The following is a 288,358-nucleotide window of genomic DNA, read 5'->3' on the forward strand; positions in this document are numbered from 1 at the left end:
CAATTGGGGAATGATGTTTGTTCTTACAAGTTTAAATCGGATTTCCAAAGGACTCATAATGCAAAATGTTCTCCAAATCCAGAAAAAAAGAACTGTGGAATCTAGATGCAGATTGAACCATACTATTTCTACTTTTTTTGTTTTTCTTTTTTGAGGTTTTTCCCTTTTGCTCTGATTCTTCTTTCATAGCATGACTAATGCAGAAATATGTTTAATGTGGTTGTACATATATAACCTAAATCAGATTGCTTGCTGTCTTGAGGAGGGGGGGGGAGGAAGGGGAGGGAGGGAGCAAAATTTGAAACTAGAAATCTTATAAAAACAAATGTTGAAAACTACATGTAACCAGAAAATAATAAAATACTTTTATGATACCCCCCCCAAGTTTAAATCAGTTCCATGTATATTTTGGAAATGAGACCTTCATCAGAGAAAATTGCCACAAAGGTTATTTTGCCCCAGTTAACTGTTACCCTTTTAGTCTTAGCAGTTTGGGATTTGCTTGTGCAAAAACTTTAAAATTCAATGTAATCAAAATTATCCACTTTATCTTCTGTGAACACCCTAGGGATAGACCTGAAAGGTAATCTCTTCCTTGCTCCTCTAATTTGCTTATGATGTGACTTTTTATATGTAGGTCATGTATCCATTTTCCCCAGGACAATTTGAGCAGACTAAGTAATGGAGATTTCTGTGTTCATAGAACCTTCACTGGCTCCCTAATGCTCCATATAGTTGTCAACATAATCTTTCTGTGGTGGAATTATACAATTTTTCCTCATCATAAATCTTCAAGGGGGGCAGCTAGGTGGAGCAGTGGATAAAGCATCGGCCCTGGATTCAGGAGGACCTGAGTTCAAATGCGGCCTCAGACACTTGACACTAACTGTGTGACCCTGGGCAAGTCACTTAACTCTCATCGCCTCACCGAAAAAAAAATCTTCAAGGGTTCTTTATAACCTTTAGGATAAAATACAAATTATTCAGCCTAGCATTTAAGACTCTTGACAGTTTGGCTCCTTTGCTAGCCACTATACTTTGTGAATTTTTGTACTTCAGCTAAACTAGACTGTCAGCTGTTTATTGAATTTTGAACTCCATCTACAACCTCACTGCATTCACACAGGCCTTCTGCCATGCCATCAGGGCAATCCATTTTCAGCTTAACCTTTCAGAATCTCTGACTTCCTTCTACATTCAGTTTAGGTGTTACTTCCTCAGAGCAGCCTTCCCTGATTTCCTTTTCCTTCTCCCGATTAATGTTCCAGTTAGTAGCAAAGGAGAGAGAGCTGTCCTTGAAGTCAAGAAGACCTAGGCTCTAGTCTTGCCCTCCGCGTATCCTGGATGGGTTACAATGGGCAGGTTACTTAACTTATTAGTTCCCTAGAAAAACTTATTTGTGCACATGTTCTATGCCAGCATCACTTTCCTTACCCTCAATAAAATGTCAAGTTGATAAAGAACTCTAAGGTTTACAAAGTGTTTTACATGTATTATTCCTTTTGATAACAATTGTGTTAGCTAGATACTATAGATATTATTATCCTCATTTTACAGATAAGAAACCTGAGGTGCAAGGAAGCTGTGACTTGCAGTCACATGGCTAGTAAATTCCAGAAGTAGGATTTAGATCCAGTTCTTTCCTGATTCTAAGACCCTTATTCTTTCCTCTTTAATACAACATCTCTACTAACATTTACCTTCTCTGCACTCATATAGCCACTAGTCTTCTATGTCCATGCCCTCCCATTCTTCCAAGTGCCATCAAAGGAATGCCCATTGATTGGGGAATGGCTAAACAAGCTGTGGTATATGATGGTGATGGAATATTATTGTGCTATCAGAAATGACAGGCAGGATGACTTCAGAAAGGCCTGGAAAGACTTGTATGAACTGATGTATGATAAAGTGAGCAGGACCAGGAGAACGTTGTGCACAGTGACAGCAATATTGTTTGATGAAGAATTGTGAATGACTTCACTATTCTCAATACAATGATCCAAGACAATCCCAAAGGACTATTGATGAAACATACTATCCACCTCCAAAGAAAGAACTGATATTGAGAGAACACAGACTGAAGCATGTTGTTTTTCACTCTTTCATTTTTTTCCTCTTATTCAAGTTTTCTTATACAAAATGATTAATATGGTCATGTTTTACATAATTGTACATGTATCATCTATATCTGATTGCTTACTGCCTCAGGGAGAAGGGAGGGGGAGAGAGGGAAGGAGCGATAAGATTTAGAATTCAAAACTTTAAATAAAAATGTTTATTATTTTTTAAAAAGAGAAAATAAAGGGCTAAAAGAATGTATAAAACACTGAATACTATAAAAATCGTGTTTATTCCTCGTGTAAAAAAAAACAAACAAAAAAATTCCAATGTATTAATATCTCTATCTTCCTACAACTCCTCCAAAATTGACTTATTGCAAGTTTTGATCATTTTTGCCAATATTCTGAGTGTGAGGTGAAGCCTCAGGATTGTTTTGATGTGCATTTCTCTTATTATTAGTGATTTGGAGCATTTTTTTTGTTTTGTTTTGTTTTGTGGGGCAATGGGGGCTAAGTGACTTGCCCAGGGTCACACAGCTGGTAAGTGTCAAGTGTCTGTGGCCAGATTTGAACTCAGGTACTCCTGAATCCAGGGCTGGTGCTTTATCCACTGCGCCACCTAGCTGCCCCCGATTTGGAGCATTTTTTATGTGATTGTGAATATTTTGCAGTTCTTTTGAGAACTATTTATTCATATCCTTTGATCACTTATCTATTGGGGAATCACTATTAATCTTATTTATATTGATTAATTAATTATGTATCTTGAATACCAAACTCTTATCAGAGAAATTTGATATAAAGATTTTTTTCCCATTTGACCTCTTTCCTCCTTATCTTAAATGCATTAATGTTGTCTGTGCAGAAGCTTTTTGTTTCAAGTAATCAAAGTTATCTATTTTATCTTTTGTAATTGCCTTTATCTCTTGTTTGGTTAAGAATACATCTCCTTTGCTATCTCATTTAGAAGATGTCATAAGTTTTTTAACTTTAATTTCTCCAGAAATTTTTTCAGTTTCATAGTTTCCCTTTTTTAATCTTTATGTTAAACTTCCTCAAAACTGATAGAGAGATAGTGAAGCCTCCTGTCATTTTTGTGTTACTATATAAATCTTTTTGAAGCTCAGAAAATATTTCCTTTATGAATTTGGATGCCAAGGCATTTGAAGTATATAAAGGTTTTTTTTTTTAAAATTATGTTGGTTTGTAGTCTATAGTTTTCAACATAATAAAATTTCCTTGTTTATCTCTTTTTATTTTTTGAATGTTTTTGCTTTGTCTGATATCATGATGGCAACTCTTGCTTTTTAGGATTCACTTGATGCATAGTAAAATTTTCCCTTCCCTCAGTTTTATGTTATGTATGTCTTTGTTTTACAAATTTATTTCTTGTAAGCAAAACAGATTGTAAGGGTTTGTTTTCTTATCCAATATGCCACTCGGCACTCCTTTTCATTTTATTGGATTGTTTAATCCACTCACATTTAAAATTGTAAGAGATAGGCTTATATTTTTCTTCATTTGTCTCTAAAATTGTTTTTTAAAGTTATGATTTTCCCTTTCTTCTGCTGTAAACACAGCATTATGTTCCTTCCATTACTTTACTTTAATCTTTTTAAAGGTGACCTTGTTCCATTTAGTTCTCTTACCCTCACCTCTGTTCCCCTCTTCTAATTTGTTACTCCTTTCCCTTTAGGATTTTGTTTATTAGTTCCTTTTTCTCTCCTGCTTTTATGTGGTTATCTATTTCTTTCCTCCTATTTCCTCTCAGTTAGCCAAGTAGATTTCCCCTTCCTCTTTTCTCTGGTTAATCCTGATGTGGGATAGAATTTGGGGTCAAATTGATAATGAGTTGTCCCAAAAGAATTACAAGACTCAGTGACTCAGTTTCCCAAGTTTTATTGCAATACTGTGGGTGACCACAGGGAGGGAACCAGAAAAGTGGAAAGGTATCTCTCCAATAGTGAAAGAAAAGACAGTTATATTTATAGTATAGATAAATTGATTTATCAGTCTCATTATAATAATCTCCACCTTAGGGAGGTACAGGGGAGGGCCTGTCTTACTCATTATAATATTCTCTACCTTGGGTAGTTACTGGGGAGGGCTTATCCTAATTTGGAGTTCCTAGGGTCCTAAGCCAACCCCTGGGTCAGATACCTTTTTCATTGGAGGTGTATTTGGGGGGTTTAGACGTCATAAGGTGAATCTGGGGACAAATTTGGCCTTTTCTGCACGTGCCTCTTTCTGATTCCCATGGCTAGTTTCAAAACACCTTCATTTTTCTTTTATTTCTAGTCTGAATTTCTATAGGCTGTCAATTTCTTTATTGTTATTTGACCTGACCCTTTATGGTCCCGTTATGGGTACTGATTTCTGTGGGTAAGAGAACCTAGCATAAGTTATCCATTAACTGGGATTTGAATTCCTTTTAGAGCTAACATCTGAATTAAAGCTTGGGTCTTAGGTTTTTTTATTAACCCCTTTTTGCCTCCTACATCAATCCTATTCATTGGCTTTTAAAACATTTTATTGTTTTGTTCCCCTTTCCAAAAAGGATTTCTCTCACTCTGTTATCCATCTTATCTTTCTATTTACTTGTTTGTTATACTCTCATTTTCTGATTAATGACCTCTAGAATCTGACTTCTCTCTTCTCTCTGTATGTTTCATGCAGTCAAAGCTTCCAAGACATCCATTCCAGGCTTTTCCCTCTAGGTGCTTTCTGCTTGTAGTGCTTGACTCATGGATTCCCCATTTCCATTGTGCCTCAACTTTCAGAATAATGCCAATTATTGAAGGTATCAGAGAAGACACTGCCCTATTGTAGGATCCCACCACTGAGATATAGTCTTTCTTGTTGACCCTTTTTTCTACATTTTCTTGGAAATCTCCTATGTTTATGCCCTCCCATTCTTCCAGGTGCCAGATTCTCCTAGGGGTTCCAACTACCCCCTTCCCAGGATAAGCAGACTTTTAAAGCAATGAATACTCCAGGCTTCATCCAGTGCAAAGTTCTTGTCTCCTGTCACCAACTACATTTCTCTTCACCAATAGGTGCATCCTACCTCCAAAGCAAGGTCTCCTCTCCTCCCCCATTTTCAGTCTTTCAGTTTTCCTTATCCCTTCTTCTGTAGACTCTTCTATTTTTTAAGCCCACAGAAATCACCTTCTTATAGCTAGCCTTTGATTTGACCCTAGAAATCACATGCCCCTCACCTGCCACTCCCACTCCATGTCCCCTTCCATGTTGTACTGTAGTCTTATAAAAGAATCATTCATCTGTAGGTTGGGTATCACTAGGTTCTGCATCATGATGCCCTATGTCCACATCTTTGCTATTACTTCTACCTGATTTTCACCTTCACCCCTGTCTCTGTGTACCTTAGAAAGAATTTTCTTACTAGTCTTTCTATTATTGCAGTTACTGTCTGTTTCATTTATTCACTCTTCCTTCATTTCTGTTGTTTGGGGTATTCAAGATGCAAGTAATCTCTTCCCTTTTAGTTTTCTTTGTAAAAGCATTTCAAACTCTTCTTTATTATTGAAAGTCCACTTTTTTGTCCTGCCTGGTTTGGCTGAAATTTGCAGCATAAATCATCCTGGGCTGTATCCAGAGCTCTAATGCCTTTCAGAATACATTTTATTCCCTCCTCTTTTTTTTCTAGTGGGTGCAGAATAGTCTTGCATTATTCAAATGCTCTTTCCTTTGTATTTGAAATTATTTCTCCTGATGCCTTGCAGAACTTATTGTTTCTGAATTGAATTGTTAAATTTAACCACTATGTGTCTTGGAGTTTGTAGCCTTGGTTATCCTCCCCTTGGTGCCTGTGAATTCAATTGCAATTTCATTTTCTGTGTTTAGAAGTTCCAGGCAGTTCTCCTTTACTATTTCCTTCATCATATTAATAAGATTTTTTGTCCTGTCATGTTCTTTTGGGGGACCTGTGATCCTTAGGTTGTCTCTATACATCCTGTCCTCAAGATGTTTTACTTACATAATGAGCATTTTTTTTGAGGCAGTCAAGGTTAAGTGACTTGTCCAGGGTCACATGAGCATTTTAAAAATGTTATTATTTTTGCTTCTCTTCTTCTAGCTTGTCTTTTCCATCTGTGTATTAGCATTCCCAATCTATTCTCCTCTCTTATGTTTCTTTGGTGAGGCTTGCCATTGCAGATCCCAATTTTTCTATTTTGCTCATTATTTTTTCTGTATAGGACACACTGCTCTCATAATTCTCATTTCTCTTTTAAACCTCTCAGGAACATGTTGCTGCGGTTCTGTGTTCTCCTAATATTCCTCAGGGTCCTTTCCTCATCAAGTATTGTTATTTCAGTATTTGTTCAGAGATTCCTAAATTCATTTGCTACATCTGGAGGCATATTTTCTTTTGCTGTTACTGTTTTTCCTGTTGACTTATCTGTTTATGTTCAAGGCCTTTGAGTTTTCTTCTTCCTGAAATATTTGGTATTTTTTCCCCACCTTGTTTTCCTTATCACTTACTTCCTGACTCCCTCCCTTGTGATTGTGGTTTCTTTAGGGGCTGGATCTCAAAGCATTTCAGCTTCCTCTCACACTGGAAAATTCATGGTTCACCAGGCCAGATCCTTGCTCTAGCTGACTTTTGGGTGGTCATAACTGACCTTGGATGGATGCTGTGCTCTTTCCTCAGACTTGGTATAGTGCTACACAACACTGTACATGCAGAGTGACCTGTCTCACTCCCTCTGCTCCTCAAGCTGTCCAACCCATCATTGGCAGTTCAGAGCCTGTTTTTCTCAGCACCAGAAGTTCGGAGCTTTGCAGCACTAGTGCTTCTGGTTTGCAGCCCCTGACAGGGTTTTGCTCCTGGAGGGCTGTGGTCAAGCTGGCTGTTGATGTCCAAGTAAATTTCTGGAGACAGGAGATTTCCTCAGTACTGGAAAGAGGATGAGGAGACTGGGGAGTAGAGGTGGGTTTTTATGCAATTCTGTGCCATGTGGTTATGTTTGCTAGTACTGCCCCATTGCTGGTAGTGTGGGAAGTGGGGGAGGAATACTGAATGAGCTCAGTGTCAGTTCCTGGGTTTGTTTTTTGACCTTCTTTTGGAATCTGGGTGTCCTAGGCCATGGAGTTAACTGAAGTTACTTTATCTTTGGTACACAATTTCTGTTTTGGAGAGGTTTGAGAAGTTGTGGGGATCAGAGAAACTGTCTAATCTGCCATCTTGTTGCTCATATGACTAGAAGCCCCAGATTATTTATTTTTAAATGTTTAAATTACATTTATTTTTTCAAACACCAATCTACTTTTTCTTCCATTCCCTTTCCTTTACTCTCATTCCTCTGAGAAAGAAAGAAAAACAAAATCCCTGTTACAAGCATATGTAGTCAAGCGAAACAAATTCCCACACCATCCATGTCGAAAAAAAAATCCATGACTCAATCTGTCCATCATTTCTCAGGAGATGGGTAAGCAATCATGTTTCCTCATGAGTCTTCTGGGATCATGATTGGCCATTATGCTGATCAGAATTCTTAAGTGTTTATAATATTGTTGTCATTATATAAGCCATTTTCTTGCTTCTGTTTACCTCATTCTGCATCAGTTCATAGAAGTCTTCCCAACTTTCTCTGTAACTATCCTTCAAAATTTTTTATAACACAATAGTATTACATGTATATACCATAACTTGTTCAGCCCAATTGGTAGGCATCTTTAAATTTCCAATTCACTGCCACTACAAAAAGAGCTCTAGATATTTTTGTACATGATTAATCAGACTCTGTTTTTCTTAGGATTACTGTGTCCCTTAATCTACCCTCCTAATTTCCTCCTTTCCCTTTTCTCATATCTTTTCTGTTACCCTTTTGAGTGAAATATATTTCTGTACCAACTGTGTTTATGTTTTCCCAAGATGCTATCACCCTCATTTTACAGATGAGGAAACTGAGGCTTAGATAGGTTAAGTGACTTGCTCAGGGCAACACAACTATTAAGTGTCTGAAGTCAGATTTTAACTCAGGTGTTCCTGACTTCAGTTACAGTATTCTATCTACTGTGCCTTTATCTATCTAGCTGCTAGAGTATTGACTACTCTTGACCACATCAATATTTTTTTCCTCTGATTTCTGATAACAATGTCTGCTTGGCATGCGATCTTTTTTTAACATGTTGTTTTCTAGTTGCTTTATATAAAGTCTTATGAACCTGTAAAAGACTATAAGTATCTTATGGGTAAAAATCATATTTTATATTCCTTCTTTAATTCTACATATAACATTTGATATGATGCTGGGATATATGATAAAGGTTTTATAATTACTCATAGAATAGAATTTTTATTTTTATTTTGTATTTTTAGGGGCTAGAGTGGCATCCATTGCAGCAGAGATTGAGGGAGCTGGCCAGCTTCCAAGTTCAACTATATGTATTGATTTTTTACCTGTTTCCCCAGCTGTAGAATGAGAGTGGTAATCCTTGCTATTTTGAAGAGCTGCAAAGGATTTTAGACTTCATAAGTGAATGGTGTTCTCTTTACAGTATCTTCTGTAAAGACTCAACTCTTCTTTAACCCTTTATTTATAGATCATCCATTTTATAGATTATTTATGAAAAGTGTTTAATCTCTGATTGCCTTTCCCTATATCAACTAATAGCTCTGACTCATCTCCCTTGTCAGTTTCTATGGGATGAGGAAATGCAAATTAATTTTTAAAATTTATCTAGGTCAAACATAATAAAAAGGTAAATCTGCTGGTACTAGAAAAACATTCCAAGTGCAAATCGAAATTACATTTGTGTTATCTGAAACTTTGGTTTATCCATTAAAGTTGATAATTTGAAGTTGGTTGATAACAAAATCTTTTGAGCTAATGGCATCATGGGTAGGTATGAAAATTGTTGGATCAAGTTCTCAAAATAATCCACCTGATATGTTTTTATTCTTTAATTCTGAATGACTCTTTTGACAGTTTGTAGCCACAGAATATCAAAGTGGGGAAGGACCTTAGAAGTCATTTAATCATAGGAACATAGAGGTTGGAGTTGGAACGAACTTTAGAGATCACAGGATTGTAAGAGATAGACCTGAAAGGATATTCTGAGATAATTTTATCCACCCTGCCCTTTTATTTTATTTTATTTTTTGGTGAGGCAATTGGAGTTAAGTGACTTGCCCAGGGTCACACAGCTAGTGTCAATCATCTGAGGCCAGATTTGAACTCAGGTCCTCCTGACTCCAGGGCTGGTGCTCTATCCACTGTGCCACCTAGCTGCCCCTACCCTGGCCTTTTAACAAATAAGGAAACAGGCCCAGAGAAATTAAGTGACTTGCCTGAAGTCACCTTGTTAATGGGTAGCTGTCAGATCTAGAACCCAGCATCAGGATCTTTTCATTCTATTACAATACAGCCCTTTTGTTGGCTTTTAGAGATAATTTATTCCTTGGGAGGAAATAATCACGTGCTAAATACCGTATGGGAAATATATGAAGTAGCTCTCCTACTATGTCTCTCTGTCAGGGCCTCTGATTCCTTGCTTAGGCCTCTCCTGACTTCGGGGATGAAGATGGTCTAGGAGAGGCTGCTCCAATCCCCAAATGCCCAATTTGTTTCCTTTAAAAATCAAAGAAATTTATTCCAAGCATTGCCAAACCCAATTCCTTCCCAATTTTGATGTGCTACGAAAAGTTTTCTGAATGTGGTTGAGTGGGTCCCCTCAGTTTCTGAGTTACAGTTTAAAGCTCCAGCAACCTGTAGTAGGAAAAAGGAGGAAGCCGGCAACATCAAACTGAATATTTCCTGCACTTGGGAGGACATGTGCCTGCCTGATGCAGCATCCTTTAGCTTGCTGCAGATGAAGAGAGAGTGATGGGACCAAAGGCCAGTAAGGAAGATGAGGGCCTAGACCAAGCAGAGAAAGGGGGTAGAACCCTAGCATGTCATGGCTGTAGACTTAGAAGGGATGTCAGAGATCAGCTAAGCAAACCTCATTTTCTAAATGAATTCTGTCCTAATTTAACTTGGGGTAGAAATCCTAGGCAACCAGCAATTAGAAACAAAGCTCCTTTTAGCCCTGATTTAATCTTAGATAATAGTCTCCCCTCCTATCCCATTGCTGCCCCATTTAACAGATAAGTAAACTGCAGCCCCGAAAGATTGTGGCTTATCCAAGAAAATTAGTGGCAGAAGATTCAAGCCCTCTTACTCCAAATCCGATGCACATTGCATTGCATTAACCTGCCTCCTGAAATTAGGTTGCATCATCAGCAGTGTTGGCCAGGATTTCACTGTCAAAATATCCAGGGCAGGTTTGGATATAATTCTTGTACCACTGATTTCTGTCACACTGTATGTTAAGGCATATCCCCCAATGGCTATATTGCAGCCAAAGGGATGAGAGTCGTGCAACACTCCCTACCCCCACCCTGTGGCTTCTGCCAATGCCACTGTTCCAGCACACCTGGCAGGATGTACTGCTGATGGCTACCCACAGAGAGCTCAGGATGAGAGCAGCCAAGGTTGTGTTCGAAAGGACTTCAGTCTCTGTTGAATGAAGGCTTGGAAGTCCTTTCTCAGAGCTCTAACTGTGTCTCAGTGGATGATGAGAATTGATCCTACCTCCTTGTCCTTCCCTGGTACCATGTTCTGTGGTTCTCTGTGTCCAGTGAAGAATCAAACAGAGAGGTCTATGCCAGAGTTCAGACCTTTAGGGACAGTTAGTTTGTGAAGTCCTTTCTTCATATGGTTCAGAAGTCATCTTGTCCAGTACTTCACTTTTAGGCACTACTATACCTAAGTTGGGCAGCTATACCTGAGGGGCAGCTGGGTGGTACAGCAGACAGAGCATTGTGCCTGGAGTCAGAAAGATGTGAATTCAAATCCGGCCTTAGACACTTACTAGCTGTGTGACACTGGACAAGTCACAAAACCCTGTTTGCTTCAGTTTCTTCATCTGTAAAATGCTCTGGAGAAGGAAATGACAAAAGCACTGCAGTATCTTTGCCAAGAAAACCCCAAATGGGGTCAAAAGAGTCAAACAAAACTGAACAATAACATTCCTAAACTCAGACTACACCTCTAGCTTGGAGTGTGCCCTCTCCATCTCCTCTTGACCTATCTAAAACCAACCCATTCTTGAGGCCCTGATTCCTTCCTCCTTCTTCTACATGGCTTGCTCCAGCCCCCAAATGTTCTTTTCTCTAAATCCCTACATAGGTTACCCATCCAGCATACCATTTAACACCTCATTACAGTTGTCCCTTATTGTTCTTTAGTTGTTTCATATTTTAGTCTTGTTTCCTAAATTAAACTTCTTGAAGGTAGGGAATATGTATGGTATAATACTTTTTTGTTATCCTGCAGGTGCCAAGCAACAAATTGGTAGAGTCTTGTTAACATATATAGTAGAGTCTAAATTCTTGTTATTGATTAATGAGAGAAAGCATGGCTTAGTGGGTAGAGATCAAGAGTCTTGCTTGAAGTCAGAAAGACCTGGGTTTAACTCCCATCTCTGACACAGACTTGTGTGGCCACAGGCAAGAGTCATTTAGCTCTCAGTGGCCTAGGCAGCTCTCCAAGACTGTAAGTTAGAGTTTGTTGCTGGTCTGCATTGATAGAAGGTATTTCCACACATGGGGTTTCCTACCTTGATGAAGTTGTAGGCCAAAAGGTGGGGGAAAGCCAATGGATAGAGGTGTATTCTGTGTTACCTTACATTTAAAGATCTTCACATAAGTGTGTTTGACAACTTTTCTTGATCACTTTCCCCACTGTCTAATGACCCTTATGATCAGGCTGATTATATTTCAACCCAAGCAAGTCCCTCTTGCTATAACTTATACCCATTTCAACTTGCCTGCTTCTCAGTGTAGATGAAGACCATTTGGTCATACTTCTGAGAATATCAACAGTTTATAAGGAAGAGTCAAGGAAAGAGAGGGCAGGTTTTTTTTTTGGTTTTCTTTTTTTGTTTGTTGTTTTTTTTGTGTGTGTGAGGCAATTGGTGACTTGCCTAGGGTCACACAGCTAGTAATTGTTAAGTGTCTGAGGCTGGACTTGAACTCAGGTCCTCCTGAATCCAGGGCCGGTGCTCTAGAGAGGGCAGTTTTTGCTTTAGATTTTTTTAGGAGGCAATTGGGGTTAAGTGACTTGCCCAGGGTCACACAGCTAGTAAATGTCTGAGGATGGATTTGAACTCAGGTCCTCTTGACTCCAGGGCTGACTGGTGTTCTATCCACTGTGCTACCTAGCTACCCCTACTTTAATTTTTAAAGGGGAGAATTGCTGAGAATGCTCTTTCACATACTTTCTGTAGAAGCCAATCTGGCCTATTGGCTGTTCCCTATACACAATTTTTCTTTTTTCTTTCTTGCTTTTTTTTTTTTTTTTGGTGAGGCAATTGGGGTTAAGTGACTTGCCCAGGGTCACACAGCTAGTACGTGTCAAGAGTCTGAGGCTGGATTTGAACTCAGGTCTTCCTGACCCCAGGGCTGGTGCTCTATCTACTGTGCCACCTAGTTGACCCTATACACAACTTTCATCTCCTGCCCCTGTGACTTTGAGGAGGCTGTCCTCTGTGACCCAAATACTCTCCCTCCTCAACTCTGACTCTTGGAATCTTTAGTTCCAATCAAGGATCAGCTTGAGTACCACCTCTTGGAAGGGGCTTTCTCCTGATCACCCCAGCTTTTAGTGCTCTGTCCTTATACCCAGAAACTACTTTGTATTTACTTAATCTGTATGCTCATTGTTATCCTCAGTAAAATACAAGCTCCTTGAGGACAGGGAGAGTTTCATTTTTGTCTTTTTATCCCCAGTACAGTACAATGCTGTGAACCCAGTAAACATGTAATTGAATTGAACTTGCTGCTGCTTGGAACATTTTTTTATGCCCTCCCACCTGCTTTGAAAAAAAATCCACCAACCATAAAATTTTTCCTCTGTCCCTTTTCCTATCTTCCTCTCTCTTCCCTTTTTTTTTTCTTTTTTTAAAGCAGCAACAGACTAGCCAGCCATATTATAGAGGTGGAAATAAAGCTGCCCCAATATTATAAATGTCTTTGTAATAAATCCGTGCATTTTTTTTAGCATCTAACCACTTCTCACCTTCCAGCCCTGAGTCCCCAGATCACCCCCTCCCAGCCCCTAACCAAACTACATCTCAGTCCTTGAAAATGCACAGAGACGCCTGGCTACCTCACCCATCCTTCTGTTTCACTGGGCTCAGTCTGTTTTTCTCTCTGGGTAAGTTAGACTGTCCATTTGCATGCTCCCGATGCGCAAAACCAGCAGCTTGAGCTAGAAGGGGTTGTGGAAAGGGGGACTTTTTAGAGTATATCCCCTTGTCCTATTGAGGGGTGGGGGTAGGGAGAGATATTGCTCCTGAGCAAGAGATGCTGTTACTTGCTTTTGACATAGAAATTTGGGAAGGGGTGTGGAATCTGTGATGCTATCTTGTGAAAACTGTAAGCCAGAAATGGCAAAGAAGATTCTTCTTCCTTTAAGTTTTCCTGAGAAGGATGGGGGTTAGATGGGGGTGGGGAGTCAGGGCAGAGGACAGATGGAATCTGTGCTCTCTCTTTCTGGGATTTTCAGACTTGTTTCTAGTTGTTTGATGGGGGCTTGGGATTGAATCCGATGCCCTAGTTGGAGGGCATCTGCCTCTATCAGAGACTTTTATTTAGAGTTGTGGTCTTTGGTTCATAGGTGAGCCTGGAGAGAGTATAGAAGCTAATGGGGGCAGAGGGCTGAACCTTGGGTCTTTCTTTTGTGCCCTGGTTCACCAATAATGTTGGTAATTATCATTTTGGAAGCATGTATGGGTGTAGGAAGAGGGGAGTCGGGTTGTTTTTTTTATTTTTAGAAAAAGGCATCAGGTTAAAGCACATGATAGGCTGAGGGCAATGGAGAAGATAACTTAAGATGGAGGCTGAGGAGAGTCAGAAAAAACAAAAACAAAAATGAAGTACATGGGCTGAGTTTTAAAGGCTGGATTTCAGAAATGCCTGGTCAAGTCTCAGCTGCCCCCTTAGCCAGAGGGAGATGTGCTAGGTGAAGGTTCAGATATTTGTGCCACTTGTTTCATTACCAGCAGATTTCCTATAGGTCAGCTCATCTACCTGCTAAGTGGTCTGGGAAGTGAATTTATGAGCCCAACTTAAAGGTGCTCTTTGGATTTCCTTTGCTTTCTTAACTTAATGGTTTCAAATGCACTGACTTGGGGTCACATCCATGAGACAAAGGGGGAAGTGCTGTAACCTCAAAAAAAAAAATCCCCATGCACTGGGCAAAGGGAGCTGGAGAGGCACAGTCCCTGTCTCTTGGGAACTTACATGATAAGACTTAAGCTCTCATTTGGCACATTGACAGCTGAACTATTACACTACTGATAGGATAATCTAGTGGAAACAACACTGGAATCAGAGTCAGAGCACTGGGATTCAAACCCCAGCCCTGGCACAACTACTTGTGTGACCATGGGTGTGTCTAAGCCTCAGTTTTCTCATCTGTAACTTGAGGGATTGAATTAGATAGCCTCTAAAGTTGTTCCCAGCTTTAAATCATCCCTCTTCGAATACTAGTAACCCATGACTCTAAATAATTATAAATGGACGTTAACATCACGGACAAGTAAAGGACAGACAAGTAAAAGGGAATTGGCAATTTAAATGTTTACATCAGATAGATTTGGAAGAATAGACCACCTGACTTGTAATTAGGGAAGAAAAACCCTTGGGAACTGGGATTCCAGGAACTTCTTAAGTGAAGGAAGGCTTGGTGAGTTAGGGATTGGATTGGGGCAAGGAGGCTTTCTGGGTATAAGGTACCACTTGGGAGATGAGAGATGGAAAATAAAATTGGGAGGAATCAAGGAGGTAATAATAACAATAGCATTTGTATAGTACATTGAGGTATGCAAAGCTCTTTACAAATATTATCTCATTTGATCCTCACAACAACTATGGGAGGTAGGTGCTATTATTATCCCCATTTTACAGATGAGGAAATGGAGGCAGATAGAGGTTAAGGGATTGTCCAGTGTCACAAACCAGTAAGTGTTTGAGGTGGGATTTGAACTCAGGTGAACTTGACTATATTCCGGTATACTATCCACAACACCACCTAACTGCTATAGAATAGGAAGCTATGGAATAGGAGGAAGGATGAGGGAGTGAGATAGTGTGGGAGGGTCTGATGACTTTGCAATCAATAGCTTGTGTTGGAAGGGTGAGGTGAGCTGGTGGCACCATGGCCAGGAAGGACCTTGCATTGATGTCTATTATAAGAGGCCCCTATAGGTCTCTAAAAAAGGGGTATGGATCGAAGGAGGTGACTTTGGTGGCAGAGTTGATAGGATGGATGGGAAGGTCCTTTGGCAGCAGACAACAGCAGTTCAGGAGGTGGGAGATTATGGCAAGAGAAGCAATAGATGCTTCATTTCTGGACCACATCTTTCCTTTCTGTGGTTCCACTGGGATAGAAGCAGGAGGGAAGCTTATTGATGATGGTTTCCCAGAGTCTCAGAATTTTATGTTAAGCCTTATTAAATTGAAAGGGTAGAGGTTATGGGTTTTTTTTTGTTTTGTTTTGGTGAGGCAATTGGGGTTAAGTGACTTGCCCAGGGTCACACAGCTAGTGAGTGTCAAGCGTCTGAGGTAGGATTTGAACTCAGGTCCTCCTGACTCCAAGATGGTGCTCTATCCACTGTGCCACCTAGCTGCCCCTATAGGTTATGTTTTAAGTAGGCTTGGCAAGTGATGGAGAGAGACTTATCTCAGCTCCATGCTTGAGATACCTTGCTGGGGTCTGGAGAATGGAGGCTCCTTGAATTTCTGCTTCCCCTTTTCCCTTCTTTCACTTAATGCTCATATTAACCTAGGCAAGTAGATGATGCCCAAGAAGGCTGTGTGAGCCACTAGATGGGGAGTAAGAATTCTTCAGCTCTCCAATTTCTGTTACTCTCTACATCATAGTATGCAGTCCAGCCCATAGCTGGACATGATTCTTTTCCATAACATCCATTCCAAGTGGCCTTTCAGCATCTAACTAAAAACCACCCAGGAGGGAACAGTCCACTTACCTCAAGGAGAAGTCCATCCCACCTTTGGAAAGTGCTAATTGTTAGGAAGCTTTTTTTCACTTCACCCCTAGATCTATCTCCCTGCCTCTGTGTGACTTTGGCCAAAGACACAAACGACTTAAGGAATAGCTCTAGGGGAAGGAAAAAAAAAAAAGACTTGCGAAGTCTGGGGGGAGGGGAGGGGAGATTGACAAAACAGAGGTGGCAAGTTTAACTTAATCCTTTCCTCATCTCTTTTAAGACCCTCTGTCACTCGCTTACCTATGTGACCTGGAGCATCTTCCCTCTATGGACCTCAGTTTCCTTGTCTGTAAAAATAAGACGTCAGAGTATATGTCCTCTAACGTCCCTTAAGGCGTTAAATCCTGTGACCCTAAAGTTTTCAGATGCTTTCTCTGAGCTGGTAGGGTTAAGGTAGTAAGCTCTGCTCCCTCTAGAGGGCTCACGTACTCTGCTCAGGATCTGCTGCAGAGGTAACCCTGCTGGGAGAGAAATGTCTGCAATGCACCTAACTCCGACTTTAACCCCGTGAGCTCATAGGATTCCAAGCGGGCGGAGACCTTAAAAAGATCCGCATCTACCCCCCCCCCCTACAAAGCAGAACTTGAGAGAGGGGAAACTACCTGTCCAAAGTCACATCAGGGGGCAGTGTCCAACTCAGGATCCCTGTTCCCCCAAGCTTGACCCCTAGGAAAGAAGGGCTTGAAGCAGAGGGCAGGGTTGGCTAAAGGGAGGGAACGAAGGCCACCTCTATTCGGAGCTCAGCCAGACCTGAGTATCTCTCCTCCCCAGTTCTCTGCCCACCACCCGCTTTGCAAGATGAAGCTTTGCTATCTCCTGGGGAAGGGGCTGGAATGTATATTCATATGAATTCCTTGGCCTTGCAGGGAAAGTTTTCAAATCCATCCACCTGCCTTGGGAAAGAGGGTCTGGTACCACTTACCTGCTGAGATGGATAGGGGCATCCCCCATCATTAAGGTTCTCTGGGTTTTCTTTTCTCATCTATAAAAAGAGCCACTGGGACTAGAGTTGTTCAGCTGTGTCCAACTCTCCGTGACCCATTTGGGGTTTTCTTGGCAAAGATACTGGAGTCATTGGCCATTTCCTTCTCCAGACTGGGACTAGAGACATAGCTTTAAACTCAAGTTACATGCTTACTTAAAATTGTTTAACATTAATTTTATACTGCAACAGTCTAAGCCTTTGTTTTTTCTTCACATTTGTCAATCTGATTATACCTTCATCTGAACAAAGAGAGAGAAGGCCATATAATATGATTGGGGGAGTGGTATGAGGTGTGTGTGTGTGGGGGGGGGGAGCTGCCCAGAAGGGCCTGAGTTTGAAGTCCCTGATACAGAAGGTCCCTTTCACTTCTTAAAAACAAAAAACAAACAAGCCTGCCTCTGACCTGCACAGCCTTCCCTGATGAGCCACGTTATTGTTCAAGATGTCCAGAGGTATGCTGTCCTTCTTAATGAAGTCCACTGGGTTGAGCAGATGAAGGGCCCAAGAGGGAAGTGAAGTTTGTCATTTGACACTGCAACGCAGCAGCCGCTTTGGTGGTAGAACCATTCAGCATAAAAAAAAGTCAGAAAACAGGCCATTCTGGGCAGAGAAGGGGACCCCTGTGGCTGTGGAGGTGCCTGACCATCAGGGAAATGCAGTGCTTCCCCCTCCTTATTCTCAAGGTAGAATTCAAGGGGAATAGAGTTTCTAACTAGTAATGCTGTGCTAATCCCTTTGTCTCCACTACTTATTATACATATTATGCTCAATCTTCTTGAAAGAAAATGAATCTAATGAGGAACCTTCTGTTCTTTTGTCAGGTCTGATATTTAAGGTACTGGTGCTGTTGACTTCGTTGCCCTTGAAACTGCTACCAAGTAGAAAAGTATTCAATATACAGTATTATGAAAGGAAACACCCAGAAGTTGAGAAATGCTAAAGCCAGGGGAGGAGCAGGGTGGTGGGTGGTGTGGAAGCAAAAGTAGGAGAATTGGAGAGAGGAAGGCAATAAAGCAGCCTCTCACAAGAGAGAAAAGGGTGGTGAAGCTTCTCCTCCTCCTGCAGGCTTTTTGGTAAAGGAAGGGAGGGTGATGGGAATACTGAGTGAAAATGTGTGTAGGGGAGGAGGTGGAAAGGAGCAAGGGGGAAAAGTGCTGGGTTCATCTTCAGGATCCTTCCTTCACCCCCAATTGCCACACCCACTACCCTTCTCTGATAGTATCCTAGTGAGTTGAAATCATAGACTCTTTTTCTTCTTTTCTTCTTCAGGGCAATGAGGGTTAAGTGACTTGCCCAGAGTCACACAGCTAGTTAAGTGTCAAGTGTCTGAGGCTGGATTTGAACTCAGGTCCTCCTGAATCCAGGGCCGGTGCTCTATCCACTTTGCCACCTAGCTGCCCCCAGAATCACAGACTCTTAAAATCATAGGATTTAGAGTTGGAAGGCATCTTGAAAATGATCCGGAGCAGCTTTCCTCTTTTACAGATAAGGAAACTGAGGCCCAGAAAGAGTTAGTAACTTGCCAGAGGTTACATTGCTAGTAAGTAGTAATATCTGATGTTTCTATAGCACTCTGAAGAGGTGGTGGCTCAGTGGATAAAGCACTAGGCCTGGAGTCAGGAGTTCAAATCCATCCTCAGATACTTCCTAACTCGGTGACCCTGGGGAAGTCATTTAACCTTTGATTGCCTGATGGATCCACTGGAGAAGGAAATGGCAAACTACTCCAGCATCTTGAGCTAACCCAAATGGGGTTATGAAGGGTGGAACATGACTGAAATGGTGATAAGGATTATAGTACTCTAAGGTTTGCCCAGCATAAAATGATCTCATTCTAGCAACAATGATGTGAAGTAGTTGGTATTTTTATCCCACTTTACTGATGAGGAAATGGAGACTCATTGAGATTAAGTTACTTATTTGTGGCTATGGGGCTGCTAGGTGGCGAAGTGGACAGAGCTCAGGAGTTGAGTCAGGAAGACTCATCTTCCTGAATTCAAATCTGGCCTCATACACTTAGCTGGGTGACCCTGGGCTAGTCATTTAACCCTGTTTGCCTCAGTTTCCCCATTTGTAAAATGAGCTAGAGAAGGAAATGGCAAACCATTCTAGTATCTTTGCCAAGAAAACTCCAAATGGAGTCATAAACAGTCAGATATAAGTGAACAACTCAACAACAATAACAACTACTATGGCTATATAGCTAGTGTCAAAGGCAGAATTTAAATTCAGGTTTCCCTAACTTAAGGTCCATGGCTTCTCCTAGGTAGCATAAATGAGCTTATGTCATGGAACCCCTGACAGCAAATCCTTTGATATCTTTTTTTTTGTTTTGGAGGCAATTGGGGTTAAGTGACTTGCCTAGGGTCACACAGCTGGTAAATATCTGAGGTCATATTTGAACTCAGGTCCTCCTAACTGCAGGGCTGATGCTCTGTCCACTGCTCCACTAGCTGGCAACCTTTGATGTCTTACACATCACCAGGATAACTCACAAGAGCTGAAGGGGGAAGATCAAAGATGTCCAGTGGCTTAGTTACTCCAGACTAAAATTCTAGAGAGGTTCCCCTTGATAATTACAAAGAACTAGTTCTCCAACTCCCTCCCTTCAAAGAAGACAACATAGGAGTTGTTAGGGTGTTATTGTTGGAGTGTAATTTGAAGGACCTGCAGATTTAGAGAGAGGGAGGAGAAAGAATGTGGCAGTTGACTCTCTCCTGCCCTCTGCATGAGCGTCCCGTCTTTGTGCTCAGAATATCTGAGCCTCAGTGTGCCAGAGATGGACAGAAGTGTCTGGGGAGGATTGGGCAGGGGTGGGGTGGGGGGAGACAGCATGATGGAATGAGTCCCTGGGAGTGGCACCAGGAGTGGTTTGGTGCTTTCCAGTTGCACATCCCCCTTCCTTAACTTGATTTATTCCCCTTATTCTGTCTTCACTCCTGTAAAACCGCCCACTCTAGGTTTCCCTTTTTTGCATCTCTGGGGCCTCTCCCCCATCTTTTAGTTGTAGGTGGCAGAGTCAGTCACCTGCCTTCTGCCCAAATGACAGCTGGTAGTGCTTTTCCCTTGCCTCATCACCCCTTTCATTGCCCTGATTCCTTTACACCTTGAGCATGGAGGGGCTGGGCTCTCCCTTTTAGCCCAGTTCCATCAACTCTGGTTCTCACAGGCTTGTGATTTTGTCCCCAGTGCCATCAGCATCGAGTATGGAGGTCACAGTTCCCATGACCCTCAATGTCCTCAACGGCACTACTGTGCGCCTGGCCTGCACCTTTAACTCCTGCTACACAGTGAACAATAAGCAGTTCTCCCTGAATTGGACCTACCAAGAGTGCGAAAATTGCACTGAGGAGATGGTGAGCAGGGCTGGGAGATGGTCTGGGGGCTCAGGAGCAATTGGGCTTAACAAGTGAACTGTCATCCTTCTAGGTCCCATTCTTGATGCTGAGTCTAAAGTCCACTTGGGTTGGAATTTCAGCCCAGTTTAAGAGGCGTCTTCCAGGAAGCTCTGAGGATAGAAGGGGAGAGGGACTATAATGGGAAACATAATTCTGTCCAGTATATTGGGATGGGGGGAGGGTCTGTGCCTGGGAGGGAAATGAGAAACTATGATTAGTGTGTTTGTGTTTGCTTTAAAAATTCCCCACTCTGTGCTCCCTTTTCTCCCTCATGATCAGTTTCTCCAATTTCGGATGAAAATCATTAACCTGAAGCCCAACCGTTTTGGGGATCGGGTGGAGTTCACAGGGAACCCCAGCAAGTATGATGTGTCTGTGACCCTGAATAATGTACAGCTGGAGGATGAGGGCACCTACAAATGTTATGTCATGAACCCACCTGACCGCAACCGTGGCCTAGGCACAATCTACCTACAGGTCCTAACACAAGGTGAGTCTCGGGGTAGAAAGTCAGGGGAGAAGGGAGAAATCAGGGCAGCTAGAGGGAGATCCTCTCTCTCTCTCTCTCTCTCTCTCTCTCTCTCTCTCTCTCTCTCTCTCTCTCTCTCTTCTTTCTTCTTTTTCTCTTCTCTCATCTCTCTTTCTCTTTCTCTCTCTTCTTTTTCTCTTCTCTCATCTCTCTCTTTCTCTCTATTCTTTCTCCCTTCTTTCTTTCTTTCTTTCTCTTTCTCTTTCTCTCTCTCTTCTCTTCTCTCTCTCTCTCTCTCTCTCTCTCTCTCTCTCTCTCTCTCTCTCTCTCTCTCTCCTCCCTCCTCTCTTCTTTCTCTTTCTCTCTCTTCCTTTCTCCCTTCCCAAAGATTACCAGAAGCAGCCCTTAGAAGACCTATTTGCCAATCAGGAGTAATTGGTGGCAGGTGAGTGGAATTTGTTTAATCTCTTTCTTGAGCTGGCATTGAAGCATCTTGGTGAGTTTTTCCATAGTAATGGAAAGGGCTGTAAAGTAGGACATTTGGTTTCCACTCCTGGCTCTGACCCTGACTCTGAGCCCTAGGAGGGAATGAGGATTAGGGGGCAGTTGAGGGTTGGTGCCCTTGCCTAGTCATCTGTCTTCCCTTCCCCCTCCCAGTGCCCCCTGAACGTGACTCAACGGTGGCTGTGATCGTGGGCGCCTCAGTGGGTGGTTTCTTGGCTGTCGTCATCCTGGCACTGATGGTGGTCAAGTGTGTGAGGAGGAAGCAGGAGCAGAAGCTGAATGTGGATGACCTGAAGACAGAAGAGGAGTGTAAGACAGATGGGGAGGGCAATCCAGAAGATGGCACCAAGTAAGGGTGGATGGTCTCTTGGTCTTCCCCCTCTCACGCCTACTTGTCTTCCTCTCATTCCCCACCCTATACAATGTGCTCCTTGCCTACCCCTCTCACTATGCTTCTCCTAAGCCAGGATTCTAGCCCCCAACGCTGTGCCTCCTACTCGAAGCCCTCCCTACCCCCTTGCCCCAAGAGTGACTCACCTCTCTTCCATCAGAGACACCCACCATTAAACCAACTGGGAATTGAAGTTCAGATGGGGTGTAGGAAAGTGAGGGGGCCTAGTAGGTATCACTGCCCATATAAATGCCCATCTTCTTCCACAAGAGGAAGGTAAAACAAGGCCCTAGGCTGGCCATTCCTACATGAGAGTTAAGAAGCTCATGCCAGAATCCTAAAGATGGAGAAGTCTTGGGAAAGGAGGATTGTGGAGGAAGAAAAAGCTCTCTCTGCCTGTCTGGAACTTGGTTTGAGTCTCTAATGCTGCATTAGCCCTAGAGAGAAGCCTGTTTAAGAGGCCATTCTGGCGCTGCAGAAGACCCCTTGTTCTGTTTTTTGCAGAATTCCTGGGATTTCTCCTAACAGAGAATCCCTTCAAAGATCATCAAGTTTTTTTTGGGGGGGGTGTCTGAATGAGTTCCCATAGTTTGGGGGTGGCTGGTGGACTAAAGTGCATTTCCTAGATATAGGAGGCTGGGAGCAAAATCCAAGAGAAGCAGGAGCCTCACTCTCACTATTCTCTGTCATGGCTCTGTTGTCCTCCTCAGATCATCAGCAGAGTTCTTCCACCTCATTATTCTATGACTAGGAGCCCCTTGAGTTTTTAGGGGGAGCTTAGTGGAAGAAATGAGAGTCACTTGAGCTGGGCATGGGTGAAGGGAATGTGTAGTTCTAGCTAGGTAAGCTGACTGGGGGTGGCTAGTTTGACACCGGTTGCCTAGCTACAGGAAAGCCCCAGTTGCAAACCTGGTTGGCGGGGGAGACACCTTTTACTAGCAGTCTCTGCTACCCGCCTTCTCAGATGAGATGCTCCCCTCTCTTCACTCCCCCCAATCTATGCCTTAGGAACACTGTGTGTGTGTGTGTGTGTGTGTGTGTGTGTGTGTGTGTGTGTGTGTGTGTTTGGGGAGGGGGAGGATGGTAAGAAGAGAGAGAGACATTCTGAGGCTAAAGGATGGGTATTGAATGTGGCACAGAGAAGAATGGAGGTAGCTTCTTTCCAAGGTCCAGTTTGGACAGACCATTTCCAGTCACCCTCCACAGGGTCTCTGACTAGTCTAAGATGTGCTGTTCAAGTACATAGGTCAGGTAAAAGACCAGAGATGAGGTGGGAATGAAGAGAAGGCATTTAGGAGGGGGCTTCAAATCTCCTTGTCATTTAGGCCTAGGGTAGACCTCAATTCTGCCCACTTATGGTGATAGGTGGTACTGGGGGGGAGGTGGAGAATCAAAGGGACTGAGAGGAGACCTAATTTTCACTGCCAATTTACCAGCTGCCCCAAACAGAGATGTAAGAGTTGCTTCAGCTTGTGTTTTCCTTAGCTCCTTCAGGAAGAAAGTCTGGAGACAGTCAGGACTCTGAGTATGATCTCTATCCTCTGAGGATTACAGCACTCTCTTCCCTGGTTCATCTGTGCCCAGGAAGAGTCAGACAGGATAACTGGTTCTCCAGGCTGGAGGAGTTTTTTTTTTTTCTTTTTCTTTAGGCTTCTGGGTGGTTAAGGGGACATATAAACCTTCCTTGGGCTATAGATGAAGATTGATTATTGTCCTGCCTTTCCTTATTGTCGCTCCTCCAGACATTTCACAAAAGGATACTGCTACTTAAGTCCAAAAAAAAGAAATGTATTTAAAAGAGAGGGAGTCAGAATAATGGGGAATGGAGAGACTAAAGATGTTGGGAAATGCCTTTATCCTCCAACCTAAGCTAAATTCACCCTTAGCCCTGCCTGGCCCCTTGCCCCACCCCAGTATTGCACCTCCAGGGGGCAAAATGTCATACACAGGGCATGTAGGTGAAAGAAGAGGTGAAGGGAAGGGACTGAGACAGTGTTCTGAAAGGACAATCCCTGTCCCTGCCCACCTGGCCTCTCAGGTTTATGTGGCCCAAAAATGACTGGGTAAGACAATCTAAAACTCTGGGGATGCACGAGAAGCCATAACAGATATGTGAACTACCAGCTCAGCTCTTTTTGGGACCAAGATTATAATAATACTTTTTTTGCATGTGTGTGCATCCAATTCCATCTCTGTAGCTAAAGCCTGAGCCATTACTGCTGGGTTGGAGTTTGGGAAGAGATGGAGTAGGAAGAGAGGGGGAGAGAATGGGAAAGGGAGAGGAGCTCCAGGGTCAGAAAGAAAAGTAGACAGGGTGAAATGTTACATCCTACGTTTCTCCAAGGCCCCATCTAGTACCTAACTGCCAAATCAACACTGCCAATGGGGTGGGACTGGAGTGAAGGTAAGCAGGCTATCTGTCTGGGTTAGGTTATTGGCTGCCCAGAGAGGAGAAGAAAGGCCATGGGACTCTCACCTGTTTTTTATCAGTACCTAAGGAAGGTCACTCACTCCTGCTTATTCTTCTGAATGCACCTTCCCTCTGCCCTCTCATCACTTCTAAATTTTCCACCAGCCCTGATTCTGGACACTGTAATTCCTCCTTGGGTTTTTAAGGTTTGCAAGAAGAAGTTGATTTTCCCTTCTTCCAGCCTTTCAAATACTTTTCTCTCCAAGGGCCAGTGAGGATCTCTTCAAGACCAACTTCAATTAAAAAACAAACAAGCATTGATTGAGCATCTGTTACGTGTCTTTGGCATTCAAAGACAAAAATGAAACGGTCCTGGTCCTCAAGGGGCTTGCATTCTTCTTGGGGAAGGAATACAACATGTACACTGTCTATAAAAAGTCATCTCGAGAGGGAAAAAACAATAACTTCTGAAGGAATCAGGGCAGGTCTTGTGTAGGAGGTAGCCCCAGAACTCTGCTTTGAAGAAAGCTTGGGACTCAAGGAGCTAGAAATGAGAAGGGAATGGCATTGGGGGTGGGCTGGGCAACCACCTTTGCAAATGCATGGAGGCAGGAGTGTAGTGTTATATGTGGCGAACAAGATTATAGGCCAGTTTGATGGGACAGAGTGTGAAAGGGGAAATGATTGGAACCATATTGTGGAGGGCTTAAAATGTCTATTTTACCCTAGAAGCAATAGTGGGTCACTGGAAAATTTTGAGTAGAAGAGAGACATGGTTCAATCTGTGCTTTTTAAAAAACCAGACCTGTGATTTCATTAGTGCAGGGAGCTTTCTCTGTCAACACAGATTGACACCTTTTCTGATGCTTAATCTTAGAGTCTGGAGAACTGAGAAGTGACAGGTAACCAGTGTGTCTCTGAGGTAAAATTTGAACCCAGGTCTTCCTGACTACAAGGAATTATGCCATGATATTGAAAAATCTATACTTTAGAAATCTTGAGTTGGTATGTGTATGTGTGGAATAGATTAGAGAAGGGTAGGGAATGGAAGGATGACCAGTAAGGAGTACATTGCAATAGTCTAGGAGAGGAGAGATGAAGACCTTACCTAGGATGAATAGGGATTTTGTGAGTGGAGAGAAAGGGATGATTGCAAGAACTGTGGAGGTAGAATTAACTAAGACTTGGTCAACAGAGTATGGAGGTGAAGAGTTAAGGGTGATTCCAAAGTTGTGACCTCTGTGAGTGGTAGGCTAATGATGCTCTCAGAAGAAAAAAGGGAAATTTGGAGAAGTGATGGCTTTTGGAAGAAATAGAGTTGTTTCGGACATGCTGAATTTGAGATGCTGATAAGGTGGGATGTCCAGGTGGAGATGTCCTTCAGCCAGCTGGTGATGTGGGACTTTTGGAGACATGGGGACCTAATATAGAGATTGGAGAGTCATCTTCATAGAGATGATAATTGAATCCATAGGATCAAATGATACCACTAAGGGAGACTATGGAGAAACAGAAGAACTAGAACTGAGTATTGGGGTATGCTCACATTTATTGGGTATGACCAGACTGATGAGACTGAGCAAAGGTGGTGAAAGAGGTAGGGGGAGACCTAAAAGGTCTTAAGGGAGGAGACCTTCCAGGGTCAGCAGGGGGTGGTCAGCAGCATCAAAAACGGCAGAGAGGTCAAATAGAGTAAAGACTAAGGCTAAGCCATTGGATCGAACCATTTGGTAACCTTGGAGAAAGTAGTTTCAGTGGGGTTGAGAAAAGAGGGAAGGATGAGGACATGGATGCATTGAGTGTAGATAACTCTTTCCAGGGGTTTAGCTATGAAATGGAGAAGAGAAATGGGACTATTGTTTGAGGGAGGGCAGGATCAAATGGAAGTTTTTAAGGATAGAGAACTTTTGTAGATAGTGGGAGGAAGAGGCCAGAAGGGAATGAGAGATAAGAGATAAGAGAGGATTATTGAAGTGGTAAATTTCTGGAGGGGAAAGGATGGGACTAGGAGCCCAAGTGGAAGAATTGGCCTTGGAAATGAGAAAGAAAACTTCCTCATCAGTTTGGAGAAAAGGAGATGATAATGAGGGATGAAGAAGAGGGATTTTGAGGTATAGTTGGGGAAAAGAGGGAGCTTGCAATGAACATTCCCTTTTTTCTCAGTTAAAGGAGAAGACAAGTCCCCTTCTGAGGGAAAATGAGGAAGAAAGTAGCACAGGAGGTTTGAAATGAAATTGTCTCTCTAGAATAGCCACTGTAGAGAATCTAATAGAGAGTCAATCAGGAAACAGTGAAAGGATTGCCTTGCAGTGCATCAGATGACATAAAATTGTAGTGAACCCAGTCTAGAGGATTGTGATTTTGTCCTGGATCATTCAACAAGAGAGTAGGACTAGGGAAGGCAGAGTAAACCAGGTAGAGGGGTAAGAAGGGTAGAAGATTCACAAAGTTTGACTGGTGACAGGATTGAACCAGGGGGACAAGGAAGGGTAGAAGGACTAGAGACAAGGATGAAGACTAAGCTTAGGAGGAGTAAGATGGAGGGAGAGGTTGAATGATAGAGGATTGTTGCATTTCAGATTTCTGGCCCATGATGGTAGAAGAATTGTGAGTGATTGTCCATCCATCCCTCTGTGTGCCTGAAGTAGAATGCAGATGGAAGCCACGGGCATTTAGGAGACTTATAAACTAGGAGGCCAAAGTATTTGAGAGGACACTGCGTATATTAAAGCCTCCAAGTAAAATGGCAGTTTGGGGTGAGAAGATTGTGACCAAGGCATTGAGCTCTTTGAGAAAGGAGGAAGAATGACTTCAAGGCCTGGAGATTATTGTGACAAGAGTTAGAACCAAGTAAGAAAGATGAATGCAACGAACCATAAAACAGGATGAGTTGTTGAGTAATTGTGGTGAAGGTACAGTCTAGTAGTGAGAGTGAAGAGCTGACAATATGCTTACTTTTTTCTGCTGGCCCAGTGTGTCATGGAGAAGGAACATACAGTGCTCAAGAGAATTGCTCAAGATGCATTGTTTTCTGAAGTTTTCATTATTACAAAAAGATGGAAAATGTGAAGTGAAAAGATATAGGATAAAGAGTGGCCTGTTCACAATGGAATAGAGGCTACAGAAGGTTTAGTGGGAGGTAGGACAGAAGATCTAGATTGCGGATGGGTAGGAATGAATTGGATAGGGATGAGAGTACAAAGAGAAATAGGAAGAGTTTTTGCCTCATTTGCCATTGACTCTGAATCGTGGGGATGAGATGATGTGTGTGATTTTACCCACCATTTAGTGGGGAATTACCAGTTCACAGGAGTCATCAACCTTCTAGGGTGTTGTGGTGACTGGGCACAAAGTCAATTTGGGTCCTACTGGTTCTGATGCTCCCTCAGAAGCCCAGCCTCAAGGATAGAGAAAGAACAAGGCACTAATTAGATTCTTGGGGCTTGGGCCAAAATCATTCTTTGAATCTGCCCCTGAGCCTCATTTTAAGGTGATGGGGATCATAGATCTACTTCTGGAAGAGACCTCACAAGAAACTTTAGTCCAACACTTTCATTTTACAGACAATAAAGCCAAGGTCTTAGGGAGTTTAAATGACTTACATAGGGCTGCACAGGTAGTGTAGTGTTAGGTGTGGTGTTTGAATCCAGCCAATGGTCTTTCTGTTTGTTCTACAATGAGGCACACTCAAGAGATACACTGGGTAGGGGTGCAAGTACTCAGTTCTCAATAAGTGGAAACAAAAGCTTTCTCACACAGCTTTCCCCTCCCTACCCCCCCCCCCCAACTGCTTCTGGTGCCCTGAGGCTCAGGATCTGTGAAGGCCCCTCTGCTGTCCTTGGTGCCTAAAGACTGAAGCCTGAGATGAATGCGAAGACCAACCAGTGTTAGGTTCCTGGAAGGCTGAGTTAAACCCATGCTCTTCATCCATCCGGGAAGTTCATCTCAACCTAAGTGTCGATGAGACATATTCAGGAGATAGATAGCCTTGCTCAGCCTTCAGTGATGATTCTGTTGAAGTCAGCCAGTTAAAGTAGGGATGTTGCTGGGTTTGGCCCATAATAATTCCCCTTTGTTGGAGGGGAGGTGGGGGTGACTTGGTCCTAGGGCCGGCAGTTACCAGGACTAATAGCATTTTGAGAACTTATCTGCAAGGCCCTCTAAGTTTATTCCAAGAGTCCCTGAGAGGAAATCAGGATTCCTGGGCCCTTTCCCCAGCTTTTAATCTGTGGTGAGAGCTTAGGGGCTCATGCCCTTAGCTATAGAAGAAAAAGGATTAGACATTGAGAGTGCCCAGGGGTACCCATCTCCTCTATGCATTCAACTCTCTGCTGAACCTAAGACTTTCCTTTCCTACATTGCTCCTCCCAAGCTGCCTCTCCTTCAAGAGACTTACACTTACTCATGCTACTCTCCATTGGGGCAGCTGAGTAATTTCTTTCCTTGCCCTCAGAGTACCTACTCATTGTCATTAGCTACATTTCTGGCTATAGCAGCCCTTTCTTCTCTCTGACCCTCTTCCCAGTGTTCTGGGGTTCCTATCCCCTCCTATCCTGCTTTCCTCCTCAAGCTTCTTCCCAATATGTCACTGTGAAAGGGAATGGGCTGGCCAACAATGGAAATTAGAGTTTATGAATAAAGCACAATTTTTTAGGATTGAAATGCCTTGGGTTGCCTTGGATCCTATCTTGTAAATAACCCCTTGCCTGCTCATCCTGAGTCAATATATCAACAAGAAGAAAAAAGAAGCTAATACCATGTGCTTCCTGGGGAAGGGTGGGCTAGTAGTTATTTACAAGGGCAGGTAAATCAAGTAGATAATGAAAGATACTGGTCAGGTCCAGAGTGATAAGTCTGGGTCACAAGAATGGCCTGGATCATTTGGAATGGGTTATGAATCAAGAGATTTTTCCTTCCTATCCATGTCTTAATGGACAGGAAAACCCATGTCTTAAGTATTTCCTGTATCTTGCTGATGTCTTCCTTTAATTGCAACTTGTCGATGCCTCTGTATATAGATGTGCTCATGTGCTCTATACATACACATACTTCTGTGTGTATGTGTATGTTATCTATAGGTATAAAAACATCTCGCTGCACTCACCACAAGCTTGTTATATTTGGGGGTGTCATTTTCTCATTTTGGGGGCTGATTTCACCAAGACCAAATCATGGAATGTTATATTGCTTTTTGTACCTTTGGAGGAAAAAAATCTCACAAGACTAAAATTTGCACTTAATAGGTTTTTTGTGTGTTAATTGGGGGGAGGGACATGGTAGAGGGGTTGCAAAAAGATATATATCACTGCCGCTGTATGGAGCAGAAATTTGGGGAAGAACATGTTTCTCTCAAGGAGTGTCATTATTTGGATCTGTCTGCCATAATAAATAATTTGCCTCCACCCAAACCACCTGAGGTTGTGCTTCTTTGGGAGAGGGAATGGAATGTGAGTGGGCTGAAACATCATTTCAGGAGTACCTTCTTGTTTCTCTACCTTCTTGGTACCTTTCATTTGAGCATCTCAAAATTACAGAATGCTAGAGCTAGAAAGAAACTCTGAAATCCACAGCACAGATGTTGCTCTCCTAAGGTCACACCCGTACAAAATGGCAAAACCAAGTCTTTTGCCTTCCCAGTCTCTACCTTCTCATTTACCAGTCTCCTTCCCATTCTTAAAGCCACAAAAGATGAAGTACTCTCCCCCTATCTTCTTTCTTTTCCTCCCCACCCCTCCACCTCAATGCTCCTCTGGGCTAATGTTCTGACTCTCTGTCTATCCCTCCTCACCATGTTTCTTAGGATGCTGTTGGGCTATCCACCTAGATTGGAAGGAAAAAAACCCGAGCATTTATTAAGCACCTACTATGTACCAGGCACTGTGCTAAGCCTTTTACTACTATTATCTTTTTTGATCCTTACAACAACCTTGGGGGGGTCTGTTCTATTATTATAATATCCATTTTATAGTTGAAGAAACAAAGGTAGATAGAGGTAAAGTGACTTTCCCTGGGCAAGCTAGTAAGGTTCGGAGGCCAGATTTAAACTCAGGTCTTCCTGACTCTAGTCCTGGAGCTTTATCAATTGTCATGATGGGGACCCACTGTGCAGAATGACCACACCTTTATCCCACGCCCTTTGTGTTTGGAATGTAAGATGGTGGCCATGTTGCTGACGTTGCCTCCCCTACTCCTCCTTGCTGCAGAATGGCTCATTCCTTTTTTTTTTTTGCAGGGCAATGAAGGTTCAGTGACTTGCCCAGGGTCACACAGCTAGTAAGTGTCAAGTGTCTGAGGCCGAACTTGAACTCGGGTCCTCCTGAATCCAGGGCCAGTGCTTTATCCACTGCACCACCTACCTGCCCCCTCATTCCTTCCTTTCTTCAGCCCCCAAACAGTGCCTGACCAAGAAGTCATTTCTCCTGCTGCTGAGGATGCAGTGATGATGGAGAATAACTGGTCCTTTTGTAATACCCTCTTCTTTTCTCTAAATGTTTGGGGGTTTACATGATGATGATGGAGACCTAGGCTTCACAATAATCATTTCAATTTGTGTAGTATTTTTCAGGTTTTCAAATCACTTTCCAGCATTTTTTCCAACACACAGCCTCCTTGGATTGCAAGCCTATTTCCCTGAAACTTTCAAAGTACGGGATATGGGGTGAGGTGCATTAGAGGGTGGGCTTTCCACTGTGCAGATAGGTAAACTGAGTCATGGATATTTGCTAGAGGCGATGATAAAAAACAAACAAATCAGAAGTCCTGACCCTTAAGGCATTCTGCTTGGCTTATCCCACAGAGATAGGAAGCAACGCAATGCAGAAAAGAACCTGGTGTTCTGCCAAACCAGGCACCTTCCCTGACCCTGAAAAGGGAGGGAAGAGGGAGTTGGGGCTTCTTCAGGGGCCTCTCTTACCAGCACTCATCAAGGGGAAGAGGCCAAGCCTCACTTCTGCTGGGGTTGCATTTGGCTTGGGCAGCCCCGTTAATGAGAAGTTGTGGAATTGCCAGTTCTCAGGGAAAGTGCCCCCACAAAGTGGGGGAAGGGTTTGTTCCTACTTCTGGTGGCCGAGTCAATTGCCAGTTGCCTATGCCCAGTTCTTGCCATGAAGGGGAAATCTGACAAAAGTTGCTCCTCTGTATCACCACCCACTCCTACTCCTACTTGCTTAGGGCCCATGTCACACAGGAGAGGGAGAAGCAAAGAGAACACTGATTCGGGTTCTCAGGCACACCGCTATCAGAAATATAGGGCCCGAAGAGAAGGGGAGAGGAAAGGAAAGGTTTTCGCAGATTCTTTTTCTTTCTTTCTTTCTTTCTTTCTTTCTTTCTTTCTTTCTTTCTTTCTTTCTTTCTTTCTTTCTTTCTTTCTTTCTTTCTTTCTTTCTTTCTTTCTTTTTCTTCCTTTCTTCCTTTCTTTCTTTCTTTTTTGTGAGGCAATTAGGGTTAAGTGACTTGCCCAGGGTCACACAGCTAGTAAGTGTTAAGTGTCTGAGGTCGGATTTGAACTCAGGTACTCCTGACTCCAGGGCCGGTGCTTTACCCACTGTGCCACCTACCTGCCCCCAGATCCTTTCTACAGAGAAACCCAATATACATAAGCATGGAGATTCACATTCTTCATCCTCTCCTAACCTCAGCTGACCCCGCCTCCCTCCCAGTAGCTTGCTCCCCAGAATTTTTTGATTGCCACCATTCTCCTCTACTTGCTACAATGGAGAAGTTGAGGAGGGAGGTGTGAGAGCATCTCATCCTTTGATGAGAAGAGTGCTTTGAAATCTCCAAGTGAAGGGACCAAGAGGCAGTGCCAGTGGGGTTGGTTGGAGAAGGGCCCTGTGCTCTGATGACTGCCATAGTCTGATAGTGGTGTGCCTGAGAACCCGAATCAGTGTTCTCTTTGCTTCTCCCTCTCCTGTGTGACATGGGCCCTATGCAAGTAGGAGTAGGAGTGGGTGGTGATACAGAGGAGCAACTTTTGTCAGATTTCCCCTTCATGGCGAGAACTGGGCATAGGCAATTGGCAATTGAATCGGCCATCAGAAGTAGGAACAAACCCTTCCCCCACAAAGTGGGGATAGTTGGAGGCACTTTGGGAGGATGAAGGTCTCCTCCCACATTGTCTTTTGTTTGTTCTCCCCTTATACCCCACTGGGCCTTTAACAGCTGGCAATGTTACCACTGAAAGGGTGGTGGACCCCAGATGGCCACTGGGTCACCAACTATGGCCTGGCAGCCTGCCTCTTCTGCCGTGCCCAATCCTCCTTCCTTGAAACTGCATCTCATCATGGGGCAGCTAGGTGGCACAGTGGATAGAGTACTGGCCCTGGATTCAGTAGGACCTGAGTTCAAATCCAGCCTCAGACACTTAACACTTACTAGCTATGTGACCCTGGGCAAGTCACTTAACCCCAATTTCCTCACTTAAAAAAATAATTAAAAAAAAAAAAAGAAACTGCATCTCATCCCGGGCTCCAAAAGTACAGGACTGCCAGCTGCAGAGAGTTTTCAAGGGCACCCATTGTCTGTCTGCTCTGTCCTAGCTTTGGCCTCTCTGAAGGCATGTGAGAGGGAACTTGGAAGGACCACCAGGAAGGAAATCCATTAAGAAGTGTTATGGGAGGATTATGGGCCCTGGTTACCCCAGAAGTTGTCTGGGGAGGTCAAGGAACTTTTTTTTTTTTTAGTGATGCAATTGGGGTTAAGTGACTTAACCAGGGTCACACAGCTAGTAAGTGTTAAGTGTCTGAGGCCAGATTTGAACTCAGGTACTCCTGACTCCAGGGCAGGTGCTCTATCCACTGCACCACCTAGCTGCCCTGGAACTTTTTCCTTGAAACCCCAGGAGTTTTCCCTGAGATCAAGGAGGCCTCTCCTTGAGCTCAACCAAGGACAGACACACCCAAAAGAGATAAGCAGCACCAGATCAAACTGAGCAAGCTTCAGGACCACCACCCGGCATTCCTGTCCTTTTCCCCACCTGGATGAGGTAATCCTGCTAGGCGGGGCTGCACTGGGAGAGGACAAAGAAACCACTCACCAGCAGACTGCTCGGACCCACCAGGATGGAGTTAATGCCCATCACCAGATTGCCCAGGACTCATATCAAACTACTCCACGCCACCATCAGACGACTTCCAACCCATCACCCAATAAGGGACATTTTACCCACACCATTTTAGCCATATAAAAGGGTACTCCCCAAGCTAGTTGGGGAGGAAAGTGTTTTTTAAACTTCCTCCCGGCCAGTTTCCCTTGTACCCCAATAAACCTGTTCTTTTATTCCTAAATAGGACTTGCACAAGAGTGTAATTTTTTTTTTACAGGGCAATGGGGGTTAAGTGACTTGCCCAGGGTCACACAGCCAGCAAGTGCCAAGTGTCTGAGGTCAGACTTGAACTCAGGTCCTCCCGAATCCAGGGCCGGTGCTCCATCCACTGTGCCACCTAGCTGCCCTGAGAGTGTAATTCTTTATAGAGGAATCCTAAGGACCCAGGTGCTTTCTCCCCATATCAGAAGCATCCTGGAATTCCAACTTCAGTGTGCTGGGAAGAGGGGTGCTAGGTGAGAAACCCCAAAATTCTGGAGATGTTTATAGGTTTTTAGAATCTAGGCACTGGGGAACAGTAGGGATCAAAGGGAAGAATGACCAGAAAGGGACAAGTTCAGGGGCTAGGTAGACTGAGGGCGGATTTAATGGGAGGGGCTTTCCCTCTTTTACCTAAACTAAGTCACCTTCCTCCCCATCACAGCTGTTCCTGCTTCTCAATGAGAATACACGCTAGCATTTTGAGTTGAGGATTCACACAATGAGGGGTAGGGATAGGGGTGGGTTGAGATTAACCTTTATCAGCCTGAGAAGGTGAGAAAATTGAGGGAATCCAGTTTTCTTACTAAGTAAACTTGGGAGATTGGGGGGAGGACATGGGAGTCATTGCTTCCTCTTTTGCCTTGTTTTAGTTTCCCAATCCAGGGCTGCTAGGTGGCAAAATTGGGAGAAGGCTGGCCTTGGAGTCAGGAAGACTCCACCCTCAGACACTTTACTAGCTGTGTGATCCTCGGCAAGTCACTTAACGCTATTTGCCTCAGTTTCCTCATCTGAACGATGAGCAGGAGAAGGAAATGGCAAACCACTCCAGTATATTTGCCAAAAGAGGTTACAAAGAGTTTGGGATAACTGAAACAACAACATAAAAAACAATAGATTTAGAGCTGGAAAGGATCGGTAAAGGTTATCTATGCTTCTTGTTAAGAAACAGTCAATCCAACCCCCTCATTTAGGAAGCTGGAGCTCGGAGAAATTAAGTGACACGCCCATTATACAGATAAGTGGGAGATCTGGGATTTGAATCCATGTCTTCTGATTCTGAATTCAGCTCTTACCACTGTGCCAAGCTGCCGCAATATATCAAGGACAGTAGTCTAACCAGAGGTCATTTTGTTGCCTAGAAAAATCAGAGAAATAATGCAAGATACCCTACTTCCCCCATCTACCACCCCACTGTTCTCTCCCAGTGACACCAGCCCATTCAGGGTCTACTCAGACCCTCCCTTCCATGTCCACTCCCATCCCCACCTTCTCCTCCCCTTGCTTCTCCACATCTTTTAGCATGTTCACTGTCTTAAAAACTGAAGCTGCAGGGGGCAGCTAGGTGGCACAGTGGATAAAATGCTGGCCCTGGATTCAGGAGGACCTGAGTTCAAAGCCAGCCTCAGATACTTGACACTTACTAGCTGTGTGACCCTGGGCAAGTCACTTAACCCTCATTGCCCTGCAAAAAAACAAACAAACCAAACAAAACCAAAACAAAACAAAAACTGAAGCTGCAGACTCGGAGCTGTCCCTGGTAGTAACAAATAGTGTCCAGTGATTCTCAAGTGCCTAGTTCACACGTAGTCTAAAGACATGAGATTACCTGAAGCCATTCCTAAAAGCAGTAAAGCCTCCTCCCTGAAGCTTATGCGTGGAGTTCAAGGTTTTGGGGGGAGTGTTTGTGTGGGGAACACCTCCAAGTTCCCCCAATTCCTCACCAGTCAAAGACTCACCTTAGCACCTGTCCCACCTCACCACAAAGAGATTTGGTCACTGCTGTTTCTGCCTTCTTGGCTCCCTACTGCTTCTCTCATTTCTCTTCTCTAGTCTTAATGCTGCAGGTTTGAATTCTCTTTTAAAATTCATCTCCTCCCTCTTCTCCCCCCCCCCTCATCCTGAGTGGTTACATTCCAATTTCTTGCCTTTCTAAAGTTCTCTTTGTAAGCTTGCTGTGTAATCCTTAAAGTGATACATAAATGTAAACTTGCTATTATTATTAATTTCCTATTCTGTTCCCCTCATCCCTTTCATGCCCCTTTTTTACCCTCTCCTCTATCCTTGTTCTCTGTCCTCTATTTATCTATTCCTACCACCTAAACCATCCTATTTCCCTTCTTTGCCATATTTTGCTCTTCATTCCCCTCTCCCCCTCCTTTCCCCCAAGTTTGAAGTCTTTCCTGAATGTTCACTTCTCCTAAGCAGTCTTCTATAGACTACCGTCCATAGAAGGGAAAGGAATTTGTTAATTCAGAGATCCCCGTTTAATATTTCTCAGTCTTGCCAGCATATGTGTTTCTACTTCAGCTGTTCCAATTCAGCCCCCAAGTCCAAGGACAAGGTCCTTATCTAAAGATTCTGCCCAAATGGATGACTGACTGGCACTGTTCCACAACTGCAGGAGCATCCAGAATGCTGATATGCTCTCTGTCAGTCACAAGCAAACCCTTGCTAGATGCTCCTACTCTGTTGTCCTGCTCCCTACCCTCAGTGGTCTCCCAAGGACTACCCCTAGGCAAGCCTGGGCTAAAGCTGAAAGTACAAGATGGTCCGAGGAAAATGGACCTTGACTTGAGAAGGCGTGGAGGGATGTTCATATAACTTTGAGTGAATGGGCCCTAGAACTCCAGCTGCTTATTTTGATGTGTCTCAGGAAAAAGAAGAAGAAGAAGAAGAAGAAGAAGAAGAAGAAGAAGAAGAAGAAGAAGAAGAAGAAGAAGAAGAAGAAGAAGAAGAAGAAGAAGAAGAAGAAGAAGAAAGAAGAGGAGGGTTCTTAGGACTTACCGATTATCCTGGCTGGAGCTGGAGTCTCTGGCTCCTTCTTCTGGAAACAGGCATGTTCGCTTTCTCTCCTGGTGTGTGGTTCTCAGGTTTGGGACTGTCCTGTAGAGAGGATCTCTGACCACAAGATTTCAGCTCCCTCCTCCCTTTCCCACTTTCATACCACCTCCCTCCCTCTCTCCCTCCCTTCCTCCCTCTCCCTCCATTCTTCCCTCCCCTCTCTCCTCAAATGAACTCACCAGATGAAAAGATTGGAGTGGGTTTTCCCTCCTTTGCTTGAAATGTCGAGTGGACCGAACCTTACAGTAAACATATAGGTGCCAAGAAATAAAGCGGAGAGATGGCTGAATACCCAGTTCGGAGCTTCAGATATGTAGCCTTCCTTTGAAATGCTGAACCCAGTGTCCTGCCTCTTTCTGGCTCCGGGGAATAGGGAATTAACAACTGGATATCAAAGAGCTTTTGGAAGAAGTGAAGAGTAAGCAGGCAAACCCAGCCTCCTCTCCATCCCTAGGTTTCCTTCCCGGGAGGAGGGTTGAGGGAGGCTATTTCTTTCTGCAGCAACTTTCCTTTTCTTACCTATCCTTCTGAGCAGGCAGAGGTTCAGCCCTTTTCCTGAGAGACCTGGGGGAAAAGACAGCAAATGTGAGTTAAAGAGAGGTGGGAGAAATGGGGTTTAAAGTTGTGTTGCAGTAAGTTAGCCTTCTTGCCTGACTGTCGACAGTGACAAGCAATTCCTGGGGCTGCAGAGCTGGGTTGGTGCATGCTGTTTCATTAACCCTTTTGGTGCTTGTTGGAGTTATTGGAAGCTGAAGCTTATGACTGGAGTAGGATAAGGTTAGATTTCCTCAGTAGGGTGAAATGGAAGTGAATGGAAGAGAGTCTGGAAATATGCAGGTGAGAAAGACAGTGGACAAAGGTGATAGATTTGAAATCAGAGGAACCTCAATGTGTGTCCCAGCTCTTCCTACTAACTGTGTGATTCTGAACAAGCCACTTAATTCATCTGTCTTTGGGCCCCAGTTTCTTCATCAGTAAAAGGGGTGGACTAGATGGTTTTAAAGGTAAGTTTCAACTCTAATATTCTATGATTCAATAACCTCTCTGAGAAGGTGTTTTCAGGTTGAATCAATACAACCCAACTCAGCAGGAGAAAGTGGGAATTCTATACATTTGGACATTAAATGAATATACAAATGAGATGCAAACTAGCATTGGAATCTATTATTTTGAGGTCACAGGGGTAAGGTTCTGCAGTGCAGGTAAGGGAAGAACAGCCACAGGCCATGGTTTTGGTTAGAGGTGATCCATGAGGTGGGAGAGACTCTTAGGGGATCCTGGTGTCTCCAGGCTAGATCTCAAGGCAGAATCCCCAAGAAAGTAAAACTGTGCTTGGACCTCTGTGTGAGGTCTCAAACTCTGTTCCCTCAAGGAACACTCCCCATTGCTCCCCCTTCCATTGCTCCTGGCTCAGATTCAGATTTCCTTCTCTCCAGTCCCTCTGACCTAAAAAGTCTGTGTATGTATTTGGAGGAGGGGTAGGTGGAGGAAAGAGAAATGTGGAGTGATGGATGAGCAATAAGGGAGTCAAAGAGGAGCCGTCTCCTTCACACATTTTACCCATGTGACTATAGGCCTCTTTGGACTCAGTTTCTTCATCTAGAAAATGGGCAGGCTTGACTGAATGCATTCTAAAGTTCTTTATAGCTCTAAATTCTATGATCTCATAGAAGGAGAGAAAAAGCTGCACCTTCATGCTACTTACATGGAATGCTTCTCATAATAGCTTCATGGACCTTAAAAATACAAGGTCTCCTTAATACCTCACCTTTAAGCCCAGGCTCCTTGAAGTTTTCTCTGAGTTGTTAGGGGAATGAACCCTCCCAGTTGCTGTTTATAGGTGACATCTCTCAAAGAGGATTCAACCTTCCAGCCTGAAGCTGGACCTCGGTTGGGATGGTGTGCTATCTCTTTATTTCCCCCAACCCTACATCCCCCCCCCCACCCTAGGTTCATTTGGGGATGCTTCCAGGCCAGCAAATATTGGGAAGGAAGATTAGTCTCTTTTTCTGACTCCAAGTCCAGGTTTTGCTGTCTCCAAGCCCTAGCCCTGTTCTCAACTTCTCAGGTGGATTGAGGGTAGAGGGTTGAGGTTAGGAGAGGGGACTTGAGGTGACTACCTGGGCTTGCTGAGGGTCATTTGGAATAACTGCTAAAGAACCCTTAATGAGTCCCCCAAGGAAAAGCTTGCTTTCTCATAAATCCAGGTCTTTTCTCATCCTGCCAGAGAAAGAATGCTCTCTGACAGCTGCTTGGCTCCAGGCCCAATCTAGAGAGGTCTCTCTGAAAATTTGTTCTGCTGGGTGTTCTCTGAACTGGGCCACCCAAAAGCTTGACTCTGTATGCACTTTATCATCTCCAGGAATCAATACCCACCCAGCGGCACAGGTTGTTGTGGAAGAAGACACCATTCCTCCCCTCAGAGAGCTTCCAATAGAGGTTTGATAAGAGGAACAAATAACCCTATCTATTCCATTTCAGATGATACACCATCCTTACCTGCCTCCTTTAAGGATGGTGATTTTTTTTTAGGGTAGATGAAGATTCAATGAATCAGCAAGGGCTTCCTGAAGAAAACAGACCTCAACGGATAGCAAAGAAGGAACTTTGTCTGGCTACATACATATCCATCTAGAGACTCTCTCTCTCTCTGTCTCTCTCTCTCTCTCTCTCTCTCTCTCTCTCTTTCTCTCTCTCTCTCTCTCTTTCTCCCTACCTCCTCTAGAGGACCCAGAGAATCAATGAGATAATGCTTGTGAAAAGGATTTGAGGTTTTTTTTTTTGAGGCAAGTGCTGTATAAACACAATAATAAGGAATCATTAGTATTGATCCATCTGCACACTAATACCTTTCCTAAACATTTTTGTAGCCCAGCTGCTACAACATTTCCTCTTTGGAGGAAGGTCTGGGATTTCTGAGAATGTGGGGCAAGAGGAAGTGCAAGAGGGTGGAGGAAAGGGCCCTCTATTCTATTTGGCTCCCGCTGTCTGCTGTCAGCATCTAAAGATATCCATGGCCCTCTGTCCTCCTCTCCACCCCCTCACCTGACCTTCTCTGTGTGTATATGCATGTGTGTGTGTGTGTGTGTGTGTGTGTGTGTGTGCACTTTCCTTTACTTGCCCTTGGCCCATCTCTTTTCACCTGTGCCTCTTGCTCAGGGAAACATGACCCCTGTTATAAAAATAAAGGCCACAGTTTATGCACAATTTTCCATTCATGCCCGAGACCTCCTAGGGGTGCTTTCTGTGATTCAGGGTCCTGTATCTTTTAGAAGGAGTTTGAGTTGCTGCTGTTGCATGCATGTTGGATCCACTTTAATGGAATTGCCATTTTTCCATTTTGGGCTGGTTCAACTTGACACTGCTGAGGTCAGAGGGACTGGAGAGAAGGGAATCTGAATCTGAGCCAGGAGCAATGGGAGGGGGAAAGGTCATATGAGCAAGTGAACAATTGGGACAGTGCAATTAGCAACTATTATTCTTTTTTTTTTGTGGGGCAGTGGGGGTTAAGTGACTCACCCAGGGTCACACAGCTATTAAGTGTCAAGTGTCTGAGGTCGGATTTGAACTCAGGTACTCCTGAATCCAGGGCTGGTGCTTTATCCACTGCACCACCTAGGTGGCCCCAGCAACTATTATTCTTTATCCTCCTGCCTTTAGTAATGGGACATGCCTATTTGATCTATTTAATCTGGGTGCTCTGCTAGTTGGGATCTTCACCAAGGAATGGCCTCTTGATAGCCCCAAAAAGGACCATCCTGGTAAGGGACTATACATTTTTGGCTAGAGAAAAAAAAATCAGATTTGGAGGAGGAATTTGAAAGAGGTAAGAAGTTTTCAGGGAAGAATGACAGGAAGCTTCAAGGGGAGGCAAGGAGGCGGCAGTTTCCTTTATTGTCCTGGGAGAAAACAAAATGTAAAGAGTAAGTGTACATTGGAAAAGGAGAGAAGGGAAACTGGAATGCAGAGACAGAGACAGAAAGTCAGAGAGACTGAGACAGAGATACAAAGAAACAAAGAGAGAGAGAGAGACAGTCAGGGAGACAGAGCTAGAGAGCTAGGGAGAGACTGCAGCATCAGGACTGAAGTGATAAGGATAGGGAATATTTAACCAGCTCCCCAATCAGAGAACCTTATGGGCTCTGGGTAACCTTTAGAAGAAGGCAATGAGGGCTGGAGCAAATACCAGGAGGAAGGAATTGTTTCTGGTCTATTACAAAGGGAAGTTGAATTCTAGCGAGCTATATATTTTTTTCTTCTTTTTTTGGCGAGCTATATTGAAGGAACACTCAATTTCAATTTATAGGTTCCTAGCATGGAGAGCTGGAAGGGATTTCAGGGGGTCCTCTATCCCAACCCTCTCATTTGACACATGAGGAAACTGAAGCGCAGAGAGGGGAAGACATTTGCTTAAGGTAACACAGGTAGTAGGGAGCAGAGCCAGGAAATGAGCCCAGTTTATTTGACTCAAAATTCGGGTTCCTAGGCTTCACATTGAAGGCTTGAATTAAAATCCTGTCTCTGCTGCTGACTATCAGTGTGACCTTGGGCCGCTTGGCTTCTCAGGTCCTCAGTTTCTTCTTTTGTAAAATGAGGGGGCGGGGAGCTGCATTAGATCTCCGGCTTCCTGCGTTTCGGTTTGCCAAGAACATTTCAGTGTTTGGCAGCTGACCAGGGTCCTGGCTATCCCTCTATTGGTGCAGCTTGTGAGGTGGGAGGAGGTAGAAATAAGGCAATGGTGCAGAAGCTACAGCTCAGACACAAGAGTCCAAACAGTTGCCTAGGTCCAGAAGTCCCTATTGCAGTTTGCAGCTGCTCCAGCAGCAACTCAGAAGCTGGAGGCTTCAGGAATGTTCAATGTGGGGAGAACGTATCCCTTTGTACGGGTGGGTGTTGCGAGGCGGGGCGTGCAGTGGGAAGAAGTCCGCGGCTCCTTCTCTGCGCCTCCCAGGTCACCCCCTCACCCCCACCCCCAACAAAACAAAACAAAACAAAACAAAACAAAACAAAACAAAACAAAACAAAACAAAACAAAACAAAACAAAACAAAACAAAACAAAACACCTGTCAGACCCTTATATAACCCTCGGCACAGGCCGGGAAAGCTGCAGCCAGTGGCCCGGGAAAGGAGGGCTAGGCTGCCCACGTGCTGGCTGGCACTGCAGTGCAGGGCTGGAGAGTGTTCCCTGTTGGCCCCTCATGGCGGGCATAAAGCACCTTCTCTCCTCCATCAACAAGGGGCAAGGGGTCCCTTTTTCTTCCCCTGAGCCCTTAGGAAGGTAAGCCGCTGGTGCAAGGGCGGAGGAGGGTATCTAGAGAGAGGCTTCTTTTCGGACGTTTGAGTCCGTGTTCTGGAGTCGCCGACTGCAGGGCTGGGCTGTCAGGTTTTTCCCTCTCTTTTTTCTCTCTTTTTCTCTTCCTCCTCCTCCACCACCACCTCCTCCTCCTCTTCTTCCTCTTCTTCCTCCTCCTCCTCTTCCAGCAGCATCTCCCGCAGCCGGCTCTAGGGGGCAGAAGGCAGCTCCCTTTTCTTTCCCTCTCTCCTCGCTCCCCGCCCCCTCTTTTTCCCTCCCCTCCTCTCCCTTCCCCTCCCTTTCTCTCCGCTCTCCTCTTCTCCTCGCTAACTTTGCCGAGCCGGGCCGGTGCAGAGCTCGGGTGGCGGACTGCGGACAGAGGACTGAGCGGGAGGCTCTGTTTCCCACTTCAGACCTCAACCCCCAACCTCTGTCCCAGCTCCGTGCTGCAGTCCTTGCTTTCCCCGCACTTCCCGGAGAAGACAGGACGATGCCCAGGGCTGGGTACCAAGTCCCAAGCGCGGCGAGATGGTTGGGCACCGGGCTTTTGGGTAAGGTCGCGGCGTTTGGTCTCCTCCCGCTTCTCAAATCAGGAGAGAAAAGTGGCACGTCTGGAGAGGGTCGCCCAGCGTGGGGTGGGTTTGGGGAGGGCGGCGGTCCAGTTTTTCCCAATGGAGGAGCGCAGTATAGTAGCGGTTTCTCTGACCATCTAGCTCCGACGCCTGCTATTCCTGCGGACCGTGCCAAGGCAGCACCCGCAAACCTCTTCCCCCTTTCCCCCGCCCCCCCACCCCCCATCCTCCCCACTTCCCATTTCACGCCTTTGCTGCTTCAGACACCTACAGCTTAGAGGCTGTACTTCGAAGCGAGTATGTGGTGGGGAGGGGGCTTTGGGGCGAGCACCGCCGGACACCAGATTTCCACTCTTTGCGCAATGGGAGGGTGGAGAAGGGAAGGGTGTGTATGTCCGTGTGTCTGTGTATGTCTGTGTAGTGGGTGGGTAGGTGGAATTCTTATCATATCTCTAGAGCTGTTTGCAACTTTGTTTCAGTTTGCTCTGGTGGTCGCCTCTATGCACCAGCAGGGGGCTCCTTCCCCCCTCCCCCAACTTCTTTACTCTGGCACCTACAGTCGTTGCTTTCTACCTGCATCAGTGTCCAGCTTCTGCTGGTTCTTGTCCACTCCTGGCATTCAGGGTGGGATTGGGAAATAGGGGTGGGATGGAGAATAGGTGGTGAAATGTTTCACAGAGCTTACCTTTGTCAAAGACAACCCATTCAAAATTCTTCTACTTTTTTTTTTGGGGGGGGGGGAGGGCGTGAGTTTCTAATGTTGAGAAATTACCTGTAAGACTGGAAGGAATAAGAGTGAACATTTATTAATATGTCATTATACACATATGATAATTTTTATGGGGGGGTGTCAAACTTTGATGAGTGATTATGGAATGTTATTTGGATGAAACTTAATATCCTCATAAATCATAGTTGTGCTTCAGGGTAAGCCGAGGCCTCTGCCACCTGACAGGGCTCTTCCTGTTGAGCAGATTTTGATTCCATTGGGTTGAGGCATTTAAGGTGGGTGTTGCTCCTAAAAACATTAGAGGTTGAAGCCCAAAAGGAAAGCGACCAGGGTTTCTGCAGCTATCTCCTGTACATAGGCATGCGACTCTGACCCTGGCCTGGAGTTTCTGCTGAGAGAGCCGGGCCCACGAAGACTGTAGTCTTCGAAGTTTGGCCTCACTGCTTGGTTCTATTATGTGGTCCCTGGCTAAATTGAAGAAATCTATGTTTCCTCCTAGGCTCTTTCCTCTTTTCCTCAGGTACTTTGTTTCACAAATGAGTATGTTAAAATGGGCTCTGAGTCCCTGAACTGTGCTTTTTAGAAGCATTCCACCTGCCACTGCAGGGAGCCAGAGCCGGGTTTTTAGACCATGCATCCTTTATCATCCACCATCAGTGTCAGCATGTTGTGGTGGATCTAGTACTGGATTTGGCATCAGGAAGACTTGGGTTAGAATCCAGGCTCTGATAATAGCTGCAAGGCCATGGTCAAGCCACTTTTCCTCTCTAGCCTCATTTCCCTAATCCGTGAAATGATACCTATGGTACCTACTTCTTAGTGTTGTGAGGATCAAATGAGATTATAGATGTAAAGTTCTTTGCATACTTTAAATGACCACATCAATGTTAATTCTTAGTGTGGTTCTGGGGAAAGAGAGAAACTGCCTTGAACTAAAGCTGTCTTGGAGATTCCTGGAGGGAAGGAATGGCTGAGGCAAGTATACAATTCATGACCTAAGTTGTAAAGCCAGTTCTGCTACTGACAAGCTGTCATCTTTTTTTTTTTTTTTTTGCGGGGCAATGGGGGTTAAGTGACTTGCCCAGGGTCACACAGCTAGTAAGTATCAAGTGTCTGAGGCTGGATTTGAACTCAGGTACTCCTGAATCCAAGGCCGATGCTTTATCCACTGCGCCACCTAGCTGCCCCGAAGCTGTGTCATCTTGAGCAAGTCACTTAAATTCTCTTTTTCATCATCTCCAAAATGAGAGCATCAGATTCAGATGATCTCTTAGGTCTCATCTGGTTCTTAGATTTTGTGTTTCTCAAGGTAAGTCAAAATGCATTGACTGAGTACCAATTATACTTTTCAGTTCTGAATCAGTAGACTGTAAGTTTCTTGAGGGTAGGTACACTTCGATCCTCAGAACCTAGCCTAGTGCCTGGAACATAGTAGGTGCTTAACAAATGCTTTAAAAATGGAATTGAATGGAATAGGAATCATATCACCTATGTCCCAATAGTCTCCCAGATGTGGTGAGTTCACTCTGACCTACCTTGACAGCAGAGATTCTAGACTTTCCCATTCTTCTTCTTCTTCTTCTTCTTTTGAAGCAATTGGGGTTAAGTGACTTGCTCAGGGTCACACAGCTACTGTTAAGTGTTTGAGGTTGGATTTGAACTCAGGTCCTCCTGAATACAGGGCCAGTGCTCTATCCACTGTACCACCTTGCTGCCCCGCCCATTCTTCTTGTAGCTTGTTTCCAGAGGTCCTTACAGAAGCACGTAGTTAGTTCTCTATGATTGCATTTATACATGGATGTTCATCTCGATCTCATCTAGACTCTGAGGGGAGTCTAGATCCTCCAGTTCTTGTTTTGGGAGACTTAGGGTCAGAAGTCTGAGTTAAACTTTTACTGAATGAATACCATCTCTCCCCATCCCACCACAAACCAGCAATAACCCTTCCTTTCTTGGAGGTTTTATAGCATTTGGTTTAAATTTCTCTTATTCCCTAATCATGTCATTATTTCTGTATGTGACTAGACTTTAAACTCAATGGTGGCAGAGGCTGGGTCTTATCTCAATTTAGTATCTCCCTCAGTGTTCAGTGTAATGCTTCACATATAGTGGGCATTTAATAAATGTTTCTTGAAACTGGATGCAGCCATGAAGGAAAACCCCATAAGGAAGGGGTCAGCCATTCTTGAGGTCTCGGGGTTCTCTTTGATCCAAGTTTTCACCACTCTGTTGGTCCCTCTAGCACCACAGCTCTGTCTTATATTTAGGAATACTCTAGTTCCACTTCCTATTCTGACCTATGCTAAAATCCGAAATCTCTTTCCTCCTTGGTTTTCCAAGACGAGCAGAATTCTTCAAAAGGAGACAGGAATCAAGCATGGAAATAGATGGTTTGCAAAGCATAAATTGCTTCTCACAACAAGTCTAGCTACAGATTGACTTGGCTTGCATAGCTTCAAGTTTCTTCTTCCTTCATTCCTAATGGGATAGCCTATTCAAATGATTCCCTTTTCAGGCTTTGGCTATTTCTCCTTCACTTTCCCACATGGCATGTAAGGATTATAGTCAGGGATACTTGCATCTAGCTAAGAGGACACTATGTGGTTAGTGGGCTAATGGCCCTTCTCTAGGACAGTGACCTTCAAAGTGAATTTCTTGACCCTTTAGTGGTCCCTGATCTGATTCTAAGGAGTAAGCAATCGACAATGAGAAGATGAGTGACATCCCACTCTCTCTGTGAGAGTCATAGTATCTGTCTCCAACATGTCTCAACCCTATGGTATCAATTATAACTTCATCTTTATCTCATCCCTTTTTAATTTCAATTTTGTGTAAACTTCGTAATGTGCATACTTAATAGTATAGTAGTACACGTATATGATTTTAACAGCAGATAATATATTGTTTTAAAGTTTGCACTTGACATATGCTATCTCATTTAATCCTCATAAACCTGTCAGGTGAAACTATTTGCCCAGGGTCTCACAGATAGTAAATGTCTGAGGTGGGTCTTCCTCACTCTGAATGTAGTGCTCTATCCACTAAGCTAAGCTGCCTCTCCTATAAAGAAGTAAATAAAATATACACATATTGGGGGTCCTTGTTCACATATTTTTTACTGATAGGGATGCTCTATCAAAACAGTTTGGAAATCATTGCTTTAAAGGAGAAAGAGGTCTTCAGTTTTCCAGGAATGGACCTTAGAGTTCACATAGTTCAAACTCTTCATTTTACCTAAATGAAAACGGAGGCTCAGGGATTTAAACTGACTTGACCCCAGGTTATACAGCTAGAAAGTAGCACAACCAAGAAAGTAGCATAACTAAGTAGCATAACCAGAACATCTGACTCCAAACCAACATTCTTTCCATTATACCATTCTGCCTAAATATTACATTCATTGTGCCCACAATGGCATGAATATCCCTGTCCATAGGGAATTTAGAGCCTAGTGGATCATAGACTTTATCTATTTATTTTTGGTCAGGTAATTGGGGTTAAGTGACTTGCCTAGGGTCACACAGCTAGTAAGTGTTAAGTGTCTGAGGTCGGATTTGAACTCAGGTCCTCCTGACTCCAGGGCCGGTGCTCTATCCACTGTGCCACCTAGCTGCCCCTGATCATAGACTTTAAAACTTTAGGGGCTCTTAGTCTAACAGCTTCATTTTGCAGAGAGGGATGCTGAGGTCCAGAGAAAGGGAGTGACTTGCTCTAGGTCGCACAGAGTAAGGGATTGAGCCAGGATTGATGATATCAAATACCAGATACGAAAGCTCAGTGGAGAATGTGTATCCTGATAGTTTGAAGTATAGATGAAGAGGGGAAAGTGATGGTGCTCCTGGAAGGCAGGGGTGTCATTAGGTTGTAGGGGAAAGAGAGGGGATTGGATGTGACAGGCAGAATGAAGGAGGTTTCATGCCTCTGAATCTATCTAGACATAGGTTTGGACATAGGTGGATATAGGTGTGTCTTCAAAGCCATAGAAAACATCTACAGAGTGATAGAAAGATGACTGCAAAAGTGAACTATAACCTCTGGGAGAGTTCCTCATCAAGTCCGTAATCATTTATTAAATGCCTTCCAGTGCCAGGTACTGTGTTAAGCACCGGGGATAAAGAAAGGTAAACACAAACAAACAAACAAAAAACCAGTCCCGGCTCTCAGCTCACAATTTAATTGGGAAGACATCGTGTAAGCAACTATGTACAAAGAAGATATATACAAGACAAATTGGAGGCAAATTGGAGGTAGAAAGAAGGTACTGAGATTAAGGGGGTTGGGGAAAGGCTTTTTACCGCAAGTCAGAGAAGCCAGGAGATGGAGACGAGGCTTGGGGAACAGCCTGAGAAAATGCCTGGAGTGTTGTGTGAGAGAAACAGCAAGGAGGCCAGAGTTATTGAATCCAATCACTTCCATTTAGCAGATTTGAAGAGGTTCAACCAGAGCAAAGTGTGGAAATTCAAGATAAAAGTGATTTTAAATTTAGGTCAATAAACATTTATTAAACATTGACTAGGTGCAGAGCCCCGGGCTTTATCCCTTCTCTTGTGGTTATTACTCTAGTTAGAGGAATTTCACTCATACACAGTCAACTATAAGTTAACACATAGTAAATGAATTTGAGATGTTCAAAGTAAAATCTTTTCTGAGGTCTGAGAAAGAAAGCTACTGCCTAGGGACTGTGGGTTAGGCTCATAAAAGAGGTGCATCATTTCCCCCTCAGTTTTAGAGGATAGGTAGGAATTTTAAAAGTAAAGAAAGACCTTCCAGATCCTAGATGATCACAGTGGGTGCAGGAGAGAAGGCCCTCCCCCCCTTTTTTTACTGCTATTTTTAAAAATCACATAGATTTCTGAATCCTATCCCCCTGCCCAGGGAAGCCATTCCTCACTCCCCACTTTTTAATAGCTTGAAGACAAACAGTTTATAAGAAGCCTGGGTCTCCTTCTAACGTGTGGTGTGGGTAGTCATCTTTTCTGCCCACCCCTCCTTCTTCTCTGGTTCTTTTTCCCCCTGATGTACTTAATTGCTATGATCTGTGTTTAATTATCACTTGTAAGGGTGTTATGTTGTATAAACCCCTTTCCCTTGATATGTACTTATAAAGGATGAGCTTAATGAGGAGCCAATTAAGGAGAAAGTGAGTGCTCAGCTCCACTTCAAGGAAGAAAAGGGAGAGGGCTGTCTCAGAAGGAGAGCGGGAAGAAGGTCCCCTGGCTTGAAGTTTAAATTGTCGACTGTTTCTTATTTCTATTTTCTACCCATTTGGGCAATCTCATAACCAAGTATTCACCTATTTACCTATTGAAGTGAAGAAGAAAGCTCTTGATCGTTAGATGTCAAGCTTACCCATTCTCCAGCCTGGGGGAGGGAGCATCCAGTTGTTTGCAAAGCTTTGTTACATGGTGAGGGTGTCTCAGGGCTTGTTTATATCCAGGTAAAGCCCGTGGGGGCAGGCAGGAAGCAGGCAGGTTGCCTAGGGAGAGGCAGCAGAAGCCTTTCCGTTGTCTCTGGGCACAGTGGGGCCTTTCTTGGCCTGGCCCTGTGTCCCAGTGCGCCAAAGGTCCCTTCCCCGTCAGAAGTCCTGTCCCAATGTTCTTGGACTAATTTTCTGGCTCCCCATGATAGATTCTGATCCCCCTGGAGCCCAAGTATATTAACCTTACTATTAAAGTAAAATATTCCTGCAGTTCTGTCAGTCCTTTTCTTTCCTTCCTTCCTTCCTTCCTTCCTTCCTTCCTTCCTTCCTTCCTTCCTTCCTTCCTTCCTTCCTTCCTTCCTTCCTCCTTTCTTTCTTTCTTTCTTTCTTTCTTTCTTTCTTTCTTTCTTTCTTTCTTTCTTTCTTTCTTTCTTTCTTTCTTTCTTTCTTTCTTTCTTCCTTTCTTTCTTCCTTTCTTTCTTTCTTTCTTCCTTTCTTTCTTCCTTCCTTTCTTTCTTTCTTTCTTTCTTTCTTTCTTTCTTTCTTTCTTTCTTTCTTTCTTTCTTTCTTTCTTTCTTTCTTTCTTCCTTCCTTTCTTTCTTCCTTTCTTTCTTTCACGGGGCAATAAGGGTTAAGTGACCTGCCCAGGGTCACACAGCTAGTAAGTGTCAAGTGTCTGAGGCTGGATTTGAACTCAGGTCCTCCTGAATCCAGGGCCGGTACTTTAGCCACTGTGCCACCTAGCTGCCCCCAGGGCTTATTTCTAAATTTGGAATAGGTAGGGACGAATCCTTTTTCCCTTCCTCATACTCGACTCCAATATCCTCACCCTAGGGTGATTGCTATAGGAGTCAGGAACTAAATACAGGCATTTCACTTGGCTCCATTGGTCGGGAAAGAAAAATAGGTTGGAATTTAAGCTCTCAGCATACCAGAGATGCCACCGGAATATCCCTTGCCTGACTCAGGGTAGTTGGTGGTAGTGGTAACATTAATATGGACATTAATATTAAGTAATGATAAATTGCAATCATCTGATGCTTTCTTCTGGAAAACATTTGCCTACCCTCCTGCCGAATCGTGCTGTGTCCCTACATACAGTTCTTTTCTTCAAGGATAGGGTGGGACTAGAGAAAGTGGAAATTCTGATCTGATAGCTTCTCAGGGATGAATTCCCAGACCTGCCTTTCTACCCTGGGAGCAATATTTTACTTGTGAAGCTCAAACCCATTCTTACCAGGGTCCAACACCCCCCTGAGCAAAATACTACCAGCTTTCCTCATGTCTAAGAGATAAGCTCCCGCTTTCCTTACCTCAGACTAGTCCTGGGTCCGACAGGGTCAGAAAGAACTGCTGTATACCATGTATGTGCCATATCTGTCCTATATCTGCCATGACTTTGTAGACTTAAAGGATCATAGATTTAGAACCAGAAGGGACCTCAGAGGTCATTTAACTCCCTTACTTTACACATTTAGAAGATGAGGCCCAGAGAGAGTAAGTGATTTGTCCCAAGTCATATGAGTAGTAAGTGGCAGAAACAGAATTTGAACCCAGGTCCATTACCTTGAGATCCAGTTCTCTTTCTTCTCACAGCTTTTTACTACACAAAAGGTGAGGCAAAAGTATAACTGGGCAAAAGAAAAAATAAAGCAAAGTAAGGATTCAGAGCTTAGATTGTCTTTTTTTCCTTTTTTTAATTAATAAAGTATTTTATTTTTTTCCCGTTACATGTAAAGATAGTTCTATATAGATGAAAAACCTCAAAATAGAAAAAACAACAGCACCAAAAACAAAAGAAATTGTATGGTTCATTCAGCATCTATACTCCACAGTTCTTTTTTTTTCCTTGTATTTGGAGATCTTCTTCTATCATGAGTTGCCTGGAACTCTTCTGTACCATTGCATTGGTGAGAAGAATATAGTCCGTCACAGTAGATCAACACTCAATGCTGATGATACTGTGTACAGTGTTCTTCTGGTTCTGCTCATCTCACTCATCATCAGCCCACTCAAGACCCTCCAGGTTTCTCTGAACTCCTCCTGCTCATCGTTTCTTATAGCACAATAGTATTCCATTGTATTCATATACCACAACTTGTCCAGCCATTCCCCAATTGATGGGCATCCCCTCAATTTCCAATTCCTTGCCACCACATAAAGATCCAGAGCTTAGATTGTCCATAGACATCCTTTCTTTTTTGAGAAAGTGGGCAAATCTGGTCCATATAAAATTCCCTCCCCAATCCTTTCTGTGCTTCTGCATCTTACCCATCAAGTAGTTAGGGGTTCTCCTCCTACTTATCTTCTGGAGTTTGACATTGCAACCTTTTTGTTGGGCTGGGTTACATTTTAGGCCTGGGGCATTCAGTCTTTAGTGCCAAGTTTCTCTATTCCTATGGAGATTCTGGAGAGCAAAGTATTGCTGAGTCCACTAGAGTAGTCCCCAGTCTGGTACCTAGTCATGATTTATAATCTGTGAAAGCATTTTCTTCCCTGAAGGCACAGAGAAAGGCAATAAAAATGATCAAGGTATGGGGGGTGGGTGGGTGTTACACAAGATAACAGCCAAGATAACATTCTAAAAAGACTGAGCAAGTATATATTAAGGGTTACTAAGCTCCAGGCATGGTGGATAGAAAGACAAAAATGAAATGGTCCCTGCCTTCCAAGAGCTTACATTACTCTAGTGGGGGCTGTCTACCAATAAATGAATACAAGGTAATTTAGAAAAATTATGCTTTAACATTCCTTTTAAAAAGTGTTGGGTTCCTAATTCTTTCCCTCCCCTCAACCCCTCCCCCACCCATTGAGAAGGCAAGCAATATGCTATCAGTTATGCATGTGAAGTCATGCAAAACATATGTCCATATTAGCCATGTTGCAAAAGAAAAGAAAAAGGGCGAGAGAAAAAGTAAATAGGAAAAAAGTGTGCTTAAATCTGTATTCAGAATCCACCAGTTATCTCTCTGAAGGTGGGTAGCATTTTTCTTCATGAATCCTTTGCAATTGTCTTGGATCACTGTATTAGTTAGAGTAGCTAAGTCTTTCACAGTTGTTCATCAATGCAAGGTAATTTCGAAAGGCAAACAGTGCTAATGATGGGGAAGGAGGGAATCAGGAAAGGCCACCTGGAGGAGGTTGTGCCTGAGTTGTACTTTGAAGGAAGCTAGGAAAGAGGTGGAATTGAGAAGGGAGTGCTTTCCAGTCCTGGGGGACAACTTGTACAAAGGTATGGAGATGGGAGATGAAATATCTATGGGGATAGAAGGTATGGATAAGATGAAGCAGGAATTAACTATCATTTCCTGGAAAATTTGAGTGACAGAATCTGAGAGTTGGAAGAGACTTTGGGGGCCATCTAAGTCCCACCCATTCCTCTACAAGGAATACCCAAGTAGTCAATTCAACCTTTGCTTAGAGACCTTCAATATGAAGGAGCATGTTACCCATAGAAGCAGAATCCTATTCTACTTTTGGACTACTCTCATTGTGAGGATTTTTTTTTTCTATACCTTATGCCCAAACCTGCCTTGGGGGTAGCTAGATGGGACAGTGGATAGAGCACTGGTCTTGGAGTCACCAAGACCAGAGTTCCAATTTGTCCTCGGACACTTACTAGCTGTGTGACCCTGGACAAGTCACTTAACCTCTGTTTGCTTCAATCCACTGGAGAAGGAAACCACTCCAGTATCTTTACTAAGAAAACTCCATGGACAGTATGGTCAATGGGGGTCACAAAGAGTTGGATACAACTAAACTACTACAAACCTACTGTTCCCATGTTTCCATCCACGTTTCCTATTTCTACCCTCTGGAGTTAAGCAGAACAAATCTAATTCCTCTTTTACATCATAGTCCTTCAAATACTGGAAGACACGTTTCTCATTTCCTCTCCCCCAAGTCTTCCTATTGGTTGAGAGAGTTTCTTCACTGGGAATTGAGGAAATCCCCCCAAATTGCTCAGCAATTTATAGTCTTAGGAAATTGCATGAGGCATTGACACGTTAATTAACTGACCCAGGGTCTCAGTGTCAGTGTACATTTGAGGTAGGCCTTTAATACCGATCTTCCTGACTCCCAGGACAGACCGTTCTCTAGCCACTATTTCACAAGACCTGACAAGTCTTCTCTTGTCCAGGCTAAATACCCTAATTTCCTTCAGTTCCTTTTAGTAGATTGCCAGCAACAATTGATATTAATTGACAGTCTCCTCGTGCCCTCATACATGTCTCCCACACAAGACATTTTGAAATAGTATTTATAGGAATCTTGAACAAGGAAAAATGACACATCTCAGGGTTCACATTCTACCTAATTCTTAGACAATAATAACCTGCTTAATCGTTTTTCAGAGTACCGCTGAGAATCATTCTCCTAAAACCAATGAGCCCCTTTTTTAACTTTCTCCAAGGGTTCATCTCCCTTAGCTCATGACAGGTGACTGGAAATAATCAAAAGGACTGCCACCCTGGTTCAATACCCTAATCCCTTCAGGAAATGGGAAAAGAGAGTATTGGTTTTAGATAGGTCATAACTCTAATCCCTTTGGGGGATGGGGAAAGGCCAAATGATCTTAAGTAGACCGGAGGTATTTCTAGTTCTAAATTTGGTTACCAACCATAATCCAATATCAGGGGCCTTCACTTTCTTCTTGACCTTTTATGTACTTTCATAAGAGATAAGGATTAGGCTTAAGAAGGAAGGAAGGAAAGAAGGATTGAAGCAATGAAGGAAAGAGGAAAGAAAGAAAGAAGGGGAGAGAGGAAGTAAGGAAAAAGGAAAGGACAGAGGAAAGGAAAAAGGCAAGGAAGGATGAAAGGAAAGAGGGAAGGAAGGAAGGAGAGAGGGAAAGAAGGAAGGAGGAAAGAAAGGATGAAAGTAAAGAGGGAGGGAAGGAAGGAAAAGAGAAAGTAAGGAAAGAGGGAAGAAAGGAAGGAGGGAAGGAAGGAGAGAAGAAAGGAAGGAAAGAAGGCAGGAAAAGAGAATGGAAGTAAGGAAGGAGGGTAGAAAGAATGAAAGTAAGGAAGTAAGGAAAGAAAGAGAGAAGAAAGGAAGGAAAGAAAGAAGGAAAAGAGAAAGGAAGTAAGGAAGGAGGGGAAAAAGATGAAAGGAAGGAGTGAAGGAAGAGAGAAAAAAGAAGTAAAGAAGGAAGGAAAAGTGAAAGGAAGTAAGGATAGAAGGAAGAAAGGAAGGGAAGAAGGAAGGAGGGAAAGAAACAAGCATTTATTAAGTGGTTACTATGTGCCTGGCACTGTGTTAAGCATGGGGAATACACACACACACACACACACACACACACACACACACACACACACACAGACAGTCCTTGCTTTCAAGGAACTTACCTTCTAATGGGGGTACAGCACCCAGAAGGAAGCCAGCAGAAAGGTGACGAGAGGGTCATGGTTTTGAAGTCTACAAGCCAAGAACAGGGCTTAAGGTTAGTCTGGGACCCTCCACAAAATGGAGGTTTAGGAGGAAGTTATCAATGGGAGGAGGTGATGAGCCTCATAGAGGGATAGTCCAGGTTGAGAAGGCTTCAGGAGTAGTTGGATGTTCTAGGGTGGGGCATTCTTTCCTTAGAATATTGATGGAGTTTCCTGCCTTCAAATTAGTCCAAAGGCTTTAGGATAATCTTAAAATGCTTTCTTACCATTCCTAAGAGGAGGAGGGGGCAGCTAGATGTGCAGTGGCCCTGGAGTCAGGAGGACTTGAGTTTAAAGCTCACCTCAGACAATAGCCGTGTGACCCTGGGCAAGTCACTTAACCCCAGTTGCCTTAAATATCCAGTCATCCCAAAGTATATCTTGCCACTGGACCCCTATGGCTCTGGAGGAGAGGGTGAACTTGCACAGATCTTCTTCACTTAAATCGAATTCACTGCAAGTCATGACATCATCCTGATGTCTTGGTCCTCTTTGAGAATGAAGGACAAACATCATCAAGAGGAGGATAGGGTCGGGGCACTTCATCTGCTTCCATGTCTCCAGCCTAGACTTTCCTGACTCCACGTTATCAATACCCTTCCTAAAACATAGCTCCCAGAACAGGAGACAATACTAGTCATGTGGTCTGCCTGAGTCAGAGGATAGTGAGACTCTAGTCTCCCTGATTGTAGGAGCTATGTATCTTTTAATTCAATTTAAGATTACATTAGCTTTTGGCCTACTGTGTCATTTTTCTGATTCTAATGGAACTTGTTGGTCAGTTGTTTTTCAGTTGTGTCCAACTCTTTGGGACCCCATTTGGTGACTTCTTTCCAGAGATACTGGAGTGGTTTATCATTTCCTTCTTTAGCTCATTTAACAGATGAGGAAACTGAGGCAAATGGGTAAGTGGCTTGTTCAGGGTCACATAACTAGTAAGTGTCTTAGGCCAGATTTGAACTCAGGAAGATGAGTCTTCCTGACTCCATACCTGGCACTCTATCTGCTGGGTGACCTAGCTGCCCATATAAAACTTCTAGTCCACTCAAATCTCAGATCTTTTTCAGACAAAATATTGTCTAGCTACACTTCCCTGGTCTTATACTTGTAGATTAAAAAAATTGAATCCACTTAGTCCAATTAAAAAATTCCTCATTTAAAGAAACAGCCTATAATCATTCATTTAAATTCTCCCATTTTGGGTTTGGCCCAATGTTCTAGCCTGTCAAGAGCTTTTTGGATTCTTACTCTGCCATATAGTGTTAACTATCCCTCTCAGCTTTAGGTCAGCTGAAAATTTGATAAGCATGCCATCTATGCCTTTATCCAAGACCTTGATAAAATTATTAGCACAGGTTTAAGAACGGATCCCTGCAGGTACTTCACTAGAGACCTACTCCCAGTTCTATACTACAACATTAATGGGGGACCATCTCCAGTCATCCTGATCTATATTTTGCCATTGGACCCATATGGCTCCGGAGGAGAGAGTGAGGCTGGTGACTTTGCACAGTGCTCCCTCACTTAAATCCAATTCACTTGCAATTCATGACATCACCCTGATTTCATTCTCTTCCTTGAAAATGAAGGACAAACCACAATCAACAATCTGTGAGTACTAGTAGCTGCCCCACTGGGGAACCCAAGTGACCAGCTCTAGTTGGGCAATGCAGTTCATTCCCTCCTTCCCTCCCTCCTTTCTTCTCTTTCTCCTTCTCTCCCACTCTCTTCTCCCTCTGTCCACATAGGTGCTCTCCCCAAACATAAATTTTGATTGCTTAAACTTCTCAACATGTTTTGGAGTTTACAGGCTAGATTTCTTTTAAGGACCAAGCCTTAAACCCAAACCACTCTGGTTCTCATTGATTGGCCAACAAAAAGGTCTTAGCCTGGGGCAGCTAGGTGGTGCAGTGGGTAGAGCATGGGCCCTGGAGTCAGGAGTACCTGGGTTCAAATCTGCCCTCAGACACTTAACACTTACTAGCTGTGTGACCCTGGGCAAGTCACTTAATCCCAATTGCCTCACTAAAAAAAAAAAAAGGTCTTAGCCCGAGCCTGAGCCTGACATTTGGTCACTGTTTGGGTTCTGATGGCTTAGAGTGAATATAAATAGCAATTGTTTCTGTTTTGGCCAGAAACCCTGAGTGCCTTCTTCCAAATTGCTTTTTGTTTTTGACTAGGTAAAATAGGCCAATCTTTGCCTCATTTCTTCCTTCCTTTCTTTCTTTCTTCCTTCCTTCCTTTTTTCCTTTCTTTTTTCTGAAGGGCAATGAGGGTTAAGTGACTTGCCCAGGGTCACACAGCTAGTAAGTGTCAAGTGTCTTGAGGCCAGATTTGAACTCAGGTACTCCTGAATCTAGGGCCAGTGCTTTATCCACTACGCCACCTAGCTGCCCCTTTGCCTCATTTCTTACTTAGCCTTGATCACTGAATGAGTGTTGCCTCAGACAAACTGAGAGCTGGGAAAGACCTTAGCTTAAAAAGGCCAAGGTCTCCCACTTCATTGGGGTCATCTCCAGTTGTCCTGATCTATATCTTGCCACTGGACCCAGATGGCTCTGGAGGAGAGAATGAGGCTGGTGACTTTGCACTGTCCTCCCTGACTTAAATCCAATTTACTTTTAAGTCATGACATTATCTTCATGATGTCATGGTTCTCTTCGAGAATGAAGGACAGACAACAAGAGCAACATTAATGACTGCTGTTTGTTTCCAGTCATTTATCCAGTTCTGAAATCACTTATTTATACTATTGAAAGATCACCATGTCTCCATTTTGTCCACACGAATAGCATGAGAGACTTTGTCAAAGGCTTTGCTAAAATTTAGGTACACTATTTTGTTGTTGACTCTTTGTGACCCCATTTGAGGTTTTTTTGGCAGAGATACTGGAGTGGTCTGCCATTTCCTTCTCCAGTTCATTTTACAGATGAGGAAACTGAGATAAACAGAATTAAGCTAATTGACCAGAGTCACACAGACAGTGTGTATCTGAGGCCAGATTTGAACTCAGGAAGATGACTCCAGGCCTGTGACCCTTATCCACCCTTATCTACCTAAAGATCCAAACTATCTATAGCAGTCCCTTGATTTGCCAGTCTAGCAGTTCTTTAAAGAAGGAACTCTTCCTATATCTGATTGCTTATTGCCTTAGGGAGGGGAAAGGGATAAAACTTGGAACTCAAAACTTTAAATAAAAATGTTTATTATTTTTAAAATGGAGGTTTTATTATTTAAACTGAGGTTTATTATTTAAAAAAACTGAGGAACTGAGGTTATTGTGGAAAAGCCATGTTCTTTGCAATGGTGGCTTCCTTTTCTAAATGTTTATTAGACTGATAATAATCTGTTCTAGAATTTTGCCAGAAATAAAAATCAGCTTTCTTACTTCTAATTTACCAACTCCATTCTGTCTCTTTTATGGTAGTTTGAGGGGCAAATTTAGTACAAATAAAGGGAGGTGCTAACTTTATTCCAGTATAACAAGCTTAATAAGAAGGGATGTGGGCTGAAAACAACAGCATTTCCAGAAGGGTTTAGAGAACTTCATGAATGATAAGTATGGTAGGGGCAGTATCCTAACTCTTCCTTCCAAACAAGTTAGACTAATTTTCCTTTAAAAGGTATTGAGACCTTCCTCTAGATGTGGTGGCTCAGGCTCAGACTATTGTGATTCTTCAGTATTTGAGTACAAAGCAGCCATGAGGAACTGCGTACCTGGCGGGTGCATTATGATGGGTAACTCAGGCAAAGGAGCTTTGTTCATCTGAATTAACTTGAGGTGTCCTTGACACTTATCTTGTTGGATATCCTTTTTCAGCTATGATTAAGGATGTCTCTTTTTTTAAAATGTGGAATGACTTATTAGTGTCTCATAGGTGAGCCACCAGGAGCTAAGTGGAACAATGGATAGAACGCTGGACAGTTCTCAGTCCTAGGCAAATCAGTTTCCATAACCATAAAATGAGGGTCATAATAGTGCCTACCTCTCAGCGTCATTGTGAGGATCAGATAAGATAAAGCTCTTTAACATAGTGTCTAGAACATAGTTGGTGCTTATAGAAATGCCAGCCATTGTTATTGTTATTAATTTTCTTTCAAAAGCTCCCTGAAACCATCAGGGCACTGGCTTGAGTTAGGCCAGCAAGAGGGACTGGAGATGCTTGGATTGGAGTTAGGAGAGATGTGAGTTCCAAAACTAGTTCTTTAAAAAATTTTTTTGGATAATTTTATTATTTTGTTTGTTTGTTTTTGTGGGGCAATGAGGGTTAAGTGACTTGCCCAGGGTCACACAGCTAGTGAGTGTCAAGATTTGAACTCAGGTCCTCCTGAATGCAGGGCTGGTGCTTTATCCATTGCATCACCTAGCTGCCCCCTCCAATACTAGTTCTGACATGGCTATATGAAATTGTCATTTAACGTGAACTTCAGTTTCTGCATCAAGAAAATATGGACAGTGATAGGATGTAGGATGAAAAGTAGACCCATGGGAAACTCAGTGCTTCTTTTTTTTTCATAGCAAAAACTTTATTCTGTTTGGCAATCCTAGAGAAATCAAGCCTTACATCTTAACTGAGGAAAAACACTTATGAACCACTCTTCTATGCCCTAATATCATAATGATGGTGACAAATGTTATGGTATCCTCTTTACTGGAAACTATTGAATGCCTACCCCTAGAATGTAGAGCTCACCTCAAATACTGATCCTTCTAATACAGTCTGAAATTCTTTCTACCAGGACTGTTTTGACATCATCTCACCAAGTACCAACACATTAAACAACCTTGGCATTTTGCTCAATTCCTTAGTCTCATCCAACATATCTAATCAATTTAAATTATTGTTGAATGTATTTTCATGAAATCTGTCAATTGTGGGGCCAGCTAGGTGTGGAAGTGGATAAAGCACCGGCTCTGGATTCAGGAGTACTTGAGTTCAAATCCAGCCTCAGACACTTGACACTTGCTAGTTGTGTGACCCTGGGCAAGTCACTTAACCCTCACTGCCCCCCCCCCCAATCTCTCAATTGATTCCCATCTCTAGTCACAAGCTACGATCCTAGTTCAGGCCCTCATTAGCTCTCTCAAGCTGGAATATTGCACTAGCTCCCTAATTGTTTTCCCCACATCAGATTTCTCCCTACTCTAATCTATTCTCTACTTAGTTGCCAAAGTGATCTACCTAAATTCCAGCTTTGAGCATGTCACTCACTGCTTTTTTGCACAAGCCCAGGGTTCTTTCCACTAGATCACAACTTCTTAAGCCCCACCCCCCACACACACTTTGTGAAACTTTACTTCAATTTATCAGTCTCTCTGGTTAGATGGACCTACCAAGATGTAAAGAAATAGTGGCTGGGGAAGCAGAACCCTGAAGATTTGCTCTCTCCCTTAGAATCTGCATATTTCTTGCCTAGACCTTGCCTATATATTTAATCATACTTCCCCTTGCTTGTGCTAAATGCTAGGTGAAAAAAAGAGGCAAAATATAGTCCCTGACTGTCAAGGAACTCACAGTCTAGTGGATTATAGTTTTGGAAGGAACCATACAGGTTTTCTGGTTTTACAGATGAGGAAACTGAGTGTCAGAGAGATGAAACAACTTTTTTCAAGGTCACCCAGCTAGTAAAGGAGAAGAACTGGGATTTGAACCCAGGTCTTCTGATTCTTAAATTCAGAAAATCCATCCACTCCACTATGCTAGCTCCCAGAATTGGATCATAAGCATCTGGACAGCAGGGTCTGTTTTACATTTACCTCTGTATCCCCAATATGTTCACAGTGCTTGACACAGAGTAGGCCCACAAGAAAGGCTGTATTTGTTGAGAAGGTTCATCTATCAGGCTTTAGAAATAATGCTGCCTGAAGGGACATGGGAAGGGCAGCCTAGGCTCCTGCTTTTGTTGATTCCCCCCCCCCCCCCCCCTTGTTATTTAGCTTTTCATTTCCAAGGAGTTCTCTGTCATTTGGAAACCATCTCTCAGCTTGTCCCTCTCCTCCGGGCTGTGGTAGGAACAGAAATGATTGGCTCTGGAAACCCTGAATGCATTACAGATAAGTCATCCCCCTAAACACACAGGAGTCAGGCAGCAATATGCGCTCTTCTGCATTGAGACTCAAAGAAATTGCTTCCTCATCTTTAAAGAGATACTGCAGACTCTGTCGCGGTCACTCGCTCCAATTCCCCCCTTTTTGTTCTCCTGTTCTCTCCGATTAAGGAGATTGAGATGGTTTCATTTGGATATAAAGCTATATTCTGTGGGAAAGAAATCTGGCCTCAGAGTTGGGTACCCCTTTTTTTCTGGAGGTCCCCACAGCTCTTGGATGTTCACCTGGGCCAGCTGGAACAGATCTCTCCCAAAGATGCAGCCATTGTGGATTTTGCAGCACCTTGGCTCCTGGAGCTTTGGGTCAGAAGGATGGTGGGAGAGAATGAAGGCCTCTGGTGAGAAGAGCTGAAACCTGCCCTTAGAAGGTCAACTGTTAAAGACAGCTGTGTGCTTGCTTCTGGAAATAGGAGCTGGGGGAAGGAAAGGGGGGCATCTTTTGTCTGGCTTCTTAACTGCTCCCTGGTATATTTGGGAGCAGAGGGGAAAAGATGCCCCAGCCAGAATGTCTTGGATTTTTCCATTGCAATGTCTTTAGCTAATAACAAAGGATAATAGACAAGAAAAAGGGGTATACTGGAAAGAAAACTGGCCTACAATTCAGGAAAATGGATCTACCATTAACAAGCTGTGTGATGTTGGGCATTTCACCTCCCTGGAGGGTATGTGTGTGTAGGGCTGTTCGGGGAACAAGATGATGTCTAGGGTGACTCATTCACTACCATTCTGTAAAGGAACACCGAGCCAGCAGGATGCAAAGCGGAATTCTGCTGGGCAGTGGTTATCTCCCTCACCTGCACCAGTTTGCATGTTTGTTCAAAAAGTATTTAAGAACATTGATCTAAAACTGGAGAAGACTTCCAGTAACATTTAACATCCCTTCATCTTTGTTGTTCAGTCGTGTCCAACTTTTTGTGACCCCATTTGAGATTTTCTTGGCAAAGATACTGGAGTGGTTTGCCATTTCCTTCTCCAGCTCATTTTATAGATGAGGAAACTAAGGCCAAGAGGGTTAAGTGACTTGCCCAGGGTCACACAGCTAGTAAGTGTCTAAGGCTAGATTTGAAGTCAGGAAGATGGGGCTTCCTGACTCCAGGGCCTGTGCTCTCTTCACTGTGCCACTTAACTGCCCATCTTACAGAGGAGGAAAAGCTATGCCAGAGAAGAGATTTGCCCAAGGGTACACAGGCACAAGTGACAGAGCTGGGATGGCAGAGTATCAGTAAGAAAGTACTTGGCTTTGGAGTCCAAGAACCTGGGTGTTTATATGCTGCCTCTGTCATTTACTATCTATGTGACTTTGGGCAAATCACCTAGTCCCTAAGGACCTTGGTTTTCTCATTTGTAAAGTGAAGGGGCCAGATGAGATTGCTCTAAGGTGGATTCCAGCTTTAAATATATGCTCCTATGGAAGTCAGTTCTCATGCTTCCAAATCTTGTTATGCCCCCTACACTTAGATGCTCACTTTTACTGAACAGGTGTGTGACCTTGGGCAAGTCACTTAACCACCTTGGGCTTCAGTTTCCTTATCTGTAAAAGAAGAGTGGTTGGACTACATGGTCTTTTATTTCCTACATGACTGATGTTCAGCACCATGTTCTTTTTCTTCTTAACTGCCTTTCTCTCCTCCTCCCCCTCCTCCTCCTTCACCTTCCTCCTCCTCTCCTCTCCTCTCTTCTCCCTCCTCCCGCCCCACCTTTTAACCTTTGGACAGGTTAAGAGGAAAATGCAAGGCAGATTCAGGCTAGATATAAACAGGAATTGGAAAGTGAGCATTGTTAGATCCTGGGATTACCTTCTTTAGGGACTCACGAACACATACACACAGCAAAACAAGGAGACAACCAAATATGTCAGGGAGAAAACGGGGAAAGTCGGAAGTTAAATGGTTGGGGAAAATCTCTTGAGGGTGTTGGTGGCTCGAGTTGCAGTAAATTCCTAGCCACGGGAGCTCTCTCGGGAAGTTCTGGGTATTCCTGGAGCAGAGACATTTATTTGGGGGGATTTCTGCAGATTTTTCTTCCCTCCCTTGACTTCCTAGTGAGAAATTGTTTGTTCACAGCCTAGCCGCCTCAACCCTCTGGGAAATGGTAAAGTCGGCGTAGAGACACCCAAACCTCTCCTATAATCCTATAACGCGATCTTTGCGGACTTCCCACGAGGGGCTTGGGTCTGACTGAAGAATCGACATTCCCAGACCCCTCTGGGCAGACCCTGGCCCTCAGCACCAGAGGCACAGCTAGGCTGCCAACTCCGGAATCCAGAGCAAATAAACCAAAGGCTTTGCCAGGCTCAGGGGCCTGGGGATGGGAAGCCAGGCGCTCCAGTCTCAGGGAGACTGGCTGAGTGGCGGCGATCCTGGACCCTTAGCAGGGTGGAGAACCCGACCTGGTGCCATAGACAAGAGCCCGGGATTTGAAGCCATAGCCTAGGTTTTAATGCTTGCTCTGCTCCTCCTTCGCTGTGGGTCTTTGGGCGAGTCACCCGCTCTCTTTGGGCCTCAGTTCCTTCATCTGCAAGATGAGGGAGTTGGGCCAGATGGCTTCGGGGAATCCTTCCAGTTTTAACTCCCGGGATACGCTCAGAAGGGGCAGCTAACCAGAGTGAGGGACGGAAAACAACTGTCCCGCTTCGGAAAGGGAATTCCAGGGGAAGGGCGAGTTAAATGTCACCGGGAAGGCCTGCGGCCCGGGCCGGAGGGGGAGGGCGGCCGCCGAGAGCGTCTCTGCAGCAGGAGTCAGGCGAGGACAGCCGCCTCCACCTCCCCAGCCCGATGCAGGGTTTCACTGAATCGGCGCAGCCGGCGCGGGAGGGATTGCGCTGACTGGATCAATCCCCTCCCGAGGCTGGCGGGCGGCCAGCATCTCTCCGAGCTCAATGCGGCACTCAAGTAACCGCCCGGGATTCCTGGGCAAACCCTGCCACGGAGAGAGCTGCCCCTGGTGCTGGGGGGCTGCTGGCCCGCCCTCGGGGGATTGGAGTCCGGCCACAAGGCCTGGGGGAGGGGGAGACTAGGGGAGGCGTCCCTAGCCAGGGGAGGCTGGGCTGCGTCTATGCGGCCAGATCGACATAACGGTTAGAAGTTGCGTTTCTGATTTGCCTTCCATCCTCGGAGGATGCTCTCCCTTCGCCTCCCCCCTCCCCTGCATCCCTCTATTTCCCCCCTTTTCTGCTTTTTCACTCTCTTGGCTTCCGCTGGGTGTTGTGGAGAGAACTTGAAACCACAGGACCCGAGTACAAAGAGTCAAAGGCTCTGATAACTTACTAACCGTGTGACCTTGGTCAAGTCACCCACCTTTTGTGAGTTTGAGGTTTCTAATCTGTAAAGTGAAGGGGGCTAGATTAGAACACTTCCAAAGCCATCTTGTAGATCAAGAAAAACTTTAAAAACGAATGTTTAAAATTGTTTTTACATGTAATTGAAAAAAACAACAACTAAGAATAACAACAGGGAGCAGCTAGGTGGTGCAGTGGATAAAGCACTGGCCCTGGATTCAGGAGGACCTGAGTTCAAATTCGGCCTCAGGCACTTGACACTAGCTGTGTGACCCTGGGCAAGTCACTTAACCCTCATTGCCCTTCAAAAAACCTCAAAAACCAAAAAACACAACAACAACAGAAGAGCTAGAAGGGACTTGTGATCAAGGTTGCAGTCTCAGAGCTTTTGATAATTAGCTTGGTGAGGAGGTCACTTTGGGGCCTCAGTTTTCTCATCTAAAAAATGCATTATGTATTTAGAACAAATGAGAAAATAAGTGTTAAGCCTTGTTTTAACATAAGCTATTATCATCTTCTCTCCCCAGCTATTTTCCTGGCAGGTCAGGAGATAAAGTGCAGGGCCTAGAGTCAGCAAGATCTGAGTTCAAATCCTGCCTCAGACACACCCTGAGTAAGTTGCTTAACCCCTGTCACTTTGGGACCTCAGTTTCCCTACTATGAAATGAAGATATTAATAATACTTACCTCCTAGGGTGCTTGTGAAGATCAAATGAGATAATATTAGTAAAGCATTTTGCAAACTATTAGCCCTTTATATTATATTATATTATCTCTTTGCTTCCTTGGAACAAGGACAAAAGTAATAGCTAATATTTATAGAGCACTTTACTAAGCACTTTGCAACAATCCTGTAAGAGGCATAGAACAAGTATTATACTCATTTTACAGATAGGAAACTGAGGGTCAGAGTGATTGAGTGATGCCCAGGCCACACTGGCCAAGCTGGGACTTCTGGGATTTTCAATTCAATGCTCCTCACCCTGATAATAATAATAAGAGTAGTAATAATAATAGCTGGCATCTAGGTTTTGTTGTGTGCCCGGGGTCACACAGCTAAGTGTTTGAAGCTGGACTTAAACCTAGGTCTTTCTGAATTTTAAGTCCCGTGCTTTCTCCACTATGCCAGAATGCCTCCTATTGTTCCACTCTACTGTCTCTAAGAGTAGGAGAGCTCATTCCCATGATGTCAGGTCCCCAGGCCTGAGCATCCACATCATGGAGAAATGCTTACTGAAATTGGAGTCAAGAGACCTTGGGTTCCAGTCCTGCCTCTGGGATGCTTGGGAGCCATGTGACCAAGGACAAGTCACTTAGTCTTTCTGAGGCTCAGTTTCCTCCTATGTAAAGTGGGGGATAAAAACTGTAGTTAACTATTTCAAAGGATTTTTGAAGATCAAATAAGTATCTAACTGGTTTTGAAACCCCTCAGGACATTATTATTGACAACAGCTTTTCCCCTGGTGCCTCTTCCTTTCATTCTTTTTTTTTTTTTAATTATTTTTTTATGGGGCAATGAGGGTTAAGTGACTTGCCCAGGGTCACACAGCTAGTAAGTGTCAAGTGCCTGAGATTGGATTTGAACTCAGGTCCTCCTGAATCCAGGGTCGGTGCTTTATCCACTGCACCACCTAGCTACCCTTACTCTACATTCTTTTAGGAATATAACTAGTATGACCTTTATCGGCAAATGCCCATTTCAACTAAAAGCATCTATATATAGTGCATTAAGGTTTGCAAAACATTTTACAAACATTATATCATTTTGTCCTCACAACAACCTTGGGAGGTAGGTGCTATTATTAGTCCCATTTTACAGACGGGCAAACTGAAGTTAGGTGACTTGCTCAGGGTCAGAGGTTGGATATAAAATCAAGTCTCTCCAGTTCCTTATTCCCTGTGTCTCCAAGATGTAAGTATAAAGCACTTATTATATGCAGGACCTTGTGCTGGGTATGGGGTAGGGGTAGATATAAAGGCGAAGAATAACACAGCTCCTGACTTTGTGGATCTTGTCATCTACTGAGGAGAAGACATGTACACAAATAAATGAAACTTGACCCAACGTGATAAGGGCACAGGGGCAAGCTGAAGTGCTATGAGAAATTTGAGAACAAAGAAACCCCTTTTAGCTCAGGGGATTAGACAAGGCTTCTTGAAGGGGGTGGTATAAGGTGGTATATGAGCTGAGGAAGGAAGAGAAGTATTGCATAACTTCCTTAATATAGAAGGAGGTGTGAAGGATCCAAGCCCTGGGCTCTGTGGCTATCTATTAGCTTTCTGCTCTTCCTGGGAGATCTTGACCTCTGGCCCCAGAGAATGAATATGTATGTGTGTAAGTGTGTATACACACACATACACATATACTACATACATATTATGTATATGTATACATATGTATATATTTTTCTATTTTCTAGTGACTTCCACGCCCATGGAACCCCACCTAGAGACTTGGATCTTCTTGGGTCATAGGATTTAGAGGACCTTAAATATCATCTAGTCTAGGGGTTCTTTTTAATTTTTTTTTTTTGCAGAGCAATGGGGGTTAAGTGACTTGCCCAGGGTCACACAGCTAGTAAGTGTCAAGTGTCTGAGGCCGGATTTGAACTCAGGTACTCCTGAATCCAGGGCCGGTGTTTTATCCACTGCACCACCTAGCCGCCCCTCTTTTTAAATTTTTACATTCAATTTAATTAATTAATTTTGTCGCATTTTAAATTCCAAACTATCTCTCTGCCTCCTTCTACACCCTGCACTAGAGAAGGTCACCATTTGACAAAAATATATATGTACACACACACACACACACACACACACACACACATCATACTATTGATATTTTTTGGAAATGGACAGCATCTTCCTTCATAGATCCTTTGTAGTTAATCTGAGTATTTATAATACTTAAAATGACTTAGTCATTCAAGGTTTTTCTTAGAACAATATTGCTATTACTGTATACAACATTCTCTTGGTTCTGCTCATTTTGCTCTTGAGTATTTCATGCATGTCTTTTCATCCAAATCAACCAGCTCATCATTTCTTTTCTTTTTCTTTTTTTCTTTTTTTGCAAGGCAATGAGGGTTAAGTGACTTGCCCAGCGTCACACAGCTAGTTAAGTGTCAAGTGTCTGAGGCTGGATTTGAACTCAGGTCCTCCTGAATCCAAGGCCAGTGCGTTATCCACTGTGCCACCTAGCCGCCCCCAGCTCATCATTTCTTACAGCACAAAGTCTAGGGGTTCTTAACTTTTTGTGTGTGTTGTGAGTCCTTTGGGCAACCTGGTGAAGCCTATGGACCCCTTCTGATAAAAAAGTATTTCTAACTGCATAAAATAAAATGCATAGAATTGCAAAGGAAATGGAAGGTTAGTGAAAATAAAGATGTAATTTTTTTTTCCTATCCGGGTTCACAGACTGCAATCTACCCATGAACCCTTTGGGTTCTGTGGACCCTAGGTTAAAAATCTTTTACCTAGGGCAGAATTACTGAAAAAAGAATCAACAAGACTGAACAGCTCATTAGATATGATGGGGAGTGGGGAAGGAGTAGTGAGAGAAGTGGGGGGAAAAACAAGCATTTAATAAGTGCCTACAATGTGTCAAGCACGGTACCAAATATTAAATCACTTGATCCTCACAACAACTCTGAGGTCGATGCTATTATTATCCCCATTTTACAGATGAGGAAACTGAGTCAGAGTTTCAGTGGCTTGCCCAGGGTCACACTGTGAGGCTGTATTTGGAATTAGGTCTTCCTGCCTCCAGGCCCAGGATCATACCCATTTGTACCTGGCTGACTTGGAGTATGGTGGTGCCAGCAATAGGAATAGTTCTATTGGGAAGAAGGAAGGGAAGATGGAGGGAAGATAAGAAGTTCAGTTTTGGATATGCTGAGTTCGAGGTGCCTTGTGGGTTTTGCTAGCGAAGTGTCTGGTAGATAGTTGGAGGTGTGGGACAGAGTGAAAGGGAGAGATTGAAGCTGGCTGTAGATTTGGGCTTCATCTGTATTAGGGTGATGATTGAAGCCGTAGCACTGGATGAGCTCACTCTGGAAAGGAGAGTAGAGATAGGCATGAGGACGGCCAACAGTTCCCACACTTCAGGGGTTGGAGGAGGAAGATGAATCAGGGAATTCGAAGAGACTAAGAAGGAACAATTAGGTGACACAGGGGGAAGAATCGTTTGCCTTTCCCTTTTTTTCTCTTGCCCTGCTTTTAGAATAGGAATTTGAGTTTGAGCTTGGCACCTTGGGTAGCTGCAACCTATTTGCTTCCAACTCCTCTGGACTCCGGAAAGCCCTATCCCAATGGCCTGACTCCTGGCCGAGTGCTTTGTTTATTTGGGTTGGGGCGACCCCTGGTGGTTACTTAGAAGCTCAGGAATTTCTGCCTATATATCTATATAGGCAAGTCTAAAATGCAAACGGAGGACAGGGCCTAGCTCCTAGGATGCTTGTTCTGAACTCCTTTGTTGGGGCTCAAGCCTTCTGGATCGTCTCCTTGTTGTCCTCTCATCGATGACATGATAGGTTTGCCGAACAACGTGAGGTCCCATTCTGGGCCTCGGGGCCCAGTCATGCCCATAAAGTAGAGAAGTGAGTCCTTGTCTTTTGCTCATGCTCTGGGCTATGAGAAGAAGTGATAAAGAGAGGTGATAAAAATCTTCCTCCCAAGTCCAGATTATGGCTGGGGCTTCCTTCCGCTCAGATCCTCATTCTTACATTCAGATTCCAACTCTGGAAGAGCAGTGGCCTCACTGCCCTGTGGCTTGGGGATCAGGGCTTACTTAGAAAGGGCCTTAGGGGTCACAGAAGGCAACATCCTGCATGATATCCCCAACAAAACCCCAGGCCTCTAGTTTTTTTGTTTTTTGTTTTGTTGTTGTTGTTGTTTTGTTTTGCGGGGCAATGAGGGTTAAGTGTCAAGTGTCTGAGGCCAGATTTGAACTCAGGTCCTCCTGAATCCAGGGCTGGTGCTTTATCCACTGCTCCACCTAGCTGCCCCCCAGGCTTCTGTTTTAACAACTCCAAAGAGAGAAAATTAACTATCCTGTAAGAAGCAAACTTCATTCTGAATGATTAGAAAGCAGTGCATCAGGGGCATTGTGATGAGTCCTTGGAGTCAGAAGACATGGCTTCTCACTGACTGTGACTCTGGACAGGGTGTTTAAGCATTTCTGGGTTTCTGTTTTCTCATCTGACAAAGTTGGTCTTGATGATTTCTGGATTCCTGTTCATTTCTAACATTCTATGGAGGTTATTCCTTCTCTTCAGCTAAAACCTGCCTCAGTGTTTGTGGTTTTTTTTGTTTTGTTTTGTTTTAGTGAGGCAATTGGGGTTAAGTGACTTGCCCAGGGTCACACAGCTAGTAAATGTTAAGTGTCTGAGGTCGGCTTTGAACTCAGGTACTCCTGACTTCAGGGCAGGTGCTCTATCCACTGTGCCACCTAGCTGCCCCCTCAGTGGTTTTTTACTGATTGGTTCCCATCTCTTCTGTGGAGTATAGTGCCTAATAAATGCCTGTGGATTTGATTTGACATAATCAAGTTCAGAGAATTACTCAGATTTGGTACTGCCAGGGGTTACCTTCTAGAACCACCCCCCCCACCCCGAAAGCCTTCCTAACAGATTTTTTTTTTGCTTGCGAGGCAATGAAGGTTAAATGACTTGCCCAAGGTCACACAGCTAGTAAGTATCAAGTGTCTGAGGCTGGATTTGAACTTAGGTCCTCCTGATTCCAGGGCCAGTGCTTTATCTACTACACCACTTAGCTGCCCCCGCAGATATTTATTATTTACTGTGTGCCTCTGATTTTTGGAAAGTCAGTCTGTTTTGCCAGTGGGCAAAATTTCTGGCATCTCAGGTGGATGATGCTTTCCAACACATGTAGACTCACCCACACCCACACCCAGAGGAAAATAAAAGTGCCTGAAAAGGTAGGCTCTCCAACTTCTCCAACTTCCAGGACCATTCGGTAAATCTCTGATTGTCCTTTGGTGGAGTTAATCCTTTTCTTTCTACTTTCCACAGGAGTAGCTTTCCTCCTGTTCCCTTGTTCCCTGACACTGGAGGTATCTGTGGGAAAGGCGGCCACCATAACAGCTGTAAATGGAACCAATGTTCTGCTGCCTTGCACCTTCTCCACCTGTATGGGCTTCGAAAACCTTCATTTCTGGTGGACGTTCAATAACTCAGAGGAATTCAAGAATGTGAGTATCCTTGGGGCAAGAGAGGAGAGGATGTATTGGTGGTGGCCAGGTGGAGAGATTGGGAAGGGGAAGATGGGGGAAAGCCCTTTTCAGCTCCTTTCCCCCTGTATCTCATGGAAGCTCGTCTCAAAGCCCTTCCAGCCTTGGACAGGGGAATTACTGGAATCTCTCCTTCCTCTGACCAGTCCTTTTATTCTTTTGCTTTTTCACGAGTAAGACAGGCATCTGTCACCTTGGTTGTGTCATGGATGAGGTACTTTCACACATTTGCCCAGTTCCTGGGAGGAGAGTCTGAGGAGATGGATAGAATCTTGGAATTTTAGCTTTTGCATGAACCTGAGAGTTCTTCTGGTTCAATCCCTACCTGAATACTGGACAAAATGTAAACAGGTTAGGGTTCGGGTTAGGTAAATGGAATGATTTTTATAGCCAGATAAGACTGTGTTGTCTCCAACTTCAGAGTCTATCTGTTCTGATTTAGGTGAAACAGAAACAGAAGGTTGGTTGCTAAGATTCAGCCTTTTCTGAGTCTTTCTTGGTTTCTGGGGCTCTCTCTCTTCACTTCTGTCTGCCCACAGCTACTTGATGGGACGGTGAAGAATGAAAAGTCAGAACCAAAGATTAGGTCGAACATTGACCCGTCGCGCATTGAGATGGCCGGTTCTGTCAAGGAGAAAAAGAACAACATCTCGATTTTGATCCTTAACCTGGAATTCTCGGACAAGGGAAAGTACACCTGTCGTGTGAAGAATCCTAAGGAGAGGAACGCCCAGCATGAAGCTACTATCTCTCTCATTGTTGTTGACAAGTGTATGTGGTGGGGATGGGGGAGGTGGAGCATTTGGGGGTGATGGTGGAGGGGAGAGGATTGAGGAGAGGGTGGGGCAAGATAACAATTCACATTTATATGACATTTTAAAAAACAACAACCCTATGTATTTAGGACAAGTATTCTTGTTCCCATTTTTACAGGGCAATGAGGGTTAAGTGACTTGTCCAGGGTCACACAGCTAGTAAGTGTCAAGTGTCTGAGGCTAGATTTGAACTCAGGTCCTCCTGAATCCAGGGCCAGTGCATTATCCACTGTGCCACTTAGCTGCCTCTGTTCCCATTTTAAAGTTGAGGAAACTGAAGCCCAGGGAAGGGAAATGATTTTCTCAAGGTCATTTCAGCTATGTATAGAACAGTCAAGACTCAAACTTAGGATAAATTGCTGAATTTGAAGTCAAGAAAAACCTCAGTTCAAATCCAGCCTCAGATACTTATCAGCTGTGTGACCTTGAGCGAGTCACTTAATCTCCCTTAGCCCCAGCTTCCTCATCTGTAAAAAGGGGATAACAGTAACACTTATCTCCCAGGGTGGTTGTGAGGATAAAATGAGATAACATTTGTAAAGCGCTTTGTAAATTTTAAATTAGCATTATATAAATGTTAGAAAAATATACTATGGGGCAGCTAGGTGGCACAGTGGATAGAGCACCAGCCCTGGATTTGGGAGGACCTGAGTTCAAATCCAGCCTCAAACACTTGACACTTACTAGCTGTGTGACCCTGGGCAAGTCACTTAACCCTTATTGCCTCCCCCCAATATATATATATGTGTGTGTGTATTATATTCATGAGTGTGTCAGTGTTTAATAACCAGCTCTCTGAAAAGCATGACACACCTTAATCTCCTTTATTAAAATTTTCTTCATCATTTAACAAATCAAGTCCTGATTTGTAGTATTTGTTGATTTTGGAGGTGTTAATGCCCACAGTGAAAATTTAAGACCCAGATCTCTGGAGCCAATAACACCCGGCTCTAGCACCCCACTTACCACAGGCTTGTTATATTTTCCTCTTATTCTCACCTTATCATCATCCTTCATGTCAAAAAGAGTAAATGAGGGGGCAGCTAGGTTGCACAGTGGATAAAGCACTGGCCCTGGATTCAGGAGGACCTGAGTTCAAATCCGGCCTCAGACACTTGACACTTACTAGCTGTGTGACCCTGGGCAAGTCACTTAACCGCCATTGCCCTGCCAAAAAAAAAAAGAGTAAATGACATGTAGGATATTAGAACTGTAGAATATTTGAACTCATCTAGTCCAATCCCATCTTCTCATTCTATGGATGAGAAAATAGACTAGCCTATAGTTAGTGGCCATTATTCATTCAATTGGCATTTATTGGCTCTGTGCCTACTCTGGTCATAGTATTAGACTGTTTTTTTTTGGTTTTGTTTTGTTTTTTAGTGAGGCAATTGGGGTAAAGTGACTTGCCCAAGGTCACACAGCTAGTAAGTGTTGAGTGTCTGAGGCCAGATTTGAACTCAGGTCCTCCTGACTCCGGTGGATAGAGCCGGTGCTCTATCCACTGTGCCACCTAGCTGTCCCTAGACTGGTATTTCTAATCACCCAAGTATAAGTAAATAATTAGAAATTGATGTGAGGTCCCACCAATTCACTAAACTAGAAACCAGCAGGAAAATAATAGATAATGATGTCAATTCTTCCAGCACCCCTGTGGCATAGAGGTTTATTCGATGTAAGTAAGAGCATTGGCCTGGGATCTAGAAGCCCTGAGCTCTCTTCCCATCTCAGTCATTGATCAGCCACGTGGCCTTGGGCAAGCCTCTTGGGCCCTATGGGCCCTATTCTAAGACACTCTGGCGCTGTAAGGGATCTTAGAGACTTATTTGGTCCTTTCCCCTGTTGAATAGATAAAGAACTTGGTGATGCTGATATAGATTATCTATATTTCATGATATGTTAGAGCAGAAAGGGACCTTAGAACTCATTTAGTTTAAACCCCGGATATCAGAGATCAGGAAATGGGGGCTGAGTTGATAGCTATTCTTTTTTTTTTTTTTTTTTTTTGGTAAGGCAATGGCGGTTAAGTGACTTGCCCAGGGTCACACAGGTAGTAAGTATTAAGTGTCTGAGGCTGGATTTGAACTCAGGTACTCCTGAATCCAGGGCCAGTGCTTTATCCACTGCGCCACCTAGCTGTCCCCAGTTGATAGTTATTCTATTGAGCCAACCTGATTTCATCTGATCTTACAGAATCTGTGACCAGTGTTTCATCTTAGCATTGGAAAAGACTTTAGGGGCCCTGTAATCCAGCTAACTCCTTGTCCTATACCATGTCCCCAACAAATGGCCATCTAGTTTCTGTTGGCCACAGAGAACCTTACTGTATATGATAAAATGCTGGCTGTGTGTTTCTAGCTCTTAGCATGGTGGATGTTTAGAGCAGGGATAGATGAAGGTTTCTTAGAGGAGCTGGGACTTTCGTGCCTTTAAAGTTGAGCAAGAGGGTTTAGATAAGGGGACAGGAAATAACAGGCAATCCAGCTCATTTAAACACCAGATTGAAAACACACACACACACACACACGCATGCACGCACGCACGCATGCATGAGCACATGCACACACACCATAACCATGGAGAAAAAGACTTAAAAAGTTGTGCACTCAATCTATGGTGAGTCCAAATGCATTATTTTTAGATGATACTGTTATGACATATTTGTGCCAAAGATTCCATTAATTAGCATGGATAACAAAATTAATTCTAATCAGGTCTTATCCTTATGAGGTACTGAATTGAGCTATACAGAGTCTGCTCTTTTGGAAGTTTCTATAATAATCTAAGACAGAGATTAGACAGACCAAATAAGCATCAGCCAGAGATATTAATGAGATGCAAATCAATAATTTATTGTGCACAGAGAGGTCAGTGAGTGCATATTATGGTGTAGCTAGAGAAGGGGGATTTAGGGGAGTTGAATGTTTAGACAAAGAGATGCTGGAGGGGACCGAAGTCCTCTCTCCCCAGATAGTTTTATGGAAAGTTTCCTAGAAGAACTATGGTATTTATTAATCAATCAAACTAGGTTTTTTTGTTTTTTTGTTTGTTTTTGGTGAGGCAATTGGGGTTAAGTGACTTGCCCAGGGTCTCACAGCTAGTAAGTGTCAATTGTCTGAGGCCGGATTTGAACTCAGGTCTTCCTGAATCCAGGGCTGGTGCTCTATCCACTGTGCCACTTAGCTGCCCCCTTGGCCCTTACTCTTGCTATGTACATGCTTCTTTTCCTTCCTTCCTTCCTTCCTTCCTTCCTTCCTTCCTTCCTTCCTTCCTTCCTTCCTTCCTTCCTTCCTTCCTTTCTTTCTTTCATGGGGAAATGAGGGTTAAATGACTTGCCCAGGGTCACACAGCTAGTAAGTGTTAAGTGTTTCAGGCCAAATTTGAACTTAGGTTCTCCTGAATCCAGGGCTGGTGCTTTATCTACTGTACCACCTAGCTGCCCCTGTAATGTGTTTCTTTCTATAGAAAGAAAGCTGCTAAAAAAAAAAAAAGAAAAAAAAAGAAAGTAAGCTGCTTTAGGGTAAGGTTATTACTTTTTGTCTTTATATTCCCAGCACATAGTAGGTTCTTAATAAGTGCTTATTGACTGACTGATTGATTATGATCACAACATATAAAGCTATACCACCTTACCCCTCTAGCCCCTTTTGTAGATGAAGAAACTGAGGCCCATAGAGGTGAATTCAGGTATTCTCATTCTAAAGTCAGTATTCTTTCTGCTATACCTCAATCCTACTAGCTGGCCATGTGAACTGGGGCTCTCTTACCTCTTACCTCTTTCTTCCTCTCCTCTTCTGCCTTCACAGTGGTGAAAGTAGACAACACCGTGACAATCATCATCGTCTCAGTTGTGGGTGGTGTCATTGGACTTCTTATTGTCATCATGTTGATTAAGAAGTTTGTTACTTTCATCATTAAGAAGACTCAAGAGAAGAAGTGAGTTATCAGCATCACTGTCCTTTCCCCCTATCCACTGTCCTCCCCACTCCATCATCCTTACTATAGTTCAGTCATTTTTCATCCTCATCCCTTTCTTCTCTATCTTCTTTCCTGTCTAGTAATAAAATGATATTTATATGTAAAACTTTAAAGTTTGAAAAGAAGTTTTGAATACATTATTTCATTTGATCTTCACAACATCCTTGTGAGGTAGGTGGCATAGGGATTTTTTTTTCATTCTCACAAATGAGGAAACTAAGGCTGAAAAGTTAAGTGATTTGACTGTAGTCATGCTATCTTTCCCTTATTTTATTGTCTTTTCTACATCTGATCATTCCCCCCGGCCCTGTCCTCTTCCCATGCCTTTCAATCCCACCGTCCTCCCCATCCTCCCTTGTCTTCCCTCCTAACTATTGTCTCCATCAGACCATTCCTCCCAACCCACTTTTCTCCTACTTATATAACTATTCTCCTTCATCTTGGACTATTCATCTCTACTTTTATATTTCTCCTTATTCCACTGTACTTCTCCATCCCACCATGCTCTCCATTTTATTACCATCATCTTTCCTTTTCCTCTGTCCTTCCTATCCATCTTGTTTTTCTTATCTGATCATCCTTCTCCCTGACCCATTTGATCTTCCTCCCATTCTCCCTTCATCCCATAATGTTTCTCCATATCTTACTAACCTTCCACATATTGCAGTCTCCTCAGGTCCACTCTCATTCTTTGTATCCTACCCTTCTTTCCTTGATTTTTCTGTCCTTATGTTTATCCCATTTTTCTCCTCATTCACTGCCCTCTTCCATTCCACCCCTCTTGTTCTCATTGCATCCTCATTCTATCCATTTCACTGTTCTTTGGCTTGCCACTAACCTCAACCTTATCCCACTCTTCTAGCCCTACTGTTGTCATTCTCATTTTTATCCATTCTGTTGTCTTCACACAGCCCAGGCACCTCCTCCTTTCGACCACACCATCTCCTGTGTAAATATTCTCTCCGGTCACACTATCCTTATACCAACATTTCCTTGCCATCATCTAGTCATATTCCTCTCCATACCTCTTCCCAACCTACTTTCCTCTCCCTTCTTTCCTTTTCCTGAAATTAAGGAGATTGACAATGATAGGCACCATTGTCATCAGTATTCTGCTGTATTTTGCTTTTTTCTTTCCCTTGGGTTCAGAGAAGGGGCAGGGAAAGAAGGGAGAGTGGTATGGTCCTGATGTTACCTTCTTCTCATCTCCCTATAAGCTGTCATTCTTGGGGACAGCTCATTAGTACTACTACCCTCTCCCCCATTAAGGTGGTGTGATTATATGGAAGAGCAGGGAGGGAGGTCTCAGGGCTTGTATCTCAACTGCTTTTTCACTGTGTAAGTGATTAGAGTATTTTCTTTGAAGTCTTTCTCCAACACTTAGTAGCTGTGTAATCTCAGCAAGTTAGATAACTCCTCTGAGTCTTAGTTTCCTCATATGTAAAATGGGACTAATGATGCATACTGCACCTACCCCTTAATTTGCAGGTTTATTGTCGGTAAAGTGCCCTAGAGATGTGGTGTTGTTATTATTGCCTTTATATAGGCAAAACTAGGACTAATAGGTGAGAGTTATAGCAAAGACCTTCGTAAATTATAGTTGACCGGGGCAGCTAGGTGGCGCAGTGGATAGAGCACCGGCCCTGGAGTAAGGAGTACCTGAGTTCAAATCTGGCCTCAGACACTTAATACTTACTAGCTGTGTGACCCGGGGCAAGTCACTTAACCCCAATTGCCTCACTAAAAACAAACAAAACAAATTATAGTTGACCAACAATAGAAGGGCTTCCTTGGGAAACAATGAGCTCCCTGTCACTAGAATTCTCTCTCTTCCTTCCTTCCTTCCTTCCTTCCTTCCTTCCTTCTTTCCTTCCTTCCTTCCTTCCTTCCTTCCTTCCTTCCTTCCTTCCTTCCTTCCTTCCTTCCTTCCTTCCTTCCTTCCTTCCTTCCTTCCTTCCGCAATTGTGGTTAAATGACTTGCCTAGGGTCTCGCAGCTAGCATGTGTCTGGAATTAGATTTGAACTCAGGTTCTTCTGACTCTAGGGCTGATGCTCTATCCGCTACACCACCTAGCTGCCCCTCCACTAGAATTCCGTAAAGAGAAATGGCAAGCCTGAGAGGGGGGGCACAGAACCAAGCATGTGGCAGAGGACACTGGAAAATGAGGAGCCAGGGTCATAGCGGGTGGCATGGAAGATTGGGGACCTCAGAGGTCTCTTGCAACGCTGAGATCTCCGATTCTTTGCTTTTCCAGGAAGGAGTGCCTCGTGAACTCATCAGGGAATGACAACACTGAGAACGGGCTGGCTGGCTCCAAAGCAGAACAGAAAGCAACCCCAAAGTTGTAAGCCTCTGGCCTTGAGGCCCTGGGGGATACTGCAGTCAATACCACAACTACAGAGTCTCTATTTTTGTGAACAAAACTGATGCTTGGGCCGTGTTTATAGAACCCACGTGCCTGTGACGCCTGCTGCTTAGCTCAGACTGGAATCGCCTAGGGGTGGGGAGCAATGGGACCTGCTTAGACCAGCTCCCTTAGCTGTCGCCTCTCACTCCTTTTCCCTCTTTTCTCCTCCTTCCAGGGATGTAGATAAGTCAGGCAAAGAAGGAGAGAGGGGGCCAGGGGAAGTCCTGTGGTGGAGGGGGTGGAAGAGGGCAGGGAGGAGTACAAGAGCACTGTGTGGGACCCAGAGTTGGGATGGCATTAGAGAATGGGCCACCCTGAGGCTCGGGTGTGTGTATAGGAGGATCTTCTCTTCCAGTTACCCCTCTCCACCCTGATCTTTCTTCCCTGATATCTGAGAACCCCTTCCCCCTACACTGGGAATGGGCAAAGCGAATGCTCTGGTCCTGTCACATCCCTTGCCTGATCTGCAGACCTTGTCTTCCTGGTCAAGGCAGGACCATGGCCAGTTCATTGGGAGCTCCAATTATGGATCTACTTCCCACCAGGATTTCTTCCCTTTTTTTCCCCACAGCAAGAGGTGTCAATCTTGCTTGGGGCTCTGAGTGCCTGTCTTTTTTTGTCTCCTTTCCCCCTCTCATAGCACTCCCACTCCATTCTGATCCCTTTTAATGGCTTCTTCTTTTCCTTCATTCCATTCACCCCCTACCTCCAGAGGCCTATTCAGTCCTTCCCCGCATCCAAGTAAAGGACTCATTTTCTCTGGGTACCCTAAGATCCTTTCTATGGAGCTGGGGGGAGGGACATGGGAGAGTCTTTATGGTGCCATGGGGGCATTTGTAGCCCTAAATACCAAACTCTGGGGATACAGGTCAACTGGGCAGGATTCATCTTTGTTGTGTGTGGGGGCACATGGGGTTAGAGGAATGGATTGGTTTAGGTGTTGGTGCTTCTAGGTGTTGGACTTTGGGGATGTAGCCTCCTATTTTGTGGGATAACTGGTCTACTCTCACCCCAGCCTGCAGCCTCATAGCCAGATTTGGGAGGAGAGGTACATGGGGCATTCTCTCATTGCTTCAGGTCAAGTTCTCTCTCAGAAATGGAGAAGTTTCACTTGAGATGCCTGAGTAAGGAGTTCTGAGCTGTGTTACCCTACACCTTGGGTCATTGGCAGGTGGGAAAAGGGAAAATCCTGGCCTCTGGGCCTGGAATAATGTCAGGCATTAAACCCTTTCTCCTTTCTCTGAATCTGTAGCTCAGGGGCTCAAGTTCCTATGTTCCTGAGAGAGAACTAACTTAGACAAGGACAGAGACTTTTTTGAGTCCCAGTTCCCAAGGGGACTAGAAGCTCTGCCCTAGCCTTAGTTCCCTGGTGCCTAAGTTCCCCAATTGGGAAAGGCCATGGCCTGTGCCCCAGGCCCATCCCACCCCACCCATCCCTGGGAGCCCATGTCTCTTGGTCATGGCAGGACTATGGCTAATTAATTAGGCACTCACATCCTGTCTCCCATCTCCCCCATCCCCCACCCTCTGGATCCCTTTCTCTCTCTCTCTCTCTCTCTCTCTCTCTTTTTTTTAGTGAGGCAATTGGGGTTAAGTGACTTGCCCAGGGTCACACAGCTAGTAAGTGTCAAGTGTCTGAGGCCGGATTTGAACTCAGGTATTCCTGACTCCAGGGCCGGTGCTCTATCCACTGCACCACCTAGCTGCCCCCTTTCTCTTTCTTTGTGGATCAAGATCGCCATGTTGCTGGTGATTCTGAGTGTCTTCTCTCATCTTTCACTCTTTCCCCATCTCTTTCTTCTAGCCAGTTATCTCTTTCCCATATAGCTGTTCATTACCCTCCACCCCGCCATGCTTACAGCCCATGCATGATCCCCAAGTAAAGGGCTAGGAACTCTCTCTAGGTATTCTCCATTTCTGGTGGTTGACTTCAGAGTTTTCCTTCCTTCTGTTGAGAGAGGCCTTGGGTTTGCTGGCTACCATTCCCTGCTTTAATGTTAGGTGCTCAACCTCAGCTTGTATTACCTTTATTTTAGGGGTGGGAATATGGACCTAGGGGAACAGGCATCCACGACTATTATTATTATTATTATTATCATTGCTGCTCTAAGAAATGGTACGCACATCCCTATGAGTGGGGATAGTCTGTGCCTTAGACCCTTGGTATTTTAGCACATGCCCTATCTCTCCTCTCAGATCTGTGTTTGCTGGGAGATAGAACATTGCACCTGACATAGGAGGCAGGGAAGAGTCCTTCAGGACCATTCTAGCTCACACAGAGGGCTATTAGCCTGGGAAAAGGAGGGAGTAGGGCATGGCAGCTTGTCATTGGAATGATTCAATTTTATCCCTTGTCAATTAACTTGGGTCTGTGGTGCTTCTGATGTGAGAGGGGGTTTGGGGATGTGGTGGGGGAATGATTGGGGCAGTTGGGGTAAGGTGGTGGTTGGACTTGGAGAATCCATATGAATGTGTCTCAAAGCAAGACAGAAAGGGCCTAATGAGGAAAAGGTGGTAATGGGGATGGTGATGGAAGTGTTATGTCATGGCACCAATACAAGCCAACCAACCCTGCCCTATCCTCAGCAGTGAGACTGCACATGGTTGCCTCATTTAGATTTTCTAGGCTCAACTTCTGTGGTTTTCCCAGGAAGAGCCAGAGTTTCTCTTATTTCCTTTTCACCAACCAAGTACCCATAGCAGCTGCCTCTGGGGACCCCCTAGGACAGGATTTCCCATTCCACAGAAGATAAAGGAAATAAAATCATCGAGTTGGCAAGGAGCACCTGGCAGGCTCCCCTTAGGCCCCCATTCGGCAGGGGCCTATGCCCTGGCTCCCTTCACTGTAATCCTGGCTCCTTGTTTCCCAGTGCTTTCTGCCTCATGCTTGGTGCTGAGCACCCCTTTTGGGCTTCCCATTCCCCCCTTTCTGCTCCTACAATTATTCCCATTCTGTCCTGCTTTGATTGGGCCAGATTTTATATACAAGTTTAGACTTCCATGGGTGAGAAGCCCTTTGGGAGCGGACAGATCAGGGTTTCTAACCATCCAGCAAATACCTCTTGTAGCTGCCTTCATGGAAAACTACTTTCTTTTTCCTTTCTAGCCTCCACATTAAGCACAAGTTGGGGGGAAAAAGATCTTGGGGTATAGTAGTTAGGGTAGTTTGCGAGGAGGGGAAAAGATGATTGAGATCTCCCCATTCCCAGCTCTACTGCTTATTTGCTGGGTGACCTTGGGCAAGTCACTTATCTTCTCTGGGCCTCAGTTTTCCCCATCTGTAAAATGGGAATAATAATACTTACCTACCTCACTGAGGTTTTGTGAGGCTTGACTAGTTCTTGACTGTAAAAAAAAAAAAAAGTTTTGACTCAGGAGTGCTCCAGGAGGCAGAGTATTATTATCAGAGAGATTGTTCAGAGGGTGGGTTCCTTTTCTTCATCCTTGTCTTCCCCTACCCTGTATCACTGCACATGCATCCTTGGAATTCTCTTCACTTCCAGGATGTTGGGAACTTTACTTAGGTAGCTTAAAGATCTTCTCCCACGGCCTTGGCTATGTAGCAGGAAGTATATATAGAGCCGGCATCCAAGCATTCCCTGCAATGTTGGAGGGATTCCATGGACAGGAAAGGGCAGGATAACTGGCAACGATTCTGGGCTCAAAGGGAGCCTACTTTGCCAGGTCATACTCGAATGTCCAGAACTTAAACTCACTTATCACTGACAGGATCTCTTGGGGCTCCGTATCTTCCTGGGGGAAGGAGGGTCATTGAAGTAGATCAGCGGCCGGTTTCTGTAGACTTTGGGCCTATGGGGGGTGTTGTTTGGAGTTACTGTCATGGCCTCTAGGCCATGATAAAGCACTGTATAGGGAATAAGGATTGGACTTTGGATTTCCTCACTATAGGGAACCCCCAGGTGAGGGCAGCTAGAATTGGAATCTGTGAGTGCGTGGCCTCTACAGATGCCCAAAGCATAATAGAACTGTAATGCTATTGGGCGGGGTTTTGATGTTCAAAAGGGGTCCTTATCCTTACAGGGATTGGAAATCCCTGGACTAGATGAAGCCAGAGGTCCCTTCTAGCTCCAGTATTCTCTATGTGTCTATAAAAGACTGAGTGGATAAGATCCAGGAAATCAATGGGAGACTAGCTCTCCCCTTTGCACTTCTCTTCCTTTCACCTCAGAAAGAAGGATCTGAGTGCATGGCTTTGGTTTGCACACCAGCTCGATCACCCTGTGGCCATGCATTCTTGGCCAGAGAATTCTGTAAGTGGGGACTGAAAGGACTGGTATTGGTCATGTTCCATGGGGGATACTTTTGGCTAGATGGGGTCAGGAGGGGAGTACATGTCCGAGACTGTGGGTAGTCAATATGTACCTATTGCTTATGGCAAGTGTTTGCATGTGTTTCAGATGTGCATGTTTGTGTGTGCACGTGAGTGTCTCTAAGGTTACACAACCAGCTTGCAATTGGAATGAAGTCAGCTGGTCAACAAGAATTTATTAAATATTGACCGTGTGTGTGCCAGACGCTGTGCTAAGTGCTGGGGATACACGGGAGACAACAAGGTGGTCTGTGCCGGGGAGCTCATAGTCTAGTGAGGGAGACAGGGTCCTAACAACTGTGCAGAATATAAACAGAGATGGGAGGTGATCTTAGTGAGCAGGCAAAGTGAGGAGAGATGGCCTCATTGATGGCCACACAGTGTCTAGTGAACTAGAGGAAGGGGCTCGCTGCTTTTTGGCTTAAACTCACCTCTAGGCCATGATAAAGCACTGTATAGGGAATAAGGATTGGACTTTGGATTTCCTCACTATAGGGAACCCCCAGGTGAGGGCAGCTAGATAATGCAGTGGATAGAACACTGGGCCTGGATTCAGGAAGACCTGAGTTCACATCTGGCTTCAGATACCACCTGTGTGACCCTGAGCAAGTCACTTAACCCCGTTTGCCTCAGTTTCCTCATCTGTAAAATGAGTTGGAGAAGGAAATGGCAAACCACTCCAGTATCTTTGCCAAGAAAACCCAAAATGGGGTCAGGAAGAGTCAGACATGATTGAACAACAGCTGAAGAACAACAAGAAGTGAGGAAATTCCCTTGGCAAATAAGGGTCGACACCTTATAGCCTAGAGCAGAGAGAAGCGCTGGAGTAGTTGTTGCACAAATGCTTGTTGAATTTGAATGTGGGGAAGTTTAAATGTGCAGGGAGTGTGTGTAGAGGAGGCTGGCTATGTGTGTGAGTGTGGGCCATAAGTGTGTGGATGGGATTGGGAATATGTGTAGGGAATATGTGGGTGTGAATGTGTGTTGAGGGAGTAGATGTATGGGGGCTCATGCATAGGGGGGCATTCCTGGGGTATGTGAGGTGGAATCGGTGTGGGTCTATGGAAGATGTAGAAATGTATGGAAGTGTGTAGGCAGGGTATGCCCATGTGGCTGTGTGGATGGATGGGACTGTGTATTAGTTTGTATGTATGTTGTACGCATGACAGAGATCATGAGAGAGCGGGTGTATTCCTCGTGACAATGAATTTAGGAGGGTTTGTAATCAAGGGAGCCAGCAGTGAGGCTGATATTCATTCAAGATGTGTCTGGAGTCCCCTTCTTTGGTTTGCTCGGTGGCTGTTAGAATGCCCAGAAGCCAACAGAGGATTCCGCAGAGCAGAAATCCATCTCATATCATTTTAGGGAGTACGACCCTGGCAGGGAGGGAGGCCGATGGGAAAGACTTTCTCCGGATAAGTCCCTTGGGTCTCATTACTTTTCTTTGTCCCAACCCAGATTCCCAACACTTCCACTGCCCACATGATATGCAGTGCTTTTGACTATACTGTGCATGATTTTTTCCTTTGGCTTGAATGGAAAACAATTCCTATAGTCAGTTTTCCTATATAACCATGTGGTTATATAAATAACCTATATAACCTTGTCTTGATATGATACACATCTAGGCCTTGGGAAGCCTCCAGGCCTAGGGGCCTCTGGGGAAGTACATGTGTGTATATGTGCATTTATATGTTTACATATATGTATATATGCATACATATACATATACATATACATATACATTTATATATATTTGTGCACGAGCACAGAAAGAAAGGGTGTGATCAGGATGCTTTGCCTTTATGATACACTTTGCACTGTAGAGTTTTATTTAGCTTTGCCATGAATGAAATAAAAAATTATATTTAATAGAACTGTTTTTGGCTGTGGTCTATTGCTTCGGTCTTTTTTTGGGGGGTATTATTTTTTTGGGCAGGGCAATGGGGGTTAAGTGACTTGCCCAGGGTCACACAGCTAGTGTCAAGTGTCTGAGGCCAGATTTGAACTCAGGTCCTCCTGAATCCAGGGCTGGTGCTTTATCCACTGCGCCACCTAGCTGCACCCCTATTGTTTCAGTCTTAAGTAAACAGGGCCTCCCTGAGTCTGCAGCTCCTGACGCTTTAACCCTATCCGTACCCTGCCTCCCAAAGTTACTTGTTCTGTGTTCTGAGTTTGGTGGAATAAATGTCAAGGGCAATCTGGAAGGAAAAGAAGGGAAGAACCAACACACACACACACACACATGTTAACCTGACAATACCTCCTTTACTTTTTTCCCTTTTTTCTTTTTTTTTTTCAGGGCAATGGGGATTAAGTGACTTGCCCAGGGTCACACAGCTAGTACGTGTCAAGTATCTGAGGCCGGATTTGAACTCAGGTACTCCTGAATCCAGGGCCGGTGCTTTACCCACTGTGCCACCTAGCTGCCCAATACTTCCTTTTCTTAAAGCTTTGATTCCTTCCCTAGGGATGTTCTAAGCCCCTGAAATGTTGCCCGAGTCTTCTGCTAGAGTTCAATGTTGACCCCTGGGATGGTTCTACTCATATTTTCATTCTATCAGGATTCCTAGTTGCTGCGGGATGGCTGTAGGTGGGGATTATGTGGCTGAGTATATCATTCTGTATTATAAAAACCCACACATCATTCTATGTAGCATAGCATGGTAGAAGGAACTGAATTTGAAATCAGAGACCTGGGTTTGACTCCCAATTCTGCCACTTACTACTGCTGTGCTGACCTTGGGCAAATCATAAAGTCTCTGGGTCTCGTTTTCCTCAGATGTAAAATGAGTGACTAGATGATCCCTAAGTCCCTTTAAACCCTCGATTGATGATCCTCTTATCACTCAAATATGCCCAAGGGCTGGGGGAAGGTGAGCTGGTGGCTTATCAAAAGTGAAGGGCAATTAATTGACAGCCTTTGGGTCCCATACAATGTATTTTTTTTTTTAAGTTTTTTGGTGAGGCAATTGGGGTTAAGTGACTTGCCCAGGGTCACACAGCTAGTAAGTGTTAAGTGTCTGAGGCCGGATTTGAATTCAGGTCTTCCTGACTCCAGGACCGGTGCTCTATCCGCTGCGCCACCTAGCTGCCCCGCTGTACAATGTCAAATGAAGTCGAGGAAGGCTTCTGCATGCCAGACCCCCATGGAGGATTGACAGGATGGCTTGGATTGGATTTACACAGGACGGGCAAGTGTGGATATATCCCATATGTTTGTCCCTGCAGGCAGTGAGACTGATGAAACGGTAGGTCCATCGGAGTATGTCACTAGCCACCAAAGAGAGGGATTTGGTAGTGGAGGGTAATGAATATTGGAGTGGGAGGAAGAAGGTATGGTTTCTATTCCAGTCTGACACATCCCCTCCTTGGATCTCAGCCTTCTTCGTGGTGGAATGAGATGGTTGAACTAGAGGATCTCCAAGACTCGCTTATCCTGCTCTGAAATGCTCTGGGTATGGCTACGTGTTGGTATTTGCACTTCAATATTTTGCCCGCTGGGTGGCGCAGTGGAGAGAGCACCCGGCCTGGAGTAAAGAAGACTTCTTGAGTTTAAATCCAGCCTCAGACACTTATAGCTGTATGATTCTGGGGAAGTCACACAGGGTTTGACTTTGTTTGCTTCAGTTTCCTCGTTTGTAAAATGAGCTGGGGAAGGAAATAGCAAACAAACCACTCGAGTGTCTTTGCCAAGAGAACCCCAAATGGGGCCACCAAGAGTCGGACACGACTGAAATGACTGAATAACAAATTCTAAAACATCCCCAATTCCACTGGAGAGGGTATCCTCAGAGCACATTTCATGTTTAGTTAACCACATTAGTTGACATTTCACGAGATGCTCTGAACCAAAAAGCCTTCAAACGCCATCGCCTGGTGCTCTACTCTGATGATGAGCTTTCCTTTGAGGAAATCACTGAGCTTCTTATGATGGCATCACCAGGTCTAAAAGCCTTCCCTAGTGGTGGGGCCTCCTGTCAGAGCTGGTACTTTTGAGTATTGGCCCAAATTCTTTAGGTTCACCACTATGGCATGACTGGGCAGTTATGTGGTGCAGAGGATAGAGCATTGGGCCTGGAGTCAGGAAGACTCATCTTTCTGAGTTCAAATCTGGCCTCAGACACTTATTAGTTGTGTGACCCTGGGCAAGTCATTTATCCCTGTTTGACTCAGTTTCCTCATCTATAAAATGAACTGGAGAAGGAAATGACAAACCACTCCAGTATCTTGGCCAAGAAAACCCCAAATGGGGTAATGGAGAGTTGGACATGACTGAAAATGACTGAACAACAACAACCCATGTGTTACTAGATTATAAGCTCCTTGATATCTGGTATCTTATCATTCATTGCATTTTCGTTAGCACCTTGCACTAGACATTCCAAATAGTGGGTGACTAATACTTATTGATTTCATATTCCTTATCCCATTTAATTCTCACAGCAACCATGTGAGTTACCAGCATTATTATGCTCATTTTACAAAGGAGGTCCCAGAATCAGACAGAGGAAGTGATTAGCCTGAGGGCATGTAGCTGGTGAACAGCAGCTGGGACTGAAACCCTGGGCTTGTGGTTCCAAATTCAGTGCTTTCCTCATTAGGGCTTAGTTACCACATTCAAATATGGATGGATGCATACGAATCCCTCTCTACTTGGGCACCATTTCAAGAGGGGTGTCCTAAACAGTTTTGTTGTTGTTTAGTCATTTTCAGTTGTGCCTGACTCTCCATGACCCCATTTTTTTTTTTGCCAAAGAACCTGGAGTGGTCTGCCATTTCCATCTCCAGCTCATTTTACAGATGAGGAAACTGAGGCAAACAGGGTGAAGTGATTTGCCCAGGGTCACAAAGTTAAAAAGTGTCTGGGGTCAAATTTGAACTCAGGAAGATGAATCTTCCTGACACCAGGCCCAGTACTCTTTCCACTGTGCCAACTAGCTGCCCAAACAGTTTACTCATCTGTGATATGGGGACAATAATAGTAACTATCTTCCAGGATTATTGTAAGGATAAAATGAGATATATGTAAAGCCCATTGTAAACCTTGGCAGCAGCTTGGTGACACAGTGGACAAAGTACTAGGCCTGGAGTCAGGAAGATCTGAGTTCAAATCCAACCTCACTTGCTACCTGTGTGACTTTGGGCAAATCACTTCACCTCTGTCTGCCTCAGTTTCCGCAACTATAAAATGGAAATAATAGCAGGATGATTTCAGAAAAATCTGGAAAGACTTAAATGAACTGATATCTAGTGAAGTGAACAAGCCGGAGAATGTTATACAGAGTAACGGCAATGTTGTTCAATAAAGAACTGTGAATGACTTAGCTTTTCTCAGCAATACAAAGATCCAAGACAATCCCAAAGGACTAATGATGAAGCATTCTATCCACCTCCAAAGAAAGAACTGATATTGATTGAACACAGACTAAAACATGATATTTTTCACTTTCTTTCATTTTTTCTTTTATTCATCTTCTTATATAAAATGACTAATATGGCAATGTTTTACCTAATTGCACATGTATAAGCTGTATCTGATTGTTTACCACCTCAGGAAGGGGAGAGGAAAGGGAGGGAGGGATAGAATTTGGAACTTAAAACTTTAAATAAAAATACTTATTACAAAATGGAAATAAAGGTAGTGCTTACCTCCCGGGGTTGTTAAAGGGATCAAATGAAATATTATTTGTAAAACACTTAGCACAGTGTCTGAAACATAGTGCTTGATCAGTGTTTATTGCTTTACCCTCCTGTATAAGTACTAGATATTGTTATCAATATGAGGTCTTTTCTCCTTACATGATAAGCCTGTTCCCCTCCTTTGGTATGAAAAAATAAAGTTGTCTTTCCATCTGGGGGCCCACTGTAGGACTTTTCTTTTCCCCTCTGATACCTGACCCTGAATGGGTTTTGCAGGGCTCAGTGTGCTCAAGTCCTTGGTTCCAAAGAAGCAGACTAAATATAGTAGAAAATTACTTTGTCTGGGATTTTCTTTCTGCCATTTACTTATTTCCAGAGCCTCCTCAGCTTTTGTTCCCCAAGTCCTTAGGGAGGTTGCTTATGACTACTCAGCCTTTTTAATTTTTTTAAAAATAAAGGTCCTATCCCATTTCAGGCTTCTACCACCAGAGCCTCTGCTTAGCCTTCATTGACATTGGGCTTTAGGGTTTCTCAAGCACTTTCTTCATAACACCCCTCTGAAGCAGGCAGTACAAGTATTGTGATCCCCATTTTATAGATGAGGAAACTGAGGTTCAGTGTAGTTAAATGATTTATCAAAGGTCACAGGAATATTCATTCAAATTCAGGGATCCTGACTCCAAGCCCCACAATCTTCCTCCTGTATCACTCTGCCCCTGCCTGATTTTGAGAGGAGCCTTTGTAACCTGTGAAGCTATCCCAGCTCCATGTATTGATGCAATGGCAGATACAGGAATCCAAGACCCCTGATGAGGGGTGGATGGATTTGAATACTAGGAGAAGCCCTTGTGATTTCTTTGATCCTCAGGATTAGCTCCTATCTTGGGACCCAGCAGCCAAGGAATATAGATAAGCACCCAGATACCTGAGTCCAGCTGCTGCCAAGTTTGTACCTCTGCTTCCCTGTTGTTGGAAAGGATCCATTATATGCCATAATCATTCTGGAGGCAGAACTGGTGGCTGAGGACAGAGGCCCAAACTTGGCAGTTTAGGTCCCCTTGGCAGACTTCTTTGGAGAATCTCGACTGTCAAAAAACTTCAGTGATTCCCCATTCCCTGATGAGGTTAAGTTCAAAATGCATAGCAGTGAGTCAGTGTGATTGCCTTTCTTCCATTCCTTTTAGGGGTGGGGAGAGAGACTATGAGGAGCCAGAGGAGGGAGAGGAGGGAGAAGCAACAGCAGCCTGAGCTTCTGGACACACTCCCATCAGCAGCCGGGAAATTGTTTTTCATGTAGTATATTTGGACAGAGGATCGAGACATCTGGGTTCTACTGGCTTTTTCCTTGCCCCATTGTGTCTTTTGCCAGACCAGAAAATCTGGATCTCAGCTTCTCCTCTCCTTAAAAATGTGACCAAAAAATCATCCCTGCTCCTTCCCTTCCAGGGATGGTATAGACCATTAAGGGAGCAGATCAGAGAAGCTAGGGTAAGAACAGTGAGGTTCAAATGCCTCCTCTGCTTCTTACCACTCATGGATAAAACACTTTCTCCTTCTAGGCCTCAGTTTCCTCCTCCATAAAATTAGGGGGTTGGACAGGATGATCTCCATGGATCCTTCCAAGCTTCTATAAGCCTCTAGAAAAAATGCTTTGGGAAAAAGGTGTTCAGTAATCTCTGTCACTATCATCCCAGAGAACCAGCAAGAGGGGAAGCAGCTGTCCAGGATTTGGGGCAGCTTGTTGTTGCTCAGTCAGTCATGCCTGACTCTTGGTGACCCCGTGGGACAGTATCTATAGTTTACTTAACGTGTATGTAAAACCACAATAAAATGGCATCCATCTGATCGTTACAAATACCATCTCCTCATTTCTCACCTGGCTACTTGACTTTGGGGCTCCTCGGAATGATGTCTCCCCCATGTCCCAGGAAGATTATTATTGGGATAACTTCATCATCCTAGAAGACTTCATCAGCCTTGGGGCCATACCTCATCACTTCCCCCAGCCTCTCTGTTGGAGGTGGGGGAGGCCCAGAACTCTAAACTTCCATTTAAGGAGAGAGCTCAGCTTTGGCATCTCCTCCTTTTTCACCTTGCTGCACACTGCCTTGGGACTCACCTGACTTCTCCACTATTATTCCTGCCCCACCCCCAATTTTCAGCTTCCTTTTGTGTTTTTTCTTCCCCCATTAGGTTATAAGCTCCTTGAAGGCAGGAACTATTAATATTTTTTTTAATAATATTTGTATTCCAAGTGCTTAATACAGTGACTGGCACATAGTAGGTGTTTAATAAATGTTTATTGACTATTATTTATTTATTTTTAGAGGCAATTGGGGTTAAGTGACTTGCCCAGGGTCACACAGCTAGTAAGTGTCAAGTGTCTGAGGCCGGATTTGAACTCAGGGCTTCCTGAATCCAGTGCCAGTGCTTTATCCACTGTGCCACCTAGCTGCCCCTTGTTTATTGACTATTGACCCTATGAGCAAACAGTCCTTCCTCCCGTCAAGCTAAGGAGCTCTCCTAATATTACTGGAGTGGGCATTCCCCACTGCACTAGTTATTACCGGGTTTAATGAAATAAAATCAACTTGGACTTAGATTAAGAGCTTTATTACTTGCTTATAGAAACCCATTGGAGTCATAATGTGGTGTAGTGGGAAACCCCTGGATTGAATGGTAGGAAACCCTGCGTCTAGACCAGAATTATTGCTAATTAGCTGTGAACACTGGCAAGTCATTTGTCTTTTCTGCACCCGTTTCCTTACATGTAACGTGGAAGTGGGGTGTCTGGAGTCAGCTTCTCAATAGAGAGGGATCGGTAAGACAGCCTGGATTCCATCTGTAAGGGGAAGATGGTGTGTGTATGTGAGTATGTGTGCATATGCGTGTGTGTGTACATGTGTGCACTTGTGTGTGAAAAGAATGAGAGAGGGACAGAAAATAGAAGGAGGGAGAGAGATGAAGGGGACAGAGAGAGCAGAGGAGTGAGGGAAAGAGAGAGAAAATGTGAGAATATGAGAGAGGGAGAGTGTGTGAGAGAAAGGGGGGAAGGAGAGAAGGGAGAGAAGGGAAGAGAGATGGGTGAGAGAAAGGTGGGAAGAAAGACAAAGGTGGGGCAAGAAAGGGGGGAGAGAAAAGGGAGGAGAGAGTGAGGGAGAGAGAGATGAGAGAGATATGAGAGAGAGAGAGAGAGAGAGAGAAAGACACACACACACACACACACACACACACACACACACACACACACACACACACACACACACACTTGGAGCTGATCTTCTCTGAAGAATCCTTAGCATTCCATGACATTCTACAGCTCACTGGCTCTCACTGGTCCTACCACTCCTAGAAGGGAAATCTAAAACTCACAGTTCCTCTCTTTCTTTAGCCAGCCTAATACAGGTTTAGAGCTGAAGACCATCTGATCCATTCCCTTCAGTTAACAAATAAGGAAATAGACCTTGAAAGTGAATGGAATCTTTCAAGGTCACAGAACAAAGACAGGACTCTTGACTCCCATTCTTAGATTTCTTTCCACTACCAAATGTTACCTGGAAAAGGGCAGAGAGGAAGGAATGACAGGAGAGGCCCTGGATGGGTAAGAAACTGGTTCACTCCAGCTTCATTTTTTTTCAGGGCAATGAGGGTTAAGTGACTTGCCCAGGGTCACACAGCTAGTAAGTGTCAAGTGTCTGAGGCTGGATTTGAACTCAGGTCATCCTGAATCCAAGGCCAGTGCTTTATCTACTGCGCTACCTAGGTGCCCCCTCACCCCAGCTTCATTAGCCCTCCACTTCCAGCAAGCCCTATCTGATAGCAGTTCTGAGTGCTGCAATTGTCTCCCTAGGCAGACAGCCTGTGGTAGTGCATACAGAGCTGGCCTTGGAGTCAGAAAGATCTGAGACCAAGTCCTCCCTATGACATATACTAGCTGTGTGAGCATGGGAAGGTCAGTCAACTTCTCAATGCTTTAGGTAATTTTCTTAGACTATTAGTTCCTGACCAGCTGCCCATCTGCACTCGTGGAAGGACTTTCCGCACCATGAGTTGCCAACCCTGGTGAAACTACAGTTCTGGACCAAATCCTTTCCTTGAGCCCATGATCACATTTGTGGTCCTTGTGACTCCCAGGGGTCCTGACCCACTAATGAAGGTTAGATGAGTTAGAGTGCTTTCTTAGGTCCTCAAATTCCTACCAAGGTAAGCCTTAGACTAGGGGGAAGCTGGGTGCCCAATGCGACAACAGTGCCAGAGGAGAACAGACCACAATGACACAGCTGTGTGTCCCAAGGGCATTGTGTTTTCTTGTGAAAGCAATGGAAATGTGGTGATATTCAAGAACCCCAAGCAGTAAGAGAATGACCTTGTCCTCATGGGTGCAGGGATGTCATAACTGGTTTCCCTGCCTTGGGGGCAGGCTCCTAGAGGAGCCCCTCTTTTCTCCCCTCCTCCCCTCTCAGGGAAGATGGGAGCCCACAAGAGGGAACAGCTGTTCAATACTGTCCCCACACCAAGAGAGCACTCTGGAAATCTGAGGCCCAGAAGAGCATCTCTCCTTGGAGAGAGTGGCTGGGGGATGACACAGTGATGGTGGACTTCCTTCTTTAGGGATTGCCATTTGAACCTGGGTCCCTCAGCTACTCCAGGAAAGCTTTGAAATGTCTGAAGGAGGTGGTCTTCTTTGAGGAATGAGAGCAGCTCACAGAGGAATCTTCACAACAGCAGAATCTTCATTTCTGGAGAGAGAGAGAGAGAGAGAGAGAGAGAGAGAGAGAGAGAGAGAGAGAGAGAGAGAGAGACAGAGAGAGACAGAGAGAGAGAGAGACAGAGAGAGAGAGATAGAGAAACAGAGATACAGAGAGAGGAGAGAGAGAAGCACATCTGAACCGACTTTAGGAAAATTTGTGGTTTCTTTTCTTTAATTTTTTTTGAGGGGGAGGCAATTGGGATTAAGTGACTTGCCCAGGGTCACATAGCTAGTATCTGAGGATGGATTTGAACTCAGGTCCTCTTGAGTACCTCTATGGCCCGTGCTCTATCCATTGTGTCACCTAGCTGCCCCCTCCTTGTGAAGTTTCAAAGGTCTCATGGTTGGAGAGTTTTTAAGAGGCCATCTTACTTCCTACCCCTTCCTAAATAGAAATCTTCTTTATCAGGTACCTAGTAAGTGGTTATCCAGCCTTTCCTCAAAGACCTGAGTTGACAGGGAAACCATTACTGCCCAACATAGCTCATTGCTCTCTGGAACAGACATTCTGAACTCTAGCATAGATCCACTCTATATTAGTTTCAACTCCAGAAAACAAAATATCCCTCCCAAGTTAAGCTCATCACCTCTAATCTCATCACCATGATGTTGACTCATTCCACCTGACTTTCTTTCCCCTCTGATTGGAGGGCTGGAGGGTGGAGCACCAAACTCCTCTCAATGCCTTCCGTTATAGAAGGAAGAAACTGGACATTTTGGCTCATTCCACTCTGTACCTGCTGTTCCACCTGGTTTCAAACCCACAAAACAAGATACCCCTTGTTCCCCTCAACCTCTTTCCTGTCTCCTTTTGTGTTGTCTCCTCTTATTAGGGGTAGTTAGGTAGCTCAATCAACAGAGCACCAGGCCTGGAGTCAGGATGACTCATCTTCCAGAGTTCAAATCTAGCATCAGACACTTACTAGCTATGTGATTCTGGGCAAATCACTTAACCCAGTTTGTCACAGTTTTCTCATCTGCAAAAATAAAATGAGCTGGAGAAGGAAATGGCCAAACCACTCCAGTTTCTTTGTCAAGAAAATCCCAAATGGGGTCATGGAGAGTTGGACACAAATGAACAACAACTCCTCCCATTAGATTTGTAAGCTCTTTGAGGGCAGGGAACTATTTTTCTTTTTATTTACTGTATCCCCAGCATTTAGCACAGTGCCTGGCACATATATTTGGGGTTTTCTTGGGAAAGATACTAGAGTGGCCTTTCCTTCTCCAGCTCATTTTTACAGATGAGAAAAACGAAGACAAACAGGGTTAAGTGACTCACACTGCTAGTAAGTGTCTGAGGCCAGATTTGAACTCATGAAGATGTCTTCTTGACTCCAGGTCTGGCATGCTATCAGCTGCACACCCAGCTGTATAGCTTTAGTTGTTAGCATGTATGATCTCCCTTCCAGGCCTCTCCTTTCTAGATTCTTCTCCCACCTTTCCATCCCTAGCCTTTACTGTTCTTGTGCCCTTTCCCCTTAATCAAAATCTGTTCTCAGGTTGAAGCATAGATCTTAACCTTATTGAGGGAGAGGTGTATTTAATAGAGGTTAAGCTAGAGAAATGAAGCTCTAATGGTGGAAATTTTGACATGGGCTATGTTTTTTGGATGGAAAGCTTCCTGGAACATTTTCAATTTATATAGCCATCCACCTAAAGGTTGGCTTTGTTTCACAGTGACCAAAGTTGAGAGGTTATAAGGGGTTTAGGAGGTAGTGAATTGTGGGGCCAGGTATACCTACCTTCCGCATGTTATAGATCCAGTTGAGAAAGAAACTGACACGGGTGTACACACCAGGAATGTTCTGCTCCCCACATCCATAACCCCAGCTCACGATGCCCACTATCTGCCACCTTTCCTTCAAGTACATCAAGGGCCCACCACTGTCACCCTGGGAGAGATCAGAATGGGGTGACCTTCCAGGAAGGCTAGGCATTGTGACAGTCTGCCCACTCCCTCACCAAGCCTTTTCATTGTCAAGAAACCTTCAGGTTCAGATTCTTTTTATCCCTAATTTTCTCCCCACCTTATCCACCAGCTGGCTGATATGAGGCACTCAGGGGATCCCCTGTGGGACTTGGAGATGGGGAGAGGTGATATGGATACTCTCATGTGAGTCAACCCCAGTGCCCTCCTGGGATCTCAAAACAAAGAATGAGCTTGGAAAGTCTTTAGCTCTTTTGGTTTAGGCCATAGTTCTCACTGGGTGTTTATCTTTCTGTCTTGGGGCTGGACAAACATCTTTTTGGAAGATGATTTCTCTGCTCCAAGAAGATAAGATGGATCATTTTAATGTGTCCCCACAACTAAGGTATAGTGCATTCACTTGAAGTCTCATTCAGAGCACCAACTGTGTTCCCTGAATCACAAGGAGAACCACAGCAAGTCCTTCGATTCGTGTTCCTTTTCTAACCTAGAACCCTCTCTTGTTCTCTGCTTATGCTCATATTCTCCATTCTTTCCAGATCAACCCTGACCTCCTCCCCATCACCCTCCATGAAGCCTTCCCTGAGCAGTAAGGAGGAAGGAAGGTAAATGGCATGGTGTGGTCAGTGGACACAGCATTGGTTAGATGAAATTCAGAAGATCAGGGTTTGAATCTTGGCTCTCCCATTTATTAAAGTTGTGTGACTTTGGGCAAGTCGTTTTTATAGAGATTTGCCTCTCTAGGCCTTAGCTTTCTTATGAAGAGACTGGATCAAAAAATCTGTAAAGTCTCTTCCAACTTTAACATTGTGTTACACTCTGGAACACTACCTTCCCATCCTGTCCTCCCAACTTTCCCAGAATTTATGGTTTGTACCATTCAGTTAGAGCATACAATGTCAATTTGACAACCACTGATTAACCCCCCCCCCCACTGTGTGCAGGTTACTGCTCTAGGCACTGTTGAAGGTGCCTAAGGAATACTATTTGTGAATATCTTGGACTAGTGAACAGTCACCCCCCAAACTACCCGAATGAAATCATGCCTTGTCTCCAAAGCCAGTCACTCTTTCTCTCACGACCCTCAGGGACAACAGATAGCAGCATTTCCCTTGTTCCCTACTGTCTCTTCCACCATCGCTCATCAAACTCCACTCTTCTGAGGTTCATGGCCAGCCAATCATACCACACTGTCTTTACCTTTGGTGATACCCCCTAGGACCCCTTCCCATCTCTTTCAATGGTCTTGGCTCACAGCTTCTCTTTCTACCCCAAGCCATGATGTGCTTTTCTTTGTCTACCTTTTTAACCCTTCTATTAACAATCATGTCAGTAATAGTAACTCATATTTGTTTGACACTTTGATAACCTATCCTCCATCTTTATCGACCTGCTCAATTCCTATCACATGCATCACCACCAAAGAGCCTGGCACTGTCATATAGTTCAACATCAGAGACAGATGTGGTTTTATCAATGGACATGACAGTAAAGAAGATGCATTACCATGGGCTTTGCTGCTAAGGACCATGAGACCTTCCCGTTTGACTTGCAGCTGAAATCTCTAAGCATTGGCTCCCACTATTCTGATGTGAGTTCTTTGAGAGAAGGGACTGCCTGCCTTACTCTTCCCTTCCTATCTCCAGTGCTTGGGACATAATAGGTGTTTAGTAAGTGCCATTTATTCATTTTTCTATTTACTCGTTCATCTCAGTAACTGACTGAATAGCCCCCCACCGGGGTGGGGGGTGTTACATACAAGACTTGGGCACCACTTAGAAACTACAGTTGTCCCCTGCCACACAGCAGCACCCTTGCAATCTGGAAAACCCATGTGAAATTTTTTAGCCCTCTCTTTGTAACAAAGAAGTCTGAGTTTTTTCTTTTTATTTTATGGGATGTACCTTATTGTGAAATTTGGGATAAGTATTTGGTCCTAGGCTCTGACCTTTGTGTGTTGTCTGTGGCTTCGGCAAAACTCCCCCCACATTCCCATTTAATTTCTTATGTTGACCTGTTACATGTCAAAACTGAGATGGGGGAAAGTTGCAATGGGGAAGGGATAACTGTACTCAGCTTCTAAGAACCTGAATTCTGTAATTGCCCTCTCTGACTACAACCTCCTGTCCTTTAATACCTTCCATTACCCTGATCCTGCTCTTTTTTTTACCTTCTATTCATTCTCACCATTACTTCCAGTCCCCTGGCCGATTTGTGTTCTTTTAATCTTAGGATCATAGATATTTTTTGTTTGTTTGTTTTGTGGGGCAATAAGGGTTAAGTGACTTGCCCAGGGTCACACAGCTAGTAAGTGTCAAATGTCTGAGGCTGGATTTGAACTCAGGTCCTCCTGAATCCAGGGCTGATACTTTATCTGCTTTACCACCTAGCTGCCCCCAGGATCATAGATTTAAAATTGGAGCAGATCTTTACATGTCCTTAGAGGTCTGTTCAATTGAGTTAAACTTCCTCATTTTACAGATTGGGAAACTGAGGCCTGGAGAATTGCAGTGAGTTGCCCAAAGCCATGTAGGTAGTGTGTGGCAGGGCCTGCATTGGAACCCAGTTCCTCTGACTCCAAAGCTGGCATTCTTTCTGCTGTAACATGCTGCAATCCAAGACATCAAGCCTGATCTGGGATTTACCCAGGGTCAGGCAGGTTATAAGTATTGGAGTTAAAACCGAAACCTACATCTCCCTTATTCTATACCCAAGGCATTTTCCACTGTGCTGCAGAACATTGGTATTTTTCAGGAAACACAGCATCTCTTTCAGCCCCGCACCTGGCACGAATCGATGTTGCCTCCGGGGATACCAGCACAAAGCATGTTCTCGGTGACACTCCCGAAATATGCGCTCTTGTCGTTGCATTGATTTCTATCGATGAGTTGGACTTCGGCCTGTTGCAGAGTTCTTGAAAGCTTCTCTGGGAGGCAGCAAACATACGCATTTCCACCCCCTGACCACCCACTGTCTTCAGGATGTGGGGAGGCTTCTCTCAGCCCAAATTTCTGGGGAGCCATCTTATCCATGCTCCTGCCTTTTAGGCAGGGCTTCCTGAATTTCCCCAGGGAAATCTTTCTAGAAGAGGGGGCCATAGAGCTTCTCTCAGTAACCCACTGCGCTTTCACATCCCTCCTCACTGAGAAATCCCTCCGTGTTGTCTTTATCCCTCTTCGTATTTATAAGGCTGCACATACTCCAGAGGGCAGTAAATGGGTTCTGCTCACAAAGGTTTACAAGTCTTTCTGGGGGGTGCCAAGCCTTGCCTCCCCCTTCTACCCCCTAGATGTTCCTAAAAGCAATTTGTAGAGCTGACCTCCCTTTTGTCCTAGAAGTTGTGAGAGTCCTGCTAAAGGGAGGGCCCAAGAAATTACCTTCTGACTCTTTTATGGAACCCCAGCCTATAACCCAGAGCGAGGTGCCTGGAGCCAGCTCCTCATCAAAGAACGGCAGACAGATGGGCCTGACTCTGTCTGTAGGGGGAGAGAAGAGGAACAGGGGAGGGAGTGAGGGAGAGGTAGAAAGAATGAGATAAAGAGTCAGACAGAGAGAAATGTGAGGAAGAAGAGATACGAAGAGAAAATAGATGAGAGAGAGAGAGAGAGAGAGAGAGAGAGAGAGAGAGAGAAGGAGAGGGATGGGAAGAGACAGAGGTGAGATACAGAGAGAGGGTAGGAGAGGGAAAGAGAAATGAAGAGACATAGGGAGGAAGGAAAGAGAAAGTGAGGAGAGGAGGAAGGAAGAGATGGAGAGAATGAAATAGAAAAATGAGGGAAAGAGGGTAAAGCAGGGAGAAACAGAGTAGAGCCAGAAAGTGGGGGTGGGGGTGGGGGTGAGGTATTGAGAGAGTGAGACAGAGAGACAGAAAGAGTGAAAGGGAAATGGGAATAAGGGAGAAAGAGAGACAGAGACAGAGACAGGGAGAGAGAGTAAGACAGACAGAAAGAATGAAAGGGAAATGGGAAGGAGACAAACAGAGACAGAGAGTGATAGAGAGAGGGAGAGACAGCAGAGGGGGGAGAGATTGAGGGAGTGAGATGGAGAAACAGAAGGAGCAAAAGGGAGATAGGAAAGGGAGAGAAAGACAGACATAGAGACAGGGAGAGAGAGAGAGAGAGAGAGAGAGAGAGAGAGAGAGAGAGAGAGAGAGAGAGCAGAAGAAGGAGAGATTGGGAGAGTTAGGCAGAGAGAAAGAATTGAAGGAGGTTGGGAAGGAATTAGAGAGATGAAAGAGACAAAAAGACAGAGACAGAGATAGAGAGCTAGGGAGAAAGAGAGAGACAGAGTTGGCTGAGAGTTGAACCCTCCAAAGGATGTTTGCACCCTAAAGTCCTGGTTTTGGAGCATGTGGGCCCAGTATTGCTGCCCAGTAATATGAATAGAGTTTACAATTGCAATCTATCTAGATGCCTCATCTGTAGCCTATACCAACCATACGGGGTTCAATGGGAGAGACAGGTAAAACAATTGTGCATCCCCAGTGCATTAAATACAAAAACATGCAAGCTGTATGATAGGCTAATGAGTCACCAGAGTGAGGGAAGGTTAATCAGGGAAGGGTTCTTAATGGAGATGGGTTCTCAGCAAAGGGTCAGGAGGAAGTCATAGGGTAAGCAACTCAGATATCATTGAGTGTCTAGGCCACGCTTGTATGTATGAGAAAGAACTCAAGGTTTAGACAGGTTGAATGACTGTCCATAGTGACATGGGTAGGAAGAAGCAGAATCAATAGCTAAGTCCTAGTTTTCTAAATCAAAATCCAGTTATCTTGTTACCCACCACAGTGGCCTCTGCTGAAATTACTGGAAAAAAGGGACCCTGGGCTGCACTGCTGATTCAGATCATATAAGAATTTGCATATGCAATAAGATGGAAAGTTCCCTGAGGTCAGGGCTAAGACATACATTTTAATATGATCTACAATGTCCAGCACAGGCCTTTGTACCTAAAGGTTGTTCTTGTTCAGTTGTGTCTGACTCTTCATGAGCCCACTTGGGATTTTCTTGGTAGAGATGTTGGAGAAGTTTGCTCTTTATTTCTCCAGTTCACTTTACAGATGAGGAAACTGAGGCAAACAGGGTGAAGTGACTTGCCCAGAGTCACACAGCTGGTAAGTGTCTGAGGCCAGATATGAACTCAGGAAGATGACTCCAGGTCCGATGCTCTAGCCACTGTACCATCCAGCTGCCAACCCAGAAGGTGCTCAGTAACAAACTTGTTTGATTTAGCCTTTTCTGTTTCTGTCTGTGACTATGGTGTCAAACACAAATAGAAACAGGAGCCTCTAAACCACACATAAGGCTCTGTGGGCCACATGTTGATTTAGAAAACCACATATTAACATTATCTATACTTTATTGTATTTCCCTTTATTTTGTGAAACTTTTTCAGATTCTGTTGTAATCTGATTCTGGTAGCCTGGGGAGTGGCTGGGTTTGCCTTAGACTATTGGCTCCCAAGAGGCTCGTGTGCAGCTCTTTGGTTCTGGTCCCTACTAGAAGAGATCCCTTAATAAAATACATTTAGACAGTGATGATGGTGGGGAAGTAGTGTCACCATGTGGACCAGGCCTTCAAAAAACACCAGAGGGATTGGGCAGAGCTTTTAACTTTACCCTAGGAAAGTTCAATCCTTTACTGGGTTCAGGGATTGTCAATTAATTATCTCCACTTGGCAAATAAATTAAGAGCTGAGGGCCAAAGGGTCATGGGATTAAGAGCTGGAAGGGTGCTTCAATGTCATCTAAGTCCAATCCACTTATTTTACAGGAGAGGAACATGTCAATATTCAAAGCATCTGTGATTTCATCAGCACGAGGAACTCTTGGTGTAGGAACTTCCCCCACTGATACAGATTGCAATCCATCTATGACACTAAATCCTAGAGTTGCTTTAGGCTCCAACTGCCTAAAGGACTGGCCTAGGGTCAGAGACAGGATTTGAACTCAGGTCTTCTTGACTTCAAGATTGACACCTTATTCACTATGTCATTCTCTGGAAACAGAGGATCAAAGGAATGAAATGATTTGTTCAAGGCCACAAAGGCTGGGGCAACTAGGTGGGCAAAAGTGGAGAGAGTGCTGGCCCTGGAGTCAGAAGGACCTGAGTTCAAATCCAGGTTCAGACACTCAGCTGTTTGATCCTGGGCAACTCACTCGACCTCTATCTCCTTCAGTTTCTTCCTCTGTAAAATGGGGATAATAATATCACTCTATTCCCAGGGCTTTTGTGAGGATAAAGTGAGATAATATTTGCAAAGTGCTTTGTAAACCTTATGTTGTTATTGTTCAGTTGTTTTGGTCATGTCTGATCCTTTGTGACCTCCTTTGGGGTTTTCTTGACAAAAATACTGGCATGGTTTGGCAATTCCTTCTCTGGCTCATTTTTCTTTTTTTTTTTTTTGGGTGGGGCAATGAGGGTTAAGTGATTTGCCCAGGGTCATGCAGCTAGTAAGTGTCAAGTGTCTGAGGTCGGATTTGAACTGAGGTCTTCCTGAATCCAGAGCCAGTGCTTTATCCACTTCGCCATCTAGCAGCCCCTCTCTAGCTCATTTTGCAGAAGAGGAAACAGAGGCAAAAAGGGTGGAGTGACTTGCCCAGGATCACAGTAAACCTTATAGCACTATATGAATTTGAGCTATTGTTGTTGCTCTGTTGGGCTAATTGCCAGTCACTGAATCCAGTGAAAGATTAAATCTTCCTGGGTTAAAGATAAATGCTACAGTCCCCTCTTTAAGGAAAGCTCCACCTATTTCTATGCTCTCTAGTGTTTTTATTAGGAATGAATGCTGTATTTTGTCAAAAGCTTTCTCTGCATCTATTGAGATAATCATATGATTTTGGTTAGTTTTCTTATTGATATGGTTGATTATGTTGATAGTTTTCCTAATGTTGAACCAGCCCTGCATTCCTGGTATAAATCCCACCTGGTCATAGTATATTATCCTGCTATAATCTCCTTGCTAATATCTTATTTAAGATTTTTGCATCAATATTCATTAGGGAAATTGGTCTATAATTTTCTTTCTCTGTTTTGGCTCTGCCTAGTTTAGGTATCAACACAATATTTGTGGCATAAAAGGAATTTGGTAGAACTCCTTCACCTATTCAGTCCCCTCTTTTATCTTTAGGAACTACTCAGGGTCACTTATACTCCTCAGAAGAACTTGTCTGGTAAAAAAAAACAAAACACATTTAGGGGCAGCTAGGTGGCGCAGTGGATAGAGCACTGGCCCTGGAGTCAGGAGTACCTGGGTTCAAATCTGGCCTCAGACACTTAACACTTACTAGCTGTGTGACCCTGGGCAAGTCACTTAACCCCAATTGCCTCACTAAAAAAAAAAAAATCCACATTTGCCATGCGTTTTGTATAACTTGCTTCCTTTACTAGGAAAATGATTTTGAGTTTTTTCCCTCTTCACCAACTGAGATGCAGATTAGGGTTAGGTGGGACCAGAGACACTCTAAGGGACTTGACAGAGGGAGGAGCTCTAGACCTGGTGATTAGAAATTTTTACCCACAGAATGAGCAACTTCATAATCAGGGACCTTTGAGGCTGTGAATATTTTACAGCCACTTGTACTGCTTCTGCTGATGGGAGCAGGAGCCCCTGGGATAGACCAGTAGGGAGCCGATCCCTTTGCCACTCATGGAAGTCACTCACACACTTCAGGCCTCAGCTGCTTCATTTATAAAACAGAGATCTGACTTTAGCTGCCTTTAGGCAGGGGCCTGGATCAGCTGGTCTCTTGAGGTTCCTTCAAGCTCTAAGATCTGTGGCTGTGTTTGGACTAGGCACACCCTACCTGATATCCCGTGTCTCTTCTCTCTGAGCCCATTTCCCAGACACTGGCTCTTACCTGACATAACAAGGGGCTTTTTCAGCTTGATCAGGGCCACATCATTTTCTTTGGGGTATAATTTGTTGAACTGGAAGACAAAGATCTCGTCTAGGTCCAAGTATGGGTCTCTGGTGTATAGATGGTCGGTGCCCACCTTTACTTTCCAGTGGGTCACCTCAGGATAGGTCCTGAGGACAGAGAAGAGCAGGGGTCAGGATGGCTCTGAGTCTGCCACAGGCTGGGAGGAAGGGAAGGGGGGACAGGGGTTAGCCAGTGTGGGAGCAGCAGAGTGACAAGGACGTTGGCCCAAGAAGCGGGAATGCAGAGGGTGCTAACAGCACTACCCGCAGCCATTCCTTCTGCAGTGTCAAAGCAACTGACCCTAGCACTTAGTTAACTGGCTTTAAAAGAGAGGATGCCCCCAGATGGCAAGATGGTGCCAGTATCCCAGGCCAACTTCTCCTTGGCTCATTCTCCTCCTCCCCCTAGGCAGCTTTCCCAGCAGCCTCAGGGGGTGCTTCTTTGCTACTCGCCTCGGACAAGATAAAATAGCTAATTAGAGTTCTGGGAAGGGGGCAAGGTACCCACCCTGCCAAAACTTTGTCCTCATTGGAGAAACTCACTTTTCTCCAAAGGAGCTTCACCTTCCTGAGATTGTGAATAGTGCTGGTGCTAGGCACAGTGGGTTCTGTTCAATTCATTGTTCATTTATTGGGCACCTTCTGTGTGTTTAGTGGTGTGGGAGATACTAGTTGGACTCAGTGCCTATCTTAAAGGAGCTAACAGTCTGTGTGTGTGTGTGTGTGTGTGTGTGTGTGTGTGTGTATGTGGAGGATAAGACAGAAATGAATAAATATAATAATGACATGAGAGAAGCACCAAAAAACCCAAGGAAATTCCCCTCATGCCTGGAATTCACTCCCTTTCTATCAAAGCCTCTCAGAATTATTGTTTCCTTCAGTTACTGTCTTTTCCTTGCCTCCCCACAATTAACCTTTGTTTATACACACCTATGTATATACACATATACACATTCATGTATTCAGATGTATACATACATACACACATACATGCACACATAGCACTTACTATCTTGGTGACTATAGGTAACTCAGGGCCTCAGTTTCCTTAGCTGCAAAACAGGAATAATAATGCTGGTAGTATTATAAGCACCTCACAGGATTATTTTGAGCATCAGGGGAGGTAATGTATGTAAAGTGCTTCACACATTTTAAAGTACTATGTAAATATAAATATTAATCTCTGAAAGTATCTGCCCTCAGGGGCTGTACAATCTAATGATGGTGGTACAACATATGTGCAAATAACTTTTTTTTTTAGTGAGGCAATTAGGGTTAAGTGACTTGTCCAGGGTCACACAGCTAGTAAGTATTAAGTGTCTGAGGCTGGATTTGAACTCAGGTACTCCTGACTCCAGTGGATAGAGCCGGTGCTCTATCCACTCTGCCACCTAGCTGCCCACAAATAACTATTTAATGTACAGGGTAGAATGAAACAGGGAAAAGGTGAAAGCTAGACAAAGTATTCTGGGAAAATTTGGAGAGGGAGAGATCCCTTTCAGGGGTGAGGAGAGGATACCAAGGAAAGCTTCAACGGAGGAGACCCCTGACCAGGAACCGAAAGGATGAAAATTTTGACAGGCTGTGATTTCAGTACAAAGTGTGTTCCTGGCAGGGGATGGGGGAAGGCTTTTGCAAATGAAGGGAGACTGTAGATAGATGCAAGATAAGACTGGCCAACTGCAAGGAGCCCGTTTGGATTTAATGGAAAACATAGAGTTGTGCAAAAAAATAAAATCAGGCAAGATAGGAAGACCTTAAATGCCAAGCTGAGCGGTTCGTTTTGTGTTCTGTAGATGACAGGAAGCCACTCACAGCTCTGGACGGGCATATGCATTCTAGTTAGTTATTCTCCTGGGGACAGGGTCAGGAACTATAGGCACTGGTCATTGTCCTAAAGGGGAATCACCAGTCTCCAGGATTTCTTCTATGCATGTGCTTTTTAACTTCCCCAGAAGTTTCATCACGGGTGCAGGGAGAGGGAACCAAGGACCCTGAGAGGCAGGGCCTGGAAAATGCAAATACCCAGGCCCGGCCTCCAAGGGACCTTGCTCTCTTGTTCACAGGCCTCTGGGGTAGAATGTTCAGGGACTCGGGGAGTCGTGGAAAGTTTTTGAGCAGGGCAATGACACGGCGATGTTATTTCACATCATGGTTGTTTGTGTGTGGTGTCACATCTCCCTACCAGATTGGAAGTCGCACAAGGGAAAGGATAGCTTTCCTCCTCCCCAAGAGCTTAGACCAGTTCCCTGCACACAGTAAGTACTTGAGAAATGTTGAGTCAAATCCAACAGAACTGAGTTGGCCTGTTACTCTTAGGAGGTGATCCTTTCCTGGCAGTTTGCTGTTCAGCCGTTTCAGTTGTGACCAATTCTTCATGACACCATTTGGGGTTTTCTTGGGAAAAATATAGGAGTGGTTTGCCATTTCCTTCTCCAGCTCATTTTACAGATGAGGAAACAGGCAAACAGGGTTAAATGACTTGCCCAGGGCCAGATAGTTGGTAAGTGCCCAGGGTCACACAGCTAGTAAGTATCTGAGTCTGGATTTAAACTCAAGTCTTCCTGACTCCAGGCCTGAGCTCTATCCACTGCCCTACCTAGCTGTCCCTTCCTGACAATAACACTTCCAGATAAAGGAGGACAGAGGAGCAAGGCAGGCCCTTGATCCAAGAGCAAGGAGCCGGTGTACTACAGCTGCTGCTGTCCCTGCTCCCTCTGGGAAGCAGATGGGGCCTTACCGGAAGCAGTGGGAAGCAGTGAGGATCCAGTAGTGATCCAGGATGGAGCCGCCGCAGAAATGAGTCCTGTGGTGCAGAATGCTGACCTGCCAGGGCCAAGTCTTCACAGACCCCTCCTGCCCGCCCACCACCCGGGGGCTCAGCAGGTTCTCTCCACAGACTGTATCCGCCCAGTGAAGGTCCAGAGTGGGAGGGGAGAAGAAAGGAAAACCACAGCATCATAAATCTGCAGCCAGAAGGGGCCTTAGAGCTCATCCCAGTGAATCCACCGCCCCCGCCCCCAACCTCATTTTACAGTTGGGGAAGCTGAGGCTTACAGGGGTAAAGCGATCTCCCCGGGGTCACAAAGGTCACAAGCAGCGAAGCTTGGATCGAACCCATGTCCCCGACTCCAAATTCGGCACATTTCTCACTAGGCCGCAGGTGAGCCGATGTCACAGGGAGCAGAAAGCCGATCCTTGTAATAGACAGGACTTGGCTCCTACTGCTTCTGCATATGAATCCACCTTCCTCTTTGCTGCCTCCCCCCATTATTCTTCCTACTCTCCAATATCTTGCCCTGACTAGATTCTCTAGAGCTGTAGTTTTTATTGTGCATCTCCCATTTGTCCTCTCCCTTCCCTTCCTATTGCTATCATTCTAGTTTCAGGGTCAGGAACTCATCACTACCCACCTGGGTCATTTCACTAACCACCTCACTTCTCTCCATATCTCCTTCCTCCAACTTGTCCTAATTCCCTGGCCAGATTCAGTGTCTCCAAACACAGATCATCCGTGGCTCTTCAATAGCCCGTTAAAAAACTCCAAGAGCTTGCTGCTGTCTATGGATTAAGCTCCACACTCTCTAACTTGGGTTTCAAAATCCTTCAAGACGTGTCTCTACTCTTCTCCTAAGCAAATTCTTTACTCTGGCCAAGCTGGTCTAGTCACCATTCTCCTCATCCCTTCTGAGCTTTGTTCATTGGGGCTCCCAGGATTCGAAATGGCTTATCTTTACCCTACTTATTCAAGCCCTGCTCATCCTTTGAGGACCAGTTTAAATTTCGGTCCCTCTTCTCATCCCTTGCCTTCTTCTGTATCCCTGAACACCCGCTGTGGGCATCACTCACTAGCCACTTAGCATGTTCTGCCGTGTATTTGAAAAACAATCATCTTCATCTATCCTATTCCCTCAAGCACCTTGTAAGTAAGCCCCTTCAGGGCAGGAGATATCTTATGTTGTGGTGTCTAACATTATTATCATCACCACCGCTAACATTTCTATAGTACCAGGTACCATGCTAATTGCTTTACAAAATATCTTCTCGTCTTTCTTTCTTTCTTTCTTTCTTTCTTTCTTTCTTTCTTTCTTTCTTTCTTTCTTTCTTTCTTTCTTTCTTTCTTTCTTTCTTTCTTTCTTTCTTTCTTTCTTTCTTCCTTCCTTCCTTCCTTCCTTCCTTCCTTCCTTCCTTCCTTCCTTCCTTCCTTTCTTTCTTTGGCAGGGCAATGAGGGTTAAATGACTTGCCCAAGGTCACACAGCTAGTAAGTGTAAAGGGTCTGAGGCCAAATTTGAACTCAGGTCCTCCTGAATCCAGGGCCAGTGCTTTATCCACTGCACCACCTAGCTGCCCTACAAAATATCTTCTCATCTGATAACATATAGTTAGTATTAAAAATACTTGAGAAATTGAATGTGGACAATCCAGTGGATTTCTTCAAGGACAAGTTCTTGTTTGGTTTTGTATCTCTCCCCAGCCTCTTACACTCAGTAGGCATTTACTTAAGTATGTGTCACTTAAGTGCTTGCTTTAAATGCTTGCTTTTTTCTTTTTGGGGGAGGCAATCAGGGTTAAATGACTTGCCCAGGGTCATACATCTAGTAAGCATCTGAGGTAAAATTTGAACTCAGGTCCTCCCGACTCTAGGGTCAGTGTGTTATCCACTGCATCACCTAACTGCCCCTTAAATGCTTGTTGAACTTGAATTGAATCTGACCTTAGATAACTGAAAGTTGACAGTAGCAAAACAGATGTGTGTGTGGTTCCTAGCCTTTCAGCCTCACTCTACCCTCCTTCGCCTCCAAAGCTCCCTATGAACTTTCCTGAACTTGGAATGGGGAGTAGGGCTGGGAATGGGCATGAAGAGGAAACTTGCCTAGCAAACCCCAAATCCCAAAGAAACAAAATTAGAAGCATGGGAGAACTGGGGATGAAAAAAATTTAATTCCTTTACTTCTTTGGTCAGCCCTGGCCTAAGTCTGTCTAGTTCTGACCCCTCTGAGAGGGTTTTATACTCACCAGCACAGTGAAGGGAAACCAGTGACATCGAGAGGCAGGGCCTGGAAAATGCAAATACACAGGTGGACTTGGCTTTTGTGTCTTGCCAGGCTGGGTCTAGAGGTCTGGGCTTCCAGGCTCTGCTTGATTTAAGCCTTTTGGAGATTGAGGGAATCTTAACCTATATCTGACTATGTCATCCCCAGTGAGGAGTAAGTCAGGTTTTACCTAAACCCTTTTTTTTTAACCTAAAAACTTCCAGGGATGGATAACTTGCTGCTTTCCATGGAAACCCATTCCACTTTTGGGTAGCTGTTACAAGCTATTCCCTTAGCACAAGCCAAAATCTGCCTTTCTACAGCTTCTACCTAGTTTTGTCCTCCAGGCATAGGAGTGCAGATTTAGAACTCAGAAGGACCTTAGAAGTCCAACCTCCTCATTTTAAAGATGAGGAAAAGATGAGGATTCTAGAGGTTAAGGGACTTGTCCAGGGTCACATAGGTACTACATGAAAGTGCTGGAATTGAAACCCAGATGCTCTGAATCCAAACCCAGTGTTCTCTCCATTGCACCATGCTGTAGAACAATTGCAATAGGATTGCTCTACTTGAAGAATTCCACTTGACCTCTCTGGGATTCAATTTCCTTATTGTAAAGGATGTCTCCTAAAGTTTTTGCCAGTTTTAACACACAATCCTATGATACTTCAAAATTCCAGTTCTCGGTCAGCCTAATTCTACAAGAAATTGTCCTTGTAATATACGGACTGAACACCTGATAGCAAAGAGGAGGAAGGCAGAATATGGGGCAAAGACATAGGATGCTTCCTAGGTTACCAACAGGAAGGTAAACAAATGCATTTACAAGATGGTATTTCATATAAATGACTGGACTCCTTCCATCCTCTCCTTCTTTAAAACTTGATCCTTATGGAGGGAAGGGACATACATACAACGCATGCATCACTGAGTAACAACAAAAAAACAGAAGCAGCAATAAGACTTCTTTTCTTTTTTCTTCATTTTTGGCAGGGCAATGAGGGTTAAGTGACTTGCCCAGGGTCACACAGAATAAGACTTATTTTCAAGAACTCTCTATTAGTTAAGCATAGATCTCTCTCTCTCTCTGTCTCTGTCTCTCTGTTTCTCTCTCTCTGTAAGAGAGAGACAGACAGAGAGTGGGAACAGAGCTGTGTGAATATGTGTGTAATGATTACATAAGATCAGGGGTGTGTGTGGATGAGTCAAACAAATGGACAGGGACACAGAGAGAAACAAAGAGAGGGAGAGAAGGAAGAAGAAAAGGGGGAAGAGGGACAAACGGAGAAAAAGAAAGAAACAGGGAGAGATGCAGAAAGACATAGGGAGGAGAGACACAGAGAGATAGAGACAGCGAGTGGGGGGAAGGGGAAGAGAGAGAAACAGAGACAAGCAGATGGAGGAAGGGGAGAGATGAAGATATAGAGAGATAGGGAGGAGAAAGATATAAAGAGAAGAGAGACAGAAGAGAGAGAGACAGAGAGAGTGGGGAGGGAGGGAGAGGTGGAGAAAGAAAACAGGAATACGTATTCATGTGTCATGGTCAGAATTGGGGTATATGGATATTTGTATATGCCTATGTTGGAGTGGCTTTATATGCATGTGGTTTGTTTTCTATAGAGAGCAGTATATTTGGGCTCTATTTAAGGAGATTCTTTCTAGCAGTTAGAGTTATCCAGTCATGAGCTGCCTTGGAAGACAGTGGGATCTCTCTCTCTCTCTCTCTCTCTCTCTCTCTCTCTCTCTCTCTCTCTCTCTCTCTCTCTCTCTCTCTCTCTCCCTCTCTTTCTCTCTTTCTCATTAGATGTCTTTAAGTAAAGGCTGGATGCCTCTTGTTGGGGATGGTTTGGTGGATATTCTTGGTCAGGTCGGTCTAAATGGCTTCTGACAGGTTTTCTGGAGTTGAGATTCTGTGATTCTGGTAATCGGTGTCTGATCAAAGTTTCAGAAACTTTTTTCTCTGAAATCTTAGACTGCTGAAGAGGTCTCTATTTGTAGGTCTGGGTGACTGGGCAGGGAGGAGCTAAGCTAATCAATCTCTAGAGCTGAACAAGGAAAATGGCTTTGTAGGGTATAGTAAGGAACATGAAGCAGTTAGAAAATGCATCATTTTTCACCATTCAATTGACATAGAGGTCAGCTTTCTTCAGACAAGATAGCACTTTGCCCAGCTTAGGAGAATGGGTGTATGTCATATTTTTAAAAAATCTCCCAGCAACATGATTCTACAACCCCACAGGACTGGAATCTGGGGTGGTTGGTCAGGAGTTTTTCCTGGTATCTAGATTAAGTTCCTTTTAATTTAGTTGTACAATAGCCCCACCACCAATGTCCACTGATTGACTCTATGAAGGTTTGAAGATGCCTCTCGCTTACCCTGAGAAATTCTGCACTTGGAGCTCCTGGTCTTTGGCTGTGATCTTGCTGACGGGCAGCTGCTGCTCTGGGCCAATCTTCACGGCTTGGAAAGTGGGCTCCATGCTCAAACTAGGAGGGTCAGATGTGTTATTTAGAGTAAGAGCTTAGACAATGGGGACCTAGTCCTCCCTCCCCAAATTGGTATATATAGGCTCTGGATGATGTGGAGTGTAAGAGGGGAATGGGTGGGTTGGGTGACTGTGGGTGGCATTGTCTCTGTTTATGCATCCTGGTATGGGTTTAGCATAGTCACATTCTGGCCACTGCCTCTGTTCCTTGGGCAGAGATGGATGGAGGTCATGGCCCCACCTATTGCATTTTTCTCTGATTAAGGTGCCCTCAAGGTTGAGAGAGGGGTTGGGGCATGTGACTTTCAGATCAAAGACATTAACCCAGAAAAGAGAAGCCCTACTAGCACATAGCAGGCACTCAAAAAATGATTATTAATCATGAAATGCTGGGGACATTGCTTTTCAAAGAGCATCCTACTTTTCCTACTGCATCCTTGGGACTGACTTACCTTTGCAATGCCTTTCCCTAACTCTAAACTCGATTTCCTCTCCAAACTGTATCCAGGTCCTCTCTCTTTTACCTCATTCCCCAGCGGTGCCTTTGGTCCACAGGAGAACAAAGCAGCAAAGAGACCCATATGGAAGAGGAAGCTGATCTGAGATGGGGATGCCACTTCCTCAAACAAGGAATTCAGATGGATGAAGGTCTGAGGAGGGGTTCTTTCATTAGAATGTAAGCTCCTTGAGGGCAGAAACTTTTTTTTTGCCATTCTTTGTGTCCTCAGAATTGAGCACAGTGCCTGGCACATAGTGCTTAATACATTCTTTTTTTGGGGGGGGGGCAATGGGGATTAAGTGACTTGCCCAGGGTCACACAGCTAGTAAGTGTCAAGTGTCTGAGGTCGGATTTGAACTCAGGTCCTCCTGAATCCAGGGCTGGTGCTTTATCCACTGTGCCACCTAGCTGCCCCAGTGCTTAATACATTCTTGACGTTCTTTAGTGATACTTTGGAGGAGTGGGGAAGGACCATGACCTATCCCTAAATGGTCTTGGATTGAGATCTCCTTCAGCTGGAATGCCCTTTGCTCTTCTCTTTGTCAAACCAGGTTCCTGCCCTCCCTTTGATCACGGATCCAAACTCATCTCCTCCAATTGTCACCCCTGATTTCTTCTATTTATCTTTGGTCTTTTCTTTTGTCTCCCTTTTGCTCAATCACTTTTCCCAGTGCCCAGAAGAGACCATTTTATAGAGGAATAGGTTCTGTTCATATTACTAACTGACAGGCCTGCAAATCTTACATCCATGGGACTGACTGAATGGTTTCCTGCTGGAATGGGTTCTGTGACCACTCTACCTGACAGGACAAGAAGGGACACCAGCTAAGGTGGGAAGAAAGGATGAGGAAACCAGGGAATGGGGCGGAAGCCTAAAGCAAAGTGTGTGGGTGGGTAGGGAATAGAGGAAAAGATCAGACATGTGGCTTTGGTCTCAAGCACCCCAGAACCAAACTAGCAAGAGGCTTCTGGGAACTCAGGAAAGAAAGAGATTTCAGGGTCCCACCACTTAGAGAAAACAAGGTGATTCTGTATTAAGCAGCTGGTGCCCAGGCTGACTGCTGTTAATGGGGGTGGATACTAGTATCTAATCTGGGTTGAGCAGAGGGGAAAGCTGAGTATCCTTCTGCTGAGTGCAGAAGGATGGATTTGGAGATGGCTGAAGGTAGGCTAGAAGAGGGAGGTGGTGGTGGGGGGGGAAGGGAGTAGATTTGAGGGAGTAGGGAGAATTTTCTCTCACTGGTGTGGGGATTGCAACAAATTAAGGATGAATGGATGAATGTGGTGTGGCACAGTCTAAAGTGCAGGGGATTTGGAATCAGAGAATCTGGTTTCAAATCTTTATTATCAATGTAACTTTGGACAGGTTGATTAACTCTTCTGGGCTTCATTTTTCTCATTTGGAAAATGAGGGTGTTGGACCTGATGACTTCTAAGATTTTCCCTCCAGTTGTAAATCATTTGGCTCTGTAAATTCAAGGCGAGCAGAGGTAGAAACCCTCTTCCTCTTCCAAGGCTCCTGGATCAGGTGCTTGGAGAGTTTAGGGGAAATATAGTTTGTTTAGTTTTTTGTTTTTTGTTTTTTCTTTTTCCAGACAATAAGGGTTAAGTGACTTGCCCAAGGTCACACAGCTAGTAAGTGTCAAGTGTTTGAGGCTGGATTTGAACTCAGGTACTTCTGAATCCAGGGCCGGTGCTTTATCCACTGTGCCACCTAGCTGCCCCCAGGAGAAACACAGTTTTTTGCGATTTTGTCTTAAAGGGAAAGGACCAGGAGTGACCAGAGACCCTGGCCATGTTGCCTAGCATCTTAACATTTTGGAAAAATTGGGAAGGTTATCCCACATTGGAAATGAACAGAGAGGCTCCCATGTCTGTCTATTCCAAATATGTGAATTGAGTTAGAATAATAGAATTAGATAGTAATAAAGTCAGAAGGGACCTTTCGGACAATTTAGTCTAGGCTCTTTTCATTTTACAGATGAGAGGACTAAGAGAACTAGAGAGAGGGATTGTAGGATCATCGGTTTTGAATTAGAAGGGCCTTAGAGGTCATCTAGTCCAAATCTCCTCGTTTAACAGATGACACTGAGGTCCAAAAAGGTGAAATGGTTTTTGCCAAGATCACATAAGCTAGTTAGTGCTAGAACTGGGAGTGTCTCAGGTTTCAAGACTCCAGATAACCAGGCTAATGTTTGGTCTACCACCTCATAACTCAGGACTTTGGGGCTTTGAATACCACGTGGAGATCTGGGAGGGTTTTGTTATTGTTCAGTTGTTTTTCAGCACTGTCTGACTCTTTATGACCCCATTTGTGTTTCTTTTTTCTTTTAACGGAGATACTGGAGTGGTCTGTCATTTCCTTCTCCAGCTCATTTTACAGATGAGGAAACTGAAGCAAACAGGGTTAAGTGACTAGAAAATGTCTGACTGTAGGATTAAAATATCCCAGTAAAGGGCAGCTAGGTGGCGCAGTGGATAAAGCACCGGCCCTGGAGTCAGGAGGACCTGAGTTCAAATCTAGCCTCAGACACTTAACACTTACTAGCTATGTGACCCTGGGCAAGTCACTTAACCCCAATTGCCTCACCCCCCCAAAAAAAAATCCCAGTAAAATTAAGACCTATTTAAAGTGTAATTTTACTCAAAGGGACTTTGACTAAAATCTCCAGAAAAGGAGAAAAGGGCAAATAAGGGAAATGGAGGAAAGAAAGAGAGGCATGGCACGGAGCAAAAGGGGTGGGGAGGATGAGGAGAGAAGGAAGAAAGGTCTTGAATGGATACAAAGGTACCTGTTATAGCCCATCTGGGTACAGGCTATTTTAGCCCATGCTTCTGTGAAGTTGTCGAAACAGGCTGAGGACCAGAGATCTGTCTCTCTGTCTATCACCTGTAGAGTGGATCTGTCCTTGGAGAGACGGACTGGGAAGGAGAGACTTGGGTCAGCCTGCAAGCAGTCAGTCACCCTTTAGCCCCCCCCTCCCTCCTCCTCAGCCCCTAAGATACTCTGAGACTCCCCTTTTCCTCATTTCTTAGCCTTCTGGGAAGGAACAAAAAGAGGAGCTAGGGGTGTGGGAGGGAAGGCAAGCTGAGGAGCAGATCAGCGAAGGGTTGTATTCTACAATCTCACCAACAGAAAGAAGGCCCATCTGTTTGGTTTTAACTGGCTGGACCTAAGGCCTCTCCCAAACCCCACTAGCCTCCAGCTGGCTCAAATTCTAGTAAGTGTCAAGTGTCTGAGGTCGGATTTGAACTCAGGTTCTCCTGAATCCAGGGAGGTGCTTTATCCACTGTGCCACCCAGCTGCCCCTGGCTCAAATGCTACCATGTGCAGGAGGCCTTTCCCAGCTCTTCCCTTTTTCCCTTGCCTCCATGCCTTCCCTTTGAGATTCACTTCTGTCTCCTCTGTGTGTTTTGTATGCACCCACTTGTCTCCTCAATTAGAAGATGAACTTCTTGGGGGAAAGCACCGTTTCCCCCTTTTTCTTTCTATTTCTTGTACTTAGCCCAGTGCCTGGCACACAGTTAGTTGGTGCTTGATGAATGCTTGTTGACTGACTGGCATTCCTATAGTACTTTTTTTTTTTTTTTAGTGAGGCAATTGGGGTTAAGTGACTTGCCCAGGGTCACACAGCTAGTAAGTGTTAAGTGTCTGAGGCCGGATTTGAACTCAGGTACTCCTGACTCCAGGGCCGGTGCTCTATCCACTGTGCCACCTAGCTGCCACCCTATAGTACTTTGACAAGTGCTTTACGTGTTACTTGATTTGAGCCTTCCAACCACCATGTTGTGGTAGATGCTATTACTCCCATTTTACAGATGAGGAAACTGAGGCTGAGAGAGAGTGAGTGACTTGCTGAGGGTCACACTGCTAGTAGGTGTCAGACTGGATTCAAGCTCTAACACCAAAGCCATTGATCCAAGCCACCTAGTGGCCTCCCTGTATGTGAGTTCAGATACAATCAGTGTATGAACTCCCTAATGGAAGTTCCTGGAGGGAAGAGACTGTGTTTTCTTTGTGTGCCCCCCTCCACCCCCCATCAGTGCCTAGCACCATATCCAGAACTGCACACAGTAAGCACTTAATAAATGCTTGTTGGAGGGGCAGCTAGGTGGCGCAGTGGATAAAGCACCAGCTCTGGATTCAGGAGGACCTGAGTTCAAAGCTGGCCTCAGATACTTAACACTTACTAGCTGTGTGACCCTGGGCAAATCACTTAACCCCCATTGCCTCTCAAATAAAAAAAATGCTTGTTGGATTAGATTGGCCTGCACTCCTCCTATTCAGCAGAGCATTCTGGGGTGGGGGTGGGCTTCTGTTTGGATGAAAGGTCATTAAGTAGCTATTGGATGGAAACTATAGAGCTAGACAGAACCTCACAGGCCATCTAGTCCAACCTCTCCTTTTACAGATGAAGTCCAAGGGAGGTAGGTGACTTGTTCAAGGTCTCACAATCGGGAAGTTTTACACAAGATTTGAACCCAGGTCCTCTGCCCCCATGGCCAGTGTTCTTCCCCCTGTGCTATGAGTAGCTTTGGGCTATTATTCACTTAACATCCAAATAAACACAGATGATTTCTATTTTTCTCTAGCGTTCCTTATGTTCCTTACTTACTAGCTTAGGCCATTAGAAAAGGAGCATGTGTGGAGGACTGAACTCTAGGCCTGGGGTCGGGAAGACCTGAATTCAAATCTTGCTTTAGGCACCATGGCTCTCAGTTTCCTTCTCTGTAAAATGAGGTGGGGGTGTTGTACTAGATATCCTTTAAAATCCTTTCCAGCTTTAAAACTGTGACATTGGTCCAGCTGTTTGCTTTGTCTTAGGGTAATTCTCTAACCTAGTCCCCTTAAAATGATAGATTCCTCATGCAAATGGGGAGCTTTCAAAGGTCAGGCAATAAGAACAATACTAAGGACTTATATTTCAATTGTTCTTTTAAGGTTCAAAAAGTGCTTTCCTCATAAAAACTTGTGCAAGTATTATCATCTTCATACAAGGAAATAGGCTCAGAAAGGCTGTGACTTGCCCCAGGTTATATAGCTAGAAACTGTGTTAAAGTATAATTTGAACTCAGGTCTCTTGGTTTCAATATCCTATGCCCAAATATCACATTGCCCACACTGCCTTAATGTCTAATCAAACTGAGGACAGCGTCCATTAGAACCACCCCTACAAGTCATTGAAGTACTTTCCCTGCCTTAAATCAACTTTCCATTATGTCAGTTTTTCTCATTCCTTAGTTTCTTGGCTCCAAAGTTTTTGTTGTTATTCAGTCGTTTTTCAGTCATGTCTGACTCTTCATGACCCCATTTGGGGTTTTCTTGCCATAGACACTGAAGTAGTTTGCCATTTCCTTCTCCAGCTCATTTTACAGATGAGGAAACTGAGGCAAACAGGGTGAAGTGACTTGCCCAGGGTCACACTGCTAATAAGGATCTAAGACAAGATTTGAACTCTGGTCTTCCCAACTCCAAGATCAATAACCAATTCTTGTTCTGTCTACTTCCTGGGGACTCACCTCCTACCAGGGGCAAGTCTTCATCTGGGGTGCTCTTGACGCAATGCTGCTCATCCTGCCCCAAGGCACAATCCTCATGTTGATCACACACCTTCGATTTTGCGATGAATTTGTAGGGGATTTCACAGAAGAAATAGTATTGGTGCAGGATTAGTACGACTGCAAATACAGGATGGGTGTGGGGAAGAATGGGTTAGTGGCCAGCAGGGGCTGTCTTTCTTCTAGGGCCCCTTCCCTCCCCCATCCAAAGCCATGGAGCAATGACCCAATACAATTACCATACTCCAATACAACGAAGCATTTGACCCATAGCTGGTGGGGAAGTCAGAATGTTCGAATTATGACAGAATGTCGGAACTAGAGATCATCTGGTAAAATGCCCTTATTTTACCCACGAGGAAAATGAGGCCAAAGGGAAGTGACTTGATTTCTAGATTATGCCAAAAAGGTAGGAATGCTAGGTTCCAAGTTAGTGACAGAGGATACCTAATGAGGGCTGATAAGAGTGTGCTTTTGGGTAGCTAGGTGGTGTAGTGGATAAAGCACTGGCCCTGGATTCATGAGAACCTGAGTTCAAATCCAGTCTTAGACACTTGACACTTACTAGCTGTGTGACCCTGGGCAAGTCATTTAACCTCATTGCCCCGCCCCCCCCCCAAAAAAAAAGAAAAAAAAGAATGTGCTTTCCTGGAGTCTTACAATTCTAATGAAAAAGACTTTTATATTGTCCGGATAAATCCCCTAAGCAAGATTCCATATTGGGCAGCAACAATGTAGGAGGAAGAGGGATAGATGAACAGAAACTCCCAAAAATTTGAGAAAGGAGTCAGCAATAAAAGGCATGATTTCAGGAGTTTAGGTACAAATACACAGGGGATGGGCAATAAAAAAATGAATGAGTGATGCTAGGGAACAGAGGCACATCTGGCCTCCTACTTATTGTGGTTTGTCCTTTATGGAAGAGGACCAGTGACATTAGGAGGGTGATGTCTTGGCTTGTGCGAGAATTGGATTTAAATGAAGTCGAGCTGAGTAAAGCCATCAGCCTCACTCTCTCCTCCAGGGTTACCCCCTTGTAGGTATTACTGAGATCTGGTAGGACAAGCCTTAACTGATAGTTGGTCAGCCAAGAAAACCCCCAAATGAGGTCATGCATGACTGAATGACAATTGCAGTCTAACTGAGATATCAAATTAAAGATCTCTGCTTTAATCATTTTCAGATTCTTCTGGTGGTGACTCACACTTGTTCTACTGTATCTATATAAATTGTAACTACAATTTGTATAGTGTTTTTACAAATATCTTATTTGATCCTTATAACAGCTAGGAGATGGGTGCCATTATTATCCCTATTTCACCGATGAGGAAACTGAAGCAGACAGAAGTTAAGTGACTTGCTCAGGGTCACAGCTAGTAAATGTCTGAGGTAGAATTTGAATTCAGGTCTTCTTTACTTCTTAACTGCCTCAACATCTTCCTCACTCAATTCTTCTATTCTTCAGATGGGGAAACTGAAGGCATCGAGTAGAAAAGAGACACCTAAGCTCATATGGCTAGTTTGTGGGATAGCCATGCCAACACCAGGGTTTTCTGAGACATAATCCAGATTTTTTCCACTGTTCTATGATGTCTTTCCTGGAGAGAGTAGTGGAAAGAGTTTCTAACCTCCCATAGGATTGACTGGAAAGCCTGTGAGGTCTTTCAAAGCACAAAAGCTAAGGGTTTTGACTTCGCAAGCCTGAATATACACCAAAAAGTCCCATGGCTCAGGAGGTACTCACATGGGTTCCTAGTTCTAAGTTCAGTACATTTAGCTTTCAAATGAAATAGCTTTTGGTTGGGCAATCTACATGTATCCCAAGCTTTCCTATGGTTGATTTACCTAAAGAGAGACCAGATTAGAAACCCAGTAGGATTATGATGAACTGTCTCCATTGTACTCATTCAAAACCATGGTTTGATGTCATGGAACTGAACTAAATACAGTACAGATCTCCTTTTAGACCAATGTTACTCAAAGTCGGTTTATTAATTATTAATTACCTATGTCCAGCACTGTGCTAGGCATTTTGGGGGACATAAAGGAATAGAAGAAATGGTTCCTGCCCCCAAGAGGTTTATAATCTAATTAGAGAACAAAGAATGATGGTCATAAACAAGCAGACACCAGTAAAAGGTAGCTTTGGGAATTATGTGTGGAACAATCTATAAGTGCTGAAAGAATTTAGAGAAGAGATAGATAATAATAATATCCCAAATTTACATAGCCTTTTAAGTTCACAAAATGCTTTCTTCTTCTTTCTTCCTCCTCCTCCTCCTTCCTTTTCCTCCTCTTCCTTCTTCTTCTTTCTTCCTCCTCCTCCTTCCTTTTCCTTCTTCCTCCTCCTCCTTCTTTCTTCCTCCTTCTTCTTTCTTTCTTTCTTCTTCTTCCTTCCTCTTTCTTCCTCCTTCTTCTTTCTTTCTTTCTTCTTCTTCTTCCTTCCTCTTTCTTCCTCCTTCTTCTTTCTTTCTTCTTCTTCTTCTTCTTCTTCTTCTTCCTTCCTTCCTTCCTTCCTTCCTTCCTTCCTTCCTTCCTTCCTTCCTTCCTTCCTTCCTTCCTTCTTCCTTCTTTCTTTCTTTCTTTTTCTTCCTTCTTCTTCCTCTTTCTTCCTTCCTTCTTCCTTCTTCTTCTTCCTTCTTGTTCTTTTCTCAACAACCCTATGAGGTAGCTACTGTGGGCATTTGTGGCAAAGGACAATGGATTGGGAATCAGAGGTTGGCACCTGGGTGCAAATTCTGGCTCAGCATCCTATTACCTTTGTGATCTTGAGTAGGTCATTTGTCCTTTATGGGCCTCAGTTTCCTAATGTGTAACAAGGAGAGTGTTAGATGATCTCTAAACTTTAGATCTTCCATTTCTAAAATTATAATCCTATCATGTGAAGGGCAAGAGGTGGAGCTAGGAAGCCCTGGCCTGAAAGTTAGAAGTTAGAGGCAGCCCCTACCTTGCTGAACACCCTCTGGTAAGCCACTTCACCTGGTTATTGTAAGTATGGGTTGGAGGCTGCTCCAATTCCATTATATCCTCCTTAGGCCATGAACTCCTTGAAAATAGGAACTGTCTTTGGCCTTTATTTGTCTCCTCAGAGCCTAGCACAGTGCTTGGCATTTATTTAGCAAATGTTTGATTACTAACTGATCTCTCTGGGTCTCAGTTCTTCATCTGAAAAATGGAACTAATATTATTTGCACGACTTGCCTTTCAGGTTCAAACTGTCAGGTTGAGAAAAGTGCTTTGGATCTACAAAACACTCTAGAAATGTTAGCTGTTACCATTACTGTTATTAAGTATTCAAGATAAGGGGGAAGTGTTGCAGCTTATTAATATTATTGTATATTAAAAATAAGTGGGAGGGGGGAGAAGGAGGAGGAAAACTGAATGAAATGGAATTGAGAAAAATGCTTGGCATGAGGTCCAGGGCCAAGGGGAAGAGTGGAGGTAGAAGGGAGGTAGAGATAGTGTCACCAAGAACAGTCCCATTCCTTGGCTTTGGGTGAAAATGGAGAGGAAAGTCAGCCTGGCCTGAGCTCTTTGAGTTCGCCCAGTCTCCTAAGGGCAGGTGAGGTAGATAGACCTGATTGCAGGGGCTCCAGGTGCCTCCATCCAAATGGTTGACCCAGAGAGATCAGTAAGTCAATTAAATTTTCTCTTCCTTAGAGATTCTAAGGGTCCAACAGAGCTATAATGGACTCCTTCCCTCAAGGAGAGTTATCCTTATGGCCCTTAAAGCAGGAGACAGGTGCAGACTTATGCAAATCTTTATGCATACCAATGAACAGAACCTTGGCCAGGGTCCTCAGGGTGCCTCTCCCACCCTTCCTCCTCTTCCTTCTGGAGAAGGAAGTCGGAGCTCCCAGTCCGATGGGAGATCAGAGATTAGGTAGTCAGAAGATAGCCTGTGAAGCTCTTCTACATGGCCTGGATTCCCAAGCCACCGTGCCCTCCCCCTAGTTTCTCCCCCCGCCCCAGTTTTGCGAGTGTGGGGTTTACATGGAGTTGGGAGAATGAGAAGGAGGGTCACAGGGAGGGAGGGGAGCTTATACTCACTCAGTAAGACCAGGCCAATGATGGTCAAGAGAGCCATCACAGTACCGACGATTGCCATCCACAACTCTTTGAAGGTTGCCATTTGGGCTTGGGGCTTCTGCACCAGTGAGACATCTGTAAGAAGAACCCAGGACGTGGGAACCAAGAGATACTCTACCTCCCCACCCACCCGGTTCTAATCCTGGGCAGGAAATAGAGTCCTCAGGTTAGTCTAGAATTTGTAGATTCCACCTCTACCAGCCATCCACGATCCCTTCTTGAGTGGAGTTTGCATTGGTGCTGAGGCTGAAACAGCTTTGGAGGTTGGGAAGTCATTTGCAGCTGAATATCTTGTGTGTATCAGCTTTCCTTCTCTTATTTCAAGGAGGCCTCTGAATCATGGGGGCATAGATTTAGAGTAGGAAGAGGTCTTAGTATTCCTCTAGTTTAACTTCCTTGTTTTATAGTGAGGAAACAAAGCCAAGGTCACACAGGTCCTGAGTAGAAGATCTCGGACTTGGATTCAGGCTACAGCATCATGGGTATAAGAGCTGGAAGGAATTTTGGAGGTCATCTATTCCAACCCCCTCGTTTTATAGATGGGGAAACTGAGGCCCAAAGAAATTGGAGGGTTTGCCCAACTAGGGTGTGACAGAACTGGGGTCAGAACTCAAATCAAAGAACTGAGTCTTTTGACTCCAGATCCTGTTGCTTCTTCATCTTCATCATCACCATCAACACCACTGCCACCCCCATCACCACCACCCCCATCATCTTCTTCATCACCACCCCCATGATCGGCATCATCATCAACATCATCAAGAATTTGTTAAGTACTAAGGATAAAAATGGCAAACCACTCCAGTATTTCTGCAGAGAAATCCCCAGATGGGGTCATGGAGAGTCAGACATGACTGAAACGACTCAATAACAAGAAGAAGAAGAAGATAAAAAGGCAAAAACAGTGTCTGAGCTCAAAGAGCTCACGTCCTAATAGGGGAGACAACATGTAAACAGTGTTAAGAAGGAAAGGATTAGCAGTAGGGGAAGCAGGGAAGACCTCCTTCAGCAGAGGAATGTGAGCCGAGTCTGCAAGGAAGTCAGGAGGGGAAGCAACCCAGGCACGGGGCACAGACAGTGAAAAGACACAGGTCAGGAGATGGAGGACATCATTCAAAGAACAGCGTCTCTGAATAGCAAAGTTCTATTTTTATTCAGTTTTGAGTAGGCAAAGGAGATGGAGGTTGACACTGTATTAAAATCCAATTTAACTTGTAGCAACTGTGACCCCTGGAAAGTTTTATCTGCTCAGGCTGAAAGAGTTGGGTAATGCTCAACCTCAGATTCTATCCCTTCACTCAACTCAGGCTGTCCCTTTCTACCTTGGATCAGTCTAGCCCCCCTGGTCAGAATCAAGGACCCGTCACACTATCGTGTGATGGTTATCTCCCCGTTACCATCTGGTGAAAAATGTGGTGAAAGAGGGAAAGCCAGAGCCATTTAGAGGTATCTTATTTCCTGTACCTCCTCTGAGAAGGTTCCCAAGGAGGGGAATTCCTACTACCGCATCAAAGCAAGGTCTACCCAAGAACTGGTGGAAAATGCTTTTAAGAACTCGAGCAGCCTGGACCCACTCCTTCTTCTACTGTCATGGTGGGAATTCTTCCCTACTACCTCTTCCCCACTTGAGGATGATGCCTCATTCAGAGGATAAGTTGTTATGTGGTACCTAGTGATGTAAATTTTTTTTCTGCCAGTTCAGAATCCTCTGCCTCCTGCCTCGTCTGAGATGTTTTAAGTAAGGCAGTAAAAGCCACTATGTTCTAGGGGCACCTGGAAGGTCTTTTCCTTGAGTTCTGTGACTTAGCATGTCACACCTAGTTAGTCTTGCTTGAGCTCATTGTACTTTATGATACCATTCTCTGAGTGCTCACAACTAAGTCATAGTTTGACATTTTGTTGTTCTCTGTGGCTTGTGTATTTGGTTTCCCTAGAGAGCTTGTAAACTTCCAGAGGGCAGCACAGAACTGAGCAGAACATGAGAAGGTAACTACTTCCCAACATACTAATTGGTTGCTAGATTGAGGTGGATTGAGAAAATCCAAGCTTGACCTTACCAAATTTTTTCAGGGGCGTCTCAACCCTAGCATCCTGTAAAGCAAAGGAAAATAATGAGAAAGTTGTGCAGCAGTGAGCCAGCAAGGGCCATATAGAGCTTTGCTCTCAATCTGGATGTCCTTCTTATCTTGAACTTTCTGTGTCTGTCTTCCTCTCTTCTTCCTCTCTCCCTCTCGCCTCTTGTGCCTCTCTTCAATTTCCATCACTAATTCTCTCTGTCTCCCTCCCTCCCTCTCTCCCTCTCTCCCTCTCTCTTTCCTTCTCTCTCTCTCTCTTTCCCCCCCTCTCCCTCTCCCTCCCCCTCTCTCCCTCTCCCTCCCCCTCTCTCCCTCTCCCTCCCCCTCTCCTTGTCTTTGTCCTTGTTTTCCTGTTTCTCTCTGTGACTCTGTCCCTGGCTTTCTCTCCATTCTCTGTCTATGTTTTCCTTGTTCCTATCCCTATCTCTATCATTATCTCTCTCCCTCTTGTTTTTCTTTTATCTCTCAATCCTTTCTCCATGGCTACCTTAATCAATTTCTCTCTTCTTTCTCCTTGTTCTTTCTCTTACTCCTGCCTCTACCCTACTTTCATTGTTGGTTAGTCATTTCAATTGTGTCTGACTCTTTGTGACTCACTTTGGAGTTTTCCTGGTAAAGATATTGGAGTGGCTTGCCATTTCCTTCACCAGCTGATTTTACAGATGAGGAAATAAAGCAAATAAGGTTAAGTAACTTGTCCAGGGTCACACAGTTATTAAGTATCTGAGGCCAGATTTAAGCTCAGGAAGATTAATCTTCCTGACTAGTGCTCTATCTACTGTGCTATCTAGCTGCCCACTGTGCTACCTAGTTACCCTAGGAAGAAAGACCTAGGTTTAAATCTTAGTAACACTCTGCCCTTGGGCCAGTCACTTAAACTTCTATGAACCTCCACTTCCTCATTCATAAACTGAGGGTGGTAATAGCACTGACTTCATCAGATTATTATTAGGATCTGTGATAAAATAATGGGATTTAGCAGATACTCAAAGACCCACCTGGAGATTAATTTAAACTGATTGAATCAAGTGAGAGTGATTGACTGCTGATTAGTCTACTTCAAAGTTAACTAGATTGTAATCACACCTGGCTAGCCCTTAATGGATTTGGAGGATGCCAACCAATCAGCTTGAAGCAGTGTGTAAGGACCGCCTCTGTTCGAGACCCATAAAAAGCTTCCATAATGAGTTTGCTAGAGAGTTTGTGGTTGAAGCAGGCTGGTGGTGGAGGAGTTGAGAGGAACCAGACCAGGCTGGAACTCTAGACTAGGTAGGCTTTCTTTTTCTTAACTTTCTGAACTCCCTGTGAACACCTGTATGCTTTTAATAAATGTTTAATGCCCAAAGACTGGTACTGAAACTTTTTAATTTAAGGCGATCACACAATTTAGATTTTAAACATCACAGATCTAACGTATGTGAGGTGCTCCTTCCACCTGAAAGTGATTTATAGATAACAGTTCTTTATTCTTACCCACTGGGGAGAAGCTGAACAAGTTGGCACTTATGAACTCATTAGGTGAAGATAGCTCTTACTTCCTCCCAGAACCTGAGTCTTTTTTTCCTCCTGTCAACCCCACCCCCCACCCCAGTTCCTTCTCCTGATCCTCAGATAGTATGTCCTTCAGTTATCTTTCTACCTTCTTGATCCTCTTCTCTGGAAAGCCCTGGTTTGTCAGTATATGTCCTCAAAGACTGATGGTACCCTTGTGATCTGCTGACTTCAAGGTAACCCCCTGCCATGCCATGCTATGCTGTGCCATGAGGAGGGTTTTAAGAGGGAACCTAGATAGTCCTCTCCTTGCATGTGACCATCTGTTATTTTATTACAAAATATTCACCAGTCCTGGATTCAGGAGGACCTGAGTTCAAATCCAGCCTCAGACACTTGACACTTACTAGCCGTGTGACCTTGGGCAAGTCACTTAACCCTCATTGCCCTGAAACAACCACCACCACCACCACCACCACCACCCCCCCCCCAACAAAACAAAACAAAAAACCCCCAAAATATTTCAGGCACTAGGATCTCTACTTGGGGCAGGCAGGTAGCATGCTTACTATCTGGGTGATCCTGGGCAAGTCACTTAATCCTGTTTGTCCCAGTTTCCTCATTTGTAAAATGAGCTAGACGAGGAAACAGCAAACCAATGCGGTATCTCTGCTTAAACCTCGCCCCACCCCCATGGGGTCACGAAGAATTGGACCTAACTGAAAAAGTGAACAACAAAGAGGATTTCCACTCATACTCTGCATATGCACTTGCACACACATGAATCCACACTTAGGCACACATCTTCTATTCACATGAATGCATGTGTACCCCCTTCCTACTCCAGCCACCCTCCCACCATACAGAGATGCACTCACACACATTCCCCCCCAATGCTTCATGAGAACCAGTCTCCAGGGCCCCAGGCTAGGGTGCTCTCAAACACTTTCTTTAGGACAACATTCCTCAAATTGATTTGAGGGCAGAGAACGCCTTGTCCTGGAATCATATCGACTACTGTGGCCAGATTGCCTGGGCCATGTCCTCCTCAGCTTTCTCTAGAACAAATTTCCTGACTCGGCAGCCTGGGTTCACTGACTCATGTTTACCCAAAATAACTTCAGGAGTGTCAGAGGAAGAACTGAGCTGGCCTGGGGCTCAGCAGGATCTGAACCGACTGGGCTGCAGTTAGGAGTATGAGTTGAGGATTCACGGGAAGGGCCTTGGGGTCTCTGTTTGGGACCTCTGCATCCTTTTTTCGAGGAGGGAGATTAGGTCTTCAATTTCATTTTTGTAGGGAACTCCCTCCACCAGTCAATATCAGCACCTGCTCTACAACATATAGTCCAAGAAGGCTGTCTGGGGGGCGGTCAGAGGTTAAGTGAGGCAGGGTCACATAGGCTATCTGTAGAAGTGGCAGGATTTCAACCCAGGTCGTTAGGACTCTGAGGCTGGCTCTTTACTATGCCAGGCTACTTCTCTAGTGGGAATGTAAAGAATTCTTATTGACAACACAGGGCAAGGGAGACAGCTATGATGGCTTGGGTGTCTGAGCATCCCCACTTCCCAGTAAAGAATCTTTTTGCCCTCCTGCCATCAGTCTGAGGATGGTTGATAGGCCTTTGTCCTGCAGAAACTTGAAAGAGAATTGTGGCATTCAAACTGTTCTTTGTTTCCCTGACTTATTTCTCTATATCTCTGAGCCTCAATTTCCTCATCTATAAAATGGGATAATAAAATTTGTACTACCTACCTCATAGAAGAAAATGCTTTGTAAATCCCAGAGCACCAAAAAATATGGGTTGATTGCCATTGGGAAACTTATTACCTTGTCTTGTGAAATGAGGATGTAGATTGTAAGTATCGTGGAGCTAAGGAAAGGAGCTTAGGATAATTGATTTATTGTTTGTGTTGGGCAAGTCCTCAACTTGGGGGGGGGGCTAGTATCCCTGTTGTACGTGTTAGGCAGTGTGTCATTATGGGGCTTAGTGAAGCAGATAAAAAGATTGTAAATCTGGCCTAGAAACAGAGAACTGCTCTATGAATGCAGCCAGATGGTATTCAAGGGCGGTATACTTTTTACTTCCTGTTAATGGGGGCCAGAGATGAGGCAGCATCTGACAGAAGCCAAGCGGATTTATAAAAGATTGGCTAGCTCTTTTCTTTCCTTTTTATCCTCTTTCCTTTCCAATCTGTATGCCTTTGGGTACCCCCCCTCCTTCTCTCTGCCCCAAGAATCATGATTATGGTTTCCCTCATCTTAGATTGGACAGACTGAAGACAGCTAAAGATTTAAAAACTGCTTTTTGGCCTCTGATCTTGCCAAGTTGTTGTTACTACTATGCCTTCCCTGGGGACCAGGGCGCTGGACTATGGTCTCTGAGGAATGGGAACCAGGGAGAGCTGCTGCTGTTGCTAGGCAGTGGGATAAACAGCTCCTTGCTGGTGCTAAGCAGGATGCTGCTGAGACTAGAACAAAAGCATCGGGGCAAACCCTTTGGGATCATTGTGTGGGGTGTTTCTGGGACCTAGCCCAGTAAATCTTTAGCTAATGAGAGCAGTTAAGCAGAGGAGCTAAGGAGAGTGGGTGGCATTGCTCTGAGGCTGCCTTTTCTATACTACCCCGTGGCTTCTGCTATATCTTTTTTGGGGAGCAGTTGCTTTCTTGGGGGGGCAGTCAATTCAATGTCCTTCTGTTTCTCTGGATCCAAGAAATTCTCTTCCATCAGTCCTAGACATGACAGGTAAGGTGGGAATAAGAGGTACAGCTTGGGGATGGCAGCAGTGGTGGGGGCAGAATATTTAAATTTAGTTTGGCAGTGAGAGTGGGGGGAAATCCTAGAGCTGGGAGTGACATAGATGGTATTTGGTGTGTCCTCTCAGCAGCAGGCACGATGCTAGTGCTCAATGGATATGAAGGTGAATCCCCCCTTTGGAGGCCATCTTGTTTTTCCCCTTGCCTCTGGGCAGAACTTCCCCTTAGGTTGGGTTGGGCAAATAGGGGCATATTTTCAAACTCTCTGAAGAAAGTTCACAAGCCATACTTGCAAACCCAGTTTAGCAAACACGAAGTATTTCAAATCAGGAAGTTTTTTCTTAGGTTTAACCTCACTCTCTCTTGCTACAAAAGACTCATTTTGTCTTGATATCCAAGCCAAGAAAGTGGTAACTTCCTGGCAACTTGAGTAACACAGGCTATGCACCCCATTTCATGCGGACAATGGCTAGAGGGCAGGGATTGGGGCAGACGTGGCATATCAGGTGGCACTCAATTGTTTTGTGGAGTACCCGCTGTTCAGCTGCCATAATGTAAGAATGAGCTTTTATGTTTGAATACAGAATTTTCACTCTGGGGACAAGCAAGAAGAGAGGCTGAGAATGGGATGGTTTCCATTAGAAGATGAGGGAGCTGAGGCCCAGAGAATTTAAGTGATTTGCCCAAGGTCAAATGGCATCTCAAAGACAGAGATAATGGTGCTTAGATGCCCTTTTCCCCCTCAGGGGAATGAGGGTTAAGTGACTTGCCCAGGATCACACAGCTAGTAAGTGTCAAGTGTCTGAGGCTGGATTTGAACTCAAGTCCTCCTGAATCCAGGGCCAGTGCTTTATCCACCGCACCGCTTTAGCTGTCCCCCCCCTCCCCAGATGCCTTTGGCCACTATCTCCTCTTTCACTGATGTCTTGATGTCTCTCACCAAGAGGTGGTGCTACTCCTTGCTAAGGCAAAATCTCTACGTGCCTAAGTGATCAGTTTTATCCAATCTCCTTCAGCAGATGAACTCCTCTATGATCTCCACTCTCTCACTCCACTTCAGTCTCTTCCTATTTATTGGTTCCTTCTCTGCTGCCCTCAAATATACCCATGCCTCTTCAATCCTTGAACCATGTCTCGACCCATCTCTTTGTTAGTTATCATCTCATATCTCTTCTGCACTTTGTGGATAAACTCCTTGAGAAGGCTGTCTACAATAATTGCCTCTACTTCCTCTCCTCTCACTCTCTTCTTGAGTCATTTCAGTCATGTCTGATTCTTCATGACCCTATTTGGGGTTTTCTTGGCAAAGACACTGGAATGATTTACCATTTCCTTCTACAGCTCATTTTACAAATGAGGAAACTGAGGAAAATGGGTTTAAGTGACTTGCCCAAGGTCCCACAGCTAGTAAGTGTCTGAGTTTGGATTTGAACTCAGTAAGATGAGTCTTTCTTACTCCAGGTTGAGCACTCTAGCCACTGCACCACCTACCTGCCTTTTACTCTCTTCTTAACTCAACAATCTGACTTGAGATTCAATCATTCAATGAAACTGCCCTCTCTAAAGTTACCAGTGAGCTCTTAACTGTCTAATTCAATGGCATTTTCCCAATCCCCATTCTTCTTGAATTCCCCGAAGACTTTGACACTGTTGAAAAACTCTCTTCTCCTTTTTATTCTCTTCTGTATAGGGGTGTGTGTGTGTGGGGGGGGCAATTGGGGTTAAGTGACTTGCCCAGGGTCACACAGCTAGTAAGTGTTAAGTGTCTGAGGCCGGATTTGAACTCAGGTACTCCTGAATCCAGGGCCAGTGCTTTATCTACTGCGCCACCTAGCTGCCCCCTTTCTGTATGATTTTTAAGGACACCATTGTCTCCTGCTTCTCCCTCTACCTATCTGGTCTCTCCTTCTAAGTCTCCTTCCCTGGATCTTCATCCAGTTCATGCCCACTAAGTATGGATATCCCCCAGGGCTCTGTCCTGGCCCCCCTCCTCTTCCCTCTCTATACAACTTCACTTGGTAATTTTATCTTCTCCCATGAACTTAATTATCATCACTATACTGATGATTCTCAAATCTATTTATCCAGCCTTAAACTCTCTGCTAACCTCTAGTCCTTCATCTCTAACTACATACTGTACATAATGGAGCTGGATGTCCAGTTGACATTCTAAACTCAATATGTCTAAAATTGAGCTCATTATCTTTTCCCCCAACTCTTCCCTATTACTGGCAAGGGTACCACCACCATCCTTCTAGTCCTCCAGGTTCACCTGCCATCTTGTCTCCGCGCCCCCTGTTTACAACCTAGATGTCAACCCTTGACTTCTCTATCTCTTTCCCTCCCTCATATATCCAGTCTGCTGACTTCACCTTTGCAACATCTCACGTACACCCTCTTCTCTCCTTTGATACTATTACCGACATGGTACAGGGCCTTATTGCCGTAGCCTGCTGGTGAGTCTCCATTCCAATCCACTTAGCCACTAAAGAGTTTTTCCTAAAGTATAGGTAAGACCATGTCACACCCCTAATCGATAAATTCCAGTGGCTTCCTGTGACCTATGGAATTAGACACAAACTCCTCTGTGCTTTGTGTTGCTATCAGCCCACTCATAGATCTGGAATGACTTCTGTCCACTGGGTCCAGTGAATAAATATTTCATACCTTTCTTGGCCCATCTCTGGGTTCCATCTACTTACATTCTCCTACTGATGAGTTGTGACACAAATGCCTCCCAGAGAAGTGGTGCTTTCTCTGAAAAAGAAAAAAAAGACTGAATCATTTTGCCCAGGGGGTGGAATTTTCCCAAGAATGGTGAGTGGAAATTACAGATTTGAGGTCCATATAAAGGGAAAAGTTTCCTCTTTTACAATTAGAGCCATTCCAAATTTGGAAGGGCTGTCTCAGGTGGTAGTGGTTCTTAGGTGGAGGCTGTGGGGTCACTTGTCAGGTATTTTATGAAGGGGATCGCTGTTCAGATATGGTTTGGTCCAGATGTCTTCTAGAGTCCCTTCCAATCCGGAGTCATTGTGATCGTGATTCTGTAGTCCAAGGGTTCTTAACTACTTTGCCAACTAAATGAGGTAACGCTTTTGATGACACCTAGTGTGGAATCTGTTCTACTTTTCAAATAGAATTCACCAACCATGTCTTCATGTAATTAAGACCTAAAAGAAATGTGGCGGTCCATGAACTCAAAAATATCTTGATAACTATTCCAGTATAACTGCTTTCCTTTGTAGTCCTATGCGTTTTATTTTATATATTTAACAACATTAATCAGAGAATGGGTCCATGACGGAAAGTTGGAAAAAATCATTAATTACCTACTAAGTACCATGTATTTATTTCATATAATCCTCAAACAGCAACAACAAAAATATAAGCCTGGGAAGGAGATGCGATTATTATCCCCTGTTTTGTTGTTGTTGAGTCATTTCAGTTGTGTCTGACTCTTTGTGACCCCATCTGGGGCTTTCTTGGCAAAGATACTGGAGTGGTTTGCTATTTCCTTCTTCTGCTCATTTTATAGATGAAAAACTGAGATAAACAGGGTTAAGTGACTTGCCCAGGGTCAGGCAGCTAACAAGTGTCTGAGTCTGGATCTGAACTCAGGACTATATACCTATCTGCCATGACACACAAAAAAGGTTAAGAACCATAGATATGGTGCTTTATAATTTGCAAAGCATTTCCCTCACAGTTACCCTATGAGGGAGGCAGGGTAAATATTATTTGTTTGCTTTTTGTTTTTGTTTTTTTGATGAGGCAATTGGGGTTAAGTGACTTGCCCAGGGTCACACAGCTAGTAAGTGTTAAGTGTCTGAGGCCGGATTTGAACACAGGTACTCCTGACTCCAGGGCCGGTGCTCTATCCACTGCGCCACCTAGCTGCCCCAAATATTATTAACCTTATTTTATGGATGAGAAAACCAAGGCTCAAAGATGTTGTAACATTCCTAAGGGTACACAGCTAATAAGTGACCCAATCTCAACTTGAACCCAAGAATTAGTGAGTTTACTGACTAGATGAAATTAAGTGTGGGTTTAATGACCAGTCATCAAGGATGTGGTAGATAAGATTCACAATTTGGGTAAAATAACTTTAAAGTCCCTTCAAGCTCTAGGATTTGTTTATTCTAATTCAGGTCTACTCATTCCCAGCCTAGGGCTCTTAGTACCCTACCTCATTTGCTTTCAATCACCTTTAAGGTCCCTTCCTTTTCAGATACTCAGTCCCATACTATTAAGCACCATTAGAAGACTGTAAGGTTGGAGAAAGGCCTTGAGGAACTGGCCTCTCCCCATTGAGGGAACAACAATGAGATAGAGGTCCAATACATTTTGCCATATCTCCTGGAATTTTGCCCATTTGGGGCTCACATCCTGCATGCCATCTTGTATTATAGTTAATTTTTTATATACCTTCTCTCTCCCTACTAGACAATAAGATCTTTGAGAATAGTGATCATGTCTTATACATCCAGCACAGCACTGCACACAGAGCTCACGTACTTTTATTCCTGTCACTTCTGCCTATTGCCCCATGAAGGTTTTGTGCAATATGTTGAGAAGTTGGAGCATTCTGGGAAATTGGAATGAGATCTAGAGAGGTACATTTGTGGTTTTCTGGGCTATGTTGGTTTAATGTGGAATGTCGGGGGGTGGAGGTGAGGGTGGCTGTTGGTAAGATCCATTTCATAGAAAGTCAATTAAGACACAGGTAGCTGCTGGTGGGCGCCATCTTTTTCTCTCCTTTTCGCTTTCCCTTTCTTTTCTCCCTTCCCTACTCTCTCTCTTGCTGTAGTGTCTTGGGCATGCCCAGACTTATCTCTGCTTTCCACAACTATCCTTAACTACTTTGCCAACTAAATGAGATAACACTTTTGATGACACCTGGTATTGAATCTGTTCTGCTTTTCAAATGGAATTTGCCAACCATGTCTTCATGTAATTAAGACCTAAAAGAAATGTGGTGGTAGAGCCTGAAGGAAATCAGATGGTGGGCCTAGAGGATGCCGGGTCTAGGACCCAAAAAAGATTCAATAAGATTGGCTTCTCTTTCTTATCTTTGTGCTTTAGGGCATCTCTCCCTTGCCTGCCCTTGCCTGCCCTTGCCTGCCCTTGCCTGGCCTGCCCTGCCCTTGCCTGCCCTTGCCTGGCCTGCCCTGCCCTTGCCTGCCCTTGCCTGGCCTGCCCTGCCCTTGCCTGGCCTGCCCTGCCCCTGCCTGGCCTGGCCTGCCCTGCCCCTGCCTGGCCTGGCCTGCCCTGCCCTTGCCTGGCCTGCCCTGCCCTTGCCTGGCCTGCCCTGCCCTTGCCTGGCCTGCCCTGCCCTTGCCTGGCCTGCCCTTGCCTGCCCTTGCCTGGCCTGCCCTTGCCTGCCCTTGCCTGGCCTGCCCTTGCCTGCCCTTGCCTGGCCTGCCCTTGCCTGCCCTTGCCTGGCCTGCCCTTGCCTGGCCTGCCCTTGCCTGCCCTTGCCTGGCCTGCCCTTGCCTTGCCTTGCCTGGCCTGCCCTTGCCTTGCCTTGCCTGGCCTGCCCTTGCCTTGCCTGGCCTGGCCTGCCCTTGCCTTGCCTTGCCTGGCCTGCCCTTGCCTTGCCTGGCCTGCCCTTGCCTTGCCTGGCCTGCCCTTGCCTTGCCTGGCCTGCCCTTGCCTTGCCTGGCCTGCCCTTGCCTTGCCTGGCCTGCCCTTGCCTTGCCTGGCCTTGCCTGCCCTTGCCTTGCCTGGCCTTGCCTGCCCTTGCCTTGCCTGGCCTGCCCTTGCCTTGCCTGGCCTGCCCTTGCCTTGCCTGCCCTTGCCTTGCCTGCCCTTGCCTTGCCTGCCCTTGCCTTGCCTGCCCTTGCCTTGCCTGCCCTTGCCTTGCCTGCCCTTGCCTTGCCTGCCCTTGCCTTGCCTGCCCTTGCCTTGCCTGCCCTGCCCTTGCCTTGCCTTGCCTGCCCTGCCCTTGCCTTGCCTTGCCTGCCCTTGCCTTGCCTTGCCTTGCCTGCCCTGCCCTGCCCTTGCCTTGCCTTGCCTGCCCTGCCCTTGCCTTGCCTTGCCTGCCCTGCCCTTGCCTTGCCTGCCCTGCCCTTGCCTTGCCTGCCCTGCCCTTGCCTTGCCTGCCCTGCCCTGCCCTCCCCTCCTCTCCCCTCTCTTCTCTCTCCCTCTCTCCGTATCTCTCTCTTTCTCTGTTTCTCTTGCCATCTTTCTCTCTTTCCCTATCTTTGTCTCTCTCTCGATCCCTCTCCCTCCCCTCCCCCCTTTCCTTCTCTCTCTCCCTCTCCCTCCCCCTCCCCCTCCCCCCTCCCCTTCCCCCATCTCTCTTGGCTAGGTGCCCATATAATCAAGGCAACTGGGCACATAGCAAAGCCAAACACAGACACTAGTTAGAAGAAAAGGTGTTCAAACATGGCTTCAACAAAGGGTTAAGTCAGCCTTGACCGGAGACTGAGTAGACCAAAGAGAGAAGCTGAGCTTTCTGAAGCTTTGCCTACCACCTCCACTTGGACTGTGATTATCAGATTTTCATGCTCTGAATCCAGCCTGTCCTGTAGGTCAGAGGAGAGCCTATTTCAATGTCCTGGCTTCAGGTGGATGTTCTCGGATCCTAGTGAGGTGGGAAATGTCCTGGCCCTGAAGTTTACGGGCTGTGTGATCTTGTGGGAACCCAGGGAGTCAGAGGACCAGAATTCAAATCTTACCTCTGGAACAAAAATGTGACATTAGGCCAGCTGCTAAACCTCCTTGAGCTTCAGTTTCCAACTGTAAAATGAGGGAGCTGGATGGAAAGCCTCTGATGTTCTTTCTAGCTCTAGATCTGAGAGGCTGGACCACAGTCTCTTTAAGCCTCTGTTTCCTTATTTGTAAGATGGGGATAATAGCACTTATATAATTTCTTTCACAAGATTGTTGTGAGGAAAATGCTTTGTAAAACTTAAATGTGCTTCATAAATGATATAAAGGTTGTGCCAAAAGTCTTAGTGCAATTTTAAGATATTAAAGCTTAAAACTGTACTAAACTACCATCTATCTGTCTGTCTGTCTATCTACCTTACAAATATAGCTTGTTGTAGTTGAAATCAGGAAGACTTGTCTTCGTGAGTTCAAATCTGGCCTCAGATACTTACTACCTGTGTGACCCTGGGAAAGTCACTTCACCCAGTTTGCCTCAGTTTCCTCATCTGTAAAATGAGCTGAAGAAGGAAATGGCAAACCACTTCAGTGTATTTGCCAAGAAAACCCCCAATACATATATCATATATACATGTATTTGTGTTCCCTCTTTATCTGCTTTGTTCAATTATTCCAAGACTGGTGACTCTCAGCCCTCTGGGTGATTGAACTTCTGCCTTGCTGAGTGATCTACCTCACTGTTAGGAAGGTTGGATGAAGGGCTTTACCTCACTTAAGTGGTTGTCTTTTATTACCTGCCTCTTTCTCTCGCCCCTAGTAGCCCCTAGTATCAATGCCAGAAGCTCAGATCAACCTAATCAGAAAGAATAGGGTTATAATATTGTCTTGGGGTTTACCTATTCCTATGTTGAAACTCTATGATGATGGATACTATGAGCAGGTCAGAGGTTAAGCACTTAGACTACTATTCGCTACTCCTAATAGACTCTTCTTCCTCTGCAAAAATGCCCTTAGGCAGCTAGGTAGTGTGGTGAATAGATCACTGGACCCCCAATCAGGAAGATGTGGATTCAAATCCAGTCTCAGATACTCACTAGCTGTGTGACCCTGGGCAAGTCACTCTTTCTGCCTCAGTTTCCTTAATTGTAAAATGGGACTCATAATAGCACCTATTTTTTTTTAAAGGATCAAATGAGATAATATTTATAAAGTACTTGGCACAGTGCCTGGCTCATAGTAGGCACTTAATAAATTTTTTCCCCTCCCTTTCTAGGGAAATCCCACTCTGCGCAGCTCATTATTCTAGGTGTTCATTCTAAGGAACCTACTCCCTCTACCTGTGGCACTTTAGGGTCCCTATGGCCTTGCTGGGCCACTTGCTTAGATGGTTCATCTTGGTTGGAGTTTCCTCCACCAGTCAGTCCATAAGACTCCCATCAGCTCCCACCAGTCAGTCCATAAGAATTTATAAAGCACCTACTTATGTATCAACTCTTGTCTTCACACCAAGAGAACACAGAGGTCCCAGGCTCCCCAGGCCTTTCCTCTCTGTCCCATGGCAAATAAGATATGTTTATCTTTCTTTTAGATTTGCATAGCAGAAGAATAAGGAAGGGTCAAACCAAGCAGAACCTAAAGATGTGGACATGTTTAAGGCATGCTTATCAAATGTACCCATGACATGACCCTCAGAAGGCTAGATAATATGTTGGATGACAGTCAGGATCCAAAATGTTCTCGAAGGGCTAGGCTATGGGGCTGAACCTAAGAAGGTGAAATTGAGTGGGCATAAATGTAAAGTCTTACACTTGGGTTAAAAAAAAATCAATTTTACAGGGGCAGCTAGGTGGCGCAGTGGATAGAGCACCGGCCCTGGAATCAGGAGGACCTGAGTTCAAATCTGGCCTTAGATATTTGTCACTTACTAGCTGTGTGACCCTGGGCAAGTCACTTAACCCCATTTGCCTTACCAAAAATAAATTAGTTAATTAAGTAAAAATTAGTATAAAGAAATAGCTCAGACTAAAAAAAAATTAAAATCAATTTTACAAATGCAAGATAAGGCACCTCTAGTTTGGGTGAAAAAGATCTGAGGACTTTACTGGGCTACAAGGTCAGAATGAGCTAATGGTGCGATGTAGTTGCCATCCTCCCCCTCCCATAAAAAAATAAAAAGAACTAATGCAAACCTGGGTTAAATTAAGAGAGAGAGGTGCTGAGGATTAGGGAAGTGATGGTATTGGTGAACTCTGCTCTGGCCACATCACACTTGGGGTATTGTGTTCAGTTCTGCAAGCCACATTTTAGAGAGGATAATGATAAGTGGGAGAGAGCCCAGAGTAGGGCATCTAGGGTGGGACAGAGTTTTCAGATCATGCCAAGTGAGGATCTGGTGAAGGAATTGGGGATGTTTGCCAGTAGGGGAGAAGACTTGGACATTGAAGAAATAGCACGATAGTTATATTATATATACATATATAATATATACTTGAAGGGTAGGCATGAGGAAGATTAGAGATTAGACTGGGTCTGCTTTGGCCCCAGAGGGCAGAACCAGAACAGGAAGATTTTTATCTTTTTTTTTTTTCTTTTCTTTTTTTTTGCGGGGCAATGGGGGTTAAGTGACTTGCCCAGGGTCACACAGCTAGTAAGTGTCAAGTGTCTGAGGCCGGATTTGAACTCAGGAACTCCTGAATCCAGGGCCGGTGCTTTATCCACTGGGCCACCTAGCTGCCCAAGATTTTTATCTTGATGTGGGGGAACAGAGCTATCCCAAAGTGGAAAGGGGCCAACTAGCTTGGGAGGCAGAGGTCTCCCCTCACTGGAAGTCTTTGGTCAAAGGCTGGATGACTATTTGTTGGGTATGTCATAGAAGGGATTTTCATTCTTGTCTATGTCAGACTGGCTGGCATCAGAGGTCTTGTACAGCTCTTCTGTGGGTCCCACCCAGGGCCAGCCCCATATAATCTTTCCATCCAGATGATGGCTGTACCATTCTAAGAGAGTCGGGGAGATTGAACTGTGGGGTTGGGAATAAGTGGATGTGGATGCTGTCCCCAAGAACTACTTCAGTCTTCCCCTCCTCCTGAGACTGCCTAAAAGCAGGGAAAGGTAGGAGTTTTGAGCTGGTGTTTAGTGGCTGGCCTTTTCTACTGATGTTGTGGAAGGAGAGATACCGGTGAGAATGCCTTCTGGCAAAGCAGTTTGGCTACTGGGGAAGGCGTTATTGGTTGTACTTGGGTGTCTCTTTTCTTTCTCCTTCGTGTCTCTATATTCTCCTATGTTCTGTGTGTTCCTGGGGGAGGCCTGTGGTGGTCTCTAGGTTGCCTGACATCTTAGTCCCAGAGAACACCAAAGGACTGGGGCATGGTGACTCTTCATCACAGTGTCTGTGACAGCTGCATCCTTGACAATGGCTTTAAGTTATTCTTTGTTTTCTCTTGTGCCCCACCCTCCTCCCCATCAGAGGAACCTGATGAGGTGAGATTGTTATAATGGGGGAGACAATGAATCACCCACCCCTGTGGGGGCTAGGCCAGAAGGGAGTGTGGAAGAGATTGAAAAACTGGGTCATTAGGGAAGCAGGAGGAGAGGCTGGGCAGGGGCTTTGGGAAACATTAGTCTACCCTTCTCCCCAAGGTCAGAATACCAGTTCCTGTTCTCCCTGGGTTCGTTATTTACTCACAGGGCTCTTTTCATTTCCCCATCAGTGGAATGAAGAATACAAGGCTTCTTAGGTTGCCCAGATGGAGATCCTGAGACCAGACCTCTATGTGGTGTTGGAAATTTGTACCCTGTCTCCCCCCTTGAGTTGGACAGCTGGGTGGTACAGTGGATAGAGAGCTTGACCTGGAGTGAGGAAGACCCATCTTTGTGAGTTCAAATCTGACCTCAGACACTTACTAGCTATGTGACCCTGGGCAAGTCACTTAACCTTGTTTGCCTCAGTTTCCTCATCTGTCAAATGAGATGGAGAAAGAAATGGCAAACCATTCCAGTCTCTTTGCCAAGAAAACCCTAAAATGGGGTCATGAAGAGTTGGACATGACTGAAGAACAAGAACTCCATCTAGTTAAAAATCTATACCTCATGTGTTACTGCCCATTAGATGTTTTGAGTCTTTACTTAAAATATGCAGTTTGACTTAGCACAAAGTAGATCCTTATGTGTCCCCAGGGAAGATTTTTCTAATATCAGGCATATATAATAGGTATGAAAAGCGATGCTAAAAAGAGTCCTTTGAATTCCAAAGTGTGTTGTTCCCCAGGTCAATTGCTCATCTTCTTTACCCCTAATCCTAGCTCTGCCTTATACTTTGCAAAGGAGACAGTGTGGTACAGTACAATAAGTACTAGTTTGAAAGCCAGCAGAGGTCTTGGGTTCAAATCCTGCCTTTGCAGCTTACTTAGCAATGTGATCTTGGGTGTTACTTAACCTTCCTTGGCCTCAGTTTCCTAATTTGCAAAATGTAGAAGTTGCATTAGATGGTCTCTGAGTTCCCTTCTATCCCATGGCCCGTGATTTAGGGTGGGGAAGAGTTTCCTTGTGGCTTCATCAGCCTTTGGGCTAATGGTTGAAATAAACAATTTTAGGCCAGACTTCTGCCAGGCTGGCTGATTTATAGAACTGGCTGCTCTTGAGATAGCTCTGTCTGATGCTGTGGTGACGACTGGCCTTGCCTTGCTCAGGGAGCAGTATCCTAACTCCTTCCTGGGTTTAATGCCCACTTATTTCCTTCAGTGCTCAGAATAACATCAGGATCCCCTCCTCTAGTTAGGTGGGGAGCTTGGTGTTGGGTTTCTTTTGTTTGACCTCTCATTTCACCAGAACTCTCTCATAACTCTCACCCGACCCAAGACTGTGCAGGAAGAGACTGGTTGGTTGGGCTTCACGGTTTCCTTTCTCATCTGGATATTTGCAGGGGACTACATCCTTCCAAGGGTGACTACCCCAGAGGCCAGTGTGACAAACTGATGGCTTTCTGAGTAGCCCCATTCTTTTTTTTTTTTTTTTTTTGCGGGGCAATGGGGGTTAAGTGACTTTCCCAGGGTCACACAGCTAGTAAGTGTCAAGTGTCTGAGGTTGGATTTGAACTCAGATCCTCTTGAATCTAGGGCCAGTGCTCTATCAACTACACCACCTAGCTGCCCCAACTTGCCCCATTCTTGGGGCCCAGCCAGATTTGGCCAGATGCTCATGTTTAGAGGTATAAAAGAGAGTGGGAAGGAGGCAAGATTTATACTTTCTCTAGCATTTCAAGAGATCCTGAGCAGCCTCAGGAGCCCCTCATCCAAAGGTTCTGGATGAATTTGGGGTTCTGGTTTCTCATTGGATAGGGTCCTTTGACTAGCCAATGAATGAAGTCCAAGATCCCTGAGTAAAAGGGTTCCTGTTCTCTCTCTGAGGTTGTCTCTGGAGTTTGACACACTTTACTTGGTAGGCAATGTGGGAGCCCCTCAAAGGGAAGAATTACTCCTGTATTTCTGAGTCCCCGGAGAGCCTAACCTGGGGCTGGGCACAGAGTGGGCACTTAGCCAATACTTATTGAATAGGTTTAGGAGAAACCTATTGTTAATGGGCAGCAGCCTGTGGTACTCTGTGTATAGGGAGGGGCTCATAGGAGAGAATGAACTATCATTTATCCTGGCTTTCATTAATAGGAAATAATAGGCTTATTAAGAGAGTGATTTGGTGGTTAGCTCATGGGGCATTAAGCCAGGGTGTCCTGATGGTTGTGGTACTGCCCTATCCTTGGAGATTCAGGGCTCTCACATTAGCTCTGTGACTTGGTTCCTCCATCTATAGTCTGCTGCTTATAATGCTGAACTCTTTTCAGAGAATGTGGAAACATTAACTGCTTTTCATCTATTTGCCATGCCTGCTTGGGGTTGGTCACAATCCCTTTTAGAGAATCAACTCTTCATTATCCTGACTTGTATCACTCCTCCCTGTTTTAGAGTGGGATCAGCCAATGGCTGGGTAGATCTACGTGGTCTCTCCTCACCCTTCTGTATTCTTTTAAACCAGACAAGTCTTTGGGACCTTTCCTAGAGCCCATCTTCCCTGCAAAAGCAGATGGCCTAGTGGGTCCCAGCACTCCAGAGAGGCAGGCTGCAGCCACTGACCTTAGCATCTCTGCAGTAGTTCTCCCAGGGCATAGACCCTTCCTGTTGAGGCAGGATGAGTTTTAGCCTAGGCTTCTCCTGGATGAGAAACTGGGAGGCTTAGGTTCTGGCTGCACTTTTGAGTGGCTTATGAGCCACATGACCCACCTCTACTATGGTCCTGTTCTTTGGAGCTCTCCAGTCTCTCTCTGAGGACTTTAGAAGAGAGAAAGATTTAGGTACCTGTTTCTGTCAAAGGTACCCCCAATTCTTTTCCTTTTCTAGCCCAATTCCCCCCCCCCTCTGGTTTTTGTTTTTACAGGGCAATGCGGGTTAAGTGACTTGCCCAGGGTCACACAGCTAGTAGTGTCAAGTATCTGAGGCTGGATTTGAACTCAGGTCCTCCTGAATCCAGGGCTGGTTCTTTACCCACTGCACCACCTAGCTGCCCTCAGCCCATTTCTCTTTAAAACAAATGTGTGCTGGAGTAGAAAAAACACACTTGGCCCTGGAATCAGAAGTCTTGGGTTCTTGTCCTAGTTGAGCCAATAGTTACTTATGGAAACTCAAGCAAATCATTTAGCTTCTCTGGATTAATGTATCTGAATTGAATATTGGAGTGGTAGAGAGTCATAAAATTCAATCTCCTTGGCACTTGTTATTCAACCACTGAACATTCCCAGTGCCAGGGAACTCACTACCTAAAAAAGCAGTACATTCTCATGGATTTAATTATGATATCTAAGCAAATGGCTGACAGATTTATATGTCCAGCCTAAGTCTCTCCCAAGAATTTTGGTTTTTCATCTCCAACTACTTATTGGATATTTTGAACTAGATGCTTTGTAGAGATTTCAAACCCAGCATGTCCAAAACTAGACACATATTTCCCCCTAAACCCTTCCCTCTTCTAAACTTCTCTGTTTCTATCACAGGTACCATCTTGGTCAAGTAACCTTGGCATTATCCTTGACTTCTTGTTGTCCTTCCCCTCCAGTCATTGTCAGCTGCTAAAACTTGCAGTTTCTACCTCTACAATATCTCTCATATCTAATCCCTTCTCTCTAATCACAGTTACCAATTTAATTTAGGCTTCCATCACCTGCCACCTAGGTTATCACAACAGCTTCTGAATTGGCCTCCCTGCCTCCAGTCTTTTCCCACTTCAGTCCATCTTATACAATCACCAGAATGTTTTTCTTTAGGCACAGATCTGACCATGTCATTTCCTACCCAATCAACTCCAGTGGCTTCCTTTTGTCTCTAGGATAAAATACAAACTCATTTGTTTAGCTTTTGGAGCCCATTACAACCTGGCCCCAACCTATCTTTCCAGCCTCTCCCTCCCATATTCTGAGATACTGTGTAGCCAAAATGGCTGCCTCTCTTGTCTTTCCACAAGATGCTCCATCTCCAGTCTCTGTGTCTTTGGACTGACTGTCCCCCATACCTGGAATGCACTCCTTCACCTTGTGCCTTCCCTCCCAGAAGCCTTCGTTGTTAAGGACTTTATAATCATTCATATCTATTCTCTTTATATTTTTTTGTTATCTCCTCCACTGTAATGGAATCTCCTTGAGAGGAAGAATTCTATCATTTTCTTTGTATTAGTCCCTCCAGATCTTGGCACAAAACCTGGCACATAATAGGAATTTAATGCAATTGATTAGATGATTTGGGGGGCTCCTCAAATTGTTGGAAATTTCTTTGTTTTACTGAACCAAGATCCTACCTCCCTATAACTGATAGTGAAAGGTCCTTGTTTCAGGTGTCTCCAGCATAATTCTAGGGACTGGATAATTCTATACAGATATAAATGCTGCCCCTAACCCTCCCCCTGGTGACCTGTGGCCTTAAAAGACTTCAGATTACTTCCCTTCTCCTTCCCCTTCCCCCTTCCCTTCCCCCTTTCCTTCCCCCTTCCCCTTCCTTTCTCTTTCTCCCTTCCCCCTTTCCTTCCCCCTTCCCCTTCTTTTCTCTTTCTCCCTTCTTCCTTTCCTTTCCCCTTCCCTGTTCCCTTCCCTTCTCTTCCCTCTCTAGCTGTGATCCTATGACCAAGGGTCCTTTAGCCTATACTACCCTTAGATGTCCCCTTCATTCTTTCCTTTACTAAAGACCATTGAGTAGCTGCATCCTTCTTTGCCTCCCCTCAAAGCATTGCTGGAGGGAGGCAATCAGCTCATAGGATGCATGCAGCTGGGAGAGGGACCTTTGAGCTCATCTAGTCTAACCCGCTTACTTCACAGATGAGGAAACTCCTTGGTTCTGATCTACTCCAGTCCTGGTGCTGGTGTTTGATGTTGGCCAGTCCTTGGCCTCTCTCTGGGCCTCCTTTTTCTCTTCTAATATGGAGGTGGTCACCTGTGCCCCCAAGTTTCTATAGAACTCTTAGCTATGATATGAGGAAGAAAAGCCACAGAGGCCTTCTGGAATAATCTATTCCTCCCCTACTTGACTGGTCAACTTTCCTTACCACCCATCATGATTTGGGGTTAAGGTGGAGCAGTTTGTGTTTTTGGAAGAAAATAGTAAGCAGGCACCTCAGGGTGTCGGCAAAGATCAACACGCTCATCTTACAGAAACGTCCTGCCCCAGGGGATTACCCCACCTACCCAGAGACTACTTTGTATGAAGAGCCCAAGGAATAGGTGAAAAGAAATGGGGATGGCTTATAGAATGTGAGAGATGGAAGTAGCTATAGGGATAATCTAGTCCAACCTCTTCTTTGTATGGGAGAGGATGTGACTTGTTTGAGTCAGACCCTGTTCTCCTTCCAGATTCAGGGCTCTGCTCACTATACGGTCTAGTGACTGAGAAATGAAGGACCTTGACTGATAAGGACTTCCTAGGATTAGACAGTGACCACTGAGGCTCTGACCCCTTCAGTCACTGTTCCAAGGGGCTTGGGAGGCTGGAGCTTTGTGGGTGTGGATTTTGGGACAGGTAAGTCAGTCCCTGATTACAGATCTCTATTCTCCCTAAGGGTTATCTGTTGGCACCTGCAGAGTTATAGAATTCTCAAATAGGAACTTTTCCAGACTGATCCTAGGGTGCCCTATGGCTTTAGCACTGCAGTACGTTGGACTAAATATATTGGGGGCCTTTATGTGGAGAGACAGACTCTTTTCACCTAATTCTAGGGGTTTTGGGTAATCTCACTCACCGTGTTGGTTCTGTGAGTTTTCTGGCTGCCTGGTACTAGCTGCTGACCCCTTGGAGATTATGGTAGATGAAGAAGTAGGTGCTGACCAGAAATTCCCAAGAGGCAAATTCCAAAGGAGATTTATCTTTGGGGCTGGCCTCTTGCCCAGGAGTTTAGCATCTCTCTTCCCTTCAGCCTGCGAAGCTCCTGTTTTTATATTCCAGGAGGGACTTTGGGAAAGAGGGGATATATCATCTATTTAAAAAAAACCCAACAGGTAAAGTTGCCAAACAGGAATGGTTATATGTCTTGTAACCTGACACCTATCTTTGGGGGTGGAATAACACTCAGAGTCACCCTTGGGCCCCACAAGCATGGAGAGGGTGACTTGCTTGTGATGTTGCAAAGACCTTCCTGCCTAAATGCTTTCAACCGAGTTGGGTGTTTCCTGAGTGTAGGGGAGGTGAGTAGGGAGGAAGGATGGCAAGATATTTTCAGTCTCAATCTCTCTTGCTCTTTTCTTTTGTAGGGTGGTACTTGTATTACTCCTTCATCTTAAGGGAAGAAGGGGTTAAAGGACCTTGGAGGAATATTTGACCTTAAAAGAGACAATGGGGTGCAGGGGAAAAAGCACTGGGTTATGTGTCAGAGAACTTGGGTTTGAATTGTGGCTGTTGTTACTTATTACTCCTGTGACTTTGGGAAAATCCTCTAGTCTCTTTGGACCCCTCTTTCCTTAGCTGTAAAATGAGATTAGACTAGATAATCTCTAAATTCTTCCCCTACAGCCCTTAAATCCTTTGATAACATTTCAGGGCTTTTCAAAATCTTGTTTTTCTAAGCCTTGACTTCATTCTGGAAGATCCGTGAAGGGTGTGAGTGGAAGGCATCTGGGATTCAGCTTGGCTCTAGAAGGACCATCCCCACTTTACTCACTACTTTAGTTTATTCCTCAGCAAAATGGGAGTTTAGGAGGAGAAAAAAAAACTGATTCCAAAGCCTAATGAATGGGGGGAAGCTAGGTGGTGCAGTGGATAGAGCAATGGCCCTGGATTCAGGAGGACCTGAGTTCAAATCCAGGCTCAGACACTTGACACTAGCTGTGTGACCCTGGGCAAGGCATTTAACCCTGACTGCCCCACAAAAACAAAACAAAACAAAGCCTAATGAATGAAATTTTATCAAGTTTTTCCATAACCTCTCCATGTTCAGGAAAAAAACCTACTTGGGGAGGTTATGGAAAAGCTTGATAAAATTTCATTCATTAGGTCTTGCAATCAGTTTTTTTACTCCTAAACTCTTGACTTCATAGTAGGGGATGTCAACATACATATTGATAATCCCTCAAATACTCTAACCTCTCAGCTCCTCAACTTACTCATTTTCTGTGACCTATTCCTCCACCCCACATTGGCCACCTATGAAAATGGCTAAACACTGGGTCTTGCCATCACCCACAAATGAACAACTTCCATGTTCATGAACTGTGAAATTCTTTCATTTGTTCATAATCTGTTGTCTTTCCACCTTTCCCTCTGCCTTCCCTGTTCTTCCATCCACACCATGACCTTCACTGGATCCCTCAACCCCTTAGTTCTTTCTCAGGCCATTAACCCTGAACCAGCTACATTCTCCTCCCTTCCCCATCTTGACCCCTTGGTGAACTGGTTCAAGTCTATATTGTTCTCTTCTCTTGAGTCCCTCCTTAATTGCTGATCTTGCCCTGCCAAAACCCGACTTTGGATCATTCCTACCATCTATTGCCTTCACTCCGATACACATGCTGCTAAAAGAAACTGGAGAAAAATCATGTCGACTAGGCCCACTACAAATTTATGTTACATAATGTCAACTGGGTTCTCACTATTGAAAGATAATCCTATTAAAGGGATAGAATTTGGAACTCAAAGCTTTAAATAAATAAAATTTAAAAATAAAGTAAAAAACTAAAAAAGATAATCCTATTATACCGCTTTAATTAACCCAGTGGTTAGAGTACCAGGCCTGGAGTCAGGAAGACTCATTGTTCTAAGTTCAAATCTGAACTCATACTTACTAGCTGTGTGACCCCAGGTACATTATTTAACCCTGTTTGCCTCATTTTCCTCTTCTGTCAAATGATCAAGAGAAGGAAATGCCAAAACACTCTAGTATCTTTGCCAAGAAAACCCCAAATGGGCTTGAGTGGGACACATCTGAAACAATTGAACAACAACAAGAAGAAGTTAATTCAGTCTTCCAAACTTTTTCAATCCTCCTTAAACATCTCCTGGCTTCCCTTTCCCCCACCCTCTCAGCTGAGAATCTCATCTCATATTTTACTGAAAAATTAAGGCCATTGACTGAGAATGCCCTTTTCTCCCCTCCTCCTCAATTCACATTTCCTAGAAACCTTCTACCACTATCTCTGCCTTCATCACTATTTCTCATGAAGAGGGGGCCTTTCTTCTTCTTTTTTCAATTTTAATTTTTATTTAGAATTTTCCCCAAGTTACATGTAAGAAAAGAAAAAACCCAAATTTTTTCACATTGATTTTTAAAAACTTTGTGTTCTTAATTTTCTTCCTCCCTCCTCAACCCTCCCTATGTAATCAAGCAATTCAATATGTCATACAAGTGCAGTTATGCAAAACATCTTCACATTAATCAAGTTGTGAAAGAAAATAGACAAAATAACTTTAGCAAGAGGAACTAACAAAATTATACTTCAATATGGGTTCAAATACCATCAGTTCTTCCTCTGTTGGTGGTTTGCATTTTTTATATGTCCTTCTGATAGCATTCTGCTCATCATTTCTTTCACAGTTACTATTGCTACCTCTATTACCCTCCATCCTATTCCCTCCCCTTGATATTTACTCTATTTTCTATCTTCTATCACCCCATCCCTCCTCGAAAGTGTTTTGCTTTTTACTGCCCCCTCCCCTAATCTGCCCTCTCTTCCTTCAACTCCCCCCCTTTTCCCCATCCCCTTCCACTTTCCCTCAGGGCAAAATATATTACTATACCCCCCTTGAGTGTTATTCCATCTTTGATCCAATTCTGATGGAAGTAAGGCTCACTCATTCTCCCACTCCTTCCCCATCTTACCCCCCCCCCAACTCCATAAGTTTTTTTCTTGTTTCTTTTATGTGAGCTGCTTTACCCCCTTCCACCTCTCCCTCTTCCTTTCCCTTTCTTCCAGTGCATTCCTCTTACCCCTTAACTTTATTTTAAAGATGTCATCATGGGTCAGCTAGGTGATACAATGGACAAAGTACCAGGCCTGGACCCAGGATGCCCCAAGTCCTGGCCCAGACATAAGCCACCCCACCCTACCTGCCCCACAGAAAACAAGGATAAACAAAAAATAAATGCTTTACAGATATCATCCCTTCATATTCAATTCACACATTTACAATTCAATTCCCTCTAAGTATATTCCTTTCAGCTGCCCTAATACTGAGAAAGTTCTTATGAGTTAGAAGTATTATTTTCCCATGTAGGAATGTAAACACTTTAACCTTTTAATGTCCCTCATGATTTCTTTTTCCTGTTTACCTTTTTATGGTTCTCTAGGGTCTTGTATCTGAAAGTCAAATTTTCTATTCAGTTCAGGTCTTTTCATCACAAATGCCTAAAAGTCCTCTTTTTCATTAAAGTCCCATTTTCCACCTTGAAATATTATACACAGTTTTGCTGGGTAGGTGATTTTTAGTTGTAGTCCCAGTTCCTTTGCCCTCTGGAATATCATATTCCATACCCTCTGGTACTCTAATATAGAAGCTGCTAGATCTTGTGCTATTCTTACTGTAGCTCAGCAGCATTTAAATTCCTTTTTTCTAGCTGTTTGCAATATTTTCTTCTGGACCTGGGATCTCTGGAATTTGGCTATAATATTCCTGGGAATTTTCCTTTTGGGATCTCTTTCAGCAGGTGATTGGTGGATTCTTTCAATTTCTATTTTACCTTCTGCTTCTAGAATATCTGGGCAATTTTTCCCTGATAATTTCTTGGAAGATGATATCTAAAATCTTATTTTGATCATGGTTTTCAGGTAGTCCAATGATTTTCAAATTATCTTTCCTGGATCTATTTTCCAGGTCATCTGTTTTTCCAGTGAGATAGTTCATATTGCCCTCTATTTTTTATTCATTTGGATTTGCTTTATTGTCTTGGTTTCTCATAAAGTCACTAGTTTCCATTTGTTCAATCCTAATTCTTAGGCAATTATTTTCTTTAAAGAGCTTTTGTATCTCATTTTCCACTTGGCTTTTCAAACTGTTGACTTTTTTCTCATGACTTTCCTGCATCATTCTCATTTCTCTTTCCATTTTTTCCTCTACCGCTCTAAATCTTCCCTCTATCTCTCTTACTTTCTCTTCAAAGTCCTTTTTGAGTGTTCCCATAGCCTGAGACCAATTCATATTTTTCTTGGAATCTTTGGATGCAGGAGCTTTAACTTTGTTATTATCTTCTCTTGAGAGGTGTATTCGGGGCTACCTTTCCCCCAAAGAAGCTTTTGATGGTCTGCTTTTTTCTCTGCCTACTCTTCTGGACCATCAATTTCTTGGCTTTTAACTCCTTTTTAAAGTGTAGTGCTGCTTCCAGGACCGACTGTCCCGAGCTACAGTGTGGCCCAGGGGATGATTAGGCTTGTTCTCAGACTGCCTGGCCTGTAAGTAACCACAGCCTGCTTTCTCTTTGACCTGGAACCAGATGTCTGAATGAAATTGCTTGGCATGGCTGTGCCCCTCCCCCACTGGGTGTCTGCCAATCGAGTTTGCTTTGCTGGTTCAGAACATGGGCTTCCTGCCCCAGTTCCAGCAGGAACTGAAGCTATTCCCTTCAACTGCTGGACCCCCTCACTGGTCCATGAGCCAATCTTCAGAAGAAGCAGCTGAAGATTTCGAGGCTCTGGAGGCACTGCCTGCCCGAGGCTGGTCCCGCTCTACGTGCTGTGCTCCTCTCTCAGCCTGAACAGCAGGTGATCCCAGTCGCCCAATTAAGCCATTTTTTGACTGGAAAATAGTCTCACTCTGTTCTTATGTAGGTTATGCTGTTCCAGGAGTTGTCTTGTGGCATTATTTTTTTGAATTTGTGGATGGGTTTGTTGGGAGCGGGGAGAGTCACAGCCTTTCCTCTGCCATCTTGGCTCCACCCAGGGGCCTTTCTTCTTGCTAGACACCACTACTACCACTGTCTAGCATTTAGATGTAGGCACTATGCTAAGTGCTTCATAAATATAATCTCATTGAGTATCACAACAACCCTGATTTTATTATCTCCATTTTATAGTTGAAGAAACTGAGGAAGACAGGTTAAGTAACTTGCCCAGGGTTACATGGCTAGTAAGTGTTTGGAAGCTCGATGTCAACTTAGGTCTCCTTGACTCTAAGCCCGATGCTCTATCCATTGTACCACCTAGTTGCCTAAGAAACCTTTCTGCATGCATCCCATCCCTTCTTCTCCAGTAAGTTGCTCCCCCTCTATCATCACCAGTCTCTTACTTAGCTTAAATTTTCCCATCTACTAGCTGCTCCAATATTGCTTGCAAATGTGCTCTTCTTACCTCCATCCTCAAAAAATGTTTATATGATCCATTTCCCCTTTTCTTTCCTCTCTTTTGTCACTAAACTCTTTGAAAAGGTCTTCTACATTAGGTGCCTTAACTTCCTTTCTTCTCACTCTCTATAGCTTAGCTTCTGACTTCATCATTCAAACAAAACAGTTCTTTACAGTTCCTAATAATCTCTTGAAGGCCAAATCCAATGACTTTTTCTCAATCCTCATTCTTTCTGTCCCTATGTAGACTTTGACACTCTTGAAAAAGTCCCTTTCTCCTTGATATTCCCTTCTCTCTAGTTTTTTGTGATACTACTTTCTCCTGGGTCTCTTTCTACATCTCTGACAAGTCCTCAGTTTCCTTTACTGGATCTTTATTCAGTTCATACCTGCTAACCGTAGATGTTCCACAAGGCTTCTGTCCTGGGGACTCATCTTTCTCTATACTACTTCACTTGGTGATTTCATCATTTCTCAAGGATTTAAGGATCATTTCCATGCTGATAATTCTCAAATATGTTTAATCTCTCTGCTGATCTCCATTCTTGCAGCTCTAACTAATATGAAATTGGATATCTGGTAGACATCTTAAGCTCAACATGTCCCAAACTGAACTTACTGTTTTTCCCCTCAAACCCTCCCTTCTTCCTCCCTTCCCTATTATTGTGGAAGGTATCACCATCCTCCCAGTCATCCAGGTTCCTAACCCAGGTGACATCCTTGATTTCTCACTCTCCATGCCCGTCCTCCCCCATCTATTGCCAAAGCTTATTGATTTTCACTCTTATAACATCTCTCTCATGTCAACCTGGTGCAAACTCCCATCCCCTTACTTTTGGACTACTATAATAGCTTGCTGGTTGGTCTCACTGCCACAAGTATCTCCCCAATTCAGTTCATCCTTCGTTCAGTCACTAAAGTGATTTACCTAAAGCTCAGGTCAGACCATGTCACCTCTACTCATTAAACTCCAGTGGCTCCCTATTGCCTCTATGATCAAATATAAAATCCTCTGGTGTTCAAAGCCCTTCATAACCTTTTCTTCCTCCTCTTCCCCTACCCTTTCCAGTCTCCTTATGCCAAAAAACCTCTTTCCTATTTAATTTCTTTTCCTCCTTTCCCCTTTCTTTCTCACTCTTTTTCTTCTACCTTTTCCCGTTCTTTCCCATCTTTCTGTTCTCCCTTTGCAATATCACCTTCTAATATGGACAATACATATAGCTAGATTTTTTTTTGGTGGGGGAAGCTCTGAACTTGTAAGAGCTCCCAGTGAGAAAATTCCCTCCACTGATGCAGACCAATATCCATTTGGAAACCTATAGCCCTAGAAACTTGCCTGGGGTCATACAAGCAGTATTTGGAAGGGAGAGGACTTGAGCTTAGGTCACCTCGACTCTGAGGCTAGCTCTCTATCCATTATTCTACATTGCCTCCTATAGCTAGGATCACAGCATATTAGAGTCTATTTGTTACTATTTGTCAGGCTGTCTGTTCATTTCTCTTTGCCTTCCCCTACCCCCTCCCAGATAGCTCTCATTCTCAGGTGGGCTGATGACTATTCTGCATGGAAGTAGAGGGATGTATTAGATGATCCCTTCGGATGCCTTTCATCAGCTTCTGGGATACTTCTTGATGGTCCCAGTTTAATTCAAGATAGAAAACCTTTCTTCTTGGCTGAGAACCAAGGGAAAGAGGGAAAAGCAGTGTATGAGGCAGATGGGGAGAGTGTGTGGTTGTTTGAGGACTGGGTCCATGAAGAAAACAGTTCCCTAGGATGTCCCCTGAGGGGCTGAGGGCTTAGGAATTTGGGGGGCACAGACCTGTATGGGAGGGAGCTCACCTCTCACTGAGGCTGGTGTCAATGTGCTTGGCAGAATGGGATAGAAGGGGCAGGGGGCACAAGTGGATTCTCACACAGCCCATGGTGCAGGAAGCAGCTGACTAGCTGCATTGGTACTTTCACTGGGGTGTATAAGGGTACCTGATGTCTCTGCTTGAAACAACCTCTAAGGAGTGCTAATGGAAAGGAGTGAGGAAAGAGGAAAGGCCCAGCTGGAGCTGGGAGGGGCAGGCCGTGTAACTGCGGGAGCTTCGGTGTCTGGTCACGAGGGTGCTGTGGTCACTGGGGTGTGTGCAGGACGTCCTGGGCTGTCTGTGGGCATCAGTCCTGGCTTGTGCTGCTCCAGGGCCCACAGCTGGGGTGCACTAGAACTAGGAAAGAAGTGATGCTGAGAGTGCTCTCTCTGAATTTTACCAGCTGAGCCTCCTTCAATCTTCTCATCAATTATCCTAGGAAAGGGGGATCTGCCTGGTAGTGGGCACTGGGCAAAGGCACTTTATAGCAAGAGGGCTGGCTTCCATTGCTGCTTCTATAGTGTTAGGTAGGGGATATTCACTGTGTACTTGGCCATTTTCTTCCTAAGACACTAATTTCCTAGGATTCTTTATGGTGATGAGGAAACTGAACAGCACAGTGGATTGAGTCCTGGGCCTGGAATCAGGAAAACCTGAATTCAAATCCAGCCACAGACTCTTACTACCTTTGTGACCCTGGGAAAGTCACATAACCTCTGTCTCAGTTTCTTCAACTGTAAAATGGGGGTGATAATAACATCTGCCTCCCAAGATTGTTGTGAAGTTCAAATAAGGGAATTGTAAAGTGTTTAGCACAATGCCTGGTGCATAGTAGTTGCTTGTTTCCTTCCTGATCACAAAATATAGCCTGGCTTCATTTATCTCTGTGAAGAAATGCCCTTGGGAAATTCAGAATACCTCTAATTTGACAACTTTTCCTAGGGATATGCCCCAGAGGGTGTCTTCTCCTGTCTCTCGCCCTATATTAACTAATTTTCTAATTTACCCCTAAATGGTTAGGACTTCTGACAGGTCTCCCTGGCTGCGGTTTCAGCGAAGCCTTCCTCCCTTATTTCAGGTGCTGGAGGACAACTGCTAAAAAGTAGAATGAATAGAGAATCAAACACAGTAAGACAACAATAGCTTATCGGGAGAGGCTGCCCCTCAGCCCCTCAGAGTAGACAGCCCAGTTTGCCTTGGAAAGAATTCGCCAAGGGAGATGGCAGGAAGACCTGGGTGCAAGCTCCCTGACTGACACAGACTGGCTTTGTCACCCATATCAAGTCACGGAACTCCTCCGTGTTCTTGCAATCCTTTAAGGCCAGAAACTGCAGAATAGCTGTGAGTCTGCGTCGCTAAGATACGTTTTCCTTCCTGCAACTTCCTTAGACCAGTGAAATCATATATGCAGAAAACAAAGCTGACAATGGCTACGTTCCAGTGGGGTGGGGTGGGGGAGATGCTCTTCCCTTTAACCCTGTTTGAGGGCCTCGATTAAATGCTCCCCTGAAAGTTCAACCCTGAGAGGAAGGCAGCCTGAGATAGTGCCCGCTCTCTCTCTCTCTCTCTCTCTCTCTCTCTCTCTCTCTCTCTCTCTCTCTCTCTCTCTCTCTCTCTCTTTTTGCGGGGCAATGGGGATTAAGTGACTTGCCCAGGGTTGCACAGCTAGTAAGTGTCAAGTGTCTGAGGTCACATTTGAACTCAGGTACTCCTGAATCCAGGGCTGGTGCTCTATCTACTGTGCCACCTAGCTGCTCTGCGAGTGCCATCCCTCTCATGAGAGGGAACAGTAGGGAGGTTAGACATCTCTGACAACAAAGAGTCCTTTCACCTGTGACAGAGATATTCCCGTGGTGCTGCCTTCTGATTCTCCATCCTGTGGGCATGATGGCAAGGAGAAGAAAAATGAGACAGAAGCCATTATCTCACTGTTGGACTGATTAAAGTAAGGCCAAGAGGTGGATAGTCCCGAACCCCGCATAATTCAGGACCGGTTCCTTTGCGTGTGATGCTGGTTTTGACAGTGGTTTTTGTCTCCCTGGATCGTGAGCAAAAAGAGGCAGTGTGGGGCAGTGGAAGTCCTAGATTATAGCTCTGGCTGTACATTCTCTCCTGTGTAACTGTGGGCCAGGTCACTCAGCCTCAGTGGCTCTCAGCTTCTTCAGTACGAAGGGGTTAAATGATTCAAAGGAGAGGTTAAGTGATTTGCTCAGAGTTACACAGTCCACATGAGTGTTGGAGGAAATTAATATTTTTCCCCTTTGAAGCATCTAATTTTTGTTTTAAATACATTTAAAAGAATCTTAATCAGTGTTGTGATTTATAGTAAAAAATGGAGCAACTACCTGGGGTTCTTACATATACAAAGGTCAATTAATAAGCCATCAGCCAAAGGCGGTAATATTGTAACCAAAAATGTAAAAGAACACATTCGTTTGCTTCAAGTCAGAAGGGACCTTGGCAGAGTCGTCTGTCCAGAGTTGTAGAAAAGGTTGTTCAGAAGCTGATGACTTAGGCTAAGCCTCCCCAGAGCCCTTTTCAAGCTGAGTTGGTTTGGCTTTGGGTATTTTTGTGAAATCACTGAAAGGTTTTAAATGCATATGAGCTATTAATGCTGAATCCAGCTTCTTTCCTCTCTTCTGTCTCCAAATGATTTTCTCTTCTTAATCCTGTGCATCTGCTGCAACAGCCGGCAAAGGACACCACCCTCTTCCCACCACACTGTATTCCCCCGCCCCCGTCCCAGAATAAAGCCAGTGTTGCCACCTAGTGACCGAAATCTGATTACTTCTCCTTTTCTCTGATTAAGGCCCATTAAAGGGTGGGGGCGGGAGGGGGGAAGTCAGGGAGAAGAAAGGAAAGAAGGAAAGAAGGTTGTTGTTTGTCCTTCATTCTCAAAGAGGGTCATGTTAGATGTCATGACTTGCACTGAATTGTATTTAAGTGAGGGAAGGCTGTGCAAGGTCACCAGGCTCACTCTCTCCTCCAGAACCATCTGGGTCCAGTGGCAAGATGATACGTCAGGATGACAGGAGATGGTCTGGGATGTTTTTAAGACAATTGGGGTGACTGCTCATGTATGGCTTATATTGAATTGATTGAATTCTTGGGGAGGGGATGGAGGAAGAGAATTTGGAACACAAAGTTTTAAAACATTTTTGATGTCAAAATTTGTATTTACATGTAATTTGGGAAAATAAAAGTCTAATTTTTTTATATATAAAAAATATAGTAGTAGAAAAAGTAAAGTCCTCTGGACTAAAAAAAATTCCTACTGCTATTTCCAAAGAGGCAGTATGGTTAAAGTATCTGGAAATTTATACTCAAAAGACTTGAATTCAAATTCTACCAGATAGGGGCAGCTAGGTGGTGCAATGGATAAAGCACCGGCCTTGGATTCAGGAGGACCTGAGTTTGAATCCAGCCTCAGACACTTGACGCTTACTAGTTGTGTGACCCTGGGCAAGTCACTTAACCTTCATTGACAAACAAAAAAAAAAATTCTACCAGACACTTGCAAATTGTATGACAGACTAATCAATTAACCATTTAGAAGAGAATTCCTCATCCATTAAATAAAGATAATAACGTGCTTTAAAAAAAGAAAAAAAAAGACAATTGGGGTTAAGTGTTTTGCCCAGGGTCACATAGCTAGTAAGTATCTTGAGGCTGAATTTGGATTCAGGTCTTCCTAATTTTAGGGCTAGAGCTCTATTTACTGAACCACCTATAGCATCTTATAGGCATAAAAAGGAAAGAGATTTTTTTAAAAACCACAATCTCTACCCTCAACCTTATTACATCAATATTTGCTTTTAAAAATTCATTTGGGGGGCAGCTAGGTGGCACAGTGGATAGAGCACCGTCCCTGGAGTCAGGAGGACCTGAGTTCAAATCCGACCTCAGACACTTAACACTTACTAGCTGTGTGACCCTGGGCAAGTCACTTAACCCCAATTGCCTCACTAAAAAAAAAATTCTTTTGTATTTTGGACACATTGACCTACATCCCCCATCCAAACCTGGATCACTGGTTGTCATATGTGTTAATGCAGTTTAAAACTTGAGATCATCTTTGACCCTTTCCTCTTCTTTACTCCCATCATCATATGCATCTCAACATCTCTTGCATCTATTCCTTTGTCTCTATTCCCATTTAGGACAGCCCCTTCTTTGTTACCTGTATCACTGCAATAGCCCAATAGATTCAGATGCCACTGCTGTCTCTCCCATCTCTCCTCTAGCAACAGGATCATAGATTTAGAGTCAGAAGGGAAATCTGAGATCATCTAGTCCAGCCTCCTCATTTTACAGTTGGGGAAACCGAGTCCCGGAAAGCTTAAGTAACTTGGCTAAGGTCACATAGATAGACAATGGTAATGCCAGAATTAAAACCCAGAACCAAGGGCTATATCTCATAGTCCCTCATACTGATGCCAGATCAATCTTCCATTTATATTGATCTGGTCATGTTACTTTTCCGCTCAAAACTCCTTAATGGCTTGTTATCTTTTAAACTTCTTAGCTTGGCATCCAGTCCCACCACAATCTGGCGCCACCCTTCTTTTCTCCCAATATTCTCCTCCACATCAGCGATGCATTAGTCAAACTGGACTGTTTGCTGCTGCTATTATATATCCAGTGCCTTCCTCTAGCTGTATTTTTGTCAAGGCCTTTTCCTGATACCGAGAATGTTTTGTTCCACCCCCTATCCTTCCCTTTTGAGGTTCTGCTAATAATCCTCCATGGCTCAGCTCAAATACTGCCTCTTTCAGGAAGCTTTCCCTGATTCCCTGCAGGCAGAAATTCCTTCTTTCTGTCTCCTTCAAATACAGAACACAGTCATCTTATGCCTTTCTCTATTTTGCACTTTGGTAATTAAACATTTATTATATTTGAGTATGTGTGTGTCATATCCTATTTGTTAGATTATAAATGTCTTGAGAGCAGGAAACATTTCTGAATTATGCTTGTACCCAGGTGTGTTGCTGTCCTTTGGGCTTTTGAAAGCTGATTATTAAATTTTTATTGTGAGCCTTTCCAACTTTAGAAACAGGCAAGTCCGAAGCTGAAAGAACACTTAGCCAAAGCAGAAGCGGCAGAAAGACCTTTTGGGGACATCAACAAAGACTCAGCAATGTCCTGAAAGGAAGGAGGCAGAGTTGGCTATTTTTGATAGCCCAGAGTTGGAGCTTGTGTTAATTACAAGTGAAGGGCCAAGGAGCTACCCAGAGACCTATTTCGGCCACTCAGGTCTTCATTTCATATTTTTCTTCTGTTCCTTCTCTTCCCTCTATCCCTGTCCCCTTTCCCCAACCATAATTTTTCCCCTTTCCTTGTTGACACCAGCCTCTACAGAGGGAGAGAGTAGAAGGAAATGATTGTTTTCCCCTAGTTTTTGATGGGCAAAAATTGCTTTTATTTTATTTTTTTTTGCGGGGCAATGAAAGTTAAGTGACTTGCCCAGGGTTACACAGCTAGTAAGTGTCTAAGGCTGGATTTGAACTCGGATCCTTCTGAATCCAGGGCCAGTGCTTTAATCCACTGCACCACCTAGCTGCCCCCAAGAATGCTTTTATTGCATAGGTTTTCCTATTGGTTGTTTTGTTAGCATGGTTCAATTACATGTTTTATTATTTGCTTTTGGCTAATTTGCCTAAATTTTGAGTAGAGTCTAAACTATTTGAGGGGAGGGAGTCAAGCCAGGAATAGATTTCCTTTTTCCCCACACTCATCTTGAATATAGTATCTGGGAGATTCTCATGATATTTTTACTAAGACTGTATCACTTGATTATGGTTGTTTTTTTAACTTAGAAAGGTCCTGTATCTTCACGAGGCCTCAGATTCCCAGATCTCATACATTATCCTGAGGTAGAATTGGAGCTACACACATGGCCGTTTCAGACAGGCCTTGATGATGTGCTATTTTGGAATAAGTGGATATAAGGAATAAGCCAGGGGATCTGAGAGTTGAAAAGAACTCCAGAGGTCATCTGATTGAACCCCCTTTAGAAGGCATGAATGTCTTCCTCCAGTGCAGATAAAATGAGGGTTTGGTCACTAGCTCAGCATTTAAGACTATCAGAGTATCTCAGTGCCATTCCATAACCCATCCAGCACAAGCTCCCCATCTCTGGGGAGCAGTTAACAGCTCCAGGTGCATCCCCTGGGAGCTGTCACATATTTTGGGTTCTGAAACAGAAAGACTAGGCTATGACAGCCAACAGCTTAATGAGCCTCCCCAGCTGGGGTCTTTTCCTGGGTCAGTTCCCCAAGCATGCCTTGTAATTGGACAGTCTACCTTTCTAAAGAGCTGAATCCACAGGGGTTTGGAGGGGTTAACCCCTGCACTTTGGAATTAAGAGAGAAAGGCTCTCTTGGGTAATTTTGGATCTGGCCATGTTTTGTTTTAGGTCTAGAGTCAATTCTTAATTCTCCCTAATGGAGGAGGGTGATGGAGAGTAGTTTAAAATAGGTTTAGAAAATATAGTCTTTTGAAGGGCTGAGGCAAATGTATATTGGATAGATATTTTGGGGGGCATGTCTTTGGCTGGACTGGGGCCAGATTTGAGGGGTACATCCTCTCTTTTCTGCTCAGTTTTTCCTGCTCCATGCTACTACCCCATCAGATGATCTGTACTCTCCTGCTCTCTTCTTCATTCCTTTCCCAATTGATTTTACACTCCAGATGAATGACTTTAAGTAACCAGGATGACGTTAGCCTTCCTCCAGCCCTGTAGTATGTCTTCCATTTGGCTAGGATTTGTTCAGCAATCACATCAGTATGTTCTTTCTCTACCCTCATTCGGACCTAGTACATGTCAATATCCTGATCACCACTTCCAGAAACACAGCAAAACACCCCCTACTCTTTCTCCCCCGACTTATTGCTGCCTGACCAACTGGCATTGTTACCCTTGGGGATTTCTTGCTTTTTCCAATTCTTTCTTTCCATTTTACCAAATTATTTTTATGAAATTTTATCCTAAGGTATTTACCTGGTTTATATTATGAATCAATAAACCACTTAAATTTTAAACTAAATATCTAGGAGGATTATACAAACAAAAGACTTACATTTAAAATCATTAAAATAAAATAAAAGGTTCTCCACAATCTGTAATTGATAATAACTCATGCCATCTAAAGTGTTTGAGATAAAAGATAAAGATAAAAATTATATAGCATGTGTTGTGTTCCATTTGACTGGAAACTTTTAAAAGAATCAATCTCTTGATCGTTATATAGAGTTCAGTGTCTCTGGTGGAATATAAGTACTGGTACTTGACATTTTCTATTCTTCTCACATAGATTGTTGCTCATGTAGTAATGCTCTGAGATGGGTCTAGTGGAGGGCCGGGAGCATGACTTAAGAAATTCCAAGGACTATGTGGTTTTTTTGGATCAATGACTCAGGCCAGCTTTTCCCAGTGATTGTGTATTATGAGTGCTAGAGTATTATGAGTGTATTATGAGAGAGCTTTATGGAAGGTCATTTTTGCGATAATGGCCTGTGAGTATTTTAGGTGTGGATCAGCATCAATTAAACTTACCATCCCCGGAGACACTGCTAAATCATCAACTTTTGGACCTGCCTACTCTCAGTGTAGGAAGTACTGAGTGAGCAGCTGATTTATCCTCAGGACACTAGTCCCAAATCAAGTTCTCTCAGCATGAACTGCTCCATTCTCAAGATTCCTCTCTTAGTATGCATGATATGTGCAAATTCTGCCCCTTGTGTTTGGTAGATTTCTTCAAAGCTTCAGCTTTCCTTATCTCATCCCACCCTCCAATACTGACATAGAAAAAGGAATCTATCAGTGTACTTCACTGCCAAGTGTATCGACTCATTTCTCAAAGTATATTCAAGTGTAGACTAGAACTAGTGAGAACTGCTAGTTAAATTTTCCATGGGATCATTTTTATCTTGGAAATGGGCAAACTAGAAATCAGAACTTGATCTGTTGTTTTGTTGATTGTCTAGACTTAAGAAACTGATGGGGGAAAATGTTAACAATGAAGATTAAACTTAAAAGTGTGTCCTGTGTACATTTTAATTTAATTTAATTTAATTTAACTTTTTGTGGGGCAATGAGGGTTAAGTGACTTGCCCAGGGTCACACAGCTAGTAAGTGTGTCAAGTGTCTGAGGCCGGATTTGAACTCAGGTCCTCCTGAATCCCAGGTGGGTGCTTTATCCACTGGGCCACCTAACTGCCCTCTGCGTACATTTTTAAAGAGAGTCAGTTGTTAAACATTTACCAGCATATTTGCCAGCACATGGCTGGGTATATTTCTCCCTCACCTTTACTAGCCAGTCCACAAGGCTAGCCCTCATGCTGGTGGTTATATATGACTGTTTCTTCATGTAACTTGCTTTGGGTTTCCCTAAGGTACATTTAAATATCTTTGTGGTAGTTGGGGATTTCATTAATGTTTGGTGGCTTTTCTTCTGACACCACAAGCACCTCCATAGTAAATGAGGATTCAAAACTATGGTCCATTAGATAATCAAAAGGTGCTTATTTCAGTTAAAGAAACAATCAAATCAAAGCCCACTACATCTTTAGATTGCATTTCTTTTCGTTCCTTCGTTCGTTCCTTCGTTCCTTCGTTCCTTCGTTCGTTCGTTCCTTCCTTCCTTCCTTCCTTCCTTCCTTCCTTCCTTCCTTCCTTCCTTCCTTCCTTCCTTCCTTCGTTCCTTCGTTCGTTCCTTCGTTCCTTCGTTCGTTCCTTCCTTCCTTCCTTCCTTCGTTCCTTCCTTCCTTCCTTCCTTCCTTCCTTCCTTCCTTCGTTCCTTCGTTCCTTCGTTCCTTCGTTCCTTCGTTCCTTCGTTCCTTCGTTCCTTCCTTCGTTCCTTCGTTCCTTCGTTCCTTCCTTCGTTCCTTCCTTCCTTCCTTCCTTCCTTCCTTCCTTCCTTCCTTCCTTCCTTCCTTCCTTCCTTCCTTCCTTCCTTCCTTCGTTCCTTCCTTCGTTCCTTCCTTCGTTCCTTCCTTCCTTCCTTCCTTCGTTCCTTCGTTCCTTCGTTCCTTCCTTCCTTCGTTCCTTCCTTCCTTCGTTCCTTCCTTCCTTCCTTCCTTCCTTCCTTCCTTCCTTCCTTCCTTCCTTCCTTCCTTCCTTCCTTCCTTCCTTCCTTCCTTCCTTCCTTCCTTCCTTCCTTCCTTCCTGGAATTGGGGTTAAGTGACTTGCCCAGGGTCACATAGCTAGTGTCAAGTGTCTAAGGCTGGATTTGAACTCAGGTATTCCTGACTCCAGGGCCGGTACTCTATCCACTGTGCCACCTAGCTGCCCCCAGATTGCATTTTTAAAAAATGTTGAAATGTGGAATTTCTTTTGATTCTCTCCCATCTGGTTCATCCATGTGAATTGTGGAAGCAGACCATTTACTGCTAGAATATCGTTGTACTTACTATATTACCAGCACTTTTTTTTTAAAGAGGAGCCACCTGGCAGGTCTGGGTCTCATGCAGCGGTGGGCCAGGCCCTTGGGCTGCACACCCAGCACCATCGGTATCCTGACAGGCTGGTGGTACCTAACGTGTCTTGGTTAACGTGCTCCTGGTTCATCCAGGGGAAGACAACACTGTTGGGTCCAATATCATCGTAGGTAACCAGAGGCAAGTGACTGTGAAGCAGGAGCTGGGCCTGTAGCCAACTTGAGATGGAGATTTCTGCCCACAGCTGCTTGCACTGATCCCCCAGCCTGCCTGCTCTCTTCACATTACGAACACCTTTGTGTTTCTGGAAAGGAGGGGGGGGCTGTGACTATTGGGGGGTTGTGCTCAGCTCTGGAGGCCCCAGGGACCAGGCCCTTGGGTGAAGTTGATATATAAATGACTCTTGAAATGTCTGGCTCTCTTTAGATCTTATTTATTTGCTGTCTGTCCTTTTATAAATGCATAAAGTTAAACTGATTTTTGTTACCATCCTAGTGAGTATTTGTTGTAAGGGAGTGAACAATATAAAGGGGGGAAGGTCAAAAGGGAGCTTGACCCTAATTGCTCTAGCCTTAACTTTGAGCCTCTTGAAGTCCATGACTCTCCAAAGAGGGGTTGGCTGGTGTATTGCCAATGCTTATTTAGCACAGCACCTGGCACCTAGGAAGTGCTTAATGGGTGTTTATTGATTGATCGATCGATGCTCTCTGACAATGTAAACACCCCTCTCCCAATGGTGAAGCTGTTATTGGCAACACGGTTCACTTGCTCCACCACTTTCCCCACGTTAGGGCTTAGTTCTAACAGCTGTTGCTACACAACTGTGTTGCCTCCCAAACTGGCCACCTCTAAGTGCAAGCAAGTGCCTTAAGGTTTATACCCACAGATTGACTATTCTTTTCCTGTTTGACACAGGCTCTTATCTGAATGGGCTGCCATTCCCTCTGACACATACTAGATGGGCACTGGCCTTAAAGCTCCCTGGGTGAGAGCACTATGTGCCCAGCCCACAACCAGGACCTTTGGCCATTAACTCAGGATTGGTTTGCCTCATCCATGTTCTTTGGATGGGAGCAGAAGGTCAGAAGGGCACTGTGTAGGTGGCTAGGCTGTAGGGGATGTGGATAATCTGGACTTGGATATCTGAGAGTTGCCCCATACCAGCCTCCCTCAGGGTACTTTGTGCATGCTGTATGACCAGGATTGGTGGTCTCTGGAAGAGACAGGGGACATTTTGTGGCATAACATTATAGAATCAGAGACTCAGAGTTGGGTGGTTCTTCAGAAGTAGTTTGGTTTAAGCTCAACCTGAACAGGTATTCCCTCCTACAATAGTCAACAAAAACAAATGCTCATGAAGTAGCTGCTATATATCAGCTTCTAGACTAGAGTTTGGGAATATAAAGGGAAAAATGAAAGAGACCTTGCCCTGAAGGAGCTTATGATCTCATGTAGGGATACCACAAGACATACAAATAAGGAGAGAGAGAGAGAGAGAGAGAGAGAGAGAGAGAGAGAGAGAGAGAGTGAGAGAGAGAGAGAGTGAGTGAGTGAGTGAGTGAGAGAGAGTGAGAGAGAGAGAAGCCAAGTTTCTGGAGAAAAATCCCTGAGTTATTCATCTTCCTAGATTCACCATTCCATTTTTTGATAGCTCTACAGCACTGATAGAAAATACAGAGCCCAGGGGGCAGCTGGGTGGCATAGTGGATAAAGCACTGGCCTTTGATTCAGGAGGACCTGAGTTCAAATCCAGCCTCAGACACTTGACACTTACTAGCTGTGTGACCCTGGACAAGTCACTTAACCCTCATTGTCCTGCAAAAGAAAAAGAAAAAAGGAAAAAAAAAGAAGAAAATATGGAGCCCAAATTTGACACCCACTGGCCCTCTGAGGACAATAAAAACAAATTCTTCTTTCACATATAAGGCCTTCAAATGCTTGAAGACAGCTGTCATGTCGCCCAGCTCATCAGTGTCCTGCACTGAACATTCTCTACATGTGTTTTTATGGGACACCTTCCTGTCTATGGGCGCTAAACTTAGTGAAATCTGACTTTCTAGCTCTGGCTTCAAAGGCAAATATTGGGCAAATGACATCTGAGATGGGAGACAATGTGGGATGGTGGCAATAACAAAGTACTAGTAAGTCAGAAGAGCTTGATTCTAAATCTGGCTCTGTTACTAGCTACGTGACCTTGGGCAATTCTCTGGGCCTTTTTTTTTTAAAGTTGTTCCTTTAACACTTGTTCCTTTTAAAAAAAAAATCTGTTAAAGATTTTGATGAGATGATAATGATGATAACAGCCAGCATTTATATAGCACTTTAGGTTTACAAAGCACTTAACATGTGTTCTCTCATTTGGGCCGCAGGACAATTCTGTGAGATAGAGGCTATCACCCCCATTTTATAAATAAGGAAACTGAGGCTAAGTGATCTTTAAGCAGCCTCTTCCTTCTCTAATGTTCTATGACTCAGTGAATCTAGAGAGAGGTCCAAATGGGAAGCTGGGTGAGGATATTTTTGTTTATTTAAGCAAGACACTCAGAGAAAAGAAGTGATGGGGAAAACCCTGACTAAAAAAAAGAACCCAGAACAGCTGCACCAGATGTTTCCCCAATTTGCTTCTTTCACTTGGCCTCTTTCTGTTTCCTGTCTCTGTCCTAGGACATGTTTTTCATTTTTGATCTGGTTGCAGATTTACATTGTGAAGGGGATGGATAGATTTACTTTTCTGTGCATGTGTGTATATATATATACACATATGTATATGTATATCTATATGTAGATACAGTTATAGTTCTTCCCCTCCCCCCTTCCCTTTACTGGAACCCCGACCCCAATATAAGCACTTTTTGGAAGGGGATGTTTTTTGCTTTTTGTCTTTGCATCCTTAACACTTCACACAACATCTGGCCCATAGCAGGTTCTTAATGAATGCCAGACAATTATAATGCAGGAAGGGATGGGGTTAAGCATGACCTAGTAGAAAGATCTGTGGATATATCAGTGGATATGGGTGAGAGGACTAGATCCAGGGCAAGTCGCTTAATCTCCAGCCTCAGTTTCTTGATCTATAAAATGGTCATTTAATTCATGAACACATTGCATTCCTCCTGTGTTCAGAGCTCTACGTTGAGAAGCTGGAGCTCAAGGAGCTCACAAGCACTAATAATACACAGTAGGCTTGCCCTACTGACCTCACTGGGTTACTGCAAGGAGCCAAGGAGATAATGTATGTAAAGTGCTTGGTAACTTTAAGGTTCTCTGTAAGCAAATAATCATGCTTTGGTGCTTTTTCTATTGAGTGAGGGAGGAGGGAGCAGCTACATGGCCCAGTGGTCTGAGATTAAAGAGCTATGGCTGGTCTGCTCTGGTGAGGGTGCTTCATTCTGTTTTGTGGATCAATAGGTCAATTATGGATCTATTAGTAGCACTGTGGGTTAAATAAGAGAAAGAGAAAACAACTCACATTTACATGAGCATTTTCCTTATACCCCCCCCCCAGGAAAACAGTACCAGAACTTTAAACCCCTTTTTACAGATGAGCAAACTGAGATTAGTAATTCACCCAGGGTCATGTAGTTAGTGAATGGTACCATTTGGACTTAAAACCAAGTCTTCTGACTCAAATCAATGCCATTTTCACTGTACCTGCATATCTCTAGTTTACAATGTGAATAAAAGTATACTAGACCTGGAAGGAACCTGAGAGATTATTCTAGATCAAACCCTTCATTTTCACAGAATCACCAAATTTGGGTGAGATCTCAGAGGCCTTACCTGACAAAACCCACATCTACAACGTATCTGAAAACCAATAAGGAGGGACCACACCACTACTCTGAAGATAGCCCATTCCAATAAATCAACAAGCATTTATTAGGTGAACCACTATGTTACTATGGTGGAATGGTTGGATGAGAACAATTTGTTCCAATGGTCATGATGGCGGCCGGAGCAGGGACTATGGAGCTTGACTTTTGTCCTACCGCTGGACTTCAATGACTCAGGGAGAGTGAGGCTGAGGACTTTGTGCAACACTGCCTCACTTGGGTCCAATTCACTTACAAGTCAAGACCACTCATGATGTCATCGGTCCTCATTGAAAATGAAGGAGGAACAAACAACATTGCACTAGGTGCCAAGAATACAACATGAAAACAGACAGTGCCTGTCTTCAAGTAGCTTACATTCTATCCAGGGAAACAACATGTACTCTGTAACTTCTAGTCTTGAGTCAGTGCTTTCTTAAGTCCCTCTGTGTCATTCTTGTGAAGTCTATGGACCCTTTCTCAGAATAATGTTTTTAAATAACTAAAATCAAATACCTAGAATTACAAAAGAAGCCAATTATGTTAAATATAGTTATCAAAATATCGACAACAAGAAGTTTGTAGACCTCGGGTTAAGAACCCATTTTAGAGAGTTAACGTGGGTCACTAAAAAATTAAGTGATTTGTCCACAGTCTATGTGTCTGAGCAGGACTTCTGTCACTGAAGCTGGCCCTCTGTTCATTAGGACAGGCTGTCTCTAGAAAACACTCACAGTATTTATGTGTTACATATTTGTAATTTCTTCCCACCACTAAAGGAGTGGGAAGAAAATTTCCATACTCAAATACATTCTAGTTCCCCATAAACAAGATAAACTCAAATTCCCATTTCTGTTCCCTCTCTTGTTCCTTCTTTCAAAGTTCTGTCATCTGCATTTCTAGTCTTTGATTTAACTCCACACATATTTACTGAACTCATGCTACGTGCAGGGCACTAGGTGCATTGGAAAATACCAAGATCATTGAAGTGGGTGCTGTGACGTAAATAGCAGAAAAAAAGACTGGTTTGGAGTCGGGAGACTTGAGTCAAATCCCTGTTCCAAAAAAGGTTTTTGTCACCTAGAACAAGTCATTCTGAGTCTCATTTTCCTTATCTATGAAACGGGAAGTGTAATACCTGCCCTGTCTACACTGTTGAGAAGGAAGCGCTTTGTCAACCTTAAAGTTCCAGAAAAATAAGAAATGTGATTGTAGAGTCCAGTTTAGTTTTGCACCATATTTGTGAATGAATGAAAGAGACTTTATTAAGGGCCTACTATGTGCCAGGCACTATTCTAGACACTGGGGAAATAAATACAAAAGTCCTTGCTATCAAGGAACTTAACTTGTAATGATAGAGACCATCCCACAAAAGAGAATGGTAGCTAAGGAAGGGAGTTTCTTCTGAGGAGTCTGATTAGAACCCAAGGGGGGTCCCTCTCTTTGGATTTGGGGGACTAGATGGCTCAGTGGATAGAGCACCAGGCCTGGAGTCAGGAAGACTTGAGTTCAATTCTGGTCTCAGTCACTTAATAGGTGTGTGACCCTGGGCAAGTCATTTAACCTCTGTTTCCCTCAGTTTTCTCATCTGTAAAATGAGCTAGAGAAGGAAATGGCAAACCACTCTAGTATCTTTGCCAAGAAAACACCAAAATGGGGTCATGAAGAGTCAGACACAACTGAAACAACTCAACAACATTGGATTTATGTGATAGATCATTCTTCCTAAAGCAAGAGGTGGAAAGTGAGGTACATTCCAATTGGCATCATGGATAGATATGAAGTATGATCCAGGTCACCTAGATATAGCTGGTTAGTTGTTTGTACTCACTCTCTTGCCAGTCCAGCTCATTCCCAGGGTGGAAGTCCAGAGCGGAGGGAGTTAGCTGTGGCATGGCCTTTGGCCCATTGGAAGAATGGGTTCCAAGTTGGGGTGGGGGCAGGGATAGGGTGGATGTCAGGATATTTAGGTGGATAAATATGGGCTCACTTGCCTTTGAACTCTCTTTTCCTTTTTCTTGAAATACCTTCTTTCTGATCTTTCCAAGTATCTCAGGTTCCATGCTGTCCTACCCTCAATCCCCAACCCCATCCTCAAAGCAGCCCTCTTAGGGAAGATATTTATTTTTTTCACTTGACATAAAGAAACAGATGAAAACAGGTTTCTTTCTACCACCCTACTTTTTGGTTATTGTGCGGTACCCTACTTCTTTTATCTGTCTTTTTTTTTTTTGGTAAGGCAATTGGGGTTAAGTGACTTGCCCAGGGTCACATAGCTAGTAAGTGTCAAGTGTCTGAGGCTGGATTTGAACTCAGGTCCTCCTGAATCCAGGGCTTATGCTCTATCCACTGTGCCACCTAGCTGCCCCGTACCCTATTTCTTTTAGAGATGTCTTCATCACTGAGAGTGTGAGTGAGGAACATTGTGGATTCTGGGGCTTGGGTGGCAGAGCTTACATTATTCAGTTATTGCTGCTCTTTAGAGTTGTCATGGTGCTGGGTTTCTGAAGGACAGAGTAAGTTGGTAGTAAGAGCATGTCACAATAATATCAACAACAATAATAATCATGAGCTTTGAAAGTGGCTTGTTCTTTTTCCAAAGTACTTTCACATTCATTATTTTATTCATTCCTCATAACAACACTTTGAGGTAGACAGTGTAGCTACCATCCTCATTTTACAGATGAGGAAACTGAGGCTCAGGGAAATTAAGAGACTTACCCACAGTGGTCGATCTGGGATGTGAACTGGTGACTTAGACACTCCAGACATCCCACTGTAAGCCAACCAATCAGTTAAAGATTCCTCAATCTATCCAGCCAGCACACATTCAGCACTGGAAACAAGAACCAACTGGAATCATGATCACTTTCCAGGAAGGGGTTAATTTCTGGATCTGGGTCAGGCTCAAGATAGGGCTGCCCGTAAAGGGAAGAAAAGAAGAAAACCCCAAGTTATTTATTCTCTATCTTGGGGCTCCTTAATACTCTGAGGAGGAACAGAGATCTCTCTCTCTTTCTTGGGTTTAGAAACTTAAGGGGAAATATCTATAGGAAAGAATCTTCCAAACCACAGGACAAAGGCCCCTTTGTTCTCTCTTTCCAGTATGGGTCAAGTGTCTCGGAATGGTTACTTTTCTTTCATCTCTGCATCCCAAGCCCTGTGTTTGGAGTTCAGTCATTTAGTCAAGTGCTTGCAGGCAACCAGTTCTAGAGAATAATAGTAACTGATAGTCAAGAAGAACTTTTAAGCAAAGTAATTTGCATACATCACCTCACTGGAGCATCAAGACACCTCTGTGAGGCAAGTTGTCAACAGGTGCTTGATACCCACAGGGATCCCCATTTTAGAGATGAGGATACTGAGGTACAGAGAGGATAAAGGAGTTGTCTAGGGACACAGCTAATAAGGATCAGAAGCAGCTTCTGAACCCAGGTTTTTCTGACTCAAGGCTCAGCACTTTAGCCAGTATGACATGTTGCCTCAGTGAGTGGGAAACAGGTAGAAAACACAGAATTTTAGACCTGGAAGTGACCTTGGAGATCGTATTCTCCAGCCTCCTTCATTTGACAAACTAGGACACTGAGGCCTGGAGTGAATTGACTTGTTCTAGGTAGTAGCAGATCTAGGGTTAGAACCCAGGCCTTCAGATCCCTAATGCAGTTGCTTTTCCCTTAAGGTCAGTTGTAAACCACATCCATTTAGGATTACTTACTTGGTATCTTGGGAAAGCACTCTGAGAGAAGGAAGCTTGCCACAGATATGCTGCTTATTGGATGAACTTTGTTGTTGTTTAGTCATTTCAGTTGTTATCTGACCCTTTGTAACCCCATTTGGGGTTTGGTTGGTAATGGAGTGTTTTGCCATTTCCTTCTAATTTTATAGATAAGGAAACTGAGGCAAATAAGTTAAGTGACTTGCCCAAGGTCACACAGCTAGCAAGTGTCTGAGGCTGGATTTGAACTCAGGAAGATGTCTTCCTGACTCCAGGCCCCTCACTCTTATCCACTGTGACTCCTAGTTGCCCCTATTGGATGAGTACTAGAGGTAACTATATAGCAATAGAAAGTCCAGATGAGGTCATTTTCTGATGACTGGTGAGTTCAGTACCTTGGTCCCAAATTGGAGGAGTGGATGCTTTTGAATTATTTGTTTCCTAGCCTTACCAGGTACAGTGGCTGATGATTTATTGATTATTTTTCTCTTCACTCTCTCCCTCCCCAGTGTCTCTGGTAGGGCTAAGTGCCCAGGGCTGTTGAGTGCTGCTTTGGGGGCTGGGCCCCAGATTTCTGGCAGCCACTCAGGAGCCAGGACAATGCTAGGAATGCTGACACAGGGCTAAGGGGTGGCAGGATTACATTCAGTTCAGTGTCTCTGCTTTGCCAAATGGATCCTGCTTTCCAGCCAGAAGGCAATCGGTGATCATGTGTGGGCATTCTGTTCAATACTGGGACATAATACTGGAAGCACCTGTGGCCTAGAGAGAGACAGAGAAAATATTCACTGGCATTACCTATACAGACTCTGATTGTCCCCTGGACTTTCTCCCAACCTCCCTTCCCTCTCTGTTAGCTTCAGCTCTTTGGGGTTTCCTGGGGTCACCTTGAACTTGGGTCTGTGGGGCTGCAATTACCCACTTAACTACCCTATCCTTGGAGGAGGTGAATGACAATTTGTTCAATCAATGAGCATTTTTTTTTATTTTATGAGATTTTATTTTTTCCGTTACATATAAAGATAGTTCTCAACTTTTGTTTATACATGCTTTACAATTTCAGATTTTTCTCCCTCCCTCCCCTCCCTCCCCCCTCCCCTAGACAGCAGGTAATCTGATATAGGTTATATCTATATATCTCTATACATATACATATATATATAGATATACACACACACATATATATACACATAATAACATTAATCCTATTTCTGCATTAATCTTGTTACAAGAGAAAGAATCAGAGCAGTGATGCAAAACCTCAAAATAGAAAAAAAAACAACAGCACCCAAAACAAAAGAAATAATATGGTTCAATCAGCATCTATACTCCACAGTTCTTTCTTTCTTTTTTTTTCTTGGACTTGGAGATCCTCTTCTATCATGAGTTCCCTGGAACTCTTCTGTACCATTGCATTGGTGAGAAGAATATAGTCCGTCACAGTAGGTCAACACTCAATGTTGATGATACTGTGTACAATGTTCTTCTGGTTCTCCTCATCTCACTCATCATCAGCTCACGTAAGACCCTCCAGGTTTCTCTGAACTCTTCCTGCTCATCATTTCTTACAGCACAATAGTATTCCATTGTATTCATATACCACAACTTGTCCAGCCATTCCCCAATTGATGGGCACCCCCTCAACTTCCAATTCCTTGCTACCACGTAAAGAGCAGCTATAAATATTTTTGTACATGTGGGTCCCAATGAGCATTTTTAAGGTGCCTTCTATGTGTCAGGCACTGTGTTAAGAGCTGGGTAGTGTAAAGAAAAAAATTATTAACTATATCTAATCTGAAAAAATATATAACTGTACTTATATGAAAAATTATAACTTTAGAAAAATTATACTTGGGCCGTATGTCCTGCCTCAGTCGCCATTCAAATGTAAGAATATTTTTGCTAACTAGCTTGGGCCTAATTTGGGAGGCCTAATCTTATTATCTGGTGACTAATGACTGGCTGTCTCTCTGACTGCTATTAATTTAATATGGGCCTTTTATAAAGTTCCACCACACTTGCTCCTTCCAAATTGATAAGCAAACAATTAAGAAGCCTCTTAATTAAATAATCAAAGCAAAATTTATTTATAAAAATCAATGCAAATGATAAGGGTTAAGAAATGCAAATTATACAACCTGTCTGCTTTTTTTTTTTTTTTTAGTGAGGCAATTAGGGTTAAGTGACTTGCCCAGGGTCACTTGCCCAGTAAGTGTTAAGTGTCTGAGGTCAGATTTGAACTCAGGTACTCCTGACTTCAGGGCCAGTGCTCTATCCACTGTGCCACCTAGCTGCCCCAACCTGTCTGCTTTTAATATAATAAGGGCCGGGGGCAGCTAGGTGGCGCAGTGGATAGAGCACCGGTCCTGGAGTCTGAAGTACCTGAGTTCAAATCTGGCCTCAGACACTTAACACTTACTAGCTGTGTGACCCTGGGCAAGTGACTTAACCCCAATTGCCTCACTAAAAAAAAACCAACAAACAAAACAAATATAATAAGGGCCATTGCCACCTCTTGCCTTAAGGTATGCTGCAGCTTTCTCCAACTTTCACTCTTTTTCTCCTTCACTCCAGCTTCCCTGTGCTTTCACTCTTTAACTTCTCTCTCACTACCTTAGCGATGAACCCCTGAAAAGCCCCTTACTCCATACCACTCCTTCCTCTGTTTTCTCCAACCTCCTGTATCATCCGTCAGGCTTTCACTCTCTTCTCCCCTGTATATATGTTCCTTCTCTCCCCTCAAACCTCGGGCTCTGTGCGCCCCCACACATGCCAAGTTAATCCGAAGGCTGCACTAGTGCTGGTGCAGCGGGGGCTCAAATGTCCCATGCATACCACATGCAGGGCTCCAGGGGCCGTGCCCCCTGCTGTGTGCCTGGGACCTCTGCAGGAGCTGTGCTAGAGGCCAGCCTGCATGAGCCCGGGATCTCTGGGGTAGATCCCCTCCCCCCCAGGGAGGAGGGAGCTGGGGCTTTTTCTCAAACAAAGAGGCACTAGGAAATATAAGTCCAAGCATGACCACAGGTGTTTATGAGAAATAAGATTTATAGATTCATTAAATGCATTTTTAACAGAATAAAAGGACACAATTGTAAACTGGTACCAGATGCACCAGCTGAAGAAGACAGCCATTTTTCCCTCTCAGCACTCCATCCCCTGGAGTGAGTGCCCATGACCACACAACACCCCCCCCCCAGTCATAGATCTTTTTGCTTGGCCATTTAGAGGTCACCTCCACGGGGGCTTGGGTTTGAAGAAGGGAAATGTAGATGTTGCTACCATCATGCTGCTGCCCCACATGGTCTCTCTTTCTCTCTCAAGATCTTCAAAAACTCCCTACATGAGGGATTTAAGGGAGGGCGGTGACCCAAGATATAATGGTCGTAATAATAACAATATATAATAATAACTAACATTTATATAGTTCTTTAAGGTTTTCAAAGTGCTTAACCTACATAACCTCATTTGATCCTTATAATAATCCTGGGAGGTAGGTGCTTTTATTATCCTAATTTTACAGATAAGGAAACTGAGGTAGACAGAAGTTAAGTGACTTGCTCAAGGTCACATAGGAAGTAGGTATCAGAGGTAGGATTTGAACTTAGGTCTTCCTGATTCTATGTCCAGGATTCTATTCACTTTGCCAACTAGATGCCTCATTTACAAAATAAATACTATACAAGGTAATTTTGAGAGGGAGGTACTAAGCAGCTGGAGTAATCAAAAAAAGCTTCTTGTAGACCAAAGTTTCTTAACCTTCCACCTTTAATTACTATTATTTTTTTGTCATGGTCTTCTTTGACAGTCTGGTGAATTCAACCTAGGCATTCCTTCTCAGAATAATGCCTTTTTTTTTTTTTAAAGATCTTTTCTTATTGTTTAATTATATCAGACTTTCCACAACCTCATGGACCATTCCGGATGATACTGCAAAAATACTGGAGTGTTTTACCATTTCCTTCTCCAACTCATTTTACAGATGAGGAAACTGAGGCAAACAGGGTTAAGTGATTTGTTCAGGGTCACACAGCTAGTGAGTGTCTGAGGCTGGATTTGAACACAGGTCTTCCTGACTCTAGGCCTACCACCCTATCCATTTTGCTCTAAGTTCACAGGCCTTCTGAAATCAAGTTCATGGACTTCAGATTATGAACCCCTGAGGAAGAAGGTGGTGCTTGAGCTAGGCTTTGATGGAACAAGAGAGGTTCTAAGAGGTCAAGGTGAGGAGGAAATACATTTATACTCCTCACTTCTTGGAAGAAATCGATCGACTGATTTCTTGGCTTCCTCAGGGTATATGGCGTGGTGATGTTTGGGGTGGAGAGAGAGGACAGCATTCCCAAAGCATTCTGGGCTCATCTCCAAGTAGCCAGGCCATTAGGCCGAGTGCCTGGGGCTTCAGTCCAGTGTTCTCTCTCCTGATGGAGAAGGACTCATATTGCAGACTCCGCTGAGACCACCGGCCTCCTGCCCCACTGCCCTTTCCTTCTTGGGACGGGCAGGACTGTGGAGGCTGAAGCCATCCCAAGAAGCATCCTTGTCATAGCTGGCATTCATAGGAAGTGGCACCGTCACACAGCAGTTTCCATACATTATCCCTTTTGATGATCATTCTTACCTGGTAACTTTGAGGCAGTCGAGATGGTACCCATCTAACAGATGGAAGCAACAACAACTGAGATCCAGAGACTGCTCAACGTCACACCATGTGACTAAAATTCCATCCTAGGTTTTCTGACTCTTTACTTAGAGCACTCGTCACTCAAGGCATGAGCTGTGATCTCCTGGTGGTGAAACAGGCTTAAGCATGTATCAAGCTGTCTGGTCTGTGCTAGACACTGCACCAGCTGCAATAAATCAGTGAAGTTCAATAAGGCAAAGAAGTGAGAGGTAGGGCTTGAACCCCGGGGCTCAGGGGCCACAGCCGATATTCTTTCCGCTGGGCTATGTGGATCCCGTTCTGTAGGTGGGGAAAACATAGACCAACACAATGAAGGGGATTGATTCCAGAGAAGGCTCTGGCCCTTGGTAAGAAGAGAGCCAGAAGCAGCTAGGTGGTGCAGTGGATAAAGTACCAGCCCTGCATTCAGGAGGACCTGAGTTCAAACCCAGTATCAGACACCTGACACTTAATAGCTGTGTGACCCTGGGCAAGTCACTTAACTATCATTTCCCCACAAAAAAAGAAAGAAAAAAAAAAAAAGAAGAGAGTCAGAAGGCTGGTGTCCTAGGGCCGGCAGGGCTCCTCATCCTCTGGGTAATGACAGGCAGGTCACTTCCTCTCTCTGTAGCTGAGTTTCTTCACCTGAAAAATGACAAGTTTGGCCAGAAGTTAAGGATCCTTCCAGTTCTAAGTTTACTGTCCTGTTTTTGTTTGTTTGTTTTTTTGTTTTTAGGGCAATGAGGGTTAAGTGACTTGCCCAGGGTCACACAGCTAGTAAGTGTGTCAAGTGTCTGAGGCTGGATTTGAACTCAGGTCCTCCTGAATCCAGGGCCAGTGCTTTTTCCCCTGCACCACCTAGCTGGCCCTCTGTGTTTTTTAATTCAATGAAATCCTTCCCCAGTGCTTAGATATATACACAGGTCTTCCCAATGATTAAAACAAACAAACAAACAAACAAATAAATCACAACCCGCCAAACCAAAAGAACATAAGTCCTTTGGTAGACACCTGCTTCTCCATAAAACTATGATACTATTCCCCACCCCCAACCCCTGTACAGGGGATAGAGCATGGTGTCAGGAAGACCTGAGTTCAGATCCCACCTTGGACACTTACTAGCTATATCAGTCTAGGTAAGACACTTATAACTTCTCTTTGCCTTATTTTTCTCATCTGCAAAATATGGATATAACAAACAGCCTCTAACCTTACAGGGCTGTTGTGAAGATCAAATGAAATAATATTTACAAAGTACTTAGCATTGTTCCAGGCATGTAGTAGGTGCTATATAAATGCTTATTTCCTTGCTTCATTCACTGCCAAAAGTCAGGAAAGGGTAGTCTATACTCATGGGCTCCAATTCCTTGTTTTTGTTTAGTTGTTTCAGTCATATAAAACTCTCCATGACCCCTTTTTGGGGGTTTTCTTGCAGAGATACTGGAGTGGTTTGCCATTTCCTTCACTCATATTATAGATGAAGAAACTGAGACAAACAGGGTTAAGTGACTTACCCAGGGTCATACATCTAGTAAGTATTTGAGGTCAGATTTGAACTTGGGTCTTTCTGACTCTAGGCCTAGTGCTCTATCCACTGTGCCACCTAGCTGCCCTGCAATTCTTTACCAGATACCAGCTTACATGGCTTACTTTACAGCTTACTTTAAGGTTATTTTCTGATGCTTTGAAAAGACCCGAGTAATAAGGAGTTTTTCCTAAGACCCTAAGTCACAGAGCTTCCTATCTTTTACCTTTCATTTTTATCCCAAAATATCTTCAACTCCTGACACAGGATATTTTGGGAGACAATCTAGGTAAATATAAGTATACCATGGCTGTGGTATTGCCTTGATCTACTCATTTATCAATCACATTAAGAAAAGGGAAATGCTGTTGACTTTGTAGTAAAGGTGACTTTGCAGGGTAAAAGGGGAGGGAATTGTTCCCCAAGAGTGACCCTACCACACAGGGATGACAACTATGGGAGGGAGACAGAGGCCAATGGGGAGTAGCAAATGGTTCCCATTCTATGGACAAGCAATGTATGCAAAACATGCAATAATCTGCGTACTACAATCCAAGACCCTATCCCAAGACACCCAGGGCTCAAACAGAGTTTTATTCAAAGGACTATCATGGTACCAATAGTGAATAAACATTCACATGGTACCTACTGTGTGCCAGGCATTGTACTACACACTTTTAAAAAACAATATCTCATTTGGTCCCCAAAATAATCCTGGAAATACTTTTAATATTCCCATTTTACAATTGAGGAAACTGAGGCAAATAGAAGTTAAAGTGACCTGACTAGGGTCACACAGCTAAGAAGTGTTTGAGGTCAGATTTTAATTCAGGTCTTTCTGACTCTAGGTCCAGCACCTTTACCAGGAGGAGAAAGAAATAGGGTAATAGACAACTGAAATTGGAGTATTTTCTGAATTGAAGGCACAAGGAATGAGGGGCAGAGATGTAGGAAATGTAACTCTTAAATGCCACAGAAAGCAAATAGCAGGGAAGGCAATATCTGGTCTCCAGGTCATTTGAACTTTATCAAACATGCATCATGGAGGCCAAGCCACAGTAGCTGAACTGGTTTTCATAGAGTTGTTTCATAGAGAGCTTTTAGAGATTTGATTGTCATCTCTTGACATATGAATCTCATATCATCAGTTGCCTCTTCAACATTCTAAACTGATATCCCAGAAAGTACTATATAAAGCATGTACAAAAATAAAAATTAAAATAGGATGAAGGAAAATATAATTTAAGAATATTTTAAAAGTTTATTTATCATTGATACAAAGCCCTTTTTATTGTAACTTGAAATATTATTAGTGGGAATATATTACTTATAGTGAGAACAATGCAATTGAATGTTTCATTATTTTATGACATTTAAAAATAAATTTTATTAATATCTTTTGTTTTTATATCACTTTAATTTTCCACTGTATTCTTCCTCCACCCTCTCTGCATTCCAGCGGGTTTCCCTTATATTAAAGAATTTTTTAAAAGAGGAAGAAGAAATAATTTGGCAAGACTAATCAACACATGGGAAAAGTCTGATGATATATGCAGGAGGTGTCTTTTCACCTCCTTCTTAGGTGACAAGTCTGGTCATTATAATTTCACGTCATTCACTTATGATTGTTTCATTGTTCTCTCCATTTATGTTGTAGTTATTGTAGATAACATTTTCCTGGTTTTACTTCACTTTATATCAGTTCATATAAGTCTTTTCATGCTTTTCCATATTCATAATTTCTTATAGAATAGCAATATTCAATTGCTTTCTTATTGCATAATTTATTTAGCCATTCTCCAGTTGATAGGTACCTACTTTATTTCCACTTCTTTGCTACCACAAAAGAGGATGCTGTACATATTTTCACATTTGTGGAAATTCATTAATTCATTTACTTATTTAACATTGGTCTTCTTGCTTAGTATTTTTGAGATCTCTTAGAATGTGTGAACATGTTAGTCACTTTGTTCAAATAATTTCAAATTGCTTTTCAGACTGAATGGGTTGATTCACAGTTCTACCAACAAGGAATTAGTAAGCCTTTTTACAACCTCACCAACATTGACTTTTCCCATCTTTAGTCATCTTTGTCAATTTGCTTGGTGTGAGTTGAAACCTCTAGGTTGTTGTTGTTTTTTCTTCTTTTTTTTGGGGGGGGGCAATGGGGGTTAAGTGACTTGCCCAGGGTCACACAGACAGTAAGTGTTGTGTCTGAGACTGGATTCAAACTCAGGTCCTTCTGAATCCAGGGCCAGTGCTTTTATCCACTGCACCATCTAGCTGCCCCCTAGGTTGTTTTGAGGTGCATTTCTATTATTAGTGATTTGGGGCATTCTTTTATTTATAGTTTACATTCCCTTTTCAATCTGTTTATTCATGTCCTTTAACCATTTCTCCACTGGGGAATGGCTTTTGGTCTTACATATTTCTTCTAGTTGTCCATATTGCTTGAATATCAGACCCTCATCAGAGATGTTTGATACAAAGATTTTTTTCCTGGTCTCTGTCTTCTTTCTTATCCTTATTGAATTTATTTTGTTTGTGTAAAAGGCTTTCTATTTATTGAAATAAAAATTATCTATCTTTGTGTCTAATCTCCTTTATTCCCTATTTGGTTAAGAACTCATCCCATACTGACATCTGTGAAACATATATTATCAGCTTCTTTTCTAATTTTTTAGTGGCATGAGTTTTACTGTTAAATTCACATCTATTTTGAACTTATTGTGGACTATGGTATACGATGTTGGTATTAGTCAAATTTGTCAAATTCTTCTTCTTTTTTTAGTTTCCCCATCAATTCTAATCAAATAGGGAGTTCTTTCCTAGGTAATTTATATTTTTGCACTTATCAAACATTACGTCGGGTTCAATTATTTTTTGGGGGGGACAATGAGGGTTAAGTGGCTAGCCCAGGGTCACACAGCTAGTAAATGTCAAGTGTCTGAGGCTGGATTTGAACTCGGGTTCTCCTGAGTCCAGGGCCGGTGCTTTATCCACTGTGCCACCTAGCTGCCCCCCCCCACTATACCACCTAGCTTCCCCAGGTTCAATTATTTTTAATTTTTTTTTTAGTGAGGCAATTGGGGTTAAGTGACTTGCCCAGGGTCACACAGCTAGTAAGTGTTAAGTGTCTGAGGCCGGATTTGAACTCAGGTACTCCTGACTCCAGGGCTGGTGCTCTATCCACTGCCCCACCTAACTGCCCCCTTTCAATTATTTTTTTAAAAAATTGAACAAAAAATCCCCCATTTCCACATACTCAGCAGAACACAAAAAGAGAATTATATGTGAAACCTAGAATATTATTTTAAATCACTTGCTTCAAAAAAGTATATAATAAATTCCACACATTACTTTTTAAATTGTCCTGCTTTTCTGTGCTTTTTTCTGAACTTTCTTCTGTTCTCTTCTTTGCATTAAAAATTGTTTTGATGACCCTTTCCATGTATCACTATTGCTTACCCTTCTACTCCTCCCCATTGAAAAAGGAAAAAAAAAACACCTCCACACTTTTTTTTTTTTTTAGTGAGGCAATTGGAGTTAAGCGACTTGCCCAGGGTCACACAGCTGGTAAGTGTTAAGTGTCTGAGGCCGGATTTGAACCCAGGTACTCCAGACTCCAGGGTCGGTGCTATATCCACTGTGCCACCTAGCTGCCCCACCGCCACACTCTTTTAACAAATAATTACTGTCAAGTAGAAATAATCCACACCATGGCCATGTCTAAAAATCTGTATCTTTTTCTCTCCTTTGATTCCATCTCTTCATCAGGAGATGGGTAACATGCTTTATCCTAGGTCCCCTGAGACCTAGGATAACTTGATCAATGGATTGATCACAATTTATAGTTCCCTCAAAGTTTAAAAATATTTAATTTAAAAAAATGATGTTGTTCCTGAAAAAAATTATTCTTCTAGTTCTGCTCATTCACTCTGTATCAGTTTATACTACTTTTTTGTGATTATTAAGTTGTTTCAGTCATGTCCAACTCTTTGTGACCCCATTTGGGGTTTTCTTGGCAAAAATACTGGTGTGGTTTGCCATTTCCTTCTCTAGCTCATTTTACAGATGAGGAAACAGACAGAGTTAAATGACTTGCCCAGGGTCATACAGCTAGTAAGTATCTGAGGCTGGATTTGAACTCATATATCCCTGACTCTAGACCCAGCACACTATCCACTGTGCCACCTAGCTGTCCCCTTATACTAGTTAGGATTCTTTGAAATAATTTTTCATCACTTCTGGCAGTTCAACAATATTCCATTATATTCATCTACCATAATTTGTCCAGTCATTCCCCAATTGATGGACACTCCCTTAGATTCTAGTTTTTTTTCTTTTTTTCTCTTTTAATCTTCTCTTCAGGATAGAGAAGTTTGTTTTACATGTAAGTGTTCCCTCCCTGGTATTACCTTACCTCTCCCAGCAACTTGACTCCCCTATTGAGTTTGATGCATTTCTTCACCGATATCTTTGTGTTTAATTCTTCTTTTTTTGATATGAGTGAGGTTCATTTGCTGCCTTAACCTATCGCCTCTTCTTCCATGTTTACATATTCTCACATGCTCTAATTCTGAGAAATAGCTAATTCCACTTCCTCCTTTCTCCTTTCTTCACTATTGTGTTCTTTCTAATCTTCCTTCTGCATCCTGTATTAAAACTCTCAGAATGGAACCGATTTGTCCCCAATTCCTCATTTTTCTTATTGAACTCCCTCAGTATCTTTGAAGATATTAAGGTTCAGAAAGAAAATTTGTTACTTTACAGTCCCCCTCCCCCATCATGACAGCAGCAGATAGGAATAGTTTTGTTTCTTCCTTATCTTTATGCTATTAATTTATTTCCTAATTTTATCGTTATTCCTAGCATTTTTAGAACTAGGTCAAGTGATAGTGGTGGGGGAAGGATATTTTAAAAATATCAGTTTAATATTTAAAATTTAATATTTAAAAATATCAGTTTAATATTTTGTGATAGAGTGATTTAAAGATATGGCCCCAAGTTCATTTTATTTTTACACCTGATTTTAATTTTGCAGCTATCATAGCTGCAAAAGATACATCAAAAAGATAAAGAGAGACAGATGGAAGAAGTGTTTTACTGGCTACACTTTAAAAATCGTATCTTGCAAATGTTTTTTTTTTTTTTAATTCAGCTAGTGAATTTCCATCTTTCCTGATGTTAGTTGTTTTGGAAACCAATCAGAAACTGATGTATTTTGAAATTTTTAACAGTTTCAGAACCCACTGAAACCCTTCATTTGGAAGATCCTTAAAAGAGGTTTGAAAGTACTCTCCAAGCTTTTGAAGAGTATTGAAAAGAGACTTCTCACAGGTGACACACATGGCATTTTGGGCAAGAACAGAAAACATTTTGGGCAAGAAAAATGGAAACATTTTCAAAAATTCACTTTCAAAACTCTCTCTCTGTAGCATGTACTTTGCAAAGCAGGTACTTTTCTATTCATGGTTTACATTAAAGAGACAGATTAAATAACTTTATTTTCTCAGAAATATCCACTATGTAGTCTATAGTGTTGACAGTCATTTATTAACACAGGAAAACTCAACAAATTTGAAACACTTGGTTTGCTTTTGGTTTTGTTTTCCAACAGAAAAATTAAGTCATTTTTAAGGGCAAAAGGCATCTTTTAAACACTTTGCCATGAGATAACCAGTGAACCTTTGTGTAGTAGTATACAAGATTTCACAACTTCTTATCAGATCTGATTAGATCATAATTATTTTTGCTTCATAATTTGACTGAGGAAGAGCTCATGTTAGGGATAAGGGAATTTTCAGCTCCACCATATTTCTTCTTCTTTTGGGATCACATTGCTAATAGTATTTTCTTTCTTTCTTTCTCTCTTTCTCTCTCTCTCTCTCTCTCTCTCTCTTTCTCTCTCTCTCTCTTTCTCTCTCTCTCTTTCTTTCTCTCTCTCTCTTTCTCTCTCTCTCTCTCTCTTTCTCTCTCTCTCTTTCTCTCTCTCTCTCTCTCTCTCTTTCTCTCTCTCTTTCTCTCTCTCTTTCTCTCTCTCTCTCTCTCTCTCTCTCTCTCTCTCTCTCTCTCTCTCTCTCTCTCTCTCTCATTTATTTATTTTTTTTGGTGAGGCAATTGGGGTTAAGTGATTTGCCCAGGGTCACACTGCTAGTAAGTGTCAAGTGTCTGAGGTCGGATTTGAACTCAGGTCCTCCTGAATCCAGGGCCGGTGCTTTATCCACTGTGCCACCTAGCTGCCCCCACTAATATTATTTTCAGTCTATGGAAGTTTTGTTTTTTGTTTTTGTAGAAATATTTTAAACGTACTCATTATGTGAAAGTGAGTTTAGTTAAAACAGTATATCATCCATAAATCCACTTAACTGGGCACATATAAATGGCAATATGTTGTAATAAGCTGAAAGTGAATGAATGAGTGCAACACTGTGTTGTGGAATTTCTGCCATTACCTCCAGATACTCTGAATTCCCTATATGACACCTCCTGGCCAAGCTATGGCAACAATGTTGATGTTCATATTAAGTATTAGCAAACTTTAATTCCTTTCCTTTTTCTGATTAAAGATATAAAGAGAAGGGGGCAGCTAGGTGGCTCAGTGGATAGAGCACCGGCCCTGGATTCAGGAGGACCTGAGTTCAAATGCGGCCTCAGACACTTAACAATTACTAGCTGTGTGACCCTGGGCAAGTCCCTTAACTCCCATTGCCTCACCAAAAATTAAAAAAAAAAGATATAAAGAGAAGTTCTAATATTTTTCTTCCTGCATTCCACTGAATAATCTTGCACACTCCCTCGCTTTGGAGGTCACTTGGTGTTCTGCAAACTAACCTGTTTGTTTTTCTTTGCCTGCAATGATGAAATACTTCTTGGAGTGATTATGGGTCTCACTCAGGGGAATTAATTATGGTCCAATACGAGCACCTAGAGGACTATGAGATCTATAGGGACACCCTCTTCCATTTAGACTGAACTGGTTCAGCAAGAGGTCAAGGAAAGAGAATGGAGCCAGTGAAGGTTGATGGCTTGGGAAAGAACACACAGGTAGTCAATTAGAATTGAAGTCCAGGTCCTCCAAGATGATGTCAGAACCTTTTGGTGAATATATGTGCATTTTCCTGTTTTATGCCCAAATTGCTATAAATAATCATAGTTTTCTCTGCTGTGTTATTTTCAAGGATTCTTTTGTGATTCTAATATGTGACTGATAAACGTTTCCTTGAAGGAGAACCTTCAAAATGATATATTTTTTGATACTAAATCTGATTTCTATATTTAAAAAAATAGTTAACCATAGATAAGCACAGGGGGACCCTGTATCTCTGTATCTTTCAATCAATTGTGTCCCTGTTAAGGATGTGGTCTAGTTGTAGAATATTGTTTGTGAAAGTACCTGTTGTCTTCTTGTACTTTTATTCAGGAGGCCTGTGATATAGTTATAGATTATTCTTAGAAAAATATTATAGAGATGGGAAAGTAAACATATAACAAGTCCTTTGTTTTTTATATTTTCTTGATTATCTGTTCTTGGTAGTGGGATCATAGATTGATAATTGGAAGGGACCACAAAGTTCTTCTAGTCCAGTTCCCTAAATTTCCAGATGAGGAAATCAAGGCCCAAAGGTGTTTAACTTACTCAAGATCCCATAGTCAGTCAATAAATATTTAATTAAGTTCTTACCACATGCAAGGCACTTTTCTAAGTTACAAAGTAAGACAAAAAAAAGAGTCCCTTCCCTCAAGGAGCTTACAGTCTAATGGGCGAGACATATAAATAGCTATGTACAAAGAAGATATTTACAGGATAAATTGGGGACTGTCTCAAAGAGAAGGCACTAAGATTAAGAATGACTGGGAAAGGGGGCAGCTAGGTGGTGCAGTGGATAAAGCACCAGCCCTGGATTCAGGAGGACCTGAGTTCAAAACTGACCTCAGACACTTGACACTTAATAGCTGTGTGACCCTGGGCAAGTCACACATTGCCCTGCAAAAAAAAAAAATGACTGGGAAAGACTTCTTGTGGATGTTGGAACATTAGCTGAGACTTCAGGGGAGTCTGGAAGTAGAAGTGAGGAGGGAGAAGGTTCCAGGCATGAGGAATAGCCAGTGAAAATGCCCACCATTGGGAAATGGAGTGTCATGTTCCAGAAATACCAAGGAGGTGAGTGTTACTGGCTCTCAGAATTCATGGAGGGGAGTAAGGTGTAAGAAGATTAAAAAGGGAGGAAGGGGACAGGTCAAGAAGGGCTTTGATAGTGCCAACAGATGATTTTGTATTTGATCCTAGAGGAAACAGGGAACCACTAGAGTTTATTTAGTAGGGAGAGACATGGTCAAATCTGCCTCTTAGTGGGATCAGTTTGAAAGTTAAATAGAGGATGGACTATGAGATGGGGAGATCTACCAGCAGGCTATTTATTATAATCGTCCCCATGTGAGGGGCCTGAACTTTGTTAGTGGCAGTGTCAGAGGAGAGGAGAGGGCATGCACAAAAGATGTTACAAAGGAAGAAGTGACAAGAATTGACAAGTTGGATATGGGTGGGGTGAGGGAGATTAGTGAGCAAATAGGGATGATAGAAGGGCAATCTGCTGGAGAAAACAGAATAGACTGGGATCACTTGAGTGTGTAGAGGGGTCTGCCTTGGCAAGAAGGTTCACTTCTTCATATGAGACAAGAGTGAAGGAGGAGTTAGTAGCAGAAGGCACTGAGTGACGTGAGATGAGGAGAAAGGGAGAAGAGGGAGTTCTTGGAGAATGGTCTCCATTTTTTTTTTCAGTGAAATACCAGGCAAGGTTCTTAGCTGAGAGGGTGAGGGGAGGAAGAATCATGAGAAGTTTGAGGAGGATGAATAAGTTCAGAAAAGTTGCGGTGGTAAGGGGGACAATGAATTGATTAGGGGGGTATAAAAGGATTGCTTTGCCATAGTCAGGGCCCAGTTGAGATTAAATTTGTAGTGGACCCAATCAATATGGTTTCATGATTTTCTCTGCCTTGGTAGGAGCAAAGGCACACGGCAAGAGTAACCAACCCAAGGCCAGGGTTTGGCAGGATGAGGTGTTCAATAGGGTGAAGAGGCAAGGGACTTGAGAGAAGAGGATGGTGTAGAGTTGAACAGATTTGCCGAAGGGTCAAGATGAGGAAGGGAAGAGAGTGTAGCCAGAGCCTGAGAAAGAACAAAGACTCAGCTCCTCTGACTCTCAATCCAGCCTTTCCTCCACTGCACTTCATGGATATCTGTGATTATTTTCATAGATTTTGTGAAGGTCTCCAATATTGGATTTCCTCTGTGCCCCTTAGGTCGAACCACCTGTTCTTTCTGTCTTCTTTGGTGCTATTTCTATATTCTCTTGTCCCATATTGGAAACTACAATGTGGGAATCTGACTGTGAGAGCTCTGTTATCATTAGGGATCTCATTGCTCCAGGGAGCTCCTGAGGGAGGGTATTCCCTCTGTCAGCATTGGTAGAGTTGGCATCTTCTCTTCAACTTCAAGTTATCATTGTCAAGAACTTCCTAGAGCTCAGTGACTTGCTCAGGGTCACACAATCTGTGTGTCAGAAACAGGATATGAACTCAGGACTTCCTGGCCCCAAGGCCAGCTCTCCATGCCACCTCTCACACAGTGTGTTACGGGTAGAAAGAATACTCTTGCTATACTTTCCTCGATAGATCTTTTATTTTTCATGTTTGTCCTGCTACCAATTTCACCCTTAAATGTCGTTGGGATTACCTCTTTTGGTTGAATTTCTCTTCAAGCTCTTTGACAAATTTTTTTTTTTTGGTTTTGTTGCTTCTTCCTGTTTTGAAACATGATGCTGCTCATAAACTTTCACCATTCTCCTCTAGAAGGCTCTTCAAACATGTTTACATTCTAATTGGGTGTTGCCTTACTCGACTGCCTCATATCTCTTTGGTTGGCAGGGAGATCAAATGTTTGCCAGCTGAAGTGGTTGATTTCTTTTTATTTTGGCTTCCTTGTGGCGAATGATTTGCATCAGTTAAGCTTCCTTAGGAAATGATGGTCGTCTGTATCAAAGTGTTGTTTTTTTTTAAAAAAGAAATCTATTTCCCCTTTTGGGGTTGTCAATGGCTTTTGATTAAATAGATTATGTTGAAGTTATTTTAGTAATATAATATCTTCTTAGTTTTATTATTCTAATTTGGTATTGATTTTTTATTTTTGTTATAAGTAGATGATCTGACTCTATATGGACAGCTGGTTAAAAAATAGAACTCATCGGGGCAGCTAGGTGGCACAGTAGACAAAGCACCAGCCCTGAATTCCAGAGGACCTGAGTTCAAATCCAGCTTTAGACACTTGACACCTACTAGCTGTGTGACCTTGGGCAAGTCACTTAACCCTTATTGCCTCACCAAAAAAAAAAAAAAAGGAACCCATAGGTAACCAGTTATTTCCTATCTGTTAAGATTTTTTTAATTTAAATTTTTTTTTGGTGGGGCAATAAGGGTTAAGTGACTTGCCCAGGGTCACACAGCTAGTAAGTGTCAAGTGTCTGAAGACAGATTTGAACTCGGGTCCTTCTGAATGTAGGGCTAGTACTTTATCCACTGTGCCACCTAGCTGCCCCCTAATATTTTTGTAATATAATTTGGTACTTATTATCCATTAGATTGTGAACTCCTTGAGAGGAAGGACTGTCTTTTGCCTCTTTTTGTATCCCCGGTGCTTAGTACAGTGCCTAACACATAGTAGGTGCTTAATAAATGTTTAATGATTGACTATGTCCATTGCCTTCTGATTATTTTCTTGAAAGCATCCATGATGTATAGGCATGAAGCTGCAATGTAGTCTCCAACTTCTTTATTATTCCTGAGTCACATTTTCTAACATATTTCTCATTATTCTCCCCTATACTCACGTTTGCATTGATGTCACTGGATTTTAAAGGATATGTTGATTTTAAGGAGACTCAGGAAAACAAGCACATGCAGTGTAAATGGAAAGAACAAAAAGTCCAAACTGAACACTGGAATTACACATAATGACCAAGCTTGGTACTAAAGGAGAGAGGGAAGACATATATTCCTCTTTTTTTTCTTCCCAGAGTACTCCAGTTCCATAGGCATAGAACATTGCATACACTATCAGACTTGGGTGATGTGATGACTGGTTTTGCTGAACTCCTTTTTCCTCTTCATTTTCTTTTTTTTTTTAAAGTTTTACATTTTTTTTAAATTAAAAAAAATGTTTTTTTCTTCTTTTTCTCCTTATTCTTTAGGGATGGCTCACTGGGTCCAGGTCCTGGAAAGGAACACATTCAGAAATATAGGCTATGTAAAAACAAAAGATGTCAGTACAATATTTTGAGTGTGCATTGTTTGAATTCAGAGTGTCTTATGAAATTCCTGATCTAGAATGTCACTGTCTCTTCCTTATCCTTTGCAGCAATTATTTTCGTGGTGGCATTTTAATAAAAGCTCTTAAATATTTTCATTTGAGGTTAGCAAACATCTTACGAAATGATTTTTCCTGTTGCATGGCAAAGTCAAGTTGGCCAACTCTATTACCCTGGGCAAAGCATTCAACCTGTCTAGGGCTCAGTTTCTTCACCTATAAAATGAGTGGCCTCTGAGGTACCTGTAAACCATCTCCTCAGTTAGTGATACCTTTCTTTTTTGTCTTCTGTTTTCATCTACGAGAAACTATAAATACTGACATGATTCAGTTCAGCTAGTAGTAGTGTATCTACTTGGTCCCCAGACAGGTATCTTATTAAGTTAATATTTACAGGGGACATAAAAGATGTATGATACTATATACTTTCTGCCTCTTTCTCCACAACTCTACAATGTCACTGAAGAAGAGGAAGAGCGCTGAATAGGACCAAGGGCCCATTTTCTATTTTATTTTGTTCCCTGACTTGCTAAGGCTGAAGAATAAATCACCTTGTGAGCAGCCTGTTTAGGATGAGCCTCTCTCTGCTTAGCCAGGCTGGTCCTCAGGATACAGGCTCTGTCTGTTTGCCAGGACCATATTCAAAGACTTACCAGATCTTGGACTTCAATGTCATGGAATGGCCCTTGAAAATCTGGGGTGACCACCTCACCACGATGAGGCATGTTAAGGAAGACTTTTGGACATAAGTATTTTGTGGAAATTGCAGACCTTAAAAGACTACAGAAATGTGAGTTATTATTTACTTTTCTGTGCACATGTGGTATCTCACATTGGAATGTAAGATCCTTGAGGGCAGCAACTACTTTGTTTTCATCCTTGTGTCCCCAGCACACCTTAGGCATTTAATTCTAATTCTAATTTTCTATGTCAACTCGCTGAGTTGACATATAAAATGAAGAGAATAGTAATAATAATTGCTGGGCCCGTATCGGGGTTGTTGGGGGGAAGGGGAATTGTGCATTGCAAAGTGTAAACACTATCATGTACTTCGTACCCTGAAAGAACCACATGGCTAACATCAGTTTTTATTGCCACCTTCCCTATACATAGCCCGATAGCCCTGAGTGAATTATTTACTAGGAGAAGGTGATAATAGGTTGCTCTTAAAAGAGTTCAGTATTTCCTGAGCAAATCTCAACCCTTGCTGTTCTCTAATTTAAATCCTGGATATAAGAAAAGTGAAGAAAGTAGGTTTGCCCAAAAGCCCCGAGGGAAATTTCCCACTGAACTCTGGAGGAGTCTGACTCCCCCAGTCATTTCCTTTATTCTCGTGGCATGGTGTAATGGAGAGGGCACTGGACTGGGAGACAGGAGACCTGGGCTCTAGTCTAGTCTATAACACTCCACAGCTGTGTGGCCCCATTTCTCTAAGCCTCAGCTTCCTCCTTGTGAAATATGGACTACTAGTAGCCCTTAAAGCTCTAGCATTCTAACCCAGTGCAAATGGATGGATCTGCCACAAGGGGGTATGTGCTTTGCAGAAATTCTTGTGCATTGTCCTTCCCTCAGCAGTAAAGAAGAGGGAGGCTTGTCCTTCCCAGTATTTCAGTTTGTAAGAGCGGCATCTGTACTGGGCTTCATAGTCTGATGATTTTCCCTTTGCCAAAAAAAAAAAAAAAAAGCAAACATGAAGGGGGAGGTGGTTGAGATAGCAGTATTGAGTCTGATCTCTTATTTACACATCAGGCAGTGGTGTAATGAGAAGAGTGTTGAATCTAGGGCCAGAAGACCTGGGTTTGAATTAGCTGTGTGGCCTTGGGAAAAATCACTTGACTTATCTGGGCCCTAGTTTCTTAATCAATAAAGCAAAGACATCAGCTATTAGATAATTTCTATCACTTTCAACTGTCTGAAATGATTTGAGAGCCAGGTTTGAGAAACATGGTTCAAATATAATTTCATGCTGGATAGATCTTAATAGCAGATTGGATAGTTAGGGAGAGTGAAGATAGGATCCTCATCATTGAAGATAGTTCCATCTGGCTAAACAGTGTCATCATGGCTAATCCCATAATACCCAGAGCAGTGATCTTCTCTGTTAGGGACTGAAACCTGGGCCTAAATGGAGACTGAGGCTGATCTAGGGTGACTGCTCTTGCGGTCCTATGGGTTGGTGGTGTGACTAGGGAAGCCAAGGGGAGGGGAGGCAAATACTGTACTGATGGTGAGGTCTGAAGAAAGAGGAAGGTAGTGGGGTTTTCTCTGCCTGTTGAAATCCATGCGATGTGATGCCACCCTCCAAAGAGATTTCCCTTACTTTTCCACCCTCATTGCTCCCCAACAAATGGAAGTGATCTTTGCCTTCTTAAGCGATCTCATAGTATTTTGTCCTAAATTCTCTTCTCCTTTGTACTTATTACCCAAGGTCTTGTGTTAGGCTATTTAAGTACATGTCTTATTTCCCCTACCAGATTGTTAACTGCTTACAAGAGCAGAAACTGCATCATTTTTGTCTTTATATTTCCCCTGTTCCCCTGAGGGCTTAGCACATAGTTTTTGCTAGCACATCCTCTGCTCCTCCAGTCCCGCCCCGATTACTTTGTATTAACTTTATTATTATTATTATTATTTAATGAGATACTGCAATGGATAGAGAGCTGTCTTTGGAACCAGGAAGACTTCGTTCAAGTTCCACCAATGACCTATTCTGGCTGTATTACCTTGGGCATGTCACTGAATCTTTTAATGCTCCAGGCAACTCTATAAGACTCTAAATTGCTGGGAAAAAAATACCAACTTGAATTGTTAGAGGGAATTTCCTCATGCAGGATTTCCATATATGAATGAAATCACAAGTCTAGTCCCTCTGCTAGTATAATTGTAACCCGTTTTTACTGTTGTGTCCCCCTAAATACAAAATACATATGTGATCTTGAAGTAATGTTCATAGATTCCATGGTGGGTTTGAAAGGAAAACCATCCCTCCTCCCCCCCCCCAAGGGGTGGAGCTGAGGGGGTAAGAATAGAAGAAGTCAGGCCTGAAAGAAGGAGCTGAGAAAAAGATCTCTAGACCTGTCCTCACCAGCAGAACACCTACCCCTCCTCAACTTATTAAACACTGAACAGGGTTTGGAAATCTTTGAAAGTGGTTTCCTTTACAATATTCACGGTCATTGTATAAACTGTCCTCTTGCTTCTGGTCACTTAAGTATTAGTTCATCCAAGCCCTTTCAATTTCAATGATTTTTGTCATTCTTAACATTAACATGCCATAATGTATTCAGTCATTCTGTAACCGATGGGAACCCATTTTGTTTCCTTTATTATTATTTTTTCTATGCAGAATGATGAGTGTTGCACATGTAGGGATGAGATGGGTCCAAGGAAACTTTTGTCCCGCAGTGTCAAGTGGGACTTTATGGGGTAGGGTATAGAAGAGGGTATATTTCTTTTGTTGTGCACCAGAGGACAAAACTGGGGTGAGTGGGTGAAAATTAAAAGCATGAAGAGTTTGACTTAATTTAACAATGGTCTTTCACAGAGTTATAAATGCCCACAATGTAAATGGGTTGACTTATGAGGAAGTATATAATCTCTTTCAAGAAGTGTGCCAAAAAAATCAAAATCAAATAAAATAAAGAAGTATGCCATCTGTCTTGGGTGTGGCTGAAAGGAATCTTTTATTGGGTGGGATGTTGACATGATATAGCCTGGACTGATCACTGGATTTGGAGTCATAGAACAATATATGTAAAGTTAGAAGAGTTGGGGCGGCTAGGTGGTGCAGTAGATAGAGCACCGGCCCTGGAGTCAGGAGTACCTGAGTTCAAATCTGGCCTCAGACACTTAACACTTACTAGCTGAGTGACCCTGGGCAAGTCACTTAACCCCAATTGCCTCACTAAAAAAAAAAATTAATTAAAAAAAAAGTTAGAAGGGTCTTCAGAGGCCATCTAGCTCAACCTCTTTATTTTATAGATGAGGAAACTGAGGGTCAGAGAAGCTAAGGACACACAGGTCCTGACAGAGTTGAGATTTGGACCCAGGTTCTCCAATTCCAAATTCTCTGCATCACATGGGTATGAATCTTGGCTCAGCTACTAACTAGTTGTGTGACCTTGGGTGAGTCACTTAACCTCCTTAGACCTTAGTTTCTCCTTCAGTAAAACAAGGAGGTGGAGCTAGAGAGCCTCTGAGACCCTTTCTAGCTCTAGAATGTACAACAAGAGTCTAGACCATAAATTATGCTCTTGGTGGAAAATGAGATGAATTATCCAATAATCTGGGTTTCCTCAGAAGTTTTTTTTAAAGGACTCTATCTGGTGGGGGTGGGGGATGGGGGTGGTGTTCAGGTAGAGAAAATGAGGATTCTGTGCATGTAATGAAAAGAAGAAAAGTCTGAGGAGAAGCTAGGTGGTGCAATGGATAGAACACTAGCCTTGAAGTTAGGAGGTCCTGAGTTCAAATCCAGCCTCAGATACTACCTGTGTGACCTTGGGTGAGTCACTTAATCCCAATTGCCTCAAAAGGAAAAAGAAAAGTGTGTGCATATGTGTGGCAGTTCTGGGGTAACTATTGTGCTGGTTGAATAGTGGACTATTTATTCATGTGGGTAATCGTATTTTGTGAATGATTGTATTTGTGAAGTTTGTGTGTGTGTGTGTGTGTGTGTGTGTGTGTGTGTGTGTGTGTGTGGTGTCCAGTAGAAACTAACCTGGGGGTGGGGGTGAGGGGCTCTGGAACTCACAGCTTGCTTCCCTCCTCCAGGGCCCTGAAGTGTATCTGGGCTTACACCAGTATCAGCTGTTTTGTTCTCCTTCTTCCTGGGGCCCAACAGGCATGAGCATATAACAGAGAATAGTCAGACAGTGAAAGCTACCTTTGAACTGACTTAGCAGCTGAGGGGTGGGGGGTGTTCTGAAACTGCAGGCAGGCTTCCTATGGTAGGCCTGGCTTAGAGCCTCCTCTTCCCCTCATCTGGGGTATCTAAGTGAATTATCTGCTCTGAGGCAGTATCATCCCTTGATGCTCTGAGTAAGAGCCTTAGAACATTAGGCAGAGAAATATTCTTGGGGGATAGGGTTGGGGAGGATTGAGGGACAAAGGCCAGTGGTCCAATTAGTGCCTCTATTCACTTGTCTGTGCTCCTGGAAGCTGCAGTGTATGAGGCAGGGCATGCCCTATGAAGGAATGAACAAATAAGAAAGCAGTTCTTAAGCCCAACAAGCATGACCACCCACATGATAGAAGGCCTATCTCGGCTTCCCTTTAGACTTCCATTGTAACTAAGCTGAATCATTGTAGCACGGCTGGTTGGAAAGTTGTGAGATTCTTTCCATTGCCTCTCAGTTCAATTCAATAAGCATTTGGAAAAACCTTGGGGATAAAAAGACAAAATTCTCCCTGTCCTCAAGGAGTTTAAATTCTTATTGAGGGAAACAACATCCACATTGGAAATAACATATGAAATAATTTCTGGGGAGGGGCGGTGGGAACCAGAATAAAAGGAGATCGAGATAGATTTCCTGAAGGAGGTGAAAATAGGGTAAAGGGTTACTCTCCTCACCAGACAGATGATTAAAGTGAGGGCCAGGGAGACAAGGGGCCCCCTACCTTAAGGCCTCTACAAGTAATGAGTGGAATCAAGATTAGAATCAAGGCCTCTCCCCTGGCTTTTTTGCTTACAGCTATACTACTATACTGTAAGCTTCCTGAAGGAAGGGGCCTTCTGATGATATCCTATTCACTGATCTATCTTGCCATAGTTTCCTGAATAGTGCTTGGCCCTGTAAAATGAGAGTGTCAGACCACAGCCTGTAAGGTGCGTTTCAGTTCTAACAAGTGATGAATCCTAGTATTTAGAGTTTAAATGGGTCATAGATATCCTCCATTACAATCCTCTCATTTTACAGACAAGGAAAGTCAGGGTCAAAGAGGTTCAGTGACTTGCCCGAAGTCAAAACCAGGGTTTGCACTTAGTTCCTATTGATTCCTTTTCCTATCCTCCCTGCTCTGTCTTCCTTCCTTCTCTCCAGCTCCAGGGACATGTGGGTTCTGAGTCGCTGAGCACAGCTAAACAGAACCTTTGCAACAGAGCTGTCCCAGGGACAAAACTTCAGTGTCTTGACAGTTAGCATTGCAGCTCAGGTTGGGACCGTGATTCTGTGAACTGCACTACTTTTGTCACTATGCATGAATTTGCCCTCTGTACTCCTTATTCTTTTATTTACTTTACTGATCTTGTCAAGCTTCGGGGTTTTTGTTTGTTGTGTTTTGTTTAATGTCACTTTGATGCTATTAAGGAGAAGAAGGGATGCACTCATTCCTTGAGATGCTAAAGGAGTTGGGGAAATTCTGGGTTTCCCAGTAGTGCCAGGGAGTGCTCTAACTGAACCCAAGTCTATTCAGGCTGGGGGTGGGATGGTGGAGTGGGTTCTAAGAAATTTTTAGAAGTTCTTAGAAAGTGGATCTTGCCTTTTTCCAGAAAATTACTTAAAATAGTCCTTTTTGTGGTGGCAAAGAATCAGAAACTGGGGGAGTGCCCATCAATTGGGCAATGGCCAAACAAGTTATATAGAATACTATGGAATACTATTATGCTATCAAAAATGATTAAGGGGACACTACCAGAGAAACCTGGGAAGATTTGTATGAACTGATATATAGTGAGTTAAGCAGAAACAGGAGAAAGAACACTATACAATACAAAAAACATTGTAAAGACAAATAACTTTGAAGACTTGGAAACTCTTATTGATGTAATATTGTTTAGTCATTTTCCAGTCGTGTTGGACTCTTTGTGATCCTATTTGGGGTTTTCTTGGCAAAGATGCCAGAGTGGTTTGCTATTTCCTACTCCAGCTCATTTTTATACATGAGAAAACTGAGTCAAACAGGGTTAAGTGACTTTCCCAGGGTCACACAGTTAATAAGTGTCTAAGGCCAGATTTGAACTTAGGAAGAAGAACCTTCCTGACTCCATGCCCAGCACTCTATCCACTGTGCCACCTGGCTGTGAGATCAGTGTAATGACCAATCACAGATGGTGGAACAGGTTGTCTACTCCTGAGAGACGGGTGATGGACTCAGTGAAGATTGAAATGTATATTTTTAGACGAGTTCAGTTTTTTTTGACTATGCATATTTGTACATACTTGGGTTTTTTGTTTTGTTTTGTTTTGCTTCCTCAATTGGAGGGAGAAAGGCTTGCGAAAGGGAGAGAAAATGAAATCTTTGAAAATAACAAAATTTAATTAAAAAAAAGAAAACATGTCTGGGACTCAACTGATCTTTACTATTTTCTAACTGCTGCAGGACCTTTCACAACCCAGCCTAAGTAGGAAGAATCTGAGATGTACAATATACATGTCTCCCTGCTCCTGAATCTAAATGTCTGTGATGAAAATCAAAACAAAACAAAAACCAAGTCAACTTGAATGTTGTGGTAATAACTGGAATGGAAGAGATTTAGGCTGGAATTGTATATTGTGGCACAGTAGATAGAGAAGATCTGAGTTCAAATTTGGCCTCAGACACTTATTAGGTGTGTGACCTTCTGCAAGTCACTTAATCTTTGTATGCCTCAGTTTTCTCCATATTTTTTTTTTGGGGGGGGCAACAGGGATTAAGTGACTTGCCCAGGCTCACACAGCTATTAAGTATCAAGTATCTGAGGTCGGATTTGAACTCAGATCCTCCTGAATCCAGGGCCAATGCTTTATCCACTGCACCACCTAGCTGCCCCCTTGCCTCAGTTTTCTCATGTGTGAAATGGGAATAATAATATAATCCATCTCTTATGGTGGTGGTGAGGATCAAAAGACATAATAATTATAAAGCACTTGACATAGTTCCTGGCACTTAGGAAAGGCATAATGTTGTTGAAAGCTTGAGGCAGTGATAATGATCATCAGAGCTGGAGGGAGTTGTAGAGACCAATCCTCTCTGTGTGGACAATACAGGACAGGGACTTTCTCAAGGTCTACAATTGCTACTCTGCTACTATTAAGTAGAAGAATTACTGTGGATTAGAACCCAAGTCCCTTTGACTACAAATCCAGTGCTCTTTCCATCAGCATGGTATGATATAAAAAGTGTTAGACTCAGAATCAGGAGTCATTTGACTTTTTTTGGGGGGGGGGCAGAGCAATGAGGGTTAAGTGACTTGCCCAGGGTCACACAGTTAGTGTCAAATGTCTGAGGCTGGATTTGAACTCAGGTCCTCCTGAATCCAGGGCCAGCACTTTATCCACTGTGCCATCTAGCTGCCCCAGTCATTTGATACTTACCAGCTAGGTGACCATGGGTCAGTCAATGATCCTCTCAGTTTCCTCATCTGCAAAATGGGGATATTACCTTTAGTCCCTTCCCCTATGGATGTGATCACTTAAAGTGCTTCTGTCAGTTCCAAAGTGCTGTGTAAGTGTCAAGTAGTCAACTAGGTGGTGTTGCATTGGATAGAGCGCTGGGGCCTGAAGTCAGGAAGACTTATCTTTCTGAGTTCAAATATGGCTTCAGACACTTCCTAGCTGTGTGACGCTGGACAAGTCACCTAACCCTGTTTGCCTTAGTTTCCTCATCTATAAAATGGGCTAGAGAAGGAAATGGCAAGCCACTCCATTATCTTTGTCAAGAATACCCCAATTGAGGTCTCAAAGAATTGGACATGACTGAAAATGACTTGACAACAACAAAAGTGTGAAATATTATTTTCGCTATATCACTTTGCTTCTCATACAATGGGGAAACCCTCCCGACTTTGTCACCACAATGGACACCTGAAAGGAACCTTCACTATGATTCCAGAGGGTGTGGACTCTCCCTCTTCAACTCTCATCCTATCTCTCAGGTTGTACGCAGACACAAGAATCCAATTATAACACACTAGTAAAGGTAATCCAAACTTAACAACTTTTGGAGGAGAACGGGGTCGTTTGAAGGAGGCCAATGGCCTCGCATTCTGGTGTTTTTCTGATATGGGTTCCTCCATTCCCCAAGGCCCGAGTCTGGGCCTTAGGTTGGCTCTCCAAGGTCTATGCCCATCTCTGGCTAGCCTGGTACATCACAGAGGCCTTCCTAAAGAGGCTAACAGTCCCCTCCACTCTCGCTTTCTCTGCAGGTGAGGAGTCCATTAGTACTTTAGGTCTGATCCTAGGAGTGGGTCTGTCGTTACTAGTGGTGTCCATCCTTGGCTACAGTCTGGCCAAGTGGTACCAACACGGATACTGCTGGGAGGGTGAGTACATGCAGGTGTCCTGGGATCTTTGGCCAGTCCCTTTGGGCTCACAGCCATCACAGCTGGGGTAAGGGTGTGGGCTGGTTAAAGCAGTGTGAGCTGTGTTCTTACCTGAGCAGAAAACGAAAATATTTCCTGTGGTTGAAGTGGTTGGAGACTTTTTCAGGCAGCTGACTGTTTGAAGTGTGTGTGTGTGTGTGTGTGTGTGTGTGTGTGTGTGTACAGAGGGCCAAGGTTCTTGCTGTGCCTCAGAAATATGTAACCTGTCATCCTGCCAACTGGTTGTATAAAAAAGAAGGCAGGTGACCTATGGGAACTTTTGTAGACCGTAAGGCAAAGGGCTATGTAGGGTATCCTCCATAACCCCCATCTTCTCAGTCAGCTAGGTGGTATCTCTTTCCACAGAAATTTGTCTCTGGGCCCCCTCCCTGACTGGCCAGCTCTTACAGATCTGCTGGGAGTCTACTGAGGTTCTTTGACGGGGCTCCAAACTCCCCTGTATGTTCATTTCTGGATACCCTGAGGACAGAAGCAGTTAGCAGAAGTGCTTCTGGAATACACCGGGGACCAAAGAAGCAGTGTAAACCTTTCCATACCCCCCATCCCCAGTTTCTCAGGATTGTAATATATTTAGCTGATAAACCTGAGTCCTCCCCATTTTTAGATGAGTGTTTTATACTGTTGACTGTCACGATCCACGAAGTAGAAATGTTTCAGTGATTTAAGAAGCCTTTTACTTTCTGGGTGGCTCTGTCCCTGGGGAGATGGCTAACCCTAGGACAATGAGGAATATCCCACAGGATACCAATGAGCTTCAAAGAGACACATCTACAGCCTGAAATAAGTTCCTGCCAGGACCAGTTTTCCCCTAAGATCCAACCTATGAAGTAAGAATGTCCCAGTAGGTACATGCTTCCCTATAGGTGGTGCTAACTCTATCCTATTTGCCTGTTTGACTTTCTAGGGCCCAACTTTGTGTTTAACTTGTACCAGATCCGGTGAGTAGGCCTGGGGTTACCTGAAGATGTCATCTCTGAATGAGCCCAGCTGGCAGGGCCATTGGGCTTGTTCATCACACGGATGTGATTCTGGAAGGGATCTTAGAGGTTATGTAGACCTCCCCACTCATCTTAGGATGAAGAAATCTAGACCCAGAGAGTCTGAGTGACTTGTCCTAGGATTTGAATCTAAGTCCTCTGACTCCATATCCACTCTGTGGACCACACTGGCTGGCATCACTCCATCCTGCTAGTGGGCAAGAGAGTGCTGATGTTGTCTTCTTCCCTGACCATTATCTTCTTTTTTCGGCTCTTTTACAACTTTAAGGGGTCTGGTGGTTGGTGGGTTTGGGTTTTTTTTTTTTTTTTTTTGGTATTCCAAAGGAGAGCTAGATCACCATAGATCACAGGACATTAGAACCTGAAGGGATCTTATTTTAGCAATTGTTATAGCTTCACACTTAACAATATATCCCAGTAATAAAAACTAGAACACAAACGGACCAATGACAGGTCCTGATACCGCTGACCCCTTTAGCACTCTTGGATCTCAGGTATTCAGAAATACTCTTCTGTTGGGGCTCTCTGGAGGTCATCAGCTTTTCTGGGCCATAATTAGCCCATCTGGAAAATGGGGGAGTGGTAGGGTTGGATGGTCTGACTAAGGTTTCTTCTAGTATAAGTCTATGGTCCTAAGATCCATTCCTCTTCCTTCTTTCTTTTACCCTGATGGATTGATTGAAGTTACTGCCTTGGAGGAAGATCTGCCAGCCAATTAGAGTGTTGATCAAGCAAGTCCTAATGGCATGAATTCCCCCCTTCCTGGCATGAAATCTTGGGGGAGAACTCCTCTCCACTCTTTCACACCCTGTCCCCCTGCCCCCAGCTTAGTAAGAGAAGATTCTTGCTGCCCAGACTTGCTCCCAGCTGTGTAACCCAACTGGCAGGGAACCCAGAAGAAGTCTAGGCTCCTTGGAAAAAGCCTTCTTCCCACGTAAAGGCTGCTCCTCCTCTTATTAACAGAAGTTTTAGTGGAAAGACCACTAGATTTGGGGTCAGAGGACACGGATGCCAAACCCCAAGTGCTTTGTTACTTATTGGGTGTGTGACTTAGCAGATCACCCTCTCTAGGACTTATTTTCTTCATCTTTATTTTTTTTTTAATTTTTTCCCCATCGTTAAAAATGAAATGTTGTTATTAGATGATCTCTAAGATACCACTTAACTCTGGGTCTTATGAACCTATGAATTTACAATAAATTGTGTCTCTTGTTCCTCAGCAACTTTAAATCTGGGGAGCTGGAGCTGGGTCCTCCCTTCACCATCAGCGGCCACCTCAGCAACTCAGAAGGTGGCTATAAGCAGTTCTATGACAGGCCACTCTGAGGCAGGGGGAATCCCCCGCTTCAGGGACCCATGAGAGGTGAGTGGGGACCTACCTTCTGGTGGCAATGTATTTAACTCGCAAGGTGTAGAGGGGTGCGTGCGTGCGTGCATACGTGTGTGTGTGTGTGTGTGTGTGTGTGTGTGTGTGTAAGAGAGAGAGAGAGAGGACAAGGGGTCCTTTTGTTCTTCACTGCTTAGTTTCTTCCGGCATTTGGCCTATTTGATCGCCATACTTACTCTTTCTTTCCTTGGAGAGATAAATCCCTAATTCTACTCAGAGAGATGACAGAGCAGAGTTTCTGCCTTTGCTCCTTGCAAAAAAACCATTCCCTCCAAGGGGCAGCATTCTAGGGTGTCAGTTCCCAGATCTGATAAGTTAAATGACACTTCTTTGGCTTCCTAGACTCAAACCTGCTTTTATTTATTCAATAATGAAAGCACCTTAACTTCAAAGTTTTCCCCAAGGGTTCACTCTACTTCTCAGATGTTCTTTGTTCTCCCATTGTCTACCTTTGCTTAGTTCTCCCAGCCTCCCCTTCCATATACTCCTCTCCAATTCCCCCACCCTTTCTATCTACTTCTTGTCAAGTACCTGAACTTCTCTTCATTTTCTCCTTTCCAGCTTCTCTCCACCTTCTTTCCTCCCATATCTCCAGCCTCTTTCCCACCTCTACCTCCCCCCTCTGTCTAGCAACTCTCCATTCCCGCTTGCAATACCTCTCACAATTTATTCCTTTTCTCTTGGACCCTCTTCCTGCCTCTCCTTTTCTCTAGGGAGAGTCAGTTAGGGAAGAATACTGAGAACAGAGCTGTGCCCCTCCAAAGTCTGATTTCCTTCCTACCTAACACTTTCCATTTTGATCCTCTAGGAAGAAGTTCATGCCTCAGCTACTATCATTGCCTGGGGTTCTCCTTTTTCCTCAGACCTCCACCTCCCTTTGGCCACAGGGGAATGGCCCTGGTGCCCCTCACTGGAGAATATGAGGATCCTCTCTGGATCAGCACAAAGGAGAAGCTGGGTCTTCTGACAACACGGTGTTGCTAGAGCTAAAGAGAAGACAACTAATCCTGGAGAGAAGAATGGGTACCCCATGGAGAAACTGAGGGCCTGCAGGGCTGCCTTTTGGTGACTTCAGCCTAACATGGGGCATTACCCATTAGTTCCATGTCTTTTGTTTTTTCCTTGGAATCTCCTTCTTTACTTCCTTCCTCTCACAAGAAGGGAGGGAAGGAGACACGCAGCCAGACAAGAATAAAGAGATAGGAACTCTACCAAGGGCATCATTCACTTACTTCTTCCACTCCAGCCTGAGAAATCAACAATGCCTTTAATAAGAGGAAATCTAACTCTGGTCCTTGTTCTTCCCGGCAGGAGACAATGTGGTCCTGGATTTGGAATCAGGGAACCTTAGCTTGAATCCTGCCATTTATGATTTGCGTGACCTTGGGCAAGTAATTTAATGCCTCTGGGCCTCAGTTTCCTTATCTGTAAAATGAAAGGATTGGACGAGATGACCTTTAAGGTGTCTTGCACCTGAATACCTATGAACCCTTTAGGATCTTTCATCTATTCTGTCTATCCTCTTAGGGCCACATTCAGAGGCAGCTAGTTGGTGTAATGGATAGAGTGCCAACTGGCCCTGAACTCAGGAAGAGCTGAGTTCAAATCTGATCTCAAACACTTACTAGTTGTGTGACCTTGAGGCAAGTTAATTAATTTCACTGCAAAATGGGGATAATAGCACTGGGGTTGTGAGGATCTTAGCCCAGTGTCTGACAAATAGTAGGTGCTTAATAAATGTTTACTCCATTCCATTCCACTTAGTAGCTGGGAGGAGCCTGTTCTTTGTACTGATAATTGGTTACCTCAGGGAAATTATGCTAGCTATTAGGAGGTGGGTTTATGAGTTTTTGTGATGAAAAAAAAATTCATCTTGTGGTAACCAGCCTCTCCAAACTTAGCTAAGCTACTCCTCCACCACCAAGTACAGCACCAGGCCTTTCTATCTGATAGGACAGTTGTCACCTGATAGTCCTCTGGGACCCAGGATCACGGCTATGCTACAATGATGTAGCAGATGTCAGTGGAGTTGTTGATGCCCCCCTCCTAATTATCTGTAGTGACATAAATAGCACATAACAAAAGCTAGCTTCAAACAACATTTTCTTTGATTTTGAGGGGTTACAGGTCGACTTTTCTAAGGATATTTTATATTCCCAAAGCACTCACTGATGGTGACACCATAGATAGAACACTGAGCTTGGAGTTAGGAAGACCCCTGGGTCTGAACCCTGCCCCAAACATTTACTAGCTGTGTGACTCTGGACAAGTAATTTAGCCTCTCTGGGCCTTAGTGTTCTCATCTGTAAAACTGGGGTGTTGAACTAAATGGCCTAAGATCCTATGATAATGAGACTGGGTGGTGGGAGGGGAATAGATATTCCACAAAATTCACACTGGGAAAATCCATAATTGAACGTAGGTAACTACTTGTACAAAAATATTTATAGCAACTCTTTTTGTGGTGGCAGAGATGAGAAATTAAGGGGATGCACATTAATTGGGGAATGGCTGAACAAGCTGTGGTTTATGATTGTGATGAAATACTATGCTATGAGAAATGACAAGCAGGATAGTCTCAGAAAAACCTGGAAAAACTTCCACGGACTGATACAAAGTGAGAACATTATACACAGCAACAGCACTATTATATGAAGAGCGATGGTGAATGACAGCTATTCTCAGCAATACATCGATCTAATACAATTCTAAAGGACTTAAGATGGAAAATGTTATCTACCTCCAGAGAAAGAACTGATGGAGTCTGAATACCGATCGAAGTATATTTTATTTTTACTTTATTTTTCTTGTGGGTTTTCCTTTGCAACATGACTAATAAGGAAATCTGTTTTGCATGACTACACATGTATAATCTATATCAAATTGCTTGCCTTCTCAAGGAGGGGGAGGGAGAAGAGGGAGGGAGAGAATTTAGAACTCAAAAGTTAAAAAAATTAATGTTAAATTGTTTTTACATGTAATTGGAAAAAATAAAATGTAAAAAAAAAATTTAAAAGGTAGATTAATAGACAAAAGGCAATTTTGTTTTGTGAGTGGTCATCTCTTTCCTTCAACCCCTCACCCCATCTTCTCTTCTCATGAAGGTAGATGAAGGGCCACCAGGAATGGAGAATATAGATTCCTGTTGCTTTTCTGTTGCTTTTCTGAAGCAATGCTGAAAAAGTGATTTTTCAGAAGTGCAACTCTGACCTTTCCCCTCCTCAGTAAATTACAGTGGCTCCCTATTGCCTCCAGGATCAAATATAAAATCCTTTGTTTGGCTTTTTGGCCTTATCCTTCCCTTCTAGCCTTAGATTTTACTCCCCGCTGTGTGCTTTACAATTCAGGAACACATTGACCTTCTTACTGTTTTCTGCACATAATACTCTATCCTCTGTTTCCATGGCTGTTCCCCATGCCTGGAATGCTCCCCCTACTCACCTCTGCCTCTTGACTTCCCTGACTTCCTTTGCAGGAGGCCTTTCCCCGCTTCCCCCAATGTTATCACTTTCTCACTGAGATTGCTTTCTATTTATGCTGTGTATGTCTTGTATCTACAATTATTTTCATGGTGCCTTCCCCATTAGAGTGTGAGCTTCTTGAGACCAGGAACCATGTTTTCCTTTGTATCCCCAGAACTTAGCTTAGGGCCTGGTGCAGAGTAAGCACTTAAATAAATGCTTGTTGACATAAACCGAAGCCTTACAGATAAAATCTGTTGCCTACTAGCCATGATTATCCCCAATACCAGCATCTGGGAAGAGTGACTAAACTCAGAACTGAAGAGCTATGGAGGAGGAAGACATGAGGAATATGAATGGGAATAATGATGATGATGATGACGACGATGACTCTTACTTTCTCCAATTTCTTTAATATTTTTTGGTCTGAGTAGCATTTTTCTCAATAGTTCCCTCAGTCCTTATACCATGAATTAGATCAAGAAGACTCAGGTTTAAAGGTCTTGTGAGTGGTGGGGTGGTGAGTACAGAATTTTCTTTGGGACAGTCAAGCTAGTCTGCCTAGACACAGTGAGTATTTAATACTGGACTGAACCTCTGGATTTGGAGGTATTCTCCATTACAGACTTATCTCTCTTGGCACTGGATGAGGAATCAGGGCTAGGGAACCCCCACTAGGGAAGTTGAATGGTTGAAAAGGGTAGGGTGGATGACATTTATGCCTTTATTTTCAGTTCTTAAAGGTTGACTTCTTTTCTATCCTTTGAATTTTTGACCCTAGTGAAACTCTCTGAAATGCCCCAGGCTTTTCCTCAGTTTGGTGTGGATGCTATGGTCTACCATCATGGCAGGGCCCTGGCTTACAGGTCTTCAGGCCACTTGAAAAGGGTTGGCCAGGGGACTGTTGTGCACTCATTTGGGCTCCCTCCTAGGTTTCAAGGCCTAAGGAGAAGGACCCAGAAAGGCCTAGTTAGCCTTGGGAAAATTGGAGAGTATTTCCCATTAATCAGGGGGAGGATCTGAAACAAGGACCACTTCCTCTTCTTAGGGCATTGTTGACAACATCCCCATGTCTCTCCCTTTCCTCTTACCCCAGTGGTGTCTATTTCTCTTCTATACCTTTGGCTTAGCATGTCAAAGAACTATTTCCTCTATGCTTAAGGAACCTGTGGCTAAGTAGCCCCCCACCCTATAGCCTTCACTATGAACTTCAAAGCATTCAGGGCTCAGTGCTTAGCATTTGGCATGAAATTAGCAAATGATTCATCTAGAGTCAAACACACAGCCTTTCTGTTTTCTATTTAGGCCCTAACTCTCTTCTTTTTTCCTATAGGAAGTTTCCAGTTTATTTGGGGAGATAGGACATGTAGTAAAACTACCAGGTGGTCTCTTAGGTCTCTTCCACCTCTGAAATATGATTCTGTAAGTGCCAAAAATGAGCCAAGTAAGCATTAAGAGCTATAGAAGGGCAGGGGAAGGAGGAGAGATCTTTGTAGGTTAGGGTGATTGGTCTTGGCTGTGATTGATTTTGGCTAGACCTTTCTGGAAAATGACTGATGTCAGGAGGTTCAATGGAGCCCAGATAAGCCTCGCTCATCTACTCCTTTTCTGTGTTCAGACAAATCATAGATTTTAGTGCTTGCCCAAAGTTATCAGTTAGCTAAGGGAGACCTTGAAGTTAATTCAGGCCCATCTTTTTATTGTCCCTCTAACAAACCATCCACATTCCTATCTCCATACCTTTGTTCAAGATGTCCCCTCTCCCTGTCCACCCATTTTCTCCTTACTCCATCCTGGAATATGATCTCTCCTTTCCTTTTATCTTATTCTTTAAGGTATTTTAAGGTCAAAGTTAAATCCCACCTTCTTTACAAAACCTCATTCATTCACCCAGACTCTTAAGATTTGTCCTCCCTTCCTCTAACCCACAGCTTTTAATGTCTATATACCTCACTTTGGGTATTTAATTATGGAATTGTGAAATTTCAGAGCTTGAAGGGACCTATGAGACCACCTGGAATTTTCTCAAGTGTGTGCCCTATCTCTCCAAATAAACTGGAAACTTCTTGTAGGTGGGGGCTATGTGTATCCCCCAGATACCCAAATGGTATCAGCTCAAGAAATAGTTGTTGCATCACGTGAAACTGTCATCCTCTACTACTGGAAACTACACTGTCCTTTTTGTTAGAAAGGCGTGTGAGACCTGAGGAAGTAGGAGGGGAGATGAGAGTTGAGCAGACATGCCTCAGAAACTGATTAAGATGACACAATTTCACAGGCTGTCTATAGTCTCAGGAGGTCAGAGTCTCACCTCACTGCTGCTTACTTCTCAGCCTGGAAAAATGCTAAATTTGATTTGGATAAGAGAAATCTGGAATTATCCCCAAAGAGTTATTAAACTGTTACTACCAACCATCAGAATTATGGATAGGTGAATTATGAGGAAATAAGAGATATAGAGAGCAGTGTGATATGTAAAATGGATAATTTAGATTACCTTAAGTTAAAAAGGTTTTGTACAAATAAAACAAACGTAGCCAAGATCAGAAGAAAAACAGAAAATTGGGAGAAATGTTTTTATAAGACATGTTTTCAGATAAAGGTCTCATGTCTCAAATATAGAAAGAACTTTGTCAAATCTACAAGAATATGAGTCATTCCCCAATTGGCAAGTGGTCAAAGGATATAAACTGGCAGTTTCCAATGAAGAAATCAAAACAACTTATAGTCATATGAAAAGATGCTCTAAATCATTGATTAGAGAAATACAAATTAAAACAAACTTGAGAAATCATTTTATACCTATGATATTGGCTAAACTGATTGAAGGGTAAAGTGACAAATGGAGGATTGTGGAAAAATTGGGGGACTAATTCACTGTTGTTAGATCTGTGAACTGATCCAACTGTGAACACATAAGTTCCTAGTGCCCTGGTCCACATGCTTTTTCCCCTAGTAGTTGGTGTTATCCAAGTCTTTGGATTAGTTTACATCTCCTCGTGGTTACCAGGTAGGTTAGGGAGGTACTTGAAAATATTTAATAACCAGTTCTCTGGGGGATGGGAAATGTATGCAAACTGTACTTTTAGGTTTAATCAGCATTATTAACTTCTACCTTTAAGTAGAAGGTTTATTAACAGTGTAACAGTGTAACTAAAAGGACACAAGGATTTGAATTCCCACCATCCTATGGCCTTAGTCTGGACTTGAGAAACAATCTGGTCAAGATATATAAATGCTACCTAGGCAACAAACTCTGTCCACTCTACTTGACCAATTAAGGATGGCTTAAGACCCAAGGGCTTTTTAGTTTTACAGTGAGATAGACGAAGGAACCTGGAAAATTATTCTGTACCAATCAGGGGTAAACAGCATCACCCCCAGGTACATTTGAATACATGAGTAACAGATGGGGCAGCTAAAGATAAACATAGGGTCTAGAATTATTCCCTGGTTGTCAAGGGCTGCCCTCAGAGATCCATCGGTCATTTTGAGTATTTCTACCTGTTTCCACCCCCCACTTTTTCTGGGAGAAGGGCCTAGTCTAAGCATCTTGTATCATTAGGTAACAAAACATTTTATCTTCCATATGAACAATGCCATAGAAAGGTGGCCTCAATTAGGACTCCGATTTTCTCTTATTATGCTATATTTTCACCCCAGATATAATAGTTCACAGGATTTAGGGATGAAGAGAATATTAGAAATCATAGTCCAACATACTAATTTTATATTTATTTATTTACTTATTCATTCATTCATGCATTTATTTTTTTGTTATTTTATTTAGTTTTTAATTTATTTTTTCTAATTAGCAAAATTTCATCTCCTATCCTCTATTGAAAAAAAAAGAAAACAAGACCCCTGTAACAAGACACAGTCAAGCAAAATAAATTTCCAAATTGGCCTTGTCCCTCCAAAATTCTTCACCCTGAGAATATTTCTTCTCAGTCAGAAGGTGGATAGCATTCTGCATCATTCAACCCATTCATTTTATAGAAGAGATTGAGACTCGGTGAAATTAAGTGTTTTGCTCAAGGCCACATAGATGGTAAGTAGAACTGGGAGTGATACCCCAGGTATCAATGCCACATTCTGGGATGCTGGGTTGTTTTTACCTAGTGTTGTATATTTGTGTATGGGTCATCTCACTCCTGATGAATTGTAAGGTCCAGAAGGCATGGACCTTTACTACCTGATTATCGTTGCACCTTTTCCAGGGCCCAATACAGCTCCTTAAGCACAAGAGTAATCCAGGAAATGGGGAAGAGAGGGGAGCAAGTATTTATGTATCTCCTACTATGTGCCAAACACAAACACTTTTTTAAAAAAATAAATGTCTCATTTGATCCTCACAACACTGCTGAGGGTTAGGTGCTATTATTATCCATATTTTACAGTGGAAGTGTCTTAGGCTGGTTTTGAACTAGTTAAACTAGTCTCAGACAAGCCTGAGTCAGACTCTATGCCCAGTGCTCTAACCACTGAGTCACCTAATTGTTACTGGTCATTTTGTAGGGGCTTTGTAGATATTTTCTGGTTGATTTATTCTTAGTTCTTTTGAGATACCTGTAGCCCCTGTTGTTTATCTTGGTGCTTCGCATCCTTTAATTCAATCTATGTTTTCCCTTTAACCATTCACACTCAACAGTCATTTCTTAGTAATAATCTTACAACTACTAGTAGTAACAATAATAGTTAACATTTTATAACTCTAAGGTTTATATATATATATATATATATATAAATAATCTTGTGGAATGAAGAAGTAGCAAATTGTAGTGGTGAGATCTTTGAACTTGGAATCAGGAAGACCTGAGTTAAAATCTGGCCTCAGATACTTGCTATCTGTGTGACCCTAGGCAAGTCACTTAATCTTTGTCTGCCTCAATTTCCTTAAGCATAAAACGAGGATAATAATATTACCCACCTGCCAGGTTGTTGTGAGAATCAAATGAGATACAGAAAGCATTTTGTGAGCCTTAAAATACTATATAAATGCCCATTATCAATTTTATGATTAATCATATAAACACAGCTATGTATATGGAATGAGATTCAATTCAAGAAACATTATTGCCTATTACATACAAGACCTTTTGAAAAACATACCATCATCCATGCCTGAAAGGAGCTAACAATTTAATAAATAGGTGGAGGTAGGGGTGAGGGAAATGTGATCAGAAAAAAGGATGATACAGAGTAGACTATCTTGAATGTCAGGTTAAGAATTTTTTATTTTATCCTCAAGGTAATAGGGACCATGTAAGATTTTTGCAAAAGAGAGTGACATGGTCAGACCTGTGTTAAGAAGATTATTTAGGCAGCCAAATGAAGGACAGATTGGCAAGGATGAGAAAACATCCAGAGACTCTATTAGAAGGAAGCTATTAGAAATGTCAGTGTCACAGACAATAAATACTATTAGAGTGGTGGTAGTTAGAGTGGAGATAATTGAGAATTATGGCAGAGGAAGAACTGACAGGACTTGGGTAGCTGACCAAATGTGGAAGCTGAAAGAGAGAGACGAGTCAAAGAAGGTTCTGAGGTTTCAAGCTTGAATAATTGGGACAATGGTTGTGCCATCAACAAAAATAGGAAAGGGGAAGTTTGGGGGAGTGCAGATTTTGGACAAATTGGTTTTTAGTTTTGGACAAATTGAATTTGAAATGTCAACAGGACATATCAGGCAGTTAGAAATGTGAGACTAGGGTAGATTTAGGAATCAGTTCCATAGATATAATTAACTGAAATCATGAAAGTTCATGATATTACTGAAAGAAAGAATATAGAAAAGGTTTGTAATCCTGGCATTATCTGGACTCTTTACTCTTGCTTTTTCCACATAATAAGTCACTTACCATATCTTGTAATTTCTCTCTTCATAACATCTCTCACATCTACCTAACCCCTTCTCTAGACTCACATAGCTACCACTTTAGTTCAGGTTTTTATAATCTCTTGCCTAGATTATTACACAGTCTCTTAATTGGTCTCTCCTTGCCTGGTCTCCATTCTAATCCATTCTACACACTGTTGCCAAAGTAATTTTCCTTAATTGCAGTTCTAACCATGTGACTCTCTTAATCAACCGAATCTGGTGGTTCCCTCTTGTCTCTAGAAAAAAAATCTCTTTGTTTAGCTTTTAAATTTCTTCCTGAATTTGCCTTCCTCTTATTTCCCTCTCTAGTCTCTCCCACCTTCCACTTTTCCTATTGAATTGAATGTATTTCTACACCAGACTCTGTGTGTGCATGTGTGTATTCTACATTCCTTTGATCAAATCAGATGAAAATGAGATGCAAATGTCATTCACTCTTCCCAGCCCTTCTTCTTTGTATACCTTCTATTTGTGTACCCCAGTTATGTTTTCCCTCCCATATTCCTTTGCCCCTCCTTTTCCTTTCTTCTTTTAAGATAATCAGAACATAACAAAGTCCCTCTCTGATCCCTCTGCTGACATCATGGTAATGAAGAAACACTTATGTCACCACCTCCTATTAGAATATGAATACTTTATCTGTGCTTAGTCCTTTCAAGATCTCATCTATATTTACCATTTCATGTTTCTTTTGACTCCATTGCTTGTATTTCAAATTTTCTACTCAGTTCTAATATCTTAATCACAGGGGCAGCTAGGTGGCACAGTTGATAGAACACCGGCCCTGGATTCAGGAAGACCTGAGTTCAAATCTGGCCTCAGACACTTAACAATTACTACCTGTGTGACCCTAGGCAAGTCACTTAACCCCAATTGCCTCACCCAAAATAATAATAATAATAATAATAATATCTTAATCACAAATACTTGGAAGTTCTCTATTTCATTAGTGGTCAATTTTTTATCCTGTAGGATTATACTGTTTTGCTGCATGAGTGATTCTTGATTATAAGCTTATATCTTTTTGCCTTTTGGAATACCATAGTTTAAGCTCTCCACTCTTTAATTATAATAGCTGATAAATCTTGTGTGATCTTGACTATGTATCCTCAGTACTTGACTTCTTTCTGCTTACAGTATTTTCCCCACTTTGGCCCCAAAGGTCTGGATTTTGATTATGATGTTCCTAGTTTTCATTTTGGGATTTCTTTCAGGGGTTATCTAGCATATTTTTTCTATTTTTACTTTGTCCTCTGGTTGTAATAGATCTGGAAAGTTTTCTTTCATGATTTCTTGAAATATGTCCAGACTACTTTTCTGGTCATGGTTTCCAGGTAACTCACTAATAGTTCCCTGATCTCTCCTTGAACTATTTTCTGGTTTAATTGTTTTTGAAATGAGAGAGCTTATATTTTCTTCTAATTTTCAGTCACGACTTTGTCTTAATATTTCTTTTTGTTTCATGGAGACATTAACTTCTTTTCAGTCCATTCTTAATTTTAAGTTGTCTGTTACTCAGGTAAGGTTTTTTATCTCTTGTACTAATCTGTTAACTCTCCTTCCAAGTCTTTCCTCCAGAGCTCTCATCTTCTTTTTTTCAATTCTGTCTTTTGGTGCTCTGGTTTTATTTATAAAATAATTTTTAAATTTTGCTTCCTTTCTTCCAGGAACTCTAGAAGATATTTTGCTCAGGTTGTGTTCTTATTTGAAGCTTTCCTTGTAGATATTTTGGAGTCATTCTCATCTCCTGGGTTTGTTGTATCTTGGGCATCTTTATCTTCATAATAGCTCTTTTAGGTGAGAATCTTTTTTGTTTTGTTATGGTTATTGCCAGTCTTACTTCCAAAATTGAGACTTTGTGTACCTCCAGAGCATATGTTTGGGCCTTGTTTGATCCTGTTTTGTATTCTCTGGGGTCTTGCGGATGCTATTTTCAGGTATTGAGCTCTGTGTTCTTCACAGACCTCAGACATAGCTCAGGACAGGGACATGTTAAGTTTCAGTGCATCCACACAAAATGATCTGACCTAGGGTAAAATCTGATTGCTCTCTTCCTCATCTGGATATGACCTCAGGTTGGGTCTGGTTGATACAACTATAGGCTTGCCTCTGGTTGGAGCCCTAGTAGGCTACTATTAACTCTAATCCTTGTCAGTTGTCTGGAAGGCTCTGTAGGTTCAGAGCTAGAGGAACTTTAGGCTTCCTCTTGGTCTGTCTGAGCTTCTGGCCGTGGTCACTCAGTTGCATGCTTTAGACTAGGCAGGGGCCTGAATCTGAACCTGTTATGGCAACAGAACCACATAGCTGCTGATTCTTTCTGTTCCTGTTCCTTACCCAGTACACAGCTTCAGGCCTTCAACTACTCCTAGTACTGGTCAGCCACTTGTAGGCTCAGACCCCATCCTCAATCTACACTGTGTCTGAGACCCAGTGCTTATGTTAAAGCAATGGAGCTACTGATTGGCTCCTATTCCTACTCTCTACACAGTGCCAGGCCTATCACTGCATCCATGACTGCTTTTTACTCCTAGTTGAATGCCCCAATTTAGTTCCCAATTATAATGTTGCCTTATAATGCCCAGTTCCCACTGTCTATAAAATAATTTAAAAACATTTGTTTCATCCAGGAATTCTAGTTGACTTTGTGTTCAGGTTGTGTTCTTGTTTGAAGTTTCATTTGTAGATGTATTGGAGCCATTCCTTCTTCTGGGTCTGGGTCTTGGGCATTTCTAGACGCCCATTTACTACTTGTAGACTGTTTTTTTGGTGTGTGCTGACTCATTTTGTTTTCTCCTTGAATTTCCCAATAACCACTTGGTCTGGTGTTCCTTTTGGTCTTTGTTGGAGTAATTGTGGAAAAGAGCTGGATCATACTTCCTACTCCATTATCCTTGCTGGTTCAGCTCTGCTTCTCTTTTAAAGCTGTATTATAACCTGCCCTTAATCTGCCTTTTCATCTTCATTGGACATTATTTCTTCTTCCATGCTCTACAATCAAGGCAAACTGCCCTTCTCTCTGCTACTCACACAGGACACTCCATTTCCTATCTTTCTGCCTGTGCACTGACCATCTCCCATTCCTAGAATACACTTACTCTTTACTTCTGCCTCACAGAGTCCCTCTCTTCCTTCAAGATGCAATTCAAGTGGGGGCAGCTGGATGGCTCAGTGGATAAAGCACTGGTCCTGGATTCAGGAGGACCTGAGTTCAAATCCAACCTCAGAGACTTGATACTTACCAGCTGTGTGACCCAAGTCACTTAACCCCCATTGCCTGGCCCTCCCCCCAAAAAGATGCAATTCAAGCACCATTTTCCTCATGGCACAAAGTCTTTTTTGAGCCTCCTATATAGCTAGTGGCCACTCTCCTAAACTACCTTGCAGTCAACTTTTTTTGCACATATTTGCATTTATTAACTCTGTATCAATGCTAGATGTATTGCAAGCTCCTTACAAATAGGGATTGTTTCATTCTTTGTACTTGTCCCCAGCACCTAGCACAGGGCTTGGCATATGGAAGGTGCTTAAGAAATATATCTTGACTGATTGATTGAGAAGAGAATGGGCTGAGGATAGAACTTTGGGATCCAGATGAAGAAAGCAAACCAGCAAAGGTGACTGAGAAGGAGCTGTCAGATAGAGAAAAGCAAAGAGAACTGATCCAGTATCAATGGGAAGACAAAGAGGAACTGGTGTTCAGCAGTGGCCAAAGTTACAGAGAAATCAAAGAATTAATTGGATTTGACCATCAAGAGGGCCCTGGTGACTTTGGAAAGACTCCTTTCAATAGGATGATGAGGTCAGAAGCCAGAGTGAAGGAGGTTGAGGAGTGAGTGGGTGAGGAGGAAGGGGAGATCAAGCATGTCAACTACTCCTTCTAGAAGTTTAACAGGAAAGGGAAAGAGGGAAGATAGGGCAATAGGTGGAAATGGTTTATATACCCTCCAAGTAAGGTTTTTATTTGTTTAGGATAGGGAAGAAATGATCATATTTGTAAGCAGATGGAGAAATAGCCAACAGAAAAAGTGAGACACTGAAGATGTGAGAGAGAGTGGAAGGGAGGGAAGGGAGGAGAGAGAAGGGGAGAGGGAGAGGCAGGAAGTGGAAGAGAGGAAGGTGGAGAGAAAGAGGAAGAGAGAAAGAAGGAGAGCTAGGGAAAAGGGGAGAGAGAGAGAGGAGAAAGGAAGGAGAGAGAAGAGAAGGGAGTCAGAGACAGAGACAGAGACAGACAGACAGAGTAAGAGAGAGAGAAGAGGGTGCTAGAGATTACAAGAGAAGGAAGTGAATTCAGAAAACCTGGATCTGAATTCTGGTTTTGCCATTTACTAGCTATATAATCTTAATATAACCTCTCTATGGGCCTCAGTGTTTTCATCTATAAAATAAGGATTTTGGACTATATTATCTCAGGTCCCTTCCAGCTCCAAAAATTCCAAGAGGCTAGTTTAATTTATACACAATATTTTGCAAACCATAAAGAATTAACGAAATGCCAGTAATTATTAAAATTGATGATAGCATTATTATTAGTCTTGACAAGGCAAAAGCCACCTTATTATTTGAGACTAGAGGATAGGAGAATGAGCTCATGGAGCTAAGTTTTGAACCATGAAAGAAACAAATGAAGGGAGCTCATTAGAATAGCCTTTTAGTGAGAAGATATGGTCATTTGCTGAAATAGATGGAATTTGGGGCAGAGTTGGAAACTTGAGGATAATGGGGAAAAAACACCCCGTACCATTTGTTTTGGGGAGTAAGATAAGGAGTTACTCAGAAATGACTAGGCAGATTCCCAAATATCCAAGGGATTCAAATTGAGATTAGATAGAATACATTTCTAGATTTCTGGTGGACTCTGTCAATATGACTTCATGACTCCCCCGCCCCCATTACTCCATAGAAAAGCATAGCTGTTTTGAAGTGGGAGTGTGGAAGGCAGACAGTGGGGGTAATCTGGGGCTGGAAATTAGCACAGCAAGAACAAGATAAGGAGTAAGAGACTCAAGGGCAGAGGATGATGCATTTCAAAAATGACAGTGACAAGAGACAAATGAAACAAAGTATAATAGTGAATGAATTGGAAAATAAGAAATGTTCACAGGACCGAAGGTTCCTCTGAGAGTGAAGGGCACATTCACAAGCAGTGGGATGAGACTTGTGACCAGAGAAGAGAATTTTGGAGTTCTGGATTTTTGAGAGAATAGTTACCAGTGATGGTGAGATTTATGTTTTGATCAGTGTAGTAGTTGATGGAAGTAAAGTGTGAAGGAGGAAGCTGAATGTAATACCAGTTGTAGACCAAAGAGATCAAAGCCAGAAAGAAAGGTTCTTGTGTACAATAAAATGTTCATAGCAACACTTTCTGTGGTAGCAAAGAGCTAGAAACAAAGCATATATCCATCAACTGGGGAATGGTTAAGGAAATCATGTCCTGGAGTATTACTGTATCATAGAAATAAATATGAAGAACTCAGAGAAACACGGGAAAGTTTATTTATTTCCTATTTATCCTCTATGTGGTTTGTAAATATTTGTTTGCTTCTTGTCTCCTCCAATTAGATGATAAACTCCTTGAGGATGGCTATTGTCTTTTGCCTCTTTTTTTTATATCCCCAGCACACAATGCCTGACACATAATAAATGTTTATTGACTGACTCCTGCAAATACAGAATGAAGTATGTAGACCAAGGCAAACAATATACACAATGATGACAGTGACATAAATGGAAAGATGAGAACAACAAATTGAGAACTCTATGTGTTTATAATTGCCAAGCTTGGCTCCAGAGAAGAGATAAGGAATGTACTTCTTTCTTTGTAGAGGTGGAGATGCTGACTGTAGAACTGCATAAGTGGTCAGATTCTGCTGATGTGTTGATTAGTTTTTGCTGAACTGCTTTTTAAAAATATGCTCTTTTTTATTCTTTGTTATAAGGTTTAGCTCACCTCATTGAGAGGGAGAGGGAAGGGATAGATTTGGAAATGAAAACAAAATTAAAAAACCCCAAAATATACTTAAATTTAAAAAATTAAAGAGTACCTGTGGTTAAGAGGGTTATGTGCATAAATATTGCGGATACTAAGAAAGATAGCAGAGAAAACATGGAAGGGAGGACTCCAAACCAGGTCTTACAAGTAGTTCAGAAAGTTGAAGGAAGTCACTAAAGAAATGCTTATGAAATTGACTTGAGCTAGAAGGGTGTTCTGGAGGCTAGTAAATGACAGCCGCAAGGATTGCGACCTAGTGTTGCAATCTGCCCGAGTGAACCTCAAAAGAGGAGAGGTTGTTTGGTGGTGGTGGCAGCATGCATCTGAGTGTGGCAGCACTGCGCAAGTAGGAAATGGATCCTCTGTTCCTTTCAGTCAAGGGGTGGCTAGTCTCGAAGACGATGGAATATCTTCAGAGGAAAGACAGCTTCTAGTTACTGCCAAGAAGGAGATGGAGGAGATGGAAGATAAGAAAGATCTGATTAAGGATCATGCAGAAACTTCAAAGGGCTTGGTGGTAGAGGTGGGCAGAAGATGAATCCAGGAAGGGAAAGTGTCGATACGTATAGGAATGAGAAGATGAGGAGAATTAGCAGGGGAAAGGGAATCTCATTTAGTCAGACCAGTGGTTTTCAAAGAATCAGAGAAGCAACTGGTTGGAGGTATACTAGCCCTGTGAAGTGGAGAGTGCCAGGTAGGGAGAAGCTTGTAGGATAAATCAGTCCCAAGGTTCGAGAATGCCGCTGAGGGGGAATCTTCCCAGGTGCTGCTAGCCAGACTTACATATATGTACATGCATATTTATATATATATACATGCACATAGACATATCTGCATATATACACACATGTGTTATTCTGGGTATCAAAGAGGGAATGGTGGGAGAGGGGATGAGAAAGTAGCATCTAGTTTGGTGTCTGCACCTTGACAGATGAATAGTTAATGAAAGCTCTGCAGTCACTTCATCTGTAATTCTGTGGGACAAAGGAACAAAGTATACATTTTCACATCATGAAAATAAAGAGATGAGAAGCAAAGAAATGTTTATAAACAAGCTACATATAGAAGTTGGAAATAAATAAGCCTTCTCATGTTTCTCTGAATTCTTCATATTTCTTGTTTTTTATGATACAGTAATATTCCATGACATGATTTGCTTAACCATTGCCCAATTGATGGATGTGTGCTTTGTTTCCAGCTCTTTGCTACCATGAAAAATATAAATAAAAATATATGCAAACCTATATATTCATACCCACATGTGTGTGTGTGTTTGCAGCAGAAAACGATTTCCATCTACTATCAAAGGGTTAGCATGTGGACATTGGGGAGAGGAAAGAGGATTTTCCTCTATAGCAGGCTTGTTGCCAAGCTGAGGAACCTCATTCAAATAGGGTCAAACAACATAGGGGCCTTATGGGAAGAGGCTAGGTACTAGGGGCTATGGACCCAGGTTCCACCCTGTGCCCTCTTCTGCCTGAGGAGTCTGAAGATATAAAAGCAATGTTGGGGAGAGCAAGAGTGGGTATCACAGGCATTTAAAAATAAATTGTAAGTGTGCTTCAAGAACAAAAACCAACCTAAAGTTCTCTTCTAGGAACCAATATTTTACAAAACAGGAAGCTAGTGGTCTGTTGGGTTTTCACACCTTATGGCCCAGCAATGAAAATATTGTTCTCTTTGTTCCACAGAATGACAGGTGAAGTATCTGGAGGGCTCTGATCAGTTTTTATTTGCCAAGGTTCGGGCACTGAACTAGATGCTACCTTTGTATCCCCTCTCCCACAACCCTCTCTCTTATGCCAAGAATAAGATTTATTCTATGCTATGAAAAGAGATGTGCAGGAAGGTTCAAAGAAGCCATAACTTTTGTTTTTGATTTTGTGTGTGTGTGGGGGGAAGGGTGTGGGGCAATGAGGGCTAAGTGACTTGCCCAGGGTCACACAGTTAGTTAAGTGTCAAGTGTCTGAAGCTGGATTTGAACTCAGGTCCTCCTGAATCCAGGGCCGGTACTTTATCCACTGTGCCACCTAGCTGCCCCCATAACTTTTGCTATGGTCTTACTTCCATCACTTGCCAGAGGTTCAGTTTCCCACTCTGTAAAATAGAGTGGGAGGAATGTTGGATCACATTATCACCAAGGTCTCAGCCATCTGCATGATTTTTAAAATTTAGTATTGTATTTTTCACCAATTACATGTAAAAACAATTTTTACCATGAGTTTTAAAAACTTTGCATTCCAAATTCTCTCCCTCCCTCCACCATTCAGAAGGCAAGCAATTCGATATATATTATACATGTGCAGTCATGCAAAACATTTCCGTATTAGTCATATTGTGAAAGAAAGCACAGAAAAAAAAAATCATGAAAAGTAAAGTAAAAAAAAAGTATGCTTCAATCTGTATTCAGATACTATCAGTTCTTTCTCTTGGGATGGATAGCATTTTTCATTCTAAGTCCTTCAGAGTTGTCTTGGATCATTGTATTGTTGAGGATAGCTGTCATTCACAGCTAATTATCTGACAATATTGCTGTTACTTTGAACATAGTGCATTTCACTTTGCATTAGGTCATCTAAGCCTCTCCAGGTTTTTCTGAACACATCCTGCTCATCTTATTTCTTATAGCACAATAGCATTCAACATAATCACATACTACAATTTGTTTAGCCCCCATCGATGGGCATCCCCTTAATTTCCAATTCTTTGCCACCAAAAAGAACTGCTATACATATTTTTATAGGTAATTTTAGTTTAGTTTTTTTTATTTCCTTTTAGCTACAGACCTAGTAGTGGTATTGCTAAGTCAAATAATATGCATGGTTTTATAGCCCTTTAGTCATAGTTCCAAACTGCTCTACAGAATGGTTGAATCAGTTTACAACTCCACCATTAATGTCTCATTTTCCCTATATTCCCCCTGATATTTGTCCTTTTCCTCTTCTGTCCTATTAGCCAATCTAAGAGGAATTATTTTGATTTGTATCTCTCCAAACAATAATGAGTTAGAGCATTTCTTTTCATATGGCTAGATAACATTGATTACTTCATTTGAAAACTGTTCATATCTTTTGATCTTTTTTATCAACTGGGGAATGACTCTTATTTTTAGAAATTTGACTCAGTTCTACATGTTTGAGAAATGAGGCCTTTATCAGAGAAACTTAGAATTTTTTCACACATACTATTGCTAACTATATTTCTATCCTATCCCTCACCCCCATTTATTCTATTCTCTCTCCATTCGCTCCTTAAAAGTGTTTTGCTTCGATAGGGTGGGTTGTCTTATGTTTGGAGCCGGATTTGGGCTCTGGGCCTCCTGGGCCCAGGGGTGGTTCTTTGTTCACTGTGCTACCTAGCTAACCCATGATGACATCTTTAAAATAGGGTTGAGAGGTAGGAGGAATAGACTGGGGGAGGGGGAAAGGGAAAGGTAGCTCACATGAAGGAAACAAGAAAAAAGCTTATGGAGGGGAGGGGAAGAGGGGGAAAGAGTGGGGGAGTGAGTGAACCGTATTATTATCAGAATTGGCTCAAAGAGGGAATAACATACATACTCAAGTGGGTATAGTAATATACTTTTGCCCCGAGGAAAAGTGGGAGGGGAAGGAGATGGGGTGGGGAGAAGAGGGGAAGGAAGGAAGGGAAGTTTAGGGGAGGGAGGTGCAAAAAGCAGAACACTTTCAAGGAAGGTAAAGATGCTCTGCATAACAGCACATGTACGACATATATTGAATTGCTTGATTTCATAGGGAGAGTGAGGAGGAGGAAGAAAAATGTAGAAAAACAGAATTAGCTCAAAGACCTTAACCTCATCAGAGGGGACTCAAGGAGGGAAAAACACACTCACCCAATTGAGAGGAGTAATCTATTTAACCCTACAGGAAAGTAGGAGGGGAAGAGGATAAGGAGGGAAGGGTGAATGAAGGGAGGGCAGAGTGGGAGAGGGGGCAGTCAGTAGCAAAACACTTTTGAGGAGGAATAGGGCAAAATAAAATAGAAAATAGAGTAAATATCATTGGAAGGGAATAGGATGGAGGGAAATAGTTATGATGATTGACTACAATGTCAAAACGTATGGTGCCTACTCTGCTGGGCTATTGTGAAGAAAATTCTTTGTCAAGTTTAAGGTATTATATAAAAGTTATGATGAACAGGATGCTATCAGAAAAACCTGGAAAGACCGACATGAACTTAGGCAGAGAGCAATGTATTGTATACAAAATAACAGCAATAGTGTAAGATGGTCTGCTGGGAAGCATGTAGTTATTTTCAGCAAGGAAATGATCCAATATAACTCTGAAGAACTTATGAAAATTGCAATACATCTACAGAGAAAGAACTGATGGTATCTGAAAACAGATTGAAACATGTTTCTTTTTTTGACAATTCCTTAATCTGAAGTTTTGTTTTTATCTGTATTCTCTCACAACCTAGCTAATATAGAGTTGTTTTCCATGACTACTCATGTATAATTCATATTGAATTGCTTGTTCTTGGGGGTAGGAGTGGGAAGGGAGGGAGGAAGAGAAGATGGAACACAAAGGTTTTTTTTAAAAAATTGATGTCAAAATTTGCTTTTATATGTAATTTGGAAAATAAAATTCTAAAAAAACCCCAAACAAACAAAACAAAACAAAACCTGGGGGGATGAGAAAGATGCTATTATCCTTGATAGAAATTAGCAAGTTCAAAAAGTAGAGTATGCTTGGGGAAAGATAATAAGCTTTGTTTTGGGCATATTGACTTGGAGAAGTCTCTGTGCCATCCATTTTGAAATGTCCAGGAGGTGATTGGCATTCTAGGATTGTAGCTCAGGAAAAACAATGAGTACTAATGTGTATCTCTCAATCAATCAATAGACAAGCATTTATTAGTTGCTTACCATGTGTCAAGCACTGTGCTAGGCACTGGAGATATAAATAAAAAGAATAGGATGAAAAAAAAGTGTTTTGCTTCTGACTACACCCTTCCTCTGATCTGCCCTCCCTTCTACCACCACCCTCTTTCTCTTTTCCCCTTCCCCTCCTACTTTCCTGTGGGGTAAAATAGATTTCTATACCCAATTGAGGATATATGTTGTTCTCTCTTTGAGCCAATTCTGATGAGAGTAACATTCACTCACTCCCCCTCATCTTCCCCATCTTCCCTCTACTGTAAAAGAGTTTTCTTGCCTCTTTTATGTGGCATAGTTTAACCCATTCCACCTCTCTCTTTTACTTTCTTCTAGCACATTCCTCTCTCACCCCTTAATTTTATTATTTAAGATATCATCCCTTCATATTCAACTCGTACCCTTGTCCTCTGTCTATATATACTCCTTTCAACTGCCCTAATAATGAGAAAGTTTTTATGAGTTATAGGTATAATCTTCCTATATAGGAATGCAAACAGTTTGACCTTATTAAATACCTTAGGATTTCCTTTTCCTGTTTACCTTTTTATGCTTCTCTTGAGTCTTGTATTTGAAAGTCAAATTTTCTATTCAGCTCACTTCTTTTCATCAAGAATGCATTCTCTCTTTCACTGAATGTCCATTTTCCCCCTGAAGGATTATACTCAATTTTTCTGGGTAGGTGATTCTTGGTTGTAATCTCAGTCCCTTTGCCCTCTGGAATATCATATTCCAAGCCTTCTGATCTTCTAATGTAGAAGCTGCTAAATCTTGTATTATCCTGACTGTGGCTCCACAATACCTGAATTGTTTCTTTCTGGCTGCTTGCAATATTTTTTCCTTGACCTGGGAGCTCTGGAATTTGGATATAATCCTGGGATTTTTCATTTCAGGATCTCTTTCAGGAGATGATTGATGGGTTCTTTCAATTTCTATTTTACCTTCTGGTTCTAGGCTTTCAGGGCAGTTTTCCCTGATAATTTCTTGAAAGGTGATGTCTAGGATCTATTTTGATCAGAAGCTCTTCAAGAGGGAAGTGGCAGCCACTACCTAGAGGCAGGGTGGCAGTGCTCCAGCAGCTGAATAATAATCTATAGGATGCTGGATAGGCCCTAATGCTTAAGCAAGGACCCAAAAAGCCATCCCTTTCTATTAATGTGCAAAAAGAGTGAAGGACTTACTATAATTTGGCAGGCCCAGTGCAGGGGTTGATAACAGGGCCTCTTTTAATTCTGACATGGCTGAGAGATATTGAGGAATCTAACACTAAAGGTTCTGGAACAGAATTGTTGGTTAGAATATAGGAGGCTTGGTAATTTCACCAAAAGAGGGTCTCCATTGCCTACAATAACCAGCTGCTCCTAGGATGACCCTTAGCTGCTTCTTAGCAGAGGGAGCAGAAAGCTATTGAATAGCCTAAATGTGATTACAGGAGATACAGCAAGTCCCAGCAACAAAAACAAAACCCACATATTCCACCCTGGGGAGACCACTGTACTTTTGACTTAGAAACCTTGTGACCTCTCTGGTGGAGCTCCAGCAAGAGATGTCGACTGTCTTCCTGGCAAATCTCTGCTTCTGGTGATACTAGAAGTGGGTCATCTACATATTGAGCTAGGGTGGCACCTTTAAAAGTGATGGATGCTAAGTCATGATGGGAAGCCCTAATAGGAAAATAGGGTAGGATTTTCTACATTCCCCTGAAGTAAATGGATCAGTGTCCACTGTGCGTTTTTCCAGGTTAAGGCAAACAAATATTGAAAATCTGAGTGTACTCTTATTGAAAAGAAAGCAGAACAGAGATCTACCACCATGAAGCATGTTGCCTCACAAGGGATTGAGTAAATGATAGTGGCAGGATTTGGTACTATTGGGTGCCTAGCTATGACATAAGAATAAATTGCACACAGATCTTGAACAAAATGATAAACAGATTTGCTCTCTGGCCCTAGCTTAGGTTTTTTAACAGAGAGGATAGGTGTATTACAAGGGGAGTAATTACAGGGGATAATAATGCCTTGATCTCTTAAAGCATCAATTATAATTCCCTCAATAACTTCCCTAGATAAAGGATATTGTGGAATGGATGGTGTGGGGCAGGGAGCTCCTTTGATATTAATGATAACAGGGACAGCAGATTTAAGGAGTCCCACATCAGAAGATGAAGAAGGCCAAAGAGAGCCAGGAATATCAAAAAGGATTTTAAGTGTAGTACCCATTGTTTCCTGAGATCTGGAATTAGGATTGGGAACAGGTAGAGGGAGTCCTCTGGTAATTGTAGGGGCATAGTACCATCAGTAGAACAAGATATTGTTGCCCTAAATTTACATAGATCATGGCCCAGTAAATTTTCAGGAAAAGTTAGGTATAAGAAGAAATGAATTTTTCACTGTAAATGGGCCCATAGATACCATTCGGGGAGGTATCTTAGAGACAATCTGAGTTTTTCCCGAAACTCCAACAATACTTAAAGATCCAATAAAATTGCATTCAGAATCAGGTTTGCTCACTAGGACTGATCTTGAAAATCCTGCATCGAATAAACAGTCATAATAAGCATCCCCTACCTTAAAGGTTACATGGGGTTTATTATTTTGGGGGGATGAATGGACTGGGATAGTAGGGACGACATCAGGTTCTGGGAAAGTAAAGTCTTCAGATTCCACATTCCTTTTCCCTCCCTTGCACCTTCAGGCGTCACTAGTCCTCTGGGAGATTCTGGAATTAATTTGGTTTCTCTGAGAGACCCTGGAGTCATTAAGACTCAGTTCTCTAATGTCTTGCTGTCTTGTTCTACACTTCCGCAAAATATGGCCTTGCTTATTGTAATAGAAACAACTGTGTGAATTCTGGCACTAGGTCTCTCACACTTGGACTAGATTTTTAGACGTTTCCTGTAAGGAAGCTAAAAAAGTTTGGATTGTAGTTGTTTGCTCAGGGGCTGTGGTATGTAATATCCTTTTTTTGTTCTGCCCCTCTTTGTCCTGCTTAAGTTATGATACATGAAGAGAAGCATGGAAAACTTATATGAACTGATATAAAGTGAACAACACCTCAAAAAACCCCACACAATGTAAACTTTTTTTTTGATGGGGCAATGAGGGTTAAGTGACTTGCCCAAAGTCACACAAGCTAGTAAGTGTCAAGTGTCTGAGGCTGCATTTGAACTCAGGTCCTCCTGAATCCAGGGCTGGTGCTTTATCCACTGTGCCACCTAGCTGCCCCCAATAACTGGCTATTATATATATCCAGCCCTCATCTCTCTACTGAGCTCTAGAACTGCATCTTCCGCTGCCTGCTGGCATCTCTACCAAGATGCTCATAAGATCCTCAATTGCAACATATTCAAAACAGAATCCATTATCTCTCTCCCCTATTTATTGAACTTGTACTGGCAGAACAATTTAAGTTTTGCTCATGAGATGAAACTGAGGAAATGCAGGTTAGCTCCAAAGAAGCATTAAATTTTCCAAAAGGCTCCCTCTATACCTTCATACCTACACTGAGAAGGCTACATCAAACACTTTGAGAGTAAAGTTCAACAAACAGTTAGACAGAAACAGACATAGAGACACATAAGAAAACTTAGAGACAGGCATGTAACAAATGCCAAAAATAGAGACAGACATACAGACACATAAATGCTTACCCAGAAGATAATTGGAGATCAAAATCAGAAGTTTCAAGTTGAGGAGAGAGTCAAAATCTTAACTTGGAATTTCTCAGAAAAGGCTACTTTCCCAGGTGACAAAGCTTCACCTAATTGATCGCTCTAAGGGAAAAGGTGTTTACTAAGAGAGTTCAAGTCAGATCTGTCTCTTACCTCAAAAGTCCTTTCATGGTCACCAAAACTGTTGCATTTAAAATAATTACAGGAGACACAGTTCTGGGCAAGCATATTATCAATTTATTAATCTCTATTGGTAAGGGATTGACAAAACAGCTTCCTAATTTCTCATGGTTCAAAGACAGAGCACATGGGTTCCCCCCCCCCGTTTTTATCCCTTTTTGATAAAAGGTGGGTCACTATACTTCAGTCAAATCTAATTGGTTCACATAATTAAAGGTGGATCACATCAGGTCAGAAAGACTGAATGTCCCCTTGATTTGGGACATTACCTCTCTATATGGTAATAAGTCCAGAGAACTTGGACCCTACCCAAACGGAGCCAGCATTTTGGCTACTATCTGGGTGTGGTTCCAAGGGGGACAGTGAGTCTGACTGACAGCAAGTAACAGAAAGGGGGAATCTGAATTTCCTTATATACTGGTCATCAATAGTTATTTTCTCACACAAGTATGAGCAAAGCAAAAGAGTCCTGCCTCAGTGTTAGCAAAGAGAACCCTATAATCTCTTTCTGACCAGTTGTTCCGCCCTCTTACTGTCTGTGGGCTGAGTTCAGAAGCAGCCTCTGATGTTGCTTACTGAGTGGCTTCCAAGGCCTGTTCCTAGTTTCCTTGTCCTGGGTCTGTGCTAGCATGTTCTGGGCTGGACTGTGCTCCACTTTCACCCAGGTGCAACAGACTTTTCCTGCCAACCTTCTAAGTTGTTGTTTTTTTTTTTGGCTGGAAAATCATTTTACCTTGTTCTTTTGTGGGTTCTGCTGCTATAGGAATTGTTTTATGGCATTATTTAAATTAAATTATTAAATTTAAATTAAAGGTATTTGGTGGAGTTTTGAGGAGAGCTCAGGAGAGTTTCTTGCCTTTTTTTCCTCCATCTTGGCTCCACCTCTCCCATCTTCATGATTTTAAATTTCTAGGGGCTCTATAGACATTGTGTGGTCTCAGTTCTGAGGTTCCAGGGGAAAGGGGAATGTTCATTCTTATACGGATGAAGAGATAGTGAGGAAGTCAGGAGGTGGCCCACAGGGGGAGGGAAATACTAAATATTGCAATTTCCTTTCTTGCCTGGTCTTGAGTGCTATTTGGTTTAGGAAGGGACTGTCCCAACTGAGCTGGGGGGCTGAAGATAGTAGGAAAGGGGCAGTTTAGAGAGTGATGCCCTCTAATACAACTGATTCAGACTGGTTAGATTGACTTCTTCAACCAGAAAAGGAATAGATAGAAAAAGCTACAGTGACTGATGAATATGAGCACAGTCCTTAGGTACAACTCAAGTGCTTATTTTTATCTGATGTACTCAAGATTGGTACATTTGTAAGAGGTTTCACTTGAAAAGGCTACAAGCCAAGGCTAAAGTGAAGGGAGAGTTGATTTCTGACTTTTTGTTTGTAGATAATCGTGTACTCAATGCAGCCTCTAAGGCTGGGATGCAACAAGCATGGATCAATTTTCTGCTTTTTGTGCTAATATTGGCTTGATAATTAGCACCAAGAAAATAGAGATTCTCCACCAGTCAGCACCACACCATCAACAGATGGAAACATTGGTTACAACAAATGGAGACATTTTGAAGGCTGTGGATAAGTTCACTTACCTTGGCAGTACACTATCCAGGGATATACACATAGATGATGAAGTTGATGCATGCATTGCCAGAGCTAGCTCAGCATTTGGGAGGCTCTGAAGGAAAGTGTGGGAGAGAAGAGGTATTAGGCTGCTTAGCAAACTGAAGGTCTACAGAGCCATTGTGCTGACCTCATTGTTGTATGCCTGTGGAACCTGGACAGTCTACCAGTGTCTTGCCGGGAAATGGAATCCCTTCCATTTGAATTGTCTTAGGAAGACTCTGAAGATCACCTGGCAAGATAAGGTACTGGATGCTGAGGTATTTTCTTGAGTTGAATTACCAAGTAGTCAAATTCTATTTCACAGAGTGAAACTCCAGTGGTCTGGCCATGTTGTTCAAATGTCAAACATGTGTTTGCCTAAAAGACTATTTTATAGAGAACTCACAGAAGGCAAGCACTCATATGGAGGTCGGAAGGACACTCTCAAGGTCTCTCTGAAGAATTTTGGAATTGATTGTGAAACATGGGAGATACTGGCACATTCCAGTCCAGCATGGTGTGTCCACATCAAAGAAGACACTGTGCTCTATGAGCAAAGCAGAATTGTAGTAGCTAAAAAGAAACATAAGATGAATAAATTTAGAAACACCTCTACTCCAAATATTCATATGGACTATTTGTGTACAACCAGTGGTAGAGCATTCTGAGCTCATATGGACACACTGTACCTTGACCCTGACAGTGACATCATTTTGATCCTTTTTGAGCACAGACAACCATTTTTTTTTGGAGGGGTCTAAATTAGTATAAAACTGTACGGCCCTAAAGCATGTGGATCACTTGGGGGTTGTGCTAGCATTGCCTTCTAGAAAAAGTTACATGTACCGTCGATCAGTATCAATCAATCAATCAATCAATAAGAATATATAAGTGCCTCTTCAGGACAGAGAAAGAGACTCAGTGAATGGTGGTGAAGAAGGTGTATAAGTATATTCTACCTTCCTTATACAATAAGTCCATGTTGTGTAATATTCAACATGTCTCATCAGTGGCTTAATGGTTTTTCTTTTTTTAAATAGTTTTTTTTTTAATTGTTGTCTTTTGTTTTACATCATCTAATTTTCCCCCAGTGTCTCTCCTTCCTCCTTCCAGAGAGTCATCTCATATAACACAACAAAGCAAAACTGATACAATGAAATCTGAAAATACATGCAGTTTTTCTTACTCATGGATCTTCTACCTCTACAAAGGAGGGTTTTTTTTTGGCGTTGTGTGTGTGTGTGTGTGTGTGTGTTATGACGGCAAGTTTATTCTTTGTAATTTTGCAATATTCTCTTTCAATTTCTTTAAATTTACATTGTTGTGGGGGGCGGCTAGATGGCACAGTGGATAAAGCACTGGCCCTGGATTCAGGAGTACCTGAGTTCAAATCCAGCCTCAGATACTTGACACTTACTAGCTGTGTGACCCTGGGCAAGTTACTTAACCCCCATTGCCCCGCAAAAAAAAAAAAAAAATTTACATTGTGTAAAAGAAGAGGGGGTGCAGCTAGGTGCACAGTGGATAAAGCATCAGCCCTGGATTCAGGAGGACCTGAGTTCAAATCCAGCCTCAGATACTTGACACTTTACTAGCTGTGTGACCCTGGGCAAGTTACTTAACCCCCATTGCCCCGCAAAAAAAAAAAAAAAATTTACATTGTTGTAAAAGAAGAGGGGGTGCAGCTAGGTGGCACAGTGGATAAAGCATCAGCCCTGGATTTAGGAGGACCTGAGTTCAAATCCGGCCTCAGACACTTGACACTTACTAGCTGTGGACCTGGGAAAGTCACTTAACCCTCATTGCCCACCAAAAAAAATTTGCATTGTTGTAGTCATTGTGTGGGTTTTTTGAGGTGCTGCTCAGTTCATTTTATATCAGTTCATTTACGTTTTTCCATGCTTCTCAATGTATCATATATATTTATAGCATTTAATATTCCATTACATACATGTACCACACTTTGTTTAGCCATTTCCCAAACCAATGGGCAATCTACTTTGTTTCCAGTTCTTGTTATCACAAAAAAGTGCTGTTATGAGTATTTTGCGATATATATGGGAAGCTTACAGTTTGCGATACTCCTCTATATACTTTATTTCCTTTGATGTTCTTAACCATTCTATCAGGGTATTCTCCTTCAACAGATGAGGGAATTGATACTAGAGAGGATGTGACAAATTCAGTGACACAAGCTCAGTTACAAGTCTTTTTAAAAATACCTACATGTGCATGACACTTGCTAGGTGCTAGAGAAATGAAGGTTAAATACAAGACAGTTTCTCCTGTCGAAGAGATTATAGTCTTTTGGGAGGATACATGTAAAGAGATAAAAGAGTACATTTTTATTTAAGAAGGGAGATAGCATTAATAACTGAGGAAACAAGAAAAGTTTTCTGGTAGAGGATAGCACTTGTTTAGGGAATAGCAAATAGGCCAATTTGGCTGGAATATGAGTGTGTGATGGGGAACAATGTGAACAAGTCTAGACATGATAAGCTAGAGTAATTCCCTGTGAAGGGCATTGATGTTAAGTTGTGGGAGTGGATGGGAGGGGGGTCATGATTTTTTGGCATAATAAACAATATATGTATAATGTATATATATTTTGGGGGGAGTGGGGCATTGAGGGTTAAGTGACATGCCCAAGGTCACGCAGCTAATAAGTGTGACTTTGTACAGAGGTGGGGATATTTGAACTCAGGTCCTCCTGAATCCAGGGCTTGGTGCTGAATAAACATAATTTAATCCTTTACCTAGGGCATGGGAAATAAGGAGGGAGTCTATGGAGCCTTGAGAAGAGATGATGCTATGATCATGAGATCTAGAATATGTCAGGACCTGTAGCATGACTCTGATATAAGTTATGCTGAGACCTCAAAAAGGACTCTAACATGGAGAGCAGGACCCACTGCCCCCACCTGGAGGGCATTCATCTAGTCCTTTGCTTCCTATAAACTCAGAGCCAGGCAAATCTCCAAACTACCTTCCCTCCCTGCCCTCACCAACGCTTGAAAAGGGCCTGGAGGACTCTGGGACCCTACAGCAGGATGTGAACTCTTTTTTCTTTCTTTCTTTCTTTTTTTTGTGTGGGTCAGTGAGGGTTAAGTGACTTGCCCTAGGGTCACACACTTGGTACGTGTCAAATGTCTGAGGCTGGATTTGAACTCAGGTCCTCCTGAATCCAGGGCCAGTGCTTTATCCACTGCACCACCTAGCTGTCCCCGTGAACTCTTTTTCTTGAAGGAAAAACCACAGATTCAGCAGCACCTGTGCACTGGGTGGCCTGAAGACTACTGAGGGAGACTTGCCTAGCCAGGCTGGGGTCTAGATGACATGCTTCCACCCACAGACATGGTTCTTGCAAACATCAACACAGAGCCTTTTGGTTTCCCTTTGAGGCTAGAGCCACAGAAGGGAAACTCCAGGGCTGGGCATTCTAACACTAGCTTCGTGATCTCCAGCAGGTAGCCTAAGGCTTCTGAGCCTGTTTCCCTTCCCCATGCTCAGGCTTGTAGTAACTGGTGAAATGTGTTATAAACCATGCTAATGACTTCTGAATCTCTCTCAACTAAACTCTAGTGCGACAGAGGCAACAAGTGACAAGGTGGATAAAGTGTTGGGTCTAGAGTCAGAAAACCTGAGTTCAAATCCAGTCTTAGATCCTTACTACCTGTCACTTAATCTCCATCTACCTCAGTTACCTCAACTGTGAATTGGGGATAATAATAGCACCTCTCCTCTAGGGTTGTTGTGAGGAAAAAATGAGGTAATATTTATGAAATATTTAGTACAATGACTGACACATAGTAGGTGCTATGTAAATACTAGCGATTATAATTATCTATATTTCACCAGGACATTTCCACTTGGATGTGCTGTCATTATCGCAATCTTAGAGTGTCCAAAACTAAATTAATCCACTGTACCTTAAACCAACTCCATTCCCCCAACTTCTGGTTTTGTGTAAAATAGCAGTCTCATTGTCCCCATCCCATTAGCATGAAACACAACAGTGTCATAGACTGATAAAACAGAGCCAAAGAATCTTTTGCTATCATCTTTTCAACCCCCCCCCCATTTATTATAGATATGGGACATTGAGGCCCAGGGAAATGAAAAGGTTTGCTCAAGGTCACACAGTCAAATCAACAGCATTAATTAAGTGCTTGCTATGTGCTAGGCAGTATGCTTAGTGTTAGGGATACAAAGAAAGGTAAAAAAAAACCCGTCACTTGAGAGATATGCAATCTAATGGGGGAGATGATTTGCAGACCTCCATGTACAAAGGATATATATATATATATATATATACATATATATATATATACATAATATATATATATTATAATATATATATATATATATATATATATATATATATATGATGAATTGGAGATCTCAGAGGGAGGGCACTAGCATTAAAGGGGGATTAGGATTAGGGAAGGCTTCTTGCAGAAAGTAGAATTTCAGATGTCTTGAAGGCCAGCCAGGAGGGAGAAACAAGGAAGGTGAGCATTCTGGGCATGGGGAATGTCTACACAGTGGAAATGGACAGTCGGAGATGGAGTGCCTTGTGCAAGGAATAGCCAGGCCGGTGTCACTAGATTTTAGAGCACTGTAAGGTGAGCAAGGTGGAAGAAGAATGCAGGTAGGGAGGGGACAGGTTATGAAGAGCTTTAAAAACCAAGCAGAGAATTTTATATTTGATCCTGGAGGCAATAGAGAGCCATTGGGATGGATTGACTGAGGGGAGGGTGACTTGATCAGACACAAATAATTAATGGCATAGATAGGAATAGAAGCAAGGTCTCCTGCTGTTCTCTTAGCCCAGTGTTTCTACTGTACTATCCTGCCTCCCTTTTTCCCTTTTCTCTGACTTATTGGCTTTTTCCTTCCTCTCCCTTCCCTTCCCTTCCTTCCCTTCCCTTCCCTTCCCATCCTTCCCTTCCCTTCCCTTCCTTCCCTTCCCTTCCCTATCCCTTCCCTTCCTTCCCTTCCTTCCCTTCCCTTCCCTTCCTTCCCTTCCCTTCCCTTCCCTTCCCTTCCCTTCCCTTCCCTTCCCTTCCCTTCCCTTCCCTTCCCATCCCTTCCCTTCCCTTCCCTTCCCTTCCCTTCCCTTCCCTTCCCTTCCCTTCCCTTCCCTTCCCTTCCCTTCCCTTCCCCTTCCCTTCCCTCTTTCCCTTCCCTTCCCTTCCCTTCCCTTCCCTTCTCCCTTCCCGCTCCATCCCTTCCCTTCCCTATCCCTTTCCCTTCCCTTCCCTTCCCTTACCTCCTATAATCTGATTAGTCTAAAAGTCTTCCTCTCAAAAATATCTCCTAATACCATCCCTTCCTTTGCATTTCACAGCCACTGTCCTAGTGCAATTCACCCTTAGCAGGGCCTTGGGAATCCTCTAAACCAGTCTCTGTATTCTCCAGCATTCTCCTTCACTAATCCATCCTGAGCCACTACTGCCAGACTACATGCTGGTCTTTCTATAGCACATTCCTGGTCATTTCATTCCCTCACTCAAAAATCTTCAGTGGCTCCTCCAGTACCTTTTTTTGTTTTGTTTTTTGGAGGAGGGGAAGAAGAAGGAGAGGGGACTGATAGGGAGAGTGTATGTATATATATACACACACATGAGGCAGGGGAAATAAAACAAATGCATGCCTATTTTAAAATGTGGGTTTGATTAAAGAAACCCTAAAACCATCAACACTACAGGAAGCACGAGTCAGGCCTCCCAGAGCAGCACCTTTGTGTACTGTAGGTTGAGGCTTGATATTATCAACACTAACCACTGATGGTGTCTCACATAGCTACCATGATGTTCAAAATGGCAATTCCCAGGAATCCTGGTCCAGAACATAGCCCCCTTTGCTTAGAAGCTTAGTGAAAAAAAATATATTTTCACACCTGGAGATTCACATCTGCTACCTCAGAAAAGGCTCAGAGAATGTCCAGCCCCATACTTCCTGGGAAGGGTATGATGGACCATGACCTTTATATGCATGGGTATAGACACATGCTTTCACCAAGCAGCCTTCACCTTAACAATAATGCGTCGAGGTGAATTCAGCTATTGCTTGATTGGGAAATTGTAGTGTTCTGCAGAATTTCCTCTTTTGCAGAGGTTGGTTGGTTTCAGTTCCTCTCTCTCCTTACGCAAAGGAAGTTCCCTTCACTTACAGAATCATCATAGAATCATCAATTTCTCAGCCTGAGAAAGCCCAACTAATTCAAGATGAGGACATCCTGGCAGATGAAGGACTTTCTGAGCAGGGCCTTAAAAACATTCTGGAGAATGCGCCTCTCTTGACACTGGCTATGTAGAAATATTCCCTTTAAGGCTTTTCTTGGTCTGTCTACTTAGATCTTATATATATCTATATTGGAACCTACTTCTATCAATGCAGATCAGAAATTCATAGATTATGGATGATGAAATAAAAAATATTAGCCCTCTCTCTTTGTTGTTGTTCAGTTGTGTCTGACTCTCATGATCCTATCTGGAGTTTTCTTGGCAGAGGTACTGGAATGGTTTGCCATTTCTTTTTGCAACTCATTTACAAATGGAAAAACTGAGGTAAATGGGTTTAAGTGACTTGCCCAGAGTCACAACAGCTAGTAAGTGTCTGAGGCAGATTTGACTCAATGAAAATGAATCTTCATGACTCCAGGCCTGGTGCTATATCCACACTGTGCCACTTAGCTAGATCTTTTGTTTTGTTGGGGTTTTTTTTTTGTTTTGTTTTTTTGGTGAGGCAATTGGAGTGTCAAGTGACTTGCTTAGGGTCACACAGCTAGTAAGTGTAAAGTCGTCTGAGGCCAGGTTTGACTTAGGTCCTCTGAATCCAGGGCCAGTGCTCTATCCACTGTGCCACCTAGCTGCCCCACACCTAGCTAGATCTTAAAGAACATTGAGTCCAATAGAGTCACAACTCAGAATTTTTTCACTTGGTGGCAAAAAGGTGGAAGCAGCACAGAGAACGTTTTAATTCATGGGTACGGTCAACAAGAAGGACAATATAGTCCTGCAAGAAAGTGGTGGGGAGAGCAGGCCTGGGTCAGGGAAACTCTGATTTGGAGTGGTCAGTGGTCAGCAACGGACCATGAAGTGAGGTACCATAGGGAGAAAACCTCTTCTTCCTCAATGTCAGTGCTTTGGGACAAAACCCAGTTTGCTCCAAGCTAGTTATATCTCTAGAGTCTGATACCCTCATTTTTTACCCATGAAGAAAACTTAGAGTAATTAAAACTGTCTCATAGTTTTCTTTCCTCCAAATTAGGACATCCCAGATCCTGAACTTCATCCTTCTTATTCCCATGCTCCTCTGTTTGACTTCACTATTTCAGACAGTGGCACCACCCAGTCTCCAGTTTGAAACTTAAGCATTTTTTTGAAACTTCCTTTGCCCTCCACCCTTTGTTCTCAATAATGTTGACAGATATCTGATATCTGTCCTCTTTACATCAGTCCATCTAGCCAACACGTGACTAAAGCTCTCATTAGCTCTTACCCAGACTACCAAAGGAACCTCCCAGCATATATTCTTTTACAATATCCCTACTTCATCCTTCACCCTACTGCCCATACTCCTCTACCTCATGATTGAATCTGCTCATGTCGATCTTTTATTTCAAACCCTTCCATGGCTTTTATGGCCTACTGGTAAAGTCTGAATTCCTTGTCCTGATGGTATTCAAGAATCTCCACAATCCCGGTACCACCTACCTTTCTCATACCATTCCCCTTCCAGGTAGTTTCTTTTTTCTTTTTTGAAAAGGGAGATTGAATCTGGAACTATGATTTAATTATTTTTATGAAACTCCCAGCGTTGGAAACTTCCCCCATGATGCAGAGGACAACATGTACAACTCTGAGAGCTGCCTGGGGCGGGGTGGGCAAGAGTACCATGTCCTTAGCCACACAGATAATATTGGTCTATCAATCAATCAATTAATCAATAAGTCAATCAACAAGTATTATATAAGTGCTTACCAAGTGCCAGGCATTGTGCTCAGCACTGTCTGTATAAGACAAAAATGAAATAGTCCTGGCCTCAAGGAACTTACTTTCTATCACTAGGGGTAGGGCTTGAACCCAGGTCTTCCTAACTTTTGATACTTTGATGCCTCTCTCATGTACTACTCCTATCTAATTGTACACTTCCCTGTCTGTCCCAACCTCTGGCCCAAACAACCTTCCCGTCTTACTGGATTCCTACCTATCATTTAAAGCCCATTTCAGATGCGACCTTTTAAAAAAGGAAGATTACTTTCTTGTGCTTCGACGATGATGATGATGATATTTCTATAGCACTTTATGGTTTTCTTTTTTTTTTTTTTTTTTTTAGTGAGGCAATTGGGGGTTAAGTGACTTGCCCAGAGTCACACAGCTAGTAAGTGTTAAGTGTCTGAGGCCGGATTTGAACTCAGGTACTCCTGACTCTAGGGCCGGTGCTCTATCCACTGCGCCACACTTTATGGTTTTCAAAATGCTTTTGCAAACATCTCCTTTCTTCTTCACAACCTCCCTTTGGGTAGGCATTATCTTTATCCTATGTTGGGGAGGAAGAAGGCAGTTGGGGTTTAGTGACTTCCCCAGGTTACATGGCTTTGTAAGTGTCTAAGGCAGGATTTTAATTCAGGTCCTCCTGACTCTATGATACTGTGCCATTTAGTTGTCCACCTATCATTTTCTTTTTTACAAGATAAGGAAACTGAATCTCTGCTTAAGAGATTTGCTCAGAACACACAAGTAACTATGTGGATTCACACTCAGCTCTCATTTCTCCCAAGTCAAGTCCTTTCCCCTGACATTCCCCTTTTGAATTGCATTTATGCTTTATTGTGTAGACACAGTTATCTGTATGCGTGACATATCCCTTCTATTATTTCATAAATGCTATGGAATTGATGACTGAATCTGATCTAAACCCTAAACACCAAGATGCTCCCAACACAGGACTGGTTTAGTAGAGCATTTGTTGAATTGAATTGTGTTTATCACTCTTGCTTCTTTCTTTCTCCAAAACAATTTCCCAATGACTTTGTGAGGAGGTTGGGGGCTGTTTTAGAGAGCTGGGGTTTCTGGGGCTCCTTTTGAAGGGGCAGAACCCATTGATCTACCCTCATTTCCAGGTGAAAGTGACAAACCCCATACCCTCAACACCCAATGATGGATAGTAACTAGGAGTCCTGCTCAGGGCTAAGATAGGGTGAGATTAATCAGCTTCTCTGAAGATTGATTATCATCAGCACTTCCCCAGAAATGAGTATTTCCTTGGTGTCAAGGCAAAGGTTGTCTCAGGAAGGAGGCATGAAGGTTTGAGCACATACAGGGGAAAGTTAGACTGTCAGGGCATCACATCTCCCCACTAGACTTCACAATACCTATCCATAGTGGAAGATGATAAACTGGACTGAAGTGACTCATGTCTCAGGCCGTGGGTTTTTGCTTGATAACATTGGTTTGGTTTAATAAGAAATTCAAAACCCACAAAGAAGACTTGTGCCTCTTTTAAATGACTTTTCTAGTTTCAAAATGGAGACTCAAATGATTTGGCTTCTCCATGAAAAGGCCACACAATCTGGGCCCAGCCCAATCCAAATCAAGATATGACAGCGTTGGAAGGGACTTTGGGAGATCCATCCTCCTACAATATATTGCCCCCACTTCCCTCATTCTAGAGCCAGGGAGACCAGGATCCTATGGAGTGAATTAACCTGTTGAACATTCATTCAGCTGGAATATCCAGGATTTTTAATGCAGACTTTTTGATTCTAATTCTGATGTCTGCTATACCCTTCTCCCTTTCCAGGAAGGGGGAAAGGGAAGGGAATAAACATTTATAGCAGTAGCCTACTATATGCTAGGCGCTGCTGAGTGCTTTCTTAACAAATATGTCATTTGCCCAAATAGCCAGTTGAATCAGATAAGAGAACAGAACAGAAGTGGAACCATAGCTGAGGTTTAGCTCACAATGAAAGCCCATTATCTCCAAGGACTTCTGGGTATATTCTCCTCCTGAGTGAAAATGGTTTTTAAAGTATCAAATTCACATTATTTTGGAGATAGAGGGTGGGAAACTCCCATATTCTCTTTTGGGATTTCCGTCACATTTTCTTGTTGATTCCAAAAGATCCCCTCACCTTTAGCTGGGATTTTTCTCCCATTTCTATGGAAGGCCTCTAGTAGTTATATAGACTTACTGTTTGTAACAATGCTTCACATATGTTATCCTATTTGATCTTCCCAGTCCTCAGGACTGTCTGGGAGATGTAAATATGGGGTAGGGGCATCCCTTCACCCAGACTTGAATTTTCAGGTTGATTATCTGTCTAGGTATATATGGGGAGAGATTGATTGTCCATTTCCCACTTCCTGGCTTCCTTGGGCACAAAAGCTAAAAATGGGGTAGGAGGGAATAAGTATTGAGATAGCACCCTCTCCTCCTCAGGAAATCATAAAATGGGTAGTGAGAATGTGATGTTCCATTTACATAGGTGAAGTGACTTGCTTAAGGCCACAAATCTAATAGCATTGTAACTGGCATCTCAGCCTGTTGAACCTATTGCAGCCTTCAAATGAGGAAACTCATTTTTTCTACTTTACCCCCTTTATATTGGGGAGTGTCCCCAAATCTTACTAAAGTCCACTAATACTTTTTGAGATACTCTAAATATATGTCTTCTCTACTCACTAGAGTATAAAATCAAAGAGAATCGACTGGAGTGACCTAAACTTTATAGTTCCCTAATTGCAAAACTTGGTGCTCTCTTTCTGCATGGAAGGTGCTTAATAAATTATTCTTTTTTTTTTTTCCAGGGCAACGAGGGTTAAAGTGACTTGCCCAGGGTCACACAGCTAGTAAGTGTCAAGTGTCTGAGGCTGGATATGAACTCAGGTCCTCCTGAATCCAGGGCGCCTGTGCTTTATCCACTACAGTGCCACCTAGCTGCCCCTGCTTAATAAATATTCAAATCGCAATTGGAATGAGAACTCCATCAATACTTATTCACATCAATAACAATAACAATGGCTGGCATTTACACAATACTTTTAAATCTGCAAGACGCATTGCAAATATTATCTCATTTCCAAACCAACATCAACATTGTGAGGTAAGTAACTACAGGCATGTTGTTCCTATTTTACAGATGAGAAAATTGAGGCCAGTAGAGATATAAGTATCATGCTTGTCAACAGAGAACAATAAATAAGGTTACAAGTGGATTGCCAGCTGCCCTGAGCTAAGACTCTTGCTTTGAAAGGATCAGGTGAAACCCCACTCCCGCTCCCTGGAGAAAGACCTTTTATGCTGGCTTCTCCCTATTGGTCACTTCTCACTCTTGCCCTCTTGGTTTTTCCTCCATCAGGAGCTCTGACTGACCCTGGAGATCAAATGTTAGCTTCTCCCCTCTTCTCCCCACACTAAAGTTCTGAGGACAGAAACCCCAATGCAGCGCTTGTCCATACTCATTCTTCTTCTTCCTTCCCCTCAGGCCCAAATCAGAGGTGACTTTAGGCCAGGCGTCTCACTACAGAGATCATTTTTAAGGGGGATTTTCAAGGGAGAAGGCACCATTCATGCTCTACTTATCCTCGGTTTTCGTTGGGTCACCTAAGATCCCTGGTTCAGACTCTTGGGCCTGACACAGGGACATGTCAGTTAAAGTGTTGCTGTACTCTCTCCTCCCCGTCCCTGACCATGCCCCACCTGGGCATCTCCATCTGTCAGGGCTTGTCATGGACCAGGAGTCCTCTAAGGCAGAGAGGTAGTTTTCTGATGTGCACAAGAGTGAGCTTATATATTAACTGTTGCTGCCTTTGGGCCCCCTACGTTCGGCCAACATCAACTATAGTGTTCGGGTGGACTCAGCCCTCTCCAACCCAAATCACTCAAACTGAGTGTAAACTGGAGATCAAAGGCAAGGTGGGTTGGATCCAAATTCAAGATCTCTGGGGGAGTGGGAAGTTACAGATGAGGGTCATGGTGTATGGCTCCAATCGAACGTCCTCAGGTCACCAGTGTTGACTAAGCTCCAGGAGGCTCCCTCTCTGTTGGCTCTGCTGGTGAAGCCCTTGGGACCCCAAGGCTCTGGCCTGGTGAACTCTGCTTTAGATAGCCCTTAGTCTGGGCCAATGGGGGCCAGCCTGACTCCACATCCCTGTGGGTCCTGTATTTGTATCCTGGGCTGCCTGTGGGGGAAGAGTCCTCCCCTAGGCTGGTGGTCCCCTCCTGATTTTCTTCCGTGCATCTGGACTGCTGAAGGTAGCCTTGGAAGACCAGGCTGGCTGCAGCCTCTTCCTCAGGCAGCTTGGGAAGTGGAGCTATTACTTTCCAGAACTGTGGAGGCCTGCTTGTACTGGAGACCCTGAGAGGAGCCCAGTGGGTTGCTGCGGAGCTCTGGGGCAAGCAATGCCACTGTCTTCCTGGTCCTGGTCCCTACTCCCTGGATGTTGCCTCCGCTCCTGCCCCAACTGTGGACTCAGGGTGTGCAAGTAAATTCCACTGTCAGTGCTGCTGCTACTGCTGCTCTTTGGCTGCTGAGGGCCACTCTCCCTGGGCTCCCCATGTGCAGTGTGGTCCAGGACAGGGAAGGAGGAACTGAGGATCCTCACTCTGAAGTGACTGTTTGTGTGCTGCTGAATCCACTGTCTGTGCTGCTATGGAGCTCTGAAGTGCTTCAGCTCCTTCGATACCTTGGGGAAGTTGCCTCATCAAGGGGGTGGATGATGTCTTTCTTCACTTGACGTTCTCCTTGCTCAGGATGCCAGAGTTCTTTTTGTTTGGCAAGGAAGCATAGGAAGGAATAGGAAGGATTGTCACTGAAGGGTTAGGAGTACGGCAAACAAGGAGAAGTTTTTGTTCCAGTTGATCTACAGGACAGATAACCTTCACCTGGCCTGTATCTAAACGTGGGGCTGGAATTTGGCCCTAGTGAAGAACCATCTTAGCCCATTTTCTTTTTTATAACCAATGTGGAAGAAAGAGCCCAGATCTGTAGTCAGAAAACCCGGGGCTGGCATTCTAGTCCTGGAACTTTGCAGCTGGGAAACTTTGGCCAAATCACTCCTCATCTGTTTCCTCATCTGAAAAATGAGGGGCTGGCACTGGATGATCTCAAAGGTCCTTTCAATGTGAAATTCTATGAAAGGGTTAGAAAGAAGAAATGGGTCTACACTTTTACAAGAGGCAATTAGGTTAGACCCCAGAAAGAAGTTTTCTCATCTCCTGAGTGTAATCAGAACATACCTACCCAGAATGTCATACCCAGCAGGAACCTTAGAGGAAAGCTGAGACTGAAGCTGCATCTCTGGACTAAGTCCCTTCATGCTGTCCTACTGCTATTCACTAACCTCTACCATTGGGTGGTATTGCAGGAAATTCAATTCACCCTCACTCAGAGGGAAGAAACTCTAGCAGTCTGGGCCATACCAGGTTCGCCATCTCAGTTCCTTCTCTTGGTTCCTTGTTGAGAGAAAACTAGTTTTTTCCCTAAATAATTTTATTTTCTCTTCCTTCCTTCCTTCCTTCCTTCCTTCCTTCCTTCCTTCCTTCCTTCCTTCTTCTTCCTTCCTTCCTTCCTTCCTTCCTTCCTTCCTTCCTTCCTTTCTCTCTGTGGGGCAGTGAGGGTTAAGTTGACTTGCCCAGGGTCACACAGCTAGTGTCACGTGTCTGATCCGAATTTGAACTCAGGTCCTCCTGAATCCAGGGCCAGTGCTTTGTCCACTGTGCCATCTAGCTGCCCCTTCCCTAATTTTCAATCTCTCCTTTTCATCTCCTGGCCAGAGTAGAGACCTGACTTTTTCCTGACAATCCACATAATCTCTCAAAGGCCTTCCTAGTTCTGAGTCCAAAGAATCCCCCCCCCCCCCCCCGAAAGGCTGCCCTGCTCCATACTAAGCACCATTTCCCCTCATGACTTTTTTGCCTTCCAAAGTCCATTGAGCTCTTGGGATGCAACAGATCTTAGTGGAAAATGCGAACTCCTAGGGAACCGGGATTATGTCATTCTTTGTAACAGTATCGGCATTTAATAAATATTTGTTGATTGATTGATTGAGAGCTGGCCTTGAAGACTGGGGTTCAGGTATGGTCTCTAATATGACTTGGCTGTGACCTCGGGCAATTCTTAGTACCCTAGGAAATTCTCTAAGACTATAAATTGTGGAACAGTTGGTGTCCTGAATCAGTGGAGGGACCAGGACTTATCAAACCAACGACATCATAGGTCTGGACAAAAATGAACTGTTTTCTGTCTCCCTCAAAAAACCCCAATAACTCCAAAGTCAGTCAGTCACAGTGAAACCTCGTAAGGGGATTGGAGCAGTCATTCTTTGATGTTAACCAAGGCAGAAAGGGGCCAGAGTTACACAGATATTGCTTAACTCTCAAAAGCTGAATTTCAATAAAAATGCAATTCAAAGCATAATGTCAGCATCTTCTCAGTACTTTGGGGTGTGATGAAATTTTTCGTGGTATTTAGTAAACTCTCTTCCTCCTGGCTCTTCCTCATTTCCCACCCACTCTAACCCCAGCCTTCTGTTGAAGCAAAATGATTTGCCTCTTAAGATTTCTGTTTTCTATTGTGTGATGATCAACTGTGACAGACTTAGCTCTTCTCAGCAATATAATGATCCAAACAATTCCAAAGGACATGATGGAAAACGCTCTCCACAAAAAAAAAAAAAAGAAAAATAAAGAAAATGCTCTCACATCCAGAAAAAAAGAACTGCGGAATCTGAGTGTAGATTGAACCATACTGTTTTCTACTTTTTTTTTTCTTTTTGTGGTGTTTCCCTTTTGTTCTGATTCTTCTTTCACAATATGACTAATGCAGAAATATGTTCAATGTGATTGCACATATATAACCTATATCAGATTGTTTTCTGTCTTGGGGAGGGGGGAGGGAAGGAGGAGACGGAGGAAGAAAGTTTTGTAACTCAAAATCTTATAAAAACAAATGTTGAAAACTATCTTTACATATAACTGGAAAATAATAAAATACTTTTAAGATTTAAAAAAAAACACTCTCAGGCTCCAAGGTACCTGAAATGAAAAAAAAAATCTTAAAAAACTCCAACAAAAATAAAGAAAACAAACAAAAAAAAGATTTGTTTTTCTATCTCCCTTGGAAGTCCTGGAGACTAGATCACTTAAGAAACCGTACATTCTCCCAAGCCTGTTGGCAGCTCTGGAATGGATACTAGGAGAAGGCCACGGGGGGGGGGGGGTCATACTCATTGAGGGCAAAACAGCAGCAACAGCAGCAGCTGCAGCAGAATCTTACTTACCAGGACTTCTGGTGGCTTCTTGGGGTTTTCTTATGTAGAGTCGGATACTCAGTAGACCACAGCAAGGCAGACAGTCAGAAAGGAGGCAAAGAAGGCACTGATGCCGGTCACTGAGAGATCTAAAGCAAGACCCAGCTAGGTTAATTCTCTTGGAGGGCTAGGGATACTTCATGTAAACAACTGGCACTTCAGGCTGGGGGGGGTGGGGGCAGCCATCACAGAGTACTGATTCTGCATCCTGGTACTTCTTCTTTCAGATATGTCTGTTTGTTATGGCCTTTCTTGCAAAACCGGCCTCTAAACTCATCTTTTCCAGGAAGCCTTTCCTCTTTAATCCAAGCCGATTCTGATCACTCTGTTACTCTGCACTTTAAGCACACAACCTGCATCATAATCATTGTCCTGCCCCTAGGAGAACTGTCTCCTAATTCTTTTATGATCTTCCCCCACATCCCCCTACTTTCCAATGCTTAGTTCAAGGGAAATGAGTCCTGAAGGCTCTGTCGGTGACCTCTCCAGAGTTCAGATAGGTGGCACAGGGAATAGAGTACTAAACCTGGAGTCAAGAAAATGTGAGTTGAAATACCAGCCTCAAATATTTACTAGCTGTCTGTTTCTGGGCAAGTCCATTGAATCTAAAACCTGCTTCATCTGTAAAATGGGGATAATAATAGCACTTACTTCCCAGGGTTGTTGTGAGGCTAAAAAATGAGATACTATTTGTAAAGTGCTTTGTAAACCTTAAAGCACCGTGTGAATGCTAGTTGCTTATTATTAATAATAATTATTAATGATATAATTAATAAATATTAATAATAATAATTATTATTAGCTGAACTCAGAGTCCTATGTATCTGCACCACATTGCTCATTAGACACTTATCTTGTCCTGTCATTTATCTCTGCTTGTGGCTATGTCTTTTCCTCCCCAGAGACTGCAGATATATTGAGGGAAAGGGGTAGACTACATATCTTTGTGTTCCAGATGGCACCTGCCTATGCTGGTGTACCTGGCACAAAGTATGGAGGCGCTTAATATATGGAGGTTGGTTGGTGGGTTGATGCCATTTGTCATAGTCCTGATAACAGAGACAGTGTGACAGTGTAATGCTAGGGAGGGAAGGTTGTTGCACTCAGAACCACAAGGGAGAGTAGAGCTTGGTAGAGGAGTGAGGTCAATCCCTGAGCACTGATTCACGTTTAGCTAGGCATTGTGTGAGGTAAAAACAGTGCCTGCTCTCAGGGAGCTTCTTGTTTACTGAGGCAGATAATGGGAGGACATCTAAAATAGGTATCAAGTAACTTTTTTTTTTTTTTAGCAGAGGAGGTAGGAGGAATTGATGGACTAGAGAAAAGTCTTGAGTGTTTATGTTGTTCAGTCATGAACATGTCTGACTCTCCATGAACCCCTTTGGAGTTTTCTTGGCAAAGACACTGAAGTGCTTTGCCATTTTCTTCTGTTCGTTTTACAGACGAGGAAACTGAGACAAACAGGGTGAAGTGACTTGCCCAGGGTCACACAGTTAGGAAGTGTCTGAGGCCAGATTTGAACTCAGGAAAAGAACTTGTTCTGATTCCAGGCCTGGCACTCTATCCACTGTGCTATTTAGAAGCCTCATGTAGATGGTGGCATTTGAGCTGATCTTTGAAGGTGTGTAATTTAAGATTCTAATGTGGATTCTAATCTGTTCCCCCAGTTTTTGGGGAAACTGACTAAAATCACTGATAAAAACGAGTTTAGGTTTCTAAGGGTTTATTGAAAAATAGAAAGAGAAAGACTGAGAACAGAATTCCAACAGCCTGGCATTCCTATCTTCCTCACATATCCTGTGAAGTCCTCTGCCGCCACCACCACCATCAAGTCAGGAACTCAAAAGAGACAGAGCTCTCTGCGCAGGCCCTCTTTCCTCCTTCCTGTCTCCTCCCAGAAAATAGGAGGCTCCTCAAAGTTGATTGGCTGGTAGCCTTGATAGACAGCACCCATGAGCAAACGTCACTTCCTCACGCCAAGGAAAAGCCACATGGCCTTGCCCTCTGAGGCAATTCTCCTCATGGTGGAGCTTCCCTATAGTAAGTCTTCAGTAGGTGGCATCATTCCAATCATTTACAAAGGTAAATCTGGATTGGGGGACAGGGGGGAGTGTGTTTTTAGGCATGAGAATAGAACCTGTGGAAAAGGAAACCTGAGAGGGGAGGCAGAAACATTTCAAGAAAAGTAAGAAGGCCAGTCTGGTTGCACCTGAGAGTGTGTGAAGGGGAACCAAGTGCAATGAGCCCAGAAACAAACCCTGGGCCAGGTTGTGAAGGGAATGCTCAGAGTACTAGACTGGAGTTGGCTTATGTCACCGAGAAATTAAGTGGCAGAAATGAGATTCAAACAGAGATCTTCTGACTCCCAATCCATTGTCCTTTACACTATACCCGGCTATCTCCTGAGGGATTGGAGGGCTGCTATTTTCTATTTGCACTAGGGATACCTTAGGACAATTAGACTCTTTTTTTTTTTTTTAGTGAGGCAATTGGGGTCAAGTGACCTGCCTAAGGTCACACAGCTAGTAAGTGTTAAGTGTCTGAGGCCGGATCCGAACTCAGGTTCTCCTGACTCCATGGCCGGTGCTCTATCACCACCTGCTGCGCCACCTAGCCTCCGTAGACTCTTCAGTGGCTAGAGGGCTGGGCCCAAAGTCAGGAAGACCTGAGTTCAAATCTGACCTTAGCCCCTTCCTAGCTGTGTTACTCTAGGCAAGTCACTTAATCCAGTTTGCCTCATTTTCCTTATCTGTAAAATGACCGGGGTTTAGCTTCTAAACAGAGGAACTGCTTTTGAACTCAAGGGAATAGAGAATTTATTGAAAATGGCAATTGACACAGTCTCAGACTCCTGCTTCTGATATGACCTGAGACCTAGGTAGAAATAGACTGGAGGTGATAGACGACTCTTCCCATTCTAGTTCGACTGGAGTCCCTCCCCAAGCATGTTCCCTCCTGAGTCTGAGGACCCGCCCTGTACTTACATGGCTTAGTTACAGTATGCAGTTCTCTGACCATATTCCCTTGTTAGGCTGGGATCTAACGAAAGGTTTCTCACCTTGATGCAGAACACCCCTCCACTTGAGGCCGGCACAGTAAATTCTTCATGTGTTATTTTCTGGTCAATATGAAGGACCTAAAAAAAAAATCACTGGTCAGCTACTGGGTTGGGGACAGTCTTTTGTTCCAGGCTGGTTCCAACTTCTCGATAAAGCCGTGGGCTTCTGTGATGACTATAACTTTAGGGTCCATGGTGTGTGAGGTGGAGTGAGTACAGGTGTTACAGGGCCTGGGATCGATGCCTGCCACTGCCTTTCTGTGACACAGGCGAGTCACTTAGGTTCTGTAAGGAAGGTGGTCTAGGTGACCTCCAATATCTCTTCCTGCTCTAGATCCGTAGTGTCGGGATGAAGAGAGGAAAGATGGCACCAGAATCAGGTTTGAAGCTCCTTCCAGAAGGTCAGGCTTCTGCTGCCCATGAGTTCAGGCCACTGCTGATCCCATTCTGCAATGACCCTGCCCCTGTCCTTCCCCCCCATATAAAGGCAAGAATGGGCAGGGACCAGCTCCAGCATCTCTGGTTGGTCCTTCACCCCAACCCCATGGCTACCAGACAAATGATCTGTTTGCTGGAGTTTTGTCCCACAATGAGTTGTTTTTAAGGTAAATTAAAGTGTTCACGGCCTGTAGCCACACCTCAGGAATACCACCACTACTTCCATTCCCTGGGGTAGCTTACCTCATGATTTTCCAACGTCTTGGTGATGCTAAGATCATATTCCCTGTAGTGTTTGAAGAGGCTTTCATAAGAAAGATTGCTGAGGACCCCTGGGGGCCTGGCGGGCAGGATTTTCCCTAGGATAGTGTTGCCACTCAACTTTAGCTTCAGATGGTCTATCCTAAGAATTACTGAAGCAAGAGGCAGAATCATGGCATCATTAGGCTAGAAAGGTCCTTATAAGTTCATGGGGTTCATTCCCCTGTCTCTAAGATTACATTTTACCTAGCCTATCAACTGAAGAGTAAGTGACTACTCAGTGCCAAGCACATAGTCAGTGCTTAATAATAAGGATGATGGATAGTTAACATTTACATAGCACCTACTATGTGTCAGAAACTGAGCTAGGTGCTTTAGAAAATATCATCTCATTTGATCCTCACAACAACCATGGGAGGTAGGTACTATTATTTCCCCCATTTTACAAATGAGGAAAGTGAGGCATAAAGAAGTTGAGTGATGGGGGCAGCTAGGTGGCGCAATGGATAAGGCACCAGCCTTGGATTCAGCAGGACCTGAGTTCAAACCCAGCCTCAGACACTTAATAGCTTTGTGACCCTGGGCAAAGTCACTTAACCCCCATTGCTATGCCAAAAAAAAAACCAACAACAACAACAAAAAAAAACAAAAAAAGAAGTTGAGTGACTTGTCCATGGTCATGCAGTTGCTACATGTCTGAGGTAGGATTTGAACTCAGGTCCTCTTGACTTCCTAATAAAGGTTTGTTGATTGACTGAGGGCAGTCACTGTGGGTTACCCTTCTTTATGTTCCTCTCATCAACTAGCTAGGTGGCACAGTGCTGGGCCTGGAGTCAGAAGAATCTGAGTTCAAATCTAGCCTCAGACACTTTCTAGCTGTGTGACCCTGAATAAGTCACTTAACCCTATTTGCCTCAGTTTTCCTCATCTGTAAAATGAGTTGGAGAAGGAAATCCACTCTACTGTCTTTGCCAAGAAAACTACAAATGGGGTCACAAGAGAGTCGGACGTGACTGAATACAACATCACCTGCCAAAGTATCTTGAACATAATAAAAGATCATGGATCCCTAAAGTCTTAGCCAACTCTGAAATTCTACAGTTAGGTATGTACTTGTTGAAGGAATGAATGAATTCCACTGCTAGTCTCCTTATCCTTTTCTTAAACACCTTCAGAAAGATAGACTTTAATATCTTTCAGAGGAACAAACTCCAGTCTGTCACTCTTAGACAGCTGGGGTCTTCTTTTATATGTCCAACCCACTTAGTCAAGACCAGGACAACTGCTCCTGTCACTTGTGCCCCAACCTTACAGGGACAGGGAGTGACCCTTTGATTTTATTGGCATAGAGTAATGCCAGGTATTGAAGCTTGCTGTCCTCATGCAGGTTGTACCATCTCTGTCCTGAGAGGCTGAGTGAATCAGGTCACATAGTCAGTATGTGTCAGAATTGGGACTTGAACCTGAATCTTTGTGCCTTTGAGGTCAGCTCACTATCTGCTATGTCATGCTACCTCATTGGCTTAAAATGTTTTTCTCTGTCTCCTCATAGTCCTTCCTTTGTGGAACAACTAACCCCATTCCTCTCTCAAACCTTGAATTGGAGGGGGGGGGCATGATTTTGATGAGATTTCTCTGAAAGACAGCTTCCCAAACCCTCCCAAACCTCTGCTCTATGTGGCTGGGGTTTGGGGAAAGGCTTGGGAGCATGGAACAGAGAAAAGTTCTGAATTTGGGGCTCCTGTTTGGAATATACTTAGGCCAAGGGTGAGAAAAAAGTACCATCATCTTTAGAGAATCGAGTATCTGTTCTGGTCCAGTTAGACATCTGGTCACCAGCAACAGCCCTTACACGGGCAAAGTAGCTCTTGTCATCAAGGTCCATGGTTGGCAGAGTCAGATCACACGAGAGATGTGGTGTCCGGGTGCAGCCAGGGACAGGATTCCAGGATTCTCCATACCTAGGGAGGAAATATTAAAGGGCTCTCAAGAGGAAGCCTAGGTTTGGGACTGGGTGATGCAGGCAGGGAACAAGGAACCAGAGGAGGAACCTAGGATGGGTTAGATGTCCTCCTCAGTCTGAGTACTAGCCCCTTTGGACTCTTCCTCCCTTGGGGGGGGGGTTCTCCATTAGTCTGGGGAATCTCCCTCTGTGGTTTCCCTCCCAGTCTTTCTGACTCCCAAGTCCTACCTCCAACTCCCGAAACCGTGACATCTCTCTCTGTCTGGTTCCTCATTGTGGAGAGGGGGATTTCCTCCCAACAACAGGATTGCCCCCACTTCTGGACACCTTCCTTCAGTCTAGGGCTCTAGGGCTCCTTATCTGGAGGATCTCTTTTGGGGTGGCTAGTCAGCCAGCTAAGTCCTCTCTGTCCAATTCGATTCAACACAGATATTTATTAAGCACTTATGTGCCAGGCACTGGGCTAAGCACTAGAGATATTCTCTCCCTGTCCTCCAGGAGTTTACAGTCTAATGAATTACTGTACCTCACACCCATTCCTTCTTTCTCTGAACCCTCACGGGGTTGCTTCCAGACTCCAATGGGACAATCAACTAAATGATCCTCAATAAACAAATATTATTAAACACCTACTATGTGCCAAGGCACTGGGACTTGGCAGTACTTAAGGCCCTCTGTCAATGTCAGCGCTCATAATTATTACCTGGATGTCTATTGTACAATCTGTGCCAACCATTCAGCCACGTGCTGGCCTCAAACTGTTTCATGGGGTTTCAGTTTTGCTTCTTCAATGATACCGTAAAGGCCTTGATGGCAAGGGGCCTATCTAGAGGATCCCCCAGCACAGAGATGGTGGCTGGGCAACTATTGCATTCAAGAACTACTCCTTCAGTGGCCCCATGGATCCCATTTCTATGATACTTTATGGTCTGGTCTTGGCTTACAAGGCTAGAGTTGGAGTCCAATCAGTAGATAAAATGTAGGATCTGGAGTCAGGAAGACCTTGAGTTCAAATCCAGCCTCAGATACTCACTAGCTGTGTACCCTGGGCAAGTCACTAGACCTCTTCCTTAGTTTCACACAACTATAAAATGGGGACAATAACAGTACCTACCTCCCAGGGTTGTGGTTGTTGTGAAGATCAAATGAGATCATATTTATAAAGCAATGCATAGAAACACCTTTCCCTTCCCCACTCCAACCATTATTTTACATTTCAGGAAACTGAGTCCTAGAGTGACTAGTGACTTGACTGAAGTCACACAGCTATTAAGGTCAGCACCAGTATTTGAATCCAGGTCCTTTGACTGAATGTGGAGTACCCTGACCCCCTGTGTCATGTTGCTTCTCTACAAAGTTCTTTCTTCACACCAACTCTGGGAGTGTAAAACAAGTAGTATTGGGGCAGCTAGGTGGCGCAGTGGATAGAGCACTGGCCCTGGATTCAGGAGGACCTGAGTTCAATCCGCCTCAGACACTTAACACTTACTAGCTGTGTGATCCTGGGCAAGTCACTTAACCTCAATTGCCTCACCAAAAACAAACAAACAAACAAACAAAAAAACAAGTAGTATTACATCCATCTTTGTGATAGGGAACTGAGGCACAGAGAAATCACTCAGCCTGTCCAAAGTTATTGGAATAGTAAATAGTGGAGGCAGAATTTAAATCCAGGACTCACTTCCAATCTAGGGCTCTTTCTACGCTGTGACACTACCCATTCTGTACTCCTAGTCTCACTTAATAAGGGATGTATCCTATGTGTATGTTTGGGAAGGTTACCACAATGAGGCATGGGCCCAGATGGTGACATCACTCCCACTTCAAATCCATACATGTCTTACCTCTTGTACTCCACTTCATAGGAGATGTTATGGGGCTGATTCTGTCCCGGTTCCCAGTGGAGGATGTGATGGAAAAGGAGGGCTTTGAACAGGACATTTTTGGGACCAGGCAGCTGTGGCCTCACTGGGAGGGAAGAGGCAGGCAGCATAGGCACTGACGTGGGTCAGGGCGTCTCCCCAGAAGCACCAGCACCTTTGGATTAGAAAAACACACATGGAGACTATTGTTTCACAGACAAGCAGGTGGTGACCCCTCGTGACACAGGAGAACAGGCCTGTGACCACATCAGGTGGATGTAGTCTTCTTACTACGCACACACCTCTGCTGCTTGGTCCTCCAAGGATCATGTTATGCTAGAAGGGATTTTAGACATTACTTAGTCCAGCTCCCCATTAACAGATGAGGAAATGCTCAGAGCAGAGCAATGTGAATTGGCTAATGTCACAGAGAAATTAAGCCAAAGGAAGTACTGGGATTCAGTCTGAGGTCTTTCAATCCCAATACAGTGTCCTTTACACTAAATCAGGCAACCTCCTGTGGTATAAATTGGGGCTGCTATTTTCTGTTTGCACTGGGGGCACATTAAGGCAGCTAGGTGGTACAGTGGATAGAGCACTGGGCCTGGAGTCAGGAAAACACTCTCTCTGTGACCTTGTGCAAGTCACTTCACCCTATTTGCCTCAGTTTCCTCAGCTGTAAAATGAACTGGAGAAGGAAATGACAAACCACTCCTGTAGCTTCGCCAAGAAAAAACCAAATGGGGTCATGAAGAAGCTGGACATGACTGAAACGACTGAACAACAACAACTGGAGACACTTTAGTGAAAATCTAGGTTAGATAGGCCTTATAAACAACTTCCTCATTGGAATATATGACAAAGGAGAGGATCGAGTCTCTTTTGCCATACATTTATGAAGAATGGGCCACAAAGATGGCTTCCTGAGAAGGCCTGAGAGCAAGTGTGTGCCAAGGTGACAAACTCCAGGTCTTTCTGAGCCTTACTGGATTGTGAGCTGTTAAGGAATGTGAAAACCCTTCATTCAAGGCTTCTTAACCTGGGGTGTGAGAACTTAATTTTTTTTCCCCCAAAAATATATTTTGGTGACTATTTTTAAATAATTGGTTTCCTTTGTAATCCTATGCATTTTATTTTATGCATTTTAAAAATGGGCATTCTGATAAGAGGGCCTTAGGCTTCACCAGATTGCTACAGGAATTCATGACTCCAAAAATGTTAAGAACTTCTGATCTAGTTTAACCCCCTCCTTTTTACAGATGAGGAAAATGAGGCCTAGAGGAGTTAAGTGATTTGCCCAGTGATAGCTAGGAAGAGTCAGAGCTGGGTTTTGGACTAGGCCCTTTTGTGTGCCCCTCCCCACTATATCATGCTTACTTCACTCAGAACTCATGCTAAATTAATTCAGTTATTTCTTCATTAGTGTTGTTGTTGGTCGACCATTTTTCAGTCCTATCTAATTCTTTGTGACCCCATTTGGCGTTTTCTAGGCAAAGCCACAGGAGTGGTTGTCATTTCCTTCTCCACCTCATTTTATAGATGAGGAAAGTGAGGCAAACAGGATTAAGTGACTTGCCCAGGGTTACAGAGCTAGGAAGTGTCTGTGACCAGATTTGACCTCAGATCTTCTCTGACTCTAGACCCAGTGCTCTATCCACTGCACCACCTTAATGGCCTATGGGTTAGAATAGGACAGTCCACCTGTTTTCCTGCTTTCTCCTTTCCCCCTATATTAGCAGGACCTTGTATCTCTTTCCAACTTTCTGTGGGAGATTCTGCCCACTGGGGGATCTCATAATCACAACATCTCAGAAGGGATCTCTGAGGTGATCTAAATCCAACTCCTGGCTGAATGAGATCTCCTAAACTAAACACACCTGACAAACAGTCAACAACTTCCACCTAAAGAACTCCAATGATGGGGAGCTCACTACCTTTCAAGATAGCACATGACACTTTTGGACACCTCTAATATTGAGGTTTTTCATGATACAGAGCCATCATCATCATCTTCTTCTTCTTCTTTTAATTTTGTGGGGCAATGAGGGTTAAGTGACTTGCCCAGGGTCACACAGCTATTAAGTGTCAAGTGTCTGAGGCTGGATTTGAAATCAGGTCCTCCTGCATCCAGGGCTGGTGCTTCATACACTACGCCACCTAGCTGCCCCAAGCCCAATCTTCTATGGGACTCCACCCATTGGGCCTAGTTTGCCTCTGGAGCCAAACAAAGCAAGTCTGATTCCTCCTTCTGTAATGGCCTTTCAAGTATTGAAGACTGCAGTTATTTGCCCTCATGGCCTTCTCTTCTCCTAACTAAACATCCTTGATTCCTTGAACTAATCCTCCTGTGACATGGGCATACAGGCTAAATTCACCTATTTGGGAAAGTTTCCACCATAAGAAAATCTTGCTGGCTCTGCCCCGCTCCTAGTGCTGGATGTGGGGAATAGACCCCATGAGACCTTGTCCTCTTGGTGTCTTGGTGTGTGTGTTCTGCTCATGAAAAACAGCAGTCTTAAACATCTGGTATACATGCCTTCTGGGTGGGCACATGGTTTCTAGGTCAGGGGTTCTTAGCTTGGGGTCCATAACTTAAAAAATCTGTATTTTGATTAACTATTTCAATATAGTAATTTCCTTCGAAACCCTACAGATATTATTTTATGCATTTACATGTTATGCTAGAAGGGGTCCACAGGCTTCCTCAGACTTGCCAGAGGATCCATGGCGCAAACAAGGTAAGACAACCCCTGGTAGAGTCAATTACGAGTTCTGCCTGGCACCCTTTCACCTCTAATATTTAGGATGTGACGATGCAGTATTGCTCTCAGTCTCTTTTGAAAATAAATTTCCCTTGTCTTTTTGGTTTCAGTTTTAGTTTCACTCTCTAAAGGAGACTATTTTGTCTGTATCTTCTCCTCTGATATAAATCTCACCTCTCTTTCTTGATCCCTTTTGACTCTAGAGAAGAATATTTTAATCTGTGAATCATCTTTGGGGATCATCATTCTGTACAACTGGAAAGTAGCTCAGAGGCTCCCTTAGTCTAGGGGGAAACTGAGGTCTAACACGTTAAAAAGACCTGCCCAAGGTCATGAAGGTGGTATGTATAAGAGGCAAAATTTGAACTTCTCTGCCCTCTGACTCCAGAATCAGAGCTTTTCCTAACATGACCACAGTGCTTTCCTCTCTCAGCGTCTCTCTGACCAGCCCCATGTCCGATCATCTGTCTGGTGCCTCTCTGCATCCGTCTCATACACAATATTGTCTTTCTTCCTCTTTTAGTTTCTGACAACAGCTCAGTCCCTTTCTCAGATTCTTTCAGACACTGTTTTCTACCCTTCAGTCTTCGTGACTACAAAATGCCAAAACATCAGATGAAAACTGATCCCCAACAACCTGTCAATGTGTAAGATTTGGGGCCTAATGTTAAACCTGATATATAACCAGAGAATAAATTGACAGCACCTAGGTATGCTAGTTGCGGGAGGGGAAGGCAGTAACATTTTGGAACAAAATACAATAATGAAATCTATTTTCACAAAGCTAACTGCTAAACAAAATACGTATTTTGATACACATATGTTCACTGTTAATGTTTTAGAGAGGAAAGTGTCATGAACATTGCCATTTTCCAGGGAACCACTTAGGTCATTTCAGGGGACACCAGCATACATCAGAACAGTTTAGGAAATTATGATGTCCTGGATAAGTCACTGGAACTTGTTTTGTTGTTATGTGGAAATAATCTGCCTTTCTTTGCTCACTCTAAATTCTGTTACTATTCTCTTGTCCTTCTCTTCAGGGTTACTAGCCCAAGCTGTAGAAACTCTTAGTGGCAGGGGAGTGAGTGGTGTGTTGGGGAAGGTACAAGTGACTCATCATCTGGGGCCAAGCGAATTGTTCTGAGGCAGTAGTGGGTATGTAGTGGGGATGGGGGGATTATGAAGAGGTTGGGTCTTATTAGGGTAAAACTGGGGAGGGGAAGAGATTTATGGTCACTTGTGGGGGAGGGGGACTTGAGTGAGAAAGGCAGGGCTAGATGGACAAAGTTGAATGGGGCAGACATGGCAGAAATTGGTGGGAGTAAGTTGAGTGGGGGGCAAAAAGGATCTAAGACCCAGACACTGTTAAAGTTACTGAATTCAGTCTGTAGTCATGTAAATTCCATGAAAGCAAATCTGTTGAGACTTGATAGAACCTAAGCAGAGCTGGAGTCAAGGTTGGGTGTGGGGGTTGAATGGAGAAGGCAAGAGGGCATCTTTCTCTACCTGCCACTTCAAACCAACCTTAACCTTTTCAAGTTCCTCTTGGGATGAAGAGTAAGTGTGCTGGGGTCAAGGTCGCATTAGATTCCTCGAGGCTGCTCAGAGTGTTCTCTGTATGGGAATCAGTTAGGGAAGCCTTCAAGTTCTGTGTTGAGTGTGGACGATGGCTTCTCACAGGGGTAGGAGTGAGGGGCAGGGGGCTGTTTTGGGGGTGGGGGTGGGGATGGGGATGGAAGGAGAGCCCTGTTCAGGGAGCTTGGGATGAGGGGTGGTGCGCTGGGGCAGCCTTACCGAGATCTGCAGGCAGGAGAGGAGGAATAGTGAAGGCGTCCATGCTACCACACAAGGCAGCATCATCCTGGGGTCGACAGCATTGTCTGCTGAGCGCTCCTTCTGTGGCTTGCCAGCCACTTAAGCGTTTTCTTTACCCCGCTCAGCCGAAACTGAGCACGAGTGAAATGACGTCCTGTCTCGGAGGGCGTGGGCCTCTCTCCTGCTCTACTTGCCTGGTCCCGGGAGGCTTCCCCAGCACCCAGCTGGGCGAACTGCAGGGGGACCAGACTCGCGTCAGTTTCCAGATGCTGAGTCAGTCCTTGATTTTTTTTTTCGGAATCTTGATTTTTAAATTTTCATTTTGATGGAGATATGTTTTACATCTCCTAGATTCTAACGACCACCCTTCTCTCCCCTCCTTGTAATGAAGAATTAAAAAAAAAAAGAGGAAGAGGAGAAAAAAAATTCCGCAGCGATCAACATCGAAACATCTGACGTTATATGCAATGTTCCACCCGTGGATCACCCTCAGCCCCTTGCAAAGAAGGGGATGGAAGCGGGCAGGACGTGTCTGTGTGTGCGCGCGCGCGCTCAAGTCAGTTTATCAGATCTTTTCTTCAGGGCCAAGCTTGTCTTTATATTTTCGCAACCTTTAATCAAACCCCAGACTTTAGTAGAGACTTAATCCTCTCACTTTGGGGGTTGCGGGGGGTGGGGGAAGCTGGGATTTGGTCAGTAGGGACACACCGACAGAATAGACTGTCTTGAGGAGGAACCAGATGCAGAGCCCAACCCTGTCCAGTCTCTCCCCACTCCCACTTTGTTGCCCCTTCAACGAAAAAAAAAGTTATAGACAGATCTTCTTGCTCAGTGATAGGGTAGGAGATTGTGTTAGTAGAATAGCTATGAAAATCAAATGAGATAAAATTTGAAAAGGGAGTCAGGAGTACCTGAGTTCAAATCCGGCCTCAGACATTAACACTTACTAGCTGTGTGACCCTGGCAAGTCACTTAACCCCAATTGCCTCACTAAAAAAAAAAAAAAAAAGAAAAGAATAAGAAAAGGGCTTAGCACAACGCCGGGCATATAGTAGGCTTTTAATAAATGCTAATTTAATAACTTCCCTCTCCCCTTTCCTAAAAGAAAGGAGGAATTGGAGCAAGCTGACGAACCTTATTGCTCAGTAATGGGATAGGAGATTGTATTAATAGTATAGTATAGTATATTAAATTTAAGAATTAAAAAATTTTTTCCAATTACATGTTAAAACAATTTTAACATTTGTTTTATAAAAATTTTGAATCCCAAATTCTCTTCCTCCCCATGTGCAGTCATGCAAAACAGATTTCAATATTACTCATTTTGTGAAAGAAAACACAGATAGCTCCACCACCACCACCCCCCCCACCCAAGAAAAATAAAGTAAAAAAGTATGCTTCGGAGGATTAGGGAAGACCCGAGTTCAAATCGGATTCAGATACTTGACACTTACTAGCTGTGTGAACCCTCGTTGCCCCCCCCCCCAAAAAAAGTATGCTTCAATGTGCATTTAGTTCAATATGCATATCAGTTCTTTCTCTGGAGATAGATAGCATTTTTTCATCAAAAGTTCTCTAAAATTGTCCTTGGATGCCCTGTATTGCTGAGAACCGAGCTGTCATTCACAGTTGATAATTGGACCATGTTGCTATTAACTGGTGTACCAGTGTTGCTGGTTCTGTTCACTTTACTTTGCTTCCAGTTCATGGAAATCTTCCAGGTTTTTCTGAAAGAATCCTGCTCAGTTCCATTTCTTAACAACACATAGTATTCCATTACAGTCATATACCACAATGTATCTAACCATTCCCCATGTGATGAGGCATCCCCCTTGATTTCCTATTCTTGTTGCCCCCCCCCCCCCCCCCCCCCCGCAAAGAGCTGCTAAAATATTTTTCTGTATATATAGGCCCTTTTCCTTTTTTTAAAAAGAACAATGTTTTTTTTATAGATGTTGACATATCAAGTACTTATAACTTTCAAGCTTTGTGGAAAGAAAAGTTCTCAAAATATAGATTTAGCTAAGGACATCAAAATCATGTAAGAACAGGAGGAGGTACACCTGGATCCTTCCCTGTTGTTCTATCTGCTACTGAAGTTACAATAAGGATGCTTTCAGTAAAAAGCCTATTGAAAATGAGCTTACATCCTAATACTTTTATTCATTCCAAGCGTAGTTATTTTATCTACCCGTGCAACAGTTTGTAGAACAGTGAAGATAAAATAAAAATATAGTAGATTAGCTACTTGTATCAGGAGTTTTTCTCTGAATCCCATTGAAAAATTTGAGAATAAGGTAATAATGAGATGACAATAGTTGGCATTTCTGTTGCAGATTACAAAACACTTTCCACACATTATCTCATTTGGTCCTTATAGTAAACCTGTGAAGGAGATAATATATAATTAATTTTAGAGATCAAAAGGAGTTAAAGAGGGGTTAAATGACCTGTCCAAAGTCACATAACTAATAACACGGCTTTTGTGACTCCCAGGGCAGTGGTCTCTTAACTGGATTATAGTTCTCATCATCATATATGTGTATGTATATGTATACATATATACTTTTTGAGCATCAGCTGTCCAGAAATAATGGCCACCTTTCACTCCTCTCTGCCTGCCTCACACTCTCTCTCTCTCTCTCTCTCTCTCTCTCTCTCTCTCTCTCTCTCTCTCTCTCTCTCTCCCTAAGTTACTGCCCAGTCACCAACATTTTTGTAGGGGCGCAGATTAGACAAAAGAAAGAGTAAATTAAGGGTTTTTTTCTGGCTCTGAGTGGGGATGTGGGAAAGGGGATGATGCTACCTTGAAAGCCACAGCTGCCAACAGAGTGTATACATATGAGTATGTGACTGAATAGTTCCATGCCCCCCCCCCCGCCCCTTTCTTGCCAGGGATGGTTTGCTGGGTAGGAGAAGGGGCAAGAATATATCCAGACATGACAGTAATATAAAAACAAAAGATAGCAATACATTTCTTTTTTTTTTAATTAATAAAGTATTTTATTTTTTTCTGTTACACGTAAAGATAGTTCTCAACTTTTGTTTATACAAGCTTTACAATTTCAGATTTTTCTCCCTCCCTCCCCTCCCTCCCCCCTCCCCTAGACAGCAGGTAATCTGATATAGGTTTTTATATATATATATATATATATATATATATATATATATATATATATATATACACACACACACACACACACACACACACATAATAACATTAATCCTATTTCTGCATTAGTCATGTTAGAGAAAAAATCAGAGCAATGATGAAAAAACTCAAAATAGAAAAAAACAACAGCATCAAAACTAAAGAAATAGTATGGTTCATTCAGCATCTATACTCCACAGTTCTTTTTTTTTTCTTGGATTTGGAGATCCTCTTCTATCATGAGTTCCCTGGAACTCTTCTGTATCATTGCATTGGTGAGAAGAATATAGTCCATCACAGTAGATCAACACTCAATGTTGATGATACTGTATACAGTGTTCTTCTGGTTCTGCTCATCTCACTCATCATCAGCTCACACAAGACCCTCCAGGTTTTTCTGAACTCCTCCTGCTCATCATTTCTTACAGCACAATAGTATTCCATTGTATTCATATACCACAACTTGTCCAGCCATTCCCCAATTGATGGGCACCCCCTCAACTTCCAATTCCTTGCCACCACGTAAAGAGCAGCTATAAATATTTTGTATATGTGGGTCCCTTTCCCCTTTGCATGATTAGCAATACATTTCTTAAAAAAAGAATAAGTACTTTGTATATGGGCATACGTCTGTAAGGATGTCATAATATATGTGATGTTAAGTTTTGGTCTCACATGAAGACAGAGTTATTAGTAGTTTATTAGTTCCCACACTTACCATGTTACTTTGTACCTTCTCTGAGCCTTGGGGTTCTAATGTCAGTTTTCTCAATTCCTAGGAAGCCTCACAGAGCACTTGTGAGGATTAGATAAAATAGCAATGTGTGCAAAGGATAAGAATAGGGTGAGGACCTGGGATTTTACTGGCATGGGGTTTCCTCAGTTCAGGGTGACACCTTCCAAAGGTAGAAGGGATCTCAGAAGTCATCAAATCCATCACTTCATTTTTTAATTGTTGTTGTAGATCCTTTGTTTTTACAGATGGGGAAACTGAGTCTCAGGGAGGTTAAAGTGCCCATTGTTGGTTCAAGTTCCCGCAGCAAACAGGTGTCTAATTAGATAGCCTATATGTAAAGCTCTATATAAATATGAGGGGGTTTTTTTGTGTGTATGTACCTCTGATTTCATTGGTGTGGAGAACACCTTGCTTGAAAATCTCCTTCCAATTTGAAGTAGTTTCTAGGTTGTCTGGAGGCACTGAGAGGTTAACTGATTTGCCATGGGTTGGGCATTTATTACGCCTTGAGCTCCGGTATCTCTGTTGCCAGGCACTGCCACCTATTTGTTGTGTCTCATGGACTTTCACCTGCAAGTGCTCCTAATGGTGGTAGTTTATTGTCAAGACACCTTGCTGTAACGGATGAAGGGCTAACCTAAAAGTCTGGCTTTGGAATCTGATGGTCCTGGGTTAAAATCTCACCTCTGTCAAATAACTATCTATAGCAACTGACATTGGGCAAGTCGCTTAATCCTCCTAGGTCTCAGTTTCCTCATCTGTAAAATGAGGGGGTTGGTCAAGATGGACCCTGAAGTCACTTCCAGCTTTAAGCCTATGATTTTTTTTTTGGTGGGGCAATGAGGGTTAAATGACTTGCCCAGGGTCACACAGCTAGTAAGTGTCAAGTGTCTGAGGCTGGATTTGAAATCAGGTCCTCCTGAATCCAGGGCCAGTGCTTTATCTGCTACACCACCTAGCTTCCTGTAAGCCTATAATTCTATGACCTTAGACAAATAACTTTTCCTTTATTATCTTTCATTTCCTCACCAGTAAAATGAAGGCATTTGGAAAAGATAGATCCTTCCAGCTATTGGACCTGCCAGGAGGGAGCTTTTACTCAGCCTTTGATGCAGCCAGGTCTGGTAAGTTGGGGATCTGGCATTACCTGGGAAATCCCCCCTCTAACTAGACCAAAGAACATATCCTCAGTAGCTAGCATGTGGGAAAGTCCAGGATCATCGGTGAGATCTGACCAGAGGGGAAATACAACTTGAGGACTAGAGGTTTTGCTGATAGCTAACGCAGATATCACCTCTTTCTAATTATTTCTTTTCAGTGTCCTAAGAAAGGTCCTTTCTAACTCTAACATACTGTGATTCTAGGAATGCCACCCAGCAGCCTGTCCCTGTCCCTTGTCCTCTGAGGCACACACACTTGTGTATGGTACACACATGTTGTGGAGGATGAGTGATATTTAGTATGTCCAGGAAACCTAGCCTTTCATTGGTCCCACCCAATCTAGGAAGAATCAAGGTGCAGGAGAGCTACAAAGATGGGTGGGAAGCAGCTCAGTGACTGAAAAACAGGTTCTAGATTGAAAGGATGAGGTTAGAGGCAAGGATGAGCAGAGAGAATAACTGACATTTATAAAGTGTTCCAAGGTTTGCAGCGTTCATTATGCTGCTCGTGCATAAGCATGCATACGTGCACACACACACATATACTCTCATGAATGTTTTTTTGTTTGTTTGTTTCGTTTTGTTTTTTTAGTGAGGCAATTGGGGTTAAGTGACTTGCCCAGGGTCACACAGCTAGTAAGTGTTAAGTGTCTGAGGCCGGATTTGAACTCAGGTACTCCTGACTCCAGGGCCGGTGCTTTATCCACTGTGCCACCTAGCCGCCCCACACTTATTTATTTATTTATTTTTGCAGGGCAATGAGGGTTAAATGACTTGCCCAGGGTCACACAGCTAGTGTCAAGTGTCTGAGGCTGGATTTGAACTCAGGTCCTCCTGAATCCAGGGCCAGTGCTTTATCCATTGTGCCACCTAGCTGCCCCCACACATATACTCTCAATGAACACAATAACCTTGTAAGATAGGTACTACAGGTATTATCATCTCCATTTTATACATAAAGGAAGTGAGTTTCAGAGTGACTAGCCCACTGGCTACTAAATCTCAGAGGTGGAATTTGAACCCAGGTTGTCCTGTCTCCACATTTGGCAAGTTTCTCATGATGTTAAACTACCTCTCAGTATTGGGCCTAGCAGGAGGTCCTCTGAGTTGTACTCTATGGGAGACATTCAGTCTCTTCTATCAGCATCTGAAGATTTTTTGAGGCAAGTTGTGGGTTGTTTGTTTTTTGCTGTCTTGGCCCTTGAGAGCAGCACCCCCCCCACCCCCCCTTGAGTGTGAGGGGAGGAGGGAAGAAGGGCTGGAATGACCAGGAAGCTGATGTGAGAATGTGGCAATAAGCAAGGCTCTTTCTGTTCATGGGCCAACTAGTTGGGGAAGTTCCAGCCCCTTGTGATTTCTGTGTCATAGCTACATTATCAAACACATTGAGAGAGAACCAAAGATTTGCGGAAAGGAAAGAGGTGAAGGAAGAGACTGTGAATACTTAGCAACTTTCTGGATAACTGGATTCACAGAGAGAAGGAAGGACAATCCCTTTCTCTTCTTCTCCAATTCTAGCACATGAGGCAGATTTACAAGGCAGGGTCCAGGAGCTTAGGACACAGCTTCTTCCACCCTTCCTGAAAAGGGGATATACGGTGCTGACTATCTCACGATCCTCAAGACTGTCTGGGAAATATGAACAACCCTTCGCCAGAGCAGAATTTTCAGGTTATCTATCTGAGTTATAATACATGGAGAGATTTATTGTACATTCGCCACTTCTCGGCTTCTTCAAACACTGAAACTAAAGAAGTGGGAAGGAATACGCATTGGTATAGTACCTTCTATGCTGTGTATACAAATATGAACTCATTTGATCCTCACAACAACCTTGGGAGGTAGGGGCTATCATTATATCCATTTTACAGTTGAGAAAACTGAGGTAGACAGAGGCTAAGTGACTTGGCCGGGGTCAGACAGCTAGTGTTTTAGGCTGGATTTGAACTCAGGTCTTCCTGACTCCAGGCTCAGAGTTTTGTCCACTGCACCACCAGCTACCTCCCTGCCTTCACCTCAGACTAAGGGTTATATTTAAGCAGAGAAAGTACTTAAACACATTCCTGTTGGCTCTGGTATTTTGGGTTGGATAGATCTTGGAAACCTGGTATGGGTGGACTCAGGGGCTGTCAGGGAAATTTGAACCTGTGTGGTGGCTGGGGCAAGTGAGTCATAGTTTTTGCCCCACACTGCCCAGGCCTGCTAAGTTCAGCATGTAGCAAAAGCTTAATAAATGCCTGCTGATTGATGGCTAAGGGCTTCCCTCCACGGGTTCCCAGGGGTACAAGCCCATTGTACTTTTTAGACTTGTAAGGCGCTAGGGAAGCCCTCTGAGATCCCCAAGGGAGGCTAAGAGGGAGCCCTGATTGGTGGGGATGTTACTGCCTTCATTAAATTTGCAGCGGTGGTCTTATGGCCAGGAGCCCCAGAGGCTCATGGTCTCTGAAATTTTCTTGGCCCATTCTTTCTCACCCCTCTCCCCTGCCCATGTGTTCCAAGCTGTCCCTCTTACATCATTCATCCCATCTGATTCCACCAGCTGGCCTCCCCATCTCCATCAGAAGGCAAGGACTGCTTCCTGTGCCTCACCCCAACTTCTTTCTTCCTTTCCCCCTCTTCACCCATCTTAGATGGACAGCCAGCCAAGGGCAGAGGCTTTACCTGTCTCGGCATGTTTTGGATCCCAGAACCCCACACAGAGAGGCACTTTTAAAAATATTTGCTCTGAAATTGTGGACAGACTGTCACTGTCCCTAAGGTCTAACCCAGAAGACATCTTTCCATGGTTTTGGCAAGAGGGGATTTAGATAGTAGGTACTCCAGGGTGACTGGTTTGTCTCAGCCATGTTCAAGCAGCAGCTGTATCTTTGTAGGCTGAAGACTTCCTTTCTATTTCTTGGGCCAAGTACCCCTGGCTGGCTTACAATGAAATGTAGCACTCTAGTCTTCCCCGCTTGTCCTCTTGTGGAACATACAACTCTGTTCCAGCACCACAGAGTACTAACTGGTTGGAATTCCTGGAATTCCTGAGCTGGAAAAAAAACCCCCAAAAAACAAAAAGGTTACTTTATCCATTCACCTGCCTTTGGGTTAAAGCTCTTTCTAAGCTTTATTATTAAAGAATCATTTCCTTTTTAGTGGAACTGGAAAAGAAATATAAGAAATAATAACTAGAAGTTAGCTGAGGAAGTTGAGGGTGAGTGAAAATGATTGGGGATGGAGGAAGCTTCTCAAGTGGACTGAAAAGTCTTAAAATTTAGAAGAAAATGAAAGTTAGAGGGGCCAAGGACTCATTCAGAAAATGACAGCTTCACACTCCACACTAAGTGGGAAATAACACCCATCCAGCTGCCCTTTCAACAGTTATGTGAAACTTCTTGACTGTTCCAGCTAACCTTTGGGTGCTCTCCCCTAGAGTCCAAGTTGATATTTGTGGAAATAGAGTTCCTTGCCTCTACAACTTCCCCTGATCATGTGAGTTTTGGATTTGAAATTGAGAGACCTGGGTTCTGATCCCAGCAATGTTACCTATTTACCTTGTGTGAGTCATTTTATGTCACTTGGTCTTAGTTTATTAAGTACTTACTCTTATTAGCAATAAAATGAGTGGTTAGATGAAGGGTTCTTAACGTATTTTGGGATATGAACCCCCTTTGGCAGTCTGGTGAAACCTATGGACCCCTTGTCAAAATAATTGCTTTAAATGCATAAAATAGAACACATAGAACTACAAAGGAAACCAAAGGTTAGTGCAAATAAAGATGTAGTATTTTCCCATAAAAGTTCCCAAACCCCTTAAAATTTATTCACGGATCCTTTGGGGGTCTGTGGACCCCAAGTTAAGAATACCTATCTAGGGGGCAGCTAGGTGGTATAGCAGATAAAGCACTGGCCCTGGATTCAGGAGGACCTGAATTCAGATCCAGCCTCAGACACTTGACACTTACTAGCTGTGTGACCCTGGGCAAGTCACTTAACCCTCATTGCCTCCCCCCCCCAAATACCCATCTAAAGTCTCTTCCAGTTCTAAAATCTTGTGATCCTGGGTTAGTTGATATAGGGGTCCCCTCTTATTTATCCTTGCCTCTTACCCCTATGTCTCTTCTCATAATAAGCCATCTCAACAGGAACCATATTCTCAGGCTACTTAATACAAGCGTAATAAAAACAGGGTTTTTTTTGCTCTAAGTCAACAGATTTATTTATTGTCTATGGTGTATAGAACATTATATTAGGAGTTGGAAGTGATACAAAATTTCAATAAGACAATGTTCTAGCCTTCATTGAGTTTCCAATGTAATAAATAACCCATGATGAACAATTGCATCATACAATATTTTATGAACAAAGCATTAGAGAAATATATAACAGTGTTATGGGTATGGATTGGGGTGGGGATGGTCATTATTTATTGGGGGAAACCAAGGAAGATTTAATTAATTGAATTTTATTTTATTTTATTTTATTTTATTTTATTTTTTATTTTTTATTTTTTGCAGGGCAATGGGGGTTAAGTGACTTGCCCAGGGTCACATAGCTAGTAAGTGTTAAGTGTCTGAGGCCGGATTTGAACTCAGGTACTCCTGAATCCAGGGCCGGTGCTTTAACCACTGTGCCATCTAGCTGCCCCAATTAATTGAATTTTAAAAGACAACAGTAATCCAACAGTTGAGTATGGGGAAGGTGTAATTATTATAGGCATAAGAAACAGCATGAGTAAAAGTTTTGAGGCAGGAAAGCTCTGGAAGTATTCAGGGGAAAAAGCAGTCAGTCCATTGGGGTTGGGTGGAGCATATGGAAGAGAGTATGAAATCAGGGTCAAAAGATAAGGTGGTGCCAGATTGTGTAAGGCCTTGAATGTCAAGTAAAGAAATGTACACTTTAGTCTACAGACAATAGAAAGAAAGCCATTGAAGATTTTTGAGATGAAGAATGGTATGACTCTGTGGTGACTCTGGCAGCAATATGAAAATTGGAAAGATTGGATTGTAAAAATAAGAGAATGGAGGTGGGAAAACCTTGAAGGAGTTTTTTACAATGGCTGTGTGGCCTTGAGGCAGCTAGGTATAGAAATAGGTAGAGCTTTGGGCCTATAGTCAGGAAGACCTGAATTCAAATCTAGTCTCCAACATTTACTAGCTGTGTGACCCTGGGCAAGTCACTAAACCTCTGTCTGACTCAGTTTCTTCAGCTATAAAATGGAGATAACAGCCTCTCCCTCACATGGTTATTGTGAGGATCAAATAAGATAATAATATTTGTAAAGTGTTTAGAACAGTGCCTGACCCTCAATAAACATTTATTTCTTACCTTCCTCCATAGTAGAGTGGCAGAAGCTGGAAAAGAGAGGTATTAGATGCAAGATGTATGGAAATTGAGTGGTGAGGGAGCAAGAAGAGTCAAACATCATGAACCCAGTAGATGAAACAAATGGCCATGTAATCATGAATTCAGAAAGGAAAGCAAGTTTTGGGAAAAAGATATTCCTGGTTTTGGATTCACTGAATTTGAGAGGTTGGTGAACCCTCCAGGGGGATATGTCTCTGGGTAGTTGAACACAAAGGTCTGCTGGGAAGTGGATGAGGTGCTTGCAAAGAAGACAAAAGGAGCAATTAGGTATATAGAGGAGAAGTAAGATCATATGGTCTCTGAGGCCAATCCAGGAAAGAGCATTTGGTGGGAGGGGGAAAATCAACAGTGTAAAATGCTGGAGAAAGATCAGTGAAGTAGAAGATGGTGTGTGTGGGGGGTGGGAGTGGGCTGGTGGGGTGGCAATGGATTTGGTTACTAGATGGTTACTGGTGACCTTTGCGAGAACAATTGTTTAGAAAATGCTATCATCACTCACATCCTCTTCTATCTCACTCAACACCCACTCAGCCCCTTGTAATCTGACTTCTGACCACACCACTATGGAAAATATTTTCATCTTTTAACTGCTTAATCCAATGGCTGTTTCTCAGGCTTCAGCCTCTGTGACCTAACTCTCTGCCACTTTTGTACTTCCCTCAGTTTATTATTTCCTATTTGTCCCGTATGTAGTTGGTTTGTACATAGTTATTTACATGTTGTCTCCCCCATGAGCTACTTGAGGAGAAAGACTGTCTTTTTCTGTTCTTTTCCCCCAGAGCTTAACACAGTGCCTGGCAAATAGTAGATGATTAATAAATGTTTATTGACCGACTGACTCTTGACCATCCCCTTCATCCTGTATAGTCTTAGAATGATGCTCCCCTCCTTGGGCTCTTTTTTCCCCAGGCTCTTTTTTAAAGCGTCTGATTGCTCTTCTTCAGTTTCCTTTACTGGCTCATTATCCACATACAATCCTCTCCCTTCTCCCCATCTTCCTAAGCCACAGGGTTTTGTCTTGGGCTCTCCTCTCTCTACATTCTCCCCTGTGGTGATCATGTCTGCTTTCATGGATTCAATAGTCATCTCTCTCCAAGGTGAATCTTTTTTTTTTTTTTTTTAGTGAGGAAATTGGGGTTAAGTGACTTGCTGATTGGGGTCACACAGCTAGTAAGTGTTAAGTGTCTGAGGCCGGATTTAAACTCAAGTCCTCCTGAATCCAGGGCCAGTGCTCTATCCCCTGTGCCACCTAGCTGCCCTAAGGTGAATCTTTTAAAATTCAAGTCCTATAACCTGCTGGAGATCTCCACCTGGAAGTTTAGTTAGCATTTCAGACTCAACATATTCAGCATTTTACTCATCTTTTCCCATAAGCCCATCCCTATTCCTTTTTTTTCTAGTTTTCTTAAAGTGACCATGATCCTTCCAGTTACCCAAGTTAGGAACCTTAGAGTCATCCTTGACTGTGCCCTCTTCTAAACCCTTAATCCCACCCCACCCCTTCATTGAATACATAGTTGCCAAGTCTTGTTGATTCTGCCTTCATGACCTTTTCTTCTATGTCCTCCTCCTTTTACTCATATAACTACCATTGGATTATGGCAATAGTATCCTAATTGCTAATTGATCTCCCTGTCTTAAGCATCCCCTTTCTACACACTGCCAAAATGATGTTGCTAAAGATTTCAGAAAAACCTGGAAAGACTTAAGTGGACTGATGCTGAGTGAAGTGAGCAGAACCAGGAGAACATTTAACACAGTAACAGCAACATTGTGTCATGATCAAATGTGATAGACTTCTCAGCAGACTTTCTCATGATGGAAAATGTTCTCCACATCCAGAAAAAAGAACTGTGGATTCTGTTTACTTATTTATTTTTTTCAGCAACAAACATTTATTTTATTTTCCAGTTACATGTAAGGGTAGTTTTCAACATTCATTTTCATAAGATTTAGAGTTCCAAATTTTTCTCCCTCCCTTTCCTCCCCCCTCCACAAGATTGAAATCAGCTTATATATGTACAATCCACAAGTGTTCTTTTTATCAGTTCTTTCTATAGGGATGCATAGTAAGCTTCCTCATTAGTTCCTTGGGATTGTCTTGGATCATTGCACTGCTGAGAGTAGTTAAGTCATTCACAATTGCTCATTGAACAATACTGCTGTCACTACGCACAATGTCCTCCCAGCTCTGCTCACTTCACTATACATCAATGTTCATTAGTCTTTCAAGGTTTTTCAGGGATCATCCTGTTTGTCATTTCCTGTAGCACAAGACCATTCCACTACAATCATATAACACAGCTTTTTCCATCATTCCTCAATTGATGGACAGTCCCTTGATTCTCAATTCTTAGCCTCCACCAAGAGTTGCTAAAAATCTTTTTTGTACAATTTCCCCCCCTTTTCTCTTTTTCATGATTACTATTGTTAACTGTTTCTCTTTAATCCCATTCCCTTCCCCATGATATTTATTCTATTATCCATCTTCTTTCATCCTATCACTCTTCAAAAGGGATTTGCTTCTGTCTGTCCCCTCCCCCACTCTGCCCTTCCTTCTTTTGCCCCTCTCTCTTTATCCTCTTCCCCTCCTATTTTCCTGCAGGGTTAGAGAGATTACTCCACCCAATTGAGTGTGTACATTATTCCCTCCTTAAGATTCTAATGAGATTAAGATCTTTGAGCCTATTTTGATGAGTGTTAGGCTCATTTAGTGCCCAGATTAAATAGATTACTCCACCCAGTTGGGTGTGTCTGTTAGTCCCTCCTTGAGGCAGCTCTGATGAGTTTAAGGTCTTTAAGCCTTTTCTGATGAGTGTAAAATTCATTTACTGCCCTGCTACTTTCCCATCTCTTCCCCCACTCCATAAGCCTTCTCCTGTTACTTTCATGTAGGATTTCACTTCTGCTCTTCCCCCTCCCCCAGTGAATTCCCTTCACCCCTCAATTTAACACTAAAGATGTCATCACCTAGCTAAGTGACACAGTGGACAAAGCATCACCCCTGGACCCAGGGGTATCCCAGCCAAAACCAGGCCTCAGACACAAGACAGTTGCCCACTGTATGACCCCAGCTCCAATTTTTTATGGTTCTCTAGGGTCTTGTATTTGAAAGTCAAATTTGCCATTCAGTTCATGTCTTTTCATCACAAATATCTTGAAAGTCTTCTTTTTCATGAGTCCCATTTTTTCTGCTGAAAGATAATGCTGAGTTTTGCTGGGAAGGTGATTCTTGGTTGTAATCCCATTTCCTTTGCCCTTTGGAATATCATATTCCATGCCCTCTGGTCCTTTAATGTAGAAGCTGCTAGATCTTGTGCTATCCTGACTGGGGCTCCACAGTACTTGAATTATTTCTTTTTGGCAGCTTGCAATATTTTCTCCTTGACCTGAGAGCTCTGGAATTTGGCTATAATATTCCTAGTTTTCCTTTTGGGATCTCTTTCAGGAGGTGATCGGTGGATTCTTTCAATTTCTATTTTAGTTGCTTCTTCTAGAATTTCAGGGCAATTTTCCCTGAGAATATATGGGTGTCTAAGCTCTTTCCTTGATCATGGTTTTCAGGTAGGCCAATAATTTTTAAATTATCTCTCCTGGACCTATTTTCCAGGTCAGCGGTTTTTCCCAGAAGATATTTCACATTGCCCTCTATTTTTTTATTCATTTGGATTTGCTTTATTGTGTCTTGGTTTCTCATAAAGTCACTGGCTTCCATTTGTTCAATCCTAATTCTTAGGCAATTATTTTCATCAGAGAGCTTTTGTACCTCCTTTTCCATTTGGCCAATTTGACTTTTCAAGCTGTTGACTTTTTTCTCATATCTTTCCTGCATCACCCTCATTTCTCTTTCCATTTTTTCCTCCATCTCTCTAACTTTATCTTCCAAGTCCTTTTTGAAGCACCTCTATGGCCTGAGACCAATTCATATTTTTCTTGGAAGCTTTAGATATAGGGACCCTGATGTTGACATCTTCCTCTGAGGGTGCCCCTTGGTCTTCCTTGTTACTGAAGAAACTTTCTATGGTCCTCACCTTTCTATGTTGGTTCATCTTGCCTTTCTTTTACTAGACTTTTAGCTCCTTAAAGTGGGGCACTGTTTCCAGGCTGCAGTATCCCAAGCTTAAGAAGTTCCAGGTGGTATGATTTAAGGAGAAATCAGGTTCTTCCCTCGCCTGGCCTCTTTCCTGGTCCTAGATGACCCCAGACCAATTTGCCAATCAACCAGCTTTGTGTGCTGTGGTTGTTAGCTCTGATGAGCCTGTGCCCCTCCCCCACCTGGGCCACTGCTACTCAAGCCTACCTCCTGGTTATTAGCAGGGGTGTAAAATCCAAGTTCTGCCTTAGCACCAGCACAGACCCCTGTAGTCTCCCCCCTGCCCAGGGCTCAGCCCACTCACCAGACTGTGAGCTTAGTTCCAGACAACACTGGCGCTTCAGCTGATTCAGAGGCTCTGGGGGTCTGCTTCTCTGGTGAGGCCTTCCTGGGACTGGATCTGTGTCAGGGTGACTGTGGGGTTGGGCTCAACTCCTGTATCAGCACAGCAGCTCCCTCTTTCTGACCTTCCAAGCCATTCTTGGTTAGAAGATGATTTAAGCACATTCTTCTGTGAGTTTTGCTGCTCTGGGCATTTTCCTATGGCATTATTTGGATGTTTTTTGGAGCTATCTTGTCATGAGTTCGGGAGCTCACTGCCTTTCTTCTGCCATCTTGGCTCCCGAACTGTGGATTCTGAATGCAGATTGAACCATAGTATTTCTACTTTTTGGGTTTCTTTTTTAAATTTTTTGAGGTTTTTCCCCTGTGTTCTGATTCTTCTTTCACAACATGACTAATGCAGAAATATGTTTAATGTGATTGTATATATATATAACCTATATCAGATTGCTTTCTGTCTTGGGGAGGGGGGAGGGAAGGGAGGGAGGAGGGAAGGGAGGGAGGGAGAAAAATTCAGAACCAAAAATCTTATGAAAACAAATGTTGAAAACTATCTTTATATTGAACTACAAAATAATAAAATACTTTTATGATTAAAAAATATGTTGCTAAAACAGAAGTCTCATGCTCAAGAAGTTTCAATTTACCTTTCCAATTTTATTTTCTAATACTTTTCTTCACATTGTTCCTTGAAGTCATCATTCTTTCATTTCACCTCTATACATTTGCACTATGCCCTCAGTTTTGTCCTATGCCTGGAAAACATTCCCTCCTCATTTCTCTTCATCTTCCAGAATTCATATATTCTTTAAAGTTTCATCTTAGGTTTCATTCTTCTCATAAGCTTGCCCCAATCATCCCACATGGTAGTGGTTTCTACCTTTCCAAAGGGCCATAAGCTTGCTTATCTGTATACAAATTGCATTTCTCCGGTAGAATATAAGCTCTTGGATGTCAGGAATTGTTTTGCTATTGGTTTTTTATGTCCAGTACTGAACACAATATCTTACATATACTAGTTATTTAATTTGTTGAATTAAATCAACTCAAGGGTGCTGAGGGATCAATTATCAAGATATATGAAAGAATGGGAGATACCACTCAGAAAAAAATCAGAACTTAATATTATGACATTATTATTATGTCTAGCTATTTCCCAAATGATAGTTACTTTGTCTCCAGTTCTTTGCTACCACAATCCTGAGCCCCTCCCAACCATCCAAAACCCCAAATTTAGGATTAAGGAATCAGGGGGATAAAGGGAAATTTTTCATAGGATATGGCTAATAATCTGAGCTGTAGATGATCAGGGTTAATCCTTTCTAGCTGATGAAATTAGGAAAGGCTTCCTAGGGAAAGTGGCATTGCAACTAGGTTTGGGGAATGGGTAAGATGTCAACAGGGCAACTGATAGGAGAGGGTATTCCAGGCATGGAGGACAGCATGAGTAAAGATATACAATTTTTTATTTTATTTTGTTTTTATTTGGGGGGGGGGGTGTGTGAGACAATTGGGGTTAAGTGACTTGCCCAGGGTTACACAGCTAGTAAGTGTTAAGTGTCTGAGGTGGGATTTGAACTCAGGTACTCCTGAATCCAGGGCCGGTGTTGTATCCACTGCACCATCTAGCTGCCCCAAGATATACAATTTTAGAAACACAGGATGTGTTTTGGGCAAATTATAATCTAGTAGATAGTAGGCTCCAGCCTACTACTGGTACATGAGGTATAATAGTAAGATGAAGGTTGAAAAAAGATAGGTTGCACCTTAATTTTTGAAGGCCTTGAATGGCAGACTAAGGCATATGGTCTTGATTTAGTTGGCCATAGGGAACCATGGAAGGTTTTAAGCAGGGGAGTGATGTAATCATACTTTTGTACCAAGAAAACCATAGAATCATAGACTCTCCAAATCTTCAAGTTGTAAAGAACCCTGGAAGTCATCTAGTCCAGCTCATACCTGAGTAGAAATCATAGCAGAAAGAGTGTTATACTTGGAATCATGATTTTGGAAGACATGATTTTGAATTCTGTCTCAGACACTAGCTGTATGATCCTGAGTCTCTTACGCTCCCTGTCTCAGGTTCCTCATCTGTAAAATGGAGGAATTGGTCTCAGTTTCTAAGATCTTTTCTAGTTCTCAATATCCCCAAATCTCATGATCCTCCTACAACATCCCTGATTTGTGGCCATTTAAAAACCTCTATGGACAAGGAACTCACAAGGCAGACCTTTCCCCTTCAGAGCAGCTCTGATCGTTGCCTCTCTCTAACATTCACTGATTGCTTAGATATTTCCCCTGAGACAAATCACAACAGGTCTGATCTTTCTTCCATGTGGCAATACTTGAAATATCTGAAGGTAGAGTCAAGTCTCACCAAGTCTTCTCATCTACAAGCTAACCACTCCCATTCTCTTCCACCAAACCTTTCACTGTTGTAAATTTCCTCACCATGCTGATCACCTTCTTCAGATGCACTCTAGCTCATCAATATCCTTTTCTTTAAGGCACCTGGAACTAAATCCAATTCTCCCCAAGTGGTAAAACCAAGATAAAGTATAACAAGACTGTCACTTTCCACTTTCTGCCCACTATACTTTTATTATGATAGTCTAAGATTCCATTTTGAGCTGCCACACCATACTATTCATTCACTGGGTAGGTAGTTCACTAAAATCCTCATATCTTTGTCATATGAGCTCTGGTCAAAACACACCTCTCCTATTCTGTACTTGTGTCTAACTTTTTTTTTTTTTTTTTTTTGCGGGGCAATGGGGGTTAAGTGACTTGCCCAGGGTCACACAGCTAGTAAGTGTCAAGTATCTGAGGCCGAATTTGAACTCAGGTACTCCTGAATCCAGGGCCGGTGCTTTATCCACTGCGCCACCTAGCCGCCCCTTGTGTCTAACTTTTTGAACCCAACTTTTCTTCAGCCTTTAAAATTTCATCTTATTGGGTCCATACTATTGTTCCAACTTATCTTCCTATTTGTCATTCAATGAATTAGCCAGCCCTCCTTGTGTTATCCCCTGTACCTTCATCTATATTTCTAATAAATTTAGTGAACAGAACAGGGGTTTAAGACAGAGTTTGATCCACTGGAAACCTTCCTCCAGGATTATATCGGTCCATCAGTTATCACTCTTTGGTGTCAGTTCATATATTTGCATTTATATCTATAGTGAGAAGTTTATTGCCTTAATACAACTGACCACATTTTGCATTAGGACATCATTTTGTGGTGAATGTTTTGATATCTGCTTTTCATTGTTTTTAAACATTAAGCATGTTGTGGTATAGGATGGTAAATGACATGTGTGTGGTTATAAACAACTGATAAACATATGGAATCTCCAGATAGGACAGACCACCAATGTCAAAATTTGGCAATCAACCCTGTCATTAACTTGTATCAATAAGTAACAAGCAAATTAATTGGTAGACAAATTAGGTCACTGGTCAAAACTTGGGTGTGATCAGCTAATTCTGACAGCTAGAACCATAAGAAACCCACTGGAAGTCCCCACTTTCAGCCTACTCTTGGTTTGGGACTAAGATTAACACCGAAATTCCTTCCCACTTGAGCCTCAAGCATCTCCTATGTTTGCTTAGAGCAGGGCTAATTGATTGACAGAGATTTATTAGGTTGCTAGGTGACTAACTATCTTGGAGGCAGACATACAATCTCTGACTGAATAGAGAGGACATCTTGTTTAGTACTAGTATGATACACAATAACTGGAATCCCTAGAAATTAGGTTGTTGTTTTGATCCTAGTGGGGTTAGTGATTATATTATTTATTAGATAATATAATCACTACTATTTCCACACGTTTGATTAATAAAGTTTAATTGCTAGCATTCAGAAGTGTAAATCTAACGAATGTTTCTGTCATACTGGCTAACATTTATGTAAAAAAATATTTGTTTAATATTTTATTTTTCCCAATTACATATAAAAACAATTTTAAACATTCTTTAAACATTTTTGAGTTCCAAATTCCCTCCCTCGCCCTCACTTTCACATTGAAAAGACATTTGATATAGATTATACATGTGTAGTCATGGAAAACATATTTCCATGTTAGTCATATTGTGCAAGAAAACACAGATAAAAAACAAGAAAAAGAAAGATTAAAAATTAAACTTTGATCTACATTCAGATTCCATTAAGTTCTTTCTCTGGATATGGATAGCATTTTTCATTGTAAGTCCTTTGAGATTGTCTTGGATCATTGTATTTCTAAGAATAGCTGTTATTCTCAGTTGATCATCATAAAATATTATTCTTACTATGGACAATGTTCTCCTGGTTCTACTACTTTCACTTTGTATCAGTTAATGTAAGTTTTCCCAGGTTTTTCTGAGAATATCCTGTTTGTTATTTCTTATAGTGTATTCTATCACAATCATAAACCACAACTTGTTTAACCATTTTCCAATTGATGGGTACCCTTTCAATTTCTAATATTTTTGCCATCAGAAAAAAGAGCTGCTATAAATATTTTTCTACATATAGGTCCTTTTCCTTTTTAAAAAATCTCTTTGGGATACAGACATAGAAGTTGTATTGCTGGATTGAAGGGTATGGATAGGTTTATAGCCTGTTGGGCAAAGTTCCAAATTGCTTTCCAAAATGGTTGAACCAGTTCACAACTCTACCAACAGTGCTTTAGTGACTCATTTTTCTCACATCCCCTCCAATTTGTCATTTTCCTTTTCTGTCATATTAGCCAACCTGATAGATGTGATGTGGAGTGGTATCTCAGAGTTGTTTCAATTTGCCTTTCTGTAATCAATAGTGATTTAGAGCATGTTTTTCATGTGGTTATAGATCACTTTGATTACTTCACCTGAAAACTGCTTGGTTTTGACCATTTTTCAATTGGGGAATGGCTCTTATTTTTATATATTTGACTCAGTTATCTATATATATTTGAGAAATGAGGCCTTTATTAGAAAGACTTGCTATAAATTTTTGTCACAGTTATAACTGCCAACTGTGTATTTCCCTCCATCCTATTTCCACCATTTATGCTATTTTTTCTCCCTTTTCACCATGTCAATTTTCAAATGTATTTTGCTTCTGACTACCACCTCCCCCAAGCTGCCTTCCCTTCTATCAGCTCCTGCCTTCTCTTATCCCCTTCCACCCTTACTTTACTGTAGGGTAGGATAAATTTCTACACCCAACTGAATATTTTATTTTATTTTATTTTAATTTTTTTGTGTGTGAGGCAATTGGGGTTAAGTGATTTGCCCAGGGTCACACAGCCAGTAAGTGTTAAGTGTCTGAGGCTGGATTTGAACTCAGGTCCTCCTGACTCCAGGGCCAGTGCTCTATCCACTGTGCCATCTAGCTTCCCCCTGAATATTTTATTTTTTAAGATATCATCCCATCATATTCAACTGACACACATGCCCTCTGTCTATGTATACTCCTTCTAACTGCCCTAATAATGAAAAAGTTCTTAGGAAAAACAAATATCATCTTCCACATAGGAAAATAAACAGTTTAATCTTATCGAATCCCCTATGAGTTCTTTTTCCTGTTTATCTTTTTGTGCTTCTCTTGAGTCTTGTATTTGAAAGTCAAATTTTCTATTCAGCTCTGGTCTTTTCTTTAGGAATGCTTGAAAATCCTCCATTTCATTGAATATCCATTTTTTATCCTGAAGGATTATACTCAATTTTGATGGATAGGTGATTCTTAGTTGTAACCCAAGACTTTGGCCTATGGAATATCATATTCTAAGTCCTCTGATCCCTTAATGTAGAAGGTGCTAAATCTTGTGTTATCCTGACTGTGGCTCCACGGTACTTGAATTTTTTCTTTCTGTCTGCTTGCAATATTTTTTCCTTGACCTGGGAGCCCTGGAATTTAGCTATGATATCCCTGGAAATTTTCATTTTGGTATCTCTTTAAGGAGGTCATCAGTGGATTCTTTAATTTTCTATTTTACCCTCTGGTTCAAGACTATGAAGGCAGTTTTCCTTGATAATTTCTTCAAAGATGATGGATATGGTCTTTCTTTTTGGTCAGGGCTTTATGTAGTCCAACAATTCTTAAGTTTTCTCTCCTAAATCTCTTTCCTAGGTCCCCTACTTTTTTGTAACTGACAATAAACATTCCTTTCCACCCTGTAACTGTAATCCAGAAGTGTATTGGCAATGATGCTACAACTCCTGATTCCGTGCCAGGTGTCAGCTCAGAGTGCCTTGTAATCTCTTTCTGGCCAGTTTTTCAGTTCCCTTACTCTTTCTGGGCTGAGAGCTTCAAAGCTGCTGCTGCCACTGTCATAGCCACTTCCAAGGCTCACCACTGGTGTTGTTGCCATGTGCACTCTGGGTTAGCCCCTACCCTTATGTCACAGATGTCGTCTACCAACTTCCTGAATTGTCTTGGGCTAGAAAAAATATCTCCTCCACACATACCTTTTCTTGGCTATGCCACTCCAGAATTAGATTTTATGTGTTTTTTTTTTAAAGTTCTTTGGAGGGGAATGTTAGGACAGTTTGGCTGGATTGCTGTCTCTACTCTGCCATCTTGGCTCCACTCATTAAGATTTTTTGAATATGATGTCTGGACATTTTTTTAAGGTCATGACATTCAGATAGTCAAATGATTCTTAAATATTTTCCTTCTCTATTATCCAGGTCAGTTGTTTTGCTATGAGATAGTTTATATTTTCTTCTATCCTTTCAGTCTTTTGACTTTGTTTTACTATTTCTTTTTTGTTTTGGTGAGGCAATTGGGGTTAAGTGATTTGCCCAGGGTCACACAGCTAGCAAGTGTCAATGTTCTGAGGCCAGATTTGAACTCAGGTACTCTTGACTCCAGGGTCGGTGCTCTATCCACTGCGCCACCTAGCTGCCCCTGTTTTACTATTTCTTATTGTCTCATGGAATCACTGGCTTCTGTTTGGTTCATTCCAATTTTCAGGGAGTATGTTGGTTCAACAATGTTTTGTAACTTTTGTTAATTCACTTTTTAAATTCTTTCTTACATAGCTTTCATTTCTTTGCCTATATTTTCCCTCTAACAAACACTTTCATTTCATTGATAAAACATTTTTTTCTTTACTCTTTTAAAAGGTCTCTTGCTTCTTCTTTTCTTGGAATTCTAGTTGAATTTGTGTCCAAGCTATGATTTTTTTCCCCTCAGATGCTTGTAGACATTTTGGAATCATTCTCTTCTGACTTTTTGTCGTGAGCATCTTTACCACTGTAATATATCACTACAGTTGGGTTCTTTTTTGTTTGTTTGTTTGTTCATTCTTCCAGCCTACTTTCTGACTTCAGAATTGATGTTAAGGCCAGGTTCAGCGCATTTCTGCAGGGAAGGTCTGGACTGGTTTTGTTGCTGCTTTCTTGGTGTTTGAGTATTGTGCTATTCCAGGACCTCAGGGACAGCTCAGGCTGGGAACTTGCAAGCTTTCAGTGCCCCAAAGGTAGTCCAATACAGGACAAAGTCTTATTGCTGCCCCCTTTGTCTGGATTCTGCAAGTTCTTGCCCTGGGTTTGTATCTGAGCAACAGTAGACTGCTGCTGGAGTCTTCTTCTTTGGGGTAGTTGGAAAGCTTTGCTTGTTCAGACTGAGAATTGGCAGGTCCACGTTGGTCTGGGATTCCTGCCTTGGTTATTTCTCTGCAGGCTTCAGACTGGGAGTGAAGCTACAATTGAGACCCTCCTCAGCTCCTGGAATCTGAGCCATCCTCCCGCTGCTTACTTTTGAATTTCCTCTCTCCATTCATTGCTTAGGGTCTACACACTCTCCTTACCCCACCCTTCATCTGTGACCTGTCACTAGTATTGGGGATGGCACCAGTTTCCATATCCCACACAAGGTTTTAGTGCCCTAATATGAGCCTGGGGACCCCCCTTGCTCTGATACACAACCTCTGCCTGGATGTCAGAATCCTCTACCTGGCCATTCTTGGCCAGACTCTATGCCTAGCAGCCACAGATCTCTCTGTCTATCCTCCTCTGCCAACATGGATTGGAAATATTATTTGCTGTGACTTCTTTTTGGATTTCCCCATTTGGTTTTGGTCTAGTGCCTTTTCTAGGTTTGTTTGAGACAGATTTAGGGGGTATGGGATTCACTGCACAACTTAGTGCTAATCTGTGATACTGGTTCTGCCATACCACATAGAATTAAGAAGACTTGGTGGGCAGCTAGGTGGTGCAGTGGATAAAGCACCGGCCCTGGATTCAGGAGTACCTGAGTTCAAATCCAGCCTCAGACACTTGACACTAGCTGTGTGACCCTGGGCAAGTCACTTAACCCCCATTGCCCTGCCAAAAAAAAAAAGACTTGGCAAGTGTTTAGATACAAGAGTGAAGAATTGAGGATGACACTGAGATTATAAACCTGGGTGCCTGGAAGTTGACCATTGACAGAAAAAAGTTTGACCTCTGAAGGTGGTGCATTTTCAGACCTAGCTAATATGGTGATTTATTTTGCTCGATTGAATTTATTTATTACAAAAGGGAGTTCTATTGGGTTGGGGGGGAGTCATTGAAAGAGATTATCAATAAAACATTATTGTTGTTGTTACAACTACTAACAACAGCAACAACAATAATAATTATAGCCTGTTCTTCATGAATACATTTTGACTTTTAGCAATCACTGCAAATCTCTTTTAATAATACATTTTGGATTTATTTTTCCAGGAACTGGTGTCAATCTCTCTAGGTTGTGGTTTGAAGAATCTACCTTCTCTCTCTCTGTCTCTCTGTCTCTGTCTCTGTCTCAAATCAGCATGCTATCTGTACACTATTAGAGCACTATCTCTGTTCCTGCAGCATTTCTTCTATTTATCAAGATTCCTAAAAGTTCATCAACAATAGTTCTGCAATCTCACATGCCAATTCTTTCACAACCCTTGAATGTAAGCCGTCTTGGCCTGGTGACCTTAACTTGTTGAGGGGAGCTAGGTGCTTTCTAAGTACCTCTCTTATTTCAGGTTTCAATTCCTTATTAACCATTTTGGTTTTATCCTTCCCTGTCTGAAGATCATTCTATTTTGGCAGGAAAAAAAAGACCAGAAGCAGAATGAATTGACTAATTCCACTTTCTCTGTCATCCATTGCCACCATTTCAGTCATACTGAACATTGGTCTTAAGCCTTTCATTTTCCTCTTGCCTGAACTGTAGTCCCCTAAATCCCATTCTGGATGTCTTGGGTAAGATGGTTTGGATAATATAGTTTAAACCTCACCCCCAAACTCTGAGGGCTGGCATAGGGAGTATGTGTTGGGAAAGGAGGAATACATTTGAGAAAGCTACTTAGAAATCCTGATGCCCACTGCTGGACACCTGTCCTCTGGGAATCATTCCCATCAACTATCAACAATTCCCATCATTACTATCAACAATCATTATGAAGCACCTACTAGGTGCTAGGAACTGTGCTAAATGCTGGCAGCACAAAGAAAGACCAAAAAATGGTCTCTGCCTTTAAGGAGCAGTATAAGATATATATATATTGAAAGTGGGAAGTAATCTCAGAGAGAATGCACTAACGGTGGGGTGGGACCGGGGAATGGGATTTGAGCTGAGTCTTGAAGGAAGCTTGGGTAACCAGGAAGCAGCAGTGAGCAAGGAAGGGATTTCAGACACATGAAACAATCAGTGAAAATGTAGAGAATTGGGAGGTGGAGTATTGTGTGTGATGACAACAAGGCCAGTGTCTCTGGATCATAGAATGCATAGAGAGGAGTAAAATGTAAGAAGATTGGAAAGACAAGAATAGGCCAGGGTATGAAGGTCTTTAAAAGCCAGAGTTTTTTTAATTCTGGAGGTAAGAGGGAGCCATTGAAATCTGTTGAGTGTTTGTGTGTATAGGGGTGTGACATGGCCAGACTTAGACCTTAGGAAGATTGCTTTGGCAGCTGAGTGGAGGATGAACTGAAGCGGAGAGAGGCAAGGCAAGAAGATCAACCAGCAAGCTATTACAATAGTCTAGGCATGAGGTGATAAGGGCCTGTACTAGGGTAGTGACCATTTCAGAGGAGAGAAGGAGACATATGTGAGAGATGTTATGTAATAGAAACAACAGGGCTTAGAAACATACTGCTTATGTGCAACTGACTGAGTTTGAGTGAGGAACTTGGGATGACTCTGAGATTGTGAGCCAGGGTAACTGGGAGAATTATGGTGCCTTTGACAGTAATAAGGAAGTTTAAAAGAGGGAAGGGTTTGGGGGCAAAGATAATGAGTTCTGTTTTGGACATACCAAGTTTGAGAGATCTCTAGGTCATCCAGCTTGAGATGTCTAATAGGAAGTTGGTGATGTGAAACTGGAACTCAGGAGGGAGGTTAGGACTGGAGATATATTTGAGAGTCTTTACCATAAAGATGATAATTGAGTCTATCAGAGCTGATGAAATGATCATATGAGAGAGAATAGAGGAATAAGAGAAGAGGACCAAGGACAGACCCTTGGGGGACATCTACTGTTGGTATGGAGGCTCAGCAAAGGAGCAGTCAGATAGGTAGGAGGAAACCCAGGGAAGAAGAATGTCATGAAAACTTAGAGGGGAGAGAGTGTCCGGTAGAAGAAGGTTATTGATAGTGTCAAAGGCTATATAGAGGACAAGAAGGATGGGGACTGAGAAAAGGCTATCAGAGTCAGCAGTTAAGAGAGCACTGGTAACTTTTGGTAGTTTCACTTGAATGGGGGTGTGTGTGATAAGCAAAGGCTTGAGAACAGAATGAGAGGAGAGAAAATGGAGCCACCAGTTGGAGAAGGGTTTCTCAAGGAGTTTAGCCACAAAAGGGAGGAGAGATATAGGATTATAGCTAGGAAGGATGATCGGATCAAGTGAGGGCTTTTAAAGGATGGGGTGGGGAGCAGGGGAGCAGCCAGGAAATAGGGGAGATTAAAGATGATTGAAAAGTGGGGGTGATTTAGGGGGGACATGCTGGAGGAGATGGAATAGAATAGAATCTAGGGTGCATATAGAAGGGTTTGCTTTGGCAGAGAGAAGAGCCACATCTTGGTATGAGACAGGTGAAGGAAGGGTTGTTGTGATAATCAAATGAGTTAACTTATGTAAAGAGCTTTACACAGCTTAAATGCTAGTGATGCTAATGAGGATGATGGTGATTTATTCTATCCAAAGGACACTTTGACCTTGCCACCAGTTCTGTCTCTACATCCTCAAGACTACTGGGCAGTTCTATCCTCCCCTTAGCTTAGAGTCTCCTGTATGTTTGGTCTCTTTCAATTCATTTGAGTTCTCTTAGAGCACGGACTGTCTGGATTTCTTTTTTCTTTCTTTCTTTCTTTTTTCTTTCTTTCTTTCTTTCTTTCTTTCTTTCTTTCTTTCTTTCTTTCTTTCTTTCTTTCTTTCTTTCTTTCTTTCTTTCTTTCTTTCTTTCTTTGCAGGGCAATGAGGGTTAAGTGACTTGCCCAGGGTCACACAGTTAGTAAGTGTCAAGTGTCTAACACCAGATTTGAACTCAGGTCCTCCTGAATCCAGGGCTGGTGCCTTATCCCCTGTGCCACATAGCTGCCCCTTCCTGTCTGGATTTCTATCTACATTTCTAACACCTAGAAAAGTGCTTGACATATAGTAAGAATTTAATAAATGTTTTTCTATTCTCTTCTATTCCACATATTCTGCTCAACAACACATATAGGTTAGTCTGACTAATGTTACACCAAGCTTCACTTCTATCATCTGGATCCCCTTAGTACTCAGGTGGAAGTCCTGCTTTAGGCAGCTGCCAGTTTGAAGAAACAGATTAGGGATTCAGGAAACAGGGGTTCAGGGTTTGGCTCAGAGGTATGATGTTGCAGTGGCAGGCTACCTACTTTTCCAGATTTCATCTGCTGGATCTCTCTCTCTCTCTCTCTCTCTCTCTCTCTCTCTCTCTCTCTCTCTCTCTCTCTCTCTCTCTCTCTCCCCTTCTTTCCTTTCTGTCTCTATTTTTTCCCTATGTTTTTCCCCCGGGGCAATGAGGGTTAAGTGACTTGCCCAGGGTCACACAGCTAGTAAGTGTCAAGTGTCTGAGGTCATATTTGAACTTAGGTCCTCCTGAATCCGGGGCCAGTGCTTTATCCACTGCGCCACCTAGCTGTCCCCCCATGTCTTTCTCTCTCTATCTCCTCTCTCATTCCCTCTTTCCCCCTCTCCTTCCCTTCTCTTTCTTTCTCCATCTCTCCTCCCTGTCTCTCCTTCTTCCCCCTCTGTCTTGATCTCTCTCTGTCCCTCTGTTTCTATCTCTCTATCTCTCTGTTTCTCCCTCTCTTTCTTCCAAAAGCAGAATAACTAACAACCTTTTGACTTGCTTTAATGATAATTTCATCTTTCAGGAGGTGGGGGAACTAACAAAGGGTAATCCTATACTGAATCTGATTCTCACTAATGGAGAATTGGTTACTTGGGTGAAAATGATGAAAACCTTGATAGAAAGTGACCACTGCCTTCTAGAGTTTGTAACAGAGGAGAAAGGAAGCTGGAAATAGTATGGCATGCACCCTATATTTGGGGAAAGAACATTCAGAGGGCTCAAAGGAGCAAAATTCCAGATAGACTAAATTCTAGATTACATAGTCTATCATAGACTAAAATTCTAGATTACAAGTCAGCCCAGGAGAGAGATTCTCAAAAAGGAAATTCTGAAGACATGAAGAGAAACTATTCCAATGAGGAGGAAAATGGTGAGCAGTCTAAAGTGACCGATGTGTATGAACAGGGTACTCATAACCCAACTACTGGAACTGTATGACACATAGGATACAGTACAGGACAGTTGATACTCTACTGTATAGTGCTGTTGCTGGTATAGTGGAAAGAGGTCTGACTCAGGAATCATAGAACCTGGATTCGAATTTCACCTTTGGGGGCAGCTAGGTAGCACAGTGGATAGAGCACTGGCCCTGGAGTCAGGAGGACCTGAGTTCAAATCCGGTCTCAGACACTTAACACTAACTAGCTGTGTGACCCTGGGCAAGTCATTTAACCCCAATTGCCTAAAAAAAAAACCCAAAACGAATTTCACTTTTGTCTCTTACCTGTCTCACCATGGACAAATCATTTAATCTCTTCGGACTTCAGTTTCTTCATCTATAAAATGAGGAAGTCAGACTAAATTGCTTCCACACTTCCTTCCAGCTCTATTGGTCTGATCCCAGGTGATTGCCAAGCCACTAAGAGACAAAGGCAATATTTGAAAAATGATGGAAAAATTGAAAAAGGATAACCATGGGAAAGGGCACAGTATCTGTAATCCATGAGCCAGTGATCTAGACTTCAGTTTTTGGGGAAATTCTATAATGATTGATGACTGTTAAGGTGATTGAATGAACTATGAATAAAGGAAGTTATGATTACAAAGAGCCAACCAGCTTCTTCGAGACCTGGGCAAGCAAGGCTGATGCTATTGAATTTTTTTTCTTCTTCTTTTTTTTTTTTTTAACAAGGTTACTAAACTGGTAGCTCAGAGGAAGGAGTGCTGTAGATAGAGTTTTCCTCGATTTTAGCAAAGTATAAGATATATTATCTTTGACTTATGGAAAAGATGAAGAGATGTAAATGAGATGCCATTACAACCAGATAAACTCGGCCCTAGTTGAATGGGGTGACTCAAAGAGGAGTCATTAATGATTCAATGTAATCTTGGCAAAGGATCTCTATCGGAGGAGCCCAGGGATTTGTCTTGGCCCTGGATGATTGAACATTTTTAGCAGTGACTTAGAAAAGGCATAGATGACACATGCTCAGCGAATTCGTTGATGACATAAAGCTGGGAAATATACCTAGGAGGGAATCAGAATCAAAAAGAGATCTTGACAGGCTGGAACATTGGAATGATGGTGATGCCAATGATGATAGCTAAGTGGCAGGCAGTATGCTAAGTGCTTTAGAATTATTACATCATTTCATGCTCCCCAAAACCTTAGGGGGTAAGTGCTATTATTATTCCATTTTACAGATGAGGAAACTGAGGCAAAATAGAGGGTAAGTGACTTGCCCAGAGTCACACAGCTAGAAAGTGGCTGAAGCTGGATTTAATACTAACATTTATATAGTGTTTATTATGTTCCGGGCACTGTACCAAGTACTTTGCAAATATTATCTCATTTGCTCCTCACAACAATCCTGGGAGGTAGATTATTATTATTATTATTATTATTATTATTATTAGTGAGGCAATTGGGGTTAAATGACTTGCCCAGGGTCACACAGGTGGATTTGAACTCAGATACTCTTGACTCCAGGGCCAGTGCTCTATCCACTGCACCACCTAGCTGCCCCTAGATACTATTATGATTCTCACTGGTTAAGTGACTTGACCAAGTTCACATAGCTATTAAGTGTCTGAGACTGGATTTGAACTCAGGTCTTCCTGACTCCAGGTCTGGTTCTCTATCTACTGTACTACCTAGTTGTCCAATTCTTTTCTTTCCTTCCTTCTTTCTTTCTTTCTTTCTTTCTTTCTTTCTTTCTTTCTTTCTTTCTTTCTTTCTTTCTTTCTTTCTTTCTTTTTGCGGGGCAATGGGGGTTAAGTGACTTGCCCAGGGTCACAGAGCTAGTGTTAAATGTCTAAGGCCAGATTTGAACTTAGGTACTCCTGAATCCAGGGCCGGTGCTTTATCCACTGTGCCACCTAGCTGCACCAATTATTTTCAAAATAAGATAAAACTCAGTAGAGATAAGTGCAATGTCTTACACTTGGGTTAAAAAACAATCACCTTCACAGGTGCAGAATAGTACAGTAATTATTAGAATGCATTTTTTTACTGAAAAATATCTGGGGGTTTTAGTGAGCTGCAGGTTCATTATGAGCCAGTAGTGTGATGTGGCAGCCAAAGAATCTAACATGTGTTAAAAGAGACATGGCTTCCAGGAATGAGGAAATGAGAATTCCTCTGAACTCTGCTCTGGTTAGACTCTATTAGGAACACTGGGTTCAGTTTTGGGGCCCACAGTTTAAGTGGCTTTAAGAAGTTTAAGAAGGGCTTAAGAAGTTGAGGAGTATCTAGAGGAAGAAAACCAGGATGGTAAAGGGCATGGAGTCTAATTCATATGACGTTAATGGAAAAAGGCATATTTAGCCCAGAAAAGGGAAGCCTTGGGGGGCGGGGGAGGGACATGATAGTGATCTTCAAGTGCTGGAAGGCTCATCCTTCAAAAGAGAGATCAGGGGGCATCGAGGTGGTGCAGTGGATAGAGCACCGGACCTGGAGTCAGGAGTACCTGAGTTCAAATCCGGCCTCAGACACTTAACACTTACTAGCTGCGTGACCTTGGGCAAGTCACTTAACCCCAATTGCCTCATTAAAAAACCAAAACAAAACAAAACAAAAAAGAGAGACCAGACCTGTTTTGTCTGACCCTGGTGGGCAGAAGCAGGGAGATTGGTGGTAGTAGCTGCAAAGAGGCATATTCAAAGTTTGGTGTCAGGAAAAAAGCTGCTCAAGAGTGGAATGGACATTCTTGGGGACATGGTGGGTTCTACTTCACTGGAGGTCTTTGAGCAAAGACTGGATAGGTGTTGGGTATGTTGTAGTGAATATTCCTTTTTGCTGTGAGTTAAGACTAGCTGCCTGCTCAGGTCCCTTTCAACTTTCAAATTTAACGCTTTTGTGATTCTATTCATCTGTTCTTGTGGATCTGTGTAGCCAGAAACACCTCTCATGGTACTTTCACTAAGGTAGCTGAGAGGCACAGTGGATAGAGTTCTGGTCCTTGAGTCAGGAAGATCCAAGTTGAAATCCAGATACTTACTATTTGACTCTGGGCAAATCACTTGTTTACTGCCTGCCTTGATTTTCCCATCTGTAAAACAGGGGCAATAATAGCACCTACCTTCTATGGTTGTCATGAGAATCAAATAAGATAATATTTGTTCAGTTATTTCGATTCTCAGTGACCTCATGTGGGATTTTTTTGGGCAAAGATACAGGCATGGTTTGCCATTTCCTTCTCCGGCTCATTTTAGAGATGAAGAACTGAGGGAAACAGGGTTGAGTGACTTGCCCAGAGTCACACAGCTAGGTAGTATCTGAGGCCAGATTTGAACTCTGGAAGATGAGTCTTCCTGACTCTGGGGCAGGTGCTCTGTTCACTGTACCATCTAGCATGGGCCTGCCACATTGCAGATGCTTAATACATGCTTGTTCCCTTCCCCCATCAAGGCATCACCTATATTGCACCCTCTTTTCTTTGTGCATCGCGTAGTCTCTATATCCTCACACCTGGGGACCTATGAGATGCTATTTCTCCAGGCTGCTTCTCTGGGAGAAAGCCTTGGGATTGTCTTAGAGGAGTAATTTCTCAAAGTTCCACTAGGTGGCAGACCAAGCCACAGTTAGAGCATTCTGAGTTCCCTAAAATGGGAACTTCTGGATTTCTTCCCAGGAAATGACTCATGATTAGCAAGATTTTCTTCCCCATTGTTCTTTGGCTTGATTGGCTGAGCTCCAGGTGGCCTGTGCCACTTTGTCATTCCCTAGGTCTTCTTGGGGGTGCCGGGGCCCCATCTAAAGGTGTTGTGTACTCCTTCATTCACTCAACAAATATTCCCCTCTTCACTCGTAAATATTGATTGATGTGTATTACATGCAGGGCGATCTTCCAGGTTCTCCGAGCACATCCCAGTCTTTCTCCCAGGGATTTTAGGTTCCTGGAACCCTGAATGACAGGCACTTCAGGGTAAATGGGGAGGGCTCATGAAACTGGAAGCATAACTGAGGGGATTCAGGCGCTGATGACAATCCCTGTGTGATCACGGGTTCAAGCAAGTGAATTCATCTCTATTGGCCTCTGTCAGTGACTTTTGAAGTCTGTTCTGGTTCTAAGATACTCCGATGGATCCCATGGCTATCAGGGGCTGTTCTTTTGACTTAGTCATTCATACTTACCCCACGCTACTCCTCTTTGTGCCATAGGTGATCTAATCAAACTGGTTTATTTACCGCCCCCAAAATAGGTATTCCATCTCCTATCTCCTAGCTTTTGCACAGGTTGCCCTTGATGCCTGGAATGCCATCCCTTGTTCCCCATCTCTTAGCTTCCTTCAAGATTCAGCTCATTCAGCCCCTCCTTTAGGAAGCCTTTCCTGATATTCCCTTCCCTTCTACCTGTTGGAGCTCTTTGAACCATGTGAAAATTATCATTTGTTATTAAATACTTACTGTGTGCCAGACATATGAAAAGCAGCATGGTGTTGTGGCTAGAGAATTAGCAAGAAAGACCTGGGTTCAAGTTTCTTCTGGCACCTACTGATTGGCCTTGGATAAATCACTTAACCCCTCAGTGTTCTGGACAACTCTTTGAGAGGAGTTCTTAACTTTAAAAAAAAAAATGTCACGAACTCCTTGGGAAGTCTGGTGAAGCCTAATACTACTGTTGCTTACATTAATCATCGATGGAAATGCTAAATTTAAATAAGAGGTTAGTGAAATGGAAGATACAATTTTTTTCCTACCCAAGTTCTCATAACCCCTGAAATCTATTCATAGAGTCATTGGAAGTCCTTGGACCTCCAGGTTAAGAACCTCTGCTCTAAGACTGAATTCAGGTGCTGCCTTATATTGTTTTCCTCACTTGGTAGTTCCCTATACTAATGCAATCACATTTCCAGTCCCTATAGAGTTAGCTGGGAAACTGTGGATAGAGTGTTGACCCTGGAGTCAGGAAGACCTGAATTCAAATTCAGCCTCAGATACTTAATAGCTGTGTGATCCTGGGCAAGTCACTTAACCTCTGTCTGCCTGTTTCCTCATTGTAAAATGGGGATAGTAATAGCACCTGCCTCTCAGGGTGGTTGTTAGGATTAAATGAGATTATATTTACAAAAAGCTCTTAGCACAGTGCCTGGCACACAGTAAGTGCCATATAAATGCTTATTCCCTTCCCTCCCTCCTGCCTCCCTCCTCCCCTACTCCTGTGCACCAGGCATGGTGTGGTTTGTATTTGTTGCTTGTCCTTCATTTTTGAACAGGACCAGTCATGGTGTGATGTCTTGACTTATGTGTGAGGCAGAATAGCACAAAGTCTTCAGCTTCACTCTCTCTTCCAGAATCATCAAAGCCCAGTAGCAAGATAAAAGTCAAGACGACCGGCAATGCCCCAGGATGCAGTAGATGACCTTGGCATCATCATTGTTGGACTAAGCTCTCTCTGAGTGCTCCACGGTGCCTGCTTCAGCTGCCTTTGTGGTCATTGGAGCACATTGTTCTCATCTACCCATTCCACAGGAGGAAGCTTAGGGTGGACAACTCTCTAAGTCTTTGATAGGTTTCGCGCCTTTTGATTACCCTCAACTTAGTCTATCTCTGGCTACTGAGATCGTTTTACCAGAGTGTGGCTGCTATGTATGCTATAGCTTCTTGGAGCCACATGGGAGAGTTGGGTGAAGGTGGACACCAAAGGTGGATGAGCAGCCCTGAAAAGGCGGTTCCCCAGGGGCAGCTAGGTCATGCAGTGGATAAAGCACCTGCCCTGGATTCGGGAGGACCTGAGTTCAAATCCAGCCTCAGATACTTGACACTTACTAGCTGTGTGACCCTGAGCAAGTCATTTAACCCTCATTGCCACACAAAAACCAACCAATCAAACAAACAAAACCCAAAACAAACAAACAAAGGCTGCTCTCTGAATACCCCATACACTCCTGGATTATTCTCTCTCTCTCTCTCTCTCTCTCTCTCTCTCTCTCTCTCTCTCTCTCTCTCTCTCTCTCAATAAATAAATAAATAAATAAATAAATGAATAAATGAACTAGCATAAATAAATGAATGAATATAAACAAACACATAAGCAAATAAACAGATAAATAGATAAATAAATATGATGTATATCATATTTCTACATATGTATGCATAGGTTGTTTGCTTCTCTTTCTCCTTCCCCAGTATAATATAGTAATGTAAACTCCTTGGAGTCAGAGACTATTTCCTTTGTGTAATCCTAATACATAGCACATTTCTTTGCACATAGTAAAATTTACATTATATTGGGAGGGATTAAAGTAGGTATAGGTGAGGAGGGGGAATATTTCAGGCATAGGCTAACTTGTACAAGAGGCACCATGATACAATGAAAAGAGAACAGGCTGTAGTGTTAGAGGACCTGACTTAAAATCCCACTTTGGATGATTGTTAACCCATGTGACCTTGAGTGAATCACCACCTTCCTATACCTCCGTTTCTTCATCCATAAAATGAAGGAGACTGGACCAGATGACTTCTGAGGTCCTTTCCAGCTCTAAATCTTTGATCTATAAACTGAGGATGGTGATGATAACTACACCCACAGTTTTCTAGTCCCTTTTCTCCAGGGCATGAAGTATGTGGCAAAAGCTTGTTCTAGCAGTGTTGTGGAGAGGCTGGAGGATGGGGCACAAGACACGACCTTCTCTGCCTCTGTGAGATGATTCTAGTGATAATAAATAACAGTCCCATTTATAGAAACACTTTAAGCTTTATAAAGTGGTTTCCTCATGTGTCAGGCAGCACAAGTATTATCATCTTTATTTTATAACTGATGTAATTTTATAAATGTAGTCTCAGAGAAATCAAATGACTTGCCTGTGGTCTTGCAGAGGTATTATGTTTGTATTTTCCTTACAAATATTTCTCATTTACTGAGCCATGTACATGCTATTGCCCCAGTAGAATGTCAACTTCTCAACTGTGGAGACAATTCCATTCTTTTTGTCCTCAGGCTCCTAGCATGTGCCAGAATGCTCGTCCTGCCACTGAGTTCTGCTGAACAGTGAATGAGTGAAAACTCACCTCACCCCCTCCAGCTCGTGCTTCAAATTCCATCTAGTCATTCATGGGAATCCAACAGCTTACTCAGCATGGGTATTTTACCACCCATTTGTACCCTCACTTTCTTTTTTATTATGAACTTAAAAAGCTTCAGCAAATATGAACATTTAAATAGATGAAGAAAAACAGAGAAGGGGATTGTACATGAAACAGTTGTATGGTTACATTTGACTCTTCGTGACCCCATTTGGGATTTTCTTGATAAAGATGCTGGAGTGCTTTGCCATTTCCTTCTCCAGCTCATTTTACACATGAGGAAACTGAGGCAAAGAGGGTGAAGTGATTTTCCCAGGGTCACTCAGCTAGTAAGTATCTGAGGCCAGATTTGAACTCAGGAAGAGGAGTCTTCCTGACTCCAAGCCTAGCCCTCTCACCATTGTGCCATGTAGCTGCCTCATGTGAAATAGCATATGTTTATGATGTCCTATGTCTTTTTCTATATCCATGGAATTTGGTTTTTTTTTGGGGGCAGGGCAATGAGGGTTAAGTGACTTGCCTAGGGTCACACAGCTAGTGTCAAGTGTCTGAGGTAAGATTTGAATTCAGGTCCTCCTGAAACCAGGACTGGTGCTTTAACCACTGTGACACCTAGCTGCCCCCTGGAATTTGTTTTTTATAATTAAAATTTAACATGGTAGTTTAACATGCTTGTCTGTGTCTCCTGATTTTCCTTCCATCCTCTTGTGGGTTTTTTAAACGATTAATTGATGCTTTTATCTTTCTTTTCTTCTTTTTTTTTTTTTTAGTATCACTATCACTAACCTCCCATTACTTCCTAAAAAAGAAAAATAAAATCCTTCCTTTGTAACTTATAAGTATAATCCATATCAAACCAGTTCACAAATCGGCTGTGTTTGAAAACCTACATCTCATTCTGCACCTCTAGTCCATGACACCTACAGGACTCATTCATTATCAGCCTTCTAGAGTCATAATTGGTTATTACTCTGATCATATTCGTTAAGTCTTCCTTTCACAGTTGTTTTCTGAAGTCATTGCATAAATTGTTCTTCTGGTACAACTCCATTCTGCTCTCAGGTTTCTTTGAACCTGTCCCTGTTGTCATTTCTTATGGTACAATAGTACTCTATTACATTAATATAGAATAATTTGTTTAGCCATTCTCCAATTGATGTGCAGCCACTTTGTTCCAGTTCTTTGCTAAAACAAAGTGCTATATTGAACATATAGACCTTTTCCCTCTTTCCTTGATCTCTTGGCAGGGCAGGGAGGCATAAGGCTAGTATTTCTGAGTCAAAGGATATGCACAGTTTAACGACTTTTGAGACATACTTCCAAATCACAGAATGACTGAACCATGTCACAGTTTCACTGCTAGGGCATTAATGTGTCTGTCCTTTCACATCTCCTCCAGAAATTGTCATTTCCCCCTTTTTTTGGTCATCTTTGCCAATCTGAGCATAACGTAGAACCTAGGATTAGTTTTTGTTTGTTTGTTTGTTTGTTTTTGGTGAGGCAATTGGAGTTAAGTGACTTGCCCAGGGTCACACAGCTAGTAAATGTTGTGTCTGAGGCCGGATTTGAACTCAGGTACTCCTGACTCCAGGGCCGGTGCTCTATCCACTGCGCCACCTAGCTGCCCCTAGGATTAGTTTTAAATTACATTTCCTTTATGAGTGATTTGGAGCATTTTTTCCCCATGTGGTTATTGATAGCTTGCCCCCCTCCTCCTCCTCCTCCTTCTCCTCCTCCTCCTTCTTCTTCTTCTTCGCAATTGGGGTTAAGTGACTTGCCCAGGGTCACACAGCTAGCAAGTGTTAAGTGTCCGAGGCTGGATTTGAACTCAGATCCTCCTGAATCCTGGGCCAGTGCTCTATCCACTGCACCACCTAGCTGCCCCCACCCTTATTCTTTTGAAAAATGTGTTTATAGTCTTTGGTCCTTATCTTTTGTGTCCCCCAGGGCTCTGTCCTGGCTCATCTTCTCTGTTCTTCCTATACTTTGTCCCTTGGTGAACTCATCATATTCTATGGCTTCAGTTATCACTTCTGTGTAAATGAGTCCCAGATTGATTTATCTAGTCCAAGTGTTTCTTCCCAGCTCCGCTTCTCCATTACCTAATGCCTGTTGCGCATTTCAAACTGGATGTTCTATATGAATCTCAAATACAATATGTGCAAAATAGTATTTATTATTCCCCCCCTGCCCCAAATCCTCCTCTGTTACTGTTGAGAACACCACCATCCTCTCAAGTCACTTTGACATTATTCTCAACTCCTGACTCTCCCTCACCCCACATATCTGGGCACACTGACCTATATCGTATTTGTGGCTCCATTCCTTTGTACTGGCTCTTCCCCATGCTGGGAATATTCTCTCTCCCATCCTCTGACTGTCAGATTCTCTATTTTCTTTTAAGACTCAATTCAAGGGTCATCTCTTCCTGTATGTCTTTCTTGGTCTGCCCAATTGCTAATGTTTTTTTCTCTAAGTCTACTCTCCCATCAACTCTACATTTATCTCTAGTATTCTGATTTATGCATTCTGTTTCCTCCATTAAAATGTGAGCTCCTTGAGGGTATGAAAGACTTTTTGCTTTTTTCCCGTTGTATCCTAAGAGCTAAAAAGAGTGCCTGGCACATAGTAAGTGTTTAATAAATGTCTATTAATTGATTTAATGGTTGATGATTGATTTACGATTGTTGAATAATTTAATAGCTCATGTTCTTATATTCTTACATAAATTCTCTGTATCTTGGATATCAAAGTTTTATCAGAGAAATCTGATTCAAAGATTTCCCCTAGTCAATTGTTTCTCTTTGAATTCTAACTCCATTGATTGTATTTGTGCAGAAACATTTCAGAATTTCAAAATTGTCCACTTTATTTCTTGTGAGCTTCTGTTTCCCTTTCAAAAACTTTCCCCCCTATACATGGTCATGAAAAGTATCTGTTTTGCTGCTCCTCTAATTTTATTATGATATGACCTTTTATATTTTGGTCTTAGATTCACTTGGAGCTTATTGTGGTATATAGTGTGAGGTGTTAGTCTAAATCTAATTTGTGCCAGATTTTTCCAGATTTCCTGGTAGTTTTTATCAATTAGTGAATACTTACTTTAGTTATTGGCACCATTGGGTTTATCAAATATTATAATAATAGTTAAACTGTTCCTGGGTCTTTTTACCTGATCTGTTTCACTGATCAGCTTTTCTATTTTTTTTAAACAAGTACCAAATAGTTTTGGTTACTGTTTTGTAGAATAGTTTGACATGTGGTACTAATGGGCTCCTTTCCTCCCCACTTTTAAAATTATTTCCCTTGAGACTCTTGGCCTCTTGTTCCTCCAAATGAATTTTAAAATTATTTCATCTTGTTTCATAAAGTAATCCATTTGGTAGCTTGATCAGTATGGCATTGACTTTGTAAATTATTTAATAGAAATAAAATGCTTATATTGTTTTAATTTTGTCATATAATTTTTGTCATTGTCACAGACTAGCTTTATAATGTTTCTATTGAGTGTTTTTAGTTGTATTCATATAATTCCTATGTATGTCTTGATAGTTGGACTCCCAGTGTATTAAACATCTTGTAGTTACTTTGAAAAGAACTTATTCTTTTTCTTCTATCTTAGTTTTGTTTGTAAAAGTGAACAGGCTGATGATTTTTGTGGGCTTATGTTATATCCTGCTACTTCACCGAAGCTACTGTTTTAGTTAATTTTAAGTTAACTCTTTTGGGTTTTCTAAACAAACCATAATATCATCTGTAAAAATAGATAATTTTGTTTCCTCTTTGCCTATATTTTCTTCACTCTATTTTTTGAAGTTTTATTGTATGGCTATCATTTCTAGAACTATATTAAATAATAATGGTTACAATGGATATACTTGTTTTATCCCTGATCTTAGTAAGCTTCTAGCATTTTCTAGCATTTACAGATAATACTTATTCTTGATTTTAAATAGTCCTTCTATCCCAATGCTTTTTAAAGTTTTTCTTTTCTTTTCTTTTCTTTTCTTTCCTTTCCTTTTTTTTTTTTTTAAAGAGCACTGGCACTGGCAGCAGGAGGACCTGAGTTCAAATATGACCTCAAGGACTTACTAACCGTATAATCCTGAGTAAGTCACTTAAACCCAATTGCCTCAAACACACACACACACACACACACACACACACACACACACACACACACCCCATAAGTGGTGTTAAATTCTTTATTTGTTGCTTTATTAATCTAGGTATTTTATATTTTTGTAAATATTCATCCATTTGTTTAAAGTTGTTAGTTTTGTTGACACATAATTAGGTAAGATATTTTCTCATAATTTGTTTTCTTTATTTCCTCTTCATTTTAGTGAATTATTTTTTCATTTTTTACATTATAAATTAGATTTTGTCTTTTTATAAGGTTAACTAATGGTCATCTACTTTGTTAGTTTTTCTTAAAGCTTCTATTTTTTCAATTAATATTTTTCAAGTTTATCTCTTCTTTGATTTTCAAAATTTCTATTATTGTGTTTGTGGGTTTTGGATTTGTTGCTTTTTTTCTAGTAGTATGCTGATTCACTGATTTGGTCTTTCTGTTTTGTTAATGATAATGTTTGGAGATTAAAAAAAAATTCCCCTAATAATTATTCTATCTTCATTCCAAATGTTTTGATATATTGTCTTATTGCTGTTATTTTCTTTAATTAAGTTATTTTTTGTTTCTATGCTTTATTCTTTGGCCCATCAACCTTTTAGAATTAAATTGTTCATTTAATTTTGAATGTTTTAAAAAATCTCTTTATTTATTATAATTTTATTGCATTGTCCTCCATAAAGGATGTGTTTAATATTTCTACTTTCTGTTTTTGTTTAGGAGGGATTTTTGGTGACCTAGCATATTGCCAATTTTTATAAAAGTGTCATTGTAAGATGAGAAATATTTATTTTTTCTATTCCTATTCCATAACCCCCAGAGATCCATCAGTTTTAGTTTTTCTAAAATTCTACCTACATCCTTAACTTCTTGGTTTGTTTTGTTTTTGTGTTTTTGTTATATTTGCTTAGGTCTATAAGGGTCACATCAAGGTCCCAACTATTATAGGTTCACTGCCTCTTTTAAAATTTAATTTCATTAATTTTTTCTTCAAGTTCTTAGATATGATGCCAGTTGATGCATATATTAAGTATTGATATAATTTCATTATCTATGATTCCCTTCAGCACAGTTTTCCTGCTTGTCTTTTTAAACTATGCATATTTTTACTGTTGCTTTGTTATGATTGCTACCCCTACTTTTTTTTTTTTTTTTTTAGTGAGGCAATTGGGGTTAAGTGACTTGCCCAGGATCACACAGCTAGTAAGTGTTAAGTGTCTGAGGCTGAATTTGAACTCAGGTACTCCTGACTCCAGGGCTGGTGCTCTATCCACTGTGCCACCTAGCAGCCCCTGCTACCCCTACTTTTTATAATTAATCTGAAGCATAATAAATTCTGCTCTGGCCCCTCAAATTTAGCTCTGCTAATCTTTATGTGTCAAGTATGCTTCTAATGATGATGAACCGAGCACTTTACAATTACAATTTCATTTGATCCTCACAACAACCCTGGGAGGTAAGTGCTATTGTTATCCCCATTTTACAGATGAAGAAACTGAGACAAACAGACATTAAGTGACTTGTTGGGGATACATAACTATTGAATGTCTGAGGCCAAATTTTAACTTGGGTCTTCCCAATTCCAAGCCCAGACCTACTCATCTAGTTGCTTACAACATATTGTTAGATTGTATTTTCTAATTTATCCTATACTTCTTTTTTAGTGGGAGAATCAATTCCATTCATATTCAGTATTGTGATTGTTAATTGTTTATTT

General features: G+C 43.0%; 4 protein-coding genes and 1 long non-coding RNA gene across 11 annotated transcripts; 3 read left to right on the top strand and 2 right to left on the bottom strand.

Moving 5' to 3' along the window:
- Positions 1 to 13,006: 13,006 nt before the first annotated feature.
- Positions 13,007 to 29,708, top strand: SCN2B (sodium voltage-gated channel beta subunit 2). Its single transcript, XM_043998398.1, has 4 exons — positions 13,007 to 13,285; positions 20,317 to 20,483; positions 20,805 to 21,015; positions 21,652 to 29,708. The coding sequence occupies exons 1-4, from the start codon at positions 13,216 to 13,218 to the stop codon at positions 21,849 to 21,851; spliced, it is 648 nt and encodes a 215-aa protein (XP_043854333.1). The 5' UTR covers positions 13,007 to 13,215; the 3' UTR covers positions 21,852 to 29,708.
- A 4,724-nt stretch (positions 29,709 to 34,432) lies between these two features.
- On the bottom strand, positions 34,433 to 36,755 carry LOC122751387. Its single transcript, XR_006355785.1, has 3 exons — positions 36,624 to 36,755; positions 36,388 to 36,486; positions 34,433 to 34,738 (listed from the first exon to the last, which is right to left on the bottom strand). It is a non-coding gene; the product is annotated as an uncharacterized LOC122751387 (long non-coding RNA).
- A 17-nt stretch (positions 36,756 to 36,772) lies between these two features.
- Positions 36,773 to 77,894, top strand: SCN4B (sodium voltage-gated channel beta subunit 4). Of its 7 annotated transcripts, XM_043998391.1 has the most exons (6): positions 41,632 to 41,723; positions 63,801 to 63,886; positions 69,306 to 69,484; positions 70,063 to 70,294; positions 74,145 to 74,274; positions 76,572 to 77,894. In XM_043998391.1, the coding sequence occupies exons 1-6, from the start codon at positions 41,644 to 41,646 to the stop codon at positions 76,663 to 76,665; spliced, it is 801 nt and encodes a 266-aa protein (XP_043854326.1). In that variant the 5' UTR covers positions 41,632 to 41,643; the 3' UTR covers positions 76,666 to 77,894. The 7 variants fall into 7 exon arrangements, with proteins under 7 accessions (XP_043854330.1, XP_043854329.1, XP_043854332.1 ...); XM_043998395.1 differs by lacking the exons at positions 41,632 to 41,723; positions 63,801 to 63,886 and adding an exon at positions 36,773 to 36,862; XM_043998394.1 differs by lacking the exons at positions 41,632 to 41,723; positions 63,801 to 63,886 and adding an exon at positions 36,869 to 37,029.
- Positions 77,895 to 80,396: 2,502 nt separating this feature from the next.
- TMPRSS4 (transmembrane serine protease 4) lies at positions 80,397 to 119,172 on the bottom strand. Its single transcript, XM_043993553.1, has 12 exons — positions 119,166 to 119,172; positions 118,929 to 119,042; positions 114,840 to 114,998; positions 112,112 to 112,241; positions 108,711 to 108,821; positions 106,318 to 106,358; positions 104,041 to 104,200; positions 101,239 to 101,408; positions 96,755 to 96,853; positions 96,161 to 96,303; positions 93,193 to 93,342; positions 80,397 to 80,477 (listed from the first exon to the last, which is right to left on the bottom strand). The coding sequence occupies exons 1-12, from the start codon at positions 119,170 to 119,172 to the stop codon at positions 80,397 to 80,399; spliced, it is 1,365 nt and encodes a 454-aa protein (XP_043849488.1).
- A 5,934-nt stretch (positions 119,173 to 125,106) lies between these two features.
- On the top strand, positions 125,107 to 197,492 carry SMIM35 (small integral membrane protein 35). Its single transcript, XM_043997227.1, has 5 exons — positions 125,107 to 125,277; positions 192,182 to 192,298; positions 193,263 to 193,296; positions 194,577 to 194,719; positions 195,552 to 197,492. Exons 1-4 carry the CDS (start codon positions 125,271 to 125,273, stop codon positions 194,680 to 194,682), a joined length of 264 nt encoding a protein of 87 aa, XP_043853162.1. The 5' UTR covers positions 125,107 to 125,270; the 3' UTR covers positions 194,683 to 194,719; positions 195,552 to 197,492.
- The last annotated feature ends 90,866 nt before the right edge of the window (positions 197,493 to 288,358 follow it).

This window comes from Dromiciops gliroides, chromosome 3 (genome assembly GCF_019393635.1).
Source record: "Dromiciops gliroides isolate mDroGli1 chromosome 3, mDroGli1.pri, whole genome shotgun sequence".
Lineage (NCBI taxonomy): Eukaryota > Metazoa > Chordata > Mammalia > Microbiotheria > Microbiotheriidae > Dromiciops > Dromiciops gliroides.

Coding starts and splice junctions, on each gene's coding strand:
- SCN2B (XM_043998398.1), top strand. CDS start 13,216: ATGCACAGAGACGCCTGGCTACCTCACCCATCCTTCTGTTTCACTGGG. Junction 13,286..20,316: donor CAGTCTGTTTTTCTCTCTGG/GTAAGTTAGACT, acceptor TTTTGTCCCCAG/TGCCATCAGCATCGAGTATG. Junction 20,484..20,804: donor AAAATTGCACTGAGGAGATG/GTGAGCAGGGCT, acceptor CCTCATGATCAG/TTTCTCCAATTTCGGATGAA.
- SCN4B (XM_043998391.1), top strand. CDS start 41,644: ATGGCGGGCATAAAGCACCTTCTCTCCTCCATCAACAAGGGGCAAGGG. Junction 41,724..63,800: donor TCCCCTGAGCCCTTAGGAAG/GTAAGCCGCTGG, acceptor TTCTCTCCCCAG/CTATTTTCCTGGCAGGTCAG. Junction 74,275..76,571: donor AAGAAGACTCAAGAGAAGAA/GTGAGTTATCAG, acceptor TTGCTTTTCCAG/GAAGGAGTGCCTCGTGAACT.
- TMPRSS4 (XM_043993553.1), bottom strand. Junction 108,822..112,111: donor ACCCAGATGGGCTATAACAG/GTACCTTTGTAT, acceptor TGACCCTCCTAG/TTTGAGCATGGAGCCCACTT. Junction 101,409..104,040: donor ACTGCTTCCCACTGCTTCCG/GTAAGGCCCCAT, acceptor CTCTGTCCTCAG/GACCTATCCTGAGGTGACCC.
- SMIM35 (XM_043997227.1), top strand. Junction 192,299..193,262: donor ACACGGATACTGCTGGGAGG/GTGAGTACATGC, acceptor TTGACTTTCTAG/GGCCCAACTTTGTGTTTAAC. Junction 193,297..194,576: donor TTTAACTTGTACCAGATCCG/GTGAGTAGGCCT, acceptor CTTGTTCCTCAG/CAACTTTAAATCTGGGGAGC.